This window comes from Notolepis coatsorum (genome assembly GCF_963971535.1).
Source record: "Notolepis coatsorum genome assembly, chromosome: 2".
NCBI classification, from domain to species: Eukaryota; Metazoa; Chordata; class Actinopteri; order Aulopiformes; family Paralepididae; genus Notolepis; species Notolepis coatsorum.
In genome coordinates, this window is record NC_140166.1 from 175,009,152 (window position 1) to 175,266,680 (window position 257,529).

At 44.2% G+C, this 257,529-nt stretch overlaps 3 protein-coding genes across 6 annotated transcripts in view; 1 reads left to right on the forward strand and 2 right to left on the reverse strand.

Moving 5' to 3' along the window:
- gabrg3 (gamma-aminobutyric acid type A receptor subunit gamma3) overlaps nt 1-4,816 on the forward strand; it is a gene marked incomplete at both ends in the record, with an annotated part of 449,762 nt that extends 444,946 nt beyond the window's left edge. The window contains one exon of the mRNA XM_084337932.1: nt 4,538-4,816. Coding sequence (XP_084194058.1) covers nt 4,538-4,816 — 279 coding nt within the window. The remainder of the gene's footprint in view (nt 1-4,537) is intronic.
- A 41,444-nt stretch (nt 4,817-46,260) lies between these two features.
- Nucleotides 46,261-223,787, reverse strand: oca2 (oculocutaneous albinism II; the record flags this gene model as incomplete). The annotated part of the gene is made up of 23 exons (XM_084308397.1): nt 46,261-46,377; nt 86,952-87,045; nt 88,837-88,930; nt 94,552-94,656; nt 95,676-95,735; nt 112,470-112,597; nt 132,927-133,035; nt 133,321-133,378; nt 135,081-135,228; nt 149,308-149,440; nt 169,502-169,640; nt 171,519-171,643; nt 174,111-174,167; nt 187,580-187,645; nt 188,337-188,408; nt 196,219-196,375; nt 202,975-203,057; nt 205,309-205,466; nt 206,030-206,102; nt 207,598-207,601; nt 208,213-208,413; nt 208,945-209,043; nt 223,549-223,787. 23 exons carry the CDS (start codon nt 223,785-223,787, stop codon nt 46,290-46,292), a joined length of 2,490 nt encoding a protein of 829 aa, XP_084164523.1. The 3' UTR covers nt 46,261-46,289.
- A 22,490-nt stretch (nt 223,788-246,277) lies between these two features.
- herc2 (HECT and RLD domain containing E3 ubiquitin protein ligase 2) overlaps nt 246,278-257,529 on the reverse strand; it is a 190,210-nt gene continuing 178,958 nt past the window's right edge. For all 4 annotated transcript variants that reach the window (XM_084309199.1, XM_084309200.1, XM_084309201.1 and 1 more), the window contains exons 88-91: nt 255,795-255,985; nt 253,892-253,997; nt 249,410-249,622; nt 246,278-247,266 (exon numbers count right to left, since the gene is read on the reverse strand). In XM_084309199.1, the coding sequence (XP_084165325.1) occupies nt 246,994-247,266; nt 249,410-249,622; nt 253,892-253,997; nt 255,795-255,985 (783 nt within the window). In that variant the 3' untranslated portion in view covers nt 246,278-246,993. The remainder of the gene's footprint in view (nt 247,267-249,409; nt 249,623-253,891; nt 253,998-255,794; nt 255,986-257,529) is intronic.

A 257,529-nucleotide genomic window follows, 5' to 3' on the forward strand; every position in this document is an offset into this window, starting at 1 on the left:
CTTTCAGTGAATGACGCTAAGCTAGGCTAACGGTGCGGCTGTTCCCTAAGCCTAATGCATGCACAGAGAATAAAAGGGTATGTATCAGCTTGTCTAACTCCAGGGTAGATGGCAAATAAGCAAATTTCCCCAAAAGTTGGCGTGTTCCTTTAAAGGAATAATCTATCTTGAAAGAGAATTTGCATATATTATTCCTATGATCTGAAGTCTCTCTCAAGCTTCACTGACGAGGCATTGGAGACCGACTTTGTGGACTCATATGATGTTGTTTTTTTTTATAAAATGTATTTTGCTTCAACATCCAAATGACCTATATTCCGCTACATTGCTAACATAGTATGTGCCCATATCCCTGTAATAATACACTGGGTACTGACATGTGACCAGAATGTCTTGATCACATCATAGTCTTGGCTCCATGGTTCATAGCTTTGGGATGTTGTTCATATCCACACGTCAAAACTGAACTGCCTAACAGTAACAGCATAATGATTAAAGGGCCAAAAATTACCCCACAAACAAGAAGAATAGCCCGAGTATGACCACGAAGGTCAGATCCACTGCAAAACGGAATTCACATTTTCTATTGGTAAAGGGCCGCTTCACCGAAAAACAATACTGATTTATTTTGCACATAAGGCTCAGTCTAAACTATCCCAAAGCTCTACACTGTTTTGCACACATTCATTTAGTTTGACAGTTATTGAGAGTTAATGAGTTTGAATAACTCCTCCCGTGATGTCATCAGAGGACACTGAACCCTTGTGTGGTGTTAATTACAGCTCAGTGAAATGACGTAGATGAAAAGTTTTAGATATGGATTGCAATCAGGATTGCTATTTTTCATCTACGTCATTTCATTGAGCTGTGATTAACACAACACGAGGATTCAGTAAACAATAGTTACCTGTGCATGCAATGGAATCAGTGATGTGAGAGATTCATATCATGTTTGTAAGTAAGTTGTAAGTTGTTCCTCCTTAGACATACAGTAGCCTCCGTAGATCCTTCTCTGTCAATGTCATCTTGTACAGTATAACTCAAAACTCTGCTTCTGTGTCCAAAAGGCACGGCCATCTTTTGAGTCGAAATCATAGGATTCGCTCGCAAAGCGTGAAACAGGCATATTAGTGTCGTCTCCCACGGTTCTCGCCTTCTGCCGCACAGAGCATTAGAGCTGGTGTCAGGATATTTTGTGTTTAATGTCCTTGTATATAACGGTTTGGACTATTATTGCACTCCACTGTCTTTCCATGTGTGGGGGGGGGGGGCATTCTGGATGAAAGTAAGTGACTATAGGCGAACATCGGATAATCGCATTGGTTTCATCCAGAATGTCCTTGGAGCCCTCTGGAGCGAATAAAAGGGTCTATAAGCATCCTACTGTAGTCCATCTGACAAATCATATTCTCATGGTAATTTATACTGCATGTTCTTTTTCAAACACTGAGATCAGTGTTAGACATGAAGGGTGAAGCTGAGAGCCTCAAGCCTAAAGTTACCTTCCACAAAAATTGGCAGTAAGAGTTTCTTGGCTTGGCTACTTGGTTATCACTCTAGTAGGATTGACAAGAATATTGGACAAGGACTCCTAAGACATGAGAATCAGGTCAGTCATACAGGAAACAGGAGGTAGATGATGATCAACGCATCGTTGCACGGTTTTCAAAAGGCTGTTGTTTATTGACACTTCAACCAGAGATTTCTAGGGATTTGACTTGAGTGTGTTCAAGATAAAGACATACAGGGCTCAGGACGCATACCATATAATCGCAACGTCTTGGGTTCAAATCTAGCCTAAGACCTTTGTTGCATGTCATCCCCCTTCTCTATACCCCTGATTTCCTGTCACTATGTCCTATCCAATAAAGCAGAAGTGCCCTAAAGAAGATAAGGACATACGGTATAAAAAAATATAAACATTTGGGTACACAGATAAAACATATACTGTATAACCTCGCATGGCAGCTGGCTTCATGAGATGACGAGATCACCTGATAATCCATCTTGTCAGGCTTCACTGGCACCTGTTGGTTTAAGTTTAACAACAGTAATCTTTTTTTGGCGAGTGAGGTATACCCTCCCACCGTTACAATATCCAGTCCAATTTACGTCACGTCAAAAAGAAATTATAAACAAAAAGACAATTGAGTACAGTGTGGCTCTCTGCAGACCAGGTGAGTACACAGCTGAGCAAGTTACACGCAGGCAAGGCTGCGGGTCCTGATGGGGTGAGCCCAAAGGTACTCAAAACCTGTGCCTCTCAGCTGTGTGATGTGCTCCAGCTCATATTCAATATGAGCCTGAGGCTGCAGAGAGTCCCGACACTGTGGAAAACCTCCTGTGTGGTCCCTGTCCCTAAGTGCCCGCGTCCCAGCACATCCAAGGACTACAGGCCGGTGGCTCTAACCTCTCACATAATGAAGACCATGGAGAGGTTAGTCCTGGAGCAACTCCGCCCGGTGACCAAACCCCACCTAGACCCACTCCAGTTCGCCTACCAGCTCCGACTGGGGGTAGAGGATGCTGTCATCTACCTGCTGAACCGAGCCTACACTCACCTAGACAAGCCGGGGAACACTGTGAGAGTCATGTTCTTTGACTTCTCCAGTGCTTTTGATACCATAAGGCCTGGGCTGCTGGGTGAGAAGTTGGAGGCGATGCAGGTAGAGGCCCCCCTGGTGTCCTGGGTTGTTGACTATCTGACGGGCAGACCACAGTACGTGCGCCTACGGAGCTGTGTGTCAGACAGACTGGTCAGCAACACCGGGGCCCCACAGGGGACAGTCCTCTCTCCCTTCCTCTTCACTGTCTACACCAACGACTTCCACTATCGGTCAGAGTCCTGCCACCTTCAGAAGTTTTCTGATGACTCTGCGATAGTGGGATGTATAAAGGACGGTGACGAGAGGGAATACCGGGAACTGGTAGTGGACTTCGTCACATGGTGCGATAAAAACCATCTGCAGCTAAATGTGGCGAAGACCAAGGAACTGGTTGTGGCGCTGGGGAGGAGGATGAGTGCACCTGTGACCCCCGTTTCCATCAGGGGAGTTGATGTGGACATGGTTGAGGTGTACAAATATCTCGGTGTGCACATCGACAACAAACTGAACGGGTCAAAACACGCAGAGGCACTGTACAAGAAGGGCCAGAGCCGACTCTACTTCCTCAGAAGGCTGAGATCCTTCAATGTCTGTACAAGGATGTTGAGGATGTTCTATGAGTCAGTGGTGGCGGGCGCCTTCTTGTACGCTGTGACCTGCTGGGGCAGCGGACTGAGAGCAGGGGACACAAACAGGCTGGATAAGCTGGTCAAGAAGGCCAGTAGCGTGGTTGGGGTGGAGCTGGACTCCCTAGCGAGGATGGCGGAGAGGAGGAGCCTTGCTAAGCTCCAGGCCATCAGGGAAAACCCCTCCCACCCACTATACACAGACTTGGCTGACAGGAGGAGCAGGTTCAGTGCTAGGCTCACACTACCCAAATTCAGCACTGAACAGCACAGGAAGTCCTTCATTCCAACAGCCATCAGACTATACAATGCATCACTGTGCCTCACTGCATTACTGAGCACAGAGTGGCAGTTACCATCTTCCTGGACTTAGTTTGAAACAGCACTGTGCAATATTACACCTACTGTAGACCTCAGTATATTTTTACTGTATTTATTTACTGTATATTTTATTCCATTTTTATTCTATTTTACTCTACTCTTATCCTAGGCAACTTGATTTGATTCGTTCTATTATTATTATTATTTTTTTTTAATCTTTTTCCCCCTCCTTTTTCCTCCGTTTTTCTCCCATCCCAATGTTAGTCGTTAGGCCAATTCCCAATCCCCTTCCTGGTCGCTGCGCACCTACCCCCTACAGTCGGTCTGGGAGAGTGGAGGCTATCACATGCTTCCTCCGACACATGTGTAGCCAATCAACCGCTTCTTTTCACCTGGCAGCGCGGACTCTCACTGAGAGGGTGTAACGTGTGGAAGGATCACACTACCCCCCTTAGATCCTTTCCTCGCTGAGCAGGCGCCCCGACCGAACTGTAGGAGTCGCTGTTTACAACGACCAGGACCCACCCACCAGCTTTCCCACCCCTAACACTGCCAATTGTGTTAGTATGAACGACCAGCCAAGCTGGTAGCAACGCCGAGAGCTGGGCTCGAACCCAGCGTCTCCTGAGTTGGTGGCGAGTGCCTTGCCCACTACACCACCTAGCCGCCCTCGTTTTATTATTATAATTCGTGACCTGTTCTGTTTAAATGTTTAAATGTTGAGCGACTTGCAGTGTAAAATTTCCCACGGGATAATAAAAGTATTTCTATTCTATTCTATTCTATTCTATTCTATTCATACCATATATCCCCCACATAGAGCCCATTCCAATATACATACAATAATGCAGTCAGTCAATGTACACAATCAAAAACTATTTTCACTTAAATGCATCTCTCTCTCTCTCTCTCTCTCTCTCTCTCTCTCTCTCTCTCTCTCTCTCTCTCTCTCTCTCTCTCTCTCTCTCTCTCTCTCTCTCTCAGAACTACTCTGTACTAGATGTGCGACCCCCACACACCGTCATTGCGCTGAACAACTCCATGTACTGGCAGGAGTTCGAGGACGCCTGCGTCTACGAGTGCCTGGACGGGAAAGACTGCCAGAGCTTCTTCTGCTGCTACGAGGAGTGCAAAGACGGCGCGTGGCGACGGGGCCGCATCCATATAGACATACTCGAACTGGACGCGTACTCTCGCGTCTTTTTCCCCACCTCCTTCCTGCTGTTCAACATTGTCTACTGGGTGGCCTATCTCTACCTTTAGCACCTGTGGGACGCGCCTCGTTGAGGGAAGGAGTGAGTACAGTGCAAGGGAATGATAAAAGACTTTATCAAAGGTGATATCGAAAAAACTCTGGTGTTACCTAAAGCAATTACCTAGAGATGAACCCCCCTCTAACTTAGTCAGGAGGACAGCTTTTTATATCGGCAGGCCTTTCCCTAAAAGAGATTTCTGCCTTTCTGACTTTCAGGTACAAGAATACGACACGTTATATATTCCCGTCATATGCTGTACACTTGCGTGGAGGAAGGGGGCGGACTGTTTTGTTAATAATAATACTACTAATAAGAATAATAATACTAATAATAATAACAATAATAATAATAGACAAAGAAGGGAATGAGCTTTGCACTGCGACCCCAAATCTCTCAGTCAAGACTAAGAGGACCTGTAGCGTAGGAGGCCACAGACACACTGGGGACCTGGTCATCCAGCCATCAGTCAAAACCAGGTGATACAAAATCTGAGGACATTCAAAAACCATCCACAGTGCCTTCCCCTGGAGGGGTTGCTGTATCGGCTACGGTAGTCAGGGGAACAATTATTAGACGGAAAAGTCTGGGTTTGACTGATTTCGGTTGTTGTTGTTGTTGTTGTTGTTGTCTTCATTCAAATGGTTTGATTTAGATTCATAGATCAGCCACTTACTGTGGCGATTACGCTACACAAGGAATCCATCTCGAGTTCTGATCACTGCATGCTGAGTTGTACCCAATATAATCTATTCATTTCTCTGGTCATAGCAACAGTATTCGTGCCCCTATACAACATGTAAAATTGTTTCCCAGAGGAGGAAGACATATAATTATACTGTATGTCAGTAAAAGTCTTTGTGCCTAGAGTTAAAATGTTAATATTTGGATTTAATGCAGAAAATAGAAAACACAACAAAAATATATGAAGATAATGTTGTTTTCAAATTTGAAGACTCCCAACCAGCCTGATTGAAGAGTGAATGCTCCAGAGTACTGGAATACACAAATGTCATATAGAATAATGTACTTTTACTTTTGGCACCTAATTACATCCAATATCAAATACTATATGGATATTAGTAAGTAAAGGAACTGTATACCAACTCCACTATTGTGACATTTTCACTGAAACCTAGAAATACATCAGTCGATATGACATAATAGCCTACATTTTTAAAACATCCGCCATTGACATAACATTTAAAACATTCTTACTGACATTCTTAACACTTTCTGCGCCAATAACGTATATACTCGTTATTGCCCGCCATCTCTTGAGCGCCAATCCGTTTTTCTTTTTTTCGAATTTAATATTCTATACACTCTCACGAGTAATCAGTAATCATTGGAACTCATTCTGAGACCCCGAGAGTGCAATGCCGTCCAAATCCTGCTTGGTGGCAGTATCGCCTACCCTTTGAAACCTTATTTCACACTGTGTGTTACATTATATATGGTCCGGGCGGAGAATTTGGACCCAGGCAAGTGAAACGCTTCATCCGAGCACCTTGGAACGTAATACCTATTATATACTTGAACAGGAAGGAGGGCTGCAGTGTCTTTGTAGTGTGAATCCAGTGTTTTTGAAGGTGCTCTTTGGATATAGGGGAGCCAGTTGAAAAAACAAGGAAGTTCCAGGCCCTCTTCATGTATAAAAAAGCTTTAATAAATCGCATAGTTCATTTTAGAACAATTAAAAAACACCAACATGTTTCGGCCTCTCTATCGGCCTTCTTCAGGGCATTTTACCTATTATATACCTTTGATTTGGAAATAGTAACGTGTCCAGGCGAGCAATGCGAACGCCTTTAGCAAAATTCACATAGCGCTCCATAACGCAGTTTCCAGGAATTAGCCCGGATCACTCTGAAACTATACAATATTCACCACGGGATAATTACTCTTTTTTACATGTTGGACGAGAGATAGTGACTGTCAAATGAGCCATAGTATTGTCTCCATAGCTATAATATAGAATATAGATATAGCTCTGCAAACATCGTGGCGCTGAAAGTGTTAACCAACACTTTCTTCGCCAGGCTTATGTACATCATTATACCATCCTCTGCCAGCTCTATTTCTCTATGGAGAAGTTCCCCTTCTTTGCAGGGCTATAACTTTTTAAATTGTATTGCTAAATTGACATTACTATGGCCCATTCAACATCAAGTATCTATTGTTCAGGGTGTAGCAACGTTATACTTTTTCATTCACATATTCATACTAAAATACGGTCTAAAGTATAAATATGTTTTTATCGTTTTCTGCAGCATTCTGCAGAACGTGATTTATAGCCCTAAATGCATTATATTGATGATTGTATACAGTTTGATAGCGATCGGCGCGAGTAAAAAATTTTCAAATGGACGTGCTTCTAGAAGTTACTACTTATCATCTGATGTTGACCGGATGGGGGGGGGGGTCGTTTATAATTCCGTGGCCAACGTTAGATGATTCATCTAGTGTGGGTGATATGATCATTAGAGCAGTTTGTATCGAACACGGTAAAAGAAAACGCTGAAACTCACCCCAGTCTCCTCGGGCCGTTGGGCGATGAGCGTGGAGCAAAAATATTCCTATTATGGGATGTTGAAATATGCGAACCATCTCCAGGTTGTATAATAGTATATACGTCCAAATCATGTTGTTTATCGAGTTATTGGTAACGGATTGCTATCCATTGTCTAGCTCGAGTCCCGGGACCTATAGCGAGTGATCGGACCGAATTTGGATGAGCACCAGTTTCCGTTTCCGGTTTGGGCGATCCGCCGATCGGCCACCAGATGGCGCTCTTGAACCGTTGGAGAGTTGAGAGGGGATCAACAGTAGATCTCAAGTCTCCGCGGGAGAAATATGATTGCGATCACAGATTTTTGAAATATTGATCTCAATGACGTGTTACGGCGTCATTGGCAGAATTAGCATGGCGGGGAATGACGAGTTTAGGCGTCCTTGGCGATTAAAGTGTTAACCTGATTCTAACCAGGAAAATGTCAGACGTTAAAACAGGACCTAGAAAAATCATAACATCGACTGCTATGTAGGTGTTGCACAGAAACCATTTCCAATCGGAACACTTGGAGGACTCAGATTAGGTAAATGATTAACAGAGATAACGTTAATTACATGGCCTCTTTTCAATGCTTGAAGCTAGAATATGACTAAAATATGAATATGAATAAAATGTTTTAACACTTCCTCATCCATGTCAGCTACAGCAAATATGAGTCACCTTTAACACGCCTGTACAATTGTTTTTTGTTGTTGTTTCATCTATAGGAGCAGCATAGGTAAGAGTGTGCAGACGTGCCTCAGGTAAATCATATGATACTTTGTCGTATCCAACAACTGAGAGACTAGGGTACCCTATAAAGTCACTTTCACTCAATGCATTTTGCTAGCATGCAAAATTGTGTTCAATGGAGACCGATTTCCCACTGACCAGAGCAGTGTGTAGACCATTCTGGCGGTTATACTGTAAGTCACTGGTCATTTCCAAAATGGACACAAATTATAGCGCCATGCTATAGAAAGAAGCGAGCAAAGTGCCTCTTGTACTGTAATATGAACATCACTGAATTTGAGTTCTAAACTAGAGTCAATAAACGAGAGGCAAGGAATCTAATTCATGTATAGACAGACATTTGATAATCGCTCACATCAAGATCAATTTATTTGCATGTAGTAGACAATATCATCCTGCAGTTGATATACATTTTGGACAGCATTATACTCTACTCCTTTTAATATGGATTGTTTATAATACTCTGTATTATATTTTGTTTGTTTTTTCTTCTGTGTTTACCGTAGACTTTGGCATTGGCGACCATTGACTTGCCTTAGGGTAGCCTGCCCAGAGCGCAGATGAACACCAAATGTATTAGGAATATATATTTACCTCTGATTAAAAAAAAAAAACTATTAAAGAGGTAAACCTCACCTCAGAATAGGCTTCATCTTAGCTTTGGGAAGCATACTGTACTTTAGAACCTTTTGATATCCCTTATGGAGATGTTCTTCGTTTATTATATTTACAACTTATGTGCCAAATATTTCACGTATGTGCCCGGTCAATCCTTTTTGTTTTCAGACGTGCGTGAGTCCCTAAAAGTCACCTAAAACGATCGTAATTCTCAGTGACTTTTGATGAAGCACTCTTCTAGTAGAAATAAGTACATGGCACATACATAACCAGGACTTTCGTTTATCGGTAGACAGAGTTGTGTTTCTGTCCCCGGGTGACAATAGACGTGTTGGAAGTGTTGTCCAAAAGAAGATGGAATTCTGTGTGTGGGCGCGTAACTCGATGGATATGTGGTTTTTTTCTTTCTATAATTGTTTGAATTCACAGTAAATACCTGTATGTTTATTGATGCCTTTTTTTTTACATACAGTAGAGGTAGCAAAAAAAAGAAAAAAAAGCTATGTCAAGTGTTATGTTCAAATGTTTGCTTAAGTTTATCTTGTGCTCTATTTTTTAACACATGAGAGGTATGAGAGGTGATGTGAATTGCCCTGTTTCAACGTGACGGTACTATGTACAGTAAACAGAGCTTATAGACCACTGCACTTCCGGCACTTCTGACCACGGCACTTTCTCGGCGGATCTATAGTAACTTTTTCACACCTACTCCTTAACTCTGCATGCGCAGATTGCCCACGGAGTCTCTCTGGATTGTCCAGAGATCTAGGTTTATCAATCTGCACATGCGGAGTTGGGGAATAGGTGCGAAAAAGTTACTATAGCTCGGCCGAGAAAATGCCATTCGACTTGGGATTGGTCTCTCCGTGTTCAGGAGACTCAGGCGTATAAAAGTATAATGGATCATGTCTCCAGAACCCGTAGCTAGCTACAACCACTTAAGGCTCTCATCCACATTCATTAATTTTCTCCCCCCGCTCTCTCTCCCATGAGCTCAATGTAACGCGGAAGTGCAGTGGTCTATGTTGCCATCTCATGGGGGGGGGGGGGGGATTTCACTCGCACTCGATGCAACACCTGTATTGTAATGACCTTTGAGAATTGCCAAACAGTAACACATCTTCTTAATTTCAGTGGTAGCGATTGAAAAACCACCTAATAGAAAAACACATCATCATATTCTTGTATTTTAATTGACCAAACCTGCCAATGCAATAGCTAAAAATAGCACGCACACACACACAAAAAACATTCATATTAACCAGCTATCCCCCACCTATGTGAGACGTTCTGTCAACATCATAGTGAATTAGGGGAAATGGAGCCTGGTTCGCTCTGCCTATTGAGTTCTAGCATATTTTACAGAGGTAATTTCATGAGAGTCAGGCCTTATTGTTACATTATGCATCTCTGTCGGCATCAGTATTGTGCACAGTGACATACATGTATTACTGTGACTCCATTCTGCGGCCCAGCTGTTGTATTGACCCCACTGTGGTGAGTCTTGAGTGGTGATATAAACAATGACCCTCTTTTCCACTTTGGGTTGAAAAAATATGTTCTGAGCACTGGCTGGGCAATAGGTGTGGTTCAAGGTACACTATATACTCAATGTTGGCCTCGTTAAAGGAACACGGCAACATTATGGGAAACTACCGTATTTTCTAGTCAGACAAGAAGATACCAATTTCCTTTCTGTGCGTTCAGTAGAAAGCTATAAGGCTGCACGCTAGCCTAGCTTGGCACAAATACAGGAAGCAGATACAGATCACTAGCCTAGCTTAACCTGTTAAGCTCTAGCCCTATTTTCTGAAAATCCATCTGAAAGTACATGCCCAAGTAAATGGAAGATTGCTCCACTTCTACAAGGTCAATTTGCATGTTCTTTGTATCTAGGAACATCTATGGACCTCGGGGAATGTATTACCAGTGTCAGAAATATTGTGTCTGTTTGCTTGAGTAAATTGTGATGAAACAGCAGAATATAAATGATAATTTACCTTTGCATCTTTGACGATGAATAACACCAGGTTAACATTGAGTTCGGAGGAATTTCGCTCACTGAGCTCATTCAGCACATTCTTGAGATCAAGTGTACAAAGCATCTAACAATCGGAGAGGTGTTTTTGGCCAACAGCTAGCTTTTCTACTGAATGCACAGAGAGGAAATTGGCATTTATCTTCTTATCTGATTCTGGAGAAACGCATTTCCTTTAATGACTCAGTTTACTATTTACTATCTTTGACTATTTCTATACCTCCATACCTATTAGCTGACGGATGTGCTCTAGATAAGACCACAGAGCCTGAAAGATACAGTACAGTACTGTCATTTTGGAACAGGAGGAATTGGGGGAAACAACACAAGCAACACTTCCCTGATTCATTCAATACAGAGAAAGACATCTGGAACAATCACCTTTCTGGAGACTCACATCTCCAGTAGGTGTAAATGGTAAGGAGTGACTGTAAAAGTACATTGTTAAGGTGTTTGATGTGGTGGAAAGCACAATAATTTATACAGTCGTGGTTATTCGATTTCTTGCCCCCCCCCCCACATATTCTTAAATAATAGCGCTGCCCGAGGCTGGGCATGATACAGTCAACATATAGCAAGAGAGAGAGCGAGAGAGAGCTCCCGTTCTACAGTCAATATACAGTGTACAGAGAGAGAGAGAGAGAGAGAGAGAGAGAGAGACACATTGGAAAGAAATTGAAATGCTATTTGGCCCTAAACAGAGAGTACACAGTGGCAGAATACCTGAGCACTGTGACTGAAGATCCTTGACTAGGTACAGACTCAGCGAGCACAGCCTAGCCATCGAGAAAGGCAGCCATAGTTAAAAGGGCCGTTCAAGGGGGGATCTCCCTTCTTAGATGTCGGTGATAGTAGTGTTGCAATAAAACAGGTGAAACAGTTGGTAAGCATGCACTCATATGTGTAATGAAACACAGATAAGTGCATGCAATAGCAACTGAACATTTTGAAAGATAAAAAATAGAGCTGATAGCTGACGGGACAGGCGTTAGACAGTTTGCGTGATTGTGATGGGCGGACATAGCAATAGATACAAGTGGTAAGCATATATGTGAATAGAATAGATATATGTAGTAGGCATATTATGTGAATAGAATAGAAATACTTAACCCAGCAATGAACTCTAAACCACGTTGACAGACCACGGACAGAAGACGGTAAGAAGCTGATCCATGGCCTCGGTTGTGCACGTAGAACAGTCACTGCAATCTTGGCCAAGAGCCCGAGACATCCACCACCTTGGTCAACACTATGAGACAACCACTCAGAGAGAGGCAGGAGAAACCACTCAGAATTGGTCAGAGCAGAGCAGGTAAGGTTCAGCACTGCAGGCCAGACAGAAGGTGGTATGAAGCTGTTCCAAGGGACCGGTTGAGCATTTTAAAGCATGCTATACTCGATTGATCGTGTATTACTCGAAAAGGGAAAAGAAACTTAAAAAAATATATATATATATAAAAATTTTAGAATAATTTCATTTTTAAATGATTTTTTTTTACTTATTTTTGTTCATTCACGTATATGTTTAAGGAAACCAACAAACAGTTATAATCTTACACATACATGTGAAATGATATGTAAAAAAAAAAATCATAAAAATTTCTAATTTCGATATTCTTTTTCTTTTTTTCATAGCTACGAGTCTCACGCCCATCCCTAATGTACACCTACTATGAATGTTTATTAGCCTACACTTCATTTGAATTGCTGTCTGACAGCAGTGTGCTGAGACATTAACCACTGGGATAAATAAAATACTTGTCATTGACCAATATTTGAGAATTCAGGACCTGCTGTCAACCTATGTGCACGGTGGGTGTGAAATGCAATGGCCCAGGGGACGTTAATTCCATAATCATGTTACATACCAGTAGTTGGTAAAGCTGTTGTGTGCTTTATCAATGATCTGTCATTTATCAATGTGTCATGAAACATGTCTTGAGCTTTTAATTGAGTTATGAATTCAATACGGAACATTATTTGGAAAATGTTACATTATAGATGTTCTCAAGTATGATTTCAAAACAAGATTTCATCATTCGTATAAAGCCAAAGACTAAACAATCAATCTTTAAATAAATTCTCATAATCCTTCAATGTAGGGGAAGACTCGTTTTTAAACAGCAGGGGCCCGAGCTCGATGTGTCCAGTGCAGTACGCTGTATCGTGTATGAGTGTAAATGGTCAAATTAGAATTGCTCTACAGATGGTTTATGTCAGTTGCCCAGTTGGTTTAAGGTTCTCTGTAATATAATTTGTTGGCAGACTGATCACAATATCTGATGATTTCATGATTTTCATGAACCCTTTTTTTGTTAGCAAAACATGCATTTCTCTGTTACTGTACGATTCCCCATGTCGTCACGTATGATGTGCAGCGTGAACACTTTTACTCGCTTTGTATTTTCACATGCGTGGATCCCGTTATTGCATTCCTCATATCTCAGTGGTGTATTCTGCAAACGCAGGTGTTGAATTATTCCAATTCGCCAGCGTGCCGTCCTGTAAGTGGGGTCGTTTGACAATATTCTGACTCCACCATCCACAATCCAGTTCTATCTCCTCCCATGCTATTTTCATAAATATGGTACTTTTTATATATGAAATGTACATGACAGCGGAAGAGAACATGGAATACTTTTTTCTTTTCTTTAATGTATATCATTGCAATCAATTTTGCACTTTATAAGTGTTTTATTTAAATGTTTACAAAAAAATAAATAACGGTATTTTACAAGTAGGGCCTACATATATTTTTTTTATGTCTAATTATATACTAAATGTATTTATTATTCATTATTTTGTTGTGGTTGTATTTGTCACACTGTACTGTGAAGCCTGAGTCTGACTGCGAGATGTGAGAGGAAAGCTGGGACATGCTGAGAAGCAGAAGTGTGTACTGGCTGCTACAGGAGGAGGGCTGGTGAAAAGGGCTTTAAATCCCCTCAGTAACATGCTGGTCTCCTCTGGTACATGGTAGTTTAAAGGGGCAGTTGACCCAAAATGGAAAATTTGTCCTCTTACCCAGAGTGCTATCTACAGTATCCATCCATATAGTTTTGCTGTGATTTTCCCTAGAGAGGTCTGCCGTCACTCCCATACAGTGGAGATGAATGGCGCTCTAAGCAGCGAAGAAAACACAATTGGGAGAAACTCAAAAGCAATGTCGCAGAAATCAAGACCCAGTCACTGAAGATAATCCACAGACTTTGCTGTTAGCAGTTTCATGTAGGAAATATTTTCTACCTTGTTATGCATTATTATGGGGATGTATTTATTTGTTCCTACATTAAATTGCTCACAAGAAGTTCTGTGGATAATCTTGAGAAAACCGTGTCATGATTTCTGTTTTTCTAATGTGTTTTTCTGCCACTTTGAACAGCACAAACCAAGTGCCATTCAGTTCTAGGGGGGGATGCATAGCTTCACAGTACAAATACAATATAGTAATATAAAAAGTACAAACACAAGATAGTCCAGTGGTGAGAGTCCAGTGATATGAGTCTAGAATCAAGAATCAAGAATTAAGATAGTCGGTACGGTGATGTGAGTCTCAAGAGATGGAGTCCTTCACTTGCATTATGTATGGCCATGGTCGGATGAAGTCAGTTGATGCTGTGAGGGCCAAGATGCTGCAGAAAATGGTGGGTCTTGATAAAGTCCCTCATTTATCAAAAATTCGTAGAAAGTGTTCTATTTTCATACGTAAGCTCAGAATTTAGAATGTGTGCATGCACAAAAAAACGGGATTTATCACACGTGCGTACACAGGTCCTACGCACACCTGTCTTGATAAATATCACTTTGAACCTACGCTGGAGCTCGTGCACTGTTTTAAGTATTTGCATACCAGAACCGCCCCGATTAACCATATACGGTAATGGAACACCCCCATGAAATGTGGAAAAGTGGACTAAGCCGAGGGAAGCGTGTTATGGAGAAATACGTGACAGGCTGACAGACGTGTACACGTACGGTGATGTCGGATATCATATCTATTAACCATTGCTGCCTGGGCAGCGCAAACACTAATAAAGACCGTGTTGGAATATGACTGCCTTTTTCCGTTTTGTTCGATTAATACCCAGGGATTAAAGTTCTCCTCAATTTTATTCCAAATCGCGACGGATTTTCCGTAAATTTTCTACCTGCTGCATATGATTTCCAGAGGCATACAATCTATTTTGATGTCAGTATTGGGTAGCCATATAAACAATAATACGAGAGCATATACAAGAACAATGAATCTCACTGCCATGTATGATGTAGCCTATACGCCAGGGGTCAGCAACCTTTTTGACATGGAGTGCCTGTTTGAAATATAGTTGTAACTAGTGTGCCTCAACAGTATTCCATGTATCGTAATTTTTTTTCCTCATAATCAGGTCTTTTTAATGATAATTTTTACATTATTACATCATTATTGTTATTGTTATTATTAACAATATTATTATGATGGTTGTATCAACCCTAAATCTGAGTTGGGGGGGGGGGAATGCAATGCAGACAAACAGCTGCATACAGTGCGACCATTTCACTCACATTTGCCCATTCATTTTTGGACACATCACACACCATCGGTGTGTGTACTGTACGTGTGCTGTCATAGCTCCACCTACAGGCCTAATGGAGAACACCAGGAGAACACCAGGATGTGAATGGAGGGTGAATGTGAGGTATATCATGTAAATAAGTTTTGATTGATCGCAAGACTACACTGTAAAAAATAAAATAATAAGTTACCAGAACTTAAAAATATTGAGTTCAGTTACTGTGCATTAAGGTTTTCAGTTTTCAATCCATAATAAGTTAACAATAAAATAAGTACACATTATTTCAACCTAATAAAACTATGTTTATTGTCATTGTTTTAAGAACACAAGTTGACTTGGTAATACTCACACATTTTGAGTAAAAAAATGGCTTTTAACATGTGCAATGTTCAATGAAATAGAAAAATAAATAATAAAATGTGTTGATTAATCCCACTGGTCACAATGGTGACCGTAATAATGTTTTTGTTATAAGGCTCTGCAAATGTTACTGAATGATGTAGCAATGTATTTCCAGCTAAATTGAAATAATAAACAAATAAAGGGTCTCAATTAAATATGTGGTAGTAAAAAGAACCTGTGGGAGGATTTCAACAAGATAAATGCGACAACAGTGCAAAATATTTCACTATAATATTTCAAAGCAAAAAAAAATAAAAAAAATTTTTTTTTTTTTAATGCTGACCCCTGTGCCTATGGAAATGCCCCCGCGTGCCTATGCAGGCACGCGTGCCTAGGGTTGCCTACCCCTGCTATACACCATGTGTAGCCTGCCTATGTGATCAATACAAACATGAACTTGAATTCCATCATGTCTGTGTGCGGGAGCTCACAAGGCTGTTGTCACAATGGGTGGTACAGTAATAACAGTCTATTACTCGATCCATCTACAATATCACGATGGACCGTGCCATGTAGCCTATGTATAGCCTGCCTATATGTGATCAATAAAAACGTGAACTTGAATCCCATCATCATATTTACATAGTCTGTCCACTATGTTTATTACTTTGTTATTTCCCCCCCCTATCTATGTAAAGCGACCTTGCATGGGTCTCTTGAAAGGCGCTATATAAAATGAAGCTATTATTATTGTTGTTATTATTATTATCACGTCTGTGCGCGGAGCTCAGTGAAGTTTCAATCTAATCTATTCTAACCAACAAATTGAAGTAGAAAGCATTTAGTTGTGGCCAATCTTATTTGGAAACATGACACAAAATAATACTATGTCGCTTTTTATTTGAAACAATATTTAATGGCGTTTGGAGGTGGGTGTTCTGCGTCTGCCCCCTGTGCCAAACAAGCAAGCCAACCTCTTGTTCGCGCATGAGCCCGTTAGAATTACACTACTGTCGCTATTTCACAATGAACTATAATGAATTACGGTTCATACAGAACACGCGCCAGTGTCGGGAGTAATGCACGAAAGCTTATTTCCGCGTTGAAACTGCATGAACTGAGGAGCGCATAATGCCGTCCATCTGCAGTAACGATCTTCTACCACGGGGCGTCAGCTACGCATGCTCCGAGCTGTGCGTAAATATAAGCACAAAGTCAAGTTCACGTTCAAATTGATAAATCCCACACTTTGCTTAGAAATGGTTGTACGCACGGGTTAAGCACATATCTGTGAGTATGCAACGTTGATAAATGAGGGCCCTGGATGCAAAATCCAAAGTAGACCTTGAACACCTGCCTCCTCCCAAGGTCTGTCTCATCCCACATGTACAGCGAGTCAACTTCAGAGTTGCCTGCTACAAAAGAGCAGACCAGCCAATATTTGAGATGCCCAAACCCTATGATCAGGATATGGGCCTGGAGAAGATGATGGATGAGGGGGTGTTAGAGCCTGTCTGGACAATTGGACCCATCCTCCCTCCTTCTCTTGTTGAGGTACTGGCCCAGAAAGCGGAGTCAGAAGAGCAAGAAGCTCTTAATAAGGAGGCAGATTATGCAAAACATAAAGTGGACGAGGAGGATGGAGAGTACGAGTGTGATGAGGATGGAGAATGGAGAGGACTTTGACGATCTCTTTGATGATGATGATGATGATGATGATGATGATTAGTAGTTTAGGTTTGTTTTAATGTTGTGCCAACAAAGAAGATGTACTGTAATAGTACTTTGTTTGAACCTTAACAAAACATATTTCACTGGATTTCAAATTGTATAGGAAAATGTGTTCATTTGTCTATGTAGGACGAATTAGTCTTTTCACATTAGTCTTCCACTTTTGGCCTTGTTTACACAAAATCTACAATATTTAGGGCATAACAGCATGATACAATCTTTATTAACATTGTATTTCCAATATTAACCTCAAATTGATCTCATCTGATGGACTACATTTGAGTAAAGTGGGAAAATAGAGATGTGATCTAAACATTTTCAGCTTTTTTTGCATTTTCTTGTCCTGAAATAGAATCAAGATGTGTTTGAATCTTAAAAATAACAATTTTACTGAATTCCTTGGCTCAATATTGTTTGGGGAAATGTTTTAATTTGTTATGTTGTTCAAACTTCAAAAGTGATGCTGTTTTCTTTTTCAGGTTTTCGTTCAGGATAGGTGTAATAAAGGGTTAAAAATAAACCCCATGGGACATTATTTCAACCTGTTACCTGTTAAAATCTTAAAATAGACACTTCAAGGATTAAGAAAAAACAGGTGGGCGAAAAAAAATCCAGACCATGCAGGTGGACCTATGTTTCCATCTAGACTATAGTTAATAGAGTTATGTGCATGACAGTAACTTAACCTGTGACAGGTCGCCTTACAAGCTATGCGTTGAGTAGACATTCTAGGCAGTGGACCTGTAGGTAGGTGCTGTGTTGTTGTACACCTATACGCCATACTAGCTAACTTACTACCGTATTAACTATAATACTATGACAGAAAAAACATTTGAATTCTTAATTTGGATGGTGTTTTCCTTTGTCTAAGATCACAGGAATACCCCAATGTAAATTCTGTTTTAGGGTGGATTTCCGATTTAAGTACTATTTTTGGGGCCTTTGGTACAGTATATGGTACAGTATGTATATGTATATGTATTATTATTATTAGTATTATTATTATTATTATTATTATTATTATTATTATTATTATTACCATTATTTAGCCAGATAAAACATTAAAAACAGGTTTCTTATTTACAATGTCGATCTGGTCCAAGAGGCCCCAACAGGAACAACAACAACAACAAAAAAAATTATATATGTAATGGTTGTGACAACGTCACCTCAAACTTCGATGCCCCGAGGGAGGTTCGAACACGGGTCTGCCACGCCGCGTGCAACAACACAGACCGCTATACCAAGAGGTGAATTCCCTTCTTTATACCGTGTCTATGCGTATTTTGAGGATGTGAGAGGGAGTTTAACCCATAGCACCACTACTCACCCCAGCTCTTCATGACTGTGCTTCACGATACTATCCTGGCACCGCTACTCACCCCAGCCCTTCTTGACTGCGCTTCATGATACCATCCGTTACACTCACCCTCCTTAAACTCACTCCACTCCACCCAAGGCATCCGGGTCAGTCGGCACCATTGTAACGGTTGTGACAACGTCACCTCAAACTTCGATGCCCCGAGGGAGTTTCGAACCCGGGTCTCCCACACTGCGGGAAACAACACAGACCGCTATACCAAGAAGTGAACTCACTTCTTTGTACCGTGTCTATGCGTCTTTTGAGGATGTGAGAGTGAGTTTAACCCATAGCACCGCTACTCACCCCAGCCCTTTGTGACTGTGCTTCACGATACCATCCTGGCACCGCTACTCACCCCAGCCCTTCTTGACTGCGCTTCACGATACCATCCGTTACATATATAAATAATAAAATAAAAACACAGTTAAGAATCATACACATAAACAAATAAACACATGCACAGCCTATGTACAAAAAAATAAACAGGGCAGGAGTAGGGGGGGGGGGTGCAAGTGTGTGTGTGTGTGTGTGTGTGTGTGTGTGTGTGTGTGTGTGTGTGTGTGTGTGTGTGTGTGTGTGTGTGTGTGTGTGTGTGTGTGTGTGTGTGTGTGTGTGTGTGTGTGTGTGTGTGTGTGTGTGTGTGTGTGTGTGTGTGTGTGTGTCTAGGTGCAAGTATGAAGATGAATGAGTGCTTGTATGTTGTGTGTGAGAGGGTGTATGCAAGTGTGAAACTGGGGTATCAGCAAGAGCAGGAGGGATCTACTAAGAGCGTGTTGAGTATATTCTTGAAGGCAGTCAGTGAAATATAGAGCTGTAAGTTTAAGGGTGTCTTGTATAGCGTTCCAGTTATAAGCTGCTGCAAAGTGAAAGGAGTTTCGGCCGAAGGTGGTCTTGGATATTGGGATGTTTAGTTTGATGAGCTTGCTTGATCTTGTGCCGTAAGTGCTATGAGAAAGGTGGAGCAGGGAGGAAAGATAAGGTGGGGTCTTGCCCAGGATTGACTTGTAAATGGAGTGGAACCAATGTTGGAGTCGGTGGGGGTGGAGGGAGGGCCAGTCAACCAGTTTGTAAAGGTCACAGTGATGTGTACATTGGTGGCAAAGTGGATGGCAGAATGGTGAAGAGTGTCCAGTTTGTGTAGAGCCGTTTGAAGCCATTTTATAGATGACATCACCATAGTCCTGGATTGGCAGGACAGTCATCTTTACAAGGGTGAGTTTTGCGGAGCGTATAAAGGAAGCTTTGTTACGGAAGAGAAATGCCAGTCTGGCTTTCACTTTAGACTGACGATTGTTAATGTGAACAGAGAAAGAAAGGCAAGAGTCCAGCCAAAGCCCTAGATATTTGAACACTTCGAGCCAGGGGTGAAGTGTAACAAAAGTACTTCAAAGGCAGCAGTAAAACAAAACAAGGAATAGCTCAGCTTAAGACTGGCAGAGGGCAAAATACAAAACAAAGAATAATCTCATAAAGAGAGCAAGTCCAAAAATGTACAAAACAAAAAGACACGTCACAAGAAGGTGCTGAAAATACAAATTTTTTAAATATTATTTATAAACTGCTCAAAACGGCATTATTTCCGGCATTCTGTGCATGATGCGCATGCGCTGTGATCACACCAGGCAGCCAACGCCGGAAATAATGCCGTTTTGAGCCGTTTATAAAAAATATGTAAAATGTTTATTAGCAACGCCGAGCTTTCAAACCATCCCGTATCTCTGTTCGAAACCCTCGTGCAACTGTGAGTACCTTTGACATTTCTCTGTGATACTTGTATAACGAACGGTTCGGTTAGAACCAGTCCTTCAGGGTAAATCTAAGTTGGTTTCCTATTGAGGAGCAAGTGACTGTGGATTCACTCGGTGCATCACAGTCACGAAAGGGGCTAACAATCTCCGGATTCTGATATTCTAAATATGGCGAGTCCTTATCACAAACTATATATATACTAATTACAACAAGACATTCATTAATTGCATTGTACTGTTCACGTGTGGTGCCGTCGTCGCATATATAAGTAAGGATAGTTTGAATGACATTTGAGCACCAAGTCCACCGAAGTTATTATTACTTCAAAGCGCTACTGCCTATATGGATAAAACAAGGTGTAATAAGGATGTTTTAGGTGGTGGTAGTTTCTCTGTTAGGACATTATAGCTGACATATATAGCCTAGCTAGCCTATAGTCGGTCTGATATATATTAGAGAAATAGTAAAGTAATATTTGCCAAACAATCTGACGGGCCAGATATTATTACGGCCCGCCACAGTCTGAGCATGCGTAGTGAGCTGTGGCGTCATCGTTGATCTATTCTAGACTATGCGTTTACAGTGGCTGCACGGATCCACTGAACGGATATTTTGGAAAATCTTCACTTTAAAATGCATTTAAGAAAATCTCCGTTTATGTCTCTGAAAACACCCTTTACGTGTGGATGAAAGGCCCCTAAAATGTGCGTTTGGCAAAAGATCCAGATACGTGGGGACATGGCCTTAGTTAGTTCTACCTTCCCTCTCAGGTGTGTCTTGTTACCAATTACCACCTTGTGTTAATCAGCCTGTGTATATTATGCCTGTGTACCCCTTGTCTCCCCGTGGCATCATTGCGTTTCCTGCCTTGTTCCCCTTGGTCTGTTCCTGCCGTTTTCGGATTAGTCTTGTCTCCCTGTGTATCCTGGCTCTCTCACCTGGTAATGTTTTTGCACAGTCTTGTGACGTGTCTTTTTGTTTTGTAAATTTTTGGACTTGCTCTCTCTTTATGAGATTATTCTTTGTTTTGTATTTTCAGCACCTTCTTGTGACGTGTCTTTTTGTTTTGTACATTTTTGGACTTGCTCTCTTTATGAGATTATTCTTTGTTTTGTATTTTGCCCTCTGCCAGTCTTAAGCTGAGCTATTCCTTGTTTTGTTTTACTGCTGCCTTTGAAGTACTTTTGTTACACTTCACCCCTGGCTCGAAGTGTTCAAATTAAAGGAGCAGTGCTCACTTTTGACAATTCACATCTACCTCTCCCTCGTCTCTGTTTGCGCTTGGGTCCATTGCCAACACAATCCTTAACAGAATGACGCCACCATGTTTGGACCCAGCGAACAGAACGAGGGATGCTTTGAGTGCCTTGGAGGCATTTGGACTGGGGGATTGTCCTTCCTCCTCCTTGGAGGAGAGGAAGGATATGTTACGTCTGCTCTACTCTCTCAGGGAGTGGCACCCTGAGCTGGCCCCACAGCTGGAAGAGACGGGCAGACACTGGATAAAGTGCCTATTCCAGCCTCCAGTCTCCAGCCAAGCCTCAACTGCTGGTAAGGTCTCCACCACCAGCATGGCCTCTACTGCTAGCGTAGCTTCGTCAGCTAGCACAAGCCTCCGTAGCAGTTAGCATAGGCCCCGCAGCTCTCACTGCTCAGGCAGCTAGCACAAGCCCGATAGCTAACACTGCCCCTGTAGCAGTTCGCTTAGGCCCCGCAGCTCTCACTGCTCAGGCAGCTAACACAAGCCCGATAGCTAACACTGCCCCTGTAGCAGTTAGCTTAGGCCCCGAAGCTCTCACTGCTCAGGCAGCTAGCACAAGCCCGATAGCTAACACTGCCCCTGTAGCAGTTAGCTTAGGCCCCGAAGCTCTCACTGCTCAGGCAGCTAGCACAAGCCTGATAGCTAACACTGCCCCTGTAGCAGTTAGCTTAGGCCCCGCAGCTCTCACTGCTCAGGCAGCTAGCACAAGCCCGATAGCTAACACTGCCCCTGTAGCAGTTAGTTTAGGCCCCGAAGCTCTCACTGCTCAGGCAGCTAGCACAAGCCCGATAGCTAACCCCCTGTGGTTAGCCTAGCCCTTGTAGCTTCGTCAGCTACCCCGTTAGCTCCTACTGCTAACAAGTCACGGAGAGCTAGAAAGTCTAGGAAGGCTAGCTTAGCCCCTGCAGCTAACCAAGCCTCAACAGCTAGGACTGCCCCGTCAGCTAGCTCGTTCCCTATGGCCCCAGTTTCTCTGGTCTCGGTTCCTTGGTCTGGCCCTCCAGCCAGCGTTAACTATCCTGCTAGAACTGCCCCTTCAGTTATCAGGATGGGTTATATCCATGTTATTCCGACTAACACTTCAGTCTCGTCCGCTAGAGCCCCTGCTGCTAGCCTCTTAATCTCGTCCGCTAGAGCCACTGCTGCTAGCCTCTTAGTCTCGTCCGCTAGAGCCCCTGCTGCTAGCCCCTTGGTCCTGTCTGCTAGAGCCCCTGCTGCTAGCACGTCAGTCTCGTCCACTAGAGCCCCTGCTGCTAGCCTCTTAGTCCTGTCCGCTAGAGCTCTTGCTGCTAGCGTTTCAGTCCCGTCTGCTAGGGTTCCGCACGCTAGAGTTCCTACTGCTAGCGCCTTAGCCCCGCCGGCTAATGCACCCTCCGCAGCTTGTACAGGCCCTACAGCTAGTTCTAGCCAGGTAGCTAACCCAGTCTCTACTGCCAGTTTAGCCCCTGCTGGAGCAGCTCTAGCTGCCCCTGTTCCTCCTCCGGTTCCCGGGGAGACCCTGACGTCTAGTCCGGGTCATGCTCCTGCTCCTGTCCCCGGGAGGTTGTCTGGTTCCGGCTCGTCATCTGGTCCCGGCTCGTCGTCTGGTCCCGGCTCGTCGTCTGGTCCCGGCTCCTCGTCTGGTCCCGGCTCCTCATCTGGTCCCGGCTCCTCGTCTGGTCCCGGCTCCTCGTCTGGTCCCGGCTCCTCGTCTGGTCCCGGCTCCTCGACTGGTCCCGGCTCTTCGTCTGCTCCCGGCTCCTCGTCTGGTCCAGTCCTACGCCCTGGTCTACTCCCTGGTCTACGCCGTGGTCGTCGTCTGCAGAGAACCCCGTCCGGGGTTCTGCGTCCGGTCCCGAGTCCGGCGCATGGAGGGTCCCCCGTCCGGGGTCCTGCTCCGGGCCTGTCACCCTTGCCCCTTTGCCCTCGACCCCCTCATCGGTCCTCTGTCCCTGCTTCCAGTTCCCCTCGACCCCCTCATTGGCCCTCTGTCCCTGCTTCCAGTTCCCCTCGACCCCCTCATCGGCCCTCTGTCCCTGCTTCCAGTTCCCCTCGACCCCCTCATCGGCCCTCTGTCCCTGTCTCCAGTCCTCCTGATCCCGTGCCCCGTTCTCCCTTCTCCGCCCCCTCTCCGGCCCTTTTCCTCTGCCCCATTTCTCCTATGCCCCTCCTGGGTTTCTGTCGCCGCCCCCCTGCCCCAGTGTCACTCGTCCCGGCCTTGTCCGTCCTGCCTCTTTCCCCCGGACTCCCCCTGTGTTCACCTTCCCTGGCTCCCGGCCCCCTGTCTTGCCCGTTCCCGGACGGTCCTTTTTGACGTCTGGGAGCCGTCCCTGGAGGGGGGGGGGTACTGTGAGGGTCTGCCTGTCCCTGGACCATTCTCCCCTTTCCAGACTCCTCAACAGCCCCCACCCTTGCACAGACTTTCCTCTACTCCTCAACAGCCCCCACATTTGCAGAGACTTTTCCCAGCCCCTGGATCTTTGTTGTCACTACCCCTCCTGGTGCACTGTTTTATGTTTAATGTCTACATGTCTCTCTGTGCCCTTCCCCTGCTACATTGTCTCTTGTTCCCTTGTTAATTGTTATTTATTAGTTCCTTGTATTGTTCCCTGTTTATTTCCCCAGTGTGTTTGGTATTATGTTTTCCTATACCCCTGTGTGTTAGTTCTACCTTCCCTCTCAGGTGTGTCTTGTTACCAATTGCCCCCTTGTGTTAGTTAGTTCTCAAGTTTCAAGTTTCTTTAATAGTTGTCATACAGAAGTACAGAATACTTTCATACAAAATGCTTCTTACTGTTACGCTCCCTCTCAGGTGTGTCTTGTTACCAATTACCCCCTTGTGTTAATCAGCCTGTGTATATTATGCCTGTGTACCCCTTGTCTCCCTGTGGCGTCATTGCATTTCCTGCCTTGTTCCCCTTGGTCTGTTCCTGCCGTTTTCGGATTAGTCTTGTCTCCCTGTGTATCCTGGCTCTCTCACCTGGTAATGTTTTTGCACCGTCTTGTGACGTATCTTTTTGTTTTGTACATTTTTGGACTTGCTCTCTCTTTATGAGATTATTCTTTGTTTTGTATTTTCAGCACCTTCTTGTGACGTGTCTTTTTGTTTTGTACATTTTCTCTTTATGAGATTATTCTTTGTTTTGTATTTTGCCCTCTGCCAGTCTTAAGCTGAGCTATTCCTTGTTTTGTTTTACTGCTGCCTTTGAAGTACTTTTGTTACACTTCACCCCTGGCTCGAAGTGTTCAAATTAAAGGAGCAGTGCTCACTTTTGACAATTCACATCTACCTCTCCCTCGTCTCTGTTTGCGCTTGGGTCCATTGCCAACACAATCCTTAGCATCTTCACAGTCAGCATATCATCAGTGTAGTAGGAAATCAGTGGTAACACTTTACCATAAGGGTACATTAATCAACATTAGTTAGTACAATAATGAGCATTAATTAACAGTTCACTAATGTCTATAGTGTGACGGAAATTTGGAGTTTCCTCATGGCTCTGTCGTGTTTTGACTTCTCGTTTATTGTACGCCATGCTAAGAAGTTAGAATTGACCTGACAGATTGAACTTGTTAGCCTGATTAGGTAAATAGAAAATCATTCACGCTGTGACAAGCCTCTATTTCTTCTCTTTCATCTACTCTCCTCTGTGAGTGTATCGATCACAGCGTTTGCTGACTAGGCAGAGGGCGTCGGAAGAGAGAGACTGATCTTGTGACCCGTTGTAATGTGACTGATTAATGATAAGATGTGACAGATGTATTAACTAAGACATGTGACCATTATATTAACTGAGACGTGTTTGACCATCGTTAGTTCTCATCACAAAGGGAGACGGCTGTATTGTGTGACAGTATCAGTTCTGGGCTCTTAACCCTGCATAGCTGAGCGACCAGGATAACAGCTCATATGCATACAGTATAATTATTAAAAAAACATTGGTTATTGAGTATTCGTGCATATTTGCAAAGGATTCACCTTATTAGCCTTACAAGTAGTTCAACACTTACAGTAATAAATGCATAAGAGTGCTTAATATGCATTACCTAACCATAATTAGCCATTCATTCACGTTATTTGTGACCCTTATTGTAAAGTTGTAAAGTTAAAACAATTATCCCGGTGTTGTATGTGTTTTTTTTTTTTTTGTTAAAATAAGTGGTCTACATGTTGAAATAATAGCTCTACACTCATCTCAGTCATCACTGAGTAACATGGGTCTCCCAGTCCCTCCACTCTGCAGTAAACACAAAATATATTTTCTGGTATCCCGTTCCCACTGTATCCAATCCGGAGAGAGAACTGGTTTTATGTTCCAGTACACTATGTGTCCTTGAAACAAGTAGGCTAAACAAATCTACCAGTACAATAAGCAAAATTGGCTTGGCAAGATTTCTTGAAATAGGTAAAAAAAAATATCTAGGGTTCTCTCTCCTGATTGGATAAAGTGGGAAGGGATACCAGAAAATTTATTTTGTGTTTACTGTAGAGTGGAGGGACTGGGAGACCCATGTTACTGACCAAACACAGTATAGTATATCTGTTGGAACACTTATTTTAACAAAAGGGTACCACTGACAGCACCTCATAAATGCATACGAGTGCCGAATAAGCATTATTTAACCATAATTAACCATAAAAGACACCTGATTGATTTTGTCGACCCAGTGACTTTTCCTCTAGCGCCACATCTTCAAAGTAAAAGGAGCGTATCTCTTGACCCCGTTAGTTACCAACATTGGCTATGGACATTCAATGACTACAGTAGATATGCTACATGATTTATTTGTAAAGTTATAGTCTTTACCAGTGACTGCATGATCAAACCTGCATGAGACTTTTTCACAGTACTGGTGAAAAAGGTCCAGCTTCAACACAATGTCAGTGGTGATTAATAAGGACTGAACAAAAGAACCAACCTACCTACTCCATCACACCTTTTTTGTTACGCTTTTACTGGCCTGAATAGACTATTCAGAGTTGTATTAAGCTAAACAGGTGCAGTACAACAGATGCCACAATTCCCCATGCCTAAATAATGAAATAATAAATGTATAAACATAAAGCAGTAATTCCATTATGACTATAATTTGCATAGATTCTCACAAACTGAGGTGTGCAGGTTGATGATGTGAAACAGAACCACAATAAGCTACATCTGCGGAGCTCAGCCTAGTTGGCCTGAGTGGTCGAAAGGGAACGAAGACAGGTAAGTCCGTTTAATTCTCCGTCACTGCCAATGGACAGCCTAAAGGTGGAGCAGCACATAATGGCAGGAGAGAAAACCATACCATTAAGGCAACATCTAAAGCCTATATCCTAAGCCTGAAATCACAAGGTAATGTCCCCATGGGCTGTACAATTCTGCTTTAAACAAGTCAAGAAGAAACATCACAATAAATCAAGACCAAAAATCCACCATAAAATCCAAATATGCGACACTTGCACATAATGAAGGTAAGGAAAAACTCATTAAAAACCTAGCAATAGGAAAAAAGAACCAGAGGCGATGTGGAGGAGAGAAACCTTAGATGGGCCGTTCAAAGGGGGATCCCCCAACTTGGATGTCGGTGATAGAGCAGTTCATAGTCAAACCCCCACGTACATCTCAGACCTCATACACCCCTATAACTCCAGCCAGTCCCTGAGGTCTTCTGATCAGGGCCTCTTGGTGGTGAACCAGCCGGTCCCTGAGGTCTTCTGATCAGGGCCTCCTGGTGGTGAACCAACTGGTCCCTGAGGTCTTCTGATCAGGGCCTCCTGGTGGTGAACCAGCCGGTCCCTGAGGTCTTCTGATCAGGGCCTCCTGGTGGTGAACCAACTGGTCCCTGAGGTCTTCTGATCAGGGCCTCCTGGTGGTGAACCAGCCGGTCCCTGAGGTCTTCTGATCAGTCCTGGTGGTGAACCAGGCTAAAGACTAAGGGGGGCAGAGCGTTTGAAGCAGTGACCCGAAGGCTCTGGATTCAGTTGAGTTAAAGGGTCCGACCCTAAAAACTCGACAGAATTTAATAATAGTAATTACAACACAAGCGGCGTGAATGCTTGTACTGTATTTTATCGTTTAGTTTAGTTCAGAGCGTGTCTGTACAATATATACTGTAACAGACAAATTAATTCAATGAAGTCAACCGCGACAGCCGCCTGTGCATTAATCACCAGCTTTAACCACAAATATACTGTACGTGAAGCTTTAACAACGGGCCGTCGGATGGATATAATTCCAACTTGACTTTGCGCCTCCTGGCGGCACATAACAGAACAGCAACCATGTTACCAAATTAATTCCAGCCACAGCGCCGACACAGCACGATCACTGCGGTAGCAGAGCTCAGAGTCTTAACCTGTTCCACCCGACGGGGTCGGTACCGACCCCCAAAATGACATCTGGTCATAAATCAATATTTTTCAGAGTGTTGCATACATTTTGCGATTTTAATATCAAACGTTTTCAAGTATTAACATCACTAACATGTCACAACAGCATGTAGAATGTATATTATCATCAATACGTTAGTTTAGCAATAGGTTAAAAGTGCCATTAGATAGTTTTAACTTTCCGATTTGCTGAAGTCTATTGCGAGAGGCGACCATTTTGGAAATTTTTTACCATGGGAATTGTAGTCTTTTTGCTGCCATTTCGTAGAGGGGGTGCATAGGTGTCGATCAGCGTAAACAGCGGAATTTTTCCGAACTACACTTCCTGGCAGATTATATGGGGGTTCAAAGTTCAGCGTTCTGAATGAATTATATCAATAACTGTTATTATTCGGGATAATAAGCCACAAAAGGTAACGTTTTTGACAAATATTGAAACACAGTTAGTTTCTCCTCCCTATTGTTAGCATGTAGCAACAATTAGATCTGAAATTAGTTAAAAAATTGTTGCACTGTGGTGAAAATAAAAAAGTACAGTAAATTACAGTAGATATCATTATCTGTTCTTATGCATGCCTGGTGATACTAAATCCAAATTGAACTCGGGCATTTGAAAGATAATATATGTATATATATATATAAATGTGCGAATTGGCTATAATAAGGTAATTTATAAGCCTCCTATTCTATATTCTATAATAATATTTCAAATTGCATTGGTCCGGATGGGAGAATTCAGTACTGTATCTACAGAACATTCTGTTTAATCATCTTCCCTTTATTAATTTCCTTAGATTTTGTGTACACATGATCTCAAGAAGGTACTGAACGAGATCAGTGGCAGTTTTTATGTTTGGTCATTATTAGCATGGTGTTATTCACTGTCAAAATGCAAAGAAAAATCATAATTCATATTCTCCTTTGTTTCATCACAATTTAAGCAAGCCTAGTAATAGACACAATATTTCTGACACTGTGAATACATTCCCTGAGGTCCATAGATGTACCTAGATACCAAGAATATGCAATATTCTAATATCTTTGTTAACTACAACAAGCAATGCTGTTTGTTATTTAACCTTCCTGCACCCCTGGGACAAAAAACTTCCCAACTGTAGATAATGTACATACTGTACTTGGGATAACCTTGTCTTGATGTATTGCATATCCCCTGAAATTAAGTCAGGCAGTTTTTCTGGGGCAAAAGATGAAGTCTGCATTTTTATTTTATTTTTACCCTATAGTTTGCCCTGCAAAAAAACACTGCACACATTGTACCCCTGGGACAAAAAACTTCCCAATTGACTCCCATGTTAAACAGGTTAAAACAAGTTCTTTTGAAAACGACGCCATTGCAGATTGAATTAAAAAAATATATATAAAAAATTCATCTAGGCCCCTTTAAGGGCATTTACATATGCATGATTACTCATTTCTTTCAAGATGGCCGCATTGCGTCATCTATTTCCGGTGGCTTGTGTGTTTACTGCTTGTATCCTGCAATGCAGTTCAAAAAAATATTTTTATCTAAAATGATTTGAGAATGTTTTATGAAGGTCTTAGTGTGGTGTGCATGCGTGTTGAGAAATTAATGTGCATGCATGTGGTAATTTTGTGCAGCCATTATGTGAAAATGGCTGCAAATGTCAAAATGCAGGCAATGAGATCTGCTCCCTATGAGGTGTGTGTCGGCTGTCGGGGGAGGGGTGGGTGCCTGCTGCTGGTTTTCTCACAGTGGCTCCGGTCCGTACACACACACACACGCATGCACGCATGCACACACACACACACAGAGAGATCACTAAGCACTGCAAATGTGTAAACAAAGCACGGTCTGACTCCTTCCCCCTCTAGCTAAGCCCATGGTATCGGATTTCACTCAGCATTCACCAGTGATGCCGGTAACGCGTTACTAAGTAACGCGTTATTGTAATCTGATTACTTTCCCCCGAAAATAGTAATCTAACGCGTTAATCTTTAAAAGCCAGTAATCTGATTGCAGTTACTTGTCCAAGTGGCTGTGCGTTACTATTTCGTTACTATCTCATCATAAATTCATAATGCAGGCGGAATGCAGTATTTTATTTTGTTTTCGACAGTCAAAAATACATGTTGAGCTGTTTTTCTTATTTGGGAGTGACGTGGTGTGGCAGTGAAAGGGTTACACAAGAATGTGTCCCGCGGCGTGACTGGACTCTCTGTCTGTGAGTGACTCTGCTTTGGCCCAATCACATTCCCCATCCACAGTCTGCGAATCAGAGGCAGAGTAGGGCGGGTCTTCACAGCACGTCATGTGACATATGCGCCAATCGTGTGACAGCAGGGCTCGTCTGCATTTGTCTGAGAATTCCACCCCAAAACGCTTGTCTAAACGAAGTGAAACCGCAGGAAGACTTTTGCGGTTTCTGTTCAGACTTCCACCCCAAAACGCTCGTCTAAACGTAGCCTCAGTCAAAATACTGTCTACCGCTAAAAACAGCACATCCAATTGCATTGAAAGCATCTGGAATCACAACACTAGCCGACGCTTCGACTAGGTACAGGAGGACTCGGAGGCCAGCCAAACAGCAAAAGAGAGAGATTGTTTCTTTCCCTATTGATTAATGTATATTTGATGGTGGCAGAGCAAAAGCTCTTATTTGCCAGATTTACAGTTAATTTACATGTTAAAGAGAGACTGATTGTATGTTTATAGATAGACATTTATAAAAACAATTTAATAGTTACAGTTGATATAATTGAATAGTTCAGCCTGCATTTGTTAGATGTGAATGGATACACTGGTTTTGTAAAACCACTGGCTGGCTGCTCTAATGCTGTGAGCATCATAGACTGTTGCTTTACCATACTTGATGGTACAGAAGCTGAAGCACTAGTTTAACAATTTACGTTATGTGCAGAGAAACAAGTTAAAAACAATTTATGCACTTTCAATAAAGCGTTTAAAAAAACTGTTGGGGGAACGACGGCGACTTCGTAACCTAGTTACTTTCAAAGTAACTAAGTTACTCTGATAATCAAGTAATCAGTAAAGTAACTTGGATTACTTTTTAAAGGAGTAATCAGTAATCAGTAATCGGATTACTTTTACAAGTAATCTGTGGCATCACTGGCATTCACTGACTCAGTATGCACATGTGCTCACAGAATAGGAAGTGCTTTAGGCTAAACAAGAGGCGTGGCATACCAAATGAGCTCTGGTCAGGAAGCAATCCAAATGCTCCTGTTGTATTCATCATGGATCCGTCTGTGTGTGTGTGTGTGTGTGTGTGTGTGTGTGTGTGTGTGTGTGTGTGTCTACAGTATTGTGTGTGTCTACAGTATTGTGTGTGTGTGTGTGTCTACAGTGTGTGTGTGTCATTTTGCAGCCATACAATGCAGTCCTTTTGTGAAATCCGATACTGCTAAATTGTGGATGTGGTGTGTGTGTGTGTGTGTGTGTGTGTGTGTGTGTCTACAGTGTGTGTGTGTGTGTGTGTGTGTGTGTGTGCCATTTACATGCACTGTGTGTGTGTGTGTGTGTGTGTGTGTGTGTGTGTGTGTGTGTGTGTGTGTGTGTGTGTGTGTGTGTGTGTGTGTGTGTGTGTGTGTGTGTGTGTGTGTGTGTGTGTGTGTGTGTGTGTGTGTGTGTGTGAAAACTAGACATTACTAGTACAGTGTACTAGCCATTTTCACATAATGGCTGCAAATGACCACATGCATGCACATTCATTTCTCAACACACACATGCACACCACACTAAGGCCTCCATAAAACATTCTCAAATCATTTTAGATAAAAATATTTTTTGAACGGTATGCAGGATATAAGCAGTAAACACACAAGCTGTGGCCGCCGGAAATAGATGACGCAATGCGGCCATCTTGAAAAAAACTGTTAATCATGCATATGTAAATGCCCATAAAAGGGCCTAGATGAAAAAAATGATAAAAATCTAAATTCAATCTGCAATGGCGTCGTTTAAAAAAAAAAGTGTTTAACATGGGAGTCAATAGGGACGTTTTTTACACTGTGTCACTGCACAAAACATTTTTATGTATCAAACTTATTTTTTTTGCCAATCTTCGACACTCCAGGCTCTCATAATCCCACCCCAAAAAAAATTACATTAGCATTTATGGGATGGAAAATAATTAACCCTTAGTGTTTTTTGTCTTACTGGTATTTAAGGGGTTAAAATCCTGAAAATGAATGAATATTTTATATGTATGTTGAGGACTGAAGTTAATAATGGTATTCATAAAAATAAATCTAAAATAAATTCATAAGTAAATATATATATATTACATGTAAAGTACATGGGACAGAAAACGTCCCAAAGGGTACACCGTGTGCAGTATTTTATAGACTGTGTCACTGCACAAAACATTTTTATGTATCAAACTTGTTTTTTTGTGCCAATCTTCGACACTCCAGGCTCTCATAATCCCACCCCCAAAAAAATACATTAGCATTTATGGGATGGAAAATAATTAACCCTTCGTGTTTTTTGTCTTGAAAATAAGCCACGCTTCAATCACACAAACTGGTATTTAAGGGGTTAAAATCCTGAAAATTAATGAATATTTTATACGTATGTTGAGGACTGAAGTTAATAATGGTATTCATAAAAACATTTTTAAAAGAAATTCATAAGTAAATATATATATATATTGTTATGGTTTGTAACCGACCCCAATCGCACAACACAAGACAGGTATGATGGTTTGCCAAGAAACAGATATTTATTTAGAACAGGGAAAAAGGGCACTGTCCCTTTAAGGGAGAAAACACAAAACACTGGAATAACACAAGAGGGGAAGGTAAAGTGCCTTTAAGAGGCGGGCAGGAAAAGGGAACACTATGGGAAGGTAAGGGAACGCCTAAGGGAAGGTTAAGGGAACGCCTAGGGAACAGAGGAACTAGAGACTAGGAGAACTAGGGAAAGAGGACTAGGGACTAGGAGAACTAGAGAAAGAGGACTGGGGACTAGGTGGAACTAGAAGGGGAGAACTTGGGACAGAGGGGACTGAGGCCCGCGGAGGCGGGCTGGGGAACAGGGAGGAACTGGGGACAGAGAACCGCGGAGGCGGGCTGGGGACAGGGAGGAACTGGGGACTGGTGGGAAAACATCTGGGCCGCTCTGCAGAACAGAGGAGAGGGTTAATATTCAAAGGGAACAAACAGAGCAGATGCAGAACAGTCCAAATAACAAAGTAACAAAGTAAATACTATCTTCGTGTGAACAAACACACAGTGGGAGATGAAATGTCCAAAATAATATCCACGAGAGAACAAAACAGAGTGGGAGATGAAATGTCCAAACTAATAACTAAGTGAGAACTAAAGGAGGCAATACGCTGGGGAACAGCAGCGGGACGAGGGCAAGGGGCATTACGCTGAGTGAGTGACATCACAATCAAAACTCACCCAGGCGTATGCGTAAAGGTACAGGGACAGCTGCGGGAACGGGGGCAAAAAGCATTACGCTGAGTGAGTGACATCACAATCAAAACTCACCCAGGCGTATGCGTAAAGGTACAGGGACAGCAGCGGGAACGGGGGGCAAGGGCACTACGCTGGGTGAGTGACATCACAATCAAAACTCACCCAGGCGTATGCGTAATGGTACAGGGACAGCAACGGGAACGGGGGCAAGGGCACTACGCTGGGTGAGTGACATCACAATCAAAACTCACCCAGGCGTATGCGTAATGGTACAGGGACAGCAACGGGGCGAGGGCATCGCCACCGGGTGGCTGGCTGTCCGAGCCGAGGAACAGAGCGCTGGAACAGCGGCGGTGGCGAGGGCGTCGTCCACCGGGTAGCCGCTGTCGGAGCCGAGGAACAGAGTGCTGGAACAACGGCGGTGGCGAGGATGTCGTCCACCGGGTAGCCGCTGTCGGAGCCGAGGAACAGAGCGCTGGAACAGCGGCGGTGGCGAGGGCGTCGTCCACCGGGTAGCCGCTGTCGGAGCCGAGGAACAGAGTGCTGGAACAACGGCGGTGGCGAGGATGTCGTCCACCGGGTAGCCGCTGTCGGAGCCGAGGAACAGAGTGCGCGCCACACCTTGGTGTGCGCGTCGGAACAGTGAGACGCCTCGGGGTGCGTCTGCGAGGAGGAGTGTGCCAAGCACGAAGGTCTGGAAGATGCGCGTCGGCGCGCTGAGGTCTGGAGAGCGTGCCAAGCTCGAAGGTCTGGAAGATGCGCGTCTGTGCGCTGGTACGGAGGAGCGTGCCAAGCTCGAAGGTCTGGAAGATGCGCGTCAGTGCGCTGGTACGGAGGAGCGTGCCAAGCTCGAAGGTCTGGAAGATGCGCGTCTGTGCGCTGGTACGGAGGAGCGTGCCAAGCTCGAAGGTCTGAAGTGGAACACTGGAATACCTCCCGTAGAGGATTAGAGAGCGCAGTACAGTGTCTCCCTCCAGGCAAACGGCGGCAGGTGGCGAAGGCTTGAGCGCATCTGGCGCGCTGGTCTGGAGTGGAACACCGGAATACCTCCCGTAGAGAATTAGAGAGCGCAGTACAATGTCTCCCTCCAGGCAAACGGCGACAGGTGGCCAAAGCCCTTGAAGATGCGCGTTGCGCGCTGGTGACTGGAGAGCGTGCCAAGCTCGAGGGTCCGGGAGATGCGCGTTGGTCTAGATGTGCGTCAGGACGAACAGCTGCGCTGGGGTCTGCAGTGGAGCGCTGGGGTGCCTCCCGTGGAAGTTACAGAGAGCGCAGAACAGTCTCCTCCACAGGCTACGGCGACAGCAGACGAAGGCTGGAGCAAACATCTCAAGGCTGGAGAGATCCATCTTACAGCATTGGTAGACCAGAGGATCTCCCGAAAGAGTCTAGATGTTAGAGAATATGACTCAGCATGAATACAACACGACCCCAAGCCAAAACGAGGGGAAGCGCCCTGGTATTTAAAGCCCACAGGGGGACTAATTAGCCTGCCATCACAGGTGCGAGAGATAATAGAATATCAAACAGGTGTGGCCACTAAGGGTAAGGAACGAGAGGGTGGGGGCTAGAGAGAGTGAGTAGGGAATTCCTAACAGTAGGCTTAAAGAAGACAGAGAAAAGGTAGTGAGCAGCGGGCAAAACCTCACAGTACCCCCCCCTCAACGGGAGCCACCCGGCGACCCAAAACAAATACAGACAGAGTGGCAGGGGGCAAAACAAGAGGTACTGGCCAAGCCAGCAGGGGAAGCCACCACAAGAGTGGGGCTAGCAAAAGAAACAGGGTCGCCGAGGGGTAACTAGGGTAGCAGAGGGGCAACTGGTCTAGAGGAACTGGGTCTAGAGAACTAGTCTAGCGAACTGGGCAAGAGAACTGGTCTAGAGAACTGGTTTAGGGAACTGGTCTAGAGAACTGGTCTAGAGGAACTGGTCTAGAGGAACTGGGTCTAGAGAACTGGTCTAGAGCAACTGGTCTAGAGGAACTGAGGGGCAAGCAGGGTAGCTAAGGGGTAACCATGGAAGCACCGGGAAAGGGCTAGCAGAGGGAAGGTTAGCTGCCAGGGCACTGATAGCTACAGGGCCTATGCTAGCTGTACTGCTACATCAACATAGAGGCTGCGCTAGCTGCCGGAGCTAGGCTGGCAGACAGGGCTGGACCAGCATGAGAGCACAAGCTAGCTGGAAGGACAGTCCTAGCTGTGTGAGAAAAACTGACCTTGCTAGCTGAAAGGGCAGTCCTAGCAGTGGGATAAACTACACAAAAAAGTGGAGGCCATGCAGAGGGACCGGGTTAGCTGCTTGGGCCTGGCTAGCTACAGGGCCTATGCCAGCTGCAAGGCTGCATTAACATAGAGGCTGTGCTAACAGCCGGGGCCAAGCTAGCAGACCGGGGCCATGCAGAGGGAAACTGGGTTAGCCGCCAGGGCATGGCTAGCTACAGGGCCTATGCCAGCAGCAAGGGCTGCATAAACATAGAGGCTGTGCTAGCAGCCGGGGCTAAGCTAGCAGACAGGGGCTCTGCAGAGGGACTGGGTTAGCTGCCAGGGCATGGCTAGCTACAGGGGGGTCAAACAGGGCAAAACGGGAAGCAAACAGGGGAGCTAACCGGGGAGACTAACAAGCTAAACAGGGGAGTAACAGGCTAACAAGGGAGCTAAACAGGACTAACAGGGAAGCTAAACTGGGCAAACAGGGAAGCTAACAGGGCTAACAGGGGAGCTAGAGGGGAGACTAACAAGCTAACAGGGGAGCTAACAGGGCTAACAGGGGAGCTAGAGGGAACAAGAAAAAAAAAAGGCAAACTCAACATACACCGTCTGTGCTGGCTGGGGTCGTCGATTTGGTGGGGTCGTACTGTTATGGTTTGTAACCGACCCCAATCGCACAACACAAGACAGGTATGATGGTTTGCCAAGAAACAGATATTTATTTAGAACAGGGAAAAAGGGCACTGTCCCTTTAAGGGAGAAAACACAAAACACTGGAATAACACAAGAGGGGAAGGTAAAGTGCCTTTAAGAGGCGGGCAGGAAAAGGGAACACTATGGGAAGGTAAGGGAACGCCTAAGGGAAGGTTAAGGGAACGCCTAGGGAACAGAGGAACTAGAGACTAGGAGAACTAGGGAAAGAGGACTAGGGACTAGGAGAACTAGAGAAAGAGGACTGGGGACTAGGTGGAACTAGAAGGGGAGAACTTGGGACAGAGGGGACTGAGGCCCGCGGAGGCGGGCTGGGGAACAGGGAGGAACTGGGGACAGAGAACCGCGGAGGCGGGCTGGGGACAGGGAGGAACTGGGGACTGGTGGGAAAACATCTGGGCCGCTCTGCAGAACAGAGGAGAGGGTTAATATTCAAAGGGAACAAACAGAGCAGATGCAGAACAGTCCAAATAACAAAGTAACAAAGTAAATACTATCTTCGTGTGAACAAACACACAGTGGGAGATGAAATGTCCAAAATAATATCCACGAGAGAACAAAACAGAGTGGGAGATGAAATGTCCAAACTAATAACTAAGTGAGAACTAAAGGAGGCAATACGCTGGGGAACAGCAGCGGGACGAGGGCAAGGGGCATTACGCTGAGTGAGTGACATCACAATCAAAACTCACCCAGGCGTATGCGTAAAGGTACAGGGACAGCTGCGGGAACGGGGGCAAAAAGCATTACGCTGAGTGAGTGACATCACAATCAAAACTCACCCAGGCGTATGCGTAAAGGTACAGGGACAGCAGCGGGAACGGGGGGCAAGGGCACTACGCTGGGTGAGTGACATCACAATCAAAACTCACCCAGGCGTATGCGTAATGGTACAGGGACAGCAACGGGAACGGGGGCAAGGGCACTACGCTGGGTGAGTGACATCACAATCAAAACTCACCCAGGCGTATGCGTAATGGTACAGGGACAGCAACGGGGCGAGGGCATCGCCACCGGGTGGCTGGCTGTCCGAGCCGAGGAACAGAGCGCTGGAACAGCGGCGGTGGCGAGGGCGTCGTCCACCGGGTAGCCGCTGTCGGAGCCGAGGAACAGAGTGCTGGAACAACGGCGGTGGCGAGGATGTCGTCCACCGGGTAGCCGCTGTCGGAGCCGAGGAACAGAGCGCTGGAACAGCGGCGGTGGCGAGGGCGTCGTCCACCGGGTAGCCGCTGTCGGAGCCGAGGAACAGAGTGCTGGAACAACGGCGGTGGCGAGGATGTCGTCCACCGGGTAGCCGCTGTCGGAGCCGAGGAACAGAGTGCGCGCCACACCTTGGTGTGCGCGTCGGAACAGTGAGACGCCTCGGGGTGCGTCTGCGAGGAGGAGTGTGCCAAGCACGAAGGTCTGGAAGATGCGCGTCGGCGCGCTGAGGTCTGGAGAGCGTGCCAAGCTCGAAGGTCTGGAAGATGCGCGTCTGTGCGCTGGTACGGAGGAGCGTGCCAAGCTCGAAGGTCTGGAAGATGCGCGTCAGTGCGCTGGTACGGAGGAGCGTGCCAAGCTCGAAGGTCTGGAAGATGCGCGTCTGTGCGCTGGTACGGAGGAGCGTGCCAAGCTCGAAGGTCTGAAGTGGAACACTGGAATACCTCCCGTAGAGGATTAGAGAGCGCAGTACAGTGTCTCCCTCCAGGCAAACGGCGGCAGGTGGCGAAGGCTTGAGCGCATCTGGCGCGCTGGTCTGGAGTGGAACACCGGAATACCTCCCGTAGAGAATTAGAGAGCGCAGTACAATGTCTCCCTCCAGGCAAACGGCGACAGGTGGCCAAAGCCCTTGAAGATGCGCGTTGCGCGCTGGTGACTGGAGAGCGTGCCAAGCTCGAGGGTCCGGGAGATGCGCGTTGGTCTAGATGTGCGTCAGGACGAACAGCTGCGCTGGGGTCTGCAGTGGAGCGCTGGGGTGCCTCCCGTGGAAGTTACAGAGAGCGCAGAACAGTCTCCTCCACAGGCTACGGCGACAGCAGACGAAGGCTGGAGCAAACATCTCAAGGCTGGAGAGATCCATCTTACAGCATTGGTAGACCAGAGGATCTCCCGAAAGAGTCTAGATGTTAGAGAATATGACTCAGCATGAATACAACACGACCCCAAGCCAAAACGAGGGGAAGCGCCCTGGTATTTAAAGCCCACAGGGGGACTAATTAGCCTGCCATCACAGGTGCGAGAGATAATAGAATATCAAACAGGTGTGGCCACTAAGGGTAAGGAACGAGAGGGTGGGGGCTAGAGAGAGTGAGTAGGGAATTCCTAACAGTAGGCTTAAAGAAGACAGAGAAAAGGTAGTGAGCAGCGGGCAAAACCTCACATATATTACATGTAAAGTACATGGGACATAAAACGTCCCAAAGGGTACACAGTGTGCAGTGTTTTAGTGGGGTGCACTAAGATGAGGTCGGACTCGGCACTGACAGATTTGTGTTCATTGTGCTGCTTTTATAAAGCCTCAAATGACGGCTTATAATATTTCATGAAAGCAAAGTGTTTTGTTTGTCTAAGATTTAAAAAGGTTTAAACTTTACAGCACTGACAAAGTTGAACAAAGTGCTGTACAAGTCCCACAACATAAAAAAAAAGAAATATATATATATATTTTTTAACTTTGATGTCAAGTAGGGGGCCGCAAAATATCATCCAGCGGGCCGCAATCGGCCCGCGGGCCGCGAGTTTGAGACCCCTGTGTTAAACCCTTAAACTCAACTGATCCCCTCTGATCACAGTACAATTAATAGAGAATAAAGTAGAAGTAGAAAGTGTTATTGTCATTGCACAATACAGTACAACGAAATTAGTTTGTGCAGCACCTAAAACAGGGGTAGGCAATTAAGTTTGGCCGAGGGCCAAATTTCTTCCAAGCCATTGTATGGGGGGCCGGAAACAACAACAATGGCTAATTTTATATGTTGATAGTGAAAACATTTTAACTCTGTAACAGACCACCTTATAACTAAGACATACATTTGTGGCAGAGGCAGATAATGGACAAAATAAACGAGCTGCATAGGTGGCCTAATGAACTGTAACCGACATACACATTTGCACTGAACATTATACCTTTGTCTGTTTGCCATTTTATTATAAAACCAGAGACAAGCGCCTCTCTCTTATCGGCCTATCTTACATTACGCGCAACCAATGCGTCTATCTGACGGCCCTTTCTGTGGAGTGCACTGGACTATTGAGAAACAATAGGAATTTTCCATTGGTTCTCCCAGTCCATGTGACCATTTCTAGCATTTCCATTGGCTATAGTGACAGACATAGATATATGATAAATGGATAGATACAGCGGATTAGATGCAGTCCAGAGAAAACAACCAATCTAGATATTTCAAGATTCTATGCTTTACATCCACGCATTCTCTGAGAGATGCACTACATTTTTAGATGACAATCGATTCCGATACAATAAAGCAAGTCTTTATCACAAACAAATCCAAATATATTTAATGTTTTACAAAACATGTCTAGTGTTGCGCCCGGCTTTAGAGGGTTAAAAGCCTAATAGTATTTTTTTTATTTAGTTAATAAATGTCTCGTTGTAATTCCTTATATACCTAATGTAGCGCATCTTCTTGAAGCAGATTCAGCTTTTTTTGCTCTGATTTGACTTCAGTTTAATTGCATTGTTGTTACTGTTCACATGTGTGGTGCCGTCAGTCATATATAAGTAAAGATAAAGTTTGAATGACTTACTGAATTGATGTTTTAATCTCACACCACACATGTGGTGTGGCTTGTTTGTTATTTCAGCACCAGGCGCTGTCCACCGACTTTTTTCATGTTGAGCAAGCGCTACATTGCACCTCGCTGCCTACCTGTTATTCACTCTCAACATGGATAAAACAACGTATAATAAGCATTCTTTAGGTGGTGGTAGTTTCTCTATTTGGACATTATAGCTAACATATAGCCTAGCCTAGTTGGTCTGATATATTATTATTATAATATATCATATTATTATTTTTATTATATTCTGAAGGGTCAATTTCGGCCCGCGGGCCGCCTATTGCCGACCCCTGACCTAAAAGAACGATACCTACTGTACATACACACTACCACACAACACATCCATGATGTACCCATAGACACACTACCATACATACATTAGTGTACCCATACTCACTATCACACCACACATTCATGACACCATGCCCTCTGCTACGCTTATTCACAAGAACATAAAATTAAATTTTTTACCATTGCAAAACATCACAGTAGAAAAAAAATATTGCACATTGGCGGAAAATTTTGCACATTAGAGAATACCATTATTGCACATGTCCCAACATCTGTCATATTGCACATACAAGTATTATATTATAGTGAGGTAGATGTAGATGTGGTGGCAATAGGGGGGGGGGGTCATTGTTCAGTTCAGTGATGGCTCTGGGGAAGAGGCTGTTCTGCAGCCTGGAGGTGCAGGCTTTGAAGGCCCTGTATCGCCTCCCAGATGGCAACAGGGAGAAGAGGTGGTGAGAGGGGTGGGTTCCATCCTTCAGGATGCTGCTAGCTCTGCGGAGGCAGCGCGTTCTGAAGATGTCCTCCAGTGTGGGCAGGGGGAGACCGAAGATATTTTGGGAGGTGTTTATGACTCTCTGGATGGAGTATGTTAAAATGCTCTAAATAGAGCAGTAGTAGAAGGCCTTAAGCAGCTCAGCAGACAGGTTGGTTTCTTAAAAAATAAAGCTGCTGTTGGGGCTTTTTTTTTTTTTTTTACCAGTGGAGTGGAGTTGGTAGTCCATTTCAGGTCCTCAGTGATATGGGTCCCTAGGAACTTAAAGCAGGGAACTCTCTCCACTTCCTCACCTGCGATGGTTAGGGGGGGGGGGGTCCACCCTGTGTCTCCTGGAGTCAATGATGATCTCTTTTGTTTTTTTAATGTTTAATGTGAGATTGTTGTCCGTGCACCATCCAGTTAAATTGTTGTGTCATCTGCAAACTTGACTATAGTGTTTGAGGGATGTATGGAAATGCAGTCATATGTACTGTATATAGTGAGCAGAGCAGCGGACTCAGCACGCAGCCTTGACAGGAGCCGAGGCTGACTGTCTTTGGGCGATTAGATAAGAAGTCTCTGATCCACCTACAGAGAGTCGCTGATACCCAGGTCCAGGGGTTTGGTCTCTGATCCACCTACAGAGAGAGTCGCTGAGACCCAGGTCCAGGAGTTTGGTGACCAGCCTGCTGGGGACAATGGTGTTGAATGCACTGCTGTAGTCTATGAAAAGCATTCTCACATAAGTCTCATTCTGGCCAAGGTGTGTCAGTGAGGAGGGTTGTGGCTATAGCGTCCTCTGTGGACCTGTTTGCCCTATAGGCGTACTGATGTTGGTCCAGATTAGGGGGGAGGGCAGATTTTATGTGCTTCATTACCAGTCTCTCAAAACACTTAGCAATGATAGGGGTGAGATCATAGTCATTTAGAGTGCTGATGTTGCTTTGTTTGGGCACAGGGGTGATTGTGGCTGATTTTAGACAGGTCGGCACAATAGCCTGGGACAGAGACATATAAAAAATATCTGTAATACATCTGCAAGCTGGTGGGCACAGTCTCTAATCACTCTCCCTGGAATCCCATCTGGCCCCCCAGCCTTCCTTGTATTCACAGAGCTGAAGATTCGCCTCACTTCTTGTGACTGTACAGATAGTATGTGGTCAGAGGGTGGTGGAGGGGGTGCAGCTCCATTATCAAGTCCAGGAGTTTCAAAACAGGCAAAGAAATGATTAAGCTCCTCTGCCAAGGAGGCGTTATTGTCTGTGGGTGGTTCAAGACAAGTCAAGAGTTTTATTTGTCACGGCATACAAGTATACAATGAAATGCGGGTGGTCTTGCCCGCAACGATGTGCATAATACAATAGTAATAACATATAATAGAATCCAATAGAACGACATTGTGCAATAAAACAAGTAAACAGAGTAGGGCATATCGGTATATGTACATAAGTTATTTACAGAGCATGGTAGGACATGCTAGGTCCTGTGGTAGTGCAATACACTGTTAGCTACGGATGAGGCACTGGGTCTTTCTGTACATGCTATTTTATACAATCTCAAGTTATACTATACTATTCTTAAAGTGACCTTTCCTTAGTGGCCATAAGTGTGGGCGTGTGCAGCATGAGTGTGTGCCTGCTCATGTTAAAGTGGCTGCTAGTGTGTGAGCATGTACAGTGTGTGTGTCGTGTGTGTGCTCATGTGTGCTTGTGTGTGGAGAGTTCAGTGTTCAAGGCTCTGATGGCCTGGGGAAAGAAGCTGAGCCGAAGTCTCTCTGTCCTAGTAGCTGGTGTTCGCAGGCGTCTACCTGGCTGAGCGCACCACTCTCTGTAGGGCCTTCTTGTCCTGTGCCGTGCTGTTTCCATACCAGGCAGTGATGTTTCCAGTCAAGATGCTCTCTACAGCTCCGGAGTAGAAGGACTGGAGTATCTTCCCAGATACTCTGAACTTCCTTAACTGTCTCAGGTGGTAGAGGCGCTGCTTCGTCTTTTTTACGACTGAGTCTATGTGTGTTGTCCATGTCAGATCCTCTGAGATGTGGCTGTGTTCTTGGTTACTTCTGTAATTTGTGATCTGCTGGATGCCTTGCCACATGAGCCTGGGATTCCGGTTGGTGAGGTGACCCTCGTCACCCTCGATCTTGTCTTTTGCCTGCTTTATACCTTTTTTCAGGTTGTGCCTGGCCACACTGTACCGTTCTCTGTCGCCCGATCTAAAGGCTGTATTTCGCTGTTTTAGCAGGGTCTGGACCTCTTTAGTCATCCAAGGTTTTCTGTTGGGGAAGACCCGGATGCGTGTGTTGAATCTGTGCCCAGTGATGGCGCAGTGATTACGACTCTCCATCTCAAGAACTGTCATGTCTCTAGAGATGTAAGTGCTGTTGCATAAATACTCTATATTCATGATAACTCATTGATTCATGATTGATTTCTTAATTGCATGTACAAAGTAACAAATAGATAATTAATGTGATGCATAAATAATTTGATGTGAAGCTAAAATATAAATCTGTGATTTGATTTGAGTAAATTCATTGTCAACAGTTAAAAGCAATTAGGCACAACATTTCACGAGACGTTACATTTAAGAGCGGAAATTACTCTCTTGGTTGGTCTCTCTCTCTGATTCTGATTCAGGTGAGCAGGTGTCTCACGCTGCTTCACAAAATTTAATACAAATGTCCAATTATTGACATCTGAAGCCAAAGCAGACAGTCAAATAACTTTCTAAGGACTCATAAGGACTCAAGAACCTCTTTTAATGACAAGCAGTCAATAAGGTATTTTATTTCATTTGAGAAATGCATTTTGTTTCATGCGCACGCTAAGTGACATGGTATTTAATTTGTTTCATACTATGTAGCCTACTGTCTAATCGGCCGCTAATGCATTTTGTACTGTGCTCATTCACAAATATAGTGCTCATGGTGTGAGAAGTAACCAGAAGGTGTAGATGAGCCACAAGACTTAAAGCCCAAAGAATAAATGCCTGTTTATAAAGAACCAACCTGTGTTTGTGTTGTCGTGAAGAGAGCTACAAGATATAAGAGATCCCTGTTGTGGGATCTAACCCTGCCGGACCCTTCACTCCTGCGTCCTCCTCAGCCTTCCTACTGTCTCAAAAAAGACAAATTATAGTGTACTGGAATATACCCAAAAAGGAATACAAAGGATTCAATCCACGGTAAATAAAGACCAGAGACAACTTTGTAAATGTGTTATTGTTTATGTTGAGCATCACTGTTAATGTAATCAAAATTTCAACAGTTTTTATCATTGGACATAATGTGGATGATGTCATGTTTGTGGGACTGTGCAATAATTGCTGGAAATACAATATATAGATATTGGCCATTTCACGTAAGGGCATAGTAAAACTTTTCTTAGATTATACAGTATGGTTAACTAAATGTAAATCATTGAATTAATCAGGCATAAATACGAGATCACTGTATACACAGTACATATGACAGTATACAACATATGAATATACATGTCTAATTACGTTAATCGATAATCTGCTTTTAAATTTGATTCTTAATGTACTTGTCTTTCAACCTTAATGGCAGGGCATTGATATTTGAGCATCTGACAAACAACAACAAAAAACTACATTAAGCATTTACTGTAATAAAGTCCCTTTTGTTGGGTATGAGCTTGGTAAACTATACTGTACGGGTGAAAGGTTTGACCAGGGAAATTATGATCATAGCCTACTAAAATCAAATCAATGAAATATGTCCTAACACATTAGCTCAAATAATGGTTGTAAACAGACCCAAGAAGTTCTCCAAAGGAATGAATAGTCATAAACTCATTACAATTATACCCATAAAGGCACTAGCAGTAGCACCACAGAGACCATTGTTAGAGTGGAGGCATGCTTTCCCTTGGCCTGGGTTGTTTTCAAGGTTTTAGGATTCAAGGTTTAGTTAAAAATGTCCACAAGTGAAAACAAGTCAGTGGGGTAACAAGGGACCACCAAGGTATACTGTACACTCTTAAGAACAACATGTTGAAATAACCCCTTAACTAAACGTGCTGCAAGTTGAGAGGTTTCTCTGCTCCCCTTTTCAAAACATTTTCTGACAACTAAAGTATTAACTACTTTGACAGTTTTATCTGAACTTGGTACAGCATACAAAAATTACAATTATCATGCCCTACATATGTAAGAACACCATTGTTCTAGTGGCTGAGTGTTATCTATAGCACGTTTAAGCCAGGTTGTGTTACAACATGTTTGTATGTGTTTATTTAGGGAATTTCAACATGTATTTTTTTTAAGATGTTCTCTTTTTTGACTGCTTTTGTAGCAGAGTGTCCCTGCCTGAAGCCTAGTAAGCCTAATATCTCCCTTGGCCTGAAGCCTAGTAAGCCTAATATCTCCCTTGGCCTGAAGCCTAGTAAGCCTAATATCTCCCTTGGCCTGAAACCTAGTAAGCCTAATATCTCCCTTGGCCTGAAGCCTAGTAAGCCTAATATCTTCCTTGGCCTGAAGCCTAGTAAGCCTAATATCTCCCTTGGCCTGAAGTCTAGTAAGCCTAATATCTCGCTTGGCCAGGGTTACCTTAGCCAGGGGACGTTGCCTTTTGGCTGAGGGGTAGATGTTTCCCATGCAAGGGTCTTGGGTTCAAAATCCAGGTGGGTTTCACTTAGATGTTTGAATTGGTTGAACGGCACGGCTGGTCCCACTAAATAGAATTCTGATCCCTGTGCCGGTCACCGCACTTCCAAAATGTTGGAATGTCCACAAGTAGACTTGATAGTTTGGTCTCCGTTGACCTTGTTCACAAACCTTGGTCCTTTTCCCTACTTTGCAACATAATGGCAGTTGTAAAACGTCTGGATTGTGACCAGTCAATCAAGATGCTTTGACACTTTGAAAGCTTGAAGTGGTCAATTTCCAGCTTTGAGCTGCATCATTCAACACACTGTACTTAGGTTTATGTACATACACATAAACATACAAGTGTGTGTACACACACACATACACACAAGCACACACGCATGCATATGCACGCACACGACCACACGCACACACACACACACACACACACACACACACACACACACACACACACACACACACACACACACACACACACACACACACACACACACACACACACACACACACACACACACACACACACACACACACACACACACACACACACACACACACACACACACACACACACACACACACACACACACACACACACACACATGAAAACACAGCCTCTTTGGTTCTGCACAGCAGTCATAGTTTACATGTTCCAGCCCAGTCCGATGTGTGTGGCCAGCAGGTAGCACATGCCTATTGAGCACGTCATCAACATCATGGGGAAGCCTAGCCTGTCAGAGAAAAGACATGAACACAATTAATACAATATTATGTTATTATATAATATTACATACAATTAATAATTACATATTATTATTGTACATCTCAAAGGATCCTGCACCACATCTGTGGTACATGTGTGTGTGTGTGTGTGTGTGTGTGTGTGTGTGTGTGTGTGTGTGTGTGTGTGTGTGTGTGTGTGTGTGTGTGTGTGTGTGTGTGTGTGTGTGTGTGTGTGTGTGTGTGTGTGTGTGTGCCTCACAGAGATGGGGACATGACCTGTGTGTGTGCGTTTATGCACAACTTGCCAACTGATCTCCCAGCTTGTGCACAGAAACATGCAATGAGACATCAGGCAAAATAAATGATTGTTCTACTAATGTAACTCAAATCCTGTAACTGCACACTGGTGGCCGCATTGAAAAGAAGCCTGTGTTGCGCTTTTTACGAGCCAGCAGAAATACTTAGTCGTGTATTAAAACCCTATTTATGTCTCTGAGTCGGATGATCTGACACTGGATTGATATGTGCATAATCCATTGCACAGAGCACGACTTTCTATTCAAAATAGCTTGTTTATTTTCTCCAATTCATATTGGTTGCCATATTGTGCAGTATTATATTTAACGGTGATCTTATTGATACCTTCATGTATATTTAAATCATTCTATTCCAAATATTTCTAAAATAGCTAAATTGGAGATAATCAACATGCAGAGCAATGTTGCATTCCCTATAAATAACCATGTCGCAGAGAAGTTATCTCTAACCTGATGTGGACACACTGGATTAAATACGTTTTAACCTTGAGAACCAATTTTTATCTTGAGAGCTGACACACTTCCACACACTAGAGCGGCACAGTGGTTAGCACTGCTGCCTCACAGCAAGAAGGTCCTGGGTTCGAACCCCAGCAGGGGGCCTTTCTGTGTGGAGTTTGCATGTTCTCCCTGTGTTTGTGTGGGTTGCCTCTGGGTACTCCGGTTTCCTCCCACACCATAAAGACATGCATGGTAGGCAGGGATTACAGATGAAAACTAGCTCATTAGCTAATTCTGGCACATTTACATTGATGTGGATACAAAAGATGTTGATTAATGTGCACTGTCCCTGGGCAAAAAAAAAAAACTTGGTACCCTAGATATGAGACCTTGACTTGGACTCGTTCCCCCAAAGAGCTGAGACTTGACTTGGACTTCCTAGTGCTTGATACGCATTAAGCGAACTCACTATGATTCACAATGTGAAGCCACAAAGAGGCCAAGGGAGAAAGTGGACTGGGGCGGTTCTGATCAGACTCGGAATTTTGTGAGCCCCGTCGTTCCCGGGCAGGGCTTTGATGTTTGTAGGCGTGCGTGGGAAAATTTTCAGCCTGCTCCAGACGTGTAAATGAACTAGGGGAGAGATCAAACAAAGATACTCCGACTCCGACGCAGGGGAACTCGCGTGAGGCTTGTCACGGCGGCGCTCTGCACACTGCGTGCGTCTTTCTAGTCAAGATTATGTCCCTTTTTGTCCTGTGCAGTTCAGCACTTACGGCTCCAGCTCCACATCATGGAGAGGCGGTGGACCTTGTTGTTGTCCCCAGACACGGCATAAGCCCCGGCATTCAGACGGCATTACGAGGGAGCAGAGATGCCAGACTTCCTGCGCACCCCTGTGCTTAAGCAGCTTTCCTGGTGAACCAGCTCTCCGAGAGTAACATGTGGGGAAGTCCTTTTATCTGCTTGATTGTACAACATCCATCTGGAATAAGCGTACCAGTGTAATTACAACTGTGTCTGGTAATCTCCCCCCCCCCTCCCCGACACACACACCCTTCCCCCACTCCCCCTCTCTATCAGTGTGGCATTTATCGTTTTGACCTCGGTCTTGCTGTATCATTCTACAAAGGAAATAAGTTGTAAACTGATAGAGTTTAAGTTGTAAGGTGTAAACAGTTGGTAAAAAGGATTTAAGACAGGTATGGCTGTTGTTATCTTCAGCTTGGGCTGCTAGACTTTCAGCTAGACAACATGTTGTCACAGAGCATCGCCTCGGACAGATGGCAGTGTGATACACTTGACTCTTAATGTTTGGCAGGCCTGGCAACTGTATAGCTCATGTGTTGTAACCTTTGCAGCTGGAAATCAGAGTGCTCTTTGTGCGTTTGCTCTAATCACCTATTATGGTATAATATTAGTGTAAACCCCCCAATTTCAATGATGCTATAACTTTTAAGTCCAGTGGCGGCTGCTGACCAAATTTTTTGGTGAAGCACAAATTATTATATTATATTATATATTAAATTATATTTTTAAAACATCCCCAAGGCTGCAACACCCCCATTCCTCCCAGGTGTCAGGCTCCTCATTCGCTTCCATTCATTTTGGGGACCATGTTTAAATATCATACTTCTGAAGTATAAACAACCTACTGCTGTGACGATTTCAATTGGAGGTGGTTGGGTGGGTATAGGCGGGGTGGGGGAAACTGTACAACTGTACAATCAAAACTGTACATTGGAATATCGAGGGAAACGTCAATAAGAGCAGCACGGTGAAAACAAGCTGCTGAACCTCTGCCTCTCAGTCAAACATCAGCCACAACACCTGATTACTTCAGGAACCGATTTTATCTGAAGGAGCTTCCCAAAACCTTCTGACAAACTTCCTGAGAAACATCCGCCTGGCCCCAGACTTCAGGAACAGCTGGTGATGACCAGAAAGACACATAGCATCCCTTCCTCAGTCTCCTCTCCTCTAACATGTATTTACCACCTTCCTCTGCACGGGGCCACAGATGGGTTTTATGTAACACTTAAAAGGACAATTACGTTGGTAATTCGAAAGTAAACACACGCATTTCAGCCACCGACACACACACACTGACACACTGGACGCAGCGGTCCAATATATATATATATTTTAAATCCACTCACCATTTGATGTACTTCTTTACGAAGAAATATTGTCCCAGTCCCTTCAGATCACTTGTAAATAAAATCCCTCCTTCGATATTTCGTTCAATGTTGTAAATCCAAAAATGCAAACAGTCTTTTGTGAAATGTTCCATTTTCGGGACTGTAGAAACTGTGGTCACCCAAGCGATTCAAGTCAACACAAAAGCATTGCCAACTCGACCGATCTCATCTTCCGTTGAATATTCCGACTCGAGACACTAATCCCATTCCTATGGAAAGTGTAAACAATAGCCATGACTTACAGAGTCCAAGACTGCACGTTCACGTGAACTACACTAGTCTTCAACTGAGATAAAAAAATATATATATATATCTCATCAAACGATGCAGTGCACAATAAGTTGATGAAGTTCAACAATTGAATAAAGATCATAAAATATTAATTATTATATTAGGCAAATTAATGTTCTTCTTCACTCCAGTCTCTTTCCAGGCAAATTGCACACGTGAGATGATGACAGAAACATCTATTGACGCCAGTCACGCCACACAGTCCAAGTGCAGGTCCGCAGGCATTCTCTGATTGGATTTCAAGGCTGTCAACAGAATGTGGTACGACGTGAACGCCAATCAATCAAGTGCGCTCCACCTCACTACCCGCCTTTTAAAAACTCAAATAGCCTATTTTGATTGGATAATTATATTCTTAAGCCCAACCCGTGCAACTATTTTTGCAGTAAGTGATTGACAGCTGGCCATTACTGCAGTCAGGTCAGAGAGCTCAATGCTGTCACTTGGACATTTTTGAAGAAAAGAAATATTCACTGGCATTGTTTTTGTTCAAATTCACTGGCATTGTTCACAGAGGAAAACATTTGGTCATTGCTCGCCATGCGTAATCTGCCAATGACGCCGTAAGGCGTCTTTGAGATCAATATTTAAAAAATCTGTGATGGCAATCATATTTCACCCACGGAGACTTGAGACTTGCTGTTGATCTCCTCTCAACTCTCCAACGGTTCAAGACCGCCATCTGGTGGCCGATCGGCGAATCGCCAAAACCGGAAGTGACGCGCCGGAAGTGGTGCTCACCCATACTTCGTCCGGCCACTCGCTATCGCTAGCGGGACTCCAGCTCGACACACTGGATAGCGATCCGTTGCCAATAACTCGATAAACAACATGATTTGGACGTATATAGCATTATACAACCTGGACATGGATCGCATATATCAACATCCCATAATAGCGAACTTTCTGCTCGACGCTGATCGCCCAACGCTACGAGGAAGCTGTGGTGAGTTTCAGCGTGTTTGATTATTATTAAACGTATAATCTGCTCTGATATATATATCGCCCATACTAAATAAATGATTTAACGTCGGCCACGGACTTATAAACCCCCCCCCCCCTCCGGTCACCAGCAGATGATGAGGCATGACGTGTAGGACCTTGTACAATTTTTTTTTTGATCAAATATATTTTATTTTTTATTTATTTTTCCAACATGAAACAAAACATATATCACAAACAATACAATAATAATACATAAAAAGACTTCCCAAGACAATAACTTAACACCACATGACAAGACAATAACTGATACAGACTGTACAGTGATCATCCTACATGGACACTTGCTCGTTCTCTCCCCCCCCCCCCCCCCCCGCTCACCCAAGGACCTCAACATGAGTCACACTCACAATACATTATTCAGTAAAAAAAATAACTAAAATCAAAACAAATCAAAACAAAACAAATTCCCAAACTTATATGCGTTCTTTTAACACTTTAATCGCCATGGGTTAAATTCATAATTTACCATCCCTCGCCAGCTCTATTTGTCTATGGAGAAGTTCCCCTTCTTTGCAGGGCTATAACTTTTTAAATTCTATTGCTAAATTGCCATTATTATGGCCCATTCAATGTCCTATATGTATTGTTCAGGGTGTAGCAACGTTAAACTTTTTCATTCACATATTCATACTAAAATATGGTCTAAAGTATAAGTATGTTTTTATCGTTTTCTGCAGCTTTCTTCAGAACGTGATTTATAGCCCTAAATGCATTATATTGATGATCAAATACAGTTTGGTAGGAATCTGTGCGAGATAAAAAATGTCAACTGGACGTGGTTCTAGAAGTTTCTACGCATCATCTGATGATGACCGGATGGGCGGGGGATCGTTTATAATTCCGTGGGCAGCGTTAGATGATTCATCCAGAGTGGGTCATATGTTCATCATAGCAGTTTATATGGAACACGTTAGAATATAACGCTGAATCTTACCGTGGCTTCCTCGCGCCGCTGGCAGATGAGCGTGGAACAGAATTTTTTCTATTATGGGATGGAGAAATGCCCGATCCATTTCCAGGTTGTATAATAGTATATACGTCCAAATCATGTTGTTTTTTCGAGTTATTTGCACCGATCGATGTTCACTGTGTCAATACGGAGTCTCTCTAACGATAGCGAGTGCCCGGACCACATATGGATGAGCACTACCGGTTCAAAGGTTAATTTCCGGTTGGCGATCTGCCGATCGGCCACCAGATGGCGCTCTTGAACCGCTAGAGGGTTGAGTGGAGCTTTGCAGTGTGTCTCAGGGCTCCGGAAAGGAAATATGATTTCGATGACAGATTTTTGAAATATTGACATCAAAGACGAGTTACGGCGTCTTCGGCAGAATGAGCATGGCTAGGAATGACGTGTAAACTCGTCCACGGCGATCATAGTGTTAACTTTGCCACTGCAGCCAACCAAATTGCGATATTAGATTCCTTAACCCCTACAACACGTGCCGTGGATATCTCCAAATAGATCACATCAAGGTAGGTGAGAAACCATACCTTCAAGCAGAGTTTGTCTGGGTGAAACCAACGTGAGGCAATAAAAAAAATTGTGGCTGTGAGGCTGGCCAAAATGAGTCTTTTCACCTGTATAGAGGTCGGAAATTGAGAGAGATCATTCAATAACAATACAGAAGGAGATACAGGTATGGTTAAAGAGAAAATGTCCGAGAGCTGATATGTAACATTTTCCCAAAAACTCACAACAGGGGGGCATTCCCAGTACCTATGCATAAATGTACCTGTGGCGCCGTTTGGACACAAGGTACATAAAGAGTCAGGTCTGAGACCCATTGAATTCAATCGTCTAGGGCAGTGCTTCTCAAACTTTTTCTGTCAGGCCCCACTTTGGCGGACCAAAATATCTTGGGCCCCCCCCCCCCCCCCCTCGCCCCAACAAAATAGTCATGAAATGGGCCATGTTTAAATTGATTGAAATAACACCAATATCGTGACCTTTCAAATTGACAACACCTTCCCTTGCGAGAGCCACCTTGCCTCGCTGTGAAACAGCACTGCAGAATGGTCAGCTCCCATCTCCTCACACAGCGCAGAGAACAGGTGCGCTTTCAGGGCTCGGGTTTTGATGAAATTTACCACGTTTATAACTTCTGTCAAAACCTCATTCAGCTCAGGGCTAAGCTGTCTTGACGCTGGCGCCTCTCTGTGAATTTACAGTGCGTCCATTGCACGTTTGGCGAGACCCCCTTGATGAGCGCCTGTAGCCCCCTCCTTTTCCCTGCCATGGCCTGCGCACCGTCAGAGCAAAAGCCCACACAGTTCTCCCATTTCAGTCCATGTTCTGTCAGGTAACTGTCAAGAATTTTGAAGAGCTCATCAGCTGTCGCTCTGTTTTTGACATATTTGCAAAACAGCAGATCTTCACTCAGTGACTGGGAATTAACTAGGGGTTAAATAAGTCCTGTGAATAAAATTTAGGTGAATCTGTTGGTGGACCTTGTACAATTGAAAATTTGTATCTGACGTCAATCGGTATCAAACTACATTTGATGATCTAATATATGTATTTAGGGCTATAACTCGCATTCTGCAGAATGCTGCAGAAAACGATAAAAACATATTTATACTTTAGACCGTATTTTAGTATGAATATGTGAATGAAAAAGTAGAACGTTGCTACATCCTAAACGATAGATACTTGACGTTGAATGGGCCATAGTAATGTCAATTTAGCAATACAATTTAAAAAGTTATAGCCCTGCAAAGAAGGGGAACATCTCCATAGACTTATAGTGGTGGCAGAGAGTGGATTAAGATCAGAATAATCTGTGGCAGATAAAGGGTTAATAATAATATTTGTATATTACTAGTGAAGTACTGCCTCACTAGTTGTCATGCAATAACCTCCACTGCTTAAGTCATACCTGTGGTCTATGGTCTCAGCATGTGTTTCTGTCAGGGCCGTCCTGCCTAATAGGCAGATCAAGCACTGTGCTTAGGGCCCCACCTTCCTTAACACTTTGAGTGCCAGCGACGTGTTATGTCGTTATTTCATGCCCCCCCGTTGAGTGCCGACGACGCGAATTGTCGTTTATTTTTTTATTAGCGATCTGAATTCATATTCATCAACCGAGTCTCCCGTTGGTACAGCAGCACCTCTAGGAGCTCCGATGGGAAAATACCGCCCCCTATCGTCTATCCCTGTGTAACTGCAGGCCATTCGATTACACTGGTAGATCTGTGGGGGGGGAGCCTACTGGGTCCACTATGCTGGCGAGGGATCTGATGAAGAGGGAAGTGATCGCGAGATGGAAAGCAGCCTGGAATATATATTTACAGCAGCCAATAATCAATCAATAAACGCAGGAATTGGAATAATCTTTTTGGAGAACATCTGATCTAAGGTAAGGAGTCTATGTTACCAGTTTTAGGATAATCAGAGCTGTTTTCACTGAGATAACAGTGTGTCACGTATGTGTATATGTGTGTGTGTGTGTGTGTGTGCTGTTGAGGAAATAAGAGAATCGATTTCTCAGCTCGCTTCTATAGTGTGCATAAGTACACATATATTATCGATAATCTAGCGTTTATTTGAAAACGATTCATAAATAGGCCGACAAATGACAACGTGTCTAGTGTATTCGAGAATATTCCAATAAATGCCGTTTATGACGGAATCTTTCTATTTTCCTGACATTTTTGAGAAAACGATCGCTTTTCGAAATGCTATAAAAAGGATATGAACCGAAGACTTCCGGTATGGTGAGCAGGGCGTAAGACGTGCTTTCCCTCTCTCCCTCATGTTTTTTTAAATTCCACGTTTTAAGACTCCAAACCTTCATAGTTCTTTTTTATATACAAGTATCGATACAGCTAACTAACTATTTGGCTTCACAAAGATGACATCCAAGACTCCAAAACCAAAATGGGGCGATGTTCAGAGAGAAGAGGAAACGGATGACGCTGTTAGCAAGGCCTGGCTAGCTACCCTGCTTGAAAACCACAAAGAGGCTATGACCACCGAGTTTAGAAAAGACATTACCACTCTGGAAAATAAACTTGACCAAATTAAATCAGACGTGGCCGACAACAGACAGCGGGTCAAGTCCCTGGAGGAGAATGCGGAATCTGTAAGCGAGAGAATGGCCGCCCTGTTTCTATTCTTACCTCCATCTCGAAAGTCATGGAGAAAATAGTCTACGAACAGGTCGAAAAGTACCTGGCGGAAAAAAATCTAATCTACGAATTCCAATCTGGCTTCAGAACGTCCCACTCCACTGACACATGCCTCCTCTATTTGAACGACCACATCAAACAAGAGGTGGACGCGGGCAAATACTGCGGCATGGTCATGCTGGACCTACAAAAGGCCTTCGACACTGTCAATCACTCCATTCTGATTGACAAGCTAAAAGCAATTGGTTTTGATAGTTTATCAGTGAGCTGGATGCAATCCTACCTGGAGGGGAGAGAACAGATGGTAGAGGTAAACGGTACTCTATCCCCCCCCCCCTCCCAGTGAACTGTGGTGTTCCACAAGGAAGCATACTAGGACCATTACTGTTCCTAATTTATGCAAATGACATGTCATCAGCTTGTGACTGCAACTTGTTCCTGTTCACGGACGACTCAGCCCTAGACGTTGAAAAAGCCCTCAGCTCTGAACTCGGCAGAATCTGCACCTGGCTCACTGATAACAAACTATCATTACACCTGGGTAAAACAAAGTCCATTCTCTTTGGATCAAATAACAAACTCAGCAAGGCCAACGGCTTCTCTGTTACAGTGGGTGACAATATTGTCACAAGGAAAGATGAAATTACCTACCTGGGTTCCATCCTAGAGGCAAATCTTTCCTGTGACAAAATGGCAACCAATGTAATAAAAAAAAGTCAACCAACAAACAAGATTCTTGTACCGGATCTCCTCTCTGGTAAACAAGAATACCCTGAAGACTCTAACAGGAGCACTCATTCAAGGGTACTACGACTATGCTTGCACCTCATGGTACCAAAGCACCTCAAAAGACCTAAAAACAAGACTACAAACATCACAAAACAAACTGGTCAGACTACTGCTTGACCTTACTCCTAAAACCCACCTCACCCCTGCCCATTTTGACAACCTAGGATGGCTTAGAGTAGACGACAGAGTACAGCAATTTGCAATGGCCCTGGTCAACAAGATACACTACACCACTAAGATACCCATGTACATGTCAAAATACTTCACTAAAAAGGTCAGTGAATTCCACGACCACAACACCAGAGGGAGTTCCACAAATCATGTTCAACCCAGATTCGTTTAGCAAATATGCCACAACAATGTGGAACGCCCTACCCGTAAAAGAATGTGAATGCCTACCCTCCTTCAAAACCGCTCTCAAAGAGCACCTACGGGAGGCTGCAATTCGAAACTGGCCCCGGTAAATGTAAATGTTTATTTGGGAGGAATCATAGTGATTCCTTCATGTCAACTCTACAGGCCTCCTTGGAATTAATTAATCATAATTTAAATAATTATGACAATATTTATACAATAAAAAATTACACATTTGATGTCGGAAAAATAAATAATAGCACTACACAAACACTGCAAATTACTTTGAATAAATAAATAAATCAGATAAATGTTATTATTTATTGTTGTTCTTATTTATAGTTTTGGACATTTGCTTATTGTATACATTGTAAGAGCCAGTGGATAAACATTCCACTGCTCATCTTACCGGTATGATGTTGCATGTGACAAATAAAACCTTGACTTTGCAGGTGGACTTGAACAGCAATCATGTACATTGAACCCTGCCATCCAATTAACAGTGAGCAATCACCCTATTTAAATGGGGAACTCTGCACCCTAGGCTTACACAATGATGGGTGAAGACGGCATTCTATGCAGGCATTGAAATGACAGTGGATAAATAAATAAGAACTAAAGCTAATTGTGTGGATATATCTGTAATGGAATATACTGTATTAATATTCCATATTTATACCATCTTGTTCGCTCCTGCCTGGCCACCTGCGCACTCACATGCATCACACGCGCACACACACACACACACACACACACACACACACACACACGCACACACACACACACACACACACACACACACACACACACACACACACACACGTAATGAATGAACAGTAGGCTTATATTATTCGAATTACTTGTTTTATTAGGAGATCAGATACTGCGCTGCCCTATAGTAGTACAATACGTACAGTACACTCTGTGTGGCATGTCCGCAATCGTTTGAGGTTTCAGTCAAGCTTACCAATGCGTACATATTTCCTACATTTCTCATGGCAGTTTACTACATTTAATGCAGGTCGATGTCAACCAACATGCCAAGCACCCTTTTGTGGGACACGCCCGACTCTGTGGAGATGTCATTAGAATTAATATAAGCCTACTGCGTTCATTAATTACGCACGTAGACTATACAGTATGCGCGCACGTGTGTTTCCCACAGGATTTTCAGAGACTATGGGGGCTGAACCTCTGACCCTCGAGTCTAGGGGGGTCCGGGGGCATGCTAGACTAGACTAGTGCTTCCCAATCCTCTCCTCGAAGCACCCCAGCCGTTCAATGTATTTGTTAAATTCCACCACCAGCACACCTGATTCAACTTAACTAGCCCTTTATTAGTTGAATCAGGTGTGCTTGTGGTGGAATTTAACAAATACATGGAACGGCTGGGGTGTCTCGAGGAGAGGTTTGGGAACCACTGGACTAGAGCATACATTTGAGCCATCAAAGAAATTAAGCAAAAGTGGTTACCTGTGTTGAACTGGTTTATTTTTTAGAAAATAAAAAAATATAGTGGATTACTATTACGACTACTACCACTGCCAATACTACTGATACATCCCTATTGGCAAACTTTATATAAAAAAAATTGTAAAAACAAAATTACTTTTTACTTTACTTTATTTTAATTACTAATTACTTTTTTGTTTAGTTCATTATACAACTGTGGCGGGACTAATTAGACTGTGGCGGGCCGCCACAGTCTAGGTAATTAATGGGAAACCCTGCATGTGTGTGTGTGTGTGTGCTGACGCTACTATTAATTTCCTCCGTTCCACTGCCAGCAGGAGTATATTTCCGCATTGCTGTAATTAGCTCTACGTTTTCCTGCAGGTGCGCCTACTCTTCAAAGGCGTAATTTTTGGGATTTCATTTGCACACGGCTCTGCTGGCAGGCTTTATAAGGAGCTGCCGGAGGCGTGTCTGTATGCAAATGACCTAGACGGGAACGCGTGTTCATGTTTGTCAATGAGTGACTGTCAAAGGTCACAGCCAGCGTGACCAAAGAATGATGACCTCTCGGACACCTGAGGGATCACCCACCTCACCCCCTACCAGATTCTGGTCAGAGTACCAGAATCCTAGACGACCACACCGCGCGCCAAGACGGAGAGGGTCCCAGCACTATGTGAAGCCATACTCCAGAAACACTGAAAATTAAACATATATCTGTTTGATCTTGGACTTTAGGAGGTCGGGGGTCAAGGATTACAGCCCCCTCAGCATCGACGGGGCACCGGTTGAGAGAGTGAACAGTTTTAAGTACCTCGGAGCCCACATATCCGAGGACTTGACATGGACCACACACATTGACAGTGTTGTGAAGAAGGCACGACAACGCCTCTACTTCCTCAGGCGCCTAAGGAAGTTCCAAGTCAGTCAGAAGATCCTTAAGAACTTCTACTCATGTACAATAGAGAGCATCCTGACTGGCAACATCACCTCCTGGTTTGGGAATAGCACTGCACAAGACCGAAGCAGACTACAAAGAGTGACACGTTCAGCAGAACGCACAATTGGAGGGGGGCTCCCCACCCTCCAGAACATTTACAACAAGCGTTGCAGGGGCAAGGCTAAGAGAATCATTAAAGACTACAGTCACCCGAACAACTGCCTCTTTGAACTGCTGCGGTCAGGCAAGCGATACCGGAGTCTCAAGGCGAGCACAGAAAGACTCAGAAGAAGCTTCTATCCCCAGGCCATCAGGCTGCTAAACGAACAATGAACACTACACAACAACAACCATCAAACGCACATAGCACACACATCCACACGCACACACTCACTTTAAACAAACACACTGTAGCACCCACTCCATACACTTTATAGCACACACTCACTTTAAACAAACACACTGTAGCACCCACTCCCCACACTTTATATTTATTGATGAAGGATTGCACTACAACTCGTACACCTTACTGTAAATTGTACCTAAATTGTACCTCATCCCATTTCTGCTTTGCACTATATAGTACTGTACATTAGTACACTGCATAGTATTGTATATTATATGGTAACTCAGTTACGTCTATTCTGCATCGAACATTGTACATATGTCTATACTGAACACTGTGACCTCATTTTCTACTTCTAAATTACATGCTATACTATGTTATTTGATACTATCTTGTCTAGCACAGTCTCTGGAGCGTAACAGTAAGAAGCATTTTGTATGAAAGTATTCTGTACTTCTGTATGACAACTATTAAAGAAACTTGAAACTTGACCTCTATTTTTACTTCTATTTTACGTGCTATACTATTTTATTTCATACTTATATTGTCTAGCACAGTCTCTGGAGCGTAACAGTAAGAAGCATTTTGTATAAAAGTATTCTGTACTTCTGTATGACAACTATTAAAGAAACTTGAAACTTGAACTTAGATTAGCTTGTTAAAAGAATGAGTATGGCCCTGACTTAAGCGCAGAGCTGGAAGTCAGTGATTATGAAGAATGTCTTTTGTATACTTTCTCCCTACTTGTGTAAAACTGTAAGAACTATAACTATAGACTGTAAAACTGTAACTTGTGTAAACTACAATATCTTATACAACCCTAAAGAAATTGATAGAAAAGAACCTCTTGTACTATGTGAGCTGTCGGAATGTGGCCTCTGTATACGACCTTGAAGATTCCACTCCAAGGAGCCGAAAGGCAGGGTGGCACATTTTAACCCTTGCCTGCCCTGTCAAAAGGGAAAGCCATTATACATTTAGAAAACCACATGTATGATGTATGATGTATGAGGTTTTACACATGTATGATGTGGAAAAACATATCAACCAATGTTTAAAGTATATGAGTACTGTATTGTACATGTATATATAGGCTATATCTTTCTTTCTGTAAACACTCGGACCATTGCAACATGCAGTGATGTATTAGGGTTTTCCCCAACACAAATTAATCTGTTACTTTTTCTAGTTACAGTAACGAATGGATGAAGGAGGAGTAGTCATTTTAACGTATTGTACGCTGATTGGGGCTGTACTATCAAAAGGGGTGTGTAATCTTATGACGAATTCTGTATTATAAAAACACCCTGTAAAGCGAGAAAGGTTTTTCTTTTCTACTTTGACTTGAGGCCTTTTTTTGCATTAGAGATCCTGTGTAATTGTGCATTCTTTTGTAACTCTTCTCTTTATAATTAAAACTTCATTTTTAAACTGGACCATCTCTTCTCGTTATTCTTCCTAATACTGGTAAGCCACAAGCGAATATTCTTTTAGCTCCAAACCTGGTTGAGCGTTGTATTGGAACCACGGTTTTGGCAGTTTTGGAAAGATACTTCTCCCTCTGATGGTATCTTGTCACTGTTTTAGCTTTTTTAGCTATTCTTTTAGCTCCAAACCTGGTTGAGCGTTGTATTGGAACCATGGTTTTGGCCGTTTTGGAAGATACTTCTCCCTCTGATGGTATCTTGTCACTTTTGTAGCTTTTTTAGCTCCTCGGATAGTATTCTGTCACTTTCTAAATGTTAGATTTACAAAACTGCACTTGACGTTCAGCTCATCTTACGAGGAGAATAATATATAGTATTATTGTCATTCGGGGAGACACATGACATAGAAATACTTCATTCATTATGTATAGATCTTAGGTGTAATATGTAAAGATGTCTGTCTTTTCTCTAAACTAGCGTATAGAGGACAAAATTATTTGTAATCTATTTTATTCATTGACAGGGGGTTTCCTGACAGCAACCATTTGAAAAATTACACCCTCCATATCAGCTGTATGAGATGTACACTCACCAGTGCCCTATGGATTTACAAGGGAAGGATTATCACTTGATTAATAGTAACACTATTTGAACACTCTCAAGTAGATTTACTAAGAAAAGGATTATCACTAAATCTAGCTTGCTAAATAAAATATAGACTCTGCAACTCCCATCAAGATTAACACCTTGACGCGAGGGAACACGGCGAGCATACAGGATCTCCGTCTTCGATGGACCCATCAGATTTATAGGGATTTGAAAGTATCGGCCTGGCAGGACGCTGTGGGGGCCGGACGAGCAAATCACTGATTTATGGGCTTATCAAACTGAACGGGAATTCTGGGGCTTAATACAGTGACATTCCTCATTGTCGCATCCCAGCTGGGATCGTTTTGGCCACTTAAGACAGCTTCTCCACGTGTTGGTGAAGCAGGGTGTACTTATTGGCGATTCTGTCGGTTCCAAGATGGTTGCCCTAAGAGAAATCTTTTGGCAATGTTGGTGAATGAGACCCAATGGTGTTAAAATATAGCTTTAGTGTTAGCTAACGTTAGTGCTAATATTAGCTACCAAACATTAGAGCTAATAGGTATGTTTATATGCACATTAATATTCCAATATTATTATAAGTATACCGTCTGAGTTGGTGGACGGAAAGACCATATATTCATGAAGTCAAATCGGGTTGAGCTATGAGGACCAGGAGCCCAGTGACCTCTGGCATAAAGAGAGGCACCTGTTCTCAAAGAAATTAACTGCATTACTACTCAGTATAAAGACATACAATCATTGGGGGGATATCATAATATGTTCTCCCGTTTCTTCTAAGCCAATCAAAAGCCCTGTGCACCAGAATTAATCCAATCGACTCCACACCAAGTTTAGGATACTCGCACCTTGTGTCCTGCAGGTTCTAACAACCAGCACAGTGACTAGATGGTTTCCTGAGTTGAGGACATGGTTTGCATTGACTATAGCAACAACTGTTGTCATACTCCATCCAAATCATCATAGAGCTGCTGCTGACTACATGTTGTTTGCCGCCATGTTATTCCCAGTGATCACGGCTGTGCATGAAAAGCCCAGGAGGAAGACTGTTATAGAATAAATGAAAGTGTATTATCTGCATCGCTGCCACGTGCAACTAAGCTATACCTGCACACACCGACTGCCTTTTATAGAAACCCGCCAACACGATTTTGCGTCTGTATGAGCAATTTGTATAGAATGGAGTGAGGAACACGGTGGCCACACACACACACACACACACACACACAGACCGCAAATAAGAACGAACGCTTATAAAAACGATTTAATAGGCTAAACTTTGTTTTAAATTATTTGATTTACACTTGTTTATTGTATTAGATTTTTGTCGACATAATGCTACGTGGCCCGACTAGATCCGTGACTCCGTTGAGATACAAATGAATTATCTATAAAAGTGACTATCTTTGGAATCCACTCGCTACCGGGGAAACATAATAAAAGTGACTATCTTTGGAAGCCACTCGCTACCAGGGAAACATAGGGGGAACATAGGACCCGGGGAACATAGAACCCTTTGCGGCTACCGGGGAACATAGGACCCGGGGAACATAGGACCCGGGGAACATAGAACCCGGGGAACATAGAACCCTTAATAATAAAAAATAAAAAAAATAAACTAAAAATGCGGGGAACATAGAACCCGGGGAACATAGGACCCGGGGAACATAGGGATGACCCCCTACTGACCTCGAGAGTGGAAGTAGGCTAACGGGGGAGAAAGAAAGAAAGGAATAGATGGAGGAAAACATCTCCCGGTAATGAGATGTTACAAAAAGATTCCTGATATATCTTCACGTATTACAATCTCACCAGGCCTGGTGAGAGAATCTGGAGAATCCTTCCAGCACAAATAATGAACTGCCCCGGATACATAATGAAAGGAATAGTTAGAAACCTGTGGCAGCAGCAGCAGTAGTGTGGTCTGAGGCCTTTAGACAGACGTGGACTGGCCATCGGGAAATTCGGGAATATTCCCGTGGGCCGGCCGGTCCATCTCCACTTGCAACGGCGTAAGTCGTTTTTGTGATCAATATTTAATTTTTTTCGCCATGGCATTCATAATTCATCCAGTCTCTCTCCGGACTGCAGCGGCACCCTGTATGAGATTGCAACGCCTCAATACCGCCGCCTGGTGGATGGTCGGGTGAGTTACACTCTCGCCAAAACCGGAAGTGGCGCTGGTGCATCGAGGAAATCCCTCCGGCAGTAATATCTTGTTACGTGGATCCAGACAAACACTATAGTGCATTTGGATCGCTTTCTAAACTCAATAATCGATATGATTTCGGCGTTTATTGCGCCATACAAACCGGAAATGGATCTAGGAGATCGGCGTCAAATAATTGGGATCTTTTTCCTCCAGTCTCATCGGCGAACGGTAAAAGGACAGTAACGTTATTTTCAGCCCAATTGTTTATTAATTTCACTGCAAACCATCTGATCAATATATCAACCCATACTAAATAAAGCCGTTACTGACGATCAAGGAATTATAAACGACCCCCCCCCCTTTCCTTCACGCATGATGAAGCATAATGTATACCGATCATATACATTTGAATTTTTTATATAGCGTGTATAGGAAAGAAACGCCAATCGATAATCTATCATATGCATATCAGGGCCTATAACTCTCATTTTTGGAATTACAGCAGAAAACCTTAAAAACATAATATTCTAGACGGTATTAACAAAACAATGTATGAATGAAAAAATATAACGTTCCCACATCCTGAACGATAGACAATCGATGTTGAATGGGCCATAGTAATGTCAATATAGCAATACAATTTTAAAAGTTACCCCACGGGGTCGGTACCGACCCTTAAATGATATTATGATCATATATCCATATTTATCAGAGTGATGCAAAAAAAATCTATTTTAAAATCAATAGTTTTCAAGTATTAACATCACTAACATGTCACAAAAGCATGTAGAATGTATATTATCATCAATACGTTAGTTTAGCAATAGGTTAAAAGTGTCATTATATCGTTTTACCTTCTCGATTTGCTGAAGTCTATCGGGAGGACAGCGACCATTTTGAACATTTTAACCATGGGAATTGTAGTTTTTTGTGGAGGGGATGCGTGTACAGTATGCCTTCTACGATGGAACTGCGTTTCCGCGTTGGAGTTTTGCACTCTGATTGGCCAGGTCATGTGACATGTGCGCCAATCGTGGGACAGCAAGTTCTGCGCCTATTTCCGGGTCTAACAGCCTGCAAACTACCTGGCGTTCTATCGCCATGCTCTAAGACAAACTCTAACCTTAACCAACTTCGAAAGAGTGCCTAAGCTTAACCGTCGGAATCAGGGCAGGCGTTCTATCGCCATGCTCTAAGACAAACTCTAACCTTAACCAACTTCGAACGAGCGCCTAAGCTTAACCAGTGTAGAAACTTGCGGTGCCACGATTGGGCGTACATGTCACATGACCAGAAATTACCTGGCCAATCAGAGACGCGGAAACGCAGTTCTGTTGTAGAAGGCATTCAGGCGGAGGGGATGCATAGCTGCCGATCAGCGTTGTAATTTTTCCGAACTACATTTCCCTTCAAGTTCTATGGGGGTTCAAAGTTCAGAGTTGAATTATGAATATGTCAATAACTGGTATTATTCGCGATAATAAGCCACAAAAGGTAACGTTTTTGACAAATATTGAAACGCAGTTAGTTTCTCCTCCCTATTGTTAGCATGTAGGAACAATTAGATCTGAAATTAGTTTCAAAACGGTTGCACTGTGGGGGAAATAAAAAAGTACAGTCGATTACAGTAGATATCATTATCTGTTATTATGCACGCCTGGTGATACTAAATCAAAATTGAACTCGGGCATTTGAAAGATACTATATGTATATATATATAAATGTGCGAATTGGCTATAATAAAGTAATGTATAAGCATCTATTCTATATTCTATAATAATATTTCAAATTGCATTGGTCCGGATGGGAGAATTCAGTACTGTATCTACAGAACCTTCGGTTTTATCATCTTCCCTTTATTAATTTCCTTCGATTTTTTGTACACATGATCTCAAGAGGGTACTGAACGAGGTCAGTGGCCGTTTTTTAAGTTTGGTCATTATTATCATGGTGTTATTCACTGTCAAAGATGCAAAGAAAAATCATAATTCATATTCTCCTTTGTTTCATCACAATTTAAGCAAGCCTAGTAATAGACACAATATTTCTGACACTGTGAATACATTCCCTGAGGTCCATAGATGTACCTATACAAGAATATGCAAATAGCCCTTGTAGAAGTGGAGCAATATTCCATTTACCTAGGTATACATTTTATGCAGATTTTCACCTGGGGTGAAGGTTATAGCCCTGCAAAGAAGGTAAACATCTCCATAGGCTTTCTGGGTACAATGATGGGCACAACCCCCGGCGCCCAATGTCTTAATCAAATGCGAAATGTTTTTAATACTATGTACTAGGGGAGTAACAGTACACAAAAACCACGGTACGGTACATACCTCGTTTTAAAAAAAAATTTAAAACTTTTTCTCCTCCTGTTTTTCTGTGTTTTTCTCCCATCCCAATTTAGTTGTGCCAATTCCCCCCTCCCCTTCCTGGTCATTGCACGCATGTGCCCCCCACTGGTCGTCTAGGGAGGGTTGATAGATACTATCGCATGTCCCCTCCGATACATGCGGAGTCAGCCAGCCACTTCTTTTCACCTGCCAGCGCGGAATCTCATTGGTGAGGTGTAACGTGTGGGAGGCTCACACTACCCTCACCATCTCCCTTCCTCGCTGTGCAGGCGCCCTGACCGACCTGTAGGAGTCGCTGTTTACAACGACCAAATTACCACCCACGGCTTCCCTCCCGCTGACTCTGCCAATTGAGCCAGTATGACGGCCGGCCAAGCCGGAGGCAACGCTGACAGCCGGATTCGATACCGGTGATGAGCGCTTAGTCCGCTGCGCCACCCAGCCGCTATGGTACGTACCTCTGTTTTGAAGTCAAGGTTCGGTATGGGTTTTCGGTACAGTGGGGGAAAGTTGGGCTTTCCATGTTCCACTCAGGGGTGATGTAGTGTGCAGTAACTAATTGTACTTGTAGGGCTGTCAACGAATATTCTATATTGAAATTAATAATCGACTTGTAAAATAATTTTTTTTTAATTATAATAATTATATTAGATTGTGAAAAAAACAGCCCCCAGTGGGCGGTCGTTAGTGGTTAACATACCGTTGTATTCGTTCGGTACACTACACAGCCGTTCGGTACGGTACGGTACACACTGAAACTTGTTCGGTTCGGTACGGATACGTGTACCTTTACACCCCTACTATGTACGTTTCTCCTATGACAATAGCGGACGCTTTTATTATGAAATGCATAGCGCAGATAACTTTTATTATGAAACAGGAAACACCTCCACCAATGCCTCCGCCTCGCCAGTGCACATCAACACGCCCACCAAGGGAAGCAGATGAGATTTGGCTTCAGACCAATCAAATCGTATTTAAAAGCTAAACGTCATCATCCTTGTGTTAAAGAATTACAATACCCTGTCTTATACGGACTGCTACCTTATCATTTCATTGAACTGTACTTAACACAACACAATGATTAAATGTCCCCGATCACTGGTGGCCATGTGTAAACTCATTTACTCTCCAACTAAATTAAAGTGTGCAAAACTGTTCCGAGTTTGTGGATATGTGTGATATTATGTGCAAAAATAAATCAGCACTGTTGCCCAGCTATATTCTTGTGATTCTTGTGAAGTTAAGACTCCTGACATAACACTGCAGGCCATCAGCTAAGAAAACAGCCACACCGGGCGGCCGAGTAGCGCAGCGGACTAAGCGTCTGTCTACCACCACAGAGACAGTGGGATCGAATCCAGCTGTGGTGCTTCCGGGTTGGCCGACCGTCCATACTAACACAATTGGCAGTATTAGCGGGTGAGAAACCCGGCGAGGGTGGGTCCTGGTCGTTGTGAAACAGCGACTCCTACAGTTCGGTCGGGGCGCCTGCACAGCAAGGGAAGGATCTGGGAGAGGTAGTGTGACCTTCCACACGTTACACTCTCCCAGTGAGAGTCCACGCTGCCAGGTGACAAGAAGCGGTGGGCTGGGTACACATGTGTCGGAGGAATCATATGATAGTCTCCGCCCTCCCAGACCGACGGTAGGGGGTAGAGTGCGCAACGACCAGGAAGGGGATTGGGAATTGGCATAACGACTAACATTGGGATGGGAGAAAAACGGAAAAAGAAGGGGGAAAAAGATAATACAAAAATGTAAATAAAAAAAACAGCCACAGAAAGTAGGAATAAATAACCGAGTTACAGTATTAATTGCAGTCCTCCTAAGTGTTCCAGGAGGAATTACCTGATCAATAATCAATATCATCACTTATTCGTCAGCAGATGACTCCAGATGGTTCGTAATTTGGACATGAGCCACGTTCTACATGGACACATATGGCTGCTATGAGGGCCAGGCTTCTATTGCCTCTCAGTCTCTGACACAGATAAGGAGATGGAGGATGGAGCAGGTCGATGGAGAGAGAGAGAGAGAGAGAGAGAGAGAGAGAGAGAGAGAGAGAGAGAGAGAGAGAGAGAGAGAGAGAGAGAGAGACGTCCAAATCACATAGCTGTACCGTTATGCCGATGTAACGGAAGTCCGTGAGTAATATCCACAGTCACGATGGACTGTGTTGTGAAGTGACTGTGGCAGTAAGCGGTACTGACACATAGACACGTTATCAAGCAGTGAATTCACCTCTTGCTATAGCGTTCTGTGATGTTGCCCGTGGTGCGACCGACCCGGGTTCGAAAGAAGAAGAACGAGGCAGAATCTTCTGACCAGATGTTGTTTACTTGTATACCGGCCTCGGTGTCCGATGCCTTGACCCAATAGATGAGTCAAAACCCACGCTGCCTCGCTTCACATCAACGCTGCCTCATACATCAGTGCTAATTTGCTACGCTAACCTTCCTATTGGGTTCAGTGATAGAATTAGCATAGCAAATTGGCCCTGATGAATTGCCACTTACCAACGTGAAACATGATGGCAGTAGGGTGATTTTGGTTGAGATGGTTATGGTGCTGCCATTTACGGTTGGTCAAGTGTGACTACAACCTTGCTGTGTTCAAATTCATACTGTGTGTGTGTGTGTGTGTGTGTGTGTGTGTGTGTGTGTGTGTGTGTGTGTGTGTGTGTGTGTGTGTGTGTGTGTGTGTGTGTGTGTGTGTGTGTGTGTGTGTGTGTGTGTGTGTGTGTGTGTGTGTGTGTGTGTGTGTGTGTGTGTGTGTGTGTGTGTGTGTGTGTGTGTGTGTGCGCCTGTGTGTGCGCCTGTGTGTGCGCCTGTGTGTGCGCCTGTATGTGCGCCTGTGTGTGTATGATGTGTGTGTGTGTGTGTGTGTCCGTGCGTGTGTGTGTGTGTGTGTGTGTCCGTGCGTGTGTGTGTGTGTGTGTATGTGCAGTTTGATGAACATCATATGAGAAAGAACTTATTAAATTGAAGGTGACCTGTAATAAGGACACGTCTGCTCAAGGACTCAATAATGAACTTTTATTTCCTCTCTCCGGAAAAGTAATTGTGTTCATTAAATGGAATTAGGCCTTGTGTTGTGTTTTGTGTTGTCTGTCATTGCTGCTGAGCCATGTTTACTTGTGATTATGTCCTCCCTGCCAAAATGTCAATCTCCTAGGGCAAAACCTCTAGAGGGTGGGGAAACGTTTGTGGACCAACCGACTGAGTTATAGAGCTGCTGGTTGCAGCTAATAAATGAAAAGAAGTACAGGACCAGACTACTGGCCTGTGAGATTTCACCCCATAGTTTTCCCCATATGATTTCACCAGCTCCTCTCTCCACCGGCGTGTTACAATTATTTAGTTGATGATCAATTACGTAACAAAAAGGTAGTAACCTTCCTTTCTTTGTGTCACATTGTGGTTTTATCGACACAGTACATCTAACCAAATTATCAAAATAAAAATGATTAAAGGTGCTGGACGTGGTATTTATTTGTTAAAATAAGTGGTCTACAGTACATGTTAAAATAGCTCTACATTCCGACAACCATCACCATTACTGTTGTGTTTGGTCAGTAACATGGGTGTCCTAGTCCCTCCACTCTGCAGTAAACAGAAAATACACTTGTAAAATAAAAACTGGTTTTAAGCAAATGTGTGGGAAATAATCTACCAGTGCAGTAAGCAAAATTTTGGCTTGGCAAGATTTCTTGCATTAAGTAAAAATATCTAGGGTTCTCTCTCCTGATTGGATAAAGTGGGAAGGGATACCAGAAAATGTATTTTGTGTTTACTATAGCGGGGAGACTGGGAGACCACATAAAATACCACTTACAGCACCTTTAAAAATGGACCAAACAAAACAACGTGTCTCAATATTTTTCTGCCTTCTGTTGCACAGACCACTGAAACATTCTATATAATCCATTGTCTGTGAACTGAGAAGGTTTAGTGGCTCTTGACCTACTGTGTCAGTCCCCTACTCTCTCTCTCTCTCTCTCTCTCTCTCTCTCTCTCTCTCTCTCTCTCTCTCTTGTGTACGGTAAGGCTCCCTGAATTAGAAGGCGTTTAAAAGCTCCATTTAGAGATGACCTTTTCACAAAGCCTCACATACAGTATGGAGCCCTCTGGTCTAGAGAACCAGAGAAAGCCTCCAGAAGGTTCACAGATCCCTCAGTAAAAGGTGTGTGTGTGTGTGTGTGTGTGTGTGTGTGTGTGTGTGTGTGTGTGTGTGTGTGTGTGTGTGTGTGTGTGTGTGTGTGTGTGTGTGTGTGTGTGTGTGTGTGTGTGTGTGTGTGTGTGTGTGTGTGTGTGTGTGTGTGTGTGTGTGTGCGCGCGTGCGTGTTTGCGTGTGTGTTTGCGTGTGTGTTTGCGTGTGTTTGTGTGTGTGTGTGTGTGTGTGTGTGTGTGGTGTGCATGTGAGAGAGAGTGTTTATGCTGGTATGGACTTGGCATTAGTGTGCTTTATCTATTCTATTCCCATATTCACACCATGAAAACTGTGATTTTTGGCCTCTTTGGTTTCATTTGCATTTGGAAAGGTCATAGTCAATCATTTAAGACGAGCAGTTTGGTTAATGAATAATCATTTAGATATTGGGCTCTTATTTTGCATTTCATTGGTAATAGATTAAAATGTTATGAGTATTCTTTTGACCACAAAGGTCGAAATGATTACCATTCAGAATTGAGACAATTAGCAGAGTTTTGATCCGGGGTGAATAATACTATAACTAAACAGAAATGTACCATGTGACAGAAATGTACCATGATGTGACAGAAAGGTTTATGATGTAATAGGTGGACGTCTCTGAAACACAACCAGTGTCTGTCCTTGGTTGATTTGTGGTTGTCAACTCGTAGCACAAGGTTTGCAGTTTTATAAATGTATAAATACATTTGAATGATTGATTGCTTAGTTGGTTGGTTGATTGATTGGTCTCTCAGAATTTATATATGTATGAATGAATGAATATTGCATTTATATAGCGACACTCAAAGCGATTTACAATGTAGGGAGGAAATTGCCTCCTTCGATACCACTGTGTAGCACCCAACCTTGGGCTATGCAGGCTCAATGGCTGCCATACACTGGCAGCAGGCACACATCACACTACACAATGGCTGAAAGGCTCAGGAGACATGGATTGATATCTGACAATTAGGGAAACATTTTGTAGTGGAAAATAATAACTTTTACTTTACTCTTTTAATGAAAGGGGTTGTTCTTTAAATGGAAAGTTCAGGGTTTTTAAGATGCCTGTTTTATTGATCACTGACTAACTAATCCCCTTTTGTGCCTTTTGAGCAATTGCTAATGTAAGTGATTCTCTCTAAATGTGCTCATATCCGAGTCTGCAGAAATAGCTGCGGTATGGTTCACCTTTGGTGAACATGGCTATAGTGCTACAGAGAGATTTCTGCTTTTCACAAATGAGTTGAGGACAGCAGAAGCCATCTGCAACGCCTTAAACAGCTTCACACAATACAGCTGAGCTAAAAATAGAGTGAGGGAGACTGGGTCATCCTCATCCACTATACCGTAATGGTCACTTAATGATAGAGTAGAATCCACTGCCACATCTGGTCGAATGGATGATGAAGAACCATCACTGATGCAGTGGTGTTATGGCAGGCTATTATGTACACAGATGAATGTCTCAGTGAAACCACTAAACTGCTCCCGAAGGCTAAAGGGTGAATGAGAAAATACTCAACCTTTCAGTAGCAGAGTAGAAGATATAGTTCTGTGGAAAGATTATATGAAACCCATAAGGCATATGATTGTGTTACAATGCTGGCTACATGCGCCTTATTTACTTCACCACCATCTCCATTTTCTTAGATTGCTATGAACATATTTCATTAACACTTTCAGCGCCAGCCGTTTTATCCATCCTTGTAGTCAATGGGCCACGCTTTAAAAGATAGGGACACGTTACTATTTCCAAATCAAAGGTATATAATAGGTATTATGTTTCATCATGAATGCATCAAAAGGGGGGGGGGGGATTTTTTGATGCTCTGATCGTCAGCAACGGCATACGTTTTGGAGTACGTTACTGATTGTTGCGATCGATGTGAAATCATTGTTGGATCAAAGTAGGATTGATGTCATATAGTCCTTACCTTTACTAGGAGGTATCCCAAAAAGAATATTCCAATTGTCTGATCGCGATTTCCAGTATTGATGTCCATCGGGTCCCTGACATGAAGTGGCACAAGATATGCCTTAAGTGTGCTGAACGCGTTTCAAAGTGCTCCGATGAAGCGATTCACTTGGCTTGGTCTAAATTCTCCGCCCGGACCATATACAATGTAACACACAGTGTGAAATAAGGTTTCAAAGGTTAGGCGATACTGCCACCTAGCAGGATTCGGCCGGTATTGCACTCTCTGGGTCTCAGAATGAGTTCAAATGGTAACACCGAGGTCCATGAGACTGTATAGAATTAAAAAAATCGAACAAAAGAAAAAACGATGAAAACCATCTAAAACCCAACGGTTAGCGAGATAACCCGACTATAGTCGTGGTTGGCCGTGAATGAGTTAAGCAGATGGCCAATTGACCTATCTCAAACCCTGCCCCCTTTTCTTAGTTTTAGTTTTTAGTTTACTCAGTTTATTTCATCAGGGACAGTGCATATCAACAGTTATACATTTATAAATTAATACAAATTCAAAACTGTAAATATGCCAACCTTAGCAGGGTTGCTAGTTTTCAGTTGTAGTCCCTGGGCTAGGGTTTAAGCCAGAAAGAAACAGAAAAATAGGATCTTGATCCTCCAATCACAACTGTCGCTTCCCTCGGACAAACTAGGTCAATTCCCTTCCATTTCAAAACACGAGAACTACGGTGGTGAAAAACAACCTGAGTTGTAATGAGTCTGTAATTACATATTTCGGTTCTTGAAGTGACATTATCAGTTTATCATTATCAAGTTTTGACATTGAAGTGAATGGGCACATCTGCATCCCTGACCCCACCCCCATTGCATTAAAGTTGACCAATACGTCAGCTAAGCTTAATTATTCTGATTGTCTGATGTCTTTATATTTATGAACGCACTGTGACACTTGTGAATGTAACATCTCGACGGCACTGTAAATGAGTTTAACTACTCAGTGTATTTATCGAGTATAAATAAAGATCGAATGAAAAGTGAATACGATGAATAGTCAATAATACAGGACATTGTCCATTGTGTCTTTCTGGGGTGACCGTCCCTCACGCAGGACAGACAGGAGTCCGTTTTCACTAAAGGCTCGTCATCCGGAGACTATAGCTGAGGGTCACCCCTGTCCAGGTCAACCCATTTCTGCTGAGGGACACAGTTCCCAGGCAGCGTGCGCAGCATGCAGAGACAGAGGAGAACACCGTCACCATAGAGGAGGGAGTCACACGGGGTTCACCGTGTCCAAAAAATGAAGAAAATCCCTATTTTACCTTGGTGATCCCCGGCCACCATTTAATTACATGCGAGCGCGTCTCGTTCTGAGCCGCTGTTGTGATGATCTCAATGTCTCAAGATAAATCCCCAGGGATGTGCTCTCTGGACAGGGATGAGTTTATCGTTTGGAAAAGGAATCATAACAATGCCTGACCTGTGCTACCGGGTTAACAAGTGATTGCAGTGACTCATGAAGAGAAGAGATCACAGTGACAGTGCTGTGAAAGGGGACACAAATAAAAGGAAATGTACTAGTGGCTTGTACCTCCAAAAGATATATGGGTGGATATTTTCCCATTGGTGCTTCTGATGCTGATTGCTGTGTGGGTATGCGTTTTGATTCCTTGCCAAATGAAGACGGCGCACCTGCAGCAGACTATTGTCCCCATCGCAGGTGCAGAGAGCCGGAACCATGAATGGGATTATTAATTCTGTTACGTGGTTGAGAGAAACCCACAGGGGGAAGGCAGCAGCATACTGCCTGCAGAGGGATGGAATAATGAGCTTCTCTCTTGAAATCAGTTTCCATTGTTTAATGGCATTTTGTTTGGAGTCTGTTTGTTTACCCAGTAAACAATGCATGCTGAATGGCTTACCGCAGGACTTCTGCCAAAGTGGGGAAAAGATTTCTTATGTTGAACGGCGAATATAACGATTTGGGTCCGCAGGTCCTGTTCCAAGTGGACAAAATATGCTAAACTGTGCTCACCATGGGATTGTAGTTCCATTTTACAGGTGGAGATTTATATACAGAATTCAGTCTGCTGACACCAGTTATGTGTCTCTCTTTAAATGTGTTGCATATGGATAGATTTATTGAGCTTCGTAAGCCGCTGTATAATCGTACTATTTAAACTTGAACTAAGAGTCTTAACACTTTGAGTGCGAGCCACGAGAAACCTCGTTAGTTCATGCCATGCGTTGAGTGCCAACCGACGAGAAATCTCGTTTTTAATCGTTATTTTTATTATTATCGATTTCCATTCATTTTTCATCAATCTAGCCTCACGTTACCAGTAGGGATCTGTCTGAGCTCGAACAGGGAAAATACCGCCCCCTATCATCTCTCCGGATGGTATTGCACCCCATTGGATTGGACTGAATGAAATGGATGGGGAAAAAAGAGTCTGGAATCCACATTTTACTTGTCAGGCATGTAACCGGAGACGATCCCAGTCATTGCCCACCCTCAGAAAAGCGTGGATTATGTATTTACAGTACCCAGCGTTGGATCAATAAACGTGATAGATATTTGGAATGGCGAGCAGGAATTGGAATAATCTTTTTGGAGAACATCTGATCTGAGGTAAAGAATCTATTTTACCAGTCTTGGGATAATCAGAGCTCTTTTCACCTATATATCAGTGTGTCCAATATGAATGAATGAATGAATTAATGAACGAATGAATGAATGAATGAATGAATGAATGAATGCATTTTTATTCACACACACACACACGATACATTTTACATGCGAGTATCCTCATGTGATAACATGTCGCAAATTGTGTGCATGTGCCAGGTCTCCCAAGAAGCTATTTAAAGCTTTTGGAGGGAGCCTGAACACAGATACAAACAGAATATGAACAACAAAACAATAACAAAAAATAAAAATAAAAAATACAACGTGGGTAGGTTTACACACCTACCTACTAACTGACATATAACAGAGATACATAATACAGACAATTTTATTCCTAAGTTATAATTTTAATTAGAGATATGATTTTAGCAGTTCCTCTTTCAGTGATTTTTTAAAGGTTTTAAAGGTATTAGTCATTTTTAGATTTTCATCAAGCTTGTTCCAGATCTGTGGACCCCTGCATGCTATGCTTAGGCTAGCACAATTTAGCCTTCTCCTCTTGCCAGATATAAGATGCTTGTTTCTTGTGTTGTGGATGTGCAGTGGTTGGCAGACTGGGACAAGCTCAGACAGTCTGTGATTCATGTTGTTGACAACTTGATACATAATTGATGCGTTTTGATGAATGTTAAATTCAGCGAGCCTCAGGAGACCAAAGCGATGGAAAAGAGGCTTTGAGGGCGCTCGATACCCGGACCATGACAGCACTCGTAGTACCCTCTTTTGTAGGTTTTCTAGTTTTTTGAGATGGCTGGGGTATGTGTTGCACCATATGACGTTACAGTAATTAATGAGGGGTTCAAACAGGGTTTTGTATAAAGTGAGAAGGGCAGGCAAGGGAAGAAAATGACGTATTTTGCAGAATAAGCCAACATATTTGGACAGTTTTGTTTGTAGGTATTTTATGTGGCATTTGAAGTTGAATGACTCATCGATGATGACCCCCAGGAATTTTGTGGACGCCACTCTTGACAGCTCCTTTCCATTTATTTTTATGCACATGTGATGTGTGTGCATCCAATTTGAGTGGAAGACAATAAAGTTTGTTTTGCTGAGATTTAGTGATAACATTTGAACCAGGTGTCCACTTTTTGTAGTTCTGTATTGAGTAGATCTTGTAGCTCGAGTGGATTTTTATGTGACAGAAACAAATTAGTGTCATCAGCTAATATAACTTTGTGCAGAAGTACAGATGAGTTGACAAAGCCATTTATATAGAGAATAAATAGTAAAGGCCCTAGAATTGACCCCTGGGGGACCCCATATTTGATGTCCATTTTTATTGATTTGTGATTTTTTTATATCGACGTACTGTTGCCTACCATGTAAATAGCTACTGAACCAGTTGAGAGCCAGACCCCTTATGCCATAATGGTGTAGTTTACCAAGTAGAATGGTGAAGTCAATGGTGTCAAAAGCCTTTGATAGATCCAGGAAAACGCCCACCCCACAATCACCCTGATCAATGGCATCATGTATTTTTTCTATTAGGTCTAATATTGCCATGTTTGTAGTTCTTTTTTTCCTGAAGCCGTATTGTGAATTGGTGAGTATATCTAGCTTGGTGGTGTATTCGCTTAATCTATTGTACACAACTCTCTCATAAACTTTGGATAGAGCTGGTAATACGGATATTGGACGGTAATTATTAATACTATTTTTGTCACCTGATTTATATATGGGTATTATTCTCCCAATTTTGATGTTTTTTGGCACCACACCATGTAGTAAGGACAAATTAATACAGTGAGCGAGTGGTCTGACTATAATATTGGCTATGGCTATTAGGATTTTGCTGCATATTCCATCAGCACCGGCTGTGCGAGTGTCCTTCATCTTCATGATAATGTTGAATAGTTCATCATGGTCAGTTGGTTTCATGAAAAAAGAGTTAATATAGTTACCTGATAAATACTGTTTAAAAGACACACCCCCGGGATGGCTAATTTTATTCGCCAGGTCTTCACCAATGGATGCAAAGTAGGTATTGAATTTATCAGAGAGATCCTGCTGTGACATGTTTGCAGGGTCAGGGAGCACTGATGCTTTTTTGTCCCTGTTTAGTACTTTATTTAGAATTGTGTGTGTGTGGCTGTGAGTGTGTGTGTGCTGTGCTGATCAGGAAATAAGATAATCGATTTTTCAGCCCGCTTCTCTAGCGTGCATAAGTACACATATACTATCAATAATCTAGCGTTTATTTGAAAACGATTCATAAATAGGCAGAAAAATGACAACGTGTTTTGTGTATTCCACTAAAGAGCTATTATCACGGAATATTTTTTTTCTGGAAGTTTAAAAAAACAAGCGTTTTTCAAAATGGTATAAAACGGAAATGAACCGATTAAAAAACAATCCGTTTCGACAATGTTTATTTTTAATTTTTTTAACCTTCTCTTTCTCCTATTTTTCTCTGATTTTCTCCCCGTCCCAATTAGTCGTTGTGCCAATTCCCCCCCTCCCCTACCTGGTTGTTGTACGCATGTTCTCCCACAAGTCGGTACAAGGGTATCCTGATGTCGAACGCACGCTTCCTCCGAGACGTGCGCCGTCAAGCCAGTGACGCTCTTTTCACTTGGCAGCGAGGACTCTCATTGGTGAAGTGTAACGCGTGGGAGGGCATGCTATCTCCACCAAGTCCTGCCCCGCTTAGCAAGCGCAGAGACCTGACCTGTAGGCGTCGCTGTCCACAACGGCAGATTCCCACCCGCCAACTTTCCCACCCCCTAATACTGCCAATTGTATTAGTATGAACGGCCAGCCAAGCTGGTAGCAACACCGAGAGCTGGGCTCGAACCCAGCGTCTCCTGCGTTGGTGATGAGCGCAATCTCTGCTACGCTACCTGACCGCCCCACCGTTTCGACAATGTTGACTGCAAACAAGTCATTGATAAGTGACGGGCGTATTAGACACATAGCCATAATTTAAGATATAGTTTATGCGTTCGCAAATATGATCGCCCTCCATTGACTACAGCGTTGGCACTCAAGCGCTATTTTTGGCTCCCCCTGCTGGCACGGAAAGTGTTAACAATGCCTCTTGGACCTCTTCATTTGCTGCAATAGACCACTGCACTTCCACGTTACATTGAAATCGGGGAGGAGAGGGCGGGGGGAGCAAATTAATTAATGTGGATGAGAGTCGTGATGTAAGGTTGCAGCTACGGCTGTGGAGGTGCTAGAGACATGATCGAATAGACTTTTATGCGCCTGAGTTTCCTGAACACGGCGCGACCCATTCCTAATCGATCAGAACTAAATCGGCCGAGATCAAGTCCCTTTTCCAGCACCTACTCCCCATACACATGCGCAGATTGTCAACGGAGTCTGGACGACGCGAGATGACGCACGAATGAGTGTGGACTGTTCCATCAGAGGGGGGAGCTTCGGTGGCCAATGTCCTTTCAGCCGAACAGGATAATGAAAAAATTATCCCACTTATGGCAACATCTACAATTACCTCATTGAGTCTTCAGGTAGACTAATGCTTATATTTAAGTGCAGTGGTCTGTAGCCACTCACACTACCACCAAAGCTCCCCCCTCTGATGGAACAGTCCACATTCATTCGTGCGTCATCTCGCGTCGTCCAGACTCCGTTGACAACCTGTGCATGTGTATGGGGAGTAGGTGCTTGAAAAGGGACTTGATCTCGGCCGATTTAGTTCTGATCGATTAGGAATGGGTTGCGCCGTGTTCAGGAGACTCAGGCGCATAAAAGTCGATCATGTCTCTAGCACCCCCACAGCCTTATCTGCAACCACTTACATCACGGCTCTCATCCACATTCATTCATATGCTCCCCCCGCTATCTCCTACCCGATTTCGGAATCCCGGAAGTGTTGCGGTGGTCTATGGCCGCAACAGCACTGCAGTGCTGAGAATGGTCGTCCTGACAACACTAGTGAATGTAAGTACACTGCAAAAATAGATGCGTTAAAACTGACACAATGTGTCGTCCCTGAGTGCAGCCTCTCGCAACGCTTGTTAACGCGTGTCAACGTGTAATTTTTTTTAACATGAGTAGAATTTGACATGTGTAGAAGGACATGTGTAGAATTTTAAAGGGGAACTACGCCCAATTTTCAGAATTCATGCATGTTATTTCTCTGGTCCAAAAATATTAATGAGAATCAACAACAACAAATCTCAAAACTAGAGTTATAAAAGTCACATTGTCTATGATCCCTGATTGATGTATGATGGAGAGGCAAATCTGAATGGCTTGATGAAGCACGTGTTTTCTGACTGGCTAGTCTTATTTCACAGTTTGTGTGTTAGTAGGCTCATTTGAGACCCAAATGTGCACAGTTTTTCACAATAATGTGACCTTTAACACATTGTGCGCCATAAACGGCGTAAGTCGTTATTGCCCGCCATGCGTTGAACGCCAACAACGGCGTAAATCGTTTTTGGTATCAATATTTCATTTTTTCGCCATGGCCTTCATAATTCATCCAGCCTCCCTCCGGACTGCAGCGGCACCCTGTCTGAGATTGCAACTACGGATGCACCGATATGAAAATTTGCCACCGATACCGATACCGATTGTTCAACTAACACAATCGGCCGATACCGATACCGATATTTGTGGCAAATTCTTTTTTTTAAATATATATATATTTTTTTTTTTGTAATATTTCTTTTTTTTGTAATATTTTATTTTTATTTTTATGAAACTACTGTATATTTGTGTTACAAATTGTGCTCACCGATATGAACATAAGCCTCTTTACTTACTTAAAAAAAGGAAACATCAAGAAATAGCACTATCTCTCTCCCAGTATGGTCTGCCGGGCTGCAGCTAGATACTAGTTCTCCCAGTATGGTCTACCGGGCTGCAGCTGGATACTATTGTCTCAACCAGAGCTCTCAACCAATGACATTTTTATTGACAGTCGATTCTGCCAATTACGTCACACACCGCTTGCACCCGCCTCTTCTGTTACCACCAATCGGCAAGCGCGTATAAATGTTTTACTTCCGCTTTTGTCCGCCATTGATTTTGACGAGAGGTTTTCTACAACAACAACAATGGCGGCGCGGCCGACGTTTAGCTTTTAGCTCCGCAGGATGACTTAAACGAGGCATAATGATTTTACTGCAACGAATGTTATAATAAAACAAAGCCTTTCTATACATGTGTCTGATTGAAAACTTTATTAACAGATTGCAGAATGGGTAAAACTCAGGGCTCTATGAGCAACGGAAGGAACTGAGCTAGTATGAACGTGTAATGCTTGCTACGTTCGGGGTAAATAATATGCTGATGTTATTGAACATGTAACACTAACTATATAACGTTAATGCCACAAAACGAATGCCTTGTTAATCATAAGTAGTAACTTTGATGCAGTAGCTTGTGTGTGTGTGTGTGTGTGTGTGGGGGACTGGGGACGGCATTGTGCAGGTCGCGAGTGAACTTTTTTTTGTCTTTTGACGCTACACAAATTGATGGATATTTATCGGCTACTGCCATCGGCACATTCGAGCTTATCGGCCGATAGGCCGATTGCAGTCAACAAGGCACTTATCGGCCGATACCGATACCCGACCGATACATCGGTGCACCCCTAATTGCAACGCCTCAATACCGCCGCCTGGTGGATGGTCGGGTGAGTTACACTCACGTCAAACCGGAAGTGGCGATCGGTGCATCGAGGAAATCCCTCCGGCAGTCATATCTTGTTACGTGGGTCCAGACAAACACTCGAGTGCATTTGGATCGCTTTCGAAACGCAATAATCGATATGATTTCAGCGTTTATTGCGCCATACAAACCGGAAATGGATCTAGGAGATCGGCGTCAAATAATTGGGATCTTTTTCCTCCAGTCTCATCGGCGAACGGTAAGAGGACACTAACATTATTTTCAGCCCGATTGTCCATTTCCTTGTTTGCAATCAGTCTGATCAATATATCAACCCATACTAAATAAAGCCGTTACTGACGATCAAGGAATTATAAACAACCCCCCCCCCCCCTTTCCTTCACGCATGATGAAGCATAATGTATACCGATCATATACATTTGAATTTTTTAATATAGCGTGTATAGGAAAGAAACGCCAATCGATAATCTATCATATGTGTCAGGGCCTATAACTAGCGTTTTTGGAATTACAACAGAAAAGCTTAAAAACATACTTATATTCTCGAAGGTATTAACACAACAATGTATGGATGAAAAAATATAACGTTCCCACATCCGGAACGATAGATAATCGATGTTGAATGGGCCATAGTAATGTCAATATACCTATAATATTTAAAAAGTTATAGCCCTGCAAAGAAGGTAAACATCTCCATAGGGTTACAGTGCTGGCAGACTGGGTATAATGATGGGCACAATGCCCGGCGCCCAATGTGTTAAAGGAACACGGCAACATTATTGGAAATGCATCCAAATGCATGCTTCTCCACAGTCAGACAAGAAAATAGATACTAATTCCCTCTCTGTGCATTCAGTAGAAAGCTATCCGACTGCCTGCCTAAAACATGTACTTTTAACATGCTCCCCTGATCAATGCCTTTGGAAGAAGAGCAACACCTGAGCTCAAAGGTATGAAAGGGACAATGGGCCTCATTCACGAAGCGATATAAGAACAGATGTCCTCTTATTTTGTTCTTAACTAGCATTTTTTTCTTATTTTGTTCTTACCTGGGATTCAGCAATGTTTTCTTATTTTTCTCTTAACAGACAGTTAAGAGAAAATATAAGAGAAATATAAGGGAAAGTTAAGAGAGTATTGGTGAATGAGGTCCAATGTTATTCAGGCCATCTTATTATACTGCATGAGGCTCTGGGAGTACAACGTTTCAAGTTCAAGTTTCAAGTTTCTTTATTAGTTGTCATACAGAAATGGGATGAGGTAGCTTGTGGTGCCACCTTGTGGTGGTAAGGTAAGGTGCAAGGCTTGGCTATGTGCAATGAGTTGCCAATAATATAATATATAAATATAAAGTGTGTTAGTGTCTAAAGTGTGTAAAGTGAGTGCTACAGTGAGTTGTCCATTTAAAGTGGGTGTGTACGTGTGGGTGTGTGTGCTGTGAGTGTGTTTGATGGTTTGTTACATAGTGTTAATTGTCATTGAGCATCCTGATGGCCTGGGGATAGAAGCTCTTTCTGAGTCTCTCTGTGCTTGCCATGAGACTCCGGTATCGCTTGCCTGACCGCAGCAGTTCAAAGAGGCAGTTGTTTGGGTGGCTAGAGTCTTTTATTATTCCCTTGGCCTTATTCTTACAACGCTTGTTTTTTTTTATCTACTTTTTCTCCCATTTTCTATTTTTCTCCCATCCCAATTTCGTATCGTCCAATTCTACCCTCCCCTGTCTCGAACGTTGTTAGGCCATGCCTCCCACAAGCCGGCTGCAATGTGGACTAAGCCTTACATCACGTGTCCCCTCCGGTACTCGAGGAAGCAGCAGTCGCATCTTTTCACCTGCACAGCGCAATCTCTCAGCGTCAGGGGTCTGCGTTTGGAGGGCACGCCGCCCCCATCGCTTCCTGATTCTGCTGTGCAGGCGCACCAACCGACCTGTAGGAGTCGCTGTCCACAACGTCCGATTCCCACCCATCAGCTTCCCACCCCCTAATACTGCCAATTGTATTAATCTGAACGACCAGCCAAGCTGATAGCAATGCGGAGAGCTGGGTTCGAACCCAGCGTCTCCTGCATTGGTGGTGAGCACCTTACCCACTGCACCACCTAGCCGCCCTTTCTTAGGTCGCTTTCACACAGGGGCTGTTTGGTCCGGACTTTCGGACCAGAATTCGATAGTCCGGTTTTTCGGGTTTGTGTGAATGCGTGTCGAACTCGGTTCGCGGACCAAACAGGCGAACTCTGGTCCGCCTGAAAACGTCGGTCTCGGTTCGGCTTCATCGAACCAAATGTGAACCAAATATAGGAAGTGATTATTATTACCACTGCTCGCAGCATTCATTCACTGCAAAACAAGCACACTGCATCTATCTCTCTATCTCTCTATCTCTCTATCTATCTATCCATCTATATATCTGTGCATCTTGGGAAGAAGGAAGAAAAAACGCGGCTTATTATATTATTAATAAAACAGCTGCTTGTGGGCACTCATAAAAACACCATGGTCTACAAGTTGTTTAGCGAGAGGATGGTGGTAATGTGCTTCAATAGAACAATGGATCAATGCCATGTCAAAACTCGCCTCCGCTGACCACGGCTCGCAGACAGTCCACACACAGACACACACACGCGCGCGCGCGCGCACACACGGGCTCGCAGCCACACACACATTTCCACTGTCCAATAGACAAGCGCCCTTTTCGACCGCGTGACATTGTTCAGAAGGACTCGGTCCGCCTCATAGATTTCTATGTGAACGCAGGCGAACCAAATGAAGAATGCAACAATGTTGCAACTTCACCCCCAGAACCGCACAGAGTCCACCAAAACTATATGTGAAAGCGACCTTACAACGCTTGTTGTAAATGTCTTGGAGAGTGGGAAGCCCAGCTACTAGGACAGAGAGGCTTAGGCTCAGCTTCTTCCCCCAGGCCATCAGAGCCTTGAACAATGAACATTGAGTGCCACAGAACACTGAACTATCCACACACAAGCACACATGAGCACACACACGACACGCACGCTGTGCACGCTCACACACTAGCAGCCACTTTAACACTTTAACATGAGCGGGCACACACTCATGCCGCACACACCCACTTATGGCCAAAAGGAAAGGCCACTTTAAATTAGTATAACAACAGTAACAGTGTATTGCACTACCAAAGCTACCTAACATGTCCTATATGCTCTGTAAATAACTATGTACAGATACCGAGATGTCACACCATGTTACCTGTTACCTGTTTATTGCACAATGTTGTTTTTATTGGATTCTATTATATGTTGTACCACTGTATTGCACATCGTTGCGGGCAAGACCACCCGCATTTCATTGTATACTTGTATGCCGTGACAAATAAAACTCTTGACTTGACTTGACTTAAACTGAAGGAAAGACTATTAGGAACTGTAGTCAAAATAAAGAATAAATCTCATTATTGTAAAAACAATCAAAGCATGGCAAAGTATTTGTAGCTGGTAAACTAGTAAATAACTCATGCTCTATTTTCTGTTCAAGGAGAGAGAACTGTAAAACTTCCATATAAGGGAACGAAATGCTTAAGATAGTTCCTAGATGTAAATAGTATCATGTCCCTTTAAAGATCCAAAATGGCCGAAACAACTCACAGGTCACCTTGAAAGATGATTTCTCAGAGTAAAAATGGCCGAGATCACGTTAAGCCAATAGAAAACAGTGACGCCCCTAGCTATCGTCACCAGAACGACGCGGGAAAAAGGGGCAGAGATTTGTCTTTATCTACAGACGCTGGGGAGAAAACAGGATCGCAGCAGGATCCAGAGAGAGAAGAAAAACGAGCGCTCCACTCTGAGCGAGAGGATCCTGAGACCAGAGTTGCCGTGGCAACCAGCAACAAACAAAGGACGGGCCTCGTGTTGCCGAGACGACCTGAGACAACAAAAACCGGAGAAGACGTTCTGAGCGGCACCAGCCGATCAGACATGGACCGACAGCCAACCCGAAGAAGATGATTTTAGATATAGAAAGTAAATCCAGTACTTGTTTGATTCATTTAGTTTGTGTTTATTGGAATGGAATAAACACAGCGGCTTTATTCAAAACATCTCGTCCGTGCTTCCTTCCTGCAACCGAACCAAATTGAAATACAACTAACGCAGAGATGAAGGGTAATTCCACTATACGATCAAGAGATACGATAGACATTTATGAATGATTACTTCAGTCCTCCTCACCTCATGTTCTGTTATCCTGAACACTGAGTCTCCATTGGCAGTGCCCCCCCCCCTACATTGCAGTGGTTTGTTGTAGGCTGATGTTGTTATTCACAGTGAGCTGTGGTGTTCCACAAGGAAGCATACTAGGACTACTACTGTTCCTAATTTATGCAAATGTCATGTCGTCAGCTTGTGACTGCAACTTGTTCATGTTCACAGACGACTCATCCCTGCTGGTCTCTGACAAGAACAAGTTACAGGTTGAAAAAACTCTCAGCTCAGAACTCGGCAGAATCTGCACCTGGCTTGCTGATAACAAACTATCATTACACCTGGGTAAAACAGGGTCCATTCTCTTCGGATCAAATAACAAACTCAGCAAGACCGATGGCTTCTCAGTTACAGTGGGTGACAATATTGTCGCAAGGAAAGATGAAAATACATACCTAGGTTCCATCCTAGAGGCAAATCTTTCCTGTGACAAAATGGCATCCAAGGTAATAAAAAAAGTCAACCAACAAACTCGATTCTTGTACCGGATTTCCTCTCTGGTAAACAAGAATACCCTGAAGACTCTGGCAGGAGCACTCATTCAAGGGTACTACGACTATGCTTGCACCTCATGGTACCAAAGCACCTCAAAGGCGCTAAAAACTAAATTACAAAAATCTCAAAACAAACTGGTCAGACTACTACTTGACCTCACTCCTAGAACCCACCTCACCCCTGCCCACTTTGACAACCTAGGATGGCTTAGAGTAGACGACAGACAAATGTATACTCTCTTTTCTAAACTCTTTTTGTATCACAAACAGTACTGTATTTGCAAATCTGGTATGTCATAAATGTATAGATGTAGCAGTATATCTATCTGGTCGTGTATGTCATATATATGTTATGATGAATTGAAAATGGGGGACCCTGATGTAAACAAGACAAAAGTCTTTCTCTGGTCTGCATCCCCTTAACAATTGTATGTATTGAGCTGTACTGTACTGTACCCATTCTGCAATCTGTTAATAAAGTTTTCAATCAATCAATCACAGCCTCAAACATCGCATAGAAGGTATTGAGATCATTTGCCAATGAGATGTCACTGTTCAGCTTGAGGGAGGTGCCTTTGTAGTCTGTCATCGTTCTGAGGCCCTGCCACATACCTCTAGAGTCAGCCTGTTCATACTGAAGTTCAACTTTATCCCTGTAGCGCCATTTTGCCTCTATTACTGGGGTCGGTCATGTCCCTGTTGGATGATCAGGCAAAAGCGGATGTAACACTAGTATCATCTCTACTGCTTGGCTGTCGACCTGCAAGCAGCCCTCTTTCTCTCTGTGCAGCTGTGACCACCACCACCACCACAGACAACTAATTACAGCCAAGCCCCCAAAGCAACACGTCCATGTTCCAAATAACTAGCCCAACTACAGTGAAAGGAGAGGGAAGAAGAGATGATGGTCTTTTTCTTTTCTTCTTGTTTTATTTAAAAGAAAAAGCTCTTTTGGCTGTAGATGTACCAGCCCTGTGTCCTTTTCAATGCACAGTAACCACAATATGCTACCGCAGAGGGCAATCATCACCCAACTCTACTGGCAGTAATTGGGAGGATGAGGCAGAGAAGGAAGGAGAGAGGAGACTTAATTATAAATGAGCAACGACACAAACATCTGCTATTTCCCCGTTGGTTTTCCTGGCAATGCCAAAAACCGTCCGGGAGCTATTCCTGCCCCTCGCCTCCTCAAACGACACCCACCTGGTCCACCCTCAGCTCCCTCAGCTGTTTACCAGCGTGGTCCCAAAACGCACAGCTCTCCGGAACCAACGTAAACAAGGAGGTGTGTCGGTTCAATGAGGATTACGTTCTGATTCTTTAGGTAAAGATTCTTTGGGCAACTCTCTTAGGCAAATATTCAATCTTAGATTTAGACCACACTTTGATATAATTACTTTTGATACAAAGTCATACTTTTTTTTGTTTTTACAACCTTTACAGTGTAAATGGGCATATAACTCACAAATGGGTCAATGAATTGATATAATAGTATACCACAGAAGACCCAGGTGGGGTCAGAGGTAACCTAGAATCATAAGATGGTTGAGTGTCGCCATGGAGATGTTCAAAAATGTCTTCTCCTTTACCACTGGGAGACACATGGCATTGTAGGAATTAGCAGTCTCCCAGTACTGAATAACTTCCATGAGAACATTGGGTGTCTGTGTTTATTCTTTTTTGTAAGGTCATCGTCAAGATGTTATGATGTTGAGCACACAGTTTTCACATGTTGAGTAATATCAAATCAAAGTATATGTATTCATCTGTTCAACATAAGTTCCTCTTCATTCTTTTTTTTGTTGTTGTTATTTTCAAATAATAATCAGTCATTTTAGTTTAATTAGGATTTTTTCTTCAAGGTACTCCACCATCTCTGGTTGAAAGGTGTAACTTGTATTTGTTGATTTTTAAAGCCCTTATTGGTAAACTTCCCTCTTACATCACAGCACTGTTGGAATGGAATCTTGGAACCTATTATATACGTTCAAATGACTGGTTGGTTCTTAGGGTTCCTCCAGTTTACTCTGAACTAGGAAAAAACACTTGGAATGACACTGAAGCTGAAGGTTCTTCCTTCTTTTGCTGCATTTAAAAGTATTATCTCTGACCACTGTGTCGATATTAAACTGTCTTAGCTGATGTTTTATTGTCTATTGTTATTTATTGTGCCTATATGTATGAATTGCTGATAAACTATGTCTTGTTTTCTAAGCTCATCGGCTCTGCAAATGAGGGTATAACCCAGTGGCGGCTGCTGATAATTATTCTATGTGGGGCGGGCGTGATGAAGGGGGGGGGGGGGGGGGGGGGGCCTTTTATTATCGCGACCAGTGGCGGCTGGTCCATAGAGGGCGCTAGGGCGCCGCCCCCCCTGGTGGAAAGAAGAAGAAGAAAGAATTGTTTGTGCGTCCTATTCACCCCCCCCCCCCCCCTGGCCCCCTCCCCTCTCTTTTCTCGGGCGCTGGAAAGGGTGAAAGAGTTAACCCTTTGTCGTGTGACAGTGAAAGGGTGAACCTTTTGTATTGTCGCAGTGAAAGGGTTAAACATTTGGTAGTGTGGCATTGAAAGGGTTAACGATGTGTGCTCTTCCATCACGCCGACTTACCTGAAAAACTCCATGAAGGAGAATCCATAGCCGTGTTGTTCGGCGATCCCTGCACATACGACGTTGGCCGACGCGCCTATCAACGTGCCGTTTCCTTAACAGAAAACAGAGAGACAAACGCTGTGTCAGAAACTGTTTCTCCCATCTCTTGTTTAACTGTAATAAGGTTATATTTCACCAATTTGTTTGCACGTTTATCACCATGTATCCAAAACCCAATTTGAAATGATGATTTGTGTGTTGCTCTTCTATGAACAAATATTATATATTTGTACATTTGTGTTTGCTACTTCTACTACTACTTTATATATTTGTATTATTAAAATTATTATTATTATAATAATTAAAAAGAAAAAATGTAATAGTAGTGGTGTTGGTGATGATAATGATGATGATGATGATGATGATGATGATGATGATGATGATGATGGTGATTATGATGATGATGATATATTACAAATACAATTGATTTTAAGTAAACTTTTCATGCCCTGTTATGCTTTCTGCTAATTTAATCTTCGTGAAAGTGCGATCACTCCGCTCAGTAAAAAAGAAAATGCATGGTCATCATTCTGAGCAGCAGAGATTAGAACAGTGTGATTAAGGTATTAAACACCGGCAGCAAAACCACCGCTAATTTAAGAGTGGGATTTAGTTGATTTCCAGAGGGTTTGCAATTATCAAAGACTTCATTAAAAAGATAATACGTCACTCACATTTCCTTTAGGTCTTTAGCATGCTGCTGTCAGTATTAGTTCATCTGTTAATATATCTAAATTAAAGGTGCTATAGATAAAAAATGTATGTAGACTAATCTTTAAAAGAATACACCCACAGAGCTTTTAGAAAGATGCGTAATAAAAGTATTGTTGTTATTTACATGTTATGTGCATGTTGCGTGCATGTATCCCCTCACTACTTCCCATTTCCACATGTGGAATGCACCTGATTGGATAAACATGCTGCTAGTTGAGAGGTCCCCGTTTCTCTGCTCCCGTTTTCAAAAAGAAGATGGCGGCTTGTTGTTTCCTTCTAAAATATGTTACTGACGACTAGTATAAACTAGTTTGTATAAACTAGTTTGACAGTTTGATCTGAACTTCGATGGTACAGCGAACGATAATTACAATAATTATCGTACCCTATGTAATCCTATGTAAGCACACTATTGTTTTGGTCCGACATGCTGGTGCTCCAGTGCGACATCTAGTGGCTGAATGTTATCTATAGGACCTTTAAATTAAGCTATACTGTACTTTATTATTCCCTGCATTTGACCCATCCTAATACCAGTTTGACCGAGTAACAACCAGTTGTGTTGCCAGTACCTTGGTCAAGGGCAACGGCAGGAGTATGTATCTAGGTAACAATCACCTTGTTTACTTGCTGAAAAGTACCCTTTATATCAACCTACACTCTTTGAAAGTTGTATTAATGCCGAGTATTGCAAGCCTAGCCTCCTAAATCAACACTTTCTCTGTGAGGGCATCCTCTAGCTGATAAGGACCTGTCACAGTGCAGGTGATTACACTGAAATACCATGGCAACTCTATTTTTTAGGTCTCCTTCCCACCCAAATAGAGCCGCTCTGCGCTCTAGAGACCCGTCGGTATGGAGTGTGGTAGATCTGGAAGAAGGCAAGGCCCTTGAGCAGCTTTCACACAGTCACCTGGAGCTAAATGATGTCTCCTCCTGGTAGAGGCTTATCCATAAAGATCCACCTTTGCTGCTTTAGACAATAATATATGTCATATACTGTATGATACAAGTTATGTGTTTGGCCCTCCAAACAATGACAAAAACATACTCTTTCTGACACTCTCTTGTTGGATATTGAGGCCTTGGTGAGGGTGAGAGAAGAGGACTGATGAGCACAGTGACTTACCCCCGAGACAGGCTCCCATGGCCAAAGCGTAGATGAGAGGTTTTACTGGCAGGTTAACATCTTCGTCCCGACTCAGGTTGATGAGTACTGGGATCTGTGATAGCGCACACAGAAAGAATACAGTATATCAGCTCACAGGAGGCTACCGGACACATGGGTTTGAATATAGGAAGAGCATTTTAAATATGCACACATCTGTAATGTACGAGTGTTTACATTTAGTTGACCCCTAACAGTAGGTCCCTTACAGTATCTTAAAGGTAGCTTAGTACTAGTGATGGAATCCACCTTGTGCCATTTGCATATGCTTTGCTCTAATACCAAAATGGCTAACAGCTTCCCCACAGTAACTCCATAAGCTACATAGCACACACCCCCAGCTACTATTTGTGTAGTTAAAGATTTTATATTATTATTAGTATTATTATTATATTGTATTCTGCAATGTGAAATCTTATTTAGAATAGAATTGGCACAAGGTGTATCCTGCCACTACTGTTCAAATAGCCAATTTGAAGGTGAGAGAGCCATTGTGAAAATAAATAAATAAATACAAAATAAAAGATGACTTGTTCATTCAAATAATTTCTACATTAGTATGATTGAAGTTTCCATGCAACTAACAAGCAAGGCATTCCTGTTTGGTTTGATCACACCAAACTACTGTGTTACATAATGTGAGATTCAGTCCCTGGTGTCTCTCTCTTCTGGAATTTTATAAATAAGATCAGTCTTGAGGTGGGTGGACTGAGTCATAATCCAGTGCTTCTGTGATATGCTGTTCCCACAAATCAGTACATTCAGCCATGCACTGAAAATGCTGCAAGGCCCACAGCTGCGAAGTGGTTTAAATTGTGAACTATTGTTTGTCCAAAGGGTATACACTCAAGAATGGTTAACACAATATGTGAGTTTATTGCTTGTGATGTTTTTGTGAGTAAGGGTAAACTTGGGGTCAATTTAAATCCAATTTGAAGGAGTCTCAAATTGGTCTAAAACTCTATTGTGGGAGTAATTAATTTAAATCTAAGTCATTCCCCTTTAGACTTTCTTGACTAGATAGGGGACCCCCATTCTAGTCTTCTAAGGATCTCACATAATGTTATTTCACAATTTTCAAAGTTCATTAGTTATTTTAAGAATCTGCCAATAAACAGAAGCACACAGAAACTGCTTTAAAGCTCCAATCAATGATTTTCCTTTGGCCGTATAAATGTGCGTTACATTCACACATTCTTGAATAGGTTGATCTGTCAATGGAAAATACGCTATTTGGAACTCTCCTTTGGAATAAGTTATAGGTTTGTTTTATTCCAATGTTTATAAATATTACCAATGCATACAAACCTTTTTACAAAATACAAATACAAAACACACAAAAAAGTCACAGAAAATATACAAAATAACTCAACTAGAGAACGAAAACATGTCTCAATTCTTATTTCTTATTAAATAGAAAGGCTACATACCGTAGTCATTTCTCATGCTGTGTAGTGACACAGCAATTAATGAATGCCACTTGTACAGATTTAACAGGATACAATATAGTCTCTATAGGCTTTACCGCAGTCAACAAGCTTCTATATGCCTGCAGCTGGTTTCTTTATGATGATGTTGTATTCTCTGTTTGAAGCATTGACTTTTAATTTGCTGCCTTGTATTGACCTTTAAGGTGGTAGCTTGCTTTGTAAGCAAGATCCAGCTAAGGTTAACATTTTCTGTCTAACAGAATCCAATATGAGGCTGCAGCTAGTCCAATAATGTGGATTATGAGCATTTCAGTGTTGTCTTCACGTCTAAAGCGGTCAGAGGCGGCCGGTTGTAATGTGGATGCCTTCCAGCCAGTACTGTCCTGTCTTTGGCAACACTGAGTAGCCTATCGAACCGCCAACCAACTAGCATTAGCGCAGTTAGCTAACGTTAACAAGCTAGATCCCAGCGATAAGGCAGTCCTTCCATCAGCATTGATATTTATATGTTTCCCCCCTCAACATGCTTGATTATGTGTGGTCCATGTTCAAACTATTGAGAGGCTAGGGCAATGGTATGGTGTTACATTTACATTTACATGTTGTCATTTAGCTGACGCTTCTATCCAAAGTGACTTACAAGTTCTGTAAGTCCGCAGGATGGGTACAACTCTTTCAGCTGAGTAACAATGTTCATAAAAGTGTTGAAACTTGAGTGCTGCAGTGTTGAGTGCATGGTAGTAGAGATATGTTAGTATAGGAGCGTGCATGGTAGTAGAAGACAGTAAGAAGGTCAGTGTTTTTCTTCTTTTCATTTCAGATATTGAATTATGGGGCGGCCGGGTAGCACAGCGGACTAAGCGCCTGTCTACCACCGCAGAGACACTGGTATCGAATCCGGCTGTCAGCGGTGCCTCCGGCTTGGCCGGCCGTCATACTGACACAATTGCCGGTGTCAGCGGGAGGGAAGCCGGTGGGTGGTAATCTGGTCATTGTAAACAGCGACTCCTACAGGTCGGTCAGGGCGCCTGCACAGCGAGGGAGGGAAATGGTGAAGGTAGTGTGACCTCCCACGCGTTACACTTCACCAATGAGAGTCCGCGCTGTCAGGTGAAAAAGAGGCTGCTGGCTGTCTCCTATGTATCGGAGGAAGCATGTGATAGACTTCAGGGCTCCCTAGACCGACCAGTGGGGGGCACATGCACGCAACGACCAGGAAGGGGAGGGGGGAATTGGCATAACGTCTAAATTGGGATGGGAGGAAAATACAGAAAAAACAGGAGGAGAAAAAGTGGATCAAAAAATATATATTCAATTTTTTTATTTTTTTTTTATTACACTAACACATAATTACTAAGACAGGAGGGTAATGGCCTCCACATTACAGCCACGGAAGAACAGCGCTCTGTTCACATTGCATTGTGGACTCCTCACATGACCCACGTCACAGCAGCTTTAACTCTAACAGTAGAAAAGGTTAGAGATTATTACTTTAAACTACCCACACAGCTACCATCTAACCTGCACAGACTACAACATATAACGTATATCATGCCAGTTAAAGGAACACTCCAACATTTTGGGAAATTAGCTTATTTGCCATCAAAACGACAAGAAGATGCATACCTTTTTTCTTCTCTGTGCATGCAGTAGGAGTAGGAAGACGTTGGGAACTAGGCTAATGGAGGAACCTACTTCCAGTGACTGACGCTAAGCTAGGCTAACGGTGTGCGTCTTCCTACTCCTACTGCATGCACAGAGAAGAAAAAGGTATGTATTGATTGATTGATTGATTGATTGAAAACTTTATTAACAGATTGCAGAATGGGTACAGTACAGTACAGCTCAATACAATTGTTAAGGGAATGCAGACCAGAGAAAGACTTTCGTCTTGTTTACATCAGGGTCCCCCATTTTCAATTCTTGTCTAACTCCAGGGTAGATGGCAAATAAGCTAATTTCCCAAAATGTTGGAGTTTTCCTTTAAGGTACTGTGTGTATACTGCACCTGTGTATACTGTTTACTTTACTTACTCATAGTATATATACAGATTCTAATTCTTATTGCCCATATTTATTGTAATGTAAAATATAACTGATAGGGCATGCAGACCCTCATTTGCACCTTTGATTACACCTGAGTACACCTGACGGAAGTTTTTTCAGAGGACTTTCATTTGTAGAACCATGTTCTGTAAGCTCAGACCCTACATCCAGATCTTGAGCTGCAGAACACGTTGTGGCCCGTTTCTCAGCTGTATCCAATCGCTTTGTGTTGATAAAACGCCTATAGCAAGTAGCGTACAGTATATGCATATAACATTGTTTAGAAACCTTTTTGCGAACGTTAGACAGTGTTTTTTGTCCATTTTCGTCGAGATGTACTCCGTGGATGGCACGCTAACTTCACGTTAGAATGTTTACACAAATTAGTTGTGGACCGTAACTTGGCAACAAAGCGGCTGCTATTGGTCGAGTGCAAGACACGTAACAGAACTCGCACCAATTACATCAAATATAACTACGCGATGACCCATGTATCCGTTCGCGAGGAAAGACCTAGTCCTGACTTTTAAATTATAATTGCGCAAAACCGGGTGGATTGTAAATGGAGAACTTTTTATTCCTAAATCTACACCAATAGATCTTTCACCTAGAGTGAAAATTGCGTAGTCCCCCAATGTGGGAACAGGATGAAACGATAACAGGCTTCACCTTATGGCCTATAAAGGAATATCTTATCTTAGGTGTGATCAACTTTGTTTGTCAAAGGAAACAGGTTGTGATTGGGAGGATCAAGAAAAGAGGGCAGGGTTTGAGATAGGTCAATTGAGGGGGGAAAAGATTTGAAAGAGTGATTAGTGAACACTATGATCAATATGATACTTTGCAGAGTCTAGGGGCAGCGACTGCAAACACACAGCCAGCTCAGATCTGACCTGGGAACCACCAAGAGGCCCACGACAGGCGACCTGGGAGACCTGGCAGGATTATGAGCTTACAGCAGCTCAGTAATATAGACGGGCAATTATTGAATGGATGGTGGCGCCAGCCTAATACTGCTTGACAGAGGCTGGGAAACTAATCTTAAATTGAACAAATCAACCAACTGTGTGCAGGAACAGCCTGCTTGATCACACTGCTATTTATGTATATACCACTATTCAAAACTTGGATTTAATTTGTAATAAAAAGAAAAGAAAAAGCTGTAGTCCCTCCATGTTGCAAATCCATTCAATTGTAGATGTGGTAAAATATGGACTGTGTTCAAATGGAGAGGATGGATGGATGGAGGGATGGATGGATGGATGGATGGATGGACTGTCTCTATTACAATGAGTTCCACTGTCTGATGAGCAAATTACTAAACGATTTAATGAATAACTGATATGACATGAACTCAGAGGGACATTTCTAAAAGAAGGTGTTGATTTAGGAGGTCAGGCTTGCAATACTCAGCATTGGTACAACTTTCAAAGAGTGTAGGTTGATATAAAGGGTAAGTAAACGAGGTGAACACTAATTACATCTAAAAGATTGATATAGTGTCTGTCTGTGTGTGTGTGTGTGTGTGTGTGTGTGTGTGTGTGTGTGTGTGTGTGTGTGTGTGTGTGTGTGTGTGTGTGTGTGTGTGTGTGTGTGTGTGTGTGTGTGTGTGTGTGTGTGTGTGTGTGTGTGTGTGTGTGTGTGTGTGTGTGTGTGTGTGTGTGTGTGTGTGTGTGTGCGTGCGTGCGTGCGTGCGTGCGTGCGTGCGTGCGTGCGTGCGTGCGTGCGTGCGTGCGTGCGTGCGTGCGTGCGTGTGGTCACAGACGAAGATGGATGGTCATCCAAATGTTCTTTCAGTTGGAGGCCTTAGTTGAAGTAGAATGACTTATATGTCTATTACCCCATATGTCTGGAAGATCTATCATTAAAGGTTAAATAAGATTTCATTATACTACTTGTAAACTAGCCAAGGTATTCCGAAAGAAATCAGAAAGAAAACTGTACAAGTACAGGAATGAACTACTATTTGACAAATAGATTTTTTTGCGTCGCTTGTGATAGTCATGCTCTTTGGAGACTGACAGGTGGAAGAATAATGCTTTGTACTCTTTTAACAAAAGGATTCACTCATCCCTGTCACATCCACCCAACATATTCTTGTCACACTGTCACAGTTCTGCAAACACCAATAAAAGGGGTACTTGTAAAAAGTGCTTGTATTAACCAGAATTCTAGAGCAGTAATCTGTGGAGTCTCTTACCATGGTGGCAGTGAAAGGAATGTTGTCAATGAGAGAGGACGCCAGAGCCGAGACCCACATCACCAGGATGATGGCGATGGCCAGGCGCTCGTCTTCAGGCACTGTCTGAGAGATGAGATATTAAGGGTAATGCATCACCACCGCTTCTGTTGACACTTAAACAGCAGATTAGCATGTACAGTATATATACACACTGCCCCCCCCCCCCCCCCCCCCCACACACACACACACAAACACACAGGCACTACTTCAAATCAAACTAACCAGATTAAGCTCATGCTTTGGCCCTTGGACCCCTCTGAGAGAAGGCTCGCCGCTCTCGGCGGCCATAATGCAAATCTGGAATTCATTATGATTCATCACCTACTGAATTGTGTATAAACCCGATCTGAAATATTACCGGAGATCTTATGACTTCAAATGGGGGGCGGGAGGGGGTTATTTTCTGTAACCACTGGTGTTTGAAGATGCAGTTATTTCTGAGAAAGAGGAGGTTGAGAAGACGGCAGGTGGCAGGCAGCCCCTCATCTCCCATGAACTACAGACCGTGACCGGTTTTCTCCAGGCTACATGCTGCGTGGAACACGGTGCCGCTACAGCCTTGCGCTACCTGACATGCCTGGGCGAGTTACAAGGGGCGTGACAGCGCAGGAGAGACGATACGAGCCGCTAAGCCCCCTCATCAAGCCCCTTTCCCCTCATCGACCAGCTGTATCCACGGGAGAGACACCGGTTCTACCCAGCGTGTCGTCCACCATCGCTGTCCACCTTTTCAGGACGGGTCGGGCGCCGTCTGTCATGTGTAATTACCCGGGATATAAAGGCCCGCCGGCGGGGGCACAAGCTGACGTGTAACGAGTGCGATTCCCCACCTAGAGGTGAATCTACATGGGAGTGTATGAGTTCAGCGCCGGCCTTCAGAGTGGAGAGAGGAGGCACCAGATAACACGCTCAAGCGCAATAATCAAATTAAGAGATTCACGGAATTATGGAGCGATATGCGTGAGATGCAATATCATATCACCTTGTGTATCAAGTATGTCAGTAGTTTGATGCCTGTGAGCTTGAGGAGGAGGAGGAGGAGGAGGAGGAGGAGGAGGAGGAGGAGGAGGAGGAGGACTCACTTTTATAAGCACTGCCGTCTGCTGTCCGATGTAGTCGATAAGCTGCAGCTGGGCTAGAGCCTGTGGGAAATGAAAGGAAAGGAAAGAGAGGAAACTCTTTATTTGCCAAGTACATGTACATGTACCATGGAATGTGTCCTCTGTGTCTACCCCAATACCCATCCTAGCTATTCAGGAGCAGTGGGCAGGCGCAGACGAGGACAAACTCCAGTTCTAATACCAATGGCAGGAGTACTGTATGTACATTATGTCTTTTACGGTGTGGGAGGAAACATACAGAATCCACACAAAACATACAGAAATGCCTCTCGCTGGGGTACAAACCCAAAACCTTTTTTTTTTTTTTTTTTCTTGAGGATAATGTTGATGTGAAGAAATCCTGTTGAATCGAGTGGACTATATAAATATGAGTTACACCAAAGACAAGTAAAGTAGTTCTACTTAGCAGACATGAAGTAGATAAGATATTATGTTTAATAATAAAAGTGTTCTTTTCATACAGAAGGTATTTTGCCACTCACCCATATACCAAAATCATAATGTTTCTTATAGCAGGAAAAATCCCTGTCTCTAAAGAGTACTGTATTGAGACACGTTTGCAGAATGTTTTGGTTGCTATGTGTTGATATATGAGAGATACTGTACATCAATCAAAATTGTATAATTCGGTGTCTTACAGGACCAAATTATACTGGATCTTGTAAACAAGTCACAGTAGAATAGTAATAGCATGCTCTTCCCATGTTTCACCTACTCTACCACTACACAGGGAAGTGGCTCAGGAGGTATTACCGCTCCTGCTGGGCAGCGTGGAAAAGTGTCCTTGAGCAAGACACTCGGTGTGTGAATGTGTGAGTGAATGGGTGAATGTGAGGAATAAAATATTGTAAAGCGATTTGAATAAAGGCGCTATATAAATGCACCATTTACACAGAAATTAGGCATTTTCTTTTGAAAGCGGTTACCCGTTACAAGCAGCCATACTGTAAGAAAGGGGACTAAACAAACATTCTGTGCAAGGCCTCTATTGTCACCCAAGAACTAACCATCAGTGTGTTTTTTCAACACACAGAAATATATGTTATATATTTAAAAAGATTCCCCTTCTGGGAACAGCAATATGACAATAAGCATTATCCAAAGTTTCCCCATTGAGCAAACAGTTTAGCTAGGGCCAGCATTAAGTGTGAAGGGTTGTGCTTCTGGGCGAGATTGTGAACCTCACAAAGCTCAGAAAAACAGGAAAACAGAAAACAGCAAAGAAAGCATTTATTCCCGCTGACGACTTCCCTTTTCCCTTCATCCGTTCACTTGGAGGCTCGTGGATGAGAAGATAAGCAGATAATTAATGCACATATCCTAAACTCACTGTCTGCAATTCTGCCGCTGCCGATGTAATATCAATACAGCCGACTGTAACAGCTCTCGCTTTCTGTTCTTGTAGTTCTGGGTTTCGTTTGCGAGGGGGCTTGTTAAAGGTACATGCAGGCTTGTTAACCGTCTGTAGTGTGGGAGTAAAAGGTTAACCTTCTGTAGTGTGGCAGTGAAAGGGTTAAAATGAATGCCTTTGCATATTTGTTGTTATATCAAACATTTGTGACTATTTAAAAAAGGACAGGGAGAGGGCTACAGTGTTCAGTATGATTGTACAGTATTTTCAAAACAAAGGTGCTCTCTGGACAGAATCGGGGGAACAATCCGATAAAAAATTTGGATTGGAAGAAATTATATGGCTAGTTCATTATGAATGTTAAAAGTCTTTATTATATAGCTAGTTCATTATGCACGTTAAAAGTCTTAATTATATGGCTAGTTCATTATGAACGTTAAAAGTCTTTATTATATAGCTAGTTCATTATGAACGTTAAAATCTTAATTATATGGCTAGTTCATTATGAACGTTAAGTCTTTATTAAATGGCTAATTCATTATGAACGTTAAAAGCCTTTTTTATATGGCTAGTTCATTATGAACGTTAAAAGTCTTTATTATATGGCTAGTTCATTATGAATGTTAAAAGTCTTAATTATATGGCTAGTTCATTATGAACGTTAAAAGCCTTTATTATATGGCTAGTTCATTATGAACATTAAAAGTCTTTAGTATATGGCTAGTTCATTATGAACGTTAAAAGCCTTTATTATATGGCTAGTTCATTATGAACATTAAAAGCCTTTATTATATGGCTAGTTCATTATGAACATTAAAAGCAACAACATGTATCAGCCTATTCAGGGTGTGAGTTTTAGAGCAACTTTGATAGTGATGGGATATTTTCCTGCCTTTGGTCCGACTGCGTTCTCACTTCAGGCAAATCTCTCCGGGGTTCTCCTCAAATGGATGGACCTGAGTGAGGTAGTTTGGTGCGGACCTAAGCTCGATTATAGTGGATTTTCACCTCCCCAAAAGGTCTAGGGTTCGATGGAACCGGACTAAACGAGGCAGGTCTGAAAGTGCCTTTAGTGTGTGTTGTACACAGATTATCTGGGCAAGCTCCAACTCAACTTCACCAGAAGAGAATGCTAATATATTTTGCACATAATCTCACAAATATCCTAAAAAGGTTTTGCACACATTCATTTAGTTTGACAGTTATTGAGGTTGAATATTGTGTGGGTGTATTTGTATCCATGTTTGTTACCCTGTTCGGTTGTTCGTCTGTTCCCTGTATCCTGGGCCCTATTCCCCGTACCTGGTTCAACTAAGTCGATCAAGATGTCATTATCCAGATTCAGTTAACCCGATGTTTGAAGCCGGGATTTTCCTGTTCCTCGAAGGTGGATTCAGTCTCGTTAACTCAAACCAGACTTGAGACCCAGGATAAGTGCGCGCGGCCGCTCCAGTTGAAAAGCCAGCATGTATCAATAGCAGAGATCCTGATTCTCTAGCGGCATTGATTGATTAATTGATTTAAAACTTTATTAACATATTGCAGTACGGCTCAATCGCCTCGCCGACAAGTTAAATGCGTTATCTATAGGCTAATTTTAAGTCCCTCATTACCTCAATCAATCAGATTATATTTATTTAAACTTGCCTGCTGGATTGAATAATCAAATGAGATCTTGCTAGCGAAAATAATTAGTTAAACTGTTATACAGAATAACGATACGGCTCTCTTACCCATTGATTGATGTATGGTCGATCTTTTACTTATCTCCACTGTGGTGTAACGGGTTCTTCTTTTGACTTTCACGCAGACGACCAGGGTTCGAAACCTAGTCTTTTCCTTCTTTTTGCGATGTAGGAATAATTCAATTTGGTGCACGTTGAGAGCTATATAAAGAATGACATCCTCAATGCATGTAGATTTATAATATTTTAACTTAAAACTAGGCTACTTTGGCGTATAATCATTAATATTATATTCCAAAAAATTATATTGGAAACACAGGGTTTCAAACACCGGTCGCCGGGTTGCCAGGATTGAGCACTACCGCTGCGCCACTGTGCCAGATGGGATAAATTCATTGTTTATACATTAATGAACGAGAGACCCGTGTTTAGAATATTCTTTATTTTGAATGAAGTTTTATCTCTTTATTCTCATTCATTAATGTGACGTCAACGGCTCATTCAATTTCTCAAATCCGTCAAACAGCGCATCTCATCAGACATCTTAATCCCAGTTACAATTAAAATAACCACATAATGTGTACATCGCACCGAGCGAGCGCCACGGTATATAACGTGCATTATTTAGGACAAAGTGAATTTAGTATCAGCATTTTGGGTCTATTTTACATTTCAAAAGCCCCCTCTGGAAGAATGGAGCACAAAAACGTAATTCAGAATGGTATAATGCAGATCGTAGACTGTGGGAATAATTTCAGGAAACGGGCTGTCATTTCTTTGCGGGGGCGTGGCGATGGTTCATCCGGCTAACTTGAACTTAAACCCTGCTCTCGACCAGGCTCAAACTTTTTGATCTGTTGTCATGGTGATTTAGACAATCCAGCTTCGGGGAACAGGAAGGTCCGGCTTAAGTCAGACTTGACCGAAAGTTATCCGGCTAACTCAGTTATCCAGGTACGGGGAACGGGGCCCTGATCTGTGTTCTCCAGTGTTATGTGTGGTGTCTAGTTGTAGTTCCTTGTTTTGGCTTCGTGTAGTTCTTTGTCGTTTCCCTCCCAAGTGTATCCATTTGTAATCAGCCCAGGTGTTTCTTGTTCTCATCATCCCCTTGTGAATATCTGTTTTGTTCTCCCCTGTGTGTGGTGGCTGATCCTGTCTGCACAGTCCTGTCCTTTGTTGTGCGCTATCATTTTATGTTACTCCTGCAACCTCAAACCCAATGGTAATTATTATTAAAACCTTTTTGTTACTTCTGGCTACCGTTTCATATTATGTGCCATTGATACTAGACAACGAGTACTTTCATGCTAATCAATGGTAACGTAATAAATATGTTCTCCAGTGATGTCATCGGAGGTCACTGAATCCTTGTTTTGTGTAAATGAAATGCTCAATGACATGAAAAATAGCAATAGAGGTTGCAGGATTAGTAATTTTTTCAGCAATACCCATGTGAATGTGTTGCTTAAAAGATACAACAGGGCTCTATAGAGAAACCATGGCACTCCCCTGACTAAAAGTATAATGGAGCTCTATGGAGAAACCATGGCACTCCCCTGACTAAAAGTATAATGGAGCTCTATGGAGAAACCATGGCACTCCCCTGACTAAAAGTATAATGGAGCTCTATGGAAAAACCATGGCACTCCCCTGACTAAAAGTATAATGGAGCTCTATGGAGAAACCATGGCACTCCCCTGACTAAAGTATAATGGAGCTCTATGGAAAAACCATGGCACTCCCCTGACTAAAAGTTGTTTCAAATTAAAACGGCTGTGAGTGTGAATCTTTCACCTTTTACATACAGTATCTAGCTTTGGCATGGATTGATTGTTTAGATCGCTAGCATGGCTCACAAATATATTACAACTATATTGTAGTCTGCCTCATTGTTTTGACCAGGATTTGGTTCCTTTTTGCCTCCTTGATGCACGTGCTTGATGCACAGTCTGACATGGACCAGAACCCAACTACCTGCCTCCCCTTCTGCCCACAGCACCTGCCTGACATTAAAACATGGATGCAAAATCATAATCATTGGCCCCACCTCCCGTACCCGCTCCACTCAGGATTTCTCCCTCAACATCGATAGTGCCATTGTCACTTCCTCCACTCAAGTCCGCAACCTTGGAGTCATCCTTGATCCTATCCCATCTCTCGTTCCTCCCCCATGTCAACCACATCACCAAAACAGCCTTCATCCACCTCCATAACATCGCCCGCCTCCAACCATCACTGTCACGCACTGCTGCAGAAACACTCATTCATGCATTCGTTACATCCTGACTTGACTACTGCAACAGTATCCTATACTACTCCACAAACTCCTCAATAAACTCCAGTAACATACTCACCAGTAAGAGACCACATCACCCCAGTCCTTCAGGACCTACTCACCAGTAAGAGACCAAATCACTCCAGTCCTTCAGGACCTACTGTACTCACCAGTAAGAGACCACATCACTCCAGTCCTTCAGGACCTACTGTACTCACCAGTAAGAGACCACATCACCCCAGTCCTTCATGACCTACTCACCAGTAAGAGACCATATCACCCCAGTCCTTCATGACCTACTCACCAGTAAGAGACCACATCACCCAAGTCCTTCATGACCTACTCACCAGTAAGAGACCATATCACCCCAGTCCTTCATGACCTACTCACCAGTAAGAGACCACATCACCCAAGTCCTTCATGACCTACTGTACTCACCAGTAAGAGACCACATCACCCCAGTCCTTCATGACCTACTCACCAGTAAGAGACCACATCACTCCAGTCCTTCATGATCTCCACTGGCTCCCGATTAAATACAGGATAGACTTCTAAATTGTACTCACCACCTACAAGGCCCTCAACAACCTGCCCCCCCCCCCCCCCCCCCCCCCCACCTGTCTGACCTCCTTCAACAACACACCCCTCCCGACGCCTCAGGTCTGCTGACGCCAACCTCCTGTCAACCGGCCCCTGGACCAATCCCCGAACTTGGGGTGACAGGGCTTTCTCTGTTACTGGCCCCTCTCTGTGGAATGCACTTCCAATCCACATAAAAATGCCCTCACACTGCAAACATTCAAACCAGCCCTCAAAACCCACCTCTTCACACAGGCTTTCCCTACTAACCTGGGCCCTGTTTCTCGTACCTGGTTCAACTAAGTCGATCAAGATGTCATTATCCAGATTCAGTTAACCCGATGTTTGAAGCCGGGATTTTCCTGTTCCTCGAAGGTGGATTCAGTCTCGTTAACTCGATTCAGACTTGAGACCCAGGCTAAGTGCGCGCGGCCGCTTCAGGTGAAAAGCCAGCACGTATCGATGGCAGAGATCCTGATTCTCTAACGGCATTGATTGATTAATTGATTTAAAACTTTATTGACAGATTGCAATACGGCTCAATCGCCTCGCCGACAAGTTAAATGCGTTATCTATAGGCTAATTTTAAGTCCCTCATTACCTCAATCAATCAGATTATATTTCTTTAAACTTGCCTGCTGGATTGAATAATCAAATGAGATCTTGCTAGCGAAAATAATTAGTTAAACTGTTATACAGAATTACGATACGGCTCTCTTACCCATTGATTGATGTATAGTCGATCTTTAACTTATCTCCACTGTGGTCTAACGGGTTGTTCTTTTGACTTTCACGCAGACGACCGGGGTTCGAAACCCTAGTCTTTTCCTTCTTTTTGCAATATAGGAATAATTCAATTTGGTGCACGTTGAGAGCTATATAAAGAATGACATCCTCAATGCATGTAGATTTATAATATTTTAACTTAAAACCAGGCTACTTTGGCGTATAATCATTAATATTATATTCAAAAAAATTATATTGGAAACACGGGGTTTCGAACCCCGGTCGCTGGGTTGGCAGGCTTGAGCACTACCGCTGCACCACTGTGCCAGATGGGATAAATTCATTGTTTATACATTAATGAACGAGAGACCCGTGTTTAGAATATTCTTTATTTTGAATGAAGTTTTATTTCTTTATCCTCATTCATTAATGTGACGTCAACGGCTCATTCAATTTCTCAAATCCGTCAAACAGCGCATCTCATCAGACATCTTAATCCCAGTTACAATTAAAATAACCACGTCATAATGTGTACATCGCACCGAGCGAGCGCCACGGTATATATAACGTGCATTATTTAGGACAAAGTGAATTTAGTATCAGCATTTTGGGTCTATTTTACATTTCAAAAGCCCCCTCTGGAAGAATGGAGCACAAAAACGTAATTCAGAATGGTATAATGCAGATCGTAGACTGTGGGAATAATTTCAGGAAACGGGCTGTCACTTTTTTGCGGGGGCGTGGCGATGGTTCAGGCTAACTTGAACTTAAACTCTGCTTTCGACCAGGCTCAAACTTTTGGATCTGTTGTCATGGTGATTTGGAAAATCCAGGTACGGGGAGCCGGAAGGTCCGGCTTAAGTCAGAATTAACCGAAAGTTATCCGGCTAACTCAGTTAGCCAGGTACGAGGAACGGGGCCCAGCTGTTTCTCTCCCTTGTTGACACAAATCTATTTGAATAATTGTGTCATTATTAATAATAATAATAATAATAATAATAATAATAATAATAATAATAATAATAATAATAATAATAATAATAATAATAATAATAATAATAATAATAATAATAATAATAATAATAATAATAATAATAATAATAATAATAATAATAATAACTTTATTTGTATAGCACTTTTCATACAGAGGTTGCTGTTCAAAGTGCTTAACAACAGTAAAAAATACAGACATAAGCGAGCATAAAAAAGATAGACAGGTAGCAAGGTATGGTAAATCAGTGTTTCTTTCACATTAGGATCTAGCATCCCAATAGGCTCTCTGTTTACAGTTTCATTCAGTAATACAAATAATAAAAATCGTTTAAAATGATTCAGTTTAAAAATAGTCTAAAAATTATAAAATAGAACGGACATACAACAGGGTATTTAACATACAACAGAGCAGTGCATCAGTAAGAAGTAAAAAGTGTGATAAGATAGTTCTCTTAAAATTACAGTGCATATAAAATTAGCATAGAACCGACACATGAATTTGATAGGCAGTGTATAAAAGTAAGCAGGGTAAGAATAGTGCAGGTAAGTTGTTGTGAAGGGCCAGATTAAACCGAATATATATATTTATTATATATATATATTTAATTGTATTTGTATATTCTCTAATATTCCCTGATATCCCTTGTATATTCCTTGTACAATATGCATTGAATATCCATTCTAGCCTACTGAACATCCCATAATAGTCTCCATTCTACTATTGGTCGAGACCTTGGTGCCAGGCTGCCATACCCCCCAGACCCAGTTCAAACGTACCGCTCAACATGTACGAACAAGTCCTAGTTCCGCGTAGGAATCTGGCTACCGCACCACTAATGGGACTATTTGTTCATAGTGCGTATATATACTGCGCTACTAAAGTAGGACTTCCTTTTCAGTCCAGTTTCTTACCCTCCAATAGAGTCACAGACGTAAAGCCTCCCCGCGACGCCACGTGTGGGAGTAAGGCCAAGTTCGGCCTACCATCGGTATTGAGACATCGTGTATATTAATATTTGAATAGTCATATTTGGCACTATATCGTCGAGTTGGACGTAGTCTATTAAGCTAATAATAGTCTGTTAATATATAGTGCTTCGTGCGGTGAGAATACTACCGTAGTCAGTACCCCATCGTTTCGGGCAGAAAACTGGCTGTTTATCCAGGATGATCGACCCCATGTGAGATTGCACCCAAGGAGCCCCAGAGCCGACGAGCGAGTGGACCTGTATACCGGATTATTCTACCGACGACAGCCCGCCTTCCCAGGCACGGATTATGCTTTGTATACGTTGATTATTCCATGGATAAAGACCCCCGACACTGCCGTGTGTTGGAACCCCCCCCCCTGGAGAGGACGCAAGGTGAAGAGACGCTCTGCAAGACGAGGTCGCTTCACGTCTCTCCCCCGTGGACCGGAGAGAGCCGGCTCACAGAGAGTCCACCTGCTTTCATCTGTGGTCCAAGGATCGCCGGCGCATTGAACGGCACTACAGTGGGTTCACCTGGGATACCCTTGGCCGGATGAGGCAGCCGGACTCTACCCCCCCCCCCCTTCCTACTCCTGTCGGCTTACAAGCGACCGGATTAACCCCCCCTAGTGTATCCAGTCTATAATCATTAAAGTATCATTGCTGTTATTCCTTAACTATTCCAGGTCGTATATGTACCACCTGCGCCTTCAGAGATTGGACATTCTCTATTGATATACCGACGAATACTCTTGCCATAAAAGTGCATACTAATTCCCATTCATAAATGTGATTGATTTGATTAAGTGCTTGCTCTACACACCATCGCTGTGTAGAAATAAAGACCTATTTCTAATTCGTACATTTGTGTTGGATCCGTTTCATCTACGTGACAGTGTTCATCATAATATATTTATGCCGAGTACTGGGTGGCCGAATATTAAGTACAAAGGTAGTGGTAGTAAGTATCATATCTAGTAATACAGTCAGGGAATTGTACCCCTCAGTTACAATTGGTCCTTCGAGCCGGAGGGTAATTAGTGTAATATTAATATAGTGTTATTAATATTGAAATGGCCTATGATGAACACTCCACGAAACGATCCTCCTAACCAACGCCCGCAGCGCGAACGACGGCTCCCTCAGTACTTAGAGGCTTACGCTGTCAGTCAACAACCTAGTCTTCTACTAACAGTAAACGCGGTAAAACTAGAAAGTAAAAGTATGTCTAACCCCAACGCCCAGACTACCCCGACCATAGAGGCCCCTACGGGTTCTAATGTAACTGACCAAGTTCACGGTGGGGACCAGTGGGAACCAGACATGACTTCACACCCCGCCAGTACTGAAGAAGTAGTCCCCGATAAGTCCCGGGAGGAATACAACGCTACCGAGAGAGAACTCGGCACGGAAGAAGACGGGGAGAGCACCGTGGAGATAGAGCTCCAAGGCTCCGCAAGGAGTACCCCGAGGGAAGGCTCCCCTATACAACCGCCTTCTCCCAGCGAGGCAGAGAGGACCCTACAGCAGGCCTTCCTCATCAGCCTGAACGCCGCTGCTGAACGCGACCGACTGCAGATCCAGCAGCGGAGCGAAGAAGAGCAGAGGCTCCAGGAACTCGTCTAGACACACCTCCAGGGCGGCATCCCCTAGCCGAGTAAACAACCCTGAACTTGACCAACAGACGAGGTCTATACCCCCCACAGACCACCTCCCCCCACCGGTCCAAGCGAGACCTAGCAACCGGGAAGGAGCAGCATATCCTGTGGAGAGGCTAAACCAGAGACTACAAGCACTGGATGACCTAACTGAAGACGAAGAGGAAGAGGAGGAGAACCACGCCCGACGACAGCACAGTACTCTACCGGACCAGGAGGTCCGGTACAGCCCAGGCTATACTCCCGCGGAGCTGCGCTACAGACCCCCGACTCTATACCCGGGCGAGCACGACGCACGACCCGCACCGAGGAACAGCACCTGGACAAGCGGGCCATGGTACACTGCCGGTACCAGCCCATACCAAGGAGCGGGAGGAGACTCGCCTAGGAGGCCTCTCCCCCAACGCTCGCCGATGTATCCACAGTCAGCGTCATACATTGGCACGCCTATGGTACCCGACTTCACCCAAGAGAACCGTGCCCAGTATACAGAACTCTGCATGTGTCTGGAGACCATGTTGGTGGATGTATTGGATGAACGCCATAAATACGCCATCCTACTGAAGCACTTAAAGGTACCCCGCGCACATAATATAGCGCTCGCCTACGCGACTTCCACCACCCCATACACAGCAGCGCTGGTAGCATTGGACCAGAGGTATGGGCGCATATGGGATTACGTGATCCAGGAGATCCGACACATCGACCGCTTACCCCCAGCAATAGACAATCGAGCACTGGACGACCTGTCCATCAGAGTGCAGTCCCTGGTAGGGATGTTGGGAGCGCAGAGAGAGAAGGGGAGGCATGAACTTTACGCCAACTCAAATGTGGAAAGGATCTTGGAGAAGCTGCCGCCCGCTCGACAGGAGCGTTTTAGGCGGCAGAGAGACCACCGAGACCCGAATGGCCCCGAACCGAACCTCCTCGATCTAGCAGACTTCCTGGCGAGAGAAGTCAGCAGCCTACGGCTAGATACATTCGGACGGAGCACCCCTGGCTCCAGAGAAGGAACCAGACGACTAAATGATGGAAGAAGATCGGTGACTGTGATGCACCAATCGGAGTCAGTACCGAGCAGCAGGAGCCACAGTACCCCCTCCAGAACGGAGAAGTGGAAGATAGTGTGCCCCTACTGTGAGAAAGAACACTGGCTAGCGCAATGTGACTCCTTCCCCAAGCTGAACGCGGAGGAAGCAAGTCAATGGATAAAGTCCAACAAGCGCTGCTTTCGCTGTGCGCGCTCACACATGGCAGCCGAATGCCGCTTAAAGAAAAGGTGCACCAAGTGCGATGGAGCCCATCTGGACATACTTCACGACAGTAACAGACGGCGCCCTTCACCCGCACCATCCAGCAGCAAAGCGAGCGTCATGTACATCGATCCCGCCAGCAGCAGTGGAGCCCGAGTACTCCTAAAAGTAGTGCGTGTGACACTAAGCTAGCAGAATAAAGTCCTGGACACTTACGCCGTCCTCGATGACGGGTCAGAGAAGACCCTTCTGCTCGCCTCCGCTGCGGCCCAGCTAGGGCTGCGGGGAAGCGAAACCCAAATGACAATTCGGACAATAAGACGAGATTTGAAGACGATAAAGGGCGAGAATGTCTCATTCTCTATCGCAGCAAGCGGCCAGCCTGAGCGACGGTACCAGATTACAGAAGCTTTCACCAGCCAAGAAATAGGACTGTCGCGGTACACATACCCCGTCGCCAAGCTGATGGAGAAATATGCACATCTGCGCAAGTTACCGATCCCGCTCATAGACAATGCTATGCCGACCCTGTTGATAGGCTCCGACCATGCAGACCTCATTGTCCCGATAGACCGGGTTCATACCGGACCCCGAGGCTGTCCTGCAGCAGTCGAGACCCGTTTGGGATGGACTCTCCAAGGCCCGCTCGCCAAATCTCTCAACCGAAGTACAGCCACTAGATGTCTCCACTACCGAGTCACAGAGGGAGAAACCGCACTCCTGCAACACGTAGAGCGGTTATGGACCTTGGAACAAATGCCCTTTAAGAACGGAAGGAAAGACATTCGCTCTAAAGATGACATTTACGCCATTCACCTCCTCGAGACAGGGACCAAGAGAGTCCCGGTCAACGGCGTGTTGAGATACGCCACGCCACTCCTGCGGCGAGAAGGAATGCCTACTTTCCACGCCAAGACAGACGCCACAGAACGGTACCTGCTGAACACGGAGCGGCGCTTAGCCAAGAACCCCGCCCAAGAGAGTGTATACCGCGCTGAGATTGAGAAGCTCATCACAGCGGGACACGTCACAAAGATGGACATTAAAGAGGCTGACCAGACCACTGAATCGTGGTACGTGCCTCACCACAAGGTCCATCACAACGGTAAAGACCGCATAGTATTTAACTGCAGCTACCAGATCGGATCCCAAAATCTGAATAAAGAGTTACTGCCCGGTCCCACACTCGGCCCCTCCCTACTCGGCGTTCTACTCCGCTTCCGCCAGGAAAAGGTGGCCATCAGCGGGGACATTAAAGGAATGTTCCTGCAGGTGAGATTAGTAGAGGAGGACAAGCCCCTGTTACGGTTCCTATGGAGAGAGAAGCCAGGAGATGAGCACCCAGCCATCTACCAATGGGAAGTCCTCCCCTTCGGAACGACGTGCAGCCCCTGCTGTGCTACATTTGCACTACAGAAACATGTAGCAGAGGACCCAGCAGCGGACGAAGAGGTCCGACACAGCGTAAAGAACAGCTTCTACGTAGACAACTGTCTACAAAGCCTTTCAACCCAGGAAGAAGCCGAGGCTCTCCTGATTAAACTCTGCGCCTCATTGATCAAAGGCGGCTTTGATCTCAGGCAGTGGGCCAGCAGCGATCCGCAAGTACTGCGCAGCCTCTCCTCCGAGGACAAGGCAGCCAGCAGCGAGACCTGGATGGCTACAATCCCGGGAGAAGCCCAGGAGATGACCCTGGGATTGGTGTGGCGATTCAAAACAGATTCGCTTCACTACAGACACAAGCCCCTGACTACGGAGCAGGGAAGGCCGGCGGCGGCGCCGACCACCAGACGGAGTGTGTACACAACACTCGCCCGACAATATGACCCGCTAGGATGTATTCTACCGTACACCACCAGGGCAAAAATGATTGTACGAGCATTGTGGGACAAGGACCAGGGCTGGGACGACCCCATTCCCGCACACCTTGCATCCACCTGGAGAGAGTGGGAGATGGAGCTCCACTCACTCCCAGGCGTTAATATGCGCCGAAGCTACTTCCCACCCACGGTGAGGCCAGAGACATGTAAAATGGACTTACACGTCTTCAGTGACGCCTCAGAGGTCGCATACGGATCAGTAGCCTACTTGCGGGCCCAAGAAAAGGGGGGAGAGATCTACACAGCATTTGTCCTCGCCCGCTCGAGAATAGCCCCACGCAAGCAACAATCTATCCCACGTCTAGAGCTCTGCGCAGCCCTAGCCGGAGCGCACCTAGCCACGCTCATCCAACGTGAACTCACCATACCGGTGTCTAGAACAATCCTGTGGTCAGACTCCACGACAGTACTCGCCTGGATCAAATCGGACTCATGCAAGTACAAAGTCTTCGTGGGAGTCAGAGTCGCCGAGATTCAAGACTTGACCGAAGAGTTAACCGGAGAAACAGAGTGGCGCTACGTTGATACAAAACAGAACCCAGCTGACGTCATCACCCGGGGAATGCCCCTAGATGACCTCACCCGTCGCAATGTCTACAGTGACGGCCCAGCATTCCTAAAGCTCCCGGAAGGAGAGTGGCCCACGCCTATCCCGAGGAAAGCCAGTCAGGAGGAGGCTGAGAATAAGAAGCCTGTGTTCTGTGGATTGAGCACTGTTATCTACCCAGTTACCCCCAACACACTCCTGATGGGGCGGCTAGATCCTGCATTACCCCAGACAATGTACCGGCCTGAAGAAGCGAACGGCCGACGAATGTGGAGGTACAGCCAAGTATTAGCCGACAAGTTTTAGAGCAGTTTCCTACTGCACTACCTACCGTCTCTACAGACCCGCCAGAAGTGGGTAAAGGAGAGAGACAATTTGACAGAAGGAACAGTCGTCATGATTATTGATCAATCACTGCCCAGAGCTATGTGGCCGGCCGGCCGCGTAAGCAAAGTGATCACCGGTGCCGACGGCAAGGTCCGAGCAGCTGAAGTGCTTGTCCAGGGTCGCACTTACACCCGTCCCGTGGCGAGGCTCATAGAACTGCCCCGACTCCCAGACACAATCGATGATGACCATGACCCTATAACCCTATGACTTTGTGAAGTTGACTGACCCCTACAGCAAACCCTTATGTGTAAATAGACAACGCGATTAATCTGTCTCTGCTTAACTGATTAGGTCTGGGACCAATCAGGGGGTGGCTGTTGTGAAGGGCCAGATTAAACCGAATATATATATTTATTATATATATATATATTTAATTGTATTTGTATATTCTCTAATATTCCCTGATATCCCTTGTATATTCCTTGTACAATATGCATTGAATATCCATTCTAGCCTACTGAACATCCCATAATAGTCTCCATTCTACTATTGGTCGAGACCTTGGTGCCAGGCTGCCATACCCCCCAGACCCAGTTCAAACGTACCGCTCAACATGTACGAACAAGTCCTAGTTCCGCGTAGGAATCTGGCTACCGCACCACTAATGGGACTATTTGTTCATAGTGCGTATATATACTGCGCTACTAAAGTAGGACTTCCTTTTCAGTCCAGTTTCTTACCCTCCAATAGAGTCACAGACGTAAAGCCTCCCCGCGACGCCACGTGTGGGAGTAAGGCCAAGTTCGGCCTACCATCGGTATTGAGACATCGTGTATATTAATATTTGAATAGTCATATTTGGCACTATATCGTCGAGTTGGACGTAGTCTATTAAGCTAATAATAGTCTGTTAATATATAGTGCTTCGTGCGGTGAGAATACTACCGTAGTCAGTACCCCATCGTTTCGGGCAGAAAACTGGCTGTTTATCCAGGATGATCGACCCCATGTGAGATTGCACCCGAGGAGCCCCAGAGCCGACGAGCGAGTGGACCTGTATACCGGATTATTCTACCGACGACAGCCCGCCTTCCCAGGCACGGATCATGCTTTGTATACGTTGATTATTCCATGGATAAAGACCCCCGACACTGCCGTGTGTTGGAACCCCCCCCCCTGGAGAGGACGCAAGGTGAGGAGACGCTCTGCAAGACGAGGTCGCTTCACGTCTCTCCCCCGTGGACCGGAGAGAGCCGGCTCACAGAGAGTCCACCTGCTTTCATCTGTGGTCCAAGGATCGCCGGCGCATTGAACGGCACTACAGTGGGTTCACCTGGGATACCCTTGGCCGGATGAGGCAGCCGGACTCTACCCCCCCCCCCTTCCTACTCCTGTCGGCTTACAAGCGACCGGATTAACCCCCCCTAGTGTATCCAGTCTATAATCATTAAAGTATCATTGCTGTTATTCCTTAACTATTCCAGGTCGTATATGTACCACCTGCGCCTTCAGAGATTGGACATTCTCTATTGATATACCGACGAATACTCTTGCCATAAAAGTGCATACTAATTCCCATTCATAAATGTGATTGATTTGATTAAGTGCTTGCTCTACACACCATCGCTGTGTAGAAATAAAGACCTATTTCTAATTCGTACATTTGTGTTGGATCCGTTTCATCTACGTGACAGTGTTCATCATAATATATTTATGCCGAGTACTGGGTGGCCGAATATTAAGTACAAAGGTAGTGGTAGTAAGTATCATATCTAGTAATACAGTCAGGGAATTGTACCCCTCAGTTACATAAGTACAATTTGTGTCTGGATATCCCTGATGTTTCATTGAAATGCCTGAGCAAAGAGATAGGTTTTAAGCTGTCTTTTGAAGATGTCTAGCGAGTTGGCTTCCCTGATGTTTTGGGGTAGTTTGTTCCACAGTTTTGGGGCATAGTTGATAAAGGCTGCATTACCGATCCTCTTTTGACTGTTTCTGGGAGCCTCTAGTAGTCCAGCAGCTGATGATCGCAGTGTTCTTGCTGGCGTGTAATTTATTAGAGTGTTTTTAATTTGTTTTTATATAGCCCCACCATGCAAAGCGTCTTCTGGTACCCAGAAAAGCGCCATATAAGTCTGATGTAGTATTATTAATATTATTATTGTTATTATTATTAATTAAATCATATGAATAATAATAACAATAAACCATTGTTGAGCTGTCATTAACATAAAACAAGGATTCAGATCCAATGCATATTTGCACAACTGTTTAGAGTTAAGCCATATGTGTGAGACTATGTACAAAATAAATCTGCATTATCTTTCGTTGATTTATATTTACGTTTACATTTAGTAATTTAGCTGATGCTATTATCCAAAGCAATTTGCAAATTGTGTACAACAAGTCACTTGAGTGCTACACTCTGTGCATAGTAGTATAGACATACTGTAGTAGTAGCATAGTAGGTAATAATATAGGCATACTGTAGTACATAGTAGGTATACCTCCATCAGAACGAACAGGCCAGCGAAGAAGAGCAGCGTGGCCCACTCCACCCGGTGTAGGATGATCTCGAAGTCCTGGATGTCGGCCAGCACCAGGAGCCACAGGGCCCCGAGGATAGCGATCCAACCTGGAAGAAAGGGAACATTCTTTTACTTCTGGAACCGCTTACATTAACCCTTTCACATTAACCCTTTCACTACCACACGACAGAAGGTTAACCCTTTACTATCACACTACCGACAGTTAACCGTCGGTAGTGTGATAGTAAAGGGTTAACCTTCTGTAGTGTGGCAGTGAAAGGGTTAACCTGCTGTTGTGTGGCAGTGAAAGGGTTAACCTTCTGTGTGTTGTCGCAGTGAAAGGGCTAACCGTTTGGTAGTGTGGCGGTGTGAAAGGGTTAAACAGTCTATACCTGCCACAGTCTAACATAAAAATCCATACATTCCAATGTCCAATAGTCTGAGCCGTGAGCACGTAGAGCCGTGAGCACGTAGACGCTGAGTCAGCGTTTGAAAAGAAAGTAAAGACAAAGAAATGTACAATTCAATACACGTGGTATTTTGGAGACTCCTTGAGACTGATTAAGACTGAACAACGTGTTCATTAAAGCAGCCCAGATTAACTAGTTCCACCTGGCCTCCTTTTCACTTGAATTCTTTTAATTTGTGTTTAACCCTTTCACTACCACACTACAGACGGTTAACCGTCTGTAGTGTGGTAGTGAAAGAGTTAACCATTTGTCGTGTGGCAGTGAAAGGGTTAATAACCTTCTGTATTGTCGCCGTGAAAGTTTTTTTTTCTTTTTTTTAATGACACAAATGTATTTTATTTATTATCTTGCAACCAAGTTTATCTTTGCGCAGGACGACGCAGATTCTAACCCTACACCCCTCCATGTGCCACACACGGCTTTCTACGTTGGGCACGTCCGGCGTCGAAGTGAAGCAGGTGTCGTTTGGCGTCCGTCCGGCTTTCCTCCTGCACGCATCCCGCTTCCAGTATGTCTCAGCTAGGGCTGGGCAATTGATCGAATTTCTATTTAACTTCCGATGTTGGCTTACCACGATCATTAAAACAAGATAATCGAGATAAAAAACATTATTGTGCCGCATGCCATGTTGCTCTCATTTTGATTTGTGTGAAGACGATATGGCCTTGGTTGCCTTACTGAAGAAGGGGGATACTATGAGAGGGGGTACATACAGGGACTATGTGTCATCTCTCCTGAACTGGTGTAAAGAAAGTTCCTTAGAGATGAATGTAAGTAAAACTAAGGAAGTTGTCATACATAACGAAAGGTTATGCTATAACCTAGTTATATGAATACTGGCTGAGCGTCTCGCTCTTCGCCATTATGAGATATCTCTTATCTCCTAGCACATAATGTGTTCACGAACAAACAAATGCACTCACATGCACGTGACCAGGCCACGCCCCGCGTCCCACTATATGACACCGGACATGGTCACACTCTACCTTCCTCAGAATGATTTCCAACACTGAAAACCCAACCAAGGGACCTCAGAGCGCTAAGAGCGAGACGCTCAGCCAGTATTCATATAACTAGGTTATAGGATAAGCTTTCGTTATATTATCATACTGGCCAATCGCGTCTCGCTCTTCGCCATTATGAGATATGGGGCAGAGCAGACGCGTGGCCCGACAAGTGTACCCCCTGAGGGCCCGTAAGCCCCAACCAGGGAGGAGGGGAGTCCCGTCCACCCGCCCGTCCTAACGAAGGGGGGGAGGCAGTCAACTCCACCAAAGTGCGAAAAAGGGGGAACCAGACACCCCTGAAAAACGCACAGCACAGGCGGGACCACGTGTGACACAGCACCCCCAAATGGTGGGACGCAGGAGAGGTCCCAGACCTCAGAACCGCCTGGGAGACAGAACCCCCAGTCATGTCCACGAGGTAAGACCTAACGAAGGGACCCGGGGAGGACCAGAAGGCCACAGCAGATGTCCTCCACGAGGCCCCCCCTAACAGGGCAGCAGCCCGAGGGGGGACCTGTCCAGCCAACGTGCAGCAAAAGGCAATGCCCCCGCACAACCAATGTGACAGGTGCTGCTTGGACAGTGCCTCACCCGCGCAAAGGCCACCGTAACAAACAAACAGTTGAACGGAAGCCCTGAGAGCCAGAGTCCTGAGGTAAACCCCCAGTGCACGGACAGGACACGACTGGCGTGAGGAGGCGGACGAACGCCTGAACCACAATATCCCTGGAGCGAAAAGAGCTCCGGATATTCTTTGGCACGAAGACTGGATTAGGCCTCAGAGTCGCACCGCTATCGGCCGAATAGACAGGCACTCAGGCCGCACCGAGAGAGCACACAGCTCACCCACGCGCTTAGCGGAGGTGATGGCCAAAAAGAACGGGGTCTTCAAAGACAGCTGATCCAATGGCGCCTGCTCAAGAGGCTCAAACGGGGCCTCCGACAACTGGCCCAGGACCAGTTGGAGGTCCCACTCGGAGACAGAGAACGTTCCACAGGCTTGAGACGCCAAGCGCCAAGCAGGAATGTTCCACGAGAGTGTGGCTAAACAATGTTCTGCCCCCACACTCGACCATACGCCACTCCCCAGCGTAAGCCGCGGTAGAGGACGGAGCGTGCGCATACCGGATAGCGTTAACCACAGAACAGTCAAGACGCATCCCCACCAGATTCACACTGCAGCCAAGCCTAGAGGCTGCCCCAGAACAAGAGGCAGAACAGAGTTCCGCGTGCCTGAGAGAGGGCCCGCGGTGACCACGGAACAGGCCACAGCGGGGCCACCAAGAGCTGAATCAGGGCCCGGCGCGACCAGGACCAAGTCCCGCGCTCCCGACGTACCCGCCCCAACAGCTGAGCTATCAGGTGTAAGGGGGGGAATGCGTACAGAATCCCTGACGGCCACGGAATCGGTCCCAGACCTGCCCGACTATGTCTGGACATAGTCCCCACTCGTCAGGGTGAGGACCGCCCCGCGACATCACACCTGCACCCACATTCTCCCTGCCGGGGATGTGGCAAGCCCTCAGGCAGCGCAGATGGACAACGCCCATAGCCAGAGCCCGACCGCCGCCCGGTGCAGACTCCCTGTCTGACAATATACGACGCTGATGTTGTGTTGTCCATCCTGACCAAAACATGCTTGCCCACCACAAGGTGGCAGAGCCGTTTGAGGACCAGAAGGACTGCCTTCAATTCCAACACATTGAATGTAGTGCAGACCGGGCAGCATGGTCTTGCCAGCTGCCCCCTACTGCGTTGGCCCGACACGTCCCCCCCCCATCCCATGAGGGAGGCGTCGGTGAAAACCGTGACGTGTGACAGCCTGCTGCCCACGGGGACCCCACTGGTGAGGGCACACCAGCGGAACCTAGGACGGAACCTCCCGAGCACGCCGAGAACCATCCACTCGCCGCCGCTCTGAGAGGGATGCCCATATAGACCTTGAGCTTAGAAAAAGCCCAAGTACTCCACCCGTTGACTGGGAATAGGAGTACTCTACTTCCAGTCTACAGCAAAACCCAGGCTGGTGAGGCACCACCTGCCTGGTATGAGACCTGGCGATCTACCCTGACCGGCCAAGGACCGGAACGTCGTCCAGGGTAGAATAGAATTCGTAAACCCTGACGACGCAGAGGCCCCAGCGCGGTCTCCACGCACTTGGTGAAGATGCGGGGAGCCAGGGAGTAGCCGAACGGCAGCCTCTGGTACCCGTACGCTAAGCCCTGCAAAGGAAGCATAGGTAAGCCCTAGGATGGAAGATAGGGATGTGAATACGCATCCTACAGGTCTATGGAGGCGAACCAGTCCCCCACCTGACAGCGTCTAACAGATGGGAGACGGTCAACATTCTGAACCTTCCATGGGACACCGCCCCCCCCCCCCCCTGATTTCTCGGGCACCAGAGAATACCGGGCGGAAACGCCACGCATCGCGTCCTCCTTTGGGACGACGACGATGGCTTGCTTCGCCAAACAGAGATTGGATCTCGTCGGCCAGAGCTGTCACTGCTGTTGACCCTGACAATAGGGTCTGTACCAAACCTGAAAATGGAGGGTGGGATTGTGCAAACTGCAACACAAGTCCTCGCCTCAGCGTTCTCTCCATCCACCTCGACATATGGCACTGCTGTAGCCATATGTGATGATAATCCCAAAGCGCACCAGCCGCCACTTTGCGCTGGTCCGCCAGGAACCGTAGATAGGCGGCCCGGTACTCACGCTGCGACCCCCTGGGCATCGAGTTCCCCCGCTGACAACCTTCGTCGTTGACAGACACAACACCAGGCTCACAAAACACAGACGCAGAACGTGTGGCGTGGGAGCCGCTTGACAGCACAGCATTCTCACGGACAGACCCAGGCCTACCCAGCAACTGGGTGTCAGCCCCTGTCCCCATGAGAAGCGAAACGTGGGGCCGCTTGTGCTTCACTGAAGGCACGCAGCCCGCAGCCAATGGGAACAAATCAGAGCCCATATCCCGCTGGTGTTGGGGGGGGAGTGACCGGAGAGCGAGCTAGACACAGCTAGACGGCGACGGTTTTTTAGGGCGTGCTCATCTAATGTAGCCAATCCCTCGGCCGCCAAGGCTGTCGGCCTTGTGATCACCTGTTGTCTTTGTGTCCAGGGTACCTCAGGCGGGGGAAACATGGCCGCTGGTCGGGGGCCTCGCCACAGCCGCTGGCGAGGCCGCGCCCTCACCTCTGGCTGCGCGGTGTGAGGCAGTGTGGGGCCTAGGTCAAATACCGCCCGCGCTCCTGCGGAAAGACCAAAGTCCCTCTGCGGATAGGGGAGCCCTGAGGAGGGAAAAACCTTCTCTCCTCCTCAAGGGGAGACTGTTCCAACCAAAGATGTCTGTGAACAAGCGTTGACAGCATCCTAGCCCTCCCTGCGGTTATAGCTTGCGGCTAGGTCAAAAGCTGAATAACCTCAAAACCTAGCGCGATGTTTTGACGTCGGCTGGCCCTAAGGCCCCACCACAGACACCATTTTTTACAGAAAAAATAGCAATTTGAACAATGTTGCCAGTCGCTGCTAATTCTATACCGCGGCGGTATAGGCTTTAACAGCCCACCAGCCACCTGCCGGGCCAACTCGCCTCATGGCGTCGGCCGGGCAGGACACCGTTCCACCATGTCAGAGGCAAAGGACTGATGCCACCTGCTTCACAAGCACGGAACACCAGTGGTGGCTGCAGACCAAAGTCTACTACTAGTGAAGCACTGCCTCACTAGTAGGCATGCAGCAACCTCCACTGTGGTGTGCACCCATGAAGGGGTAAATGAATAAATGACCGAAAACTCCACTAACACACTGCAGAATGGGCTAGCCCACACACACAATTGTTAAGGGGATGCAGACCAGAGAAAAACACCAGTCCCGTCCACACAATTCATAGATTCACAAAAAGCACACCAGCCCTGAGCCTCAGCCCATCCACCCATGTAAATGGTAAACAAGCCCCCGTTAAACCCCCAACATTAGACTCCGATTGACCGTCAGCATGAATGGTTAAGAGGAGGGAAGACCGCCGGGCAGTCAGGTGGCGTAGCGGAGATTGCGTTCGTCACCAACGCCGGAGACGCTGGATTCGCCTGTTTGAATCCAGCTCCCGGCGTTGTCACCAGCTTGGCTGGCCGTTCACACTAATACAATTGGCAGTATTAGAGGGTGGGAAAGCTGGCGGTCCGGGTCGTTGTAAACAGCGACTCCTACAGTTCAGTCGGGGCGCCTGCTCAGCGCGGATAGGATCTAAGGGGGGTAGTGTGATCCTTCCACACGTTACACCCTCTCAGTGAGAGTCCGCGCGGCCAGGTGAAAAGAAGCGGTTGATTGGCTAGACGTGTGTCGGAGGAAGCATGTGATAGCCTCCACTCTCCCAGACCGACTGTGGAGGGTAAGTGCGCAGCGACCAGGAAGGGGATTGGGAATTGGCATAACGACTAACATTGGGATGGGAGAAAATCGGAGGAAAAAGGAGGGGGAAAAAGATCAATAAAAAAAAAAAAAAAAGAGGAGGAGGAGGAGGAGGAGGAGGAGGAGGAGGAGGAGGAGGAGGAGGAGGAGGAGGAAAGACCTTTTAGTAAAGACAGCCCTCGGCGGGGAACAAAGGAATGGCGTCCTAGCATTGTAGCATTAGCCGCACGCTCTAGGATAGCTGGGAAAACACCCAAAACAGAGTCATGACGACCATGTTTTCCCAAATATCCTGCCCCTCGCGCCAATACATCACTCGGCTGTCTCATGGGACAACGAGCAGTATTACTCATGTTAGTATCAATGCCTGACAACGCAGGCCTTACCCGTGCATGACTTAGCTCGGCTGCTAACCGTCGCACAATGTCCCTCAGTCCGCTGTCACGAGACGAGGAAAACCCAGGACAGGCCCGTTGCGCTGTTTAGGATGTGCCGAGAAGATTCCAGGGGCTGGTGAACTTCTGGCGAAAACCAACATTGTGTAATTTCTCCCTGCGTTTTCATAACAGCTAGTTCACGGAGTGCACTGCTACTTCCGTGTTGGAAACAAAAAAGAGGAAGGTAGAGTGTGACCATGTCCGGCGTCATATAGTGGGACGCGGGGGCGTGGCCTGGTCACGTGCATGTGAGTGCATTTGTTTGTTCGTGAGCACATTATGTGCTAGGAGATAAGAGATATTTCATAATGGCGAAGAGCGAGACGCGATTGGCCAGTATGATAATATAACAGTATCTCAGTGCAGCCTCTCGTGATCAGTTAGTGAAACGATGCTGCTATCGGCCTTATAGCCAGGGATTAAAGCAAAAAGAAATTCTCCTGACTGAACTTTTTTTCAGGCCAAGTCATATTCTTATTTTAACCTCCACTGTATTTTCTTTTTTTTTAATAGCGTTACCGTTTTAAGGGAGCCTACTTGTAGAGCTACTGTCCTGACTGTGACTATAGACCCTACTGTTGTGGTTGTTGTGCCAGGCAGGGAGGCTGTGTGCTGGAGAGCGTGAATGCAAGTCTTGTGGCTAGCTTCTGATTGATGGCGAGCTAGCACCCTTTCCCCATTACTTTGAACCATGAACTAAAAGGCTTGTTATCGTACAAACAAGGGACTAAACACATTTCGCAATTATGCCACAACAATGTGGAACGCCCTACCCTGTGACCTAATTTTTTTTACTTTTTTACTTCTAATTTTACTATGTTATTTTATTTCATACTTATCTTGTCTTGCACAGTCTCTGGAGCGCAACAGTAAGAAGCATTTTGTATAAAAGTATTCTGTACTTCTGTATGACAACTATTAAAGAAACTTGAAACCCACAGGCCTAAAAAATTTGAATGTGTTTCCCACAGGATTTATTTTTTTTATCTATTTTTAGTGCTGCTTATAGTTTTTAATATGCTCCCTCTGTACAGCACTTTGTGCCCCTGTGGCTGTTAAAGCGCTTTATAAATAAAGTTGGATTGGATTGGATTGGATTGGATTGGATAACATGGTCTTTATGATATATAACCTGTTGTGAACACATGAATAAAATGATAAAGAAAACAATTGATAAAAATCGCTGTGACACATACGTCACACCGGGCATATCACCTTAAAATGTAGTACCCTGTAGTACCATGTAGTATCCTGTAGTACCATGTAGTGCCATGTAGTACCATGTAGTACCATGTAGTATCCTGTAGTACCATGTGGTGCTATGTAGTACCCTGTAGTACCATGTAGTACCATGTAGTGCCATGTAGTACCATGTAGTACCCTGTAGTACCCTGTAGTACCCTGTAGTACCATGTAGTGCACTACATGGGAATTAGGAATAAGTTTAATGATTAACGCCCAATGTGACATATATGTAACATTTCAGATCTTTGCATTAGAGGGCGCTATTTTGAAAATAAATTCAGAAATGTGTTCTTTGTAGTCTATTTAGTCAGTCTTATGCCCCTCATAATTTTCCTTGAAGTAGAAATGGGTGTGGGTTCGTCAAAATATTATATAAATAATCAAATTGACGGAGATCCGTCTCAAGACGGAACGCTTTAATGCCTGCCTTATACTGTAGCATAACGGTCCTATATTGCAATGGGTTGTAGATCTAATAACGCATTATCAAAACATAGGTTGTAAAAATGTTTTATAAAAACGTTCTGACAGCCGCGTTGAAAAACAACAAAACCCATCCATTTGTGACAAAATTGGTTTATCGATTTCTTCCTAACACATCTTTAAAACATGCATGTGTTTGTTTAGGACAGCAGCAAATGCCCAGTGTTACATCAACACATCCGTTCTCTCCTCCCAATTAGCGATTCTTCAATTCCTGCTCAGTTGGCAGCTTTTCTCTGATCTCGCAGGTAAAAAAGGCTCACGCTGACTGACTGAAGGCGGCAGTGCACTGAAAACAGAGACACAGTGGAATACACCACAACATGACTTGCGTGGTCACAGCAAGCCTTAGATGACCACACACTGCCACGGCCGTGTAGAGCATCTGTTCGGCTAGTGAGCAGGTACACACTACGATGGCCCCTCTCTCTCTGTCTGGACGGACTACTATTACCCCCCCCCCCCCCCCCCCTTCTCTCTGGACTACTATTACGCCCCCCTGTCTCTCTCTGGACTACTATTACCCCCCCCTCTCTGAACAACTATTACCCCCCCCCCCTCTCTCTCTCTGTAATACTATTACCCCCCCCCCCCCCTTCTCTCTGGACTACTATTACGCCCCCCTGTCTCTCTCTGGACTACTATTACCCCCCTCTCTGGACAACTATTACCCCCCCCCCCCCCCCCTCTCTCTGGACTACTATTACGCCCCCCTGTCTCTCTCTGGACTACTATTACCCCCCCTCTCTGGACAACTATTACCCCCCCCTCTCTCTCTCTGTAATACTATTACCCCCCCCCCCCCCCCCTTCTCTGGACTACTATATTACAACCCCCCCCCCCCCCCTCTCTCTCACTCTGGACTACTATTACACCCTCCCCCTCTCTCTCTCTCTGGACTACTATTACACCCCCCCCCCCCCCCTCTCTCTCTGGACTCCTATTACACCCCCCCCCCCCCCCCCTCTCTCTCTGGACTACTACTACCTCAAGGATGTGGACTACTGACACTTTGTCTTGTGACTTTAAACGATTATGTGACAATTGCACTTTGTCTTCGTACTGTCTTCTTTTGCACTTACACCGCTACGTGTAGTGAATTGAAATGAGCCTAAACCTGTACTGAAAACCAATTCCTAGTTGTTTGGTAATAAAAGAAAGCGGAACTTAAAAGCCAACACAGAGCGTTGTATCCTCTGCCGGTGTGTCATTTCATTCCAACTAACCTGCCAAAGTTAATTATCCTGTTAATTTACTGTCTGACTTTTGCTCTCAGCATGTCACAACCAAAGATGTCAGATTCCATCATCAACGTGTGCTATGTCTAACATATTTCCCAATAACCCCCCCCCCATAAATGTGATGGTTTAAAATGCCACTGTCAGACGTGTGGTTGTATATTGGATGTTGTACTGTATGTGGTCAGCCTCTGTGGGTTTAATCAAACGCTCATTACCGCAGTATCTCGATTTCAACACATATCCCAGTCAAAGGATTAAGGTTGGTATGGGGCTTGTTGCCAATGATTACAATTACTGGCTGGCTTTGAAAGGAGGGAGAGCAGTGTGCATCCACCACTTGGTGGAATTTGATTAAACAGGTGAGCATTAGTAATCGCCTTGGCCAAGGCCCTCTGGGAAATCATTCTACAACTGATGAGAACGGGTGAAGAGAGAGAGAGGTAGAGGAAGGACAGAGTGATAAAGGGAGAAGATGAGAGAGACAGATAGAGAGAGAGAGAGAGAGAGAGACAGAGACAGAGACAGAGAGGTAGAGAGAGAGGCAGTGAGGTAGAGAGAAAGACAGAAAGGTAGAGAGTGATACAAGGGAAGGATGAGAGATAGAGTGAGAGAGTCAGAGAGAGGAGAGAGAGAGAGAGAGAGAGAAGGAAGAGAGAGAGAGAGAGAGAGAGAGAGAGAGAGAGAGAGAGAGAGAGAGAGAGAGAGAGAGAGAGAGAGAGAGAGAGAGAGAGAGAGAGAGAGAATGAAAACAAGGTGGCAGTGATAGAGACTTGAGAGATTGTACAACTTCATAGCCAGGTAGTAGATTAGGAGCCCTGCTAATTTGTGTGTGTGTGTGTGTGTGTGTGTGTGTGTGTGTGTGTGTGTGTGTGTGTGTGTGTGTGTGTGTGTGTGTGTGTGTGTGTGTGTGTGTGTGTGTGTGTGTGTGTGTGTGTGTGTGTGTGTGTGTGTGTGTGTGTGTGTGTGTGTGTGTGTGTGTGTGTGTGTGCGTGCGTGCATAGAAGAAGTGTTAATACATTCCTTTCCTTTGATCCTATTCTTCTACATCTGTGTAGGTAAAGTCGAGTTTCAAGTTTCTTTAATAGTTGTCATACAGAAGTACAGAATACTTTTATACAAAATGCTTCTTACTGTTACGCTCCAGAGACTGTGCTAGACAAGATAAGTATGAAATAAAATAGTATAGCATGTAAAATAGAAGTAAAAATAGAGGACACAGTGTTCAGTATAGACATATTATGTACAATGTTCGATGCAGAATAGAAGTAACTGAGTTACCATACAATATACAATATACTATGCAATGTACTAATATACAATACTATATAGTGCAAAGCAGAAATGGGATGAGGTACAATTTAGGTACAATTTACAGTAAGGTGTACGAGTTGTAGTGCAAATCCTTTACCAATAAATATAAAGTGTGTTTAGATGATCTAAAGTGTGGAGAGTGGGTGCTGCAGTGTGTTGTTTGTTTAAAGTGAACCTAAACTAACTTTAGATTAGTTTAGGTTTGTGTTAACGTTAGATAAGGTTGTAGTGCATGTAGACACTAAGGTTGTAGTGCATGTAGACACTAAGGTTGTAGTGCATGTAGAGGACACTAAGGTTGTAGTGGATGTAGACACTAAGGTTGTAGTGCATGTAGACACTAAGGTTGTAGTGGATGTAGACACTAAGGTTGTAGTGCATGTAGACACTAAGGTTGTAGTGCATGTAGACACTAAGGTTGTAGTGCATGTAGACACTAAGGTTGTAGTGCATGTAGACACTAAGGTCGTAGTGTATGTAGACACTAAGGTCGTAGTGCATGTAGACACTAAGGTTGTAGTGCATGTACAGTAGACACTAAGGTTGTAGTGCATGTAGACACTAAGGTTGTAGTGGATGTAGACACTAAGGTTGTAGTGGAAAACATCCTCTTCAGTAGACTATATGATTGAAGAAATTTCTAGTTCATTGGTAGGCTACCAGGTCAGTACCACCATAGAGGCTTGGTAAGCTAGCGGTCAGTACCACCATAGAGGCTTGGTAGGCTACCAGGTCATTACCACCATAGAGGCTTGGTAGGCTAGCGGTCAGTACCACCACAGAGGCTTGGTAGGCTAGCGGTCAGTACCACCACAGAGGCTTGGTAGGCTAGCGGTCAGTACCACCACAGAGGCTTGGTAAGCTAGCGGTCAGTACCACCACAGAGGCTTGGTAGTCTAGCGGTCAGTACCACCACAGAGGCTTGGTAGGCTAGCGGTCAGTACCACCATAGAGGCTTGGTAGGCTAGCGGTCAGTACCACCACAGAGGCTTGGTAGGCTAGCGGTCAGTACCACCATAGAGGCTTGGTAGGTTAGCGGTCAGTACCACCACAGAGGCTTGGTAGGCTAGCGGTCAGTACCACCACAGAGGCTTGATAAGCTAGCGGTCAGTACCACCACAGAGGCTTGGTAGGTTAACGGTCAGTACCACCATAGAGGCTTGGTAGGCTACCAGGTCATTACCACCATAGAGGCTTGGTAGGTTAGCGGTCAGTACCACCACAGAGGCTTGGTAGGCTAGCGGTCAGTACCACCATAGAGGCTTGGTAGGCTAGCGGTCAGTACCACCACAGAGGCTTGGTAGGCTAGCGGTCAGTACCACCACAGAGGCTTGATAAGCTAGCGGTCAGTACCACCACAGAGGCTTGGTAGGCTAGCGGTCAGTACCACCATAGAGGCTTGGTAGACTAGCGGTCAGTACCACAGCAGAGGCTTGGTAGGTTAGCGGTCAGTACCACCACAGAGGCTTGGTAGGTTAGCAGTCAGTACCACCACAGAGGCTTGGTAGGTTAGCGGTCAGTACCACAGCAGAGGCTTGGTAGGTTAGCGGTCAGTACCACAGCAGAGGCTTGGTAGGTTAGCGGTCAGTACCACAGCAGAGGCTTGGTAGGTTAGCGGTCAGTACCACAGCAGAGGCTTGGTAGGTTAGCGGTCAGTACCACAGCAGAGGCTTGGTAGGTTAGCGGTCAGTACCACAGCAGAGGCTTGGTAGGTTAGCGGTCAGTACCAGAGCAGAGGCTTGGTAGGTTAGCGGTCAGTACCACAGCAGAGGCTTGGTAGGTTAGCGGTCAGTACCACAGCAGAGGCTTGGTAGGTTAGCGGTCAGTACCAGAGCAGAGGCTTGGTAGGTTAGCGGTCAGTACCAGAGCAGAGGCTTGGTAGGTTAGCGGTCAGTACCACAGCAGAGGCTTGGTAGGTTAGCGGTCAGTACCAGAGCAGAGGATTCTAGGCATCTGATGATGGTGACCCACAGTAAAGACGTATGGTATATTGACTTGAGCAGACTGTTAGATCAACGTTGTATTTTTTTGTTTTGTTTTTGTTTGTTTGTTTTTGTTTATTTGTTATTGTTTTGTTTGTTCATATTCTGTTTGTATCTGTGTTCAGGCTCCCTCCAAAAGCTTTAAATAGCTTCTTGGGAGACCTGGCACATGCACACAATTTGCGACATGTTATCACATGAGGATACTCGCATGTAAAATGTATCGTGTGTGTGTGTGAATAAAAAATTCATTCATTCATTCATTCAACCCTGAAACTGAAAATATCTGTTATAATAGTTAATTCAAAATAATGCTTTAATATTGAACTGTAGCATTACATGGAGGCTAAAACAAAATAGATGCAAAGCGTCAGTATTGTGTGACATTCCTGAGGAGCCTTCAGGCAAAACCCCCTCTCATGTTAAGACTGTTTACTCAACTGTATTTAGGAGAACAGTTGGAGACACAGGGGACAGGTCATAAAAGCCCCTGCATGCTAAAACTGTTTGGGACAAGACCAAGGAACTATTAATTCAGTATACTTTATATAGGAAATCTGGTATTAAAATATGGACAACGCCACATTGGTTTAATGCTGAATATAGATGTAACTTATTACATTAACCATACAAATATAGAAAAGGTTTTAGAGTTAAGCCTCTGTGCTCATCAAGAGGCCACACCGACGGGGGCCATGGGCCCCCCCTCTGATGCTGGAGGAACACCGACGAGGAAACCAGGGGAAGGGGGGACCGCCCCCAGAAGACCACCAATTGGAACAAACTCCTTATTTAGAGATAATTGTGATTGGTTAAAAGGCAGTCTAAAAATGATGTCATATAGCCTATAAATATTGGATCAGTAAGGTTAGTTGACAGGCCAGAACTCTACCCCAGATTCTGAGCCTCCATCGCCCACCAGAGAAATGTGCCTGGCAAAATACATGTGAGTAAATCATGGGAACCCACTGTTGGGTGTTGTTTAGTGTAAACTGTAAAGATCCCTATCTTAGACCAGGTTTAACCATGTGTATTGCTCAGTACATTCTCTTTTCATTGACATAACATGACTACTATTTATGTGCAAAACTGTCTTGATGTGAAGAGCCACCGTGACTGGGCTATATGATTATGTAAACCGCATCAATCCTTTTGTACAATCATGTCTTATGAAAAATGATGAATAATTCCTGTATGTACCTGATGCTTATCCACCTTTGGCCTCTCTGCAAATAAATACATGAGTTTGAATTCGAACTCTGTAGTCTGGACTGCACGTTTATTCCTTGCTGGCTATATTGGAAGTCAGATGAGGAGACCATTCTATCACTCTGTCCTTCTTCCCTCTAGTTAGCAACCTGTATGCACTGCAAATGACCTTAGATATTGGTAATATACCACAGACGCCTTTCACGGAATGTCACCATGTTGGAAGAGACAATAATTACTATATCTTTCTTGATATATGTCAACAAAATATATCAACAGAAATGTAGTAATTTGGTGTCTTTATTACTGGATCTCATAAACAAGTTGCAGGGGAACAGTACCAGTACAGTACTCTACCACTGCACAGAAATTTGCCATTTTCTTTTGAAAGTCACCAATGGTTACAGGCAGCCATGTTGAAGGGAATACAGCTATTCCACAAAAGGCCTCTATTGAATAGCATGTCTGTAGACTTGCATCTTTGACATTGAAAGAAAGGGCTGCCACAAAGGGTTTAATTTTTTTTTTTTTTTTTTATATCTCCTCTGTCAATGAGCCTTTTGAAGCCACGATAGGTCTGCCCAGGGGTTGAGTGGTTCTTCTATTGCTCCAAGGGATGGTGTGGAGGACCAGGGTAATAATACACTCTCTTTAATTACTATCCTTCCATGTCAATGTCACAGCTGTCAGAGAGGACAGAGAGTCTCATTGATATCTTGCTTGAAATTAGCTGTAAGATTGGACCTTTTAGTGTCTGATAATACTGAAGTTTACATTTTACATTTACATTTTGTCATTTAGCTGACGCTTTTATCCAAAGCGACTTACAAGTTCTGTACGACAAGTCATCAGGAAGGGCACAACTCAAATCAGCTGAATAACGATGTTCATCAAAGTGTTGAGTGCTACAGTGTAGGTTAGTATATTAGGACAAGTGCATGACAGTAAAGTTAGTTATTTTTTTATTTCAGATATTGGTTGAAGAAGTGTGTCTTTAGTGTCTTTTCTTTCTAAAGGAAAACGGCTGGATGTCATTTAGCCAAATCAGCATGGCTGTGAGTGAGTGAGTCTAGCTTTGGCATGACTCAAGTTGATTGTTTAGATCGCTAGCAGGGCTAACAAATGCAAATATATTGTAGTCTGCCCCGTTGTTCTGACCAGGATTACGTTCCTTTTTGCCTCCTTGATTTGACGTTGACGAGAAACCCTCTGTTAGCCAAGCTAATGTTATGCAACATACGTTATCTAGCAACATGCAAAAGCTAACCATAATATCCCCCAATTTATTTTTATTAAATTGACTTGACTTGACTATACAGCACCTTGCCTAACAAATAAGACAGCTGGTTCTTCTTTCTTATGTTTTGGGGTTAACCAAAGATTAGCTTCATAACAAATGCTTATTTTTTTGCTATGTTGCTGTAGACTGAAAAGTGTAGCAGTACAGTAGGTAGGTAGGTAGCTAGGTTACAAGTGCAATATCAGGAGATTTTGGCACTCGTGGGAATGTTGCTAAGCCAATCGCAATGCAAGGTCTGAAATAACTGTGATATAATGTAAAAGCTGTTTTCAGTGGAGGGGGAAAAATAGACTGTCTTGTGTCGGCCATAAAATCATGGCTGAATCTGGGCGGCCGGGTAGTGCAGCGGACTAAGCGCCTGTCTACCACCACAGAGACAGTGGGATTGAATCCAGCTGTGGTGCTTCCGGGTTGGCCGACCGTCCATACTAACACAATTGGCAGTGTTAGAGGGTGGGAAACCCGGCGAGGGTGGGTCCTGGTCGTTGTAAACAGCGACTCCTACAGTTCGGTCGGGGCGCCTACACAGCAAGGGAAGGATCTAAGAGAGGTAGTGTGACCTTCCACACGTTACATTCTCCCAGTGAGAGTCTGCGCTGCCAGGTGAAAAGAAGCGGTGGGCTGGGTGGGTACACATGTGTCGGAGGAAGCATGTGATAGTCTCCGCCCTCCCGGACCGACGGTAGGGGGTAGAGTGCGCAACGACTAGGAAGGGGATTGGGAATTGGCATAACGACTAACATTGGGATGGGAGAAAAACGGAAAAAGTAGGAGGAAAAAGATAATAAAAAAAAAATAAAAATCATGGCTGAATGTATTTGCACATTGCACTGTAGAAGGGCTTAGTAAAAGATGCATACGAGTGCTGTAACAAAACATTAGCATAGCAAGCCCCATAATGTAAACAGTTGAAGTATCCAGATAAGTGAAGAAGAATAAAGGCAGAAACTTATGATTTCGTCCCCACATTGATATTCCCCCGAAGGCTGTCAGGGAGATGAGAGGGCAGCAGACAGCACAGACCAAAAGAGCTTTCCAATTAAAAAGAGCTTTTAGAGAAATCTGAGCAGGTGTGTGATAGGCTCATTCATCATACACCAGACAAGCTCGCTCCGAGCACCGACCCTCGCTCCGAGACGGGAAATGTGCCGTGAACAATGTCCCCCTTCCGACTTGTTTATCTAAAAAAATTTATTTGTTTTCACGTCGTTTTAATACAGGGAACAATGGATGTGAGCAGCACGTGGCCAGAGCCAGGCGATAGAGAAGGGGATGTGCTTTGCCTTGCATCTTAGATTATAGCCTACTTGTAAATGTAAGATAGGAAGACAACCCACTGGAACAGATAGCGGGCAATGGGCCTGGGAGCGGAAGGGAGACAAAGGGCTGCGATGTCTCCGATCATCCCGTAGTCACGCGTGCTCTATTTATTAATGCAGACCAAGGAATGAAAGGGAAAATCCACCTGAAAACAGAATCCACATGGACAGTTCATGGTAGACAAAGTCTCTCCCCCGATGTTCCCCAGCCAGGATTCTGACCTGTGACATCATCGAGAGATACTGTATATAGCTCGCAGTTCCACTGACAATGAATGGAATTTGTGGACTCATAGGGTACTTAGGGTTTAACTGAACCCAGGAAGAGCAGCTGTTGCACAAAAGCACAGCTAATGGGGATGTGATAAATAAATAAACAAATGAATATAAACCCAACAAGCTTCATTTCGTAGTGGTGTAAACAGTTCTGAACAATGGAGTGTAGCCATATGCTAAGTGGCCACAAGGTCAAAGAGCATCAGCCTGTTCACATCTGAGCCACTAATCTGAGAAACCCAGAATATCTCACTGTAGATTTTGTGTTGAGCAAGAGCTTCTTGGGGCAAGGTATGGAATTTGTGCAAGGGAAGTCAAGAGTTTTAAAGGGGGATGCCACCCATTTAAAGAATTCACATAATGTTCTTCTCGCGTTCCCCGGACAGTTCAGTCAGTATTTGTGAACACACACTACTCTCTCCTAAAGCTACAGTATATCAGACAAAGAACCCTCCAATCTCCAAAAGAACACTACAATCGGTGATGTAACCCCCTGTATAATTGTCCCCCTCCAGAATTTCCAGCTTGCAAGACGCAACTGGGTGTAAGAACTCACAAAAACATTGTATGGCCTCATAAAATCAGAGCCCCACTCATTCAGGCTTATTTCCAGGGAACTCGAAACTATTCTGAGCTTTCAGATTGGAACTCATGAGTGAGAGAGGTTCAGTTATATTTTACCAGTACGTACCACTGACTGACATGTCTATGGTATGTACCGAATTGTCTATTTATTTGTTTGTACATTTTTGCCTGGCACTACAATGCACGGTCTTGCATGCTGAACACGTGACCAGTCAAAATCTGTCTGGTTTTCAACCATCAAAGTGAAAGTGAAACCATCTGCCTTCAGACTCTTGACGTTAATACAATATTCTCGACTATGAGGTTGCCACACATACCACATACCGACACATGGTTAAATTACCAGGCAATAATCAGAACCAAATTAAATCTTGCCGTATCAACTTAATGACATTTTAATGATGCTCAATTTCTAAAACATCCTCGCCGAATGAATAGATGGGGGCTGCAGTGCTGAACCCTACAGTAACTGTGACCTGCATTCATTAATGAGAGCACGTGTTTTGGACAGAGCCCTTATCCCTCCGCGGGGAGGGAAAACACGGCGCTACGGGTCATTCCCATTTAATAAATGTCACCAGGAGGTAAACTGAGCAGCGGCTGTAATTAACTGAGCATGTTTGGCGCCGCCGCCGCCGCCGGCTCCACGGCTAGGGGAGAGATGAGAGGCTGCGCGCAGAGACAGCCATCTTCATTTGGGGGCCGCGGTCGGCGTTAATGGCATGCTGTTAAGGTCAGTCACCAATCCAGACACGTGCGCATAAGACACCACAGGTTTGTGGCATCCGATAGATGAACAAGACGCAAACCTCCTGTCCCCCCTGGGGATAAATGTCCAGATGTGTCGATAAACCCCTGGAAAGAGGGCAAGGCGACAGAGAATATGGTATCCAGCACTCCACGCCCGGGGGACATGTGATTAGCTGGAGCACGCTGCCTTTCATTGCAAATCAATGAGCAGAGAATTGTATTTTTCACCCGCTGAATACTTTCTAAGACTGTGATCACATTGGGCGCCTGCACCTTTTAGAATGCGCCTGCACCTTTTTGAACACACCTGCACCTTTTTGCTATGGTTTTCAATAGGGATGTTCCATATTGGCTTTTTTACCGATATCCGATATACCGATATTGTCCAACTCTTAATTTCCGATACCGATATCAACTGATACCGATATATGTGGGATTTCCCCCCCCAAGAAAAGGAATAATTTCAGGTAATTAACATTACATATCTCTTGTCGTGGAATTAACACAACATTATGCATACTTTTGACAATAAATAAAATAAGAATTTGTTCTTACTTGCTTGCCTGGGTAAATAAAGGTTAAATAAATGTAAAAAAAAAAAAAAAAAATTTTAGGGCGGCTGGGTGGCGCAGCGGTCTAAGCGCTCGTCACCAACACAAGAGACACCGGTATCAAATCCGGCTGTCAGCGTTGCCTCCGGCTTGGCCGGCCGTCATACTGGCTCAATGGCAGAGTCAGCGGGAGGGAAGTCGGTGGGGTGGTATTCTGGTCGTTGTAAACAGCGACTCCTACAGGTCGGTCAGGGCGCCTGCACAGCAAAGAAGGGATATGGTGAAGGTAGTGTGACCTCCCACGCGTTACACTTCACCAATGAGAGTCCGCGCTGGCAGGTGAAAAGAGGTTGCTGGCTGTCTCCTATGTGACGGAGGAAGCATCTGATAAACTTCAGGACTCCCTAGACCGACCAGTGGGGGGCACATGTGAGCAACGACCAGGAAGGGGAGGGGGGAATTGGCATAATGACTAAATTGGGATGGGAGAAAATCAGAGAAAAACAGGAGGAGAAAAAGTGGATAAAAGATTAATAAAAAAAAAAATTATCTTTGAATATTTTTTTTTGAAAACCGATACAGATCATTTCCGATAGTACATTTTAATGCCAATATCGGCCGATAATATCGGACATCCCTAGTTTTCAATGGTTTTGTTGCGACAGTCGCACGTCTCCTCCAAACTACGTGCCTCGTGTTTTAAAAGTAACACTGTTTTCAGCGCTTTTAGTTGAAAAAGCTTCAACTTTAGCCGTGGAGCGCACCAGCGTCAATGTCACCTTCTTGAAGAGAAATCGACAGCAAAACAAACCAATCGATAATGGAGGAGAAGCTAATTTTGTCATTTCCAACAAACCTTGTTTGTACTACCAGGTTTTACCGCGACTTAGATATGAACAGCAAAGCCTGGAGGGCTGTGAGTAGTAATGTATGTAACTTATATACGCCTATTCTCAGTCCTTGCCCCACAATGGTGGAATGAACTACCCACCCCAGTTAGGACAGCCGAAACCCGTCCAATCTTTCGCCGTCGACTAAAGACGCACTTCTTCAACCATTATCTGAATTAAAAAAATTTAAATAAAAATCTAACCCTAACTAATCTTACTGTCATGCACTTGTCCTAATAAACTAACCTACACTGTAGCACTCAACACTTTGATGAACATTGTTACTCAGCTGATAGAGTTGATGATGGTCGTACAGAACTTGTAAGTCGCTTTGGATAAAAGCGTCAGCTAAATGACTAAATGTAAATGTAAATGTATATAACGTTAACAGAGGTATCAATGGTAATCATTGGTATCGCTCATTGTGCCCTGTGTTCTTTAGATTCTCTATTTTCACACGCCTCGCCGGTAGGGGGTGTGATCACAGCCTTATTGATGTTTTATTTTTCGGGAACAGAACATTATGACACTCTATTACATCTTTATAGATCCCTACATATAAAGTATACTACAGTAGTAACCTTTTATTCACATGTTAACAGATTTTTATAGGTCAATTATTTAACCCTTTCACTACCACACTAACAAATGGTTAACCCTTTCACTGCGACAACACAGAAGGTTAACCCTTTCACTGGCACACGACAAAGTGTTAACCATTTCACTACCACACTACAGAAGGTTAACTCTTTCACTACCACACTACAGACGGTTAACCATTTGCCAGTAGCACTGCCTCGGCAGCCCGGCTATTTGTGCTCATTTTGAAACGTGAGGAGGAGGGGGAAGCTAATGCTTCATAATTACACAAGAACCTATAAGTGTCCGGGTGGGGCCTGTACAAACAATGGCAAGGATTCTCATAATAATCATTAGGATTTTTTACCCGTCCTCATTGAGATACTCACCAAGCTCCAGATGGATGCTGGGAACGAAGGAGTTGAGGAAGAACATGAAGATGACGACAGCGAGGACAGACACACACTTGACCAGGAGGACTTTGTCCGTTATTCTGTGCTGTGGACGTTAAGAAGGAAAAGACAATCATTATTTTCTCAGAAGGATAATTTTTTTAATTTTTTTTTCATCTGGGAAAGAACAGGCAATTACAGAACAGGCAATTACATCATGCAAGTTAGTGCTTTTGCCTAAAGTGAATTTCCACCAGAGTTGAATCCAAACTTCATTACTGAGATAGCATCAGCACAACACTGGCAGAGAGGGGGGGGGGGGGGGTAGGGGGTGGGGGGGGGGGGGTTACATCTATGAAAGGTGAGGAAGAAAAGGCAGTTGCAATTATACCTTTTTCTGCAATTCCTGAATGTTTTGCTCCCAGTTCTTATCCTCTTGAGAAATTTGCCTGCAAAGCCAAAAGTCATCTTTTCAGTCCACAGGCTCAGAGCAACGCGGGGAAAGAATCCTCCCATCATTTACTTTGATCGTGCGTTGCTATGACAAACACTCTAAATCATTCTTTCCCTGAGAAGGAGTTTCCGGAATCAATCCGAAGATCATAAGCAATACTGTGATGAATAGCCTACTGAGAGCTTTAATTGTCTAATTTCACACAACATGCCCCACTAATGTGGCCTTTAACATGCAGCATGTGGGAATAGAGGCAGCGATTAACAGCGGTAGCTTTTCTCCTTCTGGCAACAGAGGGACTCGGAGGGGCGTATCTCGAGAGGGGGCCCCACGTCTTGGAAGATTCCATCGTCTTTTGGAATATTCCGTTTATGTTCCATGCACTGAAATGTTTGAGCATGTGGAACGTAAACGGTGCGGTCCGTGTACTGAGAAAATGTGAGCAAAGTCTGTCAGTTGCACACTCTGTCTCACCTTGATAACGTGCAACTAACAAGACCGGACCCCTTCTACCGTTCTCCTACGCAGAGAGTTGGACGACGTTCCATTTGCTTTCCGTTTCTGCCCAAAGAGGAAGTAAACTAACCAGCACTACATATACCTCAAAAGTATTTTCCCTTAACATATTGAATAAATAATATTATATTATTGTTCCCCCCCCCATATTCTTTTTGGTCTCTTTTATAAATAAGAACCCAATTTTTTGGGGAAAAAGTTAAATAATTTGTCTGTGGAGCCTTGTTTATTCACTGTGTCCATGGAAACTACTGTATGATGAATGCAGCCATAAAGGTATGGTTTCCTTATGCAGCCTGTTTACTTTTCTGATCACGACATCACTGCATAACTCATAAATGTTCAAACTTGACTTTTGGTTATTTGTGATACTCTGTATAAACCTGATTCAAAGTTAGAGAGACAAAGTCACACTATGGGACCCTATTTTGGAAGTATGGTAGTCAATGGGGAGAGACATAATTTTTGACGAGTTGTGCCATGAATTACACATATGAATTGCACATTTGTCAATTTAAAAGACAGTTTTGCAAGTCAAGAAAGTTGATTGACAAGCAAGTTAGCTAATGTTAGCTAACATTATTAATACCTTTTGATGCTATAACATCAATGACGTAACGTAACGACAAACACTTTTAAATCGACAAACATCATATTCAAGGCACAATTCAAACGGGATAAAACATTTATTTGTCTCTTGTATTTTGTCCTAAATAAGGTCCCATGGTGGTCCAGCGGACCTCTCTATAGCCACATTTTCTTTCTAACTATTTTGGCACGGATGTCCGGATTTGGTACAGGTTCTTCCTCTCTTCAATAGAGGTGTTTAGCAGGCTGTGAGGATATAGCCAAAGGTGGTGTGTTTTTACAAATATGTCATCAGCAATATTTTGTATAATGAAGAATTTGCCAAATATCACTAGGGTTAATCTACCTCCTAATCTACCTGTCCTAATCTACCTGTCATAATCTAATCTACCAGTCTCTCACAGCACAGAGAGCTCTGTTCTATCATCAGGCCAGAACAGTAGGACAATTAAATTCATCTGGACACTGGAAACTCCATTCACTCATTCCAACAGCTGGATGAGACTAGGTATCAACAGCTAAATAGCAGTCTTAGTGTGGGTGTGCATGTAAAATGAACAGGTGTAAATCAATGTGTCTTTTTTTTGGTTTACCTCTGGAAGGTTTTCATCATATTGCGCAGTAGACTCTCCAGATTGAGCACTTTTTGCATCAGGAGGCACTTAACAGCTGTCTCCTCCCGGCTGGCGGGGTTAATGCGCTGGGCTGTCTGCCTCCACACCAGGATCTCATGCTTCAGTTCTGCAGGAGCAACACACACATACAGACAAAGAGGACAAAGTCACATAAATGGTAAATGGTACACCCAGGGCCGCCTCAGGGGGTGTGCGAGCAGTGCGGTCGCACAGGGCCTCGCGGGAAGGGGGGCCTCGCAAAATAATAAAAAAATTAAAATAAAAAAAATATATTTTTTATTTATTTTTTTTATTATTTTTTTTATTTTTTTGCGAGGCCCCCCTTCCCGCGAGGCCCTTTTTCATCACAGACCTAAAATCTAGTTTTGCTTATATGCTTATATATTTCACATTAGACACGTTTGTAGAATGTGTCTGACTTCCTGCCTCTGCGGCTCTGCAGACTGCAGTTTTCCGGTTTCTGCGGATTTGCTGCTCTACAGATTTTAGGATAGTGTTTCCGGCCCGTCCGCCGTAATACCAAATAGAAGAAGAAGACACGACACGAGGTAGATAATTCAGCGCTATTCAGAGGAGCGAGGCGAGTGGATGTCTTTTCAAAAGCCGCATGGATCAGAAGAAATTACACCGTGGGCCAAGAAAGTCTCCTTCCAACTTTACCATTGGCGCCGGATTGATACTGCGTTATGGTGAGTCAACCTATGATTATATTCCCGCCGTGGACCTATGCTCTCTTTCTCTCTCTCTGGAGCCAAACTGGTCGACTAGCTAATATAGTACTACTAGTAGCTAACGGTGTGTGCCTGGTGTCAGCGCCTGTATTGCTTTTCTCATGTTGTAGTTTCAGTGGTAGTGCGTTAGCTCATGGTTAGCGATAGCCGGGTTGAGCTAACTGGCTAACTGATAGCATCAAAGTAACGTGCGCAGCCAGCAGCTAACGTCGTAGCTAGCTGCCGGCTAGCTGCCGGCTGCGCACGTTACTTTGATGCCATCAGTTAGCCTAGGCTAGAGTTAGCTGTTAGCTTGTGCTACGAGTCGACCATTGACATTAGCCGTGAGAATAGCAGGGGGTTCTGGCTTATTTTGTCCCGCCAGCGAGAGGCCTTTCGTCAACGTGGAGACCTGTGTTGCGGCCTTTCGCCCTGCGTTCCTTTTGTGCAGGTAAGATTAATGAAAATGTCATGACATTACCCCACTCTTCCTTCCTTCCCCTCCCGAATGTTTTGTTAATAACGATGTTTTTTTCCAGGCAAAACATATGCTACTTCACAACATTTGGAGATACGACATGTGCTGTGTGTGAATGTCTTGGTCGCTTGTGTAGCTTGGGTAGCGTTGGGCCGTTGGCCAAAGCTGTGTGTGGCCTGGTGTCACAGTACCTGGCTAGCCTATTTAGCTGATGTCGGCCATTGGCTCCTTGCTGCTTTGGTTTATCTGGTATAGACCCTCTTCTTGTTGGATTTAAGTGTTGATCTTTGTCCTTTTGGATCTCTCATACATGCTCTAGTCTCTCTCTCTAACACACACACACATGACAAACACACATGTTCTCTCTCTCTCTCTCTCTCTTTCTAACACACACAGTCTGCCTATGGCGGCCTTTCTCGATGGCTAGGCTGTGCTCAAGGATCTTCAGTCACAGTGCTCAGGTATTCTGCCACTGTGTACTCTCTGTTTAGGGCCAAATAGCATTTCAATTTCTTTCCAATGTGTCTCTCTCTCTCTCTCTCTCTCTCTCTCTCTCTCTCTCTTGGATTTAAGTGTTGATCTTTGTCCTTTTGAATCTCTCATACATGCTCTAGTCTCTCTCTAACACACACACACATGACAAACACACATGTTCTCTCTCTCTCTCTCTCTCTTTCTAACACACACAGTCTGCCTATGGCGGCCTTTCTCGATGGCTAGGCTGTGCTCAAGGATCTTCAGTCACAGTGCTCAGGTATTCTGCCACTGTGTACTCTCTGTTTAGGGCCAAATAGCATTTCAATTTCTTTCCAATGTGTCTCTCTCTCTCTCTCTCTCTCTGTACACTGTATATTGACTGTAGAACGGGAGCTCTCTCTCGCTCTCTCTTTTGCTATATGTTGACTGTATCATGCCCCGCCTCGGGCAGCGCTATTATTTAAGAATATGTTGACTGTATAAAAAAAATATATATATATATATATATATATATATTTTTTTTTTTTTTTTTTTTTTTTACCCTTTGGGGGGGGGGGGGGGGGGCTCGTGTTAAATCTCGCACAGGGCCTCGCATTTCTCCCAGGCGGCCCTGGGTACACCTACTGTAGGAAACGGTTTGCTATGGGACTGGTGGCCGACTCCCGGTGCACTTTATGCTCTTTGAGAGCATAGTTGGGCCTGGGATATTATGCATATGGTCTGGGATATGCATATGGTCTGGGATTGGCCACCAGTATCCCATTTTTGGAAATCTATAGTAACTAAACTCTCAAGCATCTGTAATATATCAATTACACTCACGGCAGCAACATTACTTCTAAACGAAACCAAGATCCATACAACAGAAAATAATTATTCTGGCAGCAGCCAAAAAGCGTATTGCTATGAGATGGAAAGAACCTGAGAAACTCACAGTAATTAACTGGTCCCTTTATTTGGAGATCTCGACTGCTCGTGTGGTTGGGGTGGGACAGGCAGGTATTGAGGTGGTCAAGGGCACAATGTAGCGGTGGAGTGGGGGTTTATTCGTTTATTTAAACGGATCCCCATTAGCTGACGCCTTAGCAGCAGCTAGTCTTCCTGGGGTCCAACAACATACATACACAAGATAGCATACACCAATAGGGGTGGGGTGTTGGTCCTGGGGGGGATGTCTATTGTCTAATGTCTATTGTCTAATGTCTTTTGTGTTGTTTTACATTTTTACATGGTATCTTGTATTTTGTATTTATTAGTTAAGTTTTGGTCTGTATTTATTATTTATTATTATCGTGTCATTATTATTATTGTTGTTATTGTTGATGTTTTAAAAAATTGAAAATAAAAAAAAAATAGAAAAAAAAGTAAATGGTGCATTTATATAGTGCTCTTATCTAAATTGCTTTACAATATTTTGTTCCTCACATTCACCCATTCACTCACCGACGGCGGAGGCAACCATGCAAGGTGCCAACCTGTTCATCGGGAGCAATTAGGGGTTAAGTGTCTTTGAAACGCTGCCCGGGAGGAGCGGGAATCAAACCAGGAACCTTCTGATTACCAGACGAACGCTCTACCTCCTGATCCACTGTCGCCCCCACATACTGTACTTAGTGCAGGACAAATAGATGAACCATTCAGAAGAGGCACTGACTAAAGCTCTATAAAACATTTTCTAGTTTGAGTATTGGTAGTGGTGGTGTATAGAGCGATGAGATATAATTTATATATAACTCTTGCGTATTTAAAGGTGCACCGTAATGTAGAGTATCCATGCAAAGGTATGTGTTTTTGCAATGCCGCCATTAACTCATTCACTGCCAACGACGATTATACTTGTTATTGGCCGCCAATCGTTGAACGCCAACAACAAGTATACTCGTTATTTGATCGTTATTTCTTTTATTCGATATTTCTATTCATTACAGGCCCACTGACTCTGGGTTAACATTGGGAATCGCATTGAGAATGCCTAGGTGCAATACCGGCCGCATCACGCTAGACGGCGGTATCGAGCACCCTTTCTAACATTGTATCCTGGGCTGTGGGATGGCCAAAGGTTTCGGGTCAAATGTGTCCTTGTCGGGCAAGACGAACGGTTCTGCCGGTTACATTGAAGCCCATCAAATATGCCCGATCCATATGTTATGGTGGATTATGCCGTCGAGCAAATGGACATTGGATGTACCAGATGGCGATCAAGAAATTGGAATTATTGTTTTTGGAATACTCCCGGTCGCAGGTAAGGACGATTTTACGTACATTTTTGCTTGATCCTGCAAGGCTTTTGTACTGATCGGGCTGATAAGCGTTTTTAGTGTTGAATACGAATGCCGTTACCGACAATCAAATAATCAGAAACTACCCCCCCCCCTTCATGCATTCATGATGGAACATAATTAGGGTGACCAGGTCAAAATTGTTCAGTCGCAGGACAGCAGCACTGCTTTTGCGGGACAATGCGGGACACATAGGTGAGGAAAAAATATATGATTATTATTATTATTTTTTTTTTTTATTGCTAATTAAAATGAAAGAAATGTATTTATTATTTAAATGCCTTCATATTTGACCTTCATTTGATTTGAAGTCTTTATTTCGAACATGCAATGAATACAACAAACAATAACAAAAAAAAGAAAAACAACTCAATCTGCATGTTCGAAAAGGAGTAGGAAGAAGTATACACTTATTTAATCCTACCCCTTTTCCACTACTCAAATGAGTGTACTATTTTAAACATAAAAAAGAAAAGAAAAGAAAAGAAAAAAAAATATATATATATATATGCAAAACAAAAAACAAAAACTATATATGTATAAAATAAAATAAAATAGAAACAAAATAAAAATGTAAACACCTGTGAATATCAAGTCCCTTCTTCATCCCTGTACCTTGTGAACATAATTTCCTTATACATCAGTTTGAATTGTCTCATGTTTGGACATTGCTTTAACACCACATTAAGACTGTTCCACAGTTTCACTCCACATATTGAGATGCAGTGTTTTCTCATGTTAGTGCGTACGTTTAGCACCTTTAAATTGTGTTCTCCCCTCAGATTATAACCCCCCTCCCTATCAAAGAACAATTCTTGAATGTTTCTTGGAAGTGCATGACTTTTTGCTTTATACATTAATTGTGCCGTTTTAAATTCCACAAGATCATTTAACTTCAATGTCTTTGACTCCAGAAACAATATGTTAGTGTGATCACGATAACCTGCAATGTGAACTATCCTTATGGCCCTTTATTTCATATTCGACACCGACGGTAGGCTATATATAGCACATTTAGTTATTAATCTTATTAATCTGTAGATGCTTCACCTAGCACCGGGATTTGTGACTGCACAAAATAAGCACCGCTGCGGGAGGATCTTCTCACTGAGAACACACAGCCTGCGTTTAACTTTTTTCTTTCTTTCCCCTCACGATTTATTTAACATGCCCTGGCTGGCTGGCTCGGCGAGGCTCTCTCTCCACTCTGTAGCCTATACCGGCTCTACCAGACCCGGTGTCTGTGAGTGATGATGGGGGCAGTGGCGGGCGAGGTGGCGAGCTTCTCTCACAGTTTTCTGGACAGCTTCGGTCCCTCGCTGGCTCACGGTGGCAAGGTCCGCGTCTCGCCGGAGTCATGGAGTATTATTAGCAGTTTAAAGACAGCGCAACTGTCTTTCCGGTATGTCAAGTATTTGAGCCGTGCCGTTTATTAAAGTCGACGCGTAAATACGCCAATTGGGGGGTAGAGGTGCGTGTTCACCGGCAGAGGGGTCGGCGGACAGGCAGCAGGCTTTTGCCCCGAGCGGGACTCAAGCCGTGAACAGGGAGCTGCAGGAGAGAGCAGTTCAGAACCTTGGACAGCGTGACAAATGCACACATTTCATTGGCTGTCACTCTGTTACACCTATACACGGCTGGCCCGGCAGGGGTAGAGGTGCGTGTTTCTTCTGACTCAAGTGACACTGACACACTTAATTGGAGCGAGGCATTAAATGAACAACATTTTAAAAAAATTTAATAATAATAATAATTATTATTATTGTTTTTACCATGATCTTTGAAATGCGGGACATTGTTCTGTTGCAGCGGGACACGGGACAAGCATCCCATTATCGGGACTGTCCCGCTTCACACCGGACAGGTGGTCACCCTAAACATAATACCTATGATGTAGATTTGATTCCGGAACAATAGCGGGTTCAGGCAAGAAACGGCAACGTCTACAATGGAATCAACGTATACAGCCATACCTAAGCATTTCATGAATTACCCTAGACCGCTCTAAAACCATACTTATATTCACCACGGTATAACACGGGAACGTATGGATGGAAAAATGATCTCTTTTTTGCATCTTGCCTGGAGGAAAGTCAATGTCAAATGACTATAGTATTGTATCCATGGCTATAATATAGAATATAGATTTAGCTCTACAAACAAGGTGACTAACTCCCATCGTTTACAGCGTGGCAATACTACCACAGGATAAGGCTAATCCCCTGCGGTCAATGAGTTAACAATATACAGCACATGTATACTGTCTATTTTATTTTATTTTTATTTTTTTATTATCTTTTTCCCCCCTCCTTTTTTCCGATTTTTCTCCCATCCCACTGTTAGTCGTTATGCCAATTCCCAACCCCCTTCCTGGTTGTTGCGCACTCCCCCCTACTGTTGGTCCGGGAGGCCGGAGACTGTCACATGCTTTCCTCCGACGCATGTGCAGCCAGCCGGCAGCCAGCCTGGCAGCGCAGATTCTCACCGGGAGAGTGTAACGTGTGGAAGGTCACACTACCTCCCTCCAGATCCTACCCTCGCTGTGCAGGCGCCCCGACCGAACTGTAGGGGTCGCTGTCCACAACGCCCAGGACCCACCCATCAGCTTTCCCACCCCTAACACTGCCAATTGTGTTAGTGTGAACGACCAGCCAAGCTGATAGCAACGCAGAGAGCTGGATTCGAACCCAGCGTCTCCAGCGTTGATGGTGAGCGCCTTGCCCACTACACCACCTAGCCGCCCCTTATTTTTATATAACAAGCGGGCAGAAAAGTGGCAATTTTTTTACTTGATACTTTTTTTGCAAACCATAATACTATACTTTATAGCACATGTATGAGCCTGGTCTCTTTTGAAAGATAACATTCTGAGGTTTCTTATACAATAAGGAAAATTCACTTTTAGTGCTAATGAAATAGAGTAACATAGGTCTGAACTTGAGTTGTAGAAAAACTTGTTACTCACTTTTTTCTGTAGTAGTTGCAATATCCAAAAGTATATTTCTCCAAAAAATTGGTATGGCTGAGGAAACACCCTGGGTCCTTAGCCTGAACTCTTGTGTAGTACATATCCAAATTGAGTGATAAAGAGCGATTTTGGTAAAGTGTGAGAAAAGAAAAAGGTCTGCAGGTTTCCATTTTCTCATAGACTCCAATGCATTCCGCGCATTTTTTACTTCCTGTTTTCGCTCGTGACTTTTCATCTAGATCCCTGATTCGCTCATCCCCACGTGGGGTATCATTGGTTACAACCCTGTCCAATAATTTTCGAGATCGCCAAATGATTGACGGAGCCTCAGGAGTCGGGAGTGGTATTCGAAATAATAAAAAGTCACATATTCGGCATGTAACTCGAGAACCTGTGAACGGATTTTGTCGCCTGAAACTGCAATCGACAGGCAACAAATAGGGCTTTAAAAATATGCACACCCAAGGCACTAAAGGTCGCTAAAGTGGCGTGTCACGCCGGTGGGCAAAACGTCCTCAAGAGGGCCCACATGTGGGCCGTTGCATGTTAAGAGTTTATAATCATTGCACATTGCAGTTGTACTGGAAAGATTTGTGATGACAAAGGGGTGAAAAGACCATTTTGAATGAAGTAGCACCATGACAACTGCGTTGTACATTGCGTTGTACATTTATTTTGTAATTTGTCGGTAACAGCTCCGAGAGCTCAAGGCAGCAGAGGAGGTGGGGCTGTTCGATAGTTTCCGCCATCGCCCTGAGAGCCGGCAGACGGTGGGATTTGACATGCATGACGTGTGGAGTGGCCTGCATCTGAAGGAGGGATGTGGCCTGAGGTGACCGTGTCAGAGCAGAAGGAATAGAAAGGGGCCTTCCGAGGAGAGACATCCGGGGTGGTTAATGAGCTGCCTGACTCCACGGGCAACATAGCCGGGGAAAGAGGCAAGTTATAAGTTTCAAGTTTCAAGTTTGTTTTTTATTTGTCAGAACAAAATACAGTATACTTTATCATTAAATGCTTGTTTCTTATGAGCCCCTGAGAGTGTGCTACATACAGTAAAGAGAAAGTAAGTAAAAAAAACTTTGGTACGCAAAGCTGTGCATGAAATGATATTTGGCTGGAGTGTCCCGGTGGTTCACCGAGCTAAGGTGTGTGGTCATTCTCACTGTCATCATTAGTTGGAATCCAGCTTGTGACCTTTGTAGCGGTCACCCCCATCGGGGTGATTTAACTTGCCTAGTTTGTGTGCCGGTAGTGTGGTGGGTTTGCTGGTAACAGCTACCAACAGCTCAAGGCAGCTGAGAAGCTGTTAGGTTGTTTTCGGTCAATGTGCTCAGAGCCCCCTGTGAGGGTCTAATGCGTCCAGACAGCGGTGAGCATTGGTGTGCCCTGGAGTGGCCTGTGTAGAAGGAGAGATGGGGCCTAAAGGGGGCTAGGAGCCGGCTGGACGCCTGTGTGGATAGCAGTGGGTGTCATCCGCTGTCAGGGGCGAGTTGCTAGGTGCCCTTAATATGATCTATGGTAACTGGCACATTGACCCGTTTGTGAATCTACACAATTACCAATCATCACGGGGGGCTTGGAGCTGATTTAGCTGCATTCTTTCCCTACCAGGGGAAGAGAAGGGATGGTGTGGGAATTGAATAGATGAGGCTATCGATGCTGTACTGAATGGTGGTCGCAATGCCTTGTGACCTGGTTTTCTTTCCCCTCTCTGAGACCCCTGGTTCTTAATAACAGCCTTCCTCCCCTCGCGGGTGACAGTATTAGCCACCACTCAGGGAGCAGGGTCGTCTCTGGTCCTGCTCATTCAGGGGGAGGTTAGAGGCGCTCGGAGATATAGATTAGTAGTGTGGGTAAACACTGATAAGAAGTGTCTTTGTGCCTCCGGGGGAATTGCAATCAATCTCAAAGGAATATCCTTCCCTTATTGGTTTGTCCATTATCTACACGCTGAAGGTCTCAAATTCACAGATCCTTGGTTACACAGAATGGCTCCTAGCATGAGGGGACACTGTTTCTGCCAAAACTAAACCGATTGAATGGCTTTTTCTACTAATTAGAAACAGTATAATCCTACCCGTGGACAACATATCGAGTCTTCCAGGGTGATATAATTACACCGTTACTGTCTTCTTTTGATGGAGCGATAAGGAGCGGAGGGATAAAAGGAAATACACCAGATGTGTCATATTCACCTTATATACCCGTTTCTGGTGTCATCTCTTTATTTCCTGTAGCTTATGTTTGTGAAACAAATAGCTAGCTGGTGCAGATATTACCAAACTAAATAAATAATGCATAAATAATGCACAAGCACAAAAATAGCTCATTGTCCTTATAACAAATTATATGTAAAGAAAAATAACAAGAGTTTCAAATGGACAGACTTTGAAGGTTAATATATTCCTTTATAGATACAGTGTGACAAGCTCCTAGGAAGTTGAAAGACAAAACGATGGCAAAAAGATGACAGCATCCTTGTTGCCTAGGAACATGAGGTAAATAGCCTTTAATATAATTACCCCCAAAAACAGCCAATCAGAAAGAGCTGCTGTGGGCGTCTAGAGAAAGGGAGCTCTAAGCTTTATGACCCCAGACACAATGATAGGAATTGTTCTCATTGTCAAAGAGTTATTGGGATTTTTGTGTTTTATCATCACAAGCAATATTACATCTCTATGATGTTACAGTACGTTTGGAAAGAAATGTTTCTTGCATGTTTTTCCTTGTAAGACAGTCAGGCGGTCCAGAGGGGGGAAGCTGCAGTTAATATTGCCAAAAGCTGTCGTTGTCAGAACAGAAGGAATGTTGAGGGTCTTTCTGAAGAAGAGCCACTGGCTGCTCTAGTTGGTGGGCCACCTGACTCTCTGGGGTAACCTACTGTAGCTAGAGATAGAGGTGGATGGTAAAAGTCACCATAAAACAATGTTAGGCTGGAGCATCCTGGTACAGTAGCTCACTAGGCTGAAGCGTGCCACATTCTTTTGATGTCAAATGTTTTAATCCAGCTCATGACCTTTGTCGCATGTCAACCCCCCCCCCCCCCCCCCCCTCCCCAAATTGTCCTGTCATTCTTCCCTGTACACTGTGATAAAAAAGATTAAAGTTGAAATGCTGTGACAAAAAAAAACGAATTAGGGGTGGCACTTCCTCTCTTGACAACCTCTGTGATGCCATTAGCACCTTCACACCTCCGTGTCCTGCTAACTAGCATCTCTTGCAGTATTCCATCATATCATTGTCAAATTATTTGTGATACCTTGGTATAATTACCATAAACAAATGAGACCCATTGGCAGAACAATTTGCAGCCTAATTCTCATGCTAAGACCACATTTCCCATAAACATTGTAGCATAGCTGACGTTGCCATTTGCAGCTGCCTGCATCATGGATTTGTTCTGAAGCTGCAAGGAGAGGGTTAACAACCCTTGCTAACTGTGAAGGTGAAGTTGTTGTTTATTTTTGGCAAAGCAAGCTTTGTTTGGAAAGACCTCCTTTGCGCTGTAAAGCGGTTCAGCAGAACTCCAATGGATCCCAATCAATCAATCAAATGTATTTGTATAGCACATTTAAACATGACACTTGTCAACCAAAGTGCTTCACAGTATAAATACTATTGTCGTTTTGACAAACCTCAGGTGCTTTTTTTCTGCCTATGGTGAAAATTGAACAGTGTTTTCCTTTGCTGTTTACCAGTACTTTGTTCTGTTAAACTACATGTTGAGAAGGTAAGATGCCGCTTTACAGGAGGATTATATGTTTTGTTAACTAGCCTAATAAGCAAATTTGTTAACTAGCCTAATAAGCAAATTAGCCTAATAAGAGCCACGTTGCTAACACTAAAATGACCAGATGTCATTGATCTGATCTGCTGAACCGTTCCAGACTATTTTTGACTAGCGAGAAAGCAGCCGGAATACGTCACCCGTGGGAGGTCTATGAGAGGATACCAATGGACTTGTACATCCTCATCCATTCTTATCAGTCTCATCGTGTTTTTGAGTTCCGATCGGAGACTAACCCTGTCATGGTAGGGACATTGAATAATAAACTGTTTAATAAATTGATGTCAAAATCCTCCACTTAGGGGCTTTAAACATAAGCATGAAATGGACAACATAACATCATAAAAAAACAGCAGACTTTGACTTTGAGATAGGGACGTAGCGAAGGGCACCCAAGAGATCACCTTCCAATTATTGACTAGCACACCATACAGTAATGTACCAACGTTATATCTGGGATGGCAGGGTCATCCGATAAGGATAATGGGAATGTGGCGGAAATTACCTGAAATGGAGGCGAAAGGCTTCTTAACCCAGAGGGCACTTAACATCATGCGGGGGGCTAGCGGCCTGGGTTACGTAACACCAAGTTAATTATGTTACTGTACTGAGGTCATTGCATCCCCCAAGAAGGTGAGTAGCAGCCTACAGTACATTGTGTATTGAGGCTCTAAGGGGGTTAATACATTCCTTGATAATAGACGTTTTTTCTTTTATCGCCTCTGAAAGGGGGTTGGAGGAAGAGAGATGAATACGAAAAGGAAGAGGAACCTTCTTTAATAAAGGTATAATCTGTAGTGCCGTCAAACAGCCACCTCTGAAGTTGCTGGAGCAAGCCACCCCATATCCCCATTCAAATGCAACCCACGCATCAGACCAAAATAAAAAAAAAGGTTAACAAAGTGCAATACAAAGAGGGGCACATTTGCCTAAAGGTCGCTGTTCGACGGCATTACTGATGATACCTATAATGTTGCTTTTATATTATTTGTTTTGTAAATCTTTTAAAACATTTTAAGTACTATACAAATACACAAATAGTATACAAGTATATTACTATTAGGGCGGTTAGGTGGCCGAGCGGAGATTGCGTTCGTCACCAGCCCCGGAGCTGAGCTGGATTTGCCTGTTCGAATCCAGCTCACAGCTCCGGGGTTGTCACCAGCTTGGCTGGCCGTCTGCACTGATACAATTGGCTGTATCAGAGGGTGGGAGAAGCTGGCGGGGTGGGTCCGGGTCGTTGTAAACAGCGACTCCTACAGTTCGGTCGGGGCGCCTGCTAAGCGCGGATTGGACGTGAGGGGGATAGTGTGGTCCTCCCACACGCTACGCCCTCTCAATGAGAATCCGCGCTGCCAGGTGAAAAGAAGCGGTGATTGGCTGGACGTGTGTCGGAGGAAGCACGTGGTAGCCTCCACTCTCCCAGATGATCTGACTGTGGGGGGTAAGTGCGCAGCGACCAGGAAGGGACTGGGAATTGGCATACGACTAACATTGGGATGGGAGAAAATCGGAGGAAAATGGAGGGGGAAAAAGACCAAAAAAAAAAAAAAAAAAAGTATATTACTATTAAATTAGTAGTACAAGTACTATCCCCAGGCCATCAGGCTGCTCAACGAACAGTGAACACTATGCAACAACCATCAAATGCACACAGCACACACATCCACACGCACACACTCACTTTAAACAAACAACACACTGCAGCACCCACTCTCCACACTTTAGATCACCTAAACACACTTTATATTTATTGATAAAGGATTTGCACTACAACTCGTACACCTTACTGTAAATTGTACCTAAATTGTACCTCATCCCATTTCTGCTTTGCACTATATAATATTGTATATTAGTACACTGCATAGTATATTGTATATTAATGGTAACTCAGTTACATCGAACATTGTACATATGTCTATACTGATACTGAACACTGTGACCTCATTTTTACTTCTAATTTTTACTTCTAATTTACATGCTATACTATGTTATTTCATACTTATCTTGTCTAGCACAGTCTCTGGAGCGTAACAGTAAGAAGCATTTTGTATAAAAGTATTCTGTACTTCTATATGACAACTATTAAAGAAACTTAGTAGTAAATGGTGCATTTATATATCACTTTTATCCAAAGCACTTCCTCACAGGAACAGTAGTAGGAGTAGTAGTAGTAGTAGTAGCAGTAGTAGCAGCAGTAGTAGTAGTAGCAGTAGTAGTAGTAGTAGTAGTAGTAGTAGTAGTAGTAGTAGTAGTAGTAGTAGTAGTAGTAGTAGTAGTAGTAGTAGCAGCAGCTGTAGGAGTAGTAGTAGGAGTAGTAGTAGTAGTAGTAGTAGTAGTAGTAGTAGTAGTAGTAGTAGTAGTAGTAGTAGTAGTAGTAGTAGTAGCGGTAGTAGTAGTAGTAGTAGTAGTAGTAGTAGTAGTAGTAGTAGTAGTAGTAGTAGTAGTGGTAGGAGTAGTAGTAGTAGTAGTAGTAGTAGTAGTAGTAGCGGTAGTAGTAGTAGTAGTAGTAGTAGTAGTAGTAGTAGTAGTAGTAGTAGTAGTAGTAGTAGTAGTAGTAGTAGTAGTAGTGGTAGGAGTAGTAGTAGTAGTAGCAGCAGTAGTAGTGGTAGTAGTAGTGGTAGTAGTAGTAGCAGCAGTAGTAGTAGTAGTAGTAGTAGTAGTAGTAGTAGTAGTAGTAGTAGTAGTAGTAGTAGTAGTAGTAGTAGTACTAAGTAGTAGTAGTAGTAGTAGTAGTAGTAGTAGTAGTAGTAGTAGTAGTAGTAGTAGTAGTAGTAGTAGTAGTAGTAGTAGTAGTAGTAGTAGTAGTAGTGGTAGGAGTAGTAGTAGTAGTAGCAGCAGTAGTAGTGGTAGTAGTAGTGGTAGGAGTAGTAGTAGTAGTAGCAGCAGCAGTAGTAGTGGTAGTAGTAGTGGTAGGAGTAGTAGTAGTAGTAGCAGCAGCAGTAGTAGTGGTAGTAGTAGTAGTAGCAGCAGCAGTAGTAGTGGTAGTAGTAGTAGTAGGGCCTAAAAGAACAAATTGTTTGTTTCCGGTTGCCGACCGACCCTGCCGATTTAGGTGCGACCCAATTTATTTTATGAGTAAAAATATATATATATATATATATTTTTTAGAATAAAGTTTCATAGAAATCTTAGTCAAACCTTTAGTATTATGGATATTAAACATGCTGGCAGAGTACATGCATCCATGTTGTTGTGAACATTTTAATTAAATAAAGAAATTCCCTATCCATAGTCGCAGTGGGAAAGAATAAAATAAAAAATGTATATAATATATAATTATATAATAATAATAATAATAATAATAATAATAATAATAATAATAATAATAATAATAATAATAATAATAATAATAATAATAATAATAATAATAATAATAATAATAATAATAATAATAATAATAATAATAATAATAATAATAATAATAATAATAATAATAATAATAATAATAATAATAATAATAATAATAATAATAATGCCACTTACCCACGATTTCACTGGACTCTTTGTTGTATAGTTTTTTGTTCCAGTAGAGCATCCGTAGGAAAGGGAAGGAGGTCAACAGAACAAGACAAATCCCAGGGAACATGTATCCTGTGAAGCCAGCGAAATCAATGCCCTGCAAGACACAGAACATTGCGTGGTTACCGTACAATTCATTTTGGTTTAAAAAATTATTATTATTATTATTATTATAATAATAGTACTTGGACTTTAAATGCAGGCACTTGCATACATCTTCTTCAAATGTAGTCTACAAACATCTACTTCAAATAAATAGACTTTCAGGTTTATCATGAGCTGTACTGTACTGTACCCATTCTGCAATCTGTTAATAAAGTTTTCAATCAATCAATCAATCAATCAAGGCATGCAGTGCTACGCTACGCTGTACGCTCGCGTAGCATACTGTCAGCCCTGTGAAGTAGTGACGAGACCAGTCATCTTTTCGGAGGCCATCTATTATGGAGTACAGCTGTTCATTGTCTGCACAACTAAATACTTCCCTTGTGAGAACCAGACCGATGTCTTTTTAGAGAAAGAAAATAACAGAGAGAGACGGATGTATCCTATTATTCACCTGTGTCATGGGCTTGGTGAAGAATAGCGGCGGTCGTAGTAACAGTGGCCCTGTAATCTATACAGGTACATAGCTGGCCCTGGGAAGTGACATGAAGTAGGCTAAGCAGCCTGTGTGGTAATTGCATCCTTTTTGTAACTCAGCTCCACCAGGCTTAAGTGTGGCATAGACCCATGTCTTATTCCCCGCAGCAGGGGGTGTGGAAATAGCTACTTATGGCAGGTGTAACTGAGGGGTACAATTCCCTGACTGTATTGTTAGATATGATACTTACTACCACTACCTCTTGTACTTTAGACTCTGGCCACCCAGTACTAGGTATAAATAATTATGATAAACACTCCCACCTGATGAAACGGATCCAACACAAATGTACCAAGTCGAAAGTCTGCGTTTAATAATAATACATAGCAAAAGGTATGTACAACGATCACTTAATTACATTTATGATTTGAAATAGTGTGCACTTTTATGGCAAATGAGTATTCGTAGGTAGATCAATATCGAATGTCCAATCTCTGATTGCGCAGGAAGCAAATATACAACCTGGAATATTTAGGGAACAATAGCAATGATACTTGAATGATTATATAGCTGGATACACTAGGGGAAGGTTCCGACTGCTTGTAGGACAGCTGGAGGGGGGGGGGTAGAGTCTGGCTGTATCCCGTCTGGCCGAGGGTATCCTGGGAGAGCCCACAGTCGTGCGACCCGGTGCCCAGCGATCCTCGATCCACAGATGAAAGCAGTTGGACTCTCTGTGGCCGGCGTCCTCCGGTCCACGATGGAGAGACGTGAGGCGACCTCGTCGTGTAGAGCGTCTTCTCACCTGTCGTCCTCTCCGGGGGGGGTATTTCCAACACACCGCAGTGTTGGCCTTTATCCATAGAATAATCAAAGTACTCAAAGCATAATCCAAGCCGGGGAAGGCTAGCCGTCGTCGGTAGAATAATCCAATATACAGGTCCACTCGCTCTTTGGCCTGGAGCTCCTCGGGTGCAGCTTCACGTGGGGTCAACCACCCTGGATAAGCGTCCAGCTGATGCCCGAAACGATGGGGGGTGCTGATTACTATAGAACTCTTACCGCACGAGGCACTACATATGAATAGACTATTATTAGCTTAATAGAATACGTCCAACTCGACGATATAGTGCCAAATATGACTATTCAAATATTAATATACACAATGTCTCAATGCCGATACTGGGCCGAATTGGCCTTACTGCCCACACGTGGTTCGCGGGGAGGCTTTTGCGTCTGTCACTCTGTTGGAGGGTAAGGAACTGGACTAAAAGAAAGCTCTACTTTAATAGCGCAGTATATATACGCACTATGAACAAATAGTACCATTAGTGGTGCGGTAGACATATTCCTACGCGGAACTAGGACTTGTCCATACATGTTGAGCGGTACGATTGAACCTGGTCTGAGGGGTATGGCGACCTGGCACCAAGGTCTCGTCCAATGGTAGAATGGAGACTATTATGGGATGTTCAGTAGACTAGAAGGGATATTCAATGCATATTGTACAAGGAATATACAAGGGATATCAGGGGATATACAAATACAATTAAATATATATATATAAATAAATATATATATTCGGTTTAATCTGATCCTTCAGAACAGCCGCCCCCTAATTGGTCCCAACCCAATTAGTTAAGCAGAGACAGATTAACCGCACTGTCTACCACTCAAGGGTTCGCTGTAAGGGTCAGTCAACTCACAAAGTCATAGGGTCATGGTCATCATCGATTGTGTCTGGGAGTCGGGGCAGTTCTATGAGCCTCGCCACAGGACGGGTGTAAATGCGCCCCTGGACGAGTACTTCAGCTGCTCGGACCTTGCCATCGGCACCGGTGATCACTTTGCTTACGCGGCCAGCCGGCCACATAGCTCTGGGTAGTGACTGGTCAATAATCATGACGACTGTTCCTTCCGTCAAATTGTATCTCTCTTTTACCCACTTCTGGCGGGTCTGTAGAGACGGTAGGTAGTGCAGTAGGAAACTGCTCCAAAACTTGTCGGCTAATACTTGGCTGTACCTCCACATTCGTCGGCCGTTCGCTTCTTCAGGCCGGTACATTGTCTGGGGTAACGCGGGATCTAGCCGCCCCATCAGGAGGGTGTTGGGGGTGACTGGGTCGACATCTGCTACATCACTGGAGACGTAACCGAGGGGCTTGGAGTTCAATACTCCCTCAATCTCCGTGAGGACTGTCATTAGGACTTCTTCCGCCACAGTCTGGGCCCCAAGTACTGCGTACAGGGCTGTCTTTATAGAACGTACTTCTCGTTCCCAAGTTCCACCGAAGTGGGGTGCGTTTGGGGGGTTGAATTGGAAGTCAATCTGGGCTGGAGCGAGGTGGGTCTTAAGTTCTGGGCCCATAGCTTGGAAGCTCTCCCTCAGCTCTCTTTCTCCGCCTTTGAAGTTTGTCCCGTGATCGGACAATAATGTAGACGGTTTTCCTTTCCGTGATGTGAATCTTCGGAAGGCCATAAGGAATGAGTCTGCGCTCATGGTCGGAAGGAGCTCGATATGTATCGCTCTGGTGGTCATGCATTTGAATACAATACCCCACCGCTTCTCGGTGCCTCTTCCTTTCTTTATGTGCAGCGGGCCAAAACAGTCCATGCCTGTTGAGTGGAATGGCTTGTCGCAGAGTCGGAGGCGACATGGAGGTAGGTCAGCCATCCGTGGTATGCTGGGCTGCGCGCGCCACTTTCGGCAGTCTAGACAGGTTCGCTGGAAGCGTCGCACCGCCTCTCTTCCTTGAAGTATCCAGTAACGACGTCTGATTTCCGCGAAGACTCTCTCTGCTCCTGCGTGGTGTACATCCTCGTCGTATTTCTTTATAATCAGCTCTGTGACCTTGTGTCGGCTGTTCAATACGATCGGGTACTTAATGTCATCCGGTAAATTGGGGGCTCTCCGCAGGCGACCACCCACTCTGATGAGGGTATGTGTGTCACTCTCGGGGGCCAGATGAATCAATCTGCTGTCTGATGGGACGGGCTTTCCTCCCTGTAGACAGTCTAGTTCATCGGGGAACGAGTCTCTCTGGGCTCGTTGCAGTAGAAGCAGTTCTGCTTCCTCGTAGTCAGCTGCTGACATATCAGCGGGGGACTTAATCTCTGGGTGGTGCCGCAGGAATGTCCGTTGCTGCGCACTCTCTATGGTAATGCAATCATCTATGTTGGGGTCTGCGGAGACAACAGTGCTCAATCCACAGAACATGGGTTTCTTATTCTCAGCCTCCTCGTCACTTGCTTCCCTCGGGGTGGGCGTGGGCCAATCTCCTTCCGGGAGCTTGAGGAATGCTGGTCCGTCACTGTAGATGTTATGACGGGTTAAGTCATCTAGGGACATTCCCCGGGTGATGACGTCAGCTGGGTTGTGTTTTGTATCAACATAGCGCCAGTTTGCTTCTCCGGTTAACTCTCCGGTTAACTCTTGAATCTCAGTGACTCTGACTCCCACGAAGACTTTGTATTTGCATGAATCCGATTTGATCCAGGCGAGTACTGTCGTGGAATCTGACCACAGGATTGTTCTATGCACCGGAATGGTGAGCTCACGTTGGATGAGCGTGGCTAGATGCGCTCCTGCGAGGGCTGCGCAGAGCTCTAGACGTGGGATAGACTGTTGCTTGCGTGGGGCTATTCTCGAGCGGGCGAGGATGAATGCTGTGTAGATCTCTCCCCCCTCTTCTTGGGCCCGCAAGTAGGCTACTGATCCGTAGGCGACCTCGGAGGCGTCACTGAAGACGTGTAAATCCATTTTACATGTCTCTGGCCTCACCGTGGGTGGGAAGTAGCTTCGGCGTATATTAACGCCTGGGAGTGAGTGGAGTTCCATCTCCCACTCTCTCCAGGTGGATGCAAGGTGTGCGGGAATGGGGTCGTCCCAGCCCTGGTCCTTGTCCCACAATGCTCGTACAATCATCTTTGCCCTGGTGGTGTACGGTAGTATACATCCTAACGGGTCATATTGTCGGGCGAGTGTTCTGTACACACTCCGTCTGGTGGTCGGTATTGCCGTCGACCTTCCCTGCTCCGTGGTCAGGGGTTTGTGTCTATAGTGGAGCGAATCTGTTTTGAAGCGCCACACTAGTCCTAGTGTCATCTCTTGGGCTTCTCCTGGGATTGTGGCCATCCAGGTCTCACTGCTCGCTGCCTTGTCCTCGGAGGAGAGGCTGCGCAGTACGTGCGGATCGCTGCTGGCCCACTGCCTGAGATCAAAGCCGCCTTTGATCAGAGAGGCGCGGAGTTTAAGTAGGAGAGCCTCGGCTTCTTCCTGGGTCGAAACGCTTTGTAGACAGTTATCTACGTAGAAGCTGTTCTTCACACTGTGTCGGACCTCTTCGTCCGCTGCTGGGTCCTCTGCGACATGTCTCTGTAGTGCAAATGTAGCACAGCATGGGCTGCATGTAGTTCCGAAAGGGAGGACTTCCCATTGGTAGATGGCTGGGTGCTCATCTCCTGGCCTCTCTCTCCATAGGAACCGCAACAGGGGCTTGTCCTCCTCTACTAATCTCACCTGCAGGAACATCCCTTTGATATCCCCGCTGATAGCCACCTTGTCCTGGCGGAAGCGGAGTAGTACGCCTAGTAGGGAGGGGCCGAGTGTAGGACCGGGCAATAGCTCTTTATTCAGATTTTGGGATCCGATCTGGTAGCTGCAGTTAAACACGATGCGGTCTTTGCCGTTGTGATGAACCTTGTGGTGGGGCACGTACCACGATTCAGTCGTCTGGTCGGCCTCTTTAATGTCAATCTTTGTGACGTGTCCCGCTGTGATGAGCTTCTCAATCTCAGCGCGGTATACACTTTCTTGGGCGGGGTCCTTGGCTGAGCGCCGCTCTGTGTTTAGTAGGTACCGCTCTGTGGCGTCTTTCTTTGCGTGAAAGGTAGGCATCCCTTCCCGCCGCAGGAGTGGCGTGGCGTATCTCAACACGCCGCTGACTGGGACTCTCTTTGTTCCCGTCTCGAGGAGGTTAATGGCGTAGATGTCGTCTTTAGAGCGAATGTCTTTCTTTTCGTTCTTAAAGGGCATTTGTTCTAAGGTCCATAGCCTCTCTACATGCTGCAGGAGTGCGGTGTCTCCCTCTGTGACTCGGGAGTGGAGACAGCTAGTGGCTGTGGTTCGGTTGAGAGATTTGGCGAGTGGGCCTTGGAGAGTCCATCCTAGGCGGGTCTCGACTGCTGCAGGACAGCCTCTGGGTCCGGTATGAACCCGGTCTATCGGGACAATGAGGTCTGCATGGTCGGAGCCTATCAACAGTGTCGGGGTAGCACCGTCTATGAGTGGGATCGGTAGCTTGCGTAGATGTACATATTTCTCCATCAGCTTGGCTACGGGGTATGTGTACCGCGAGAGTCCTATTTCTTGGCTGGTGAAAGCGTCTGTAATCCTGTACCGTCGCTCGGGCTGGCCGCTTGCTGCGATAGAGAATGAGACATTCTCGCCCTTTATCGTTTTCAAATCTCTTCTTATTGTCCGAATTGTCATTTGGTTTTCGCTCCCCCGCAGCCCTAGCTGGGCCGCAGCGGACGCGAGCAGAAGGGTCTTCTCTGACCCGTCATCAAGGACGGCGTAAGTGTCCATGACTTTATTCTGGTAGCTCAATGTCACACGGACTACCTTTAAGAGCACTCTGGCTCCGCTGCTGCTGGCGGGGTCGATGTACATGACGCTTGCTTTGCTGCTTGATGGTGCGGGTGGAGGCCGCCGTCTGTTACTGTCGTGGAGTATGTCCAGATGGGCTCCATCGCACCGACTGCACTTTTTCTTTAAGCGGCATTCGGCTGCCATGTGTGATCGCGCACAGCGAAAACAGCGTCTGTTGGACTTTATCCATTGACTCGCTTCCTCCGCATTCATCTTGGGGAATGAGTCACATTGTGACAGCCAGTGTTCTTTCTCACAGTAGGGGCACACTATCTTCCACTTCTCCTTTCTTGAGGGGGTACTGTGGCTCCTACTGCTTGGCACTGACTCCGATTGGTGCATGACAGTCACCGATCTTCTTCCATCATTTAGTCTCCTGGTTCCTTCTCTGGAGCCAGGGGTGCTCCGTCCGAATGTATCTAGCCGTAAGCTGCTGACTTCTCTCGCCAGGAAGTCGGCTAGATCGAGGAGGTTCGGTTCGGGGCCATTAGGGTCTCGGTGGTCTCTCTGCCGCCTAAAGCGCTCCTGTCGGGCGGGCGGTAGCTTCTCCAAGATCCTTTCTACATTTGAGTTGGCGTATAGTTCATGCCTACCCTTTTCCCTCTGCGCTCCCAGCATCCCTACCAGGGACTGCACTCTGATGGACAGGTCGTCCAGTGCTCGATTGTCTGTTGCTGGGGGTAGGCGGTCGATGTGCCTGATCTCCTGGATCACGTAATCCCATATACGTCCATATCTCTGGTCCAACGCTACCAGCGCTGCGGTGTATGGGGTCGTGGAAGTGGCGTAGGCGAGCGCTATGTTGTGCGCGCGGGGTACCTTTAAATGCTTCAGTAGTATCGCGTATTTATGGCGTTCATCAATGACATCCACCAACATTGTCTCCAGACACATGCGGAGCTCCGTATACTGGGCCCGGTTCTCCTGGGTGAAGTCTGGTACCATAGGTGTGCCAATGTATGACGCGGATTGTTGATACATCGGCGAGCGTTGGGGGAGAGGCCTCCTAGGCGAGTCTCCTCCTGCTCCTTGGCGTGGGCTGGTACCGGCTGTGTACCATGGCCCGCTGGCCCAGGTGCTGTTCCTCGGTGCGGGTCGTGCGTCGTGCTCACCCGTGAATAGCGTCGGGGGTCTGTAGCGCAGCTCCGCGGGGGTATAGCCTGGGCTGTACTGGACCTCCTGGTCCGGTAGAGTACTGTGCTGTCGTCGGGCGTGGTTCTCCTCCTCTTCCTCTTCATCTTCCGTTAGGTCATCCAGGGCTTGTAGTCTCTGATTTAGCCTCTCCGCAGTGTATGCTGCTCCTTCCCGGTGGCTGGGTCTCGCTTGGACCGGTTGGGGAAGGGGGTCTGCGGGGGGTATAGACCTCGTCTGTTGGTCAAGTTCAGGGTCGCTTACTCGGCTAGGGGATGCCGCCCTGGAGTGATGTCTAGACGAGTTCCTGGAGCCTCTGGTGGAGGGAGGGGGTGTTGTCCTTCTGATCAGCTGTTCTATTAGTTGCGCTTGTGCTCTGTCGCGCTCGGCTTCGCGCTTGGTGAGATCCGATTCTCTCTGGGCACCGGTGGCGGCGCGCTGGGCGTCGGCCCGGTCTCTTGCCATATTCTCTTCCATCTGAATGCGTCTTATTTCCAGGCGTATGTGCTCTTCTTCGCTCCGTTGCTGTATCTGCAATCGATCGCGTTCACCCTGGAGTCTATCGCGTTCAGTAGAGGCTTTCAGGCTGACGAGGAATGCCTGCTGTAGTGTCCTCTCTGCCTCGCTGGGAGAAGACGGTTGTATAGGGGAGCCGTCCCTTGGGGTACTCCGTGCGGAGTCTTGGAGCTCTATCTCCACGGTGCTCTCCTCATCTTCTTCCGTGCCGAGTTCTCTCTCGGTAGTGTTGTCTTCCTCCCGGGACTCGTCGGGGACTACTTCTTCGGTATTGGCGGGGTGTAAAGTCATGTCTGGTTCCCCCTGGTCCCCACCGTGAGCTGGGTCAGTTACGTTAGAACCCATAGGGGCCTCTATGGTCGGGGTAGCCTGGTCGTTAGGGTTAGACATAATTTTACTTTCTAGTTTTACCGCGTTTGCTGTTGGTAGAAGACTAGGTTGTTGACTGACAGCGTAAGCCTCTAGGTACTGAGGGAGCTGTCGTTTGCGCCGCGGGCGTTGTTGGTTAGGAGGATCGTTTCGTGGAGTGTTCATCATAGGCCATTTTAATATTAATAACACTATATTAATATTACACTGATTACCATCCGGCTCGAAGGACCAATTGTAACTGAGGGGTACAATTCCCTGACTGTATTGTTAGATATGATACTTACTACCACTACCTCTTGTACTTTAGACTCTGGCCACCCAGTACTAGGTATAAATAATTATGATAAACACTCCCACCTGATGAAACGGATCCAACACAAATGTACCAAGTCGAAAGTCTGCGTTTAATAATAATACATAGCAAAAGGTATGTACAACGATCACTTAATTACATTTATGATTTGAAATAGTGTGCACTTTTATGGCAAATGAGTATTCGTAGGTAGATCAATATCGAATGTCCAATCTCTGATTGCGCAGGAAGCAAATATACAACCTGGAATATTTAGGGAACAATAGCAATGATACTTGAATGATTATATAGCTGGATACACTAGGGGAAGGTTCCGACTGCTTGTAGGACAGCTGGAGGGGGGGGGGTAGAGTCTGGCTGTATCCCGTCTGGCCGAGGGTATCCTGGGAGAGCCCACAGTCGTGCGACCCGGTGCCCAGCGATCCTCGATCCACAGATGAAAGCAGTTGGACTCTCTGTGGCCGGCGTCCTCCGGTCCACGATGGAGAGACGTGAGGCGACCTCGTCGTGTAGAGCGTCTTCTCACCTGTCGTCCTCTCCGGGGGGGGTATTTCCAACACACCGCAGTGTTGGCCTTTATCCATAGAATAATCAAAGTACTCAAAGCATAATCCAAGCCGGGGAAGGCTAGCCGTCGTCGGTAGAATAATCCAATATACAGGTCCACTCGCTCTTTGGCCTGGAGCTCCTCGGGTGCAGCTTCACGTGGGGTCAACCACCCTGGATAAGCGTCCAGCTGATGCCCGAAACGATGGGGGGTGCTGATTACTATAGAACTCTTACCGCACGAGGCACTACATATGAATAGACTATTATTAGCTTAATAGAATACGTCCAACTCGACGATATAGTGCCAAATATGACTATTCAAATATTAATATACACAATGTCTCAATGCCGATACTGGGCCGAATTGGCCTTACTGCCCACACGTGGTTCGCGGGGAGGCTTTTGCGTCTGTCACTCTGTTGGAGGGTAAGGAACTGAACTAAAAGAAAGCTCTACTTTAATAGCGCAGTATATATACGCACTATGAACAAATAGTACCATTAGTGGTGCGGTAGACATATTCCTACGCGGAACTACGACTTGTCCATACATGTTGAGCGGTACGATTGAACCTGGTCTGAGGGGTATGGCGACCTGGCACCAAGGTCTCGTCCAATGGTAGAATGGAGACTATTATGGGATGTTCAGTAGACTAGAAGGGATATTCAATGCATATTGTACAAGGAATATACAAGGGATATCAGGGGATATACAAATACAATTAAATATATATATATAAATAAATATATATATTCGGTTTAATCTGATCCTTCAGAACAGCAGGTGTTGTCCTCGGATATCACACCGCAAATCATTTAACACCCTCGCACAAAGCAATATGATTGAAAGTGTGCTTGCTGTATGATGTCATCCAGCCAAACTGTTATTTACAAATAAATACCATTCAAGAAAAAAAGGCAAGACATTTTCGCATTTCCGCAAGGACCAATCTGTTCTTGTCAACAGTATGAACAACTATGGGCACTTACAGTAATAAAAGTGGAGAACAGTGACCTCTACAGGATACACCATGTAGCTGCAGCATGATAAGGGGCGGAGACAGAAGGCAGGAGGGTAAGAATGAGATAAGCTATAATACCAAGAGAATCCTGAGCAGAGAATGCACTTTTATTTGTTCAAAAGAAAATGTATGACCCAAGCAAAAATACACTAAAATATGTTCCACTGTTGATGTATATATAGACTCTACATTATGCTTGTATGTGTATCACCAGTGGAATATATTACATACACACACACACACACACACACACACACACACACACACACACACACACACACACACACACACACACACACACACACACACACACACACACACACACACACACACACACACACACACACACACACACACACACACACACACACACACACACAGGGGTGTAAAAAAGTGAAAGTATGGGTACCGTCTCAAAATATTACTCAAGTAAAAGTCAGAGTATCTGGCTAAAAACACACTTGAGTAAAAGTTAAAAAGTTTCTACTTTTAAATGTACTTAGGTACTAAAAAATAAAAGTTAAAACCTTTTTTCTGACTGTCTATTCTTCTGATAGCAGGTGTTTAATCAATGATCCCCGCTTTCTAGTCTTGCACAAGGACCAATCAGCATGGGTATGGGCGGGTTAATTTTCCATTGATGGGGATTTGATTGGCTGTTTTTAAATAAAGTGCGGCCGCAGGATTAATAACGTTAACGTTAGTTCGGCCAGAGAAACAAATATACTTTTTGCATTTTAAATGTAAGGAGTCAAAAGTATGTATTTTTTCTCTGAAATGTAATTGAGTAAAAGTACAAGTATACAAACCTAATAATACTCAAGTAAAGTACAAATCCCCAAAAACTGTACTTAAGTATTGTAACGAAGTACAATTACTCAAGTACTTTACACCCCTGCACACACATATGTACATAACAAGCACACAAGGCTAAACCCAAACAATACCAATGCCCTCTGCCTCAAATAACAGCTCACATGTTAATGGTGACCATGACCACCAGACCACATCCATCAAAGTACATCATTAATGGAGCGGTAGATTTAGTGCAAAGGTTCCCTATATGATTCCATAACACATAATGATCTCAATGCATGGCTACACGTGTCTCTCTCTCCACATAATAGAGCCTCCAGGCTCCACCTGAACAATACTCTTATAATTGCTACTCTCAGTCTGACGTGACCATGTTGTTAGGGTGACGCCAGCTAGTAGCTGCTGATGCAAACTCAGTGTAAATGAACTCATTCTCTCCCTCCCTCACGTACTCTCTCTCTCTCTCTCTCTTTCTATATCTGTCTCTGTCTGTCTGTCTGTCTGTCTGTCTGTCTGTCTGTCTGTCTGTCTGTCTGTCTGTCTGTCTGTCTGTCTCTCTCTCTCTCTCTCTCTCTCTCTCTCTCTCTCTCTCTCTCTCTCTCTCTCTCTCTCTCTCTCTCTCTCTCTCTCTCTGTGTCTGTCTCTCTCTCTCTCTCTTTCTCTCTCTCTTTCTCTCTCTCTGTCTCTCTCTCGTTCTCTCTCTGTCCCTCTCTCTCGTTCTCTCTCTCTCGTTCTCTCTCTCTCACATAATGTTTTTCATGCCCCATTTAGTTGTCATAAACAAACCATGTAAACAGCTAGAATAAATCTAGCTCTATGAATTCAACAGCATGTTGTACATGTCTATTTGCTGCAGTAAGATATGAATCCCGGGATACCCAGGACCAGTTGATTTTGCAACAATTACACGGACACTTGGAAGAGGAGTCACAGAAGAGACCCTCCCACCCCCCTGCCCGGCCCCACCCCTTCCTACCCCTACAGCCTCACAGCTGGGCCGCCCCCCTACTCTGCCCCCTAAATCCTCTCACGACACAAGCAGGCAAGCAAACAAACAGATCAACAAACACAAATACACACAAGCTGTCCTTATCAGGGCCCAGCCAAGACAAACTGGACAGTGAGTCTGTGACGGTCGGGGGGGTCGCGGGGGGCAGGGGGGGGGCGGGGGGGAGTTGGACAGTTGGGTGCTCAAACAGCAGGAGTCTCTGCGTTCAGCTAGCCACAGAGAGGCAGGAACGCCGCACAAAGTCCACAGACGCCACGTTGTAATGCCGTGCTGCGCCCCGGCGGTCTAAGATGGAGCGAAGGCTGCGTGTGAAGAGAGGAGAGACCACGTTGCCCTTTTCAGAAGAACCGATTTAGACGGCTCTGTTTAACTCAACAATTAATGTCCCTGCCATTGTAATGCTGTCATCCATCACCATGTGGGTAATGTCATCTTGTAAGGAAAACTTGGATAGCGGCACGTGGTGTAGTAACACTGTAGACTCACAGCAAGAAGGCCATGGGTTCAATTCCCACTTGGGGACCAGGTTGCCAGGTTCCCAGGTGTGGAGGGCCTTTCTGGGTGGAGTTTACATGTTCTCACCCTGCTCGCAAGGAAAAACATGCAGAACAGATCGCTAACTGTCGTGTTCCTGACAAAGACGGACAGGAGCACTTGGATTGGTGAGGGACAACACGATGGGTCAAGCACAGAGAGGCATTTCATTGCATGTATATGTGTGTTCCTGTGTTCATCTGCATGACAAATAAAGACTTCTTCTAAATGGACTTTAGGGGGGTAATGGAAAAATTATGAGATGAAATAATGCAGGAGTGCTCTGCGCAATCGTCTTTATTTATTGTAGACTCAACCCACTGTCAATTACACATAAACACATGAAGGAAGCTCTCGGCCACTGTCATTGGACCTGGGTTTGGGGCGGTGAAACTTAAAGGGCATGGAAAGGGGACTTCGGCGATGACGCACATCACCCCCGGTCTGGTGGCGCAAATACCTCCTGTTGTTACAGGGGCCTTAAATTGAGATTAAAGGCATCCTGGATACTTCACACATCACAAGGAAAGGCCTCAAAGTGTTCTTGGGGTTGCATGGTTTCCCACCTCATTGCATCAGGGCTGACGACGTGAGTTCAATCACAGAGATGGACCTTTATCCAGAAGGCAAAGGATCCATGCCATTCCAGTCACAGAGGAGTAGCACCACACCAATATTGGATGGTTTCTTGGTGTGGGCAAGATATTGCAGGGTGAAATTATAGGGGAAGTATTATTCTATAAAGGAATTAGACTTAGGGTTGACAACTGTCCCATATTAGCCAGGACATCCAGGATTTATTAGGCTAATTTGGTTTGTCCCATATGGGACTTCCCTTATTATTGATTGCCAAATTCTCTGTGATAAGGATAGGAGGAGACAAGACGAGATGAGACGAGAGACGAGAGTGGAGTGGAGTGGAGAGGAGAGGAGAGGAGAGGAGAGGAGAGGAGAGGAGAGGAGAGGAGAGGAGAGGAGAGGAGAGGAGAGGAGAGGAGAGGAGAGGAGAGGAGAGGAGAGGAGAGGAGAGGAGAGGAGAGGAGAGGAGAGGGGAGTGGAGTGGAGTGGACAGGATAGCGTGGTGTTATTTCAGAACCATGGACAGCACTAGTATTTGGTATATATAATACTCTCTTGTAAGGACGTAATGTGACCCTTATTTCAGCTTGCCACAAGCCTCCAGGAAACTAAATGTCAAGATGGATCTTCCAAATGTTTATTTCACAGATACAGTATGTGTCCTTGCATATTCCTGTCAAATGATGCCGTTTGCGATAACATTGCTGATTTTGAGTGATTGATTACAAAAGGAACGATAACTTTGAGAGACCTATCATATGATTGTTCAGTTCAGACCATTGTTATGATCAAGTTGGTAAATGGTCTACCACCTCTGGTTTTACCTGTTAAGATTGAACAAGGCACATACAACAGAAAGTTAATGTTCCATGGACTTATTTTTCAGTGAAGAACCCAGGCAGGGTTATTTGGTGTTATTTCATGTCTGAGAAATACTTTACTGCCATTATTTATTTTAGTTTACTGCCATATCTATCATCTCACTGCCACTTTACTGCCACTATTGTATTCTACTGCCATTATTTATCAGTTATAATTACTATGTACCACTGCTGCTAAAAAAGATTTGCACTAAGTTCTCTTTTACCTCCTATATTTATTTCAATCATACATAAAAAAAAATTGCCACTGAACTGTATATATAGTCCTGTATAGTGTATGTACATTGTGTTTTTATATACACCGTGGGAAGGGGGAAACAAAATTTCACTTCTCTGTATGTCTTGCACATTATGAGAAGCGACAATAAAGCTGACTTTGAATTTGACTTTTTGACTTTGAGAGAGGCTGTTGGAGGTGCCAGCACAGCAGAACACACACCCCAAAAATGTGGTGTCTCCTTCAGGTCACCTTCTGTCCCTTATTTGTTAGTGATAAAGTTGGCAACCCTGATTAGACTTGACCTGTTGATGGAGGGATGGAATCCTCACTGCTGTGTACATTGGTCCTCGAACAGACTTACCATAAAGTTACAAACTAATTTCTTCGTAACTCCACTTACGAACTGATTTTGGCATTCACGAACGGATTCTTATCTGGGATTCGTTCTTAGCTAAGAACAGGATTTACGAACACCTGTCAGTGTTTACGCATTCCTGAATCCCGGCGGGGATCTTTCTTAACACTTTCTGTGCCAACCCCGAGATTTCTCTGGTTATGTCGCCAGTGGTTGACCGCCAAAAGCCGAGATTTCTCTGGTTTTCATCGTTTTTTCTTTTATTCGATTTTTTTAATTCTATGCTGTCTCACGGACCTCAGTGTATCATTGGGACTCATTCTGAGAAGCAGAGAGTGCAATACCGGCCGAATCCTGCTAGGTGGCCTACCCTTTGAAACCTTATTTCACACTGTGTGTTACATCGTATATGGTCCGGGCTGAGAATTTAGACCAAGCCAAGAAAAATCGCTTCATCCGAGCACTTTGAAACGCGTTCAGCACACTCCAGGCATATCTTGTGCCACTTCATATCAGGGACCCGATGGACATCAATACTGGAAATTTGCAATCAGACAATTGGAATATTATTTTTGGAATAACCCCGATCAAAGGTAAGGACTATCTGACGTCAATTCCACCTTGATCCTACAATGATTTCATATCGATCCAGCCGATCAACATATGTAGTATTCAAAACGAATGCCGTTGCTGGTGATCAAAGCATCAAAAAACTACCCCCCCACTTTCATGCATTCATGATGAAACATAATACCTATTATATACCTTTGATTTGGAAATAGTAACGTGTCCAGGCGAGCAACGCGAACGCCTTTAGCAAAATTCACATATCGCTCCATAACGCAGTTATCAGGAATTAGCCAGGATCACTCTGAAACTATACAATATTCACCACAGTATAACACGCGAATGTATACATGAAGAAATGTATTCTTTTTCACATGTTGGACGAGGGATAGTTACTGTCAAATGAGCCATAGTATTGTCTCCATAGCTATAATATAGAATATAGATATAGCCCTGCAAACACTGCAACGCACAGTGAAAATGCCAATATTTTAAAGCGTAGCGCATTTTCTACAGGATGAGGATAGACTAGAATTAGACTAGAGGACTAGAATTGGACTAGAAGTCTTTATTTGTCATGCAGTTTAACACACACACGCGAGATGGGCGACCCACAGGAACACAGGATAATAGCCGGCGCTCAGTGTTAATTTTGTTCTTACGAAGTTCTTACAAAGACATTTATGAAGATACTTACGAACTTGTACTTGTTCGAGAATGAGGTCCATTGATTGTAATGACTATGTTAAGCACAATTCACAGGTCCATGCTGCTCTAGACTGTGACACATACGCCCTAATGTGATGCAAAGTCAATAGCTCACAAACAAAAGCACATAAAAATGTGAATGTGAAATAATAGCTGAAACTCCAAGCATGGACCGTATCGGTGCTTTGAAATGGGCAGGTCAGGTTGTTTTTCGGTCTTCTGACACTTCTAATTCCTGTGATTTATGATGGCACGGCAAAAGGGAATATGAATTGGTCTTGCGACAGCGTCGTTACATCTCCATTCATCTGCTGCACATCAACACAAATAGTTTCCATGAGTGTGTAAACACATGAGGAGAACACACACACACACATACAACCCCAGCAAACACAGAGGATTAAATCACCCTGCGCTACGCGCCCCTGTAACATGTATGCAAAGCTCTGCATGTTTCATGGCAGTAGATGTATGTCCTGAAAATGTCAGATTTTATTCTAAAATGTCCACATGTTCTATGGGGGAATATGAATATAATATGAATATAATACGAATGTCTCTCTGCGAGAGGTGCTTTTAATAGAACATGTCTGAAACCACACATGCCACTGCCAGTAAACCTCTTGCCCTCAGGATACTGGGGGCATTTTGCTGTAACCCACTCCAACATGCAGTGGCTGACATACTGTAGTCCCACAGAAGATCCACCTTGTGTTATTCGCCAGGCTACCAAAGAGAAACCTCTACCGGTACAAAATCCTTTTTCCAGACTGTCACCGCCATCGCAGGGCAGAACTTCCATTGACAGTAGGTAGGAGAACATTTTACTTATTATGTTTTCGGAATAGCTTTGAACCATAAAAAGGTGTTAAAGGGCTGCTTTGTAAAACACAGTGGTTTGACACCCTCTTACGAAGAGATTAGCAACCAGATACATGTTCTAGAATTAAAATACAGTCATTTCAACTTCAACTTCAACTTCAAATTACTTTATTTTCCTTGCGGAACTTCATTTACGCATAGAGAAAGAAACGTTCATGAGCCGAGACAGAATGCAACAAATTTGTGACTCAGTAAAAAAGAATTTAAACTATAAATAAAGCATTGCTTACAACGTTCAACCCGGGATCACGTCTCGGAATACTGATGCACACATCTGTACATTTACTCTACTGTCAATCATCTCGTGATACAGCTAACAAATCAAACACACAATGACAATATCGTTAGAACTCTATTCCCAAGCACCTGGGGGGCAGGTAGTTGATCATGGCCAGGTCTATAGGGGAACTGTGCACTGCAGTCTCTGTCTTTGTGTTAACCTCTTAACTCATTGACCACCGGGGATTAGACGGGCCCCGTTCTAGCACTGCCACGCTTTAAAAGATAGAGTGAGTCACCTTGTTTGTAGAGCTATAACTATATTCTATATTATAGCTATGGATACAATACTATGGCCCATTTGACATCACCTATCTATCGTTCAATATGTGAAAAATAATTCATTTCTTCATCCATACATTCCCGTGTTATACCGTGGTGGACATAAGTATGGTTATAGTGTGGTCTGGGGTAATTCCCGAAAGGCTGAGTAATAGCCTTATACGTCAATTCTACTATAAACGTTGCTGTTTCTTGCCTGTACACGCTATTATTCCCAAATCAAATCTATATCATAGGTATTATGTTTCATCATGAATGCATGAAAGGGGGGGGGGGGTAGTTTTTTGATGCTTTGATCGTCACCAACAGCATACGTTGTGGAGTAACGTTACACAGACATGTTGCAATCGGGGTGAAGACATGGTTGGATCAACGCAGGATTGATATCATATAGCCCTTACCTTCACTAGGATGTACCCCAAAAAGAATATTCCAATTATCTGATTGCAAGTCCCAGTATTGGTGTCGATCGTGTCGCCAACATAATCCACCACACATCATGCATTGGGAGCATTCAACGCTTCTCAATCCGATCGTTTTATAACTGCTCCATTCGCCCGACAAAGAAAAGTGAGCCCGGTGACATTTGACCGTTGCACAGGCCAAGATACAAGGTTTCAAAGGGTGCTCGATACCGCCGTCTTGCTGGATGCGGCCGGTAATGCACTTTGGCAATGTCAGACTCATTCCCTATGGTAACACCAAGGTCCCTGGATGAATAATGAATAAAAATATCAAAAAAAGGAAAAACTACGTTTTGGCGTTCAAGCGTCGGCTCCCAATAACGAGTAAACTCGCTGTTGGCGGGGAATGAGTTAACAGGCGCCCCAAAAATTGGCCATTTTAGATTTTTTGAGGACTGCATACTTTATTTGCAAACCAAAACACTATACTTTATACTTATAGCACATGCATGAGCGAGATCGCCAAATGATTGACGGAGCTAGAGCCCCTGGAGTCGGTGTTGTATTTGTACAACACTGTGTACTTCGGTGCACGCCTCACATATCGGCATGTAACTCCAGAACCGCTGAACGGTATTAAAAAAGATGCACACCTGAGCCGCTAGAGGTCGCCGGTGCAGGTGGGCAAATCGTCCTCAAGAGGGCCCACATGTGGGCCCTCGCATGTTAAGAGGCCCAAGGTCAATACAGTCAGTAAGGTTACAGCACGCCAGTGTAAGAAGTGCTACGTCACTAACCCTCCTCCCTGCCCTGCATTATTACTCACACCCTGGTGTTGAATGGTGGCTCAGTGATATTGTGGGCTGTTTTATTTATTTATTTGTTTTTCTTGGCACAGACACACTCATTTCCCAGAGGGGCAAGGTCAGTGCTAATCACTACGGGAATAAATGGTCCTAAACAATCATCTGAGTCGTTCATCTTTATGAGAGCAGCGGCAAAATGGCAGCTCAATTGAGATGATAATTGTTTATTAAGAAGACCTTGGAACACAGCCAATTGGAACACAGCTGTCATCTCTCTGAACTCTGTACCATGATGACAGCCCCACAACAATAACATATACACTCTTTGAACTCCATTGCCTATGCTCTCTAGTCTCTAGGCTCTGTTACCCATACTATACAAACGTTGAACTCTGTTGCGTATACACTTACACTGTAATCATAACTACCTAAAACTATACCCATATAACTTTGTACGATAGCATGTACAATAATGCTGTATACACTATATTTATATATTCATATTTACCATATATATATTTATCCATATCTGTCTGTATATATCTGCATATAATCCGTATACCTACTCTTACTACAATAGTTATAATGCTGGCCAGTATGACTTACTTATGTACATAATAATATTATAACACTGTACATACATCTGATTAGCATTATTACTCAGTAGTACTCATTTATATATACTCCAGTTGAATCACCTGTACGTTGTATATTTCTATTGCACTTTACTGTTACATTTGCACTCTGGTAAGATGCCAAACATCTCTTCGTTGTACATAATCTAAAGTCATGGCTGCAAAAAGAAAATGATCAATTGGATGACCACTTGTGCCTAGTTGACAGGGGCCTCGTTATCCTGGAAGACGCTATCCCAGGAAAGTGCCGCATAATTATTTTGAATGGATGAAGGTGATCCCTCAAATCATTAGTACTACTGGTTACAATTGGCCTAGACCTCTTCGGGTTGATTGAACTGATTGTATTCTAGGTGATAAGGCACTCCACTCACCTACTGGGTAGAGTGCAGAGCCACCAGCACCCATTCTCTGTGGGGAGTCTCTGCTTCGTTTTTACCATACTGTGTAGTACAGTACAACCACGCCCTACCCACAGCCGTAAAATTATGTGAATCCCTACCCACCTTCAAAACCACTCTCAAAGAGCACCTACGGGAGGCTGCAATTCGAAACTGGCCCTGGTAAATGTCCAAACCACCTCCCTCCCACCCACCCACCCAACCCCCTCCAATGTACAGTTTCTTCCCCCTCGAATGTATATATTTTCTTTTAGGATCTCCGTCTCTTAAACAGTACTGTATATTTGTATATCTTGTATGTCATAAATGTCTGGATGTAACAGTACTGTATATCTGTAACTTGTGTATGTCATAAATGTTATGATGAATTGAAAATGGGGGACCCTGATGTAAACAAGACAAAAGTCTTTCTCTGGTCTGCATCCCCTTAACAGATTGCAGAATGGGTACAATACAGTACGGCTCAATACACACAATTGTTAATAAAGTTTTCAATCAATCAATCAAAAACCACAGCCTGTGACATTTTAAATTATGTTTACTTGAAGCCTCAATGCTGCAGTGCCAATAGAACGTGTCCTTCACTGGCTTCCTCCTCAAAGTGCCCCAGATTACACAAAGTGAGAGTAGGTTATTATCATATCATTACAAAGTTCGGTGCCTACCTCCTTGCGCAGCTCCTGATTTGACACTATAATCACATTGGGCGGGTCACCGACAGCTGTGGCAGCCCCTCCAATGTTGGTGAAGATTACTTCTGCAATCAGGACATGCCTGGGGTCCAGATTAAGCACCTCACACAACCTGCAAAATCAGAGAGATAGAAAAAGTCTTTTAGCCCTGATTAGATTGCAAGGAGAGGGGGCAGGGCCGGCCCAACGCATAAGCGAACTAAACGCCTGCTTAGGGCCCCCCAAGAAAAATCAATACAATTATACAGCTTTACAAAGACAACAGGATACAAGCAAAACAAGGAACATAAAACATATAAAACACAGTAGCTTGGAAGGTGTAGCTGTAGGTGATCGAATGGATTGTGTTTGAAAATACAGCTATTACCATGTTGACAGGTTCCCTTCATCTGTGGCTTTATTGTTTTCTAATTGAATTTGCATTGTGGATATAGTCTTTTGATGGGAACTTATGCTAATTATTTTATGCAAAGTTGGAAAGGAGAGTAAGGTGCCATTGGTGTACCCCCCCCCAAATTTTGCCTCCGCCAAGAACTTTGCCTTGCATGACACCCCTGGGTGGCCCCAGAGACAATGGGGGCCCCAAAATCAATATCTGCTTAGGGCTCCATGAAGGGCCGGCCCTGAGAGGGGGGAAATATAGAAGGAAAAAAAATGATCTATTAATTTGAGCTACAACTAAGCTACTCCGTTAAGCCACATGACAAATTAGGAGCAGTATTTTTGCAAAGATCTATCAAATGTGCAATGTTAGGAATACTGTTTTGCAAGGTTCTAATCTACAGGGTATAACATTTTTGTCATATTGGAGTAATGTTGAGTCTCCATCTGTGCTCTGAAAAGAACCAAATCAAACACGAGAAGTAGTGTTCCGCTGCTACGATGTGTAAAGTTATTGATGTATTGTTGTTGAAAGTGACTGTTTTAGCAGATTTTTAGATGATGAGATGGTTTGTTGTTCCCTCTGTCCTCCTGGCAGCAACAGCCATTGTGAGCACTTCATAATGACTATCAGTACCAAATCTACCAATATAATCCAAAGGCAGAGAAAAGAAACACAAACAATAGGAAAGAGACTGACGTGGGCCGTTTATCTGGAAGAAATTACAATACGTTAAATTACAGCTTCAGTGTTTACAGCTGTTCTATTATTAGAGATACAATGTGGGCTGGACTGGACTACATTCCGCTTTTCTCTCTCTGCGAGGAGGGCATTATTAGCCCTACATTTAACGTTGATTACAGTCATATGGCTGCAATATTGAGAAGTGGGTGTCAGGGGGCAATACAACAATTAGACTACTAAATATTAGGGATGTTCGATATTGGCTTTTTTACCGATATCCAATATACCGATATATTGTCCAACTCTTAATTTCCGATACCGATATATGCAGGGTCCCCCCCCCCCCCCCCCCCCCCAAAAAAGGGAATAATTTCAGGTAATTAACATTACATATCTCTTGTTGTGGAATTAACACAACATTATGCATACTTTTGACAATAAATTAAATAAGAATACATCCACATAGCTTTTAGAAAGTATTGCTTCCCCCCGCCATTTTATCAATTAAAGATTTTTGGTGGGTCCAAAATTAATGTTAATGTTGTGTGCATGTATCCCCTCCCTACTTCCCATTTCCACACGTGGAATGCATCTGATTGGATAAACGTGCTGCTAGTTGAGAGGTCCCCGTTTCTCTGCTCCCATTTTCAAAAAGAAGATGGCTTGCTTTCTTGTCAACTTTCTCTTTTTCAACCTACTGTAAAGTTGAACCTAAATTATGTTTCTGAGTCATTCATCTTTATGAGAGCAGTAGTAGTAGTACCCTATGTAATTCCCTATGTAAGCACACCATTGTTTTTGTCTGACTTTGGTGCTCTATTGCGACATCTAGTGGCATAATGTTATCTATAGCACCTTTAAAAGGTTAGTAGTTAGTTTAGTTTAGTTTAGTTTAGTTTACAGTAGTTTAGTTGTACCATGTACCTTATAGTGACGGGGGTGAAGAGCATCATAGTGGTCACGTTGTCCAGTAAGGCAGAGAGAATGGCCGCTATGAGGCAGAGGATGATGATCATAGGCCACACTCTTCCTCTAGACAACTGGTAGGCCTGCAGAGAGAAGTACAGATGGGCCATGATTATAGAAATCGCAGGGTATATCAATCCATTCACAATCCAACTGTGGTAGAGATTTAAGATCAAAGCCAAGTGCAAATGAAGCATTCTGGGGCGGCAAAACGACAGTATCTGAGTACACTACAAAAAAAGAAAGTAAAATACAAGATGTAGCAACACCTTCCTCATACTTAGTCACAGCCCATTCTGCACAATCCTTGTCTGAATGGACCCATCTCAAACCCGCCCTCTTTTCCTTGATCCTCCAATCACAACTGTTGCTTCCCTACGTTTGTCAGAGGGAAGCGAACAGTTGTGATTGGAGGATCAAGATGGTTTCAAGACCTTTCTTTAGCCCATTTCCTCCTCTTTCATCTACACCCACATCTCCCTTTCATGATTTAAGGGAATTGAATAAGTCGAATCAATAAGCTATTATACTGTAGCTTTCCCCGAGATCCACCAGTTCAGTCTATTTCAGGTCCCTGATGTTTTGTACACTGAATACTGAGATTGATGGAATAAACATGCTAAGTAGTGGTGGACTGGTCTCAGCACCACAGTTGATATGTTTACCCAGATTCCAGATTGGGCTTTCAACTAGGGATGCACCGATCCGATATTGATATCGGCCCCGATATGACTAAAATAGCTAGATCGGGTATACAAATTTAAAAAAGTATAATAATTATATATATATATATTTTTTAATAATAAATAACAATTCAGTACATTTATATTTATGTGTTAATTTGTTTAAAAATATTCACTAAGTTAGGAAAGGAATGTTTTAAGTCAAGCCTGATGTTGCCTTGCACAAAAGAATGATCCCAGTCTCTTCCACACAGTGAGGCATTCAGTTTATTAATTGAACAATGGGGATCGGATCGGTACTCGGTATCGGCCGATACCCAAAGCCCAGGTATCGGTATCGGGACTGAAAAAGTTGGATCGGTGGATCCCTACTTTCAACACAATGCTTTGAGCAGACAGGTCTTCTCAGACATTTGCCTTCAAGGACAATAGCCACTCCATAGAGAATTTTACACACACACATGTGTAAATACACACACATTAATATATATACTGTATATATATATACACACACACATATATATATACACACACATTAATATATATACTGTATATATATACACACACACACACACACACACACACACACATATATATACACACACACACCCACGGACCTCTTCCTTCCTGCTCGAAGCTTAAGCCCAGTCCCAGCATTAAGCCCACAGGAGCAGCCGAGGGCAGCCACACTGTGTAGCGGCACAAGGTGTCCGGGGGAGCTGAGCTGTGTCTGAGATGATGTTTTAATTTGGAGTGCTTGCCCCTGTCCAAAGACCCACTTAAAATGCATGAGTCTGCATGATCCCTTGTTTCCCCAAGTCCACCTGGTGTAGCTGAAGGACAAAGCCATTTGCCCTCCTTCAGCATCTATTAGGGACATTCTGGATTATGGAGCATTTGGTGGGGAGCCATGCCTGAGGCAGAGAGTGTTCCTATATTTTGATGAAGAATAATGGATTAATTGGAGGACTTGCCTTCCTTTCTCATTTTGTATGATTTATATGATTTTGTGCCAGGGGAGATGTGACTCGGCTGGTTTAATTCAGCCGTTCAATTAGGGCCTGATTACTGTACATAATCATAAATGTGAGAATGAATAATTTTACAGGTCATACATTTCTAATTAAAAAGCAGATACAAAAAAAATGCTTTATTTATGAAAGGTGTTTTACTTTATGAATTCTGCTCAGAAAGTGACAGTGAAAGCTTACATTGCTAAATTTCAAGGTGTACTCAAGGCAAGATTTTCAATTGATTGAAATGATGACCGTGTAGTGTACTAGGTTCTACTGCATACAATTATGTGAAATAAACAGGTAATGGTTGATCATACACAGTCCTCACATTTACACACAACAGTGCACAACAAACAAGTAGTTTTCCATGTCTGACTCACGGCTCGAAGGTAGGGTTATGGAATGACTCAAATGTGTACCCAAATTACTCTGGTATATACTTTTTGGATTTTCACCTTTTCTCCCATCCCCCAATTTTGTCATTATGCCAATTCTCTCCTGGTCGTTGCTCTACCCCACTGTCGGTCTGGGAAGGGTGTAGACTACCACATGCCTCCTCCGATACATGTGGAGTCGCCAGCCGCTTCTTTTCACCTGGGAGAGCGTAACATGTGTGGAGGTTCATGCTATCTCCCCCAGATCCCCTCCCTGCTGAACAGGCGCCCCAGACCGGCCAGTAGGAGTCGCTGTTGCAATGATTCATACACCACTGGCTTCCCACCCATGAACACTGACAATGTGTTCGTAGGGACGACTGACCAGGTATTAAACCTGAGTGTGTAGACCAGCCACCCCGGTATCGAAGTAATTTTTCTGGGCTGGGAGACATTACTATCTTACAGCCATCTCACCTTCACTGCGCAGTAGTCAAAGAACCCAGTCTCTGAAAATATGGCCACTAGTATCATCTGTAAGAGAGAGAAACAGACATATTTGTAATGCAATGTAATGCAAATGTCATGATATCGTTGACTGTTATAAATTACACTAGATCTCTTCTATTGTTTTGCTGTGTCAGTATTTTAAAATAGGTTCTGATCTCTCATAATGGTTGATTGATTGATTGAGAACTTTATTAACAGATTGCAGAATGGGTACAATACAGTACGGCTCAATACAAACAACTGCTACGAGGATGCAGACCAGAAAAATACTTTCATCTTGTTTACATCAGGGTCCTCCATTTTCAATTCATCGGGACATTTATGACATATACAAGACATACAAATATACAGTACTGTGGAAAAAAAATTAAAAGAGCATAAGAAAAATATATACATTCGAAGGAGAAGAAACTGTACATTGGAGGGGGTTGGGTGGGTGGGTGGGGTTTGGACATTTACCGGGGCCAGTTTCTAATTGCAACCACCCGTAGGTGCTCTCTGAGAGCGGTTTTGAAGGAGGGTAGGGATTCACATTATTTTACGGCTGTGGGTAGGGCGTTCCACATTATTGTGGAATAATTTGCTAAACGTGTTTAGTCCCTTGTTTGAGCCGAATCTGGGTTGAACATGATTTGTGGAACTCCCTCTGGTGTTGGTCGTGGAATTTACTGACCTTTGGGAAGTATTTCAACATGTACAGCTTAGTGGTGTAGTGTATCTTGTAGACCAGGCCCATTGCAAGTTGCTGTACTCTGTCGTCTACTAAGCCATCCTAGGTTGTCAAAATGGGTAGGGGTAAGGTGGGTTTTAGGAGTAAGGCCAAGCAGTAGTCTGACCAGTTTGTTTTGTGATGTTTGTAGCCTTGTTTTTAGGGCCTTTGAGGTGCTTTGGTACCTTGAGGTGCAAGCATAGTCGTAGTACCCTTGAATGAGTGCTCCTGTCAGAGTCTTCAAGGTATTCTTGTTTACCAGATAGGAGATCCGGTACAGGAATCTTGTTCGTTGGTTGATTACATTGGTTGCCATTTTGTCACAGGAAAGATTTGGCTCTAGGATGGAACCCAGGTAGGTAATTTCATCTTTCCTTGTGACAATATTGTCACCCACTGTAACAGAGAAGCCGTTGGCCTTGCTATTTGATCCAAAGAGAATGGATTCTGTTTTACCCAGGTGTAATTATAGTTTGTTATCAGCAAGCCAGGTGCAGATTCTGCCGAGTTCAGAGCTGAGGGCTTTTTCAATCTGCAACTTGTTCCTGTCAGAGACCAGCAGGGCTGAGTCATCCGCAAACAGGAACAAGTTGCAGTCACAAGCTGATGACATGTCATTTGCATAAATTAGGAACAGTAAAGGTCCTAGATGCTTCCTTGTGGAACACCACAGCTCACTGGAAAGGGGGGGGGGGGGGGCAGTGTACCGTTCACCTGCACCATCTGTTCTCTCCCCTCCAGGTAGGATTGCATCCAGCTCACTGATGAACTGTCAAAACCAATTGCTTTTAGCTTATCAATCAAAATGGAGTGATTGACGAAAAGCCTTTTGGAGGTCCAGCATGACCATGCCACAGTATTTGCGCGCGTCCACCTTGTGTTTGATGTGGTCGTTAAAATAGAGAAGGCATGTGTCAGTGGAATGGGATGTTGGAATTCGTAGATTAGCTTTTTTTCCGCAAGGTACTTTTCGACTTGTTCGTAGACTATTTTTTCGATAACTTTTGTGATGGATGTAAGAATAGAAACAGGCCGGTAGTTGCCTGGGTCTAATTTGCTGCCTTTTGTGTGCGTGCGTGTGTGTGTGTGTGTGTGTGTGTGTGTGTGTGTGTGTGTGTGTGTGTGTGTGTGTGTGTGTGTGTGTGTGTGTGTGTGTGTGTGTGTGTGTGTGTGTGTGTGTGTGTGTGTGTGTGTGTGTGTGTGTGTGTGTGTGTGTGTGTGTGTGTGTGTGTGTGTGTGTGTGTGTGTGTGAGAGAGAGAGAGAGAATGAAGGACACTTGCTTGCTGTGTGTGAGAGAGAGAGAGAGAGAGAGAGAGAGAGAGAGAGAGAGAGAGAGAGAGAGAGAGAGAGAGAGAGAGAGAGAGAGAGAGAGAGAGAGAGAGAGAGAAAGAGAGATAATTAAGTACATTTGCTGAAATACAGTTGTTCTTAATTTTTTCACTTGCCATGTGAGAATGTTAGTTATTATGTTCTCAATGCCCCTTGCATTGTATGAGTTGTGTGGACGAGTTTGCTAGTTCTAGTGCTACCCCTTTGTACATTGTGGCTGTGTCTGACAAAAGTTAACAATAAATAATGGTATTAGGAATACATTTGCCTCCTGCGTGAACTGTGCATAGCTGAATAGACTGTATTTTAACGTCGGCCATATGGTGGTACTTGGAGAGCCAGCTACGTTCTCAGGTGGTACTTGGTGTAAAAGGTTGAGAACCACTGCTCTAGTGCCTTTTGTCCGCTTTAAGGTGGTGGTATAAGTTAAAGGTTGTGCTGTCGAAGTAAAAAATAAATCATTTTTTCTGGGCTAAGCCCCGGATCTCCTACAATCCTAAATCCGCCCCTGGTTGTTACCATTTCGAGTTTGAAGTCGTCTTTGCGAACCCCTACGTTTTTGTAGAAGGCTTGGATGTGTTCTACCCCAAAATGCCCAGAGTGGGAGGGTAGTTTGCAGTGTTGTGGCTATGTTTGTAAATAATATGTTTAAGTAATTGGCCACATCCAGCTTGTCTGTGATGAGAGTGTTTTCTGTCTTTATGTTGATGTTTGTAAATCTGGTTTTCAGTTTTTTTTACTGCAGCCTAGTTGGTTGTTGAGTAATTTCCAAAGCACACAGGGTTTGTTTTTGTTTCCCTCAGTTTTCTCATTGACAACATTTCTTTGTGTAGATTTGATCATGGTATTTACATAGTTTCTTAGCCTGTTTCGTTGTTCGTGGTGAGAGTGTATAAGTGTATGAACCAGCATTAATGCAGTAAAAAGAGGGATTACATAATACAATATATTCTTCTAGATTCTAAATGATTTGACAGGCAGCGATGGATCTTTTTTTTCTCGCGTTGCCACAACTTCCAACTTTGTGAGACAACTGAAAGAGAGCTGTAGGCGTTCTGTCTATTGAACACAATCACATTAGAAGTCCTTTGACCAGGGCGGCCGGGTAGCGCAGCGGACTATGCGTCTGTCTACCACCACAGAGCCAGTGGGATCAAATCCGGCTGTGGTGCCTCCGGCTTGGCCGACCGTCCATCCTAACACAATTGGCAGTGTTAACGGATGGGAAGTCGGCGTGGGTGGGTCCTGGTCATCGTAAACAGCGACTCCTACAGTTCGGTCGGGGCGCCTGCACAGCAAGGGAAGGATCTGGGAGAGGTAGTGTGACCTTCCACACGTTACACTCTCCCAGTGAGAGTCCGCGCTGCCAGGTGAAAAGAAGCGGTGGGCTGGCTACACATGTGTCGGAGGAAGCATGTGATAGTCTCCGCCCTCCCAGACCGACGGTAGGGGGTAGAGTGCGCAACGACCAGGAAGGGGAGTGGGAATTGGCATAACGACTAACTGGGATAACTAACTGGGATGGGAGAAAAAACGGAAAAAGAAGGGGAAAAAGATAATAAAAAAATTAAAATAAGTCGTTTGACCGACTCAAGATGGTAGCACTGCCTCACATATGTTCTCTTCTCATGAACATCTCTTCAAAGACATGAATTCTTGTCAACGTCCAGCATTCTATCATATCAAAGGCTCACTTTCAAAGGCTGTCCTGTCCTGACATGTCCTGTTGCACAAAGGGAATGTAATGCATGAAATATCAATGCCCATGACACTTGGATAGAAAAAGACAGTTGAGTGTAGTAGGCTAATCAACTTTATCAGATAAAGTCCACATTTATATGGCATTAAACTTCCAGTCATGGATAGTTTGAATACCAATAAGTCGATTGAGGAGTCATTATAATATTAGGTAGTCTGAGTTTATGTAGACCTCATTTAAACCTGTCGTCTGAGTAGACCTTGCGTAGACCTGTAGTCTGAGACCTCATGTAGACCTGTAGTCTGAGTAGACCTCATGTAGACCTGTAGTGTGAGTAGACCTCATGTAGACCTGTAGTCTGAGTAGACCTCATGTAGACCTGTAGTCTGAGTAGACCTCACGTAGACCTATAGTCTGAGTAGACCTCACGTAGACCTGTAGTCTGAGTAGACCTTGCGTAGACCTGTAGTCTGAGTAGACCTCACGTAGACCTGTAGTCTGAGTAGACCTGTAGTCTGAGTAGACCTGTAGTCTGAGTAGACCTCTAGTCTGAGTAGACCTCACGTAGACCTCTAGTCTGAGTAGACCTCACGTAGACCTGTAGTCTGAGTAGACCTCACATAGACCTCTAGTCTGAGTAGACCTCACGTAGACCTGTAGTCTGAGTAGACCTCTAGTCTGAGTAGACCTCACGTAGACCTGTAGTCTGAGTAGACCTCTAGTCTGAGTAGACCTCACGTAGACCTGTAGTCTGAGTAGACCTCTAGTCTGAGTAGACCTCACGTAGACCTGTAGTCTGAGTAGACCTCTAGTCTGAGTAGACCTCACGTAGACCTGTAGTCTGAGTAGACCTCTAGTCTGAGTAGACCTCACGTAGACCTGTAGTCTGAGTAGACCTCTAGTCTGAGTAGACCTCACGTAGACCTGTAGTCTGAGTAGACCTCACGTAGACCTGTAGTCTGAGTAGACCTCACGTAGACCTGTAGTCTGAGTAGACCTCACGTAGACCTGTAGTCTGAGTAGACCTCACGTAGACCTGTAGTCTGAGTAGACCTCATGTAAACCTTCTCTCCTGTACCCCTATTTGCCTAGGATCGAATCCTGCCAGAACTTTCTCTCCTCTACCACTGCTGGCCTAGGGTCGAATCCTGCCAAAATCTCCTCTATACCCCTGCTGGCTTAGGGACGAATCCTGCCAAAACCTCCTCTATACCCCTGTCGGCCTGGGATCAAATCCTTCCAGAACCTTCTCTCCTGTACTCTGTCACCAAGTCTTCCAACTGTCTCAATAAAGTAAAGAAATACTAATATAAGGGGAGTGGATCGCCCCATTTTCCTTGAATAAATGTTTTTGTACTTTATGTATAGTATAGAGTATGTCTAATGATAGATGTTGTTTTTTGGTTTGGAAAGCTTTTGGGAAAAGGATCCAACAGCATTTAACAGAGTGTGATGAGAGCTGATGGGAATTGCTGCATTTCTGGTGCGCTATGGTGCCTGGTTAAGATACTGAGAGGGGAATATGCACATCCCTTGGTAGATGCTGGGCTAGAAATCCCACAAATAAGAAAATAAACACACACACATCTACTGCAACACTTGGTTACAGTGCTTGGAGCCTAATGGCTCTTCATCAGTTCACACCAGGTCAACCCAGGTCACGTGATGAAGAGCCACTAGGCTTGAAACGTTGTCCAGTAGAAGAGTGTGCAGGTTATCTTTGTCTTGATAGAGACCTGCACGGAATGATTGTGTATAGTTCTCTTTCTTCCAAAATGCCTCATTTCTGTGCAGTGGTCAGAGTAAGGTTTCTCTCCTCCACATCGCCTGTGGTGCTTTTTTCCTATTGCTAGGTTTTTAGTGAGTTTTTCCTTACCTTCGCTGGGGAATGTCTGGGAGTGTTGCATATTTGGATTTTATGGTGGATTTTGTTCTTGATTTATTGTGATGTTTCTTCTTGACTTGTTTAAAGAAGACTTGTCCAGCCCATGGGGACATTACCTTGTGATTTGGGGCTTACATTTGTATCCAGTAATGAAGCACCAATTAGTTACATATTTTTTGTATGCATTTCTCATATATTAATACTGTATCGTCATCGCTAATGAATGACTCACCGAGGCTGTTGTTGTTTCTCACTTTGGTTTATTATAACTTCAGTTACAGGTTATATTTCGTTATAGCTTACGCTCTGCGCTCTATGTGGAACATATCCCATAACAGCCTAAATACTGAATACATTTCTCCACATGTACATGTACACACCCATCCGCCTGGCCACACCCCCATCCACTCCTCTACATAAGCAGGGGTGTGGCCATACTAACAGTTCCTTCCCTATTTTCACCACCGACAAGTGTCTGTATACACCACTTGAGTTTAGTGACCGAAATAGTTGTTGGAAAGGAGCTACGTTGAAGAGAAGGAGCTGCGTTGACATTATATCTTTGTTTTCTCTCTCACTATTTTCGAGGAAATACAGCGATAATGTCTTCACCACCGGAGTGTCTAGAAAATGATGATCATTCTGACTTCCACCGGCGCTTCGTATTAGGGGCTCGCGTCGCTGAGCAATCCCCGCCGGCATTACCTCCGGCTCTGCAGTTGGACACTTTGCTTGGGAGGCGCTCTGCCGTGTGAGGGCTGACGGCCTCTCTGGGGTGGGTGATGTTTTTGCAACGCGGGCGCCAGGTGTGTTGGTTGTGGGGGGAACAACTACACAGCTTACGAAGGTCCGGCTCTAGGCTAGTATCCTTTTTCGCTGCCACTTAGCGGCGTGGAGGGGGTTCTGGTTTGATGCACACGTTAACATGAGCTCCTCATTTCCTGGGACCGTGATTCCAAATCTGCGGTTCAATTCCCCGGGTCTCTGGACAAACGGATACCCACTGTCGCCATGCTGGCCCTGTTTTAAAAAAAAAAGAAAAAAAAGGTGCGAGGGAGGTGAGCTTGGTGTTTCATTATGAGAATATCTCCATGCTCAAGTCGGCTATAGTCCGCGAGGGACTTGTTGCCGGCACCGCTGTGTTTGGTAAACACCGTTCTGAAGAGGGACGTGTGTTGCCTTCTTTTTCCCTTCTCTCTTCGGATGAGAAGAGGAGAAGACAGTGGCTGTCTGAAGTGTTGGCCTGTATTGCTTTTCTCACGTTGTACAGTTTTCAGTGGTAGCCGCTTAGCTTGCTTCTGCGTTAGCTAGTGGTTAGCGATAGCCGGGTTGAGCTAACTGTTAGCCAGTTAGCTGTTTAGCTATGACGTTAGCTGCCCGTTTTCACTCGGCTGGGAACGTTAGCTTGATGCTATCAGTTAGCCTAGAGTTAGCTGTTAGCTTGTGCTACAACCATTGGCATTAGCCGTGAGAATGGCAGGCCCTGGCACTCTGACTACGACATCATCTTTGACAGAAAATGTAGTCGGGCCTGCACCATGACCGGCTGCAGGAGGGGGGCGTCTCGCCGGAGCGAGGCTCCGGCCATAGCTTCTTTTTGCCCCACCAGCGAGAGGCCTTTCGTCAACGTGGAGACCTATGTTGCGGCCTTTCGTCCTGCGTTCGTTGGTGCAGGTAAGATGTCCATTGGACATTACCCCACTCTTCCTTCCTTCCCCCTAAAAATGAACTGGGTTTTTGTTGTATGATGAGAAGTTGTGTGTGTTCATGTAACGTTAGACAACGTGGCTGAGCCCACAACTGGCTGGGTTACCCTACAATACTGTGCATAGTGGCATGTGATCGAGGGATGAGTCCCTCTCTCAGCTTGTGATGACAATAACAAGTGGCAAGGTTTTTTTCACACATAAGCAGGGCTGTGCCTGTTCAAACAAGGTATTCGGCTGTGCTGGCGTGCATGATGTAAAGCTTACTCTACACATTGGCGTCGTATCAGGGGTAAGGTGGTGAGGGGTGGGTTTTTCCCTGGTTTTCCCCTGGGCCCCCCCCTCCCCTCAAACATGATTTTGTTTACAAGATGTGTGTTGATTCACTATGTTTTTGGGGATACAGTGTAATCCCTCAGCTTCTGCTGGGGTTGTGCTCTTGCTTAGAGAGACAATTTCTTTCTGAAAATTGTTTGGTCGCTGTCATGTGGACTTCAAGGCCTGTGACCAGTACTTAATCAAGGACTTGTGTCTTCTCTTGTCATGAAAAACTGCGTTCCTCTTACAGTGGTGAGAGTGTACTTTTGCCCTTTTTTTGTTGTCATGGAGGGTTGTGTGTATCGTTTTCACGTTTAAGATCCACAACTGGGTTAGGTGTTGGCCTACAGAAGTTACATGTGTAAGCTCTTGTACCAGGGCCCTTTTCCCCTCTCTTGGTCTGTGTTTTTTCTTCCTTTAGGGTAAAGGTGTAAAAATTCAGGTGGCAGGTTCGCACATGAGTCTATGTGAAGCTGTTACCTTGAACAGGTATACATGCGCTTCATGTAGCACGCTATGACTGGTGTCATGGCTCTGCTTTGTCATTGCATCGTATCAGGGGTGAGGGATCATGAGGGGGTGAACTGATAAACCCTCCCTCCCCTTTTTTCTGATTGGTCAGGGGGTTGGACCTCCTGTCCTTCGGGCTTCCTGTCACGCTGTTGGGTCAGCGCGTCACAGGGTAGGGAGAGGGGGGGGGGAGGGAGTTCCCTGGTCCCACACCATATTTGGGCAGGTGGGTCACGGAATTCCCCCCACCATAGAGTACATCACTGGGCGCGTTTCTATTGGTTGTGAGACTTCTGTGAGTTCTTTTCAGGCTCATGTTGTGGACCTCTGTTATTGTCAAGATGAGTTATGTGGTGCGTGATAACTTAAAAAGAAGTTCTGCTCTGCGCTCTGTTGCATATGTCTTGAGCTTGGTCACGTAGCTCAATGTTACATATATCTTTTCAATTATTACTCACGTGGGAAGTCTCTCTGGGGGTTCCCTGTCTCCTCTCTTTTATACAGGGCAGGGTTGACGGGTGTTTTCCCTCGGATGCGTCATATGGGACCCATATCTGTGTCTTGGCCAGCTTCCTGCCGCTCTCCCAGGCGGCTTGGAGGGAACGTTATCTGGGTTCTTGTTAGAATTACCATTGATATGTTTTGGGTCTCGACGTGTACAGTGCTGGCCCTGGGTGCTTCTGTGTGGAACCACGCATGGGCTTGCGCGCCTTGGTTGCTCATCATTGAAACAGCGTTTTTATGGGGCAACTAGGATGGAGTTTGTCTCTTCCGAGCGCCAGTGTACTAGGTTAGTCTCGATGAATTCTCGTTCATCTCTGGGGGAAGATAACGGAATAGATCAAAGCATTTGCGGAGGGGTCTCACGCTTTTGGGGTGGGCCACCGGGCGCAGTGCTTTTATAGTTCTGACCGTCTTGGTGGCGCCCTCTGTGATGTTTTAGATCGACACGCATACCTGCCCCCCTCTTAGGACTGGGGATGGTGGCGTGATTAGGACACAGGACTGGTTCTGGTCGCGCCGGACCAGGTCAGTTAACCCGTTGTCCGCCGGGGTGCAGATCTGTTCTGGTACCCTGAAGGACTTGTGCTCTGCGCTGGACTCACTGAGGAGCCGGGGTCTTCGCCTTCGGTGGTGAAAGACTTGGGAAGGAGCTGTTAGTATGGCCACACCCCTGCTTATGTAGAGGAGCGGATGGGGGTGTGGCCAGGTGGATGGGTGTGTACATGTACATGTGGAGAAATGTATTCAGTATTTAGGCTGTTATGGGATATGTTCCACATAGAGCGCAGAACGCTCGCTATACTCATATAACTATGCGGATAACCGCATGTTTTCCGTACACAAGACAGGGTGCATCACCTCTGCTTGTAATTAGTAGACTGCACCTGAACTTCCCAGGTCAGCCCTTGCCCCCTCCCCTCTGCCAAGTGCCAACCCCCGGCTCGCGCGACCAATAGCGTCGCCGCCAGCCCCAGGTTGGCAGAGTGCAGAGTGACAGCTCGGCTGACCAATCGCCCCAATCCCAGGGTCGCTACAATACATAGCAACTGTTGTTTCTTCCAACATGGCAACAAATAGGGCATTCTAAACATCCTGTGAAGCATGGTTAAGATATCAGTGTGCTGAAAAAGAAAGTTCTGCCTAAAACACACAATTATGGTTTAAAAATCGAGGATTAGGGGTGTAACGGTACACAAAAACCACAGTACGGTACGTACCTCGGTTTTGAAGTCAAGGTTCGGTACGGGTTTTCGGTACAGTGGGGGAAAGTTTGGCTTTCCATGTTCCACCCAGGGGTGATGTAGTGTGCAGTAACTACAGTAATTGTACTTGTAGGGCTGTCAACGAATATTCTATATTGAAATTAATAATCGACTTGTATTTTTTTTTTACTAATAATAAGCATTTCGTTAGTACCGTTGTATTTGTTCGGTACACTACACAGCTGTTCGGTACGGTACGGTCAGTGGTGCAGTCGTAATATGGGAACTGGTAACACGCCACGCCACGTGCGCGCGCGGGTACGTGCATGCGCACAGAACTGATTTATACACACGCACGCACACACACACAAGCGCATATACGCAAGTGCAATCTTTCTATCATACAAGCTCTTCTTGCTCTCTATTTGTGTGAATGTGCGCGTGGAAAGCTGGCGCGCAGCACAGAGGCTTGATTCAATATCATAAGCAGGTAGACCCCCATCACGAATTCCAAGCCACATTAGTATTCACCTCCACTGCCTGTGTCACACAGAATGAAGGGGGAGATGCATTCAGATAGCCAACACCCAGACACTTAGTCTACCTGCGCTTTTTGTTATGTAAAACGGTTGCCGGGTACTTAGTCACAACGAATGGATACAGCGCATTTTTGTGTGCGTGTACACGCGAGTACACATCCGTGCGCGATCGCGCGTACTTCTGCCTCAGTGATCTGGTAACACGGCGTGTAACCGCGTGTGACCACGACTGCACCACTGGGTACGGTACACACTGAAACGGTTCGGTTCGGTTCGGTACGGATATGTGTACCTTTACACCCCTATCGAGGATTGATTAATCTAATTGTCAATTGTTTTATGTAAATGATAAGCTATATATGTATGTACTTACTTTTTTACTGTATGAAGCACATTCTCCGGGGCTCATACAGAACCAAGCATTTCACTGTAATGTACCTTATACGTGACAAATAAAAACCAACTTGAACTTGAACTTGAACTTCATTATGAGCTTGTTTCGTCCCTTTTGCTTCATAATGACTTCTGATATATATATATAACAATTAGTTCCAACCGAGTCATTTGATTGGATAAAAAGCATTCCATGAGTGCTGATATTCAGTATAACAGCACTGGGAAATACAGTATATATCACTCCTGCGACTGAATCACAGCTGTGCTGTTATTCACTATACAGTAACTGTAACTGAGGGGTACAATTCCCTGACTGTATTGATAAGTATGGTATCATTAAACCACTACCGCTTTATGTACTTTAACTACTGGCCACACAGTACATGATATAGATATGATGAACACTTTCCCACCATGAAACCAAGTCCACACAAATGTATAAGTCGAATATTTAATATATAGCAAAGGGTATATACAACGTTCACTTAATGACATTTATGATTTGAATGCACTTGTAAGGCAAATGAGTATTCGTAGGCAAATCAACATTGAATGTCCAATCTCTGGTTACGCAGGAAGCAAGTATACAACCTGGTTCTTTAGGGAACTATAGCGATGGTACTTAATGATTATAGCTGGATATACTAAAGGGGGGTCCTGCTGGTTGTAAGTCAGTAGGGGGGGGGGGTTAGGAGAGCCGCCGGCGATATCCCATCTGGCCAACGATTTCTTGGGAGAATTCAGAGTGCTGAACACGGTGCCCACAGAACCTTGGTCCACAGATGAATACAGTTGGGCCCTCTTGTAGACGGTAGCTGCCGGTCCACAACGAAGAGACGTGAGGCGACCTCACTCGGGGTAGAGCGCCGTCTCACCTGGACTCCTCTCGGGGGGTAGTTCCAACACTCACCAGTGTTGGCTGTTATCCATGGCATAAATCAAAGCACCCAAAGCAAGTAGATAATCCAAGCCGTGTAGGGCTCGCCGTCGTCCGGGTAAGGTAATCCAATGTGCAGGTCCACTCGTCCTAGCCCAGAACTCCTCGGATGAAAGCACCACACGTGGTCTGCCCAGCCTGGTTAAGACTCTAGATAACGCGAGGAAACGATGGGGGTACTACTCACTGTATAACTCTAACCGAACGATGCACCATACATAATAGACTATTATTAACTTAATAGAAATACGTCCCACTCGACGGTATAGTGCCAAACTATGACAATTCAACTATTAATCCACACGATGTCTCAATGCCATTCTGAGGCCAAGTTGACCATACTGCACCACACGTGTATCGTGGGTGAGGCTTAACGTCTTGCCACTAGGTTGGAGGGTAAAGAACTAAGGGCTAAGGGACTAAAAGAAAGTTCTACTTTACTTGCGCCATATATATATGCGCTGTGAACAAATAGTACCATTCGTATTTCGCCAGACGTATTCCTACGCGGAACCGGGCTAGTAACGACATGTTCGTCGGCACGATTGAACTTGAACCAAGGGGCTTGGCTGCTGGCCCCAAGTTCTTGTCCAATGAGAGAATGAAACTATTATGGGCTGTTAGTAGACTAAAGGGATATTCAGTGTATATGTACAAGGAATATACAAGGGATATCAAACGATATACAAATACTATTAAATATATATCCATAAATAAATATATATATTCGGTTTAATCTGATCCTTCACAACAGTAACAGCGCTCCCTCTTGTGTGATATTGCTTAAATATCAAACTTGACTGGTCGTGTTTGTTTCCATGGAGACAGGCTTTGAAAACATCAAGATCACTAAAGACTTCCCTCCATAGAAACCGAATTCAGAGACAGGAGCTAAGTGGGTTCATCAGAGGTGCTTGGAGGAGCCTACATAGAGCTCAGATGTTAAAATAAGTGGGGGTTTTATTACACTATACTGTAAATGCCGCCAGCTACAGTATCATCTGGCATCGTACTGCTTGATTCAGACCAAAATCGCATCAATTCGACCACAAAGGAGTCGTGTTTTTACGGACTCTGGACAGGAATAGAGGCCTTGCACAGAATGTTTAGAATGACCATTCATCTTCCATGTTGGAATACACAACAGTTGCTATGTGTTGATATATGAGAAATATATCAACAGAAATATAACAATTTGATGTCTTATTACTGGGTCTTGTAAACAGGTCACAGTGGAACAGTAATATCATGCATTTACAATGTTTTACCTTCTCTGCAACTACACAAACATTTGGCATTTTCTTTTTGAAAAGCAGCCATGTTCTCTGCCTCTACTGGCAACAACTATCCAGGCTGCAGTTCAACAGCAAAATATGTGCTTTCAAAGTAATTCAAAATAAATAAATAGAAAACATTGTTGTCCGTTGCCCTGTTGGACTGCAGTTCGAAGGGGTTACAGGCAGCCATCTTGGAAGAGAGACAAGGCCAAAATGGTGGTCAGAATCGACCAGTATAGCCTATGATGCCAAATTATCAAAACCGGGGGTTGAGTCTAGATTGATAACCAGAATTATCCTTCAAGTCAGATGTTGTTTCTGAGGGCAGGCTGTTTTTCTGCATAAGATCTTACGAAAGGACTTCATCAAAGGAAAGTCTTTTAAATGAATGAACATCTGATCAACGTGTCCGAGTCTCACTCACCATCCCAAACAGAAGGGCCAGCGTCTCGTAGTCAATCCACTCCACCACGGTCACCAGACTTGGTCGCTGTGAGAGACAAAAAAAATGTAATCCGGATTTTCTCACCCGGAGAAATTATATATAGAGACATCTGTGCTGAAACTATATTTTAAATATATACACATAGAAATATTGTTACGCCTTATTGATTTCATATAATATAATAAAATAGCCCGAGTGGCAAAAATTAATCAGCTTTTTTTTATTTTAGTTTTCTTAAAGGTAGAATAGGAAGAAACAGTAGCTCGGGAGGTAGAGCAGTCGTGTAGTAATCCGGAGCTTCCCAGTTCGATTCCCGCTCCTCCCGGCAGCATGTAGAAGTGTCCTTGAGCAAGACACTTAAGCCCTAACTGCTCCAGATGAGCAGGTTGGCAACTTGCATGGTTACCTCAGCCATTGGTGTGTGAATGTGTGAATGAATGTGTGTGTGAATGTGTGTGTGAATGTGTGTGTGAATGTGTGTGAATGTGTGAATGAATGTGTGAGTGAATGGGTAAATGTGAGGAACAAATTGTAAAGCGCTTTGGATAATAAAAAAAACCTATATAAATGCACCATTTACAACATATGTACATGTTTCACTCCGTTCTGTGTATTAATTTTTACTATTATAATATAATAACTTTTGCCCTGGCAGCTGGCCTGAAAGCTAACTGGCGCTACAGCTACAGTAACAGTCACATGTTGCAGAATGGAAAAACAGTACAAACAGTCTTACATCACCAATGATGGCCAGAGCAGCTAAAGCAGCCAGAGAGCCCAGCATGGCAGCCAAGGTACGGTGGACGATCTGAAAGTTCAAAGGATGTGTCGATTGATACAATTCATAGTATTCCGTTTGCAAGACATATTGGTAATAAAAATAACAGGTTATGGTTACCATTCAATGACAACCATCAAGATATTCAAAATGCAACATGATTTATATAGGTCTTATTTTGATGTTTTGGGACTCTCAAATGCATCGGGAGGGTTGATGTTTTTGTGGTCAGGGACAGGTTGATGTTTATTTATCATTTTATTTTCTAATATTGGACATTTTCTAAAATGTGAGAATGGCCTGGAATAGGATTGTATTTAATAATAATTCATATATGTTGTATTTAATTGTATATCTCCCTCCAATTGCCCCCCTCCCCTCCCCAGACACACACACACACACAAACACACACAAACTCCATCAGGAACCGTAATTGGCAGGCAGCTTCAACGTGCGGCACAGGTCATAATTGCAAGGTGGCTCGGAGGAATGGTGGTCGGGACTTGGGGCTGCTAGGTGCCAGGTAATGACAAGCGCCTCTTTGCCTTAATTAGGTGTGACTTGGTGTTAGCTGCCCTCATTACATCTGAGGAGAAGTTGTGATTTGAGGGGTATTGACTCCTCAGTGAACCCTGTGACTGAAATACTGAAGACGGGGCTTGAAATCAAGGGCACCTCAAAGGCTGGATTCATACTGCAGTGGTTCTCAACCTTTTTGATGCCTGACCCCTAAAAACAGAGGGATGCCTTTTGCAACGTTTTTCTTTTTTTTTTTAAACCAAAGAACCACGATTAGTTTCCATTTTCAAGCTATTTCACCTGATTAATCATTGGAGGAGGAATTTAGATATTTAAATATTCCATATTTCACCAGAATAAAGCATCTGTACCAAAGATTATAAACATGAGGATGTATTTGTATCTTTCACAACCCACCGAAATCTTGGACCCCCTGGTCAAGTCAAGTCAAGAGTTTTATTTGTCACGGCATACAAGTATACAATGAAATGCGGGGGGTCTTGCCCGCAACGATTGTGCAAATACAATAGTAATATATAATAAGAATCCAATAGAACGACATTGTGCAATAAAACAAGTAAACAAAGTAGGGCATATCGGTATATGTACACATGAGTTATTTACAGAGCATGGTAGGACATGCTATGGTCCTGTGGTAGTGCAATACACTGTTAGCTACGGATGAGGAACTGGGTCTTTACTGTATGTACACTGCTATACAATGCTATATTATACAATCTCAAGTTATACTATACTATTCTGGTTGAGAACAACTACAATATAACCACCATGTTTAGATTTGTGACGGTTATTCCTCAGGTTGGGATGAATGAAAGTTATGTAACTGTAGTTTGGGATGGTTCAGAGAAAGACCCTGACTGAGGTCATGCTAAATAGATGTACAATAGATGTACAATAGTGTCTTGTACAAATATCCTTTAGATTCTCTGTAGTGTTGATGTCCTTGATAGGCTAATGAAGTTGCTGGGGAAGATGGAATTGGTGTTAACTACATAATTAGACATCTAATTAAGTACAGTAGATAGGACATGTTAAATCTGGTCAAAGCACTTGGAACGACATTGTACGGTATATAAATACAACTTTGAGCCGTGGTCTTACCAGTGACGGTCTGAACTGTATCTCTATGTTTAGAAGCAGTTAATTCATTATTTATTTTATTTTACCTTTATTTAGCCAGATAAAACATGTCGATCTGGTCCAAGAGGCCCCAACAGGAGTACAAATAATATATATATATATATAATATATATATTATCTGTCATATCTCTGTTATTAGATATGAATTATCTGTCGTAACGATGGAGAAACCGTAGATACAGTCGTCTCAAGCTTCACAAAGCATCCAGGAGAGTAGTATTCCAAGAGAGAATTTAGAATTACATGATTAACTCAAGTGTTAATTAGCGAATGACAGCTGGGAGTTGTGGGGTTAAAACAGTAGCGATGAAAGAGGCGAAATGAGCCAAAGGCAAAGCTGGTGGATGAAACTCAAAGAGATGTTGGTGTTGTTGGTCTGACCTCCAAGCAACGGCATGTAATTAGTTAATTCTCTGTGTGATCATCTATAAGGAGCTGACTGTCTAAAGGTATTGCAGACAATTTCAACAGTGCTCTTTGGGACCACCCTGATCAAGCGGGGATCTCCTACCATAGTCATGTACGATGCATCCATTATTAATAAAAATAATTGAGGCCTACAATAAGCATGCCTGTGTGTAATCAGGCAGTAAAGCCACGAACCCCCCCCCCCCCCCCCCCCTGCTCCTCTGACATCTTTATTTTATTGGTATAAATGCCATGAAAATAGGTCACTCTACTGTGATGTATAGTAGAGCACTATACTGTGTGTGTGTGTGTGTGTGTGTGCGTGTGTGTGTGTGTGTGTGTGTGCTTGTGCGTGTGTGTGCAGTAGGGCTCTTCTACTTGGGTTCTGGGGCAGACACACACACACACACACACCGTAGCCTACATGTTAAGCCAGTCAGAGAATTATAGTACCTTTAAAGTTTTACTTTGTGTATAATTACTGCTCTGCCCATAATTCTTGCCACCGGAATTTTAGCACTCTTGTCAACGACCAGTATCCAAGGGCCATTAATGACCTTCTGACAATGCTTTACTATGAAGTAACTCAGCGGAATAATGGCTTAAGTCCAAATGTGGGGAAATGAGAGAAAAAGTGGCAGGCAGCTTCAAGGCTCTCGGATTGGAACCTTTATAGTAGAGAATTAGAGATGGATGGGTCCAGAGGGCGCCGCTAATAGATCTCTCTCTCTGTGCGTGTATGTGTGTGTGTGTGTGTGTGTGTGTGTGTGTGTGTGTGTGTGTGTGTGTGTGTGTGTGTGTGTGTGTGTGTGTGTGTGTGTGTGTGTGTGTGTGTGTGTGTGTGTGTGTGTGTGTGTGTGTGTGTGTGTGTGTGTGTGTGTGTGTGTGTGTGTGTGTGTGTGTGTGTGTGTGTGTGTGTGTGTGTGTGTGTGTGTGTGTGTGTGTGTGTGTGTGTGTGTGTGTGTGTGTGTGTGTGTGTGTGTGTGTGTGTGTGTGTGTGTGTGTGTGTGTGTGTGTGTGTGTGTGTGTGTGTGTGTGTGTGTGTGTGTGTGTGTGTGTGTGTGTGTGTGTGTGTGTGTGTGTGTGTGTGTGTGTGTGTGTGTGTGTGTGTGTGTGTGTGTGTGTGTGTGTGTGTGTGTGTGTGTGTGTGTGTGTGTGTGTGTGTGTGTGTGTGTGTGTGTGTGTGTGTGTGTGTGTGTGTGTGTGTGTGTGTGTGTGTGTGTGTGTGTGTGTGTGTGTGTGTGTGTGTGTGTGTGTGTGTGTGTGTGTGTGTGTGTGTGTGTGTGTGTGTGTGTGTGTGTGTGTGTGTGTGTGTGTGTGTGTGTGTGTGTGTGTGTGTGTGTGTGTGTGTGTGTGTGTGTGTGTGTGTGTGTGTGTGTGTGTGTGTGTGTGTGTGTGTGTGTGTGTGTGTGTGTGTGTGTGTGTGTGTGTGTGTGTGTGTGTGTGTGTGTGTGTGTGTGTGTGTGTGTGTGTGTGTGTGTGTGTGTGTGTGTGTGTGTGTGTGTGTGTGTGTGTGTGTGTGTGTGTGTGTGTGTGTGTGTGTGTGTGTGTGTGTGTGTGTGTGTGTGTGTGTGTGTGTGTGTGTGTGTGTGTGTGTGTGTGTGTGTGTGTGTGTGTGTGTGTGTGTGTGTGTGTGTGTGTGTGTGTGTGTGTGTGTGTGTGTGTGTGTGTGTGTGTGTGTGTGTGTGTGTGTGTGTGTGTGTGTGTGTGTGTGTGTGTGTGTGTGTGTGTGTGTGTGTGTGTGTGTGTGTGTGTGTGTGTGTGTGTGTGTGTGTGTGTGTGTGTGTGTGTGTGTGTGTGTGTGTGTGTGTGTGTGTGTGTGTGTGTGTGTGTGTGTGTGTGTGTGTGTGTGTGTGTGTGTGTGTGTGTGTGTGTGTGTGTGTGTGTGTGTGTGTGTGTGTGTGTGTGTGTGTGTGTGTGTGTGTGTGTGTGTGTGTGTGTGTGTGTGTGTGTGTGTGTGTGTGTGTGTGTGTGTGTGTGTGTGTGTGTGTGTGTGTGTGTGTGTGTGTGTGTGTGTGTGTGTGTGTGTGTGTGTGTGTGTGTGTGTGTGTGTGTGTGTGTGTGTGTGTGTGTGTGTGTGTGTGTGTGTGTGTGTGTGTGTGTGTGTGTGTGTGTGTGTGTGTGTGTGTGTGTGGTGTGTGTGTGTGTGTGTGTGTGTGTGTGTGTGTGTGTGTGGTGTGTGTGTGGTGTGTGTGTGTGTGTGTGTGTGTGTGTGTGTGTGTGTGTGTGTGTGTGTGTGTGTGTGTGTGTGTGTGTGTGTGTGTGTGTGTGTGTGTGTGTGTGTGTGTGTGTGTGTGTGTGTGTGTGTGTGTGTGTGTGTGTGTGTGTGTGTGTGTGTGTGTGTGTGTGTGTGTGTGTGTGTGTGTGTGTGTGTGTGTGTGTGTGTGTGTGTGTGTGTGTGTGTGTGTGTGTGTGTGTGTGTGTGTGTGTGTGTGTGTGTGTGTGTGTGTGTGTGTGTGTGTGTGTGTGTGTGTGTGTGTGTGTGTGTGTGTGTGTGTGTGTGTGTGTGTGTGTGTGTGTGTGTGTGTGTGTGTGTGTGTGTGTGTGTGTGTGTGTGTGTGTGTGTGTGTGTGTGTGCGTGCGCGTGTTTTTTTCAGTTGTTTTCTTTACTCTAAATGACCAATCGGATTGTAGAGCTACGGTAATCAGGAAGAGCCTCTACCTTCCCTAAGGACTCGCTCCACTAAGCCTTCAGTAAAATGGACAGCTGATGATTGGAGAAAGTGGAAAAAAAGAACAGAACTGAACGACTAAGAGGATCAAAGTGATCGTACTGCATTTTGCATCTCGTTAGGCAACTTAACTACTATGTTAAAAGCATTGTCAGAGGAAATAAATCTGTATTGTTCCTTAATGCTGGCTATTGTTAATTATACAGTAATGCTATTTGATGAAGTACCTGCGCACTGTGTTGTTGACCCTGCTGCACTGTTCAAACTCAAAACGGGGTCCTGTTACTCAAGATGAGTAATCTCACAGAGACCGTACAGACTTAAAGTGCTCAATGTCAGATTTCATCTCTCTAGATAATGAACAAAATAGGACAATACTGTCATCCTTTCTTTCTAATGGCTATGTGAAAAACACAACAGAAAAAGTGTAATTTCCTGTGATAGGCACTGGACCTTGGGAATCTTTATAACTATGGGAGGCTTTATAACACAAAAACTTTTTAGTGTGTAAAGGAGTGCAATTACTCATAATCAGACTGCCTCCATTGTCATTCGTTTTAATCATATATTTTGTAGACATACAATTAATTACAAGGTAGGCCTACTAAGGGTGAATGACTTTGGTGTAACTGCTGCAGTAGTATGTTCCAGGCCCTGATAGGTCCTGAGTGTAACGGAGGAAAGTGAATAAACATTGACATAAATAACTTTTCTGGAAGTGGCGATCCTACTGAACTGATGTTGGATGTAAGTGGAGATCCTACTGAACTGATGTTGGATGTAAGTGGAGATCCTACTGAACTGATGTTGGATGTAAGTGGAGATCATATAGACACTAGGTAGTAGTGTATAGGGATAGTGCATAGTAGATAGTAGTATAGACATAGTAGCAAAGTACATAATAGAAAAAGACAGTAAGAAGGTTAGTTCTTTTTATATATATATATTTTCTTTTTCATTTCAAATATTAGGTGTGTTTTAGTCAAATTAGCCTGGGGTTATGTGGGCTGACTTTGGTAGATTGGAGATCAGATGGGCCGCTGCGTTCTGTATGAGTTGAAGGGCCTTGGTGGCGCACCACCCTGCTATAGCTTAACATGTTTGCCTCTTGTCAGTTTCAGAGAGATTGGTCCATCTAATTAAAACCAATAACGCTCAGTAGGGAATGCACTAAAATAGACGGCAGGTGTACACTGGGTGAATGAATGAATGAATGAATGAATGAATGAATGAATGAATGAATGAAAACTTTATTAACAGATTGCAGAATGGGTACAGTGCAGTACAGCTCAATACATACAATTGTTAAGGGGATGCAGACCAGAGAAAGACTTTCGACTTGTTTACACCAGGGTCCCCCATTTCCAATTCATCGTAACATATATGACATACATGACATACAGATAGACAGTACTGCTACATCTATACATTTATGACATACCAGATTTGCAATTACAGTACTGTATTTGTGATACAAAAAGAGTCCAGAAAGAAAAGAGTATATACATTAGGCGTAGAAACTGTACATTGGATTGGGTAGGTGGGGGTGGGACTGTACATTGGAGGTGGTTGGGGGGGGGGGGGGGTGGGTAGGAGTGTGGGGGGGGGGGGGGGGTTGGGTAGGAGGGGTGGGTGGGGACTGTACATTGGAGGTGGTTGGGGGGGGGGGGGGGGGGTAGGAGGGGTGGGTGGGGGACACTGTACAACTGTACAAACAACACTGTACATTGGATTATTGACAAGACCATACTTGGTAATTTACTGTACATTGGCGGGGGTTGTGTTCGGACATTTACAGGGGCCAGTTTCGAGTTGCAGTCTCCCTTAGGTGTTTTTTGAGAGTGTTTTTGAAAGTGGGTAGTGATTCACATTCCTTTACAGCTTTGGGTAGGGCGTTCCACATTGATGTGGCATAATTGCGAAACGTGTTTAGTCCCTTGTTTGAGCCGAATCTGGGTTTAACATGATTTGTGGAGCTCCCTCTGGTGTTGTGATCGTGGTATTCACTGACCTTTGGGAAGTATTTAGTCATGTACATGGGTACCTTGGTCGTGTAGTGTATCTTGTAGACCAGGCCCATTGCAAGTTGCTGTACTCTGTCGTCTACTCTAAGCCATCCTAGGTTGTCAAAGTGGGCAGGGGTGAGGTGGGTTCTAGGAGTAAGGTCAAGCAGTAGTCTGACCAGTTTGTTTTGAGATGTTTGTAATTTTGTTTTTAGCGCCTTTGAGGTGCTTTGGTACCATGAGGTGCAAGCATAGTCGTAGTACCCTTGAATGAGTGCTCCTGCTAGAGTCTTCAGGGTATTCTTGTTTACCAGTGAGGAGATCCGGTACAAGAAACGAGTTCGTTGGTTGACTTTTTTTATTACATTGGATGCCATTTTGTCACAGGAAAGATTTGCCTCTAGGATGGAACCCAGGTAGGTAATATCTTCTTTCCTTGTGACAATATTGTCACCCACTGTAACTGAGAAGCCGTCGGTCTTGCTGAGTTTGTTATTTGAACCGAAGAGAATGGACTCTGTTTTGCCCATGTGTAATGATAGTTTGTTATCAGCGAGCCATATGCAGATTTTGCTTAGTTCTGAGCTGAGGGTAATCCAAACTAGTCTAGTTTAAACAGGATGCTATTGCTTTGGATATAGGGAGTGTTTGGATTGAATCATTGACAGACATTTCTTAATTATTCCTGCACAACCTGGCAACCCAGAGTCAACGTGCATCTCCTGTGCCTGTGCACAATCAGCCTCTGACGAAAGGAATGAGGACAAAACTACCAAAATGAAATAAATATGCCTGTGAGTTTGAAGCCCCTTTTTCACAGCCCAATGTTGGCAGGTATACAATTCAAAATTATGTCCAACAAAAGTCTGACCTGCGTGATCATATGGCTTTGTTTAGAAGGTTTGGTTCGTTCGTCAATTGGCAATGTGAACCATAACCGAACCAATAAAAATGGCAACAAAAGTAACAATTTCACTTTTGATTCGGACTATGTCAAAACGAACCGTGACGAACTGTGTGAACGCACACCCCCCCAAAACCACATTGTGCTGTCCGAGATAATTCAGAACCATTTACCTCAAAGATGATGAGGATATATACCCCCGACAAGATGGCTGCAGCGATGGCCACTTGAGTCTCCACGTTGACGTAGAGCGACTGGTGGGTCATGGAGAGAGGGACCACCTCACTGGGCTCCTGCAGGAAGGCCTGGACTGTGATGAAGATGGGTTCACTGACGAGGGAGAAACAGCACGGCAGACAAGAATGAGCTGAATGTTCTCTCATTAAGTGTTTAAGAATATTCTTTTGTTTATGTGACTATCTATACTGCGTAAAAAAAACGACTTGTTTAGGTTTAAAAAAAAATACCTTTTTAGTTCTAGGTAAAACTCGTTGCCTTTCAAAAAAAGATTAGAGAACTATTATATAATAATAATAAAATAGTAAGAACCCTTCCTTACAAAAGTGATGATGGCGGTGAAGCAAAAACAAAATATACTACTAAGTCCCACTCCCTTAACCTCTTAAGCCCGATCAGCCCGGTAGATTTATTTCACGTTATAAATAGATCAATACAGTCCGCATTAAGTAATGTTGCATTTCTTTTTCAAATAGCCAAGAGTAAAGACCCTAACCCAGTGCTTCTCAAACTTTTTCTGTCAGGCCCCCCTTTGGCGGACCAAAGTATCTTGCCCCCCCCCCCCTCGCCCCAACAAAATAGTCATGAAATGGGCCATGTTTAAATTTATTGAAATAACACCAATATCGTGACCTTTCAAATTGACAACACCTTCCCTCGCGAGAGCCACCTTGCCTCGCTGTGAAACAGCACTGCAGAATGGTCAGCTCCCATCTCCTCACACAGCGCAGAGAACAGGCGCGCTTTCAGGGGTCGGGTTTTGATGAAATTTACCACGTTTATAACTTCTGTCAAAACCTCATTCAGCTCAGGGCTAAGCTGTCTTGACGCTAGCGCCTCTCTGTGAATTTACAGTGCGTCCATTGCGCGTTTGGCGAGACCCCCTTGATGAGCGCCTGTAGCCCCCTCCTTTTCCCTGCCATGGCCTGCGCACCGTCAGAGCAAAAGCTATATATTTTGTTTTCAGAGCTGTCATGGATGAAAAGCCAGCTTCACACAGATATGTGGTGCTGAATGGTATCAACACCTTAACTGCTGCATCATGAGATACTTGGTACTCAGCACCACACTCTGAAACTAGCTCTCCAGGTGGTATCAGATGAGATTTCAATGAGTTCTTCCAAGAGTTTGGATGGAGATGTGTCAGGAAGCTTTGTCTCAATGTTGTCTGTAAATTTTTTTTTATCGAGAGTAACTTGGTGATCCTTTTCTGTGTTTTATTAAATAATGATTTTCAGATTTTGAGAAATGGTCAAACTTATCCAAATATGGTATTTTCATGGAGAACAGTGCAGCTGCAACAGATAGCACTTTAGTGATAATTTTCTGTAATAAAAAAAAAAAAAAAAAAAAATCTCAAGGCCTCCCCTGTCATGCCTCTGCGCCCCCCCTGGGGGGCGCGCCCCCCACTTTGAGAAACACTGCCCTAACCCTACCAAAACAGCAGTCAAAGTGTATATTTTAAGTGTTATATATCGTATAGCTTACGCTCTGCGCTCAAGTGGAACATATCCCATAGCCAGTCTAATACTGAATACATTTCTTCACATGTACACACCCATCCGCCTGGCCACACCCCCATGCGCTCCTCTACATCAGTGGTTCCCAAAGTCGGGGTCGCGACCCAAAGGTGGGCCGCGAGCAGCCACGGGTGGGCCGCGAGATGATTTCCAATATTATTTTTTTTTTTTTGTCAGGCCACTGAACTTAGAAGCAGGCCAGGACAGTGTTTCTAGTTGTATTCTATTCTATTGTATTCTAAAATGTGACTATATGGTTTTATATTAACTTAATAAATAAACAAAAACAAAAAGATCTACTTATTTCAACGAACATTTCAAACTAAATAACAGATTATGCACATAAAACGCTGAAAACAACCGAAGCAACAATAGTATTTTAATGAGGCTATTATTATTATCATTATTATTTTGCAACAAGTTAGCCCTCTCATAAATAGCACATATAAATGAATAACTAACTTGAACTAACTTAATAGGATTGAAGTGATATTTGGCTTAAAAAATCGATCACATGGCAAAAAAAAAAAGGCCGTGCATTGGGCCGCGGCTCTCTGACGCCTTATTTTCTGGGTCCTGGCCTGAAAAGTTTGGGAACCCCTGCTCTACATAAGCGGGGATGTGGCCATACTAACAGCTCCTTCCCTATTTTCACCACCGACAAGTGTCTGTATACACCACTTGAGTTTAGTGCCGAAATAGTTGTTGGAAAGGAGCTACGTGGACATTGTATCTTATTTTTTCTCTCTCTCGCCAATTTTCGAGAAAAGCTAAGTCATAATGTCTGCACCTTCGGGGGGTTCGAACGCACACAACGTCACCCTTCACCAGCGTTTCTCCATTGCCGCGTCCGCCGTGCGTCGTGGGGCTGCTCTGACTCCACAGTCGTGGCAGTCAGATACGCCCGAGCAGCACCCGGTGGTGAGTCTGCCTCTCCGAGGGGCCGTTGAGCCGCCGTCTCCCTTAAGATGACCTGGTTCCGGCCCTGGTTCCCCCGCCAGTGGATGGTCGGCCGATAGGCCAACGGCTCCTCTGGTGCCTGGGTATTTGCGACGCAGGCTCTTCGCCTCTGCTCCCTCCCGTCGTAGGGCGGCGAGCTGCAGGGGCGAACGGCCTGGCTTTGGGGATGTGCTGGTGCCGAATGAGAGTGCTCTTGCCCTGTCTCCGTTTCCGATGGAAACTGAGGATCACATGGAGGGGGCGAGATCGCTCTTGTTTGATGCCCCAATGGATTCGTATCATTCTCCCCCTCGGGGTGTGGCAGGGAGTGTTGCGTCTCCTTGGGGTCCCTTGTTCTCCGGTGTTGGGTTAGAACCTCTGACCCTGAGACAAGATGCCCAGCTATCTGCCGCGTCGGATGGTGGCGCCCGTACGTGAGGGACACGGGTGACGTGGAGGGAGGTGCGCAAGGGGAGTTGCGTGCCTTGTTCCCCGAGCTCATGGCGGCCGCCGCAGCCGCTAATGGCATGGCGTTGCCGCAGCCTCTGCCAGCACCTGTTCCTGATGACATGATAGGTCATCTCTGGCAACGTCGTCCTGTGAGAGAGACGGGCGTTGTCTGCCAATTCTTCCCGTCAATGGAGGCCTGAAACAGGGACAGGTAATCTCCCGCATCACTGGCCTTACTCCTGCCTACGTGCCAGTCACGCGGGTGGCGGGTTTGGTCCAGGGACTAAAGGACGGGGTGCCTCGGCTTGATAGCCCGATGACATCCATTCTTTGTCCCGAAGTGGTGTGGGAGCCGTTGCGGAAGCCGGTTCACCAAGGGAAATCGGCTAGGAAGATGGCTAACTGGAGTGACCAGGCGTACATCGCCGCGACTCAGAGCCTAGCTGCGACGTCCAACATTGCGCAGCTAGCGTGCTACATGTCGGGGATGATGGCAGGCGGGTCGGTATTGGACGACCATCAACAGTACCTTCATGCCCAGGCGGCTGGAGCCATCCTGCACCTTACCCAGCTGCAGGCGATAGCCGCCGGGAAGGGGCACGCCCTGGCCACTCTGTCCCAGCGCCACCTTTGGCTGGAGCAGGTGAGGGTGCCGGGAACAGAAGAGGATTCCCCTGCTCACGGCCCCCCTCTCCGATGCTGGGCTCTTCGGGTCGGCCATGCAGCAGATGACGGCTGCCTGCAGAGAGATGGAGGAGGAGCGCGCTGTGCTCCAACCCCATTTCCCCCGACCCGATGCCACCGGTGATGGCCGACGGAAACAACGCCGGCAGAGGCCCGCGACCGTTGCCACCGCCACCACCGCCGCCGCTGCTGGGCCTTCGTCCAAGAAGGCCAGGAGTGGAGGGAGTGCCTCGTCCGCCGCAGCCAGCCGCCCCACGCCCGGAGGTGACGGTAGAGATCAACGTGACCAGGCGCCCCAGAACCGTCCCTGCGGGGCGCCGCTAGTGACTCTCCCCTGTGTGTTGTTTAAGTGAGTAGGACAGTTTTCTTATAAATCGTTCTGGTCGCTATATATATGTGTGCTTGGCAAGGCCTGTGGCTAGCACTCGGTCGAAAGACTTGTCTTCCCTCATCATGAAGAAGACTGTGTTCTTCTTATAGTGGTAAATTTTACCGTTTTATCTGAGGGGGTTGTGTGTATTCTGTTACATTGGAAACATGGCATCGAGTCCACAACTTGGTTAGAGTGTTAGCCTACAGAAGTGCTCGTATGTAGCTTGTACCGAGGTCTTGACCCTCTCTTAAACGTATGTGTTAGTTCTTAGACATAAAACACTGTGACGTGTTTCGCACATGAGCCTAAAGCCTTGTATATAAAACCTGTTCGCAAACGAGTTATCGTCTGTGGCTGGCGTGCATTGGTTTAGCTTATCCTTGTGGATATACGCTTTTCATGTAGCATGCTGGCTACGCGGGTATCATCGCTGCTGGTTGTTTTTCATCGTATCCGGGGTGTGGGGTCATGAGGGGGTGAACTGATAAACCTCCCTCCCCCTTTTTTTCTGATTGGTCAGGGGGTTGGGCCTCCTGTCCTTCGGGCTTCCTGTCGCACTGTTTGGTCAGCGCGTCACAGGGTAGGGGAGAGGAGGGGGGGGGTGGGAGTTCCCTGGTCCCACGCCATATTTGGCCAGGTGGGTCATGGAATTCCCCCCGCCATAGAGTACGTCACTGGGCGCGTTTCTATTGGTTGTGAGACTTCCGTGAGTTCTTTTCAGGCTCCATGTTGTGGACCTCTGTTGTTGTCAAGATGGGTTTTGCGGTGCGTGTGAACTTAAACAAAAGTGTTCTGCTCTGCGCTCTGTTGCATATGTCTTGAGCTTTTGGTCACGTAGCTCAATGTTACATATATCTTTTCAAATTGTTACTCACGTGGGAAGTCTCTGGGGGTTCCCTGTCTCCTCTCTTTTATACAGAGCAGGGTTGACAGGGGTGTTTCCCTCAGACGTATCATATGGGACCCATATCTGTGTCTCTTGGCCGGCACGCGTGCCTAGGGTTGCCTACCCCTGCTCTAGAGGGTCGGGTTTTTTTGTGGAGGCTGCGACATGGTGCACAGCATACCGAACACCCCTTCCGCCGGGGTGCTGTTTTCAGCAGACCCCTTAGGCGCCTGTCTAGTCCGCAGTGCTCCAGGCACAGGTCGAGTCCTTCTGGCCTGTTGCCTGGATTGAGGGATCAACCTCTTTGGGGGTTGTCTCCCCGGTGCACTGCCTGGTCCCCCTGTGGGGGTCTAGCCTCTTGAGGGCTTCAGGGCGGCGTGCTGTAGGGGGGAAGGGCCTGCTCTTGGATGGGCCCTGTCCGATACGCTGGCGATGTGGGGGGTGGTGTCACTGGTGACCGCCTGGTGGGGTCTCGATGCTGCAGCGTCGTTGGTCTCACCAGGCCCCCTTTTTCCGGGGGGTCCTGACCCTTCCTGGGGCTGGGTCCTCCTTCGCGCTCCACTGCTACGGCCTTGCCACAGGGTTAGGTTCTTTTTTTCTTCCCGTTCGTTCCCTAGTGGCATGTGGGTTGCGCGCCTGTGTAGTCGTGGGTTCTTCTGTGGGAAGGTAAGTCCCACGATCTGCTCACCCTGTGCGTTTGAGTTGCTAAACCCTCTTCGCACAGTCGGATCCGATTCCCTCCCGTCCTCCACTACGGGGGTCCGGGGGCTCGGGTCCTCCCCAGTTCTGATGGTTGTGGGGGGCCTCAGCGGGTACATTTTTCGAGCTTCCGCTCTGCTCAGCTCCTGTGTTCCACTTGAGCGCAGAGCGTAAGCTATACGATATATAACATACGGTTATCCTATAACCATAGTTATATGAGTATAGTGAGCACTCTGCGCTGACTCACTGAGGACCCCGTGGTCTTGACTCTTCGCCTTCGGTGGTGAAAGACTTGGGAAGGAGCTGTTAGTATGGCCACATCCCCGCTTATGTAGAGGAGCGGATGGGGGTGTGGCCAGGCGGATGGGTGTGTACATGTGAAGAAATTTATTCAGTATTAGACTGGCTATGGGATATGTTCCACTTGAGTGCAGAGCGCTCGCTATACTCATATAACTATGGTTATAGGATAACCGTATGTTATTAGTGGACGATTTAGACGCGAGAAGAAGAAGCACTCATGAAATCATTGTAGATATTTTTCTGTTGTGATTTTCGTGTTTATATCTCATGGGTCGAACAAACATCAATGTTATTGCCATACAATACAACTGATATTGTTTCTTTACCTTTCTGTCATCTAGGAAAAAAACGTGTCGCAATCCGGTGAAAAATGGCGGCACTATGTACATTATACAAAAGTAACTGTACTTTCAGTAGATTTCATTCACAGTCTTTGCTGTCCTGTAACGGGCACTTGGTGGTACTAAATCCAGACTAGATCCATTGGAAAGAGGAGATTTGGCCCGATCCATAGATGTATGACTTGGCCATAATAAGGTATTTTATAGGCCTGATATTCTATATTCAATATTCAATATAAATAAATGTATCATATCATATCATATCATAAAATTATATTCTATATTCATATTTCAAATTGCATGTGTCCGGATGGCAAAATTCAGTACTATAGATGTCCCTAGATACCAAGAACATGCAAATAGAAGTGGAAGAGGAGCAATCTTCCATTTACTTTGTTACAAATATGGCTAGGGCTTATGAGGTTAAGGCACTTCATGGTAAACACATCAGTTTCAGAGGGAGACACATAACTCATGAGTTAAGAATACTGTACCTGCTGATCATCTCAAATGTTTTTGTCGTCAGTATCTGTTCACTTCGTTCATTATGTAGAGGTATGGTCCAATTATAAATCACCTGTTCATAAACAAAAGAATAATGAGTGCCATTTGAAAATAGCTCAGCATTCCCTCTGGTTCCACTATCTCTGTAGCCGCAGCATCTGGTGAAATGGTGATTTGAAACTGTTAAAGGTGTTATAGATAAACATTTTATGTAGAGCAATCTCTTTTTTTATATACATAATACATCCACATATCTTTTAGAAAGGTGCAGAATTGCCCCCCCCCCCCGAAAGTATTCATGAATTTCTCATTTAAAAAATAGTTGTGGGTCCAAAATTAATGTTGCTGTTGAGATGTTGTGTGCATGTATCCCCTCCGTACTTCTCATTTCCCCTGCACCTGATTGGATAAATGACATGCTGGTGCTGTAGTGTGACATCTAGTGGCTGACTGTTATCTAGCAGTGGTTCCCAAAGTCGGGGTCGCGACCCAAAGGTGGGCCGCGAGCAGCCACTGGTGGGCCGCGAGATGATTAAAAAAATATATAAAAAAAATAAAAAAAAATAAAAAAAATATTTTTTTTATTTTTAATTTTTTAATTTTTAATTTTTTAATTTTAATTTTTTTTGTCAGGCCACTGAACTTAGAAGCAGGCCAGAACAGTGTTTCTAGTTGTATTCTAAAATTCTATTCTATTGTATTCTAAAATGTGACTATATGGTTTTATATTAACTTAATAAATAAACAAAAACGAAAAATCTACTTATTTCAACGAACATTTCAAACTAAATAACAGATTATGGACATAAAACGCTGAAAACAACCGAAGCAACAATAGTATTTTAATGAGGCTATTATTATTATCATTATTATTTTGCAACAAGTTAGCCCTCTCATAAATAGCACATATAAATGAATAACTAACTTGAACTAACTTAATAGGATTGAAGTGATATTTGGCTTAAAAAATCGGTCGCCTGGCAAAAAAAAAAAAAAAAAAGCCAGACGATGTGCATTGGGCCGCGGCTCTCTGACACCTTATTTTCTGGGCCCCGGCCTGAAAAGTTTGGGAACCCCTGATCTATAGCACCGTTAAGCACCCAGAGTTGTCAGAGATTATAGGGCAGTTAAATATGAAATTAACATAGTGTGAACATTCATGTTTAGGGTTTACATTTTCGTCGATTTTGGCTGGATATGAACAATGCAGGCGTTACAGGTGCATCAGAGCCAGAACAAACCGGCTCAGAGACAGTTTCTTCCCCAGAGCCATCACCACCTTGAACTCCAATATGCACCAATAACTCACCCCTTCCCCCTCCTCCCACACTGTGCAACATCCTATCCCCCAAGTGCAATATACACAGTGCAATACCCACTACCGTCTGACACTGTTATTTTGTATATTGTATTGTAACATTGTTTATTATTATTATCTTATGTTTCTGTATAGTATTTTATGTTTCTTGTATATTATTTTATGTTCTGTATAGTATTTTATGTTTCTCTTTTATTACCTGTGTGATTTTTTTCCCACTACTGCACCTTAAGTTTGAGTCCCAAAAACTCGTTGTATGCAATATAATGATAATAAAGTACAATCTAATCTAATGTTGGAATATCAGAACATGGCCCAGCCGCTTGAAGCCGTGACACACTGGGCCACATTCCAAAAAGTTTAGGTGCAGATTAAATTTTTTTTTGGTCTGACACTTCCTGCGGCTGGGCCAGAACTCCGACCACGGAACTCAGTGAGTAAACTAATGGTATTACATCAACTACACTACTAGTAACTTGTAGCAAGTATCCCATACCATTTAATGTCCAACAATCAAAACTATCCCTTTAATACATTGAGCGGGGGAAGTGGTCTAACTAACATGCAGATTTAATTGTTTATATTACAGTAGCTAATGTTAATAACGAAATATAAAAGAATATAAAAGTCATAATACACAAGATTCTTTATTTTATGTTCAAATTCAGTGTGTAACGCTTCATTCACATAGGATGAAAGGATTTAACTGGGGTAACTACCCTTAATAGCTGGTTCCTGAATTGAACAAGGACAAAACTGCAACTTTTTAATACATTCTATGAGTTGTTGCATTGTAAAAAATGACTGTGGCTAATCTTCATTTTCATCCGAGGCTAAAGAGGAGTAGAGAGAAGAAAAAAACTCTGGAACCTGAGAGGGGGCTGGGCACTGCAGAGCTCTATCAACACAACAACATTTGAACTACATTACATACCACATACAATAGAAATGAAAGAAGTCAAATGTAATGCTGCTGATCTCAAATCCGACTGTTAGGGAATCTCACCTGCTGAGCTCTCCTTCTCCGGGGCCCCTCCTCCTCAGTCTGCTCTACCTGGATCAATATGTATTCCGGATTGGTCAGGTCAATCATCCCTTCTGTGAAAGGCCCGCCCACTTGTAGCCTTAGTAACGCGTTGTCGCGGAAATTTGTCAGGTTCATTGCTGTGGGACACGAACTGTCAAGAAAAGTGTATGTTGATGTATTGAATGTATTTGCACTTTAAATGGTGCATTCACATAGAAAATACGCTATTTGAGCTTTACTTACATTTTTCTAATTGTTATGTCTATGTCCTTGGACAGATCCATTTGTATCAGTGAACATGCTCTACTGTCTCCCAGAACCAAAACAAATAGAATAATTTAACCCACCCCCTAATCTAAATGCCCCAGCGATGTACAGCACCATAAAAGATTGGAGAAGATAGAAAAGGTAATTGTCACAGTAGCCAGGATGATTTCCTTGGAATAAGAGTACATTTTCTGGTTTGGAACTGATATCATCACATACAGTAGGTTCATTTGGATATAAACATAATAGATAAACATAATGTTTTGTTCCATATCTAAAGAGAAAACGGCAGTACATTGTAAATACTCAGGAATCCTTACTTTGTGGTCATGTGGACATCTCTTAAACGTGTGTGTCTTCTAAAAGAAACCTTTGAGAACTATTGGGATTAATAGGTGTTGCCTTGAACAGAACAGACGGAAGGAAAGGATACAGAAGCTCTGTGTTGGTGAGACGGCCAACATCCTCCAGGGATTGTCTCTGTCTGGATACATGCTGAAGAACAACTGAAAGCAGAACCCATATATCAATGTATTTTTGTTTGTTCCATAAAGACCCCTGCACGTTATTCCAATGACTGGTACCATTGGTAAAGATGAACAGTTCCAAAATAAAAGCGTTCTCCAAAAATGTTATTTATTTATTCAGAGGCAATTATTCATGGTTAAAAAAATTATTCTCGCAATTATTTATCACCTTTCAATGGTTGTTGAAATCATTTTGGGGGTGGGAGATTTACTGCCTGGTGTCCTGGTGTGGACTGAACAACTTAGAGCTCAAGTCACTAAAGACAGTGGAGATGGTTGTGGACTTCAGGAAGAACCCAGCCCCACTTTTCACCCTCGCCCTGAGAGACTCCCCAATCGACACTGCTGAGTTTCTTCCTGGACACTGTCATCTCCCAGGACCTCAAGTGGGAGCTGAACATCAGCTCCATCACTAAACACGCACAACAGAGGACTTCCTGTACATCCTGTGGCAGCTGAGGAACTTCAAACTGCCAGAGAGACGATGATGGTGCAATTCCATACCGCCATCATTGAGTCCATCATTCATCACCTCCTCTATCGCCATCTGATACGCTGCGGGCCACTGCCGAGGACAAGGGCAGACTGCAGCGTATCATTGGGACAGTGATTGGCTGCAATCTGCCATCTCTCCAGGACCTGTAGGGCCCCACTCCCACGCCCTCTGGCAAGAGGCTGCTGTCCATCAGGACCAAACCCTCACACCACAAGAGTTTCTTCCCGTCTGCAGCGAGCCTCATGAACAATATTGATGTGTTTTTTTTTCTACTTTCTTACTTTTCTCTGTGGTTATAGTATGCACCAAGACAAATTCCTTGTACTGTGCAAACGTAGTTGGCAATACATTCTGATTCTGATTTTTACAATCATGGGGAGGCTGTTTGTTCTTTTACATTTCATTTACAAATTCTGCATAATTGCTACCAATTATGACTTTCATAAGATCACAAGACACCCGGTACACTATTTTTTTTTATAATACACTATGTTTCTTGATACATGCCTAGAAGCTCAGTGTGATTTATTGAAATGCAAGACTTGGTGGTAAAAACTGTGAAATAGCCTCAAAATGTAAATGGGTAATATTTGAAGCAATTAGATTGATTCTGTGTGAAACTGTCACGGCTGTGACATCCAGCTGCAGTACTAACGCTGTCTCTTACAGAAACAACACGCTTAGAAGGACTTTGATTAGCTTGGCGACAAAATGTGCCAATAATTCAGACAAGCTTCATAAGCTTGGGATGACTTTGATTAGCTTGGCAACAAAAGGTGCCAATAATTCAAACAAGCTTCTTTTGTAGGATAAGTTGTATTCAGACGCCTTTGAATATTTGCATAAGTATGTTATTTGCACAGAACATACTGCAGTATATTTCTTCTTGTCGTTGAATTTTACAGATATTTGTGTCTGTTCATCTTTGCAAAGGGTGCCAAACAGTGATACATGAAATACCATTGGTGATCTACTTACACTACTGAGAACAACAAGGACAAAGACACAGCCAATTCTGGAGATGTTGAAGAAACATCTGAAAGGTAGAACATTTTGTGAATATAACAGTAATAATAACGGTAGTGAAATTAATGTTATCTTACAATATAATACAGTATGAGTAACATTTCCCCAAAGCTATATTGCAATCTTTGTTATCAACGATGAGCTTCTGCAATGTCAGCATTATGTTAGGCTGGTAAAGATATGCCTCCTAAAGTGTGTAAACGGAAGTACAGGAAGTAGGCCTACAGGCTACAGGCTTTTCGGTTTCGACAAAACAATTATAGAAACGTGTGAAGTGCACAATATTTCCTCATAAGAATTTACTACATGACCGGGACGTTCTAGCTTGTTTGCCGACAGGATTCGGGAAAAGTTTGGTCCGTTCGGAGGCAGCTTCCAGGGGAAGTACCGGAAATTCTACCCCATACACACTTTCGGCAGTAGTTCTTTACTAGGCTTTATCTCACGGAGGAGATAAAACTGGGAACGAGGTTAGCATTATGTGAAAGGTTCTTGCGATTGGAGGTGCTTGTGATTAGAGGATCAAGAAAAGAGGGCGGGTTTGAGGTAGGTCGACAAGGAACTCACCGTAGGCCTCTGGTGAGTTTGACATTCAGGTTGAGGTTGTCCAGCGGGTCGTTCTTCTCGGAGGAGCTCGAGCGAGACAGGGACAGGTTGGTGAGCTCGCTCCCCAGGCGAAACCGCGTCTCCAGTTCCATAGCGCTGCTCTGCCAGGGCCCTTCCAGTCCACCCATAAACTTGGGGTCATGCAGGCTCATGTATGTCGAACTGAAATGAAAACATTGTTGTTTAAATCTTTTTTTAAATAAATCATCACAGAAGCAAGACATCTCCAAGCAATTGGAGGTTGATTTACAAGCACATCTGTGTCTTGGATGATCTTGATGTTGGGAGAAAACCACTTAACATATCTAGGAAAAAAGGGGGAACACCAACCATACAATCGGAATTTCATCACAAGTTGTGCACAATTGCAAATTTACCTATCTCAAGCCCTGTCCTCTTTTCTTGATCCTCCAATCACAACTGCCGCTTCCCAAGCAGGGGTTTGAGATAGGGCAATTGATTCTTTGTGAATGGGGTAGTCAAGTAATGTTCTGAGTTGTATCATCTTATCAAATAATGTAATTTCATATTATATGACATTACATGACTGCGATAAATATAACATAGATACAGTACCATAGTGGAATTTATTGTGTTTATGCTATTGCTTCATTGGACAATATCTGATTACATCTCAACTTTTTATTTTATTTTAAACTAGGATAGTACCTGACTGTGTGTTGAATGACCTACCTGTCGTCCTGGGAGAATTTTAACAGAGGCGACCTCTCACTCTCACGGTTGGTTTGGTTTGGCCTCCCTTTGAGAATACTAAGCACATTGAAGTTGTGTCTGGAAAAAAAAGCAATCCAATTTAGCACAATGAGGGGTTGCCTCAAAGAACAAAAGAAACAGAAATCAAGATACTCCTCAAGTCTTTGCCTGAGCCTCAGTAAGTATCTCAGTTGCCCTGTGCAGTGTGCGCACAGCTGTCAGTCATAGAACAGGAATATGTCAAGTGACTCAACATGACTCGAAGTCTCTCCCCTTCCACTGGACCCTATTTCAGGAAAAAATATAAACGGTAGTTACCAGCGAGAGACAAATGTTTTTTTGAATTGTGCAATGAATTACACATAATGATGTTTGTCAATTTAAATGTGTAATTGTGAGCTAGCTAACGTTACGGTAAAGCATCAGGAGCTATTGATAATGTTAGCTAACGGGCAGCCTTGGTGGCTTGGTGGCGAGCTGCGGGGAACATAGAGCCTTGTTCGGGAGTGTTCGGGAACGTGCGGGACCGGGGAACATAGAACCTTTATTTCGGGAGCGGGGAACATAGGACCCTTTCTTTTTTTTAAAGCGGGGAACATAGAACCCGGGGAACATATGACCCCTGCGATTCGATCAACTTTCTTGACTTTTCTTGATTCAAAATTACCATTTAAATAGGCAAACGTTATATGTGTAATTCATAGCATAAAATCACATGGTGGTTAGCAGAAGGGGGATGTCTTCAACTCTCAATAGCCAATATGGGGGTCAGGGAGCTTGGTGAGCAACTGCAACTGGATCTCATCTCAGACTCACATGCATGCACGCATACAAATACACACACGCGCGCATGCACACACACGCGCGCATGCACACACACACACGCGCATGCACACACACACGCACACCAGATACAGACAGAGATGTATACAGTACACGTTGTAGATGTTTTGACGAGGTAAGCCTTCAAAAGTATTAGCGTTACCAAAGTCTACAAGGGCAATTATCCCACACTTGAGAGCATAGGCTACACGTATGTCCCTTCAAGCATACTGATTGTTGTAATCCTTAAAACAGAATCATACAGTATCTGGGCATTTTCACCCCATAGTAGTCCGTTTTGGTTTTGGGTCAGGTATCAGTACATGTCCAGTACATTCCAATCGCCATTTAATGGCCCATTTCACTGTGAGTAGGCCTATATTGACTCTTCAAAGATTTTCAAAATGGACTTTCATCTGAAGGGTTCAATTACTTAATGTGTGTTAAATTAACAAAAATATATAACAATAATGATCAATGATAATAATAATAATAATAATAATAATAATAATAATAATAATAATAATAATAATAATAATAATAATAATAATAATAATAATAATAATAATAATAATAATAATAATAAATAAATACAACTCCATTTCATATAGGTGTCATCTCAGCTATTATTTTGAATAGAGAAAATATCTCCTCGGAAATTCTTATGTAATGGAGGAGTCACTAAACCTTTAAGAGGGATGGTAAAATGGAAATATTTGGCCAATTAAAAGTCCCTCTCAGCTAATCTCATAATCTTGAGGGGCTTTTACCCTCTGGCTGTCAAAGGCAATGGAAGCTTAAAACACAGCAAGTGCACTTCCTCAATGGACCAAAGTTGTTTTGTTTTTTTTCCAAGAGGATTTACAAGTGTCTGTATCCCTGTAACTCTCTAGGAAATTACACAGTTCTATTACTTTATGTTTCTTTCCGCTTTTAATCAGCCTGCCGCCGAGGAGAACTGTCTTGGCAATAATAGGCTATAATATAAGACATTGCACATTGTCTGGTTGTTATCTGGCGTAACTAAACTGCCGGGGCAACCCTATGTATATCATGCCCCCATGCTTGAAATACACACGCTGGTCCACTGCATGACACTGTCAGTGTCACGATAAACGGTTACGGTGCATGAAAAGGACCAGCAGGGAGTGTTAACTGTTAAAGTTATGTGATGTGTACGATTGCATGTAACTGTCTAACTGTTTCCACAAGAGGGTGCTATAGGCGGAGCTATTAATGCTGGCGCCAGGTAAGAGGTATAAAAGGATGTCAACTCCCCCTCTTTCTCTTCCCATCTACCTCTCACTGAGAGAAGGTCTCATGTACTGTTGGGTGCAATGTGATAATAAACCACACAGATGAATGGCTAAGTGAGAAGACCTTGTCATCATGACCAACTTATTGTCGCCCCATAAGTGACTCTGTCAACAGGTTATGGGCCCAGATCACGCAGGGGCGAAATAATAAGGGTAGCAAGTTTAGCTGAAGTATAGGCTAGGTTAGCACCGGGAGCACCGCGTGGCTAAAGGCTAAGCCAACAGGAGCTAAAGCTACGCCTACCATCAAAAAGAGGATGGCGACCAAAGGAAAGAACAAATGGCCCTCGTTCAACGGAAGAGCAGAGGACTATGAGCTCTGGGAAGAGCACATGTTGTGCTGCATGCACGGTGTGGGACTGAATACAACGATCTTGACGGCCCCCACGGGAGAAGTAACGGCGGCCGCGCGAGCCCTGGACAACAAGCGTAATGCCGACGCATAATGTGAGTTAGCACCACTGCTAGACGACACAAGCTTGAGTTGGGGCTGATATTCCGCGACACTAAGGACAAAGGCAGAGAAAGCCTGAAAGTGTTGAGAGAACATTATATCGGACAGGGAAGACCCCGAATCGTATCCCTCTACATAACACTAACAGCGCTGAAGAAGGGGTACACCGAGACTGTGACCGAATACGTCATCAGAGCTGAGCAGATCATTACGGCGTTTAAGAGTGCAGGAGAAGCACCAAGCGATGGACTAATGATGGCGATGGTTATGAGAGGACTACCGGAGCTGTACAAACCGTTCACACTACTGGTAACACACGGTTCAGCGGACATGTCGCTGGGAGAGTTCAAGGCCAAGTTGCGAAATTCTTAGGCCTCAGAAGATACCCACCCAGCCGTGTGCTGAAGGCCCGGGCGACGCCGAGAGAGAAGACCAGGCCCACGACGGAGCTGGCATGTTGGCGATGTGGAGAAAAAGGGCATCGGAAAGATAACTGCACAAAGACTGTGTGGTGTAGCTTCTGCAAATCCACGGGGCACACAGACAAAGTGTGCAGAAAGAAACGCGACCAGAGTGCATGGTACGCCATGGACAAGATGGTGGCTGTGGACAAGATGACGACGACGGTGGACGTGAGATGAGTCGAGACGACGCCCGGAGAGTAGCGGGACAAGAGGACTTCATCTTCGGGGCGCAGACAGCGTACGTCACCCAGCCAACGCAGCTGCAGCAGGCCCAAAGGAAGGGACTGATCGTGGACACAGGTGCGTCGTCCCACGTCATCAACGACAGGAATCGATTCAAGAACTTTGACAACACCTTAGACCCGGAGAGACACAGCATGGAGCTGGCAGACGGGAAGCGTACCTACGGGTTGGCGCAAGGGAGAGGAGACGCACAGGTATGCCTCATAGACAGTGAGGGGCGCCGGTGTACAGTGACGTTAAAGAACGCTCTCTACATACCCTCGTTCCCACAAGAACTATTCTCTGTCAAATCTGCTACTGCGAACGGTGCCAAAGTGTTCTTCAATGAAGGTAAAGATGTTCTTGTAGAGCCTGACGGTACGCGATTTAACATAGAGGTGTACAAGAGAATGTATTATCTACAAACAGAGTGTAATGACAACGACAAGTGTAATAATAATGATATGTTTGTGGGGCGGCGTGGCTCAGGGGTAGAGCGGGTCGTCCAATGATCGAAGGGTTGGTGGTTCGAATCCCACTCAAGTCCATCCCACTGCCGTTGTGTCCTTGGGCAAGACACTTAACCTACTTGCCTCGTATGAATGTGTATGCATGTGAATGAATGTTGGTGGTGGTCGGAGGGGCCATAGGCGATGATTATTCGCCACGCTTCCGTGAGTCTGCCTTAGGGCAGCTCTGGCTGCAATTGTAGCTTACCACCACCGGTATGACTGTGTATGAACGAATAATGGACTCTGTAAGCGATCTGGGGTCACTGGGGTGTCATGAAGAGCGCTATATAAATCCAATCCATTATTATTATTATTATTATATGTATAATGTGACACGATATTCAGACATGGCATGAGATCATGGGTCATTGTAATTACGAGAATTTACTGAAACTGCAAGCAGTGACAGAAGGCATGCACATTGAAGGTGAAACGCGTAGACCTGACAAAGAATGTGTAGTGTGCCTAAAGGGGAAGTTCACTCAATTGAGAAACAGAAATCCCACAGAAAAAGTAAAGGTACCACTTGCGCTAGTTAACACAGATCTAGCCGGTCCAGTAAGCAACAAGTAAATAGGAGGCTTTAGATATGTACAGTCTTTTACAGATGTGTGTACAGGGGCAGTGTTTGTTTACTTCCTCAAAGCAAAGAGTGACACACTCCAGGCCATGGAGAAATTCCTGGCAGACGTAGCCCCTTATGGCAACATAAGATGCTTGAGGTCCGACAACGGAACCGAGTTCACAAATAGAGAGTTCCATTCACTGTTGAGAAGGAACAAGATAAGACACGAGACGTCATGTCCGTACTCCCCACACCAGAACGGAGTGGCAGAGAGGGAAGGACGTACTCTTTTCGAAATGGCTAGGTGTAAGCTTATAGCTGGTAACTTACCTAAGAGTCTATGGCATTATGCAGTACAAGAAGCCGCTTACACCAGAAACAGGTGTTTTAATAAGCACACGGGCACCACCCCGTATACAGCACTGACAGGAAAGAAATGTAATCTAGCTAGAATGCACACATTTGGATCAGTGTGTTATGCTTACCAGCAGGACAGAGGGAAGCTCGAGTCCAGATGTGAAAAAGGACTCTTTGTAGGGCACGACAAAGGAAGCCCCGCTTTCCTAGTCTATTATCCCGGTAAAGGGAAAGTGCAAAAACACAGGCTAGTCAAATTTGTCACAAAGACAACATGTGAGAACGAGTCACAGACAGAGGAGCCAGAGCTGGACTCCAGAGTAAGGTGTGAAGAAACAGAGACACCTCAGCCTAGTGTACTTAGCACAGTCGTGCAGACAGACAGTCAGCAACCCCCAGAGGACGATGACGAGTAGCACCTGAGGGTGACGTCACGTGCCCCATTCAGTGGGAGGTATCCCTCACGGGAACACAAACCCCCAAAGTATTTGAAAGACTATGCCCGGAGAGGAAGTGACGAGGATGACAGTACACTTACCAGCATTGATTACTGCTACAGAGTAGTGAGTGGAGTACCTCAGACCTTTAAAGAGGCCATAGTGTCCCCTGAATCAAGTAAATGGGAGAGAGCAATGGATGAGGAGATGAGGTCCCTAGAGGACAACCACACCTTTACTCTAACCAAGTTACCAGAGGGCAGACAGACAGTGGGAGGAAAATGGGTGTACTCAATCAAGGAGGGTATTGAAGGCCACGACAAGTACAAATCCAGGTTTGTAGCTAAAGGTTACAGTAAGAGGGAGGGGATAGACTACGGTGAGACCTTCTCCCCCACAGTTAATCTGACCAGTGTAAGGGTAGTGATGCAGAAAGCGGCTGAGGACAGTTTGATTTTACACCAGATGGATGTGAAGACAGCCTACCTGCACGCACCCATAGATAGGGAGATATACATGGAACAACCTGAAGGTTACAAGAAGAAAGGAGAGAAGCTAGTGTGTAAGCTAGAAAAATCCATTTACGGCCTGAAACAATCTGGGCGAAATTGGAACGAGATGCTTCATACATGTCTAATTGAAGATCACTTCCTACAGAACCCAGTAGACCCCTGTGTTTACTCAAGGGAGTCAAAATAGTCAGGAAAAGTGATAATTGTCATTTGGGTGGATGATTTAATCATTGCAGCGGACAACACTAGAAACCTAGAGCAGGTGAAAAGTATCATGCTCTCCACCAGATTCAAAATGAAAGACCTAGGCAGGTTAAAAAAATTTCTAGGCATGGACTTCGAACAGTCTGCCAGTTGTGTAAAAATATCCCAGAAGAGATATGTGGAGAAGATCCTGAAACATTTTGACATGCAAGAATGTAGGACAAGGGAAACACCATGTGATCAAAAACTAGACTACCAAGAGGATGCTCAGAAACTGACAGATGTAAAAATGTACAGAGAAGCTGTAGGTAGCCTCATTTATTGCATTTATTTATAACATGTACTCGCCCTGACCTATGTTTTGTAGTGAGTAAATTGTCATTTTGCTGACCCCACAGAGGAGCACTGGATTACAGCAAAACATGTTTTTCGTTATCTCAAAGGTACAGCAGATAAACAGCTTTGTTTCAGAAAGAGCAGCGAGGGCTTAAAGCCTACAGTAATGCAGATTGGGCGGCAGACACCACAGACAGAAGAAGTACCACAGGGTATTGTGTGAGTTTGAACACAAACAGCTCACTGGTTTCGTGGAAAACAAAGAAGCAGCCCACAGTGGAGGAATGTATTTATCTAGAACAACTGCTCGAAGGAATGGATACCTATGTATATAAGAAAACTGTTGTTTATGAAGACAACCAGGGAACCATTGCAATTGCGAGAAACCCTGTGTGCCGACAGAGGTGTAAACATGTGGATATAAAATATAATTTCATCAGATCTGTCATCAGAGAAGAAAGAATGACACTTGTTTATTGTCCGACAGACGACATGGTAGCAGACGCTATGACGAAGCCTGTTTCCAAACTGAAATTGAGAAGATCATGTTTGGTGTGTAAATAGAATAGAATAGACTTTTAATTGTCATTGCACAGTATACAATGAAATTTCAGGGGAGCTTCCACAGACCGTAGTACAATATATACATACATAAACACATAACACATAACACTGTACATAACAGAATATTTTAAATAATAAAGTGCATGATGGGTGGTAATCAGTGATTATCAAGTCCAGGTAAGTGCATGGTGCACGTGAGGGGACAGTCAATGAGCGCTTAACAGTCTGACTGCTTGGGGGAAAAAGCTGTTCTTAAATCTTGAACTCTTGGCATGTATGGACCGGTATCTCCTCCCTGAGGGAAGGAGCTGAAAGAGGTGATGTGCTGGGTGAGACTGGTCCTTGATGATACATTTGGAGCGGTGGATGCAGCGGGAGGTGAAGACGGAGGTGATGTTTGGTAGAGGAGTCCCGACGATCCTGCCTGCCGCCTTCACCACCCTCTGTAGAGCCTCCTGTTCTGCCTTTGTGCAGCTGGAGAACCACACAGACACACCGTAGGTCAGCACACTCTCATGAATGAATGAATGAATGAATGAATGAATGAATGAATGAATGAATGAAAACTTTATTTAACAGATTGCAGAATGGGTACAATACAGTACGGCTCAATACATACAATTGTTAAGGGGATGCAGACCTGAGAAAGACGTTTGTCTTGTTTCCATCAGGGTCCCCCATTTTCAATTCATATAGACATTTATGACATACACAACATACATGACATTTATGGCATAGGGACATATAGGTATTTAGTACTGATACATTTGTGACATAGGCGGTATTCAAATATACAGTACTGTTACCCCTAGATCCTGACAGAGTATATACATATGATGGGGAGGGGACTGTACATTAGGAGGGGGTGGGTGGGTGGGAGGGAAATATACATACGGCGGGGAGGGAATATATACATGCGGTGGGGAGGAGACTGTCTATTAGGAGGTGGTGGGGGTTTTGGGCATTTACGGTGGCCAGTTTCGAATTGCAGCCTCCCGTAGGTGCTCTTTAAGGGCGGTTTTGAATGTGGGCAGGGATTCACATTCCTTTACAGCTTTGGGTAGGGCGTTCCACATTGTTGTGGCATAATTGCGAAACGTGTTTAGTCCCTTGTTTGAGCCGAATCTGGGTTTAACATGATTTGTTGAGCTTCCTCTGGTGTAGTGGTTGTGGTATTCACTGACCTTTGGGAAGTATTTTGACATGTACATGGGCACCCCGGTCGTATAGTGTATCTTGTAGACCAGGCCCATTGCAAGTTGCTGTACTCTGTCGTCCACTCTAAGCCATCCTAGGTTGGCAAAGTGGGCAGGGGTGAGGTGGGTTCTGGGGTTCAGGTCAAGTAGTAGTCTGACCAGTTTGTTTTGTGATGTTTGTAATTTTGTTTTAAGCGCCTTTGAGGTGCTTTGGTACCATGAGGTGCACGCATAGTCATAGTACCCTTGAATGAGTGCTCCTGCCAGAGTCTTCAGGGTATTCTTGTTTACCAGAGAGGAGATCCGGTACAAGAATCTAGTTCGTTGGTTGACTTTTTTTATTACATTGGATGCCATTTTGTCACAGGAAAGATTTGCCTCTAGGATGGAACCCAGGTAGGTAATTTCGTCTTTCCTTGTGACAATATTGTCACCCACTGTAACTGAGAAGCCGTCGGTCTTGCTGAGTTTGTTATTTGAACCGAAGAGAATGGACTCTGTTTTGCCCATGTGTAATGATAGTTTGTTATCAGCGAGCCATATGCAGATTTTGCCTAGTTCCGTGCTGAGGGTTTTTTCAACCTGCAATTTGTTCTTGTCAGAGACCAGCAGGGCTGAGTCGTCCGCAAACAGGAACAAGTTGCAGTCACAGGCTGACGACATGTCATTTGCATAAATTAGGAAGAGTAGCGGTCCTAGTATGCTTCCTTGTGGAACACCACAGCTCAATGTGAGGGGGGGGGATAGAGTACCGTTTACCTCTACCATCTGTTCTCTCCCCTCCAGGTAGGATTGCATCCAGCTCACTGATAGGCTATCAAAACCAATTGCTTTTAGCTTGTCCATTAGAATGGAGTGATTGACAGTGTCGAAGGCCTTTTGTAGGTCCAGCATGACCATGCCGCAGTATTTGCCAGCGTCCACCTCTTGTTTGATGTGGTCGTTCAAATAGAGGAGGCATGTGTCAGTGGAGTGGGACGTTCTGAAGCCAGATTGGAATTCGTAGATTAGGTTTTTTTCCGCCAGGTACTTTTCGACCTGTTCGTAGACTATTTTCTCCATGACTTTCGAGATGGAGGTAAGAATAGAAACAGGGCGGTAGTTGCCTGGGTCTAATTTGCTGCCCTTTTTGTGTAGAGGGGTCACTCTCGCAATTTTGAAGTCCTTGGGGACGTGCCCCTGTCTTATAGAGAGGTTTATTATGTGTGTGATGACTGGGGTGATGGCGGCTGCTGCGTCTCTGAGGAATTTGGAGGGGATGTTGTCATGGCCAGTGGCCTTGTTAGGTTGGAGGGCGCTCAATTTTTTGAGTACCTCATCGGTTGTTACCATTTCAAGTTTGAAGTCGTCTTTGTGGACCCCTAGGTTTTTGTAGTATGCTACTATGTGTTCTACCCCATAATGCCCTGAGTGGGAGGGTAGTTTGTTTACCAGTGTTGTGGCTATGTTTGTGAAGAAGATGTTTAAGTAATTGGCTACATCCAGCTTGTCTGTGATGAGCGTGTTGTCCGTCTTTATGTTTATGTTTGAGAATCTGGTTTTAAGTTTTTTACTGCAGCCTAGTTGATTATTGAGTAATTTCCAAAGTTCGCGGGGTTTGTTTTTGTTTTCCTCAGTTTTGTCGTTGATGAAATTTCTTTTTGCGGTTCTGATCATGGTGTTTACGTCATTTCTTAGTCTGTTTCTTTGGATTTTTAGTTCAACCACGTGGGCTTGGAGTTCACTGTTTGAGCTTTTGGAAAGCTTTGTCTGACTTTTATGAAGTTCAGAGCATTTTTTGTCTCTGGTTTTCATAGCGGCCAGTATTTCAGTGTGCATCCATGCCTCAGCGCGATTTTTAACCCTGGTGGTTCTTATCGGTGCCATGTTGTTGAGTATTGCTGTGAATTTGGTTTTGAATCCAAGCCATGTTTCTTCAACCTGTGTACCACTGAGCTCATCTGACCAGTCCAAGCTCCCCAGTTCTAGGTTAAAGGCCTCTCTAGAGTAAGTTTTGAGGTCTCTAGATGTGACTGTTTTGTGACAGCCGGCCTTCTGTTTTAGCTTTTTGCGGGTACAGAAAATCATATAATGATCACTTAACCCGCATGCTATCACCCCTTTACTGGAGATCATGGACTTGTCAGAGGTCAAAATGAGGTCAATGGTGGTTTGTGTCGAATCGCATACCCTTGTGGGTTGTGTGATTAGCTGGCTGAAACCGTGCAGGTCAGAAAATCTACTGAAGGCCTTGAAGACGGGTGCTGATTTACGCAGCATATCCGTGTTCCAGTCCCCAATAAGAATTTTTTCTACCCCCTCCACCCCAGCTAAACACCCATCAAGTGTGTCATAAAAGCCACTCTGTTCTGGTGGTCTATAGATTGTGCCTACTAGTACTGGTTTCGCCCTGTCTAATAAGATTTCAATCCAAACAGTTTCAATTTCATCATGGTTAAGGTCAGTACGGTTGATGTATTTGGTATCCTTGTGTATATACACACAGACGCCACCTCCATACTGGTTCCTATCCCTCCTGACTATTGAGTAGTTTTCAATTTCAATCTCTGGATCCTGTACAGATGAGTCTAATTTTGTTTCTGTGAAACACAATATGTTAGCCTTACCGTTTAAAAACAACTGTTTGATTTCAGCCAGTTTAGGTCTCAGGCTATTTGTATTTAGATGAAATATGTGAAGTCCATTTTTGCTTGTAATAAGATTGACGTCGTCACAGTTGAGGTAACTCTGTTCAATTGTGTCCTGTCCTGTGGTGGGGGGAGGGGGGGCGTTGTTGCTGTTTGTGCCGTGGGTGGGGAGGGGGGGAGGGGGTGATGCTTTGTCCTTTGCTGGAGTCTGTATTCCTTTGTGTGAAAGCCCGCGATGTGGGGGGGGGGGCTGGTTGATTACAGATATGTCTGATTGTACTCCATTGTGGGGGAGGGGGGGTGCCTTTTGTCCTGGCCTCGGCCCGGGTAGACTAGCTGGCATGGCGGCCTTGGCGGGGCCAGCCAAGCTAACCGTCGGGTCCTTGGTGGTCTCGATGTCCCGCGCCGCTCTCCCTTTAGCCACTCGCCGAGTCCGCTGGGGCTTCTGTGAGGGTATGTCGCCGCTTGCTGGTCGGCTGGTGCAACTGCTGGCTGAAGCGTCAATTGCGTGGATGCTGTTGATCTCCGGCACCGGTGTGAGGAGCGATGCCTCGCTGTTTTGTCCCCGCGACGTGCTGGGCGCCTCGGTTGTGAACCCCGGTTCCTTCCCTCTCGCTGTGGCCTCTCGTGGGTTCTTTTGCAGAGGTGACAGAGGAGGAATGTTGCCGTTGATCATGTCGTTAGCCGCAGTATGTGTGGGTAGCCGTTGATCTGTTGTGCTGGCTGCTGCTTCTTGGGTCAGCAGATTTGACTGTAGTCTCTGGTTCCGTGTCATTACGGGACCAGGGTTCTGATGAATGTCACCCGACATGAGCAGGTATAATAAAAACATTGATCTCTTATTACACTTGCCTGCCGGGGGTAATTTCTTTCGTTCCGGATTTGCAGTAAGTACTGTGTGGATGGTCGTGGCTCCGAAGGCTGGATGTTTCCTCTCCGAGCCCGTTAACAAATAGAAGTCGCAATGGGACTGCTGTTTTACGTTTTCGCTACCCTCCACTTCTGTCTGGAGTTGCTGCTTGAGTTGTGAATTCAGGTACAAATCCATAATCCACAGGAGGGAAAGTAGAAAATGCGCAAAGTACTTTTTTGTTGTTGCTCTGTTGCGTTGGTTACGGGAGCTACGTAAAATGCGACCGTCCATGTTGAAGCCGGATGTATGCAACCTCAACCGCACAATGATAAAAGTTGACAAGGAGATTTTGTGGCAGGCCAGCCTGCTTCAGCTCCCTTAGATAGTATAGGCGTTGCTGAGCTTTTCCGATCACTGAGGTGGTGTTGGTGCTCCAGGACAGGGTTTCACTCACACTGAGACCCAGGAACTTGAACTCACTGTTGTGTAGTATTGACTGCCATATTCTTTTTGATGCTCTGAACTGTATTATTTTCTTTGAAGATTGTTTTTGAAAAAGTTGTACAGTATACAAGACAGCCGTAAGTGGGAGTGTTAAAGTTATGTGATGTGTACGATTGCATGTAACTGTCTAACTGTTTCCACAAGAGGGCGCTATAGGCGGAGCTATTAATGCTGGCGCCAGGTAAGAGGTATAAAAGGAGATGTTAACTCCCCCTCTGTCTCTTCCCATCTACCTCTCACTGAGAGAAGGTCTCATGTACTGTTGGGTGCAATGTGATAATAAACCACGCCGATTAATGGCTAAGTGAGAAGACCTTGTCGTCATGACCAACTTATTGTCGCCCCATAAGTGACTCTGTCAACATTAACCCTAAAACAAAAACAAAAAATTAAGACAGTTGTTAACATACTGCATGGGATCAGTTTTGTGACTCTTGTCTTGATTTAGACCCTGAATCACTAGCTGTTAGTCCCGCCTACTTTTTAAATAATTTTGTGATTCAGGGTCTAGTCCTGCTGCCCTGATTGGTGCTTTCTCCGGTTGGACCGTTAACCGAGCCAATCAACTTCCATTAGTCTACTTATACCTATCAAGTCTGTTGACCAGGATAATAATGCCTGAAACTGGCCAGACTGGAAGCACTTTCAGACTGAACAATGAAGTGAAACGAAATGCAATATCAGGCAGTATCAGGCAAAGGTGGTTCTATATTTTCACTCCCAATGTGTCATGATCCTGTGCTCTCTAGGATGTAGCCACTAGAGTCTTGGACAGAGGTCTAGGCTAGATTAGATATTAGATATTTACAGCATTAATCCTCTCCGACGCAGTTATACAACTATATAGAGATTTACCACAAGTCTCCAAATGTTGCCGCCACTCTCCTCATCGTGACTCCACTGCTCTCCCAAGATGCAACTGGGCAGCAGAAAGATTGGGTGGTTGCGGTCGGTAGAAAATGAGAATTGACCCAATGAGTGTATTGGCCTCACTACGGAAAGCAAACTGCATCTAAAATCTGAATTACACACGGGACTGTGCTTCCAGTTCAGAGACCATGTGATTGGGACGAACAGTGAGGCATATCTATACAAAATGTATTATATAACAGGGGGAATCGTTTCCGTTCAATAACTATAGTTCTGATTTCTTATCAATTCAACAAATGTTCACTATTAAGATAAAACATTGTGATATATCGTGAATGTCTGGTGCAAATCACAACATGTTTAAGTTATTACCAAGCCTATAGTAGGATACAGAGACGGAGAGATCACTTTGTGGGACTCACTTTCATCATGTTTGAGTGCGTAAAGTGAGAAATTCCAGAGTTTAATCCCAATAACGTCACAGCCACAGGCCAGAGATTAGCACCCCCTCCATCATGTACACACATTTAATTCCTGTTCTGTGTGAACACTGCTGCTCCGCCAGGAAACCCCTCTGTTTTTCACATCTGTTCATTCATCCAAAAGAAGAATTTCATATTTGACAGACATAGCGAGTGTAATGTGATTTTGCACGTGAAGCACTGGCATGCACACACTTTTCCAGGCAGAGGGTAGGGGGCACATTTCCTTAAAAGTACCAGAGTTGCATACTGCATAGGGGTTTAGCCTATGGGAAAGGTGTCCGTGGTCCATGTTTTTTGGGTTCAGCCTTTAGGAAAGGGGTCCATGGTTTTGGGGTTCAGTCTATGGGAAAGAGGTTCATGGTCCAGGGTTCAGCAGCCTATGGGAAAGGGGTTCATGGTCCAGGGTTCAGCAGCCTATGGGAAAGGGGTTCATGGTCCAGGGTTCAGCAGCCTATGGGAAAGGGGTTCATGGTCCAGGGTTCAGCAGTCTATGGGAAAGGGGTTCGTGGTCCAGGGTTCAGCAGTCTATGGGAAAGGGGTTCATGGTCCAGGGTTCAGCAGTCTATGGGAAAGGGGTTCGTGGTCCAGGGTTCAGCAGTCTATGGGAAAGGGGTTCATGGTCCAGGGTTCAGCAGTCTATGGGAAAGAGGTTCGTGGTCCAGGGTTCAGCAGACTGTGGCTAAGGGGTCTATGGTTCTTGGTCAGGGCATCAGGGTCTGTCAGGGCATCCTATGAGAGGACCTTGTAAAATAAAAATAATTCTGGTACAAGTGTCCCTCTAGCAGGACTTCTTTTTGAAAGTGTCTTTTTAGGACACCCCTTCAGCTGGGAAATAGATACTCAGCAATGTCTAGTGCAAAATGACATCAGCCTGATCTGGGCATTAGGGGACAAGAGACAAAAAGAGCAGGGGCACTCTGCCCGTCCTCCATCACCTGCGTCTCACAACTGTTTAGTCAGTAGAAAACAGCAAGAGTGCAAGTGATTACCAGGCTAAGGGAAAACGGAGAACGAGACTGCGTTCTAGAATATGATTCCCCAACTAATTATTCGTGCCAGTCTATTGTTTGGCATTTTCTCACATGCACACACACACACAATATACATACAATGCAGGCAGATACACAACTCCTTGGTGTTTTGTCTAGTGTGGCATGGTCTTTACCCATTATGTATCATGATGTTGTATGTATAATGAATTAATCATCTCCTTGACTTATTGTGCTTCCTGAGCGGCGAGTTATAGAGAGGAATACAAAGCAGGGAGCTTGTAGCTGACATACCCGTCTTCTTGGCGGACAGGGACGAAGCCCTCGGCGTGGATGACGCACTGACTCGATGGCAAAACAGCCGACTGTTGCTGCACCTTCTGGGACTCTCTCCTCTCCGTGAAGCCCTGCAGCAGACGCAGCTCCCCAAAGTTCCCAGCCACGGCCTCTGGCGTTCTCAGGCCGCCCCTGGCCTGGTGGACCTGGGCAGAGGCCTGGTTCAGCTCCATCAGCTCCTTGTTCTCCAGATACATGGTGAGACGCCCCTGAGGGAACATAGAATCATAATAGGATTTGTGCTCTAATGATGGTTTCCAGTTGACAGCCGAAAGGGATAACCCTTAAAAAATATATGTCGTGGTAGATTGATGGTCATTTTCAATTTTTTACCATGGCCATTGTATTAATAATTGACCGTGGTACTGCCATAGTAAAAGTCATGGAAAAGAGCCCTGCTTGGTATTGCACTTTGTTTAAATTTTTTGTTTTGGTTTGATGTGTGGGTTGAAGTTGCTGGCCACATATATATAACACATTATCTTATATTATATATATATATATATATATATATATATATATATATATATATATATATATATATATATATATATATATATATATATATATATATATATATATATATATATATATATATATATATATATATATATATATATATATATATATATATATATATATATATATATATATATATATATATATGTGTAACAGATGGTACCGTGAGGCGCAGTCACGATGGACTTCAGATGTTGTGAAGTGACTGTGGCGAGTAGCGGTACTATGGGTTAAACTCACTCTCACCCTTAAAAGACACATAGACACATTGCAAAGCAGTGAATTCACCTCTTGGTATAGTGGTCTGTGCTGTCGACCCGTGATGTCTGTACTGTCGACTCCCTCGGGGCATCGAAGTTTAAGGTGACGATATGACAACCGTTACATATATAACAGACTTTATGCAATGGGAGTGGGTTTCTTCATTGAGCACTAATTTAATTTTAATTTCTTTTTTTTTATTATTATCTTTAATGACCACCCAGCCAGGCTGGTGGAATTTGATTTCAGTGCAGCATGTTACAGCATTGTTCCAACATAGAACATATAACATCACTTATGTACATATTACGTACATACTACATGCAGTTAAATACATAAATACACAATTACAAGACCTCAATATCAAAGTTCAGAGTTTATGTCCATGTCCATAGCAACAGAGGTAGGGGGGGTTGCGGGGGGGGGGGGGGGGGGGGGGGGGGTGCTACACAGGGAGTTCAGTATCCGTATGGCAGTGGGGAAGAAGCTGTTTTTAAAGCGGGATGTTTTGGTGGTGAGGGATCTGTAGCGCCTCCCGGAGGGCAGCAGCTGGAAGATGTGGTGTGCTGGGTGAGTGGGGTCAGAGATAATGATTCGAGAGATGGGAGGGGGACCGGATTATTTTGGAGGATTTATTGATTATTCTTTGGAGTTTGTTTTTGGAGTGAGTGTCCAGACTGCTGTACCAAACTGTTATGGAGAAGGTGAGGATGCTTTGAATGATAGCCTGGTAGAAGCGGAGCAGGAGATGTTTTCTGACTCTGTATTTTTTGAGCTGGCGGAGGAAGAAGAGTCTTTGATTGGCTTTTTTGTGGATGTGGTCTGTGTTGGTTTTCCATTTGAGGTTATTGCTTATGTGGGTGCAGAGAAATTTGAAGGAGTCTGTGGTGATTATGGGTTTGCCGGAGATGGATATGGGGGTTTGGGGGTTTGGCTCATGGCGTCTGAAGTCGATGATGAGTTCTTGGGTTTTTGATGAGTTGAGGAGGAGGTTATTGTCTGTGCACCAGGTGATTGTGTGGTTGATTTGTGTACGGTATTCTGTTTCACTAATCCTTAATTATCATTAGGGCACACGCATCTTGTGTTTTATCATAAATTCAGATCTAGCCTAGCTAGTAACTGTTGTGAATAGAGCAGCTGACAACAAGGGAAATCATGTGACAGCCGCAGTCTGGAAAGACAGTTGACAGAAGGGGATAGACCCCATGGGTTAGCACCCCATTAAAGTGGTGGTGTAGACTGTAAACAGTTTCGCCGCACACAAAAAAAGCTACAACAAATACAGGAAAAATACCCCTAGAGTCTGCGAGAGCAGGGGCAGAAGATGACTTACAGGCAGGTTAGACAGTTACAGACCATGGAACGGACAGGACTTTGAGTTGGATCAGAACTAGAACCATAAGGTACAGCACTATGATGAGTAAGATGAATGCATCAATGAAGAGCAGGGGTGAAGTGGTAGAGGGAAAGAAGCTCCAGATCTGTCCTTGTGGAAGAAAGTAACAACAGTAAAAGGCCTCAGAATACATCAGGGAAGGAAGACGTGCTTGGTAGAGAGAGTGCAGGAAGAAGTGCTTGGTAGAGGGAGTGAAGGAAGAAGTGCTTGGTAGAGGGAGTGAAGGAAGAAGTGCTTGGTAGAGGGAGTGAAGGAAGAAGTGCTTGGTAGAGGGAGTGAAGGAAGAAGTGCTTGGTAGAGGGGGTGAAGGAAGAAGTGCTTGGTAGAGGGAGTGAAGGAAGAAGTGCTTGGTAGAGGGAGTGAAGGAAGAAGTGCTTGGTAGAGGGGGTGAAGGAAGAAGTGCTTGGTAGAGGGAGTGAAGGAAGAAGTGCTTGGTAGAGGGAGTGTGGGTTTGCCGCATTGATTAGTACTTCTTAAGAAGTCAGTCAAGTCAGTCGGTTAAAGTCCAGTGACAGATATCAGTAACCCTGTCACTGAGGAAGAGGGGGAAAGCACTGTAGGAGGGTGTAGATGGCACTGAGGCTAGCTTGCCAGTCAAAGTAAAGAGCTGTGGGCAAAAAAAAAGCTAGAGTTAGATGGCCTAGACTAGAGCAAATTAGAGGAAAGAATGGGAGACGGTTAACAGGGATTTGACAATGGTGTTAGATGGGCTTAAAGGAACAGTGGTAAATAAAATAGAGAAGACAGGAGACATTATTTATGAATATATTGCTTTTGTGAAATTAGTGAAGGAGAGGATAAGGTTAAAAAAAAAGCAGGGGATAAAGGTGTCAGTGGATGAGAGAGAGGGAATTAATGTTTTGCAGGAAGAAATTTGTTAGCAGTACTCAGGAAGGCAAAACAACTTAGGAGGAAGAGAAAGAAGAAGAAGAAGCGAGTCAGGACAGCATGATATAGGGATCCATATATGTTTGTTAAAGGAATGTTCAGCCAAGGAAAGGGAGAACAATTCAAAGCTTCAAAGCAAGAGATAGAGGAGTAACAAAAAAACAAAGAAAAATACTCAGAATAGAATAGAGAAATTGGCCTTCCTCAAGATATACCACCGTTAGGAGAGATAGAGTATACAATGGATATAAGGCCACCAAGGGGAAAGGAAGTGGAAGCTGTAGTAAGGCGTGCAAAGGCCTCTTCAGCCCCAGGGCTGGATTTATAAAAGTGTGCGTGATGTACTTAGATTCTTGTCGAGGTTATTGAGAGTAGTATGGGATAAACAGGTTATACCAAGAGCTTGGTGTAGAGCAGGGGAATCCTAGATACCACAGTGCAGAAAGCAGGAATCCCGGGGTTTGCAGGATGCATAGAACACACTAGTATTATGGCACCCGATTCAGTCAGACAAAATACAGAAAATAGATTTACATTTCTTACATACATTTACATTTAATTTCTTAGATCTGGCAAATGCATTTGGCTCTGTACCACATCTTATTTGAAGTGTGTTTGATTGCTTTAGAGTGCCAGGGGTTGTAAACTTGGTGAAAGCATACTTCCAAGATTTTAGAATGTGTTTTAGTACTACAGACTTTACAACAGCATGGCAGAGACTAGAGATAGGCATTATGGCAGGGTGTACTATTTTCCCACTAGCATTCACAATGGTGATGGAAGTCATTATTAGAGTCTCAAAGTGGATGGTAGGTGGGGAGAGACGGCAGGACGTACTGTGCCTCCAACCAATTAGGGCTTACATGGATGACAATAGTGACCAGGACAGTGCCTTGTACAAAAAGGTTACTAGAGAAATTAAATGAGAATCTCAAGAGGGCTAGGAATCTGAAAATTAAGATTCAAGATTCAAGATTCAAGAAATGTATTTATCACATATTACATACCAGGGCATACAGTGAAATGCCGGTGGCCATGCACGCTTTGATTGTGCAATAATACAATAGTAAATTAAATAAGTAGAAGATAATAAAATAGACGGCATTGTATTATTGCACAATCAAAGCGTGCATGGTCACCAGCATTTCACTGTATGCCCTGGTATGTAATATGTGATAAATACATTTCTTGAATCTTGAATCTTGAATCTTAATTTTCATCCTAGCCCTCTATTACTTACTTAAGCCTAGTAAGTCAAGAAGCATTTCATTGACCAGAGGGAAGGTAATAGAAAGAACGTTTTATGTAGATGAGGAGGAAATTCCATCAATAAGGGACAAGTCAGTGAAAGGTTTGGGTAGGTATTCCCTTGATTCCCTTGAGTTGATGTGGCCATTAGTCAGTATATGAAGTGCCAATATCAAAGGTAGAACGGCTTGAGAGATTGGTTAGTTTGTCTATTAGGAAATGGCTAGGAGTTCCTCTGTGTATTAGTAGTGTGGCATTGTATGGGAAAGGCATTCTCCAGCTACCAGTAACTACTAGTCTAACAGAGGAGTATAAGTGTGTGAAGGTGAGAACAGAGTTGTTGCTATCAGGGAGCAAAGATACAGACGTTAGTAAATTTAGTAAAGTTAGTAAAGTTAGTAGGTCTCTGTTTGATGGCATTACAGATTATTATAATAATTATTTTACCCAGGGACAGTACACATTAATCAACATCTTCAGTTTCCACATCAATGTAAATGTGCCAGAATACATATACGTCACTGACTTCCTGGGTGGCCTGGGCCCATGGGTAACAGAGAGCTCTACTGTATGACAGAGGAAGTTAATGTTTTCTCTTGTGTTTTAGTTAAATGTTCTCTGGCACTCTGTGTGGTCAGCAGTATCTCTGAACAATATTCAGACCTACAGAGTGTCGTTGATCGCTGGTGTCCAGGATCATACATAGGCATTTTTGGAGGCAGGGGCTTGACCAACAAGATTTTTATCAGAGGGGTATTTTTTATTTATTTTTGTATCTCTTGTCGCAATTTAAGTGGAGATTATGGAAATCTATATCCAAAAAATACACCAAGAAACATGTCTAACAATAATTCAATGTGTCTAACCCTAATTCCTTGTACTCTACTGTGCTCACTGCTGTGTTCAGGATAACGTTGTGTAAACTCACTCTCCACCTCCTAACATTGACACTTAATAGTGGGACATGATACTGGACTGCCACCAGGAGGAGCTGGTGCGACGTTGGGCAAGGGGTGACAACAGGTGAAGAAGGACTGGCTGAAGGTGGGGCTCCTGTAGCAGAACTACCTCTTCATCGTTTTTCCACAGAAGCAAGAGGTCGCATAGAGCTGGAGCTCTGGACATTAAGCATGCGGAATACAACCCCCGTCACGAGGCGGGTTAGTAATGTAGTATGCGATAGCTTAGCTTTCCAGTTAATGCTAAAGATACGTTTTGAACAAAGAAGGAGACGTTCTACTGTCGGAGAGTGCTGTGGATACTGCACACGTTGCGTTTTAGCTAAAGTATAGGCGAAAGGACAGGGGGTCACACCGACCCACAGCTTAGCTTCAAGTAAATAGGCCTAGGAGCACAGTTAGCTCGCGTGTCGCTCCACCTCTCCCAGCCCAGCAGCGGACCCCTCAACGGACGTCGCCGGACTGCACCCACCTCCAGCCTCCTCCTAGCCGAAGACCTCCAGCAGTCACCTGCCTAACGTCAACCTAGCCCGCCTCCGGCTATCACGGGTGACAATCACGGGACTGTTCGACGGCCATCTCACCACACGGACGTTCGGTGTGAGAGCAGGCCAGCCCTTGGTTAGTACACTCAAGCCAGGTACAGTTAGCGCTCCGAGCGCTGGAACTTTATCGGCAAACCTTTTCTTTGTCCAGAACGTGCCCTTTAAGGGCAAAGAGAATAAGTACTTTGAACCGACACTGGTAGCAGTGACTAGGGGCGCCCCGACATTTATTATTTTGGGGAATGCCGGCTATAGATAGGACTTTTGTTTCAAATGTGGGCCCACTGTCTTTTGGTTAAATGTGTTGTGTGATAACCGTGTGTTCCATTATAAAATCCCATTGAATAGCTCGCGGAGCTTGCCCGTACCCCTCTCTCTCTTTCCCCCCCTCTCTCCCCACCTACGGGTGCATAGAAAGGTAGCTTGACCCTTAAAGGGACTGGTTTCATTACTGTAGAGTGAGAGCACTAGGTGCCAAGTATCTCAACCCTTAAAGGGACGGGTTTCATTACTGTATAGTGACAGATCTAAATGCCATCCAAAGTGCCTTGTGTTGATTGCATGTTAAAAGAACAAGTAAAGAGAGGCGTACAAATGGGAGCACTGTGTGCGTGTCTGTTAATGTGTCTGTTGTTTTAACCCCTTCCTGTCCGGGTAATGCACATTATTGTTTAACCCTTTCCCACTCCCTGTTTATGCATCATTGGGACAGGTCTCTGCTCGTCAACAAGGAAGGGTACTGCTTTGGGGAATTACTGCGAGTCGCCCTGGAGGGCAAGAAGGACCAGCGCACCACCCCTAGGTTAGTAAATCCTAGGCCCCATCCACTCCCTCTGCTAAATCTCAACTCTAATACTCCTGCATTACAGTCGGGGACTCAGCCGGACCCAGATCTGCTGCGTTCCCACTACCTAGTGACAGTGTACATCCACTCCCATAAAGTAGGGATAATCCACCCTTCTACATATGGAATGGAAACACATTAAGTTCAAGTACCACCATCAGTTGACATCGGGGGGGGGGGGGTCAAAACCCTTTCAGCTGATGGTCATACTATTGCCATGCATGAGCTAAGTGTGCACGAGTTCAGTCAAGGTATGTAAAGCAGCATGTGATCCTCGCTGTCAAGTATGTCTGCTACAGCTGTTTAACACAGGCTGTACGAATCCAACGGGATTAATGTTCTCATGTGAGGCTATAAGGTAATTCACGTGTTCCCTTTTCAGCTCTTTGCTACAATGCACTCATGCAGGGAATTGGTCCTCATGATAGGGCTGGAGAAGAATGCCCTCAGAGGAACGTGAGGCTCGCGTGAGCCACTCGGCAATTATGGTCAGGAGGTGCTGGGCTTAAAGTAGTGAATTGGGCTGATGATGCACTGGGAAGTGATGCAATGTCAACGGGCCACAACCAATAGGCCCTTTTCACAGTGGCCATTTTGACACACCAATGCAGGGTAAACATAGGTGTAGTTAATCACATTAATTAGGGTTCCATCCCATTTAGGTGTGGCCCACCCAGGGCCCTGGTATTGTGCATGCTGTCTCACTGAAATGGTTCTTCCACACTTAAATGGAATGGAAGCCGAATTAATGTCATCAACTACACCTATGTTTACCCTGCATTGGCATGTCAAAATGGCCGCTGTGAAACGGGTGCTGTGTGTCATTTATAAACAGCTATCTCATTTCAAGATTGTATGTGTACTGAATAAAGCCTATTGCAGTTTACATTTAGCTAATACCTGTGGTGTTATGTAAATGTGTGTGCGTTATACGACAGTGTACAGGCCACCATACTCGGGGGTCAGGCAGAGACGACAGAAGCGAGGAGGAACACCTGTGTAATGTAGCTACGGATAAGCTAATAAAGTATACTAACAACCACAGCAGAGGACTCACGTATTTGTTACCGTGTGAAGTAACACGACAATACCTTGTAAAGCCAGTAGGGATTGGTTTAATGGGAGAGGTGGTTCTCCCATTAAAAGAAGACAACAACCCTTTAAGCTCGTGAATGATGTAGTAGTTATATGTGCTGAAGCTTTTGAGTTTTCAAAGAATTGACAGAGAACTGAGAGGAGCTGCTCTCTTTATCTTGTTGCAGATGTCTTACATGATCTCCATGTCCGATGCTTTTGATGTGCTCCATCAGAGGGAAGAATGATTTCCCTCATGATTAACTTGCCTCTGGTTGTGTGCGTTTTGGCAGCGAGTGACAAATAGTGTTCATAACTGTGTTTACTGTTTGCCCAGATTTGCACAGAAATACCCACATTTTTACAGTAGACGGATTAAGCCCATCCACAGCTCCTTTTGTAACAGGATTATGAAATGTATCATGCATGGAAGAGGTCACTGGTTGCAGTTGTGGTTTTTACTACAATGTACAAGAGGGTGGGGGCAGCTAGGTGGTGCAGTGGGCAAGGCGTTCACCACAAATGCAGGAGACGCTGGGTTCGAGCCCAGCTCTCCGCATTGCTATCAGCTTGGCTGGTCGTTCATACTAATACAATTGGCAGTATTAGGGGGTGGGAAGCTGATGGGTGGGGATCGGACGTTGTGGACAGCGACTCCTACAGGTCGGTTGGTGCGCCTGCGCAGCAGAATCAGGAAGTGACGGGGGCGGCGTGCCCTCCAAACGCAGACCGCCAACGCTGAGAGATCGCGCTGTGCAGGTGAAAAGATGCGACTGCTGCTTCCTCGAGTACCGGAGGGGACACGTGATGCAAGGCTTAGTCCACATTGCAGCCGGCTTGTGGGAGGCATGGTCTAACAGCGTTCGAGACAGGGGAGGGTAGAATTGGACGATACGAAATTGGGATGGGAGAAAAATAGAAAATGGGAGAAAAAGTAGATAAAAAAAAATATATTACAAGAGGGTTATATGTGTGTGACGCATAACGCCTGGGGGAGATTATGAGATCGGTTGCATCTGTGTGTGTGTGTGTGTGTGTGTGTGTGTGTGTGTGTGTGTGTGTGTGTGTGTGTGTGTGTGTGTGTGTGTGTGTGTGTGTGTGTGTGTGTGTGTGTGTGTGTGTGTGTGTGTGTGTGTGTGTGTGTGTGTGTGCAGCAGCATATCTCGCCAACTAAAAGGCTAGGGTGGATGAAACGTTGCATATAGGCTGACAGCAGGCCTGAATTCTGGAATATTTAGCAAATCGGTCCACGACAAGTTCATTTCCATCATTGTCCATTGAAATATAGTAGATGCAGTATGAAGTTATACCTTTTGAACACAAGAGGGCGATACTACACAGGTTTGCTGCTCTCAGGGAATCGGCTATCTGGCCTCTGTTTACAACATTGAAATGCCATATAATAGTGAATCTATTGTCAGTGCTACAGTATATCTATACATTAAAAACATTTATGCATGAATGCCTTTCCATCACTGTCCACTGAAATAAGTCAGTGTATCTGTTGGTCAGTGTTTTTGTCTGTGTGTTTGTGTGTTTGTCTGTCTGTGTGTCCTGCGTGCCACCGGGCACACTGCTTCTACTGAGCGCACCTTTCTACAGTAGTTGCCACATAGATCCTCATCACTCAACTATTTATTTGTTTAAGAGGTGAAATCCTATAGGTCCTAATGCATTAACTCATTGGACGCCAAAAAACGAGTATACTTGTTTTTGCCTCCCATGCGTTCGCCACCAAAAACGTAAATACTCGTTTTTCTTCCTTGCTATTATTATTATTATACTAAACAGTCAGCCGGACCTTCTTGTGTGATTCTGGTAGCTCTGAGTGAATTGGAATTGAAATGACGATGGCAGTATCGCCTACCTTTTGAACTGGGCTAGTATACTGTGGGGGGGGGGGGGGGGGGGGGGGTTTCTCACTCACTGCTGGCCAGATTAGTTGCCGCCGGAGTTGTAAGCACTCCAGAGGCAACTGGTACCGGCAATGGCGATCGCAAACTATTGGAGATTATTATGAAGAGGACAAAACGATCACACTTATGGATGATACAGTGCTTTTTCACCAGACTACATTGGACACTTCTGGTAAATCATAAAAATACTAGAGTCAAACCGGCCGAGGAGGTAACGTATTCTGTTCACCGCTCCGCGGTAGTCGCCGCCGGGAGAGCACTCCAGAGGCAACTGGATGGGGGTTTTGGTGGACCTGGGCCCTGTTCCTCGTACCTGGCTAACTGAGTTAGCCGGATAATTTTCAGGATAACTTGACTTAAGCTAGACCTTTCCGTTCCTCGACGTGCGATTGTCTAAATCACTATGGCAACAGATCAGAAAGTTTGAACCTGGTCCAGCGCAGGGTTTAGTTCAGTTAGCTCGATAAAACTGGCCACGCCCTCGCAAAGAAATGCCAGCTCCCTTCCTGAAATAATCCTCACAGTCTAGGTCCCATTAGAGACCACATCACCCCTGTCCTTGCCTCCCTTCATTGGCTCCCAGTACGCTACAGGATAGATTTTAAGGTTCTCCTATTTGTTTTTAAAGCCCTTAATGGTCACACCCCCTCCTACATCTCAGACCTCCTATCCCCATATTCCAACACCAGGTCCCTCAGGTCAGCCGATCAGAGGCTCCTGACAGTCCGGAGGTCTAACCTCAAACTCAGGGGGGGCCGTGCCTTTGCTATCGCAGCCCCTGAACTGTGGAACAGCATCCCCACCTCCATTAGGCTCGCCCCCTCGATAGATGCCTTCAAATCGAGGCTCAAAACCCACTTCTACCTACTAGCCTTTCCCGTTCACTGACTCATGCCCTGTTTTTCTATGTGTTTGCCTGTGTGCCCTCCCATAAAACGGAGTGTGATTGTTGTCTATATGTATCTTGTGTATCTACCCTCTGTACAGCACTTTGGTTGACACGCGTCATGTGAAATGTGCTATATAAATAAATCTGATTGATTGATTGATTGATTGATTGATTATGCCATTCTGAATTATGTTTTTGTGCTTCGTTTTTCTAGAGGGGGCTTTTGAAATGTAAAATAATATACATAAAATGCTGATAATAAATCATATTCAGCCTATGGATTTACTTTGTCCTAAATAATGCACGTCATATATACGGCGCTCGGAGTCGCGATACACACTATGTGGTTATTTTAATAACGGCGCATTGCAAATGAATGAAACCTATCGGGCGTTTGCAGGCCCGGACTGGCCATCGGGAGCACCGGGAGTTTTCCCGGTGGCCTGGCCTGCACAGATAAAAAAGAAATATTATATATAAAAAAAAAGATTATATATATTTTTTATTATAATTATTATTATTTTTTGCCAGGCCATTGTTTCTAGTTGTGGCGGCGGCGCGGCGCGATAGTTAGATAACCTAGGTGGGTGGGGAACAACCAGGATTTCACTGTCTGCGACAGAGTTGGAGAACTATCTGACTCTCTCTCCCTCACGCTGATCACACACACACAATGGAGCCGTGCTGCCGCTTGTGATTGGTGGAGGCGGGACCAGGCGATACAACTGATTGACAGCGGAGGCGGCGAATGGAATGGCAGATGGCACACGCCCACTTTTATGAAAGGAGTTGTTAAATCTGACATTACAAAAAACAAGATGTGGTGGTTATGATTGGGGCTGAAGTTGAATAAACTATTTATGAAAGAAAAAGTCAAAATAATTCCAAGATAATTCAAAGATTACACACCTTTGCCACATTGGCTACAAACATAATCACTGCAAAGTTATCAAAAAAATAAGAATCTGATCAGACACAAGGGTTAAGTTGTTGTTCCCTTTCTAATTTCCTCAAAAACATCTAGTCTAGTTAATGTGATCAATATTATTTGACAATTGATGCTTGTTGTTGGAAATTTCAGTCAGTGAGCTCATACTTTGAGCTCATTTTATAGTTGAAATGATTGAGACAACGCAATCTTCTGTCTTCATTGTGCATGCATGCGTGTGCTCACCACACGCGATACATGTGTCACTATTCTGGCAGTGGCTACTGTTATTATAGTATTGTAATGAAAGGTCTGTTATTTAATGTTTGTGTAAAGGGCTATTTTAACTGTTGATGGGTAGTGCATCAGTAAAGTGAATATGGTATTGTGCTCTTGCTCTGTTTGAATAGGTGGAGAGAGTGGTTAACTGTATTATAATAGTAAATAGAAAAATATGTTGTGCTCTTGCTTTTTTCTTTTTGAAGGTGGAGAGAGTAGCATTGCTAGTGCCACAACAGTTTTATTTGAGGTTCATAACAGTACATTGTACTAAGCAATTGTTGCCTCATTAGTTTGTGATTCACATGCACTAAAATTCACCAGAATGCAGGAAATTAAGTCTTTGTACTGTAACAAAAAATGTCCGGGTGGGGGACCCCCAGACCCCCCGCTTAAAAAGTGGCCTGATTGGGGCTATATTTCGCGCTATATCTCCCGGTATGAATTATTTCCCCAGTCCGGCCCTGGGCGTTTGGCTCTGATTAGTTTCATATTCTCAGTTGTGGATGTATTTGCTTAACGGAGCGCCCGGATTGTGTTTCATTCAAGCATAAATTGAAGCGTCTTTATGCGTGGATTGTGTATGTGAATTACGCGACGAATCTGAATATGTGGATTGTTGAATTGTATCACTGTTACTCACACGTTATTGTGATATTGTAACTGGGATTAAAATGTTTGAGGAGATGCGCTGTTTGACGGATTTGATGACGTGGACGTGATTTGAGAAAATGAATGAGCAATTGCAAGCCTTTGACGTTTTGATGAATGAATTTGAGAAAATGCATTTATCTGTTCAAGCACTGTTATCTGGTGATGAACAAGAAGGTGATTAACATGACTGGTATAAACCAAAGGTTAATCAATTCAATGCATGTATGGATGATGTCCGAAAACAGATTAAAACCTGATTAAGCGCCCGCATCCACCTGCCACATATTTCTGGGCGCAAGCATCTTTTGTCAATTGATCCCAATGGGGAGGGAGCGTATGCGGCCGCATGCTGCCGCCTATAGGAAATGCGCTGCAGTCGGCTTCTTTTTTCAGCGCTTTTCAGCTTTTTTGTGCGGCAGCACCCAGCGTTTAAAGTTGAAACTTTCTGAACTTTTCAGAGTAATGCGCTCAGCGCATTTTCAGACAACCAATCACAGCCTATCATATCTACCACTCTGTTTGTAACCTGACACCGGAGTTGCCTGCCTGTCTACCCACAAGAGACAGCACAAATACACTAATAACTACACGAATACACTAATAAAAAGCTAATAAAAAGCAAAGGGCAAACTGTGGTGTCAGGCAATAACTATATATATAATTAATATACAATAAAGTGTATTAGAATATGCTATATGTGCAAAACCGCGGCAGTAAAATACGATAAAAAGATGGCTGTCGCTAGATTTCTTTCTCTCTGTCATCTTGCTACAAGATGCGCTTCATCCCAGCACTACCGGCGCACTGCCAGCGTTTTTCTTTTTTTTTAAAACTTCATTTTTTAGCGTTTATCGCTTTTTCTGGTCAAGCATGACCAACAGAAACAGGTTGAATGGGATATAGATCAGGGGAAGACACTCTGAGAAAATACGGCGAGTCCGGGAGTCGAACTCGTGTACCCCAGATCCGTGACGCGCACGGTTGTCCCCGACGCCGAAATAGCACCGAGATACGCGGTGAGCTACTGGAGCTCCCCTCTGCCAGCGTTTTTCAGCTGGAAATGTGCGCTAGGTGGACGCATGCCCTAATAGTGAAACTGCAAGCCTCCAAGCCTCTCTGACACGTTATTTCGGGGGTCGCGCCTTGAAAACTTTGGGAAACATGTATTTATATAGTACATGATACCTAAGCACATACAGTACAGATATCCTCATAAATATCTATTAATTCGTATCAATTAGATACTTTTTGGGCTTGTTTTTATCTACTTATTCTGAAAGAGTTGAACTAATTATTTTCGCTAGCAAGATCTCATTCGATTATTCATTCCATTAAGCCTACTGCCAGCAGGCACATTTAAAGAAATATAATCTGATTGATTGGGGTAATGAGGGACTTAAAATGTGCCTATAGATTATGCATTTAACTTGTCTGCGAGGCTATTGAGCCATACTGTATTGTACCCATTCTGCAATCTGTTAATAAAGTTTTCAATCAATCAATCAATGCCGTTAGAAAATCAGGATTTCTGCGATCGACACCTGCTGTCTTTTCAGGTGAGGCGGCCGCACGCAATTATCCTGAGTATCAAGTCTGGTTCGAATTAACGAGACTGAATCAGCGTTCGAGGAACAGGGAAAGCCTGGATTCAAACATTGGGTTAATTTAATCTGGCTAATGGGACTTAGTTGAACCAGGTACGGGAAATAGGGCCCTGCTGACAAAGGTAACGTCTATTTTATCGAACCCCATCATAAAAAAAACATGCCTTTGTAATGATCCCAGCGTCAGAAAACGATTCCGCGAGGGACCCCACATGGTTTGTGAATCATTCTACTATATGGTCATGTTACCTTCGACCTGGAAATAATATAGGTATCAGGCGAGCAACAAGCACGAAATGCGCATATGCGCACAAAACACATCATATCTCGCGTTCCAGGAAACTAAACTGGATTATTTTGAAATGGGACGATTTTTTGCATGGGATAGCGCAGGAACGAAGGTATGTAGAACTAAACGGTTTATTCCCTGTTGGAGTATACATATTTCCTTTCAAATGAGCCATACTATTGTCTCCATAGCTATAATATAGAATATACGATGGGTCTGCAAACATTGTGAAAATGGTCAAAAAACGCTGGTGCCAGGGAGTACAGATGAAAAAACAGCGTGGCGCTAGCTAATCTTGAAATCTCCACCTGGGTTTAGAGAGGTATATAATTGGCCCATTTAAATAAATCTTACACAATATAGAAGCTAACAATAATTTGCCAAAATGATTAAATTACCAATCAATTATGCTATTATTGTCAGTAATGTAAAATAAAGTGTATACTTGTTTTTTTTTTATAATACGAGTATGCACTGGGCTAATTTCTGCAAATTATTATACTGGCGTCCATACAGCAGCTTTCACTGGCCTGTAGCCATTGTGACATAATCGTGAGAATGTTTATTTCTTTGTACAGCTGAAAGGGTTAAAGGCAGCAGAAGTTGAGTTCTTTCCGACGATTTACCTGTATCACATCCTACTATTACAAATACTACAAATACATGGGACATACACAACATTTAATACTACAAATACATGGGACATACAAAACATTTGATACTACAAATACATCAGACATGCAGAACATTTAATACTACAAATACATCAGACATGTAAAACATTAATAAATGGACTTACATGGTTCATTGTCTGGATGGTTGATGTATTACCAGATGCCACTTGTCAATGTCTAATGCCAAAAGCCTATATACTCTAGCATCTGCACAACACATTAACCACATTTTCTTTTTGATCAAGGTATTAGGGGAATAAAAGGGATTTGTACACTTCTGTTTATGACTGGAGTGGTGGCGTACAGTAGCCTAATTCCTTGAATCCCTAAAACAAAGCACTGACTGTATAACACACTGGTGCAAATCCCCTCTAAGACTCTAATGACAAAGGCACTGAAAGGTTGACTATAGACAATATACAGTCAGCTTTCATAAAGTCACCTCACAATTTCAAAATGATACGTCTTTTGAGTGAGAAAGAGAGAGGAGAGAGATAGAAAGAAAGAAAGAAAGAAAGAGTGTAAAGAGAGATAATGCATAATAAAATGCTTTACAGTATATGGGAATGAAACAACTTACCTTAAAAACCTTTTGAAGAGAACTGTCAGATTTTGGATGCTGCTAATGATGATGGTGATGATCATATGATTATGATGATGATGATGATGATGATGATGATGATGATGATGATGATGATGATGATGATGGTGATGATGATGGTAGTGGTGGCAACAGCAAAATGACAAGAGACTCAATTTGACAATCCCATCAACCAACAAAATATCTGATATTGATTATCAGCTATGGAAATGTTGTGTTTCTGTGTTGCTCCTGCAGTTTGTGAGCTGGGTCAGTCCTGCGGCATGTTTCAGAAGAGAGAGAGGCTGAGGTGTTGGCTCTCCCTGTCTTCTCGGGAGAGGAGGGAGCAGCTCTAGTGAGTGAGGAGAAATGGGTCAGGGGAGGGGGGGGGCATAATTGTTGCTCTCCAGCACTCGAGAGTTGCCTTGCAGAGAACCTGCATCTCTCCTCCTCCACTAAAGCCTCTGGTCCAAACCCTCGTAATTCCAATACTAAGTAGTGGAAAGAAACAACATTCCTTGCTGACTTCTTGAACTAAATAGAAACAAAGCTGCCGTCGTCCTAGACAGATTTTTTTCACTTCATTTATCAATACATACAATACAGTCAAAAACATTATTTCCCCATAATGTTATAACAAAAGGTCAGAGTACAATGAAGAAGGTTTCAGAAAAATACTGATGCAGAAATTTCTGTCTGAAATGTAAAATGATAGATATAAGATTAAATAAAACCAACTGCTTAGAGGAACAAAATCTGGCCCAAATATTCACTAGCCGCAATTATACCATCGCATACTAATGTAGAAGATGATGGTGAAACATTCTATTTAATTTGTCCTCAAATACTCTTTAGAGCACACTGATTGTGAAAAGTTGACTCACTGATTGACTTTGTGCAAAAGATCAGCAATACATCTCTCCTTTGCTTGCTCTGTATTGCTTCTCTAATCTTCAAAGCGCTATTCAACACAAGATCTATTCAACACAAGTAGCCTATAGATATTGCATTTATTATATTGTCTGGCATGTGGACCTCCAAAGGATTCCATGCGTTGTAATGTCTACATTATAAATGTGATGCAGTTAAAAAACATCAGATGTGTGTTTTGAGATAACTTGCTCATTACAAGACATAATACTTACAAGCAACCACATTTTAAATGAATCATGTCCAATAGCATGTTTTGATGTCTTACATGTTGACCATTGGTCCTATACACATCAAAAGGTTTTGGCACTAGATCTCCATTACTTTGTGAGAAGGCACCATCGATCTTGACCCTTTAAGACAGAAAGAGTCACCTCCACAGATTAAGGGTGTCCAGAGGTCAGACAGGTCAGAGACACAAGGCCATGAGGAAAATAAGATAAGATATTCCTTTATTGATCCCCTTGGGGACATTCGGGTGTCATAGCAACATGGGGGAGGGGAGGTACAGGTATGGACAGGGTAATAATAGTAGAAAGACATAAATATAGGCTATAAAATTAGATCTGAATATAAAAATATGAGAACAAATAAACAGTGTAAACAAAGGTGCTATCTTCCCTGTTATCTTCTTGACATTCATATTGCAGCGCATTGCAAATCTGCACTGATAGATTGTTATTCTAAAAACAATGTCAATGTTCTGGTAAATTGTGCCGACAGCAGCTGTTGTTTCCACTGTGGCGTGAACTGCATGCACTCAATTCAAGACTCCTAGTCTCTTAGTCCATGTGTTCCTTACGAGTTGCGTAAACCAATGCACATCAGCTGTTTTTACATTTAGCCAACCACTGATGCCATCAACTTGGGTGTGCTATGAATTCTTTCTAAACTAAACAAAAATTAAGATTTCCAACCGTGAGCCCCGCGGGCGGAGGTCAGGGGTCAGGGTCTCATGTCGGGCTTAGTTTGTGGAAAAGGTCAGACAGGTCAAAGCTTAAAGAAAAACATCTTTTAAAGACTTTGTAATTCAAAGTTGTCTCAGTGCCACAAGACACAAGAAGAAGAGTTCACTTGCTCGGTAAGATTAAATGTAACGTGTAGTGAAAGAGCGTTATTTCCAACAAACAAAACGGTTGATCACTGAGATGTTTCAAATATCCCCGATTTGAATGTGTCAGTAGGTCAAGATAGTTCACGTCCAAGCCCAAATTCCTATAAATAAGGTCAAGATGGGATAAGCTAAAACAACGTGTTTCTAAACTTTTACCTTTGGGAAGAGCACTCTGACCAATGAACACTTCAGACATTGATTTGACATTGCCTTTGACCCAACACAAATGACCAGATTAGGATTTTAATATCCTGCCATCCATGATGAAAGGCCAATGAACCAGAGCCTAAGTAATTTTAAGTTCCCACAACTAAAAACGACCCCTAACAAAAATGATCTATCTTTCTATCTACAAGATACAAGATACAAGAGTTTTATTTGTCATGGCATACAGGTATACAGTGAAATGCGGGGGGTCTCGCCCGCAACGATGTGCATAATACAAGTAATAATAATAATAATAATAAGAGTCCAACCAATAGAGCGACATAGTGCAATAAACAAGTAAACAAAGTAGGCATATCGGTATCTGTACATGAGTTATTTACAGAGCATGGTAGGACATGCTAGGTCCTGTGGTAGTGTAGTACCCTGTTAGCTACGGATGAGGCACTGGGTCTTTATGTACACTGCTATACAATGCTATATTATACAATCTCAAGCTATACTATTCTTAAAGTGACCTTTCCTTCTGTAAAGTGTCCATAGTGTGAGCGTGTGCAGCATGAGTGTGTGTGTGTGCTCATGTTAAAGTGGCTGCTAGTGTGTGAGCGTGAACAGTGTGTGTGTTGTGTGTGTGCTCATGTGTGCTTGTGCGTGGAGAGCTCGGCTGAGCGCACCACTCTCTGTAGGGCCTTCTTGTCCTGTGCCGTGCTGTTGCCATGCCGTGATGTTTCCAGTCAAGATGCTCTCTACAGCTCCGGAGTAGAAGGACTGGAGTATCTTCCCAGATACTCTGAACTTCCTTAACTGTCTCAGGTGGTAGAAACGCTGCTTCGCCTTTTTTACGACTGAGTCTATGTGTGTTGTCCATGTCAGGTCCTCTGAGATGTGGACCCCCAGGTACTTGAAGCTGCTCACCCTGTCCACGGTAGCCCCGTTTATCCTCAGTGGTGTGTGTGCCTCCTGCTGTCTCCTCCTAAAATCCACGATCAGCTCCTTGGTTTTACCAATGTTCAGGAGCAGGCTGTTGTCCTGGCACCAGCGTTCCAGTACCTCAACCTCCTCCCGGTAGGCCTTCTCGTCGTTGTCCGAGATCAGCCCCACCACCACTGTGTCGTCCGCAAACTTCACTATGGAGTTGGAGCTGAACTTGGCCACACAGTCGTGTGTGTATAGTGAGTACAGCAGGGGGCTCAGAACACAGCCCTGGGGGGACCCGATTCTCAGGGTGATGGTGTTGGAGGTCTGACCCCCCACCCTGACCGCCTGGGGCCTTTCGCTCAAAAAGTCCAGTATCCAGGCGCTCAGAGCGGAGCTCAGACCCAGCTCGATCAGCTTGTCCACCAGTCTGGTGGGGACTATGGTGTTGAACGCTGAGCTGTAGTCAATGAACAACAGTCTCACATAGCCCCCCTTCTGTCGGTCCAGGTGAGAGAGGGTGCTGTGCAGTACTTGGGAGACCGCATCATCAGTGGACCTGTTTGACCTGTATGCAAATTGCATAGGGTCCATATCACTGGGGAGGGAGGCACAAATGTGATCCTTGACCAGCCTCTCGAAACATTTCATGGCCACAGAGGTGATCTATCTTTCTATCTATCCAGTGACTCAAATAAACCAACTGTTATATTTATTCTAGTTGCCTCCAGCAAAATTGTTCATCATCTGAATATCGGAATGAATCTTCCTGGAATTCCTGCGTTTCCCAGCCTCCGCCTCATCCGTATACTCGGAACTGTGAAAACAATGTTTCCCATTGAGCCGAGTCACCTGGTCTGGAGCCACTATTGCCTCTGACATCAGAGAAACAAAGCCGTGCTGAGGAGAGGCCCGGGGCATACAGTGCACTCTGGTCTTGTGAGGTGTTGAGGTTGAGGAGGGACAGTAACCAGGAAAGCCATCACATGTACAGCGGCCGTGCAAATGATCACAAGCCCGCTGGCCTTTTCAACGGAAACACACTGCTATAGAAAGCTATTTTCCTTTTAAAAAAAAAATAAAGAATTATAAATATCACCTAACCATCGCTATGGTTTGTTTGCTTTTATCAGGTTGTGCAATTACAGCGCACGTTTTCTTTCGCCTGACACCAGATTGCATTAGTAGATTGAAGGAATAGATGAATACACGATAAATAAATAAAATTGCCCCAATTACTGCTGCTATTCTAAAAGGGCTATTGTTTGTGTGCGGGTCAGCTGTGTTAGCAGATGATGAGACATCATTCTGTGAAAGGAGTGGCAGCAGGAAGCAGCTCCCAGACCGCTGCGCTGGGATCACGAGGAGGATGAGAGATGCTGCCCAGGGTTGAGCTGCTGAGACGCAGGCAGCGGGGTGGGAGAGCAGGCGGGCACCATCCTCCTGGTTCACCCTGGCATGTGACTGACTGCATGTGGGAGGTGGATGGAAAAAAGCGGTCAAAAAATAGCCTGTCTTTGTTGCTGTACTGTAAATCACTGGTACATGTCCTGACCCTGTTAACCTTTTCACTACCACACTACAGAAGGTTAACCTTTTCACTACCACACTAGACTGTCTGTAGTGTGGCAGTGAAAGGGTTAACCTTCTGTAGTGTGGTTGTGAAAGGGTTAACCCTTTGCCGTGTGGCAGTGAAAGGGTTAACCTTCTGTATTGTCACAGTGAAAGGGTTAACCCTTTGGTAGTGTGGTAGTGAAAGGGTTAATGAGTTCCAAATAATTGTATATATATATATATATAATCATAATAATACATCAACACATCTTGACCAAATTCTAGGATTGCAACGTTGTTACAAATAAATGCCTCTTTCATAAACCAAGTCATTCATAAACCACAGCTAAGACCACCAAGGATTACCTCGGCTGTCTGCGTGGTACGGAATGGATCCTTCATAACTCTGGTGTAAAGTCAAGCACAAATCTGTGGCAGGAGTTAATGAAATCCAGTGAACCATACTGCTTCTCATTCCTGGGAATAGTCTTACGTGATGCCTTTAAACCAGTGAGGCCGGGCCGACTGTTCTCACAGCACGAGACCAACAGTTTACACAAGGCAATTTAAATGAAGTCTTTTTGCATATCCACTGGTGCAGTTCAGTGCCTTGCTCAAGGGCACTTTGGTGGAGACGGTGGGCACCGTGGATAAAATACCAACCATCCTCAAGATGCTAGTGCACAGCTGGAATATACCCGATCGGGGATCGAACCAGCAACATTGGGGCAACAGCCACTCAGGAGGTAGAGCGGTCATCTGATAATCAGAAGGTTCCCAGTTCAATTCCCCCTCCTCCCGGGCAGCGTGTCGAAGTGTGCTTGAGCAAGATACTTAACCCCTAATTGCTCCTGATGAGCAGATTGACACCTTGCATGGTTGCCTCTGCCGTCGGTGTGTGAATGTGTGGAACAAAAAGTGTTTTGGATAGAAGCGCTACATAAATGCACGATTTTCCATTTAATCTTGCGGTTAGTGGTCGGCCTCTCTTATCTCTCGAAGCCATCCTGCCACACTGTCAAACAGTTAATGTAGAAAGGAACTAATAGAATAGAAACCTGCCATAAATGTAAGAGGAATTTATGGCAGGTTCAGGAAGTATCAGGATGTGATGAACTGAGATGTAATAAATACTTCACCGACAGAATAATGTGTAAACATCTGGGCTGAGATAGTGGGCAAGGAAACGTTTACCACAGAGAAGAATATTATCTTCAATATTTGTTACGTTTTTCATGGGCGGTGCTAGTCCAGTGTGCGTAACAGACCGCAGACGAATACAGTGTTCTGAAGATGAATGGGACTCTACAACCCCCCCCCCCCCCCCCCCCCCCCCCGCCTACAGGCTGGACTGTATGGAGAAGCACCTGACTCCACCAGCATAATGTCCTACATGATTACTACTGGAAAAAAGAGCTAAGTCTACAAAGAATGCTAATGATTTTTAAGCCAAATTAAGCCATCATAAAACAAGTTTTTTTTTCTTCTTCTTCTTCTTCACATACCAAACTGTAATGCTTTGAACTACACAAGACCGTGTGTGATTTGACATGGTGTAGTAGTAGAGGGGGGAGGGGTAGGAGGGAGTGTGAGTCAGACCCACTTCTTAACCTCCCCGGGGCACTTATTACAGGCCGAGACCTGAGAATGGAACATCAGAGGAGTGAGGACGGGTCTTAAGACAGGCCCCTATGCATTCTAAACGTCACGTTTCTTTCCAGCACGTGAAGACGGCACACCACCTCACGGTGGTACAGGGACAGGGGGCGCGGCCGTCCGCAGCAGACTTCTGAGGCAATTATGCGACTCTTTGATCCCATGGGGGGCTAACAGGAAGGTCCCACGTCAGGGCAACAGTTGGCCATCATCATGCTGCGATACGCCCAGTTATGAAAGAAGAAAAAAAAAAGTTGCAAATTAGATTAGACTTCAAATAAAACATGGCCATCTGACGACAGAGCAGAGATGAGCTCCAAATCTCAAATGAACCTCATGACCGAAATAAAAAAAATTATGTTTTTTTTCCCCCAGCGAGGAACACAGACCCATTCAACCTTTCCAAATGTATTAAAATAAAACTAACCTTAATCCCCGTCACAATCACACAGGGACAAAAAGGGAGCTCCACTCATTCCAGGACCTGGGTGTCGTTTCAAAATTATAAAGTTGTATAAAATTGTTTGCATTGGAGTCAAAGGGCATTAAAAGCCAGTCAGCTGATCTACTCAATAATACTAAACATGTGTCCCTTTGGCCTCTAATCCCAAACACCATCACGCAACACAATCACTACTATACCCTCCATGCCAGAGAAAAGCCACTCACGTCACTCAAGAACAGCCACTTCCACCGCCCAGCCCCTCAGTTAAACACACAGCAACCAAAACAAAACCCTACTTGCATTGGTATGTTCACAGACATCATGGAAGAAAGGCTCTTGTCTTTATAATTTAAATTTATTAACAGAAATGTATTAACATTTAATATGCAGGAATGAGACCTTTTCATGAATACATGGCACAATCATATTATATACATTCTTATTTTTATTTCTTTTACGGATAGACAGTGCACAAACATGGTGAGGGAGGGGTAGATATAGCAGTCTTAAAAGGACCCCTCGTGGGTTCTTCTGATTGACGTGAGTCAAGTGAGAAACACTGACTTTATGTTAAAAAGGTTCTTATAAAGAAACAATGGCTATCACCAGGAAACAAATAATAATACCATCCATTTGTTGCACATTATGTTTTCTATATACAACTAGGGGCAGGAAATTCACACAAACCAAGGGGAGAAGTCTAACGTTTACCACAGTGCTTAGGCTAAAGCCTGGTTGTCTTTTTTTTGTTTGTTTAAACTCTGTAATGTACATGACTTCATGAAACACAACAATCACGAGTAATTAATCTCCCTGCCTTTCCTTCAAAAGAAACAAAATAAGAGCAAGACCTACGTTTCTTCTCCGGCTTATAATGCTTTGGAAGCTAATTGCAATTTCTTTTTTGTCCACATTACGTTTTTTTTTTCTAGTAGAATGCATGTATGAATGTGTGTATTAATAGGTGAGATTAACACAGTTCTCTTGGTTTCAGTCCTTTTAAGTGGTGGTTCATTCACTTGACTCCTGCCAGACTGTTCAGTCTGGAGTAGAGGGGGGGGTGGGGGTTAAAGTTCAGTGCCCTGTTAAGTAGTCCTGGGTAGAGTCCGAAGCGAAGGAGTCGGCGTCCTCGTTGTCAGAGTCCTCGCTGCTGTCGTCCGCGGCCGGCTCGCCCGTCAGCGCGATGCGGGCGTAGTCGTCCGTGTCGATGGACTTGCAGAAGTGTATGGCGTACTTCAGCTTCTCCTCCAGCACCTGCTTGCAGGAGTATCTGGGCAGCTTCAGCAGGAAGAAGCAGGTGTAGGACTCCGGGAGGAAGTGGTCTGGGGGGTTGTACTTATCCAGCACCTAGAGACGGAGGCGGAGAGAGTGTTTATCAACATATGTGTGCATGCTTACCAACTGTTTCACCTGTTTTATAGCAACACTACTATCACCGACATGATCTAAGAAGGGATTGCCTGTGGTGCATTTTTTCCTATTGCTAGGTTTTAGAGAGTTTTTCCTTACCTTTGCGTGGGGTATGTCTGGGAGTGTTGCATTAATTAATTTAAAAAAATTTGGACTTCATGGTGTTTTTGTTTTGTTCTTGATTTATTGTGATGTTTCTTCTTGACTTGTTTAACACATTCCTGGCCAATCACATACAGTATATATACGTGATTGGGAGCCAGCGCTTGAAGGCCAATCACGTATATAAACGTTTTTAACACGTTTCTTCTTTTATTCGATTTTAATATCCTATTCAATGTCACAGAGCTGTATTTTGGCTGGAAAAGGCATATTGGGACTCCGAAAGTGCAGTACCGGCCAGATCCTGGTATTGGCGCCGTCTCGAGAATGCAGTAATCCTTGTTGCAGACTTGGTGTCACATTTTTTACGCTCCGGGCGGACTTTTCTGTTAGTCTGAAGCAAGGGCATCACCAGATCGCATGGAATACTTTTTGGGACGCCGAATTCATTATGCAGTAAAGGAATATGGCATCAGCCAATGGACATATGATCTAGCAGATGGCGATCAAATAACTGGAAAATTCTTTTTGGAATCCAACCGGCCACAGGTAAGAGCAATTTGACGTCAATTTCAGCTTGATCGTGCAAGGATTTCATAGCCATTCCCCTGCTCAGCCTATGTTGTGGTAATAATAGATGCCGTTATTGGTAATCAATAATCAGAAACGACTTCCCCCGCCCCCCCCCCCCCCTTTCATGCATTCATGATGTAACATAATACCGATCATATGCATTTGGATTTTTACGAAACGCCAATCGTTTTAACGTTATTAGCTTAGCGCCTTATAAATAGCTTTGCAGGAATTATCCCAGATCATTCCGATATAACACTCATATTCACCACGGTATAAAACGGGAACGTATTGATGAAAAAATTATTTCTTTATGGCATATTGAACGGAAGGTTCATACTGTCAATTGACAATGTCATTGGATCCATAGCTATAATATAAAATATAGATTTTGCTCTACAAACAATGTGACGCACAGTGAACGTTTGTAATGGAAAGCTGGCCTTCCTAGAGTGGGGCCCATCTAATGGCTGGCCGGGAATGTGTTAAAGAAGACGTGTACGGCCCATGGGGACATTAACGTGTGTTGTCGGGCCTTACAAATACATTTGATTTGATTTGATCTTCTACCAGTCTGATAGCTTTCAGTGGCCAGTAGCCATTGTGACAATAAATTCATAACATTCGACGGCTGAAAGGGCCGTTACAGGGTAGAACATTAATAATAATAATGCATTTTATTTATAAGGAGCCTTTCAAGGCCTTTCAAGGCTTTCAAGGCACTCAAGGTCGCCGTACAACAATTTAAAAAAAAGTTCATTTACAATCACAATCTATTAAAAAATAAAATCAGACAAAATTTAATCAGACATACGCCTGCCTAAACAGGTGGGTTTTAGATGGGATGATGGAGACATACTGTACATTGAGACGATGTATGGCAACAACTATAGCAATGACAATAAATTAAAAAATTAAAAAAAAAAAGTGTAAACACTTAGGGCGTGGCAATTATTCAATCATTAAAAGTATTGTGTTTCATGAGATTGTGATGAAAATATTATTTAGTGGTGAAAAATTCCATTGTCTAAACAAACAATAACTAAATATGAACAAAATTTGTTTTGAGTATTGATTGAGTAATATCTAATTGATTATTTATGTGATTGATCAACATTGTGAATTATTTTTATAATAATACATTGTTGTGATTTTAATGTCTTCCATATCGTCTTGCCCTATGCAGACGATTGGATTAATTTGTCTTGTTTCAGTTTGTGACATTTTCTGTTTAACCTCTTGTTTCAGCAAAAGGCTTTCTTCAGGATGTAAAGACAGCCTTGCACTGAAATGTCACTGGTTAAATATTTTTATTATAATTCTTTTTATCATCAATACTTTTTTACTAACAATGAAAACAATAAATCTAAACTTCAAAAAACTAAATCTGAATGAACTTGCCCACCTGCACAACGAAATCCCGTCCGCGGAAGTCAGCGATGGTCCGGGGCAGCCGTGTGCGACCCCAGACGAACCTGAGGAAGAGGGACCTCTCCGTGTTGGAGAAGGACTCCATCACCTCCCAGAACCACTGGATGAGCGGCGACGTGGGCTCCACCCCCTTGTACGTCGCCACGGACTTGAGCAGGTGGAGAGGAATGTCTGGGCTTCCACACACCTGGAGAGACGGGGGGGATGTTTCAAATGGGTTTAGAAGAGGCACCCAGACACAGCAGCAGCGCACGCACACACACACACGATATATAAACTTTAATATCACGATTCATGAGCGAAAGCTCATGAATACAATTGTATCTGATTGTATCGATTCCATGTGGCAAATAAAAACTCTGAATCTGAATGAATGAATCAAAATGATATACAAAAACAAACAAAACCACAAAGTGGTAACACAGCCTGACGAGATACATTTAATTAACACTTTGAGTGCCAGTCCGGAATCCACATTTTACTTGTCAGGCATGTAACCGGAGACAATCCCATTCATTGCCGAGCCGCAGAACAGCGTGGAATATGTGTTTCCAGTACCCAGCGTTGGATCAATAAACGCGATATTTGGAATAGCGATCAGGAATTGGAATAATCTTTTTGGAGAACATCTGATCTGAGGTAAGGAATCTATTTTACCAGTCTTGGGATAATCAGAGTTTTTTTCACCTATATCTCAGCGTGTCCCATATGTGTGTGCGTGTGAGTGTGTGTGTGTGCTGATCAGGAAATAAGATAATAGATTTTTTAGCCCGCTTCTCTAGCGTGCATTAGTACACATATACTATCGATAATCTAGCGTTTATTTGAAAACGATAGGCCGAAAAATGACAACGTTTTTTGTGTATTCCACTAAAGCGCGATTCCTGCAGAATCACCTTTTTTTCTGGAAGTTTAAAAAACAAGCATTTTTCAAAATGGTATAAAACGGAAATGTACCGATTAAAAAACAATCCGTTTCGACAATGTTGACTGCAAACAAGTCATTGATAAGCGACGGGCGTATTAGACACATAGCCATAATTTAAGATATAGTTTATGCATTCGCAAATGTGCTCGCCCTCCCATTGACTACAGCGGTGGCACTCAAGCGCTAAATCGTGCGCCCCCTGCTGGCACTCAAAGTGTTAAGTAACTAAATCAGGGGTCTCAAACTCGCGGCCCACGGGATGATATTTTGCGGCCCCCTACTTGACATCAAAGTTTAGTGTTAATGCGGCCTGCGCGCAACTTGTTGCCGAGTCGTTGCGCGAGTTGGAAGTTTTATTTATTTGATCACTTGTAGGCTACCATAGCGCAGGTTCATGACAGCAACGTTACGTTAGTGACTTGGTTGAAACGTGATTCCGGAGTGATACCAAGTAAAGTGGAAGGCAAATGCATCCTCGCTATCTCCTCTGACTGCGAGCAGTGCTCTGCATGTCCGGCTGCACTGCCACTGTCTGTCTGTGTCTGTGTACGGGTCTGGTCCAATCACATTCAGCGTCCCGTCAGAGTTTCTCCCCCCCCACCCACTGTCTGCGAATCAGAGGCAGAGTAGGGGAGTAGGGCGGGTCTTCACGGAATGCGTGTTGTCTCTTTCAGTCCGAGTCAGAGCAGAGAGTTGACAGCACATCTACAGTAGCCTTGCTCCCAGTTTTATCTCTGTGAGATAAATGTAGTTAGTTTCGCCAGCAGGCATGCAGCAGAAAAATATGGGATCTTCAAAGATGGCCAGTAAAAGAAAAGTACCGGTAGACTGCAATACAAAGGTGAAATGGACTGAAAAATATGCGTTCATCCTGAGTCCAGCACCAAACCAATGTGACTAATATGCCAAGAAACGGTAGCTCTTGTGAAGAGTGGCAATATGAAACGCCACTACGAAACAACAGTTATTTTGATGCAACCTTCCCTCAAAATTCAGTGCTAAGAACCACACAAATAAATGGAATGAAATCATCATACACACAAATAAATGGAATGAAATCATCATATCAAGCTGCAAGCAGAATTATTGTTAAATCTATGTCACAACGAGAAAAAGCAACCATGGGTGGCATGGGTGTTTGCTAAACACAAGAAGCCATTCTCTCGCTCTGATGCATACATAATAAAATAATGTATGACTGAAGTGATGGAGACCATGTTTGAAGGCAAACAAAAGCAAATCCCCCTCAGATCGCACAGCAACCAGAATAACTGAAATACTGGCTGGTGATTTTATTAAACAGCTTTGTGATAGAAAAAAAAAAAATGCACAGTGCATTTCCATAGCTGCATGTGGATGAGTCCACTGACACCACTGAGAAGCCTATGTTCTGAAGAACCGTTCATGTTCTGAAGAACCGTTCATGTTCTGAAGAACTGCTCATGTTCTGAAATGTTATTGCTAAATATTGAGAAGATTGGATCAGTTGTACCTTTTTTCTGTACTTTAGTCTAAAAATGTTTTATCTACCTACCTCAGTTGTAAAAACAAATTCCAAACTTCAAATGATTTATTATCATTATTTATTTAGAACAATTTGTTAACACTTTGAGTGCCACGGGTCCGGTGCCCCGGAACCCTGTTGCGTGCCACCACCCACTTCAATGACAGAGCTCTCATATTTGCGAACGCATAAACTATATCTTAAATTATGGCTATGTGTCTAATGTCTAAGTTTCAGAAGATTCTGTGATAATCGCCCTTTACTGGAATACACTGGAATACATAAAACACGTTGTAATTAGGGGCGGTCAGGTGGCGTAACGGAGATTGCGTTCGTCACCAACCCCGGAGCGGCTGGATTTGCCTGTTCGAATCCAGCTCACAGCTCCGGGGTTGTCACCAGCTTGGCTGGCCGTTCACACTAATACAATTGGCAGTATTAGAGGGTGGGAGAAGCTGGCGGGGTGGGTCCGGGTCGTTGTAAACAGCGACTCCTACAGTTCGGTCGGGGTGCCTGCTAAGCGCGGATAGGATCTAAGTGGGATAGTGTGATCCTTCCACACTGAGAGTCGCTACGCCCTCTCAGTGAGAATCCGCGCTGCCAGGTGAAAAGAAGATTGGCTGGACGTGTGTCGGAGGAAGCACGTGGTAGCCTCCACTCTCCCAGACCGACTGTGGGGGGTAAGTGCGCAGCGACCAGGAAGGGGATTGGGAATTGGCATAACGACTAACATTGGGATGGGAGAAAATCGGAGGAAAAAGGGAGGGGGAAAAAGATTAAAAAAAAAAAAAAAAAAAAAACGTTGTAATTTTTCAGCCTATTTATGAATCGTTTTCAAATAAACGCTAGATTATCGATAGTATGTGTACTTATGCACGCTATAGAAGCAGGCTGAAAAATAGATTATCTTATTTCCTGATCAGCACACACACACACTCACAGCCACACACATATGGGACACGTTGATATATAGGTGAAAACAGCTCTGATTATCCCAAGACTGGTCAAATAGATTCCTTACCTCAGATCAGATGTTCTCCAAAAAGATTATTCCAATTCCTGATCGCCATTCTAAATATCGATCGCGTTTATTGATCAAACGCTGGGTACTGGTGGTCGGCGATGACTTCGATCGTCTCCGGTTACATGCCTGACAAGTAAAATGTGGAAGCAGGACTTTTTTTCTCTCCATGCGTTTCATTCAATCCAATGGGGTGCAGTACCATTCGGAGAGAGGATAGGGGGCGGTATTTTCCCTGTTAGAGTTCAGACAGATCCCCACTGGTAACGTGAGGCTAGATTGATGAAAAATTTATGGAAATCGATAAAAAAAATACAAGATCTCTCGTCGTTGGCACTGAACGGTTGGCATGAACTAACGAGAAATCTTGTCGTTGGCACTCAAAGTGTTAATATATATATATCATATTGCAGCGAGCATTGTCTGCATCTAGCTTTGTAAAGTGTAACCACACTTGCGACCGTTTTCGGCTTGCCATTGCCCAGAGTGCTTTGTTGTTGAATCAAGTAAAATCCTAGGTAAGCGTGTATTGTGCGCATGAACATTGACGTGAGGCACACTTTGTACACGTGGTAAACGAAACGTTGACGTCATCGGACTTTTTTTTAATAATTTTTTTAACAGTACCGAAATGTGGCACCGGTGGATCTCACGTGAATCGGTACTCGGTAGTACCGACGTGATTCGATCGATACCCTCAAAAGTACCGGATTCGGTACCCTTCCCTAATTGAGATATCTAGCCCTATAAGGCAGCTGTATTATGGACTGTTGGTTCTCAAAGTGGGGTCCGAGGATATGCAATTTTTTTATTTGACTAATAATAAATGTATTCACTTGAAGTTAGCACAATGAAAGACTGGATATGAATGACTATTCTGACTTGGCTTCACTCTCTCCTCTGTTGCCACAAACGCCTGCAGACAGGTATGGAATTCTCTTACTAAACGCATCAGTTTGGGTGGTCGACATGAGACCAGTGTTCTACGCCGAGTGTTGTTTACCATGGTCTCCAGCTCATAGCCGGTGAAGAGGGAGAGCAGGGGGACGGGCACCACTCTGGCCATCCCCTCCCTCACTGCCGACACCTGCTCGTCAAACTCATGGAGCCTGGAGAAAAACACAAGACCAGGGGGTTGAGAACACAGACGTGCATCCAAACTCACCACACACATAAATATAGACAACTATGCCTTCAGTCCGTTCTCTCACCTGTAGTTACACACACACAAATATAGACAACTATGCCTTCAGTCCGTTCTCTCACCTGTAGTTACACACACACGCATATATAAACAACTATGCCTTCAGTCCGTTCTCTCACCTGTAGTTACACACACACAAATATAGACAACTATGCCTTCAGTCCGTTCTCTCACCTGTAGTTACACACACACACAAATATAAACAACTATGTCTTCAGTCCGTTCTCTCACCTGTAGTTACACACACACATAAATATAGACAACTATGCCTTCAGTCAGTTATCTCCAGTGATGGGAATAACGGCACTATAAGTAACTTCGTTACTAACGGCGTTCGTTTTTTCAGTAACGAGTAATCTAACGGATTACTCTTCCAATCTTAATAACGTCGTTACCGTTACTACAAAAAAATGCGGCGCGTTACTATGAATGAACCTGTTTCTTTCATCAGACATATCTCTGCGCCGAGAGGCAATAATAGTTCTTCCTTGTTTAGTGGACAGTGCGCGAGCCAAGCATACATGCTGACGATTGGCTGAGGTTGAATACAATGTCATGGTAAGCCAATCAGAGGTGGAGGTGGGCGGGTGTCTAAAGCATCCAGAGTCTGACACACAGCGCGACAAGACAAGCGATCACTGATCAGTGATCAGTCAGCATGAGAGCGCGGTCCGTGTAGTGTACGTTTTGAGCTCAAAAACGAATCCAACGAACAACACAAGCGACTCAGTCAACATGAGACCGCGGGTCCATGAGCGTTTTGTGTTCACTCTTTGCAGCGCAGGGCACTGAGTGGCCCTACTGCAGTGCTGACAGCCTTATCAACAGTGCTGCACTTCCTGGTTTAATAGGCTTGAAGCCTTCAGGTGCTCAGAGATATAATATATCTGTATGTCATGCATGTCTTAAATGTAATGATTAGATTAGTTTAGATGATTCGATTAGATTCTTATATCTGTATGTTGTGTATGTCATTGATTGATTGATTGAAACGTTTATTAACAGATTGCAGAATGGGTACAGTACAGTACAGCTCAATACATACAATTGTTAAGGGGATGCAGACCAGAGAAAGACTTTCGTCATAAATGTCATGAATTGAAAATGGGGGACCCTGATGTAAACAAGACAAAACTCTTTCTCTGGTCTGCATCCCCTTAACAATTGTGTGTATTGAGCCGTACTGTATTGTACCCATTCTGAAATCTGTTAATTAAAATGTTCAATCAATCAGTATATATTTGTTATTTATTTTTGGTATAGTGCTTAACAAGCATAATTTAATGTTGCCCAGTTGTGGCCTGTTGAGGGGCAATACATATCAAAAGTTCCAAAACATCTATTCTGTTTGTATTTGTATGATCCACTATATAAACATAGTAATTATAATATCTACATAGCCTACATGGCCTTTGATTGGAGGCTAGTCTCACTTTGTCCCACAGCAACATTAAAATAGTTTAGATTTGTGTATGTTGTTTATGTAAAAAAAAACTTGAAAGTAACGCAATAGTTACTTTCTGAAGTAACTAGTTACTTTTATAATTTGTAACTGAGTAAGTAATTTAGTTACTTTTTGGAAGAAGTAACTAGTAACTGTAACTAGTTACTTTTTTAAAGTAACTTGCCCAACACTGGTTATCTCACCTGTAGTTAGACACACACAAATATAAACAACTATGCATTCAGTCTGTTCTCTCACCTGTAGTTTATTGCTAGGCGAACGTATTCAGCGCGGTTCTCCAGGGTAATGTGGGAGTACTTGGAGCTCAGCTGGATGTCTTGGCCGCTGGCGTTAGGCACAGTGAAGGGCAGGGTCATGGCCTCAAACTCCTCCGCTGTGGCCTCGTTGTCCCGGATGTACATGAGCCCTGGGATGAAGTCCTTATCGACCTGTGAGGAACAGCATCCTGAACATTAGCACTGCGTGTGTCTCAGCCCTGGGATGAAGTCCTTATCGACCTGTGAGGAACAGCATCCTGAACATTAGCACTGTGTGTGTCTCAGCCCTGGGATGAAGTCCTTATCGACCTGTGAGGAACATCACCCTGAACATTAGCACTGTGTGTGTCTCAGCCCTGGGATGAAGTCCTTATCGACCTGTGAGGAACATCACCCTGAACATTAGCACTGTGTGTGTCTCAGCCCTGGGATGAAGTCCTTATCGACCTGTGAGGAACATCACCCTGAACATTAGCACTGTGTGTGTCTCAGCCCTGGGATGAAGTCCTTATCGACCTGTGAGGAACGTTCATTTTTAATTACCCGTCAGTAGGTTGGATAATACAACCTTTTCATGCCGAATGTATTCAATCTTGATAGAAAATTCCCTTCCTGAATAAATAAAAAATGTGTGAGTGTGAGAGAGAGAGAGAGAGAGAGAGAGAGAGAGAGAGAGAGAGAGAGAGAGAGAGAGAGAGAGAGAGAGAGAATGACTGTTACACAACAGAGGGGTGCTCTCTGGCTGCAGTCTTGTGCTGAATCCATTCTAATCTAACCTTTCTGGTGTCTCAAGGCAAAAGCACAGAACAAGAAGCAGCTTTGTGGAGGAAGGAGCCGGGATCCACGTCAACGACTTCCCAAACCTACTCCTGAAGCTCATGATTGCAATGTGAAAGTGAGAGTACTGGACGCACGCCTCCTCCTGACGCACAGTCCTGTGAAGTTGAAGCGGGTGGACTAAACCATCCTCGCCGGTACAAATGGAGATCTTTATCACACTGAAGAATGTGAGCAGAAAAGTAGAAGCAGAATTTGAGTGGAAAAACAGAGGCTTCATCACACCCTCCCAAAATAATTATAGAGATGAAGGAGCAGACTGTTGGGAGGGGACGAATAAAGACGCCAGCCACTCATCATATCCCCTGGGATTGTTCATCCAAGTACATGGAACAAATATTAAGAAGTAAAAATACCATTAAAATTCAAAGTGATTCGATATAAGAGATAATGATGATGAATATATATAGACCGTTGTGAACCAAAAAGGCTCTCACAGGGAAGCGGATGAGTCAGGTGGCGCCGACGGAGGGAGAATGGATGGACGTGTTCCATGAGATCTACGTGATGGAAAAACTGACGTACGCATTGAGACTAGAGGGGGAGAGGTTTGAGGAGAAGTAAGATAAGATAAGACACGATATTCCCCTTGGGGAAATTCAGGTGTCATAGCAGCATAGCGCCCCCTAGAGGCTGTGGCAGCTCTATAGATGCTGTCTGGAGGGTTAGAGGGTTGGTTGGTTGGTGTGTTCACCCAACACTCCCATGGTTCCCTGCATCCTAATTGACAAAGTTGTCATATTAATTGACAACACCTGGCAAGTATGCAAGCCAGAGTGGCACCTGACATTGATTGACAACACAGCTCCTTGAATGCCATTGGATAAAAGGCCAAAGCCCCCATGTGGGGGTTGAGTGACAGCCCAGGTAAGGAAGTA